Source organism: Tiliqua scincoides, chromosome 1 (genome assembly GCF_035046505.1).
Source record: "Tiliqua scincoides isolate rTilSci1 chromosome 1, rTilSci1.hap2, whole genome shotgun sequence".
In the NCBI taxonomy this organism is placed as follows: Eukaryota; Metazoa; Chordata; class Lepidosauria; order Squamata; family Scincidae; genus Tiliqua; species Tiliqua scincoides.
The window spans coordinates 123,847,553-124,135,910 of NC_089821.1; the positions used below are offsets into that span (position 1 = coordinate 123,847,553).

Below are 288,358 nucleotides of genomic sequence, written 5' to 3' on the forward strand. Positions count from 1 at the left end.
CAGTCTCCCTGCTGGTCCAAGTTTACCAGGTGAGCAGCAGCAGGTCTCTTCCTTTAGTGTGTGGTGCCATTTTGGTGTGAGGGTGGGACATCTCTCAAACAAAATGGCACAATGTACTAAAGGAGGATGTGTGGCACTGCCACTTCTACTTAAACCATTGGTTGGTGAACCTACCAGCAGCAAGGCCCAGCAGAGAAGTTTACTGGACTGTGCTGGATGACAGCAGCAGCAGACATCTTTCCCTGCTTCAAGATCTGGCTAGAGCAGGCCCTCAGACAGTGTTCAACTTGGCCAGCCCAGCCCATCCCAATCCTGGCTCTGACCACAATGGAAAGAACATTTTCTCCAGTCACCACCTCTCTAATTTGTGCCAGTGAGGGAGGGCCTCAGATGCAAAATGAAAACTTTGGGTTGTCTCATGTGGAAGCAAATGACTCTTACAAATAACTAGGCCCCAAGCCATTTAGCTGCCCGAGTATGTGTTATCAAGATTTAGTTCTCATATTTGTTGGATCCACATCCTGGTAAACAAAGGTTTGTTTTAACTGGGCAAACAGGCACTTTTTCAAGCAGTGCCCCTCTTTTATTTTGCAGGACAAAAACGGCCCCTATTCACCCCAGCAGAGTATCTTTCCTGGTAGCTGTTTGTTGGTGTTTAGTCTGCATCTTTTTTTTTTTTTTCCTTTTTAAATTGCAAGCCCTTTGGGAACAGGGAGTCATTTCTTTATGTTTAGCTATGCAAACCACTTTGCACACTTATTTTTTTTTTAAATGAAAAGCAATATATAAATATTCTTAATCAAATTATTATTATGAGTTGCTCTGTAGTGTGCCAAGTTCTGAGGATCTGGCATTTTTCATCCCCAAGTCATTCCATTCACAAGAACAGGGAGAGATTCAGCTGAAACAGCCTCAGCCAGGCCAGAAAGGATGATGTGCCGAGAAATACTGTGCAAGGGGCATTGCTGCAAGGAAGCAACATAAGCAGTTCAGAGCCAATTACCTCTGCCAAGTTGGATGAAATTGAGTGACTAGTGGACAAAAAAATGCTTGTGGGCAATGGAAGCAAACCAAAAACATCTGGGGAAAGAGAACTTCATAAGCACGGCCTATAAATTTGAGGATTCTGGATAGCCTAAAACAATAGTTTAAAATTTGTCAAAGTAACTAAGCAATACACACACACACACACACACACACAGAATAAATGGATGTAAATGCATACACAGATGCAAACAACAGATCTGCAAGACTGATTGTAACTCTCTCAGTGCCACTGACCCGAGACACATCCCCAGTCCAACCAACTCCCTGCTCCATGAAAAGGTTTCCTGCCCAATGTTCTAGAACAGGGGTGCCCAAACCCCAGCCCAGGGGCCACTTGTGGCCCTTGGGGGCTCCCAATTAGGCCTGCGGGGTGCCTCCAGTCTCCAATGAGCCTCAGGCCCTCCAGAGACTTGCTGGAGCCGGTGCTGGCCCAACGCAACTGCTCTCAGTGTGAGGACGACTGTTCGTCCTCTCACCTGAGCTGTGGGATGAGGGCTCCCTCCACTGTTTCATGAAACTGCTGTTTCATGTCTGTGATGCAGCAGCAGCAGCAGCAGCAAAGGAAAGGATCTCCTTGCTTTGTGCAAGGTCTTTTATAGGCCTTGTGCTGCTGCAAGACCTTCATTCATTCATATAAGTTCCATCTCTAATAAATTCATTTATGTACATTTATTCAAATTTTAAATGTAAATTAGTTCTTTTATCCCCCCGGCCCCCGACACAGTGTCAGAGAGATGATGAGGCCCTCCTGCCAAAATGTTTGGACACTCCTGTTCTAGAACACACAGAACTTTCAGGTCCACTCAGAATACAACTGGCACTGACGATGCCTAGACACAACTCAGTCCTGCCAGTTGCATACACACTGGTGGGGTGGGACAAACTAAAGGTACATCAGGAGGGGAGGTGTGAGGAGAAAATGAACCCCCCACTTAGAATACTTTTTTACACACACAAAAACAAACAAACAAACAAAACAACAGCCCGTGTGGATGACTTCTGATCTTGGAACCCAATCAGGAGAAAAAATGCCTTCTGGGATAAAAAGTATGGGTTGGGAGAGGCTTCAATTCCCTCATCTACCCTTAGACTGGTCTTACCTCACTGCTTTAAAGAAATTTGGTGACAGAGCCATTTCTGCTCATGACTCTGCAATGACCACATACAGTTTGTCCCTCAGAAATTACAGCCCATTCCTACCTTAGATGCCTGGGGGCACAATCCTAACTCACTTTCCAGCACTGACATAAGGGCAATGCAGCTCTGAGGTAAGGGAGTACATGTTCCAGCCGCTCTGGAGGCGTTTAAGGGAAAGGTTCTTTCCCAGGTTCTTTATGGCTCTCCTGTCTGGTATAAGGCTATTAACCAACCATTAGAACGCATTCAAGCCTCCTTTCTGCGGAAGATTTTGGGTTTACCCAGGTGCGTTCCCTACTCAGTTCTGTGTCTCGAGGTGGGGTTAATTCGGCTAAAGACGACTGCTTGGCTAAGATTACTGAAATTTTGGTTTAGGATTTTATTTAACCCTACCTCCTCTGGTCTAATGCACCAATTATTGTCGGATTCAGTCCTGCCATTAGAGATCACTGATCTTCTAACTAAACTCAATTCAATAGGGCTGGACACTGCAGAGCTAGGCATGATTGGTTGTGATGCTGCTTACAGAATCACCAAAGAAAGAATGCTGGATATTGAACAACAAGAACTGTTTAGTGCCGAGAGAACCACATGCTCTCCACTCTATCTCCATGTTCCAATCAGTTTTGGGAAACCGGCCTCCTTCTTTTATCACCTGGAGTGTCCACAGGCTCGGAGAGCATTCACACTTGCAAGATGTAATGCTCTTCCATCAGCCGTGTTATCGGGCAGGTTCAGTGGTATTCCCTACTCGGAGAGGAAATGCAAGTGTGGTAGGGATTGTATTGAGACCATAACACATACCCTTTTCTACTGTCCACTTCATGACATTTCACGCAAGAAATATCTAGGCCCTTTGCTAACTAGGATGCAGGGCTGGGAGGACTCAATCATGCTACAGTCTCTCCTTTCCACACCTGACTCTGAGACCCTTGATAGGGTTGCTTCCTTTTTATCTGGGGTAATTGCCAGGCAGAGCTCTGAACTGAACTGAACATTCCCTTACTTTGAGGAGGGCTTCACGAGTGCCCCCCGACTGTTGGATGCAGTACACGCACCACTGGCACAGCTATGCCAGTGCTGGAAAGTTGGCTAGGATTTGGGCCTGGGTTGACAAGCTGAAGAAATCCCCTTTATAACTCCCTTCATTTAGGACTTCATTTAGGAAGCAGTCCTAAACACAGAGATCAACTCGTGTAGAGACAAGGTGAGAAACATGTACAGCAGTGATTTTCAACCTTTTTCATCTCATGACATATTTAAAAGATGCTAAAATTGTCAAGGCACCCTATCAGTTTTTTGACAATTGACAAGGCACACCACACTGCTGGTGAGGGGCTCAAATCTCCCAGTGGCCCTACTAGTAAATGGCCCTTCCCCAAATTCCTATGACACACCTACAGACCATTTGCAGCACACCAATGTGCCATGGCACAGTGGTTGACAATAGCTGATGTACAGCAATGTGTGCAAAGAATGCAGGATTTATATTGTTTCTACATCAACTGTCCAGCTTATAAACACAGGGGGTTTTCAAAATTACTTACAATACAAATACAAATGGCAAAATAAACATTTGCGCCATACATACCTGAGGAGGCAGACATGCACCTTCTCTTCAGAGTTCACATACTGAATGCAGAAGGGAACTCCTTCACTAAAACTACTAAGCATGTTTATCTGAACACCTGAACAGAGCCCTGCACATACAGCTGTATGTAAGAAGAATGTTATTCATACCATCAGGAATCCAGAGTGTTTCATCCTCTAACCTTTATGCATTCAGCCTCCACACAATCAGAATGTCTGAACATAGGCATTTCCATACAAAACAATATCACAGATAAAGTGGGCTGCAATGGCTCGCATGTGCAGGGCTTTGAGGGAGGAACTGATTGGCCAATCAGCTTGATTTTTAAAGTTCTGTGATGCACTGTAAAAAAAATGCACCGCTCTTTATTGCATTAGGGTTTTGTTCAGTTCTTCATCCCAGAGCATGAGAGTTAAAGAAGAGGAAAAGATATTCCAAGCCTGTTATATAAAATGTTTGCAGTTCAATGAGGGTTGGATCCCTAAGAGCCACCATAATTACCCCTTCTATGCCTCTCTCTTATGTTCACATGAACACATCATAGGCTTTTAGGCATGCCTCAGGCGACAGGAACCTGAACTTGTCCACTCTTGCTAGAGGAGTCTCATGCTAAATGAGAACAAGTCCCAGTTAAATTAGACCTAGTTCAGTTCGCATTGAAAACAGGAGTGAAGGACAGCTAATTCACTACCACTAGCTCCAAAGTGGAGGCACCATGGCTAGAAGTGATGGTGGTAGGAGAGCAGAAGCTGATGACTAGGCACTGACCCTTCAAGGCCAAGCTCCAGAACTGATATTGTATATACAAACAGTCCCTGACTTACAGATGCCCAAGTTGTGGATGGCTGCATTGATGCTTTTGCACAGGTGCAGTACATCCTTTTCTCTGCTTCTGCACAGGTGCAAGAGTGCTGGGCTAGCAACAGCTGGCTGTCTGACCTACATTGGTTCCAAGTTATGTATGGATCTCTGGACTCTAACCTCTCCATAAATAGGGGAATTACAGCTCAATCCTGTGCTGCACTAAGTGTCTCAAAAGTGCTGAAAGGCACTTCCCCACCAGTGGGAGAGACCCAGTTCTAGAAAAGGGAGCAGAGCCAGTTGGCGCTGGCCAGAAGGACACCCAGGAGGACTGCTGGAGAGTGAGTATCTCTGCCACTTGGCAGGGGGACTTTTCAGGGCTGGATGGAGGGAGGGAGGGAGGAAGGACCAATGGATGGATCAGGCTTGGGAAGGTGTCGGGATGGCAGCAGAGGCTGCAGTCGAATCCTATCCTCCCTCTGAAGCCACTGAGCTTGACATGGGTTTTCTTGGTTCTGTGCCAGCTCAAGCGCTGGTGCAGATCCAAGTAGATCCATTGAGGCCAGCCGCACTCAACACAGGGTAAGGGAAACGATGTTCCCTTATCCCGAGGAGACCTTTGACAGCTTCCCTGGCCCCACAGGATACAGTGGTGGCCATTCCAGCATTGCTGTACTGCTGAGTGCTGGGGAAGCTTTGGATTGGGCTGCTAGAGTATTCAAACCAAACCTGCTCAAAAAACCTAAACTTGCTGCTAAACTTCAAGAAGCCCAATATCAGGAAACATGGCCAAAATATAATAAAATATAACAAAGTTGAACATAGTTGTGGTTTGTTTGTGCCTTAGCTCTCCTTTACAATAGAGGCATTGGTTCCCCACTTCACAAGAAAGTCGGAAGAAAACAAAATTAGTATTTAATGATGCCACAATAATTCCCATTATTAAAAAAAGCACTAGAGGCACATTGCATTGTTAAAGTATCTGCTAATTGTCCATAATTCAAAACTCCCACAGAATAGATTGGATCATATTTTTAAAGTTATAAACTTGAATATTATCTATTCTTAAGGCTCTTATCCAATATTTTTATGCTGTTTAAATAATATTATTTTAGAGGATTTATCCCAAAGACCACTACAAATGCAAGTTGCCGAATCTTCCTTTCCAACTCTTACAATGCAATCCTATGCTTGTCTACTCAGATGTAAGTCAGTATTTAATAGGGCTCACTCCCAGGAAAGTGTATATAGGATTTCAGCTTCTGTCACTGACTTTCAAACCTAATTCTTTCCTAATTCTTATTAGAATTAGGAAACTGTACAATAATGCTTATTAGAGGTAGGCCACTGATACCATACACATCCCTTTCAAGTACTTAAAATGTCTGGCTATGTTTAAAACAGCATTAAGGAATTAGAATAACTTTTACATAGAGATTTTTTTTAAAGCTTTCTAGGTAAAAACTTGTGATTCCAGCTGTATTTCTGTAATGACATGAAATGTGAAATGCTTAGAAAAAAGAAATGCTTACCCCTGGGGGCTGGGGATAAGAATAGGCCCCCGGTTTGGCTGTACTTGTCGTAAGAGGCGACTAAACAGCCACCGGGTAGATGGGACTCATCAGCCTGGGAAGGCAGCTCATCTGAGAGAAGGAAAACTCTGATCCCAAACCTCCACTGCCTTGTGGCTACATCCAGTTATGGAAAAGGCTTCAGGAGTCAACCTCGAGGCAAAATCCGGAGCCGGAGTCCCTGAAGCAGTTCATGGCTGAACACAGTCACGTTCTGGCAACTCCTGCAACGCCAATGGAACCAACCGTATTGGCCTCTGCCTTTCCATTGGACCATTTCAGTGATGTGGAGAGGGGGGATTTGCTGCCTGGGTAACAGCCTATCCTCCGTACCTACTTTACCCAGGCTTCGCGCACTGGAGAGGACACTCTGTTCCAGAACCACCATTCAGAGCATGACACCATAGTCTTCCAAGACTGAAGGATGCCAACAACCTAGAAAAAAGAAGATGAGTGAGGCTAATATGGAACAGTAGCAACTACGACAGGGCCTACTGTAGTTCTGCAAGGATAAAGGCTGAGCTGACCGAACATGGACGAGAAGCTAAACCATTGTCAATTCAAATGCCATTTTTATGACTGAGGCAGTTTTCTGGAAATAAATGTAAGAAATCTCTCTGAGTTAAACCATCACACTTTATTACTTGAAAGCATTGATAAAGTAAGTCATATTTCATGTTTCCTCTGGAATGGCCACAAATTTAACACAGTTTCTTAATGGCTTAGCAAATACATAATTCTCACGTCGTATGCTTGTCCAAATGTAGAAGCTTCTTTGCTAAGCCATTATTCGAAGCATTAAACTTATTTCCGGGCAGAGCAGGGGAACAAAACAGCCCTCTCCCTCAGAAAGTGCTTCATGTTCCTGGGTGACAATAGTCCTTACAACAAATGGAGACTCATAAACATTTGTATAGATAGATATAGATAGTGTATATATACTAGGAAGTGTATTTTAACTCAAGGCAGTCCCTCTGTAAATCTCATAAGAACCAGAAACATGGGTGCTCCAGGAGAACAAGTGTAGTCCAAATGGACCTCTTATTCACACCCAATTCGCCCAGTTATACCCAAACCACATCTACAAAAAAAGCAGGCAACAGCCATCAAGATGAGGTTTAATGCCTTGAGATCAATCACAACAACAGATGGGACAGAAATTATAATAAATACATAAAGAGCCCAATACTGAGCTCTTCAGTGCTGGCGATATGAGTGAACTGCCGGTGCTGGGTGTTGTAATTGTGCCCGAAAGCTCCATGTAGGGATCGCTGCCACCGACCCTGCGCTGGTCGGTGCTGAGTCATCACTGAATGGAAGCCACCCAGAGCAAGGGAAGAGCTCTGGGCAGCAGTAAGGCTTGTTAGAGCGAAGGGAAGGTGTTCAGGGGCAGGAGGAGGGTGGGGCAGGGGGAGGAACTGGGACAGGAGGGTAGTGGGACCAGTGGAGCCCTGCTCTGCCAGAGCTTGTGATCTGTGTCATGCTCCGTGTCAGACTCTGGACATGGAGCTCCTTCAGTCCAAACAGGTCTCCAGTTTGGACATGGAACTCCAAAACAGCCAGCACAGACTGGAGGAGACTCATTGCAGGGCCTGTACTCTTATCTGGGGGAAGGGGGTGAATGTACCCTTCCCCCAAGGAGACTCTGGTAGGTGCTATGGCACCTGTAGGAAGCAGCGGTAGCCATTTCGGCATTGCTGCTGCTCTGGGTGCTGGGGAGCTTAGGACTGGGCTGTAAATGTCATAGGCAGCAAAATCTGAGACCACCATTAAAATCAGCAAATTTCAATAATTTGGTTTCTCTTCGCAGTCTTTATAGGGGTGCCATTTAGATATTCTTCCACAGACTCCAAAGTTTTGGGTCATCTTTGCCAAAACCTATCAATTTCAAGACTCCACTGAAATAAAGCTGAGATGTTCTATCTAGTAGCTGGCCCACTGTACAATTAGACAACAGTGTGCTGCAGACAGACATATAAGTGCTGCAGGAAAGTGTTTTGAGAACAAATACTGCCTCTTATTCAATTTAATTGGTGCGCTCTTTTGGAGTCCCTCGGTTCTGGGATTTTGTGTGCACTCTTTTAAACTTCTCTTAAGAATGTGCAGCAATGATAGAAAGCATTCATTATGTCAAACAATCATGTAGAAAGTGTTGCTCTCCTCCTCCCCCTTCTCCCAGCACATGAAACAGATGTTCTATAGAGGCAGTTTTACATTTCTGTTTGTGGGCGCTGCCTCCGTGTGGCAAGCTGCTCATGCATAGTGCACTGCTTGTCACACAGCAATAAAATGTGCATTATTGTGGGTCTAGAATAGATCCATTTACAGGAAATTGGGTTAGCCCAGCTTATGATCCAGCAAGCCAAACACAGCCCACCAGTTACGTTACATAGTCTATGAGGGGCTCAATAAATCCCCGGGTTTCTGTTGCCTACCTGGAAGTACACAATAGGAAGGGGCTTGGAGAACCTAGCAGGCGCAATTCATGGGTCGGGAGCGGCATTCTACGCAAGGGGTAACAACTCATGCAGGCATGCAACAAACACTGAAAGTAGCTTTGGGTGTTTCCTTTTTTGCACCCAACTGATTTTCTTGAAATACTGTTTGTGACACAGAACAATCCTATGCATGTCTACTCAGAAGTAAGTACCATTCAATGGGGCTTACTCCCAGGAAAATGTGTGTAGGACTGTAGCTTTAATTGTGAGTAGACTTGACAGTCATGTTGTGGTACCCTTTTAAAGATGCGTTTATGAGGAAGGAGGAAATGACTTTGGAATCAGTAAAATCTACTCAAATTAACACTGGATGCTTTACAGGATATGGTCAGTGGAACTTGGTTGCAAAAGTTGGTTCAATGTTCACTTGAAAATACAGAATATTAAAAGTCCACTGGAATGGTTTCTTGGTTAATTAAATGTTTAACTGCTCACAATTGAGTAGGGCAAGAAAAGGGACATCAAGCATTATTTGTCTTCAGAGTAGACATATTGTAGCAATGTAGGCTTTTCAACAAGCCAAGCTAATTAAAGGTCTCCTTCTTCCTCCTCTGCCTGCTGAGAACATTTTCTGTATAGCTAAGCAAAATATTGAGTACCCTAAATTGCTATTGTTTACCTCTCCCACCCCCAGAAAGCCATAAACATATTTAAAATTAAAGCCATTCATGAAATAAGTTCACAGTGATGGGATTTTGAATTGAGTCAAAATTCAGAAGCAAAATGAACACAACACAGATGATTGATACTGAAAAACAATAACAAATTATAAGATTAAAGGAGGAATATTGCGGGCTAAGAGGATGGGGGAGTTAATAAAGACTGATACACAGCAGTGTCAGGCTATGCACCAAGACTTGATAATGAACCATTTCATGAGAATGCTGGCTGGTCAAAGCCAAAATCAAATTGTCCTATGCAAGATATTCCTATGCATATCTACTCCTCAAACACCACATGAGTCACCACTACCACCACCTATGCTTGTCTACTACTAAGATATTCCTATGCATGTCTACTCAGAAGAGTTCAACTGGGTTTATTCCCAGGTAAGTATGCTTAGTACTGCAGTCTGACAGTGCAATCCTAACTTGTGTTTGAACAGGCAGGCCAGGAGGCAGGCCAAACTTGTACCCAGTGCACGTTTGGAGCCGGTTGAAGCTCAGCCCAAGGCAAGGGGGAAAAATTCCCCTTACCCCAGGGAGAGTGGCAGTGGCCCCAATGGGTCTACTTGGATCTGCGTCACCTGAAGAGGTGGCGCAGATCCAAGCAGAATGGAGAGGCCTGGAGCTGCTCCGCAACATCCAGGAATGTGGCTAGGATCCTGCATAACTGCCAGTTCCTGGCCCTGCCTCCTGCTCCCTGCTCACGGGCTCACCTGCTGCTCACCCTCCCCTGCCCTGAAACACCTTCTCACTGCCCTCCCCATGCCCCCCCCAACCCCATGTCCTACCACGTTGGCGCTGAGGCTGGATGTGGCCTCCACAGGCCAGTGTGGGTCCCTGCGCCAGCCCATGTGACTTGCACAGAGGCGCTAACACACTTTACGGCATATTTGCAACCCTCCTGAACTGGTGCCGGCCCAGGGCGCAGTTAGGATTGCACCCTGAGTCTCTAAAAGAATGCAGCAGATTTGGAGTGACAGAAAAAGCCTAGGAGGGTTGAATTTAGAAGAAAATAATCACTTCCTGAGCTGACTGCACAATTTAAACCAATTAGTCAAGGATCATTTATCCAAGGCAGAGGTGGGCTAGGGTCACACACTGAAAACACACAGGCCTTCCGTTACCTCAGGGAGCTACCACCAGTTTTCTTTAAACAGCAAACCAGCAAATTATCTGCATGGCATCACAATTAGACTGGGTTCTTCTTTAAAAGTCATTTTGCAAATGAAGAATAAATGGTGTCTATTCCAGCAATTGTTTCTTCCTCTTTGGTGATTCTTTTGTCTGGGTCCTTTGGGCCTTCTTAATTTTGATACATACCACACTTGCATACAGAAGGTTTTATGGACTAAAGCCCTCGCTTCCTCTGATTCTAGAAAGGATATCTTCCATTAATGGAGGAGCCAAATCTCTTAACTATTTCCTTCTATTTACATCCTGCCTTATCTGCGCCTCCAAAGAGCTGATCTGGAAACACCAATCAGAGCTTCCATTTCAAGCTTTGGTAGGAGGTAGGTCAAAGATATGTCACAGGGGTTGGGAGAAGACTCTCAGCAAAATTTAAAACTTCACTCTTGGGTATAGTCATGAGATAGGGCCCAATCCTATCCAACTTTCCAGGGAATAAACATTCCCTTACCTTGAGGAGGCCTTTACCTCAGACTGCAGCCCACATGCCACTGGTACAGCTGCATCAGTGCTGGAAACTTGGATAGGATTGGGTTCATAGTCATCTAACCATGATTCAACTGGAAAAGCATTGTATTTTAAGAGAAATTGTTGCAGTAGCTGTTTTTCCATTACATGGTGACTATAGCAGTCAGAGCCTTTGAGAAGAATTTTATCAGGGGGTACAAAGTTTCTTTAGGGCCCCTTCCCAAAGGGTAAACAAGGTGGGAGGGCAGCAACGGGGGACGACGACAACAACAACACGGAATAAATATAGATAAATTAATAGATAAATTAATAAATAAAAGAGGATACGGAAGTACATTTGATTTGAACATATTTGTTTATGCTATAATGCAGATGAGAAAGAATTAACAATTCAGATAAGGAGAAATAATTCACATTGTTTCTCATCATCATGGTGTTCATTTCAGTGGAGGGCTCCCCCTCCGCATATATCTCCTTTTAGTTAAATGGGAAGTGCACAGGGAGTGCAGGGAAGGTCTGGGAGGCAAGTTGGCTGTGCTGAGCTCTCAGGAAACTGTAAGACTCAGGGCCCCCTCCTCTGGCTCCAGGGCCCCCTTTTGGATCCAGGGTCTGGGTACAAATTACCCCCTTTGCCCTCCTCTCCTAGACCCGGATAGCAGTGTTACCAACACAGACCAATCACCTTTTTCTGTTCACCATCAAGGGACTGCGCCTTTGGTGTGCACTCCTAGCATAAAGATCAATTTAACACTGCACAGAAGCCAGTAAGTGGACCAGAAGTACTGGTGATCCCAAGGAATGATCACAAGTGGCTAGCACAAAAGTTGGATTGGCGGGGTGCAAGTGTAGATAATTGGCCCCTGTCTGACCTCCCTAAATGGCATCCCAACCCCTCTTCCATGTTACAACCATGATACTTTAGAAATGCACCATTCTACATTTTAATTGTTGCTTAAGAACTACTGACCTGCACTTAGTGGTTTAAGGTATAAATAGGCTATGAATTTTATTTTAATGGGCAGAATTCATGAAAACAATGAAGTTCAAGAGGGGAGCCTCAAGGTTGAAAAGCTATCAACATGTTACTACACTGCATATGAAGGAGTAAAATGCTAGCAATATGGTCCAACTAAGTCCTTAACTAACACAGTCCATCTGTCATTATCCTTTCCAAAGAACAGGAATGCAGTAATAGCTCTTTTTAGGAGGTGCCTATTCTTCTTTCAGAGCCAATGCTCAATCCATCTTCACTTCCTATTCATGTCGAGGAAGTTATGAGAAATGACTCTCTTCACAGATCAGCACGTATCACTGTCATTTCCTTATTACAACCGCTCTGGCAACAGCTTCACTTATCTGAGTTATGGGAGTAACCTGTAATCTTTAACTACTCCACTGGGTAAATTCAAGATTCTAACCATAAGCCCTGTCCTGGTTAGATTCTTAACATTAGTGGAAGGTATTTGTTCCAATGTGCATGAAACACAATGCAGTTTATACTGTCTCTTGTTTCTTCTTTAAAAACACATGCATTTTTAACAGGGCTGTTTAATGTGATGTAGTCATGGGGTTCCAATGAATGTAGGGTCTGAAATTCAGTACCCTGAGAAAATCCATCTTAAGGCATCACACTATTGCATCACCATCTTAGAACTGAGCACAGGGCTATGGAAATGGCTCAGCAAGATGATTCCCATTTTGGAACAGGAAAAGATTAGATAATGGAGGCAAGCATTGGTAAATATCCAGGACAGGCATGCAGTCAGCAACATGTTTTAAGGAGAGACTATCCCACCACAAAGTTTAATAAGTGAATGTGAAATACCTGTACAACCAAAAATGTAAACACTGAAACGCTCTTCAAAAGTAAAAGCATCCAAGGAGGCCCCGCATGTGTGGGGACACAGGTATGCAATAGCTAGACACGTACCCTGCACCCACTACTTGGCAGTGGTGCAATGGTAAATTTTGAAGTACAGGAGTTTGTCATCAACACCAACAATAGTCACATTCCGAAAGCCACACCCAACTATATTGTATAGCATACAACAGTGTTATTCAAACTGCGTCGCGGCTCTTTAGGGAAGCACCTGGAACTCAAAAGGGAGGCGTGGGATGTCCTCTTGCAGCAATACAGTCACACCCCCTAGGCAGAATACGAGCCCATCTTCTGCCCGTCCTCTGCGCTTTTTTTTAAAGCAGAAGAAACAGGAGTTGCTCAGCTGCGAGAGTGGCTGCTGCTGCCCCACCCTCTTCTGAGCATGCTCAGCTTGCAGTCCTTAACCCTCGCTGATCCTTGTCTGGTTGGTTCCTAGTTCCCAGCTTGGGATCACTTCTCATCAAAGTGAAATCTCACTTTTCAACCCCCTCCTTCTTCTACTCCCCCCTTTCGATCTCCAAACCTTCCCGCTTTCCTCCCTCTCCCCCAAGTAAAACGCTTCCTATTTTACCAGTAATCAGGACTCTTTGCTTCCATGCAGTTGGCAAAGGGGGAGGGGAAAGACAAGCACACACTTTACTTGGCCAGGAGCAGAAAAAGGGTACTGTTTTTAAAGTGATTTATTAATCTTCTTGTTTGACTGAAGAGGAAAGGCTGTATTTTTAAAGTGATGAAACTTGCTATTTGAAGGGAATACTTAGCAGCCATTGATGAAGTGATTGCCAGCCCAATCCTACCCACACTTTCCTGGGAGTAAGCCTCATTGACTCTAATGGGACTTACTTCTGAGTAGACATGCATAGGCTTGAGCTGCGCATCTCCTAGTATAGGAGACAAATCAGCTTCCTAACCAAACCCTTATCAGCTCTGATATATTTTCATGGTCTATTTTTGTTTTCCCCACCGGCTGCTGGAAAAATGTAATTTCATTAAATTAATAAAGGGTTCAATCCTATCCAAGGAGAATGGTAGAAATGACTAGTTGGATTGGGGTCCACAGGGGTGTGTGTGTGTGTAATGTTGGTCAGACTGGTTGTTCACAAAGTTCATTTGACAAAACAATTCTATTGGTATGCTTACAAAGTTTAAAAAAATGAGTCCTCCTGGATCAGACAAAATCTACCTACTCCAGCATCCTGTCTCCAACAGTGATCAGCAGCTGATCATTTATAAAGCATGTGTATTGCTGTGTATTAATAATATATTTTAAGATCTGCATTTAATTAATGATATGATTAATATAATTAATATTAATATAGTTAATATATATTTAATATTATAATAAATATAATATTATATTTAATATAGTTAATATTTCTGGCCACTTCCTGTTTAATGATGTCACTTCCAGCCCTTAGGAACATGATGGGGAGTCATGGCCAACAGCCATGGGGGTCAAGGGAGCCACTGGCCAGAAAAGTTTGCGTACCACTGGCATAAACATACAGCCCAATCCTAAACTGCCCTGGAGTAGGCATGCCAGTGGGCCTGCCCCGCATCCAAGGCAAGGTTGGGGCTGAAAGCAGCTCAGCTTGGGGCAAGGGGAATTGCTTCCCCTTACCCCGGGTAACATCGCAGCGGCACCAATGGATCTACTTGGATCTGCGTCACCTAAAGTGGTGGTGTAGATCCAAGCAGCCCAGGAATAAGATCTGGCATAAGTGCCTCCCTCCCGCTCTCCCCACCCATGCCTCCCTCCTGCCTTCGCCATGCCCCCCAGACCCCTGCACTGGTTGAGCTCAGCCAGCGCAGGCTTACGTGTTGCCCCAGCAGATCAGGGTCTGCGTCAGCCTCCCTCGTCTTATGTCGGTGCAAAATGCTTTATGGCACTTTCCAACTGTCTTTGGCCAGCACAGGGGACTTGCATTGGCCCAGGGCACTGATGGGATTGCCCCATAGCGTTATATCAAATATAAACTACATTACAGTGTTTTCATCCGTTGTCATTTATTCCTAGTTCAAAACTTATTATACTTCTTTGAAGACTTAGCTCATTTCATCTCTCTCTCAGAGTGGGTTGCAACAACCTAAAACAAAATGAATAAACACGGAATTTAAAAAAAATACCCCAGATAAATATAAAAGACATATTAGAGTACTAGCCTCTGGATGTTTTATGCAGTGGCATGGAGCATGCAAGCAGTTCCAGAGAATCCACTCAACACCAGTTAAAATATCCAATATCACTCGTCAATCAAAAGCCAGTCCGCTAGTCATGAGAACCTAACCATGAGCAAGAATACAAATAATTACAAAGAGCTTGGTGAATATATCTACTGCAAAAGAAGCGGGTTTTCATGCTAATTTCAATGCATGGGGTTAGCTTTCTTGTTTACTAGCCAGTGCTGGCCTTAGGAGCTGTGGAGCCCAACGTCAAACATTTTTATGGTCCCCACCCCTCTGCCCCATGCTCAACAGGGATGACAGCAGGCAGTGAGGCACACAGCAGTGGCATCACAGTCAACTGCTTTGGGGGGGGCACAGTGCAGGGCCTCTCCATGCGCTCAGTTTGGCAAAATTGGTCAAACTGCCCTAAGGCCAGCCCTGTTACTAGCACAATACTTTAAATATGCTAAATCTGTCTACTGATCTGATCACTTTATCGCTGATGACAATGCAGTGGCATCACAAGAGTTTGTGTCACCCAGTGCAGGAGGCCAGCATGTCTCCACTATGATGGACCTCCTCCCATGCAGTGGGTGGGGCAACGCCCCAGGTAGTGGGCATGGTGATGTACCATTGCCCCACCCCGCTGGGTTTTTTTGGGCTATAACTTTTGATAGAATAGGGATATTTCAACAGTTTCTCTCATTGCATTCTGCCTGAAAAATACCAAGATTTAAAAATTTTTGGCAAGTAGTGGTGTCACCCCCCCATGCGTATCATCCAGTGTGGCTTACACCCCGCTAGTGACAGTAGTGCACTGCAATAGTGGTACATTTTTGACTATAAATGGGTGTGCAAAACTGCCATGGTATAATTATATAACTGCCTAATGAAAGTGCTGGTTTGTTCCCTGCCCAGAAAACCACCAGGCATTTCAACCATGCCAAAGACAAGCAAGGAAGGAACCGCCATGAAGACCATGATGAAAAAAAGAGCTAACGCTCAAAGCAGCCGTTTCCTTCCTGCCACAGATGGATGTCTTAAGGACACTGATACCTGGTCTGGGCTGGAATCTGGCACCTCTAAAAATGAACCAAGATCATGTTCCAGCAACATTAAAGCATGAGTGAGATTAGTTAAATTGTGATGTGAGAGAAGTGTAGAGGCCACACAAGCCTTCACAGAAGATCCACAACTTGTAAAAGATAACAGGATATTTATTCAATGCTTAGAGGTTGTTTTTTTTAAAGGCATCTGCCTACTCAGAAATTTCTAGGTTGAAAAGAGCAATTGCTGAAGATGTTTTTGTCAGACAGAGCATTCTTGCTGACATCTCATTTCCTTTCTCTTCTTTAGCAGGGAAGGTATAATCAGCATTTACTACTAACCCTTCCTTCCTGTGGCAACAGATGGAAGTAACAAAACAGCACAAATAAAGGGGTTATTAACATTGATGGCAAGCCTTCCAATACTCTGGTCATTAACTGAGTGCTGCAAGCTGGAAGTTATTAGAACCGCTCAGGGCACCCACTATTAAAACAGCAAAAAATAAAGTAAGACTGGGGGAGTGGGGAACGATATATGCCAGACAGTATCACTGATGCAGAATAAGGCATAAAATGTCTGAAAATGTAATAATAATAATAAAATTAGCATTGCTGGAACAAATAACATCAGGCTGACATTTGCATCCTTTTGATGGTTAAAGCCATCATTTATCCTTATTTGGGGCTCTGCTGCAAAAGTAATGAGTCTCTGTGCCATGATGGGTAATAATTACACTAACTCTTTGCCTTTGGACAAGGTAAAAAAAAGCCTTCTTTAAGACACAAATGAAGAAGAATGTGTTTGTCTTTGTCACGTCAGTCCACCTCGTAAAACACCAATGTGATGGTCCCATTGCCTGACCAGAAGAATGCAGTGAGCAGCCCATACTAATTGGACTCCAAGAGGGAGGCTCCCTGACCATGCAGAATAGGGTGCTGGTATTACAGAGGAACTCCTCTGGGGGCAATTTAACCAACAGTGGCAATTACTCTGCCACATTCAGGTGTGTGAAATCCTCTTATAATTAAGTTTTAAAGCTATAAACGTGTGTACTTTTTTTAAAAAAAACTTCCACTTGATTAATGAGATTTAGGTTTATCTTGTCTATTAATTGAGGGTAAAGAGCTGTTATAAAGCAGTCAAATAGGAATGGCTGTCGAAGAATTATTACTAAAGAATTGCTGTTGAAGTAAAGTTAATTAATCGCAGACCAGGAGGAAAGAAAAAAACCCAGTAACTAAAACGAAATGCATTTTCTTTAGGGAGATATTAAATCCGACATCACTTATATTCTTTAACGAAAAGGTGAAAGAGAACAGCACAACCCTTTCTTCGAAGTGTATGCTTAGTCCACTGCACATCAGGGGTTGGACAATTCCTTTCATGAGAACCGATTGGGCAGCCCGTTGGTCAAGGCACCCAATTAACCTCAGCCATAGCAGACTGAATGCTAGCTGGCACTCCTTTCTCACTGAATTATTAACATTTTCAAGAGGCTGGCTTTAGCTGATAGAGGGGCACAGAGGGAATGGATTAAAGCCTAATGCCAGAGCTCAATACAGCTTAATCCCACTGATTTCCAGCACTTGAACAATGTGCTGAATTGTGGCCTAAAGATGTGATCAGATGCCCACTGATGGCCTATTTCATTTCAGTGGGAGCAAAAGGTGCTGAAGGTACTTGTCTGGTAGCGCAACCGTATGCATGTTTTCCCATAAGTAAGTACCACTGTGTTCAGTAGGGTTTATTTTCAGGTATGGGTGCTCAGGATTGCCACCTGGAACACTTTCACTGAAACTAGCATGTTCAGGGCAGCACAAATACACAAGTTTCTTTATTTCAAGCTTAAAAAAAACTTAGGGCACAATTCTAACCCCTTATGTCAGTGCTTTCCAGCACTGACATAAGGGCAATGCAGCTCTGAGGTAAGGGAACAAACATTCCCTTACTTTGAGGAGGCCTCCATGAGTGACACCCAACTGCAGGATGCAGCACATGTCCCATTGGAACTGCTATGCCAGTGCTGGAAAGCACTGACATAAGGGGTTAGGATAGAGCCCTTACTCACAGTCCAAGACAACACAGTGTGTTGTGACAGCTTAATGACAAACAGCCCAATCCTAACCACCTTTCCAACACCAATGCAACCACAATGCAGCCCCAAGGTAAGGGAATCAACATTTCCTTACCTTGAGGAGGCCTCTGTGACTGCCCCCACCACTACAGAATGCAGTGTGCACCCCACTGGGATGGCTGCATCAGCACTGGAAAGCTGGTTAGAATTGAGCTGAAACAAATTTGGCATAAGCATTTGTGGGCTGTTAAGTGCACAAAGTGCTCTCCTGAGTAGGTAAGTTACCTTCAGAGATGAAACAGAAAGAAATGTGCATTTTTTTTTTGTCAACAAAGTGAGACCAAAGATCAAGCAATGAAAGACCATTATATGTCTAACATAATTCCATGCAGAGCACAAATTAATTTACGCCACAATAAACGTAAGAGTTTTTAAGGCCCCCCAGACACTTCATTATTTTTACTGCAACTAACTAACGTGGCTATCCCTTTGGCAATGTTCTTCAACCTTGGGATCAGGACCCCACTGGGTTGCAAAGTCTCAGTTGTGAGGTCACAGCCATGGAATTCCCAATGAACTTATGGGAAAAAAGGTTGAAGACCACTGGACTAGAGCACCACCAGAAAAAAGAGGAGGAATCTAGTATACCCCCTTCAAGTACTAGGAGATTGTGTCCCAATCATGCTCAGCTTCTTAGCAATTGTGCTAAAATAGTTTGAGGCATCATGGTAACTTTTTTCTGCTCTCTCTAACAAGAATATTTGGCTACAGTGGACAGTGCTGGGACGGCATATTGGGGCAGGGGGTGGGCAGATAGGGTCCTGGGAGGGGGGTGGGACTCAATGGTGAGTCTCCAGTCTCATTCTTCATTTATTGAAGTCATGGGATGAAAAAGGTTGAAGACCACTGCCCTATGAATTTGTCGTAATCAACAGTGTCTTACATTTGCTTGAGGTCATGTGGTGTCTTTTTTTGAATCAGCAAGCAGATAGTAAGTTAAAGGATAACCAATGAGATTGGAACAGACAGAATCTGGAAAGCCTCGTTCTGCAACTAGTAAATTACTCCACAGCGATTGCACAGATTTACTTAATTTTGTTTTGTTTTTTTCTGGTGACAGCCGTACAGGGTTGCAGGCCATGGATATTTCCTGGGTTTTTAAGTTCAAGGGAGGTGTTCGAGCTCTGATTACAGGAAATCTTAACTAGACAAGAAGCATTCTTGCAATTTTTTAAAAAAAAATCATCTCTCATATTCCAAGTTTTAATTTCTGGAAAACACAAATTAACATTTTGCTCAACTTCCTTTCCTGGCAATGTCTTGCAACCCAGTGCTAAATATTTACAGTACTATATAGGACAGCCAATGTGGTGTCATGGATAAGTACTGGATTGCTTTCAAATCCCTGTTCAGTCATGAGGCTCATAGTCATGAGGCTCGAATCACTGTGTGATGGCCAAAACAACTCCCTAACCTCCCTAACTTGGCCGAATCAACTCCCTAACCTACCACACAGGGAGTTGATGATAAAACCCTCCTGTGTTTCTTGGAGACTGGTGGGATTCATATGTCAATGCATTTTCATAGATAAGCAGAGCAGAGCAATCCTGTCAATACTTACTCTTTAAGGGCCCAATCCTATCCAATTTTCCAGGGTCAGTGCAGTGGTGTCAGTGGGATGTGAGCTGCATCCTTTGGTGGGAAGGCAGTCACAGAGGCTTCCTCAAGGTAAGGCAAGGTTTGTTCCCTTACCTCTGGGCTGCATTGCAGCTGCACCAGTGCTGGAAAGCTGGATAGGACTGAGTCCTGAGTTTCTTCTCCATTCTTGAATGAGAACAAGACTTTCCATAGACATCACGTGCTGGAGAGGTAACCGTCTTTCTCTGTATAATGCTGTGAGAGGCAGCAGACAGATGTCAACAGATTGGAAGAGATTCAAAGACTTACAACAAAATTGATTAATGCGCTGGAGGGAAATGATATATGAGGGGAGATTAAAAGACCTCAGGACAAACAATTTTGGCAGCTAATAGCTCAGGAAAAGGTGGTTGGAGATGTTTAAAAATGGAGGTGCAGCCATTTTATCAATTAAATACCAATTTTGTGACACTATCTATATACTTATTCCAGACAAGATAGTAGGTTAGTGGACCCTTTGACTTGGGACTAGGTATATGTCCTATTCTGGATGGCGCTACATTCCTCCTGAATGACCAGGTTGGCAGTGCTCCTTGACTGCTTTTCAAGGCTCTGGTGGTGACAGTGTTGAGGAACACTTTTTTTTAAAAAAAACCAACTTTGGCTGGTACACCTGCTGCATCTCCATCCCAAAGAAATCACAGACCTTGCCACCGTCATCCACACGCCATTTATTTCCAGGCTCGGCTACTGTAACAAGCTATACATATGGCTGCTCTTGAAAAGCACTCAGAAACTTTAAACTGTGCCAGGTTATTGCACGGCAGTAGTCACTTAGAGAATGTTACTCTGTTTGCACTGGTTGCCTGTTTGTTTCCCAATTCCAGATGCCACTTAATGTTCTTACTTTTAAAGATTGAAACAGCCTGGGACTAAGGAACTTATAGGGCAGCCTCTTCCTGTATGTTCTACTTCTGTGCTCTGTCCAGTATTGGAGGCTCTGCTCAAGGTGCCTCTGTTGAAAAAGATGCAGTGGCAGGCTACCAGAACCAGGGCATCTTTATCAGGAGTGACAACATTGCAAAATACTCTTCTTTAGATGAATCTGCCTAGCTCCTGTTTTGTACTCTTTCATATGTCAGACCAATGGCTAGTTTAAATGCTTTTGGCCTAGTCTGAACAAGGCAATCTTAGTTTTTTGTTTTTTTTAATTTTAGAACTGATGATTTGTGTGTGTTTTTTTGGTCCTGTTACTTTGCTTTTGGGATTGCTTTGTCCTGCTATTGTTAACAATAGCAGTGTCTCATGCAGGGTGTCAGAGCTACCCAGATGTCAGCTACTATGTTGGGCCACGGGTACATGGACAAGGGATTTGGTGAAGAACTGGGCAGAAGAGAGAACATGTAGCCTGACAGTTGTGCTGCCACCAAATATTTTCAGGTTCAGAGTTGAAGGATCTGGAGCCTGGCATGCAGCCATCGCGTCAGAATGGTTGCGCAGGGACACTTGCTCAATGCTGTTGTCTAGGCATGCTGCAAGAACATGCTCTGTGGCCTCCAGGAGTGCATTGCATAGTTTATAAAGTATTAGGACATGGCCAGCCATCTCCTGATGGATGCCTGCAAGAGCTCAAATAGCTTATATTGGTTGTCAGTCCTTATATAGTTTCCATTGTTGGTATGAGCCACACCATGGCAGTCTCAGCCTCAGCTGTCACAGAGGCTAGAGAAGGAGACCTGAACAGCCATCATGTTCCTTAGCCAGGACTACTTGACTGGGGTGGGAGAACTCTGCTTGGATGAGGGGTTGCCCTATAACTGCCAGTGCTGCAGCATATGGTTGTCTCACTCACCACTGGATGGATGCCATGCTACCCTCTCCCTAGAGCTGGGCTCCACTGATTCCTCTGTGTGGTTCTGTCTCTGCACACATGGAAGACTGCACACTGAGGAGGGGGCCCTTGAACTGTTGCAAGAGTTGGCTGCACCCCTTCCTTTTTTGCGTGCAAGTATCTCTCCACACTTTGGACTCCACATGTGCCGCAGGCATGATGCAACTGTGTGTGTCTGTGTCAATTTATCTTTTCGCCAAAGACTTAATTCTCAGTATGCAAGTACTATACTATGGCTAGTTCAAAACAAATGCAGCCAGACTGCTATAGGAGGCATTGGGTTGCTATTAACTGCATCCATTAAATACAAGGGACAGCTTCTGTGGCAACAACATAAGAGGTCAACCCACTTAAATCGTAAAGAAACAAAATTTAATCTGAGCTGAAGTAGCAAGCCAGGTTTTCAGAATATTACATAGCAAATATGCAGGAAGTTCAAGGAGACTTAATATTTTTGTTCCCCTTGGAAATCTGACTGAAAATTCACTGCTTGGAAATGTAAGAAAGAAGATAAGAATAATTTGGCATTTCAGTTCTCTTTATGATTTTTTTTTTTTTTTTGCTTTAATAAATTGGGATGTTTTAGGAAATGCTGACTCCAGACGTTTTTGGCTCTCTCAACAGTACTTTAATAAAGTCTGGGAAATAAGCTTCACAGGGAAACCTCGGGTGTTCAATTAGTTTAAAATGTTGTAGGGTAGAGAAACGAAGATAATGAAATTATAAGGATAATGGTGGCTTAATGTTTTGTGGCTCACATGAGATTTATGTGCTCCAATATAACCTCAAGCTACACATATGGCATAATAATAAAAAAAATAGAATAGATTGCTGGCTGGAGAAATAAGGGAAGTGGGGCTCTGAATGCACAAAAGTCTTAGCCAGGCTTTTGGTGAATGGAATCGAGCTGCTAAGAAAGCCGGCTTCTTTACACACACTGTATCATTATCCCTCTATTTGGTCCTCCTCACACATGAATAATGTTCACTTAATGACATCCAAATGGAACAAGACATTGCGCAAGACCCACTTCTCCCCTCCCTCCCATGTAAATTAGGCTCAGAGGGAATACCACCACAAACCACATGTGTGGGGAGAAAAAGAAATAATTCTGTGAAAATATATCTGGCCCCCTCCCAAATGTTCATTAAGCAACAAGAGGAGGTTAGATTTCACAGTGAAAAGTGTGTGTGTGTGTGTGTGTGTGTGTGTGTGTGTGTGTGTGTGTGTGTGAGAGAGAGAGAGAGAGAGAGAGAGAGAGAGAGACGGGGTTTTAGAATAGAGATGGACATTGGCTAATCCCAGTATCACATAAAACATGCATGCCTTAGACCAGGGGTGTCCAAAGTTTTTGGCAGGAGGACCACATTGTCTCTCTGACATTGTGTCAGGGGCCAGGGAAAAAAATTAATTTATGTTTAAAATGTGAATAAATTTACATAAATGAATATATTAAAGATGAACTTATATGAATGAATGAAGGTCTTGCAATAGCTCGAGGCCTATAAAAGGCCTTGCACAAAGCAAGGCTGGCCTTTCCTTTGCTGCCGCTAACGCATCACAGATGTGAAACAGCAAGCAGTGGAGGGAGCCCTCATCCCACAGCTCACGTGAGAGGTCAAACAGTCGCCGTCACGCTGAGAGCAGCTGTGTTGGGCCAGTGCGGGCTCCAACAAATCTCTGGAGGGCCAGAGGCTCATTGGAGACTGGGAGCTCCCTGAGGGCCGCATTGAGAGGCCTCAAGGGCTGCATGTGGCCCCAGGGCCGGGGTTTGGGCACCCCCGCCTTAGACCAGCAATTTTCAGCCTTTTTCACCTCAAGGCACACTATTAAGGCACTCACATTGCCAATGCACACCATCCTTGATAGAGGGCTCACATCCCCCAATGACCCTACTAAGAAATGACCCTTACCCAAATCCCAAGGAAAACCTGTGGGCAGGAGGTCTGGTCTAGAGGGTAGAGCCTCCGTCTGCCTGAAGATAACATCCACAAAGTCGCCAGTTCGAGGCCACCGGCACCGTGCGACCTTGGAGCAGCTGACAAGCTGAAGCCGAGCAATTCCATCTGCTCTGAGCGTGGGAGGATGGAAGCCAGAATGTGAAGCCAGATCGGAATGAAACACCTTGAATGTAGTCGTTCTTGAAAGAAAGAACCTTCTTTGAAATTGTAAAAATCCCTATTTAATAGGGATTTAATAAAGCCTGCCTATGTAAACCGCCTTGAATAAAGACCAAGAAAGACGGTATATAAATACCTGTTGTTATTATTATTATTATTATTTGCAGCATCAGTGGTTGAAAATGGCTGCCAAAGCGCCCAATCTTGAACCCTATCAACACCGGCACTGAACTCCAGCGCCAGCACTGGGTGTTGCATACACTCCGTAAGGGACGTCTACAGCACCCCGGAAGGAGGGGCTGCTGGTGCAAAGCAGCAGGCGCTGACTTGAGAAGCCCTATGGCGAGTTGCTTTGGGGGACAAAAGTCCCCTTCCCCTGAGGAGACCTCCAGCAGCCTTGGCAGTGCCACTGGGTGTAAAGGTAGCCATTTTGGCACTGCTGCACCCGGTGGAGCCACCTGCTTCAGGACTGGGCTATTAGACCTCAATACATATGCTTACCTGGGAGTAAGTCCCATCAAATTCAGTGGGGGTTACTTCTGAATAGTAAGTATAGGATTGCTTTGTAAGACATAATGGACGATTAGGCAGCTTTTTCAGTCAAGTAGCCAACATGGATTTTTCTTCTTCTGTGGGTGAAATTCATAGTTCTGCATGTTCTGCCTTGAGAAAAAGACTTCTCTTTGGTGAGCTGCCAAGTACTTGTGGCGATGCTTCTGTATGTTGCCTTGGGAAGACTGGAAACTAAATAAATGTGGTGGGAACAGCATGAAATATTTATTTTATGTTTTATGTTTCCAAGGAGGAGAAAAAGAAAAAGTCATAAGAGTGCCTGTGCCTGAAAATTGAGAAGCTGCAACATATTTACCAGAGATAGAGGAAAGTGACTGGAGAGTAGATACAAGTGTAACGAACAGGCAATCTTCTCTAACTGTGGCAGGGATCCAAAGAGATGCGCAGAGCCTTCTATGATCACAAGCCGGCTGTTCAGCCCTTGCCTTCCTATGCAAACCTGCTCCTGAAAGGAGGTGGGGTCTACAAAGTGCAAAGGCTGGAAAAGGAAGAGATGTTTGGCACAGCCCCTTACATCCATGGGGCTCCTGAGACCCAAAGCCAGGGTTTCTCAACCCTTTTTTTCCTCATGGCCCCATCTGGAGCTTCAGTGACATCTGTAGCCACTCCACAGTTGGAAAAAGTACTTTATCATCTGCGCGGTTTGTTATTTGAATACACGTTTTGCTGACTTAAAAGTTAGACCTCTTTCTGGGCATATTAACCCCTGCTAATTGGGTAAGAGGCACTTTTTCAAGTGGGTGCTCCTTTTTTTTTTTAGCAGGGGGAGAGTAACTGGCCCACCTCACCCCAGCACTGTCTGTTCTAGTGGCTGTCTGCTGGTATTCATTTGCATCTTTTTAGATTGTGAGCCCTTTTGGGACAGGGAGCCATTTAGTTATTTGATTTTTCTCTGTAAACCGCTTTGTAAACTTTTAGTTGAAAAGCGGTATATAAATAAATAAATAATAATAATAATAATAATAATAATAATAATAATAATAATAATAATAATAATAATAATAATAATAATAATAATAATTTGGGGTGCTGATTCCAAAAATGGCATCCTATCATGTCAAGTTTTGGAGAGACAGCATAGCCTCATTAGTGAATGGTTCAAGCAGCTTCCTAGTGAGGAAGCCTACACCAGGGCTTCCTCGGGAGGAAGCTGCTTACACCATTCATTAATACTATGCTGTATCTCTGTAACTAGACATGATAGGGCAAAATGGATGCCGTTTCTGGAATCAGCACCCCAAATTAATATAAAACCACCATCAATTTCGAAAAAGATGTTTTTCTGACCCTCAATTTTGCAGGCTTGTGTAATCAGTCCTTTATTCTAACAAATAAAATTCTTAAAGACGTAGAACGTAAAATATATAAGAGCAGCATGAAGACTGCTAACAAGTATTCTTATACTTGGCATTTTATTCAGTGTGATCCTTGTGACAAACTCATTATAGGCCTTGTCTGTACCATCTCAATGGGGGGGGGGGAATTGGCAAACACTCCCTGAGTTTTTTAAAGCAATACCCTCTGTTGCTAGCACACCTGCCCCTGTGTGAGTGTGAGAGAGAGAGAGCTCCACCTTGCTGCTGCAGGTGTTCTGGCTACAGAGATTTTCAGCCCCCCTTCCCCTCTACAGCCTCTTTGCTGGCTCAGGGGCTCCAGGAGTGCTCCTTTGCAAGGGAAACCTCTTCCAGGGCTCCAGGGCTATTTCCCTGCCTGGGCGAGGCAGAGCCTTTCTGCAGTGTTTTGGGCTGCCTGGAAATGGAGCAAGACACAAGTACAGGGCAAAGGAGGCAAAGGTGTGTGTGACTTTCAGTTCCCCCACCCTATTCGAGTTGAGACAAATCCGTAGATAGAAAATCCATGAATAAATAGGCTGCACCTGTATAAGCAATTAAAAATGCCTTGGAGTGGGTGCAGGAGGGGGGAGGGAAGGAACACATGGATATGTTCAAATGCAATCTGATGTGGTGGGCTCCAAGCATCACAAAGTCGTCTACTAAACATCAACTTTGGTGAGAGCTGTAAAGACCGAGAAGCCAGAATTACTGCTCCAGGCTTCTTTAAAAAGCAGAAATTCCTTCTATACAACCACTGCCTTCTCACTCATTTATATATTGGTTCAAAATTATATATGCTGTGTCAGCTAAAATAGATGGAGGACTGGGCTGACATAAATCATATGAGAGATCAAGAACAAGCCGGGTTTAGAAGAGAGAAGAGTACAGATGAGCCAATGCTTCATTTAATATCAAGTGATGCAAGAGGCCCTAAGAGACATCTTTCGTTAACCTCATCTATGCTATTAACCTGATGAGCTGTGATTTATTGCGTCTTATATATAAGCTCTTCTTAACATTAACAGGCATCTGTCAATGTAAGTGTTCCAGAATTTAAGTTGCATCGACAGATGCCTGTTAATGTTAAGAAGAACTTATATATGAGTACTGACCTAAGGGTGCAAATGAGGGGATGGATCATTGGAAGGATTCCAAATACCCAGGCTATTCATTAGATCTATTTTTAAATTCATGTTAATAATGTGGCTGCTGAGATGCTGGGTGTTGCTCCTCCACCCCTTCAACCTCTTCCCAGGGCGGGGGGGGGGGGGGTCTTCGTTGTATGAACTGATATAAGACATGCCTTGAATTTTCTATGGTTGAGGGACCACACTATTGGCAAGAACATGCTTCTAGGGAGGGTTTACTGTATCAGAAATAAGTACAAGAGTCCAGAATAACAAAAGCAGTCCATTTCTTGATCCCCAATCTTCACCGACCCCCCCCCCCCGAGGTTGCATGTCTTGCACCTCTTGAGGATCTCGGTTGAAGCAGAGCCTCTGAGCTGCCTGGAAGAAGGGCCCAGCAGGGAACCTCTGCTAGCTAACCAATTGAGGGAGGGGCCTGGTTTGGAGAGGTGTGTTGGGAAGGTCTGCCAGAGCAGCCTGCAATGACTTATCCTATGTCCTATTCTCTAAGGCTAGGACCCTCATCCTATCCTCTGAGCATGCTCCCTGTACCTTCTTGTGTTCCCCTCTGACCTCTCTCTCCTGCCCTACCCTCCAGTTGCTTGTCTCCTTTCCTGTTCTGACATGGTCTGTCTCCTTCCCTTGTGACCCTTGCTTCTCTAGTTCTATAGTCTCCCTCTCTGTCTGGTTGCCTCACTTCCTCTTCCCTTGTCCTCTTCTTCATCCAGGCCAAGCCTTCCTTCTTATCCTGGCCTTGTACCTTGGCTCCAGCCCATTCCTCACCTTTCCTCCTCCTTCATGCCACTTCCATGCCTCATTTTCTTTTGCTCTCTTTCCCTTCCAGACTATTTGTTCATGCTTCCATTTTCTCTTTCCTCCCCACTGTTACCCTTCTTGTATCTGGGTTCTTTTGCCTCAGCTGGCCCCACCATTCCACTCCATTGGCCAGGGCAGCCCCCTTTAGCTCCATGACATCGGGTGATTACATCATCACTAGCTGTGCTGGAGCCAAGCAGATGGCCAAGGAGACAACAGCCCTGCATGAGCCATCTGGCTTTGCAGGTTGGGGCCGGGCTTCACACTAGGCTTATCAAACTTCCCAGCTTCCACGTTGGATTTTCAAGCTACTAATACTAGCATTTGCTGATGACATGGTATTAATTTCACATTCTCAAACAGGGCTTCAACATTTACTAAAAGCTTATAGATCCTTTACTCAAAAGGAATGTTTGCAAGTGAATTATTTCAAACAGGGCAGGCCAATGCATGAGTCATGGGGGGTAGAGACTTGTGACTTGACTCAAGTCAAGCCGCACTGGACTTGCACATCCCTGGAACACAGGATATAAGTTCTATTGATATAGCTCCATCCATAACTCCTGGCACTACCCTCAGATACCTGCGCTGGACAGTTCAGAGCTGAAGTAGGTCCCAAGAGTGTAGAATTAGATGCAGCTCTGCAGCAATAAACGAATAGTCGAAGCTGTATCATATGGATGAAAACCATCCTATGAAGTGCCTCCAACAGCAAGAAAGAAACTTACAGCACAATCCTACACTTGTCTACTCAGAAGTTCCATTGTGGACAACGCCAGAAACCAGGAACCTGCCAACATTACCAGGAAAGAGCGTATAGGATAGCAGCCTTCATAGGTAGGAGTCATGGGCTTTGTTAGTGGAGAAATATCTTGCAGAAATATAATCTGGTTCAACCTAAGTTAAGCACTACAGTAAAATCAGAAGCCCTCACTTTAATAAATAAACTAAGATTTTAACAATCAAAGGAATGTGGCATTGGTCCAATGTTCAGTATTCTCATGCTGTTATCAGCATGTTAAAGGGAAGCATGGATATGAAAGTTATTTATATAATCTCACATTTGCCAGGTTGCAAATGACATGTACTGCTTTGCATTTTCAAACAATGTTACCATAATTTTTGGAAGGATACTAAATGAAAGTTTCTTATATGTATATGTAGTTCTCAGGAGGTAAGTTACCACATGTATACATTTATAAAATATAAAACTATACACAAGTTACTGTACAGGCATCTCTCATTTTACATGAAGGTTACGTTTTTGAAAAGCAGTGCATATTTCAAACATGCATTCATTAAAAATATTTTTTAACCCAGTTTAACTGCGTTTGACCATGTCTTTCCAAAAACTTGTGAGCATAAATTAGGTTTTGGTATTAACTAAATGAATGTGGTCTTCCAAAAACATCTAAATAAAACATGTGTAAAACAAGAATAATTTTGAGAGGGGATTTATTATTTAATATAGAAAACATCATTGAAGCTACCAGAAAAAAAATCTGAAACCAAAGAAAAAGAGTTGCTTTATACAAAATAGCTCAGCCACAATTATATTTAGACACATGACATTTCAATGGTGAGTCTCCTGTGAATGAACTCACCCACATTTCTGACATACGTACAGACTTTTCTCAGGACTTGACAAAGGGGCAACTTGTTTTTCTAATGAAAGAAGAAGTCAGATTTGCATAGCACTGATTGGCCACCACTTATGTCAGTGTTCTTCAACCTGTGGGTCATGACCTCAAAGGAGTTGTGAAGCCTCATTCGGAGGGTCATGGCAAGCTTTCCAAACCAGCCCAAAGAGAGGGTTTGGATCCAATCCAATAATGGTACTTCCTAACAAAACAGAATTCTTGATAAAATCCTGCACCGCCTCTTCTTGCTGCCTTGCCTGCAGCCCCTAAGGTCAGCCCTACTTGGGCTACCACCTCACAGGGTTGTTGTGAAGATGCAAGAGGTAGGGGAAAATAGGACAGGTGGTGACAGGGGCAGATTGGGTCCTGAGAAGGTGGTGGGTTTGGCAGTGGTTCCCCAGTTTATTTATTTATTTTGACTGTGGTGCAAAAAAGATTGAAGACCACCAACTTATGTGGAACATAAAGCAACTTCCCTCTTCTGAGAACAGGGCTGCCCCTTGCATCGTTCACAGTCTCAGAGCAAATTTTAATGTGTAAAACAAAACGGGAACAACTGCTTTGAAAGGCAGCACCACACTAACTTCTGATGACTATATCCAGGCACCTAACAAAAACAACCACAACCCCCACCAAAACAAAAGACTAAAGCACAGGGGAAGCGGCAACAATCAACATTTCATCCTGAGCCAGGGCTGTGTGTTTGTGCAGGTGTGAGTGTCGGAAGAAGCAGCAAACCATTCTGCACCTGTTCTATGTGTGATACTTCTGTATCCATCCCAAGTTAGTATTTCAAGATTTCTAATCAAAAGTGTTAGAAAATCCAAACTACAGTGCTCGATCTTGCCAGATTATTGAACAATTATTTCATATGGCACCTGATTCTGACCGTGTTCTGCAAGCACTAAAGTAATACCAACAATTACAGTCGTAAGTCATTAATAATAATGGGTGAATAGTTCATTTTTGCTCCTGCCAGGAATAACTTATGAGAGGGGAAACCTCAGTTTAAATAAATATCTTGAGCTTTAAGAATGACTCCCGTTCTCCTGAGTGGGCAAAATGTTTTGCCCAATTAACTTTTCATGTGATATTTTTCTTCTTCTAGCCCTGGAGCCCATTGAAAAGAAACCCCAAAGCCTGGCAAGGGATTAACCAAACATTTTCAAGTTGCAGACATAAAAAGAAGGGGTCGAATCATATTTCACGGACCTGAAATTTTGCTGCTCAGGGGAAATGGGCTTCAGTCAAACTCGCAGAGTACTCACATTACTAAATCAGCCCCAAACTGACCCAGTAGAGAACTCTTAGGACTCAGTCCTATCCAACCTTCCAGCACTGAGGCAGCCATGCCAATGGGGTGTGTGCTGCATCTTGCAGTGGGGCAACAGTCACAGAAGCCTCCTCTAGGTAAGGGAACACTTGTGTTTCTCTTCCTCAGGGCTGCATTGCAGCTCCATCAGTGCTGGAAAGTTGGATAGGATTGGGCCTTTAGTTAGCTCGTGAGACATGAAAGCAGTTCCTTGCTTGATAAGTACTGGGAAAACATGAAGCAACTAAGAGCAGATGGTTGGCAACCTTCAGTCTCAAAAGACTATGGTAAAAGCCTACAGCACCTGGTATTCCCAGGCGGTCTCCCATCCAAGTACTAACCAGGCCTGACCCTGCTTAGCTTCCAAGATCAGACAAGATCGGGCATGGAAAGACTATGGTATAAGCCTCACACCTGATTGTACATAATGCTCATATACACTCCCCATGACTACAAAGTTGTCCTGTGTTTGTTGGGGGGAAAGAGATTTAAGTTAGCTGGAAAAAAAGAACACAGGGAACCTCAGGGCTAAGTCAACACTACGTAAGGAGAGCAAAAGTCAGCTACTTTACTAAAGTCCTATCCAACTTCCCAGCAGTAACGCAGCCACAATGCAGCTCCAAGGTAAGGGAACAAACGTTCCCTCTGTGACTGCCCCTCACTGCAGGATGCAGTGCACACCCTATTTGTATGGTTGTCCTGGGGCTGGAGAATTGGATAGGATTGGGCCCCAACAAAGCTAGGAAGTGGAATAAAAATGTGCAAAGAAATGAATAAAAAGGCACTCCTCTGTTTTATTAAAATGGTTATGTTAGCCATAAAGGCTTAGTTCTTGCTGTGTTTGTAAGTGATGTAATTGAATAATTTGTTGTTTGTGCATTGAAGACTGCAATGTAATGATATCAAGTCTGACATTGAAGCTTAAGAGCTCACACCTGTGAATAACACCACAAACCACCACATTTTGCATTATAACTCAACAGATTTTCAAAACAGTGACACCATTTTCAAACACCTCTAGTTATCAGCAATGGGGGGGGGATCTGTTCATCCAAGTAAAGAAAAGTTCTAGCAGCAGCAGCAGCAGGCTGAAAGGTAAACCCACAACACCACAAGCCACACAAACACAGAACGACAACGTGAAAGAGGCAATTTGAAGTTGCGAGACCCATAAGTTTGGCAGGCTCTCTTGCGGCTTCAGGAGGCAGCAGCATCTGGTTGCACAGCAGGCTAATGATAGAACCTGTTCGGAGGAATTAGTTGAAGCTTTCTCCCCCACCCACCCCCTCCCCACTTTTACAAAAGTAAAAATGGCAAAATTTAGTCTTTAATGGGATCATCCTGTTCTTTCCTCACATTGTCAACTTCACTTAATTTCCTATGTGCCATTAACATGTCTAATGCGTATGTCAGGCACCAGGCCCGCTAATAGTCAGGCAAGCAGAATGCTGTACGACGGTAGCAATGTGCTAAAACAATTGAGCAAGCAAGTACTAAAAGTTTGTTGCTCTGGCCATATGGCTCAGTGTTTAATTTCCCATCATGGAAGAACGTGGCTGTCATGGGGGTGGGGAGAATATGATGAATAAATTTACTTGGGGAAACGTACTATAATGAAGAATGGCTTTCTGGAGAAGCACAAATGGAGGAATGTAGACTGAAAAGGGAAGCATATGGGAAGCATTAAGATATAAATAAGAGTAGCAGGGCAGTGCGCTTTTGAGAATGAAAGACGTATACAGGGAAACAAGGTGATCCCCCTTTCTGGTCCAGCTATGCATGAAGCAGTTAGTCAGTGCATGCTGTTGTGTTGAGTTACGAAAATGAGGAATGACTTTCGCTGCGGGTAACAGGAAGAAAGTTGACAGACGGTTATAGAGTAGCTGGCACTCTGAACACCTGTTGACCGAATGGAAAAAGGTGTCCTGGTGCGCAGATGGGCCTGTCTTACTGTAGGCCAGATAAGCTACTGAAATTCATGAATAGTGGAAAACTGGACAATCCAAATCCTATCCCTCTACTACAAAGATAGTAGTGAGGTGTACTGGTTAGCTGGCAGCTTGAATGTATTTGGTTTGTTATCTGCTCTTCACATTGATTAAGGAAGAATTGATGTTTGTTACCTAAAAAAACAGAATGGTTCAATCTGAATGCCTGCATAGATCCCAAACAGACCATCAGTGGGTCAACTGCTTGTTCTGCTAGATTCCCACTCCAAGCCTCACTTAGGGAACTTATGCCCGCTCTAAGCTAATTAGCTCCTCTTTTGTTCCCCCAACAATGGCCCCAGTTCTCTCTAGCACTGCTAGACGTCACCACCAGGGTAGCTTGCCTGCTTAAACTGCAGGGATCCAGTTCCTAAGGCAGCAGTCCTTCCCAGTATAGCAGCACACCTCAGCTCTTTGCAACCTGTTCTGTTAATCAGTCCATTAGTCACAAAGTCAGTCAGAGTATCCAGGGCAAAGTCCAAAGTCAATAAGCCAAGTCACAGCCCAAGGTCAGATTCCAAAGTCAATAAGCCCAGTCAGTCTACACTCCTTCTACAACCCACAAACCCTTCCTGCCTCAGGTGCCCCTTATATCCCTGAGGGCCCAATTGCCTTCAAGTGGCTGCAGCTGTGCAGCCCACTCTGCTGGATGCCCAGGCCTTACCCTTAAAGGGGCCACTGCTGACACCACATCTACCTCCTCGCCAGATCTTCTGCTATTCCAATACACTGCTCTAGTTATTCATTTAGAAGCATCCCATTGAATTCAACTTCTTTGCATGTTACTTACAGGTGGGACCTCAGTATTCACTGATCTGGTATCCACTGATTTGACTCACCACTGATACTGAGGTTCATCTTTAAATGCCTTGTAACAAGGAAAAAAAACACCAAAATCCAATTTCCTAACTTCGTGCTGTTATTTCGGCTCAGCCCACAGGTGTATACATTTGATCCCTGTTGCATATATGCAACATTGGGCAGAAATGGTTTAAATAATTATAATTTCATTCCATTATTCACCTCATCTAGTGGCTGAATGTTTTATAGTAGTGTTTCTCAAACTGTGGGTCGGGACCCACTAGGTGGGTTGCAAGCAAATTTCAGGTGGGTCCCCATTCGTTTCAATATTTCATTTTGAATATATAAGACTTCACGCTACCATGGTATGTGGCTGCATTTGGGGAAATGTCACAGATCTGTACGTTTAACAGACGACTATGAAGATGCTTTTAACAATGATAGCTAATGGGACTAACTCCAGGGTCAGTGTGAGTAGGATTGCAGCCCAGGATTATTAAAAATTATCCTGCTTGATGATGTCACTTCTGGTTATGACATCACTTCCAGTGGGTCCTGACAGATTCTCATTCTAAAAAGTGGGTTCTGGTGCTAAATGTGTGAGAACCACTGTTGTATAGTGTCTATACCAATGCATTTTGGGGTGACAACAGAGGAGCAAAAACCTGGAAGTGGGTCTTTAAAGTTATTTTTCTATTGATGTGGTATCCACTGATATTTTTTATGCACTGGGGCAGTGTTTCTCAAATTGTGGGTCAGGACCCACTAGGTGGGTTGCGAGCCAATTTCAGGTGGGTCCCCATTCATTTCAATAATTCATTTTCAATATATTAGACTTGATGCTACCATGGTATGTGACTGCATCTGGGGAAATGTTACAGACCTGTACTTTTAGCAAGCTACTATGTATATTCTTTTAACAATGGTAGTAACAGGACTTACTCCTGGGTAAGTGTGGGTAGGATTGCAGCCTTGGATTGCTAAAAATTGTCCTGCTTGATGATGTCATTTCTGCTCATGACATCACTTCTGGTGGGTCCTGACAGTGGGTCTTGTTCTAAAAAATGGATCCTGATGCTAAATGTGTGAGAACAACTGCTCTGGGGGTTCCAGAACAAAACCCCCATGGATAACAAGGCACGACCTGTACTTGTAATACACATCAGAACCAGGAGAGAACCCACCTGCCTTCACACGAATTCAAATTGATGGCTAGTGATGGCTGGAAGTGATGTCACCGGTGTTGGAAGTAGAGAAAGGCATGACAACACTGCAGAAACATTCTGCAACTGAAGGGGGCAACAACATAGCTGGTAAGCTAGCCAGATGGACCGTGACAGCTTCCCCTCTTACTTTTCAGTAAACTCTCTTTTCGTGTACAGATTGCTACTCTTGGGCTATCCTTCATCTTTCTTCTTTCCAGATTCCTCTGTGCAGCTAGGTAGCTAGTATGACACCTCTCTCTCTCTCTCTCTCTCTCTCTCTCTCTCTCTCACACACACACACACACACACACACACACACACACACACACACACTATGGAGCTCCTGTAAATGAAATATTTCCTTTCTTTATATCCACATGCCTTGAAGTGATCTCTTTAACAGAGGTCTCCCAACCTGCTGTGTAAACCAGCTATACTAACAATCAGCAGGTACCAGCAGGCTGCAAGTTGATGAACAAGTGGAGAGACGGTCTGAGGGCAGGGACAGGAACATGAACAAATAGCTCAGGTCAGGCTGTAAAAGAAGCAGGAAGCTAGCTAAGCGAAGAAGCAGGGAAAGGCAGATTGAGTGGCTGGCCTAAGCTCATGGGCCTCATGGGCTTGGGGACTCAGGGGCTTGGCAGATATATGGAAATAGGGAGCTGAGGCAAGAGCATTAGGCTTGGCTTCAGGAAACCAAGTTCATCATACCTCCCTCCCTTGAACTATAGTAGGTGGGCTATATAGAAGTCCCTTTCAGAGAAAAGTCCAAAGTCAAGTGGACTTAATATCTCACTGAAATGTTTCTAACAGGAAGAAGGAAATGACTGTTTCTTTCTCTGTTGGCTTTATAAATAGGAGAACGTGTGGCATATTCAGCAACTTAATTGTGTTTGTTGGGGTGTCATGAAAGCGGAGCGACAACTCCTAGACATAGACTACAAAATCCATGAAGCAGTGTAAAGCACAAACAGAAGATGTGGGTCATCATATCCTATACCACAAATGCAAGTGAGCAAGTTATAATGGAAAGCAAAAAAGGAATGTCCAGAATTTTAAATGGAAGATGGATTTTCCATGGAAACTTCTGCAGAGGAATGGGAAAACAGAACAGGAAAGGAATTCTTCCTCTGGGTTTTGCAGATGTCTATAACAGGTGAGGTAGACTTTATGGCCTTTGGCCACATCCAGCTCTAGAATTCTGTGATTTAATGACAACAGCAGCCAAAAGGCCGGACAAATGATGAGAAAAAGCAAAGTAGTCACTAAAGTGAAGTATGAGAGTGTGTGTGGGGGGGGGGGAAGAGAATAAAAGGCAAACCATATTTTGGAATTCATCAGATACAAAACCCCAGTTTAAAAAAAGTTGGTTTCTCTGCTTGGGTGTAATGAGAAAACAGTAGAGAAATGGGTGACAAAAGATATAGCTCACGTACACAGTATGTTTCGCAAAAATCAGACACACAAATTCATGTCATGCTCTATAACAGTGAGAAATAGGAACAACGAGTAAATGCACTATAAGAATTTCTTCCACTTTATTTATTTATTTCAGTGGTTCTCAAACTCACAGGGAGAACTGAGGTAAGTCTTGGCAGGGCATGGGGATGGTAACAATGCGACCAAAACAATTGAGCCACAGTTGGGGACACAGGGGCTTTTTTACTTAACTCTGTCTGTGGTGGTCTGGGGGGGGGCGTTGTGGGGAGCCTCGTGGCACACTCTGCAGGGCTCCCTGCACCTCAAAACATTGAAAAAATGCTTTGAAAAATACTGAGAAATGGCAACCCACTTCCGGGTTGCAATCACAAAACCAGAAGGGGGTTACAATCACATTTTTCAATGTTCTGAGGTATGGGGACCCCTACAGAGGCCTCCAGGGGGCTCCTCCCACCAGAAGTCACTGCAGAGAGGGGTAAGTAAAAAAGCCCTTGTGTCCCTGGCGGCAGCACGATTGTTCTGATCGTGTCATTGCCATACCCCCTCCCTGCCCCTTAAGGAGGCAGAGGCAGGGTTCCTTGGACAGGTGGACCACATCTCACCAGTTTGAGAATCCCTGATTTATTTAGCTATGTAAACTGTTTTTGTGAACTACTTTTTGTTAATAAGCAGTATATAAGTATTCTTCATGAACAGTCACAGGCTTGTTTTCCTTTTAAGGTTCCAGTTTCTCTATGTTAATTTTGGGTAAACAAGGGCAAGTAAGCCTACTCAAAAGGAAGTGCCATTATCTTCAATGGTGCTTACTCCCAGGAATGTGTGCAGAGGACTGCAGCCTGAGAGAGCCATGTGTCAGAGCCAGGCCCAGGTTAAATCAACCCAGCACCGAAGTGGAGCTCAATTTCTGCCCTTCCCACTCTGTTTTAGCTAGCTCTAGCTAGAGCAGCCACCAGACAACTCTTTTCCTTTCTTTACTGGTACTGGGGCGATGCTAGTCTGGTTTCTTTGGTCCATTCTCACTGCTCTATTTCAATACAGAAAGCAGCAGATAGAGGAGGAAGAGTTACGCAGAGGCAAATGGAGGCAGGATGAGACCACTGCAAATTTAGTCAGTGGCTGCAGGGGGCTGCCTATGCCCTTCTGGCTGCACGAAGCAGACAATTCACTTTTTCTCATGAATGGGCTGGCCCTGCTAAGAGGTCTATTTCACACATTATGTGCAGGCATGCTGCCTGGGTCTGTTCAATATAGGCTTAAACTGCCATCGAAATCTGCTTTGGCATAGAAAGGCAGGATACAGATAGATGGACACTGACTGACTGTAATATTGCAGTCACATTTATCAATGGCTCAATAGCTACTTCTCTCTTGCAATGCCTCCTTGGAAGAAGCTGATTTGTCACAGAGAAGTTGCACAAGGGGAGAGATGCTTAACCTTTCCTGCACTAGCCATTTCCCACCGGAAATTCACCCAACTGCTTTTTCTTCCCTGCCAGGTTCGATTTGCGTGTTCATGTCTCAAGTACAGAACCTGGGACAAGGGGGCAGGAGGAAACTGAAGAACAACTTTCAGGGGGAAAGCAGCTAGGAGGGGAAAGGTTAAGCACTTGCTCCCCTCCTGCAACTTCTCTACCACATACTGACACCTCCCAGGGCGCACTGCAAGAGAGAAGCAGATACCGGACTGATGCTACATGCTTCTGGGAACCATTGCCGTCAATCAGGAGAGTGTGTGTGTGTGTGGGGGGGCACATTTGAATGCTCCCCAGTTTATGGACTCATTCAATTGTTAGGAAAGGTAAAGGGGCTGAATTGCTTAAGCAATTGACGCACCCTCCCGGGGGTCTGTGGCATTAATTCTCAATTGTTTTACTTCCCTACTTGTATTGTTGAGCTGATGGAGATTAGGCAGGCACTGACATTCTAGGCATGAGAAAGAGCAGTATTGTGCAAATGGGAACACCTGCAAGAGCTTACCAATTTATTTCAGCTGTGCCTCTCCCACAGACACAGATGGACTATTCCGCCTGGGGGGTGGAGTACTCCATAGGGGAGGGCAAGAAGGGGGAGATGAATTTAAGTCAAGTGCTCCCCCACCCTCCACCATGGATTTATTTCCAATGAAATCTCCCAGAGGTGAAAGGTGAGCTCACAAACTGCTGAGTGATTTAGTGCCTTAAGCAACACAACTCATTCTGCCTGTTTCTATAACTCCTTCTAGATGACAAGCCTTGGAAAGTCATTGTTGGTCTCAGGAGCTGTTTGCTCATGTGTTTCGCCATGTGTTTCATGGGCAGCGCTGGACATATGGGAAATACAGTTGGCCGGCAGAGAGATAATAGACCTGCACATGTTATAGAGTTAGTTTTTGTCTCTCTTGGGCATAGAGATCCAATGCAGCAGCACCAATTTTCCAGCACCAATGCAGCAGCAATACAGCCCTGAAGTAAGAGAACAAATATTCTCTTACCCTGGGGAGGCCTCTGTGATTGTCCCCACCCCACTGCATGCAAGATGAAGCACATGCCCCATTGGCATGGCTGCATCAGTGAAGGAAAGTTGGACAGAACTGGGTCTTAAGTCAGGTTGTGCAAGGGACAATTAAGAATGTGTAGTCCATCCAGCTGAAAGTAGGCCAGAAATTAGCGTCTTCGGTTCAGGTCAACCAATCCTGCTTAACCTAGAGCCCAACCTTATCCTTCCACACCCCACTGATGCAACCAAGCTAAAAATGTGCATGCTGTATCCAGCCAGGGGGGTGGTATATTGAGCTGCTGGGCAGGGCTGGAACATGATCATCTCTGACACACCAGAGCACGCCTACTATAACACTGCCGTTTTCCAAGGATATAAAACTGCACCACTGTCACTACTGGACTGTGGTTGATCTGGAGCAACAGCTTTATGGAAAGCGATGCAAATGTTTTGATACATGTTAGCAATTCTCACTACACCAGAAGACTCAGGCAAAAATGTGCTCATCCTGTCTGGAGACAAGATGAAAAATGGCTTCATTCAACACCTTCCATTTGGAGGGTCTGCAAGTGGAGCTCCTAGGTGCCTTAACCAATTCGGCACAGAGCAAAGAGATGCATCAGAGCCACCACTTTCCAGTGGGCACAGAAGTGTCAGGCAGGCAATCAACATACCCCCCTGTGCCCACAGCAATAAATCTGCCCAAGAATTTGATTAAATATTTAATTAGCTTAACAGCCGAAGATGAAATATTGTGTTTAATTTTGAACTAGCACATTTATTTATTAGACTTTTTAAAATACGGAATTGGTTTTAAAAGATAATATTCCTTTAATTTTCTCATGAAAACCAGAACTTAATTAAAAAAGCTATTTTAAGATGTGGAGAAGGGTACTTAACAGAAAGGAGCCAAGAACGACGCACAGTGCAAGGCACGTGCAAGGCCAAAAGAGGTGAGAGCCGGGAGGAGTAGAGTCTCACAGAGGAGATGATGTCAGGGGAAGGCCAGGCCAGGCTAGAACTCATGAAAGAATCTGGCCACTCTGATTCTCTCTCATCAAAACCCCCAGCACAGTTTCTTTACATTCCTCAGTTGCTCTTCCATTGCAACTGGGTTGTCAAACGTCTAATCCAGCAGTTTCCAACCTTTTTCATCTCACGGCACATTGACAAGGTGCTAAAATTACCAAGGCACACCATCAGTTCTTTACAATTGACAAGGCACAGTGTGCTGCCAATAAAATACCCTCCCCCAAACTCCTGGAGCACAGCTGCGGACCATTTGTGGCACACCACTGCACTGCGGCATACTGGCTGAAAAGTGGTTGGCAACCTTCAGTCTCAAAAGACTATGGTATAAGCCTACAGCACCCGGTCTTCCCAGGCGGTCTCCCATCCAAGTACTAACCAGGCCTGACCCTGCTTAGCTTCTGAGATCAGATGAGATCAAGCATGTGTCTCTGGGCTAATTGTTGTTCAGTTCATTGTAGACAACTCCAGACAAAAAGAGAGCCAAGGCCCCAAGGTGTCAGCTGAAAAAGACAGCTGAAGAACTTTATACAAAGAGAAAATGTAAAATGACACAAGTTCCAAACGCAAGACTGTCGTGTGATACAGCAGTAAACAAATGCCCTTAACCATAGTAAAACACAAAGAATAGTAAAATCCAGACAGTCTCCCCTTTTGAGACAACTTGCTAGTGGAGCCTGCCTCTGAGAATACAGCAGAATTTATGTAAAAGATATTAATAAGGAACATTTTATTGTACAGTTTTGAAAAGTTGTCTCAGAACAAGATATTACGCAGATTCTCAAGACAATGGGTTATAATCAAAACCCAAGAAGATCCATGGGGTTGTAATGTTCACTTTGGAATGCAAAGTGACTATTAGCAACTTAACTAAAATCACACTTTGTTGTGTGTTGATGTAACTTTTCCTTATCTTCATGAAACATGTGGCTGAAAGGCAGTTTTGTGGCAGCTTCTCAGGGATCTGAAGGCCTTAGGAGTGGACCTCAACAAGTGGGAAACCCTGGCCTCTGAGCAGCCCACTTGGAGGCAGGCTGTGCAGCATGGCCTTTCCCAGTTTGAAGAGACACTTGGCCAACAGTCTGAGGCTAAGAGGCAAAGAAGGAAGGCCCATAGCCAGGGAGACAGACCAGGGACAGAGTGCACTTGCTCCCAGTGTGGAAGGGATTGTCACTCCCAAATTGGCCTTTTCAGCCACGCTATACGCTGTTCCAGAACCACCATTCAGAGTGCGATACCATAGTCTTTTGAGACTGAAGGTTGCCAACAACCATCTCATGTGAACAGAGTGAGGAGCAAAACATCTTCTGCATTGTACCTCAAGCTGGAGAACCACCATGCCTTCTTACCTGACTATAGATCCCCCCCCCACCCACTACCCCACCAAGCAGAGATCTGGGGCACAATGCTGGAGTTATGAGAGTCCCACTTGAGACAACTTCTCTTGCATCTTGAAGAAGGAAATTATTTGGTAGATGTTTTCCTAGAGACCGAGTTATACCAGAGTGCTGGTTTCAACTGTCCTGTTACTGATTAGATGCTGAGTGGTTTCCCCGAGGAAGCACATCAATGTGCAGAAGAGTGTCAGGAAATCTGATAAGCAATCTGCTAACTAAATCTTCTTCTATGTATTGGTTTCACCTTGCCTTCATTCTTCTGATGTCCAAATGCTGCTTTCATTACCTAAGCCAGTCAATGCCAAGACTTTCTCACTTTCAGATCAACTCTGAAACTCTGCCTTTATTCTCTAGGGTTATTGGTTATCCTCAGCCCCTTTGAATGGCTTTCATTCACCATCTGGGTGTATAGAAACAGTGGGCTGTTCCTCTTCCCTTTTGATGTATGTATGTAGATGAAGCAGAGATTTAAAGTGATGGCTGTGAGTTTGGAATCTGAGGGTGGGAGAGATTTTGGGTAGCCATTTCACATTAATTTAAGTGGAGTGCAGTGGGGATGTGGCATGGACACATACAGCTGGCAAGAAAAAAATGTGCTTGGATTGCTTTCAACTAGTGATGGGAATACTTTCGATTTTTAATTGGGCTTAGATAGCTGAGCTGTGTTCCTAAAATGCTTGAAAATACTTTATTAAGGGCCCAATCCTATCAAACTTTCCAAAGCAAATGCAGCTGCAGTGCAGTGCCAAGGAAAGGGAACAAACACTTCCTTACTTTGAGGAGGCCCCTGTGACTGCTTCCCCAGCATGTGCTGGATTTAACGCATGCCTATGCATCAGCCCTGGAAAGTTGGATGGGATTGGGTTCTTAAATAGCCTAATTACAAGCTCTTTTTGGAATCTGCTGTGCTTCCTATGCCATAAATAAGGCATGGCGATGTTCAAATCCTCCCCTCCTGTGAGGCCCCAATTCTTCTTCTAAGCCTTTTTGCAGGGACTGCAAAATTTTGCAAAATTCCTTTTTCCAGGGACTGCAGCTGTAACAGTAGTAGGCAGGGTCTCTCCCTCCTCCCTTTGCAAATATATACCACTGCCACAGAAGTAAACCACGAGTTACTAAGGAAGAAAGCTGGGACTACTTGTGACTGTCATAGATATTGCTGCAGACAGGTAAGAGGATGGGAGGGGAAAGGGTAAGTGACTAGTGGAGGTGGAAGGAAGTTAGGACTTCTCCCCTGGCTTGGGTTATCATCTAATCCAGAGAAGATCCAAGGGGTTGCACTGTATACAATGGTGTCACTAGGGGAGTGCGGGGGTGCGGGTCACACTGGGTGATGCGCACAGGGGGGTGACACTACTACTGGTCAAAATTTTTAAGATCTTGGTATTTTTGAATAATACTATCATGTTAGATGTCATTTGATGCATAATTTCATGCATAATGCAATGAAACAAACCGCTTTGAAATATCTCTATTCTATCCAAAGTTATAGCCAAAAAACCAGCAGGGTTTTTGTCTGCATCACTGTCTGGGGCTTTGTCCCCCCACTCCATGAGAAGAGACCCATCATGGGGGTGACAAGTTGGTCTCCTGCACCAGATGATGCAAACCCTAGCGCTGACTGTTCACCCTGGAACACAAGCTGGATTTCAAGTCAGTCATCACAGTTCATATCCTAAATCATGTCAGTGACATCACCACTCTTCTTCTTAAAGAAATGTTGGCTTAAGTTGTGCCACAAGGAAAGCAGTATTCTGACATTATGAGCAGGCAGAACCAGCCTATCATAATGATATTCTCATTCAGTTTAACATTACCTTAATCAGTACAATTTTCTTTCAAGTATTGGGAAGAAGTCATTCCCCCAGACACATTTCTCACATATTGACCTCCTGACAGAAGGAGACCGCATTTAGTAGCTTAGCAATCGTGACTTACAACTTAAATCTCTGAACATCACATCTCTCACAATTTTCACTAGAATGCATGTAGCACATCTGTGACCTTTTCCCATCACGGTTGCCCGTACAGCCTGAGAACAAAACTTTGACAGATTTCAACTCAAACCAGCCTTACAGTAAACTCTTTCAAAAGGCTAGAGTTTATTACTCCGGGGAAATTTTCTTATGAATATATTTACAAGCCATTCAGATTACATGTTTGTTTTGTAGCTCAATGTTTCTATATAGGTTGGAGAAGTAGTAGTGTTCATGTATCCCAAGGGGTGCTGCCCTGTAGATTAATGATACTTATGAGCTTAAAGGTCTGCATAGCTATTTTCTGAAGTAGAAAGGATCTTCACTGCCCCCACTCCCATTTCACCTTCAGGTATATGGATGCTATCAGCACTTGATTTCAATCTGGAGAAGTGAAGGGATTGAGTATTAACAGTATGTAGAACTGAGTGTGCGCTTTTTAGAGTGTGTGTTTGAAGCTGAGATGAAGGCGAGGGAGATTTGAAAAGATTGATTGGTTTCCAGCCAAAGGTTCAGACACTGTCTCCGGGGGGGGGGGGGGCATGTGGCTTGGCCCAGAGTAAACAGACAGAAATGTGGTTGCAGACTGTTGGGAAAAGAAACCAATGCGCTCTAGCTCCTAGAATATCAAGTGCGGAATTTGTAAATAACCAGATTCTGATTTTAGTCCCCAAAGACTTATTCTTTTCAGTCGCTCAAGCAAATTAGTCCAATGTTATATTCTAGACAGCAGACAATGTTCCAAAGCTTAAGAAGCATAAGCCAATATCTTAATGTGGTGAAAGCCATGTGACACAGTTCCTGCAAATGCTTCTTTTTCCTTTCCAAACAACCAATGCTCTTGACACCTCTCCCTTTCCAACAGCTGACCCAACACCTCCATTTCTCCTTCCTACCCACCTATTAAATGTTATTTTCCCCAATGGCCCTCACCATCAATCCCCTTGAATCTTCCTTTATCCCAGACTTCTTTAGAAAGCCTACTGTTCCTTTCCTGGATGTCCTTCAGCCAATGCAGCTGCTTCAACTGGCTGGAAGAAGGGCCACAGTTTTCCGCAACAAGTCTTCTGCCTTCTAAGCATGCATGCAATTCCATCAATGAGGTTAGGAAGTTTATTAATCTAAAATAATCTAATACAATTACAGCCCAATCCTAAAACAACTGCCATTGGTGGGATAGGAACATGCACTGTTGCAAATGTTCTGTAAGGCGCTTTGCGGCAGTGAGAAGGATTGTCACACTGGTGGAAAGGCTGGCACTAGCCTGCCACCACCAGTCAGAGGCCTGCATCCACTAGAACATGCAGGTGCTCTACTGGCTGGCAGGGGGGTGGAAGAGGTCAGAATGGAGGTAGGGGGAGTCGTTACAGAGCTGAGGGAGGGAAGATCAGGCCCAAGAGGAGGGCAGGACCTTGGCTACCTCCATATCCTATCTTCTTTCCTGGTCTTGGAAGCCCAACACAGGGCAGTTCGGATTTGCACTAGCAATACCTATGGCACGCATCTGAGTACCCCCATTGCAGCTGCTGGGGCTTTACCCCAAGGAAACCTCCAGCAGCCTCTTGTTCCCTTACCCTGAGGAGTCCTCCAGCAACCTCCAGTCCCGTGCTGAATGCACATTGCAGAGGGACTTTTGTTATAGATGGGGCTGTTAATAACTGCCAGCTCAGGAGTTCAGCAGCAGAGAGCTTGCATTGCAGAATGAAGGTCCTAGGTTTCTGTCATACCCCTGTTGGAAACCCTGAAGAGCTGCTTCCAGTCAGAGTGTATAATACTGAGTGTATACACTAAAAGAATTGACTAAGTACAAGGCAGCTTAATGCAGTCTTATGTTCTACAGATTAACCCTATGACTATTACAGCTGCGGACCAGATGCTGATTTATCCTTAATTCATTCAGCACTTACTGGGGCCTCATTCCTGCACCTGCACCAGGTAGCACCAAGGAAATTCAGTGGACCTAGTCACCATACATTTCTGGAATGTCAATGTTCTCTAAGTTGTAAAATAGCTGGTGTTTTTGAGATCCTGATGGGTTGTCGTAGATGGGTTACATTTAGCTTGGAAGATTACCTGGCCTAGAGGAAGAATAAACGAGATTATACTGCTGATTATAGATAACTTCTGCATCCTGACTGAAGATTTCTGAGGGCCCAAACCTATCCAATTTTCCAGTGTTGATGCAGCCCCAGTGCAGTCCCAAGGTATGTTCCCCTTACAGGATGAAGTGCACAGGCCATTGGCACACCTGCATCCATACTAGAAGGTTGGATAGGATTGAGCCCTAAGTCTCTAAAACATTTGCATATTCCCACAGAACAGTTACCAGTAGAAACTATAATAATAATATAATATACAGTATTTATATACCGCCTTTCTTGGTCTTTATTCAAGACTTTATTCAAGGCGGTTTACACAGGCAGGCTTATTAAATCCACGCAGGGATTTTTACAAATTGAAAGAAGGTTCTCTCTTTCAAGAACCACCACATTCAAGATGTTACACTCCGATCTGGTTTAACATTCTGGCCTCCATCCTCCCACGCTCCGAGCAGATGGAACAGCTCAGCTGCAGCTTGCCAGCTGCTTCAAGGTCGCACGGTGCCGGTGGCCTCGAACTGGCGACCTTGTGGATGTTAATCTTCAGGCAAATGGAGGCTCTACCCTCTAGACCAGACCTCCTGCCCATCATTATCATTATTCCTGCCCATCACTATCATTATTCCGTAAGATTTTATAGAAACATCTCTCTCGTTCAATATACACACATACTACATTATTTTTCTTATGATATACTAAAACTGATAATCTCAAGCATCTAAGTAATTGGCATGTTACAGAGAGGGAATGGAGACCAAGCAGTACAGAAGGATATAATTCAAGACTAGACTTGCATTTGGAGACAGTTCGTTTATGTAGCTCAGTGCAGGAGAATATGAGCCAATGTGGGATCTCTAACCTTGGGAGAAATAATAACCCTCAAGAACACAGGAATGTAACCCTACTGCTCCACACAGTCCTGGGAAACATTAATATAAGACGTATCAAATATAAGTCACAGGAAATTATTATAGCAGTGGTTAAGTACGCGGGAAGCCACTTCTCAAGGAACATATGCTGTTCTGGTCGCTTCACAGAAAAGATACTATGAAAATGTAGAAAACTACCAGGGGCAGCAAAAATGACTCAGACATACAGCAATCTCACTGATTTCAAAGAAAAGGTTCAGGTCAATGACATCAGCATTCTTCAAACATGCAGTTCTTATTTAAAAAAATAGGTAGACGTACTTATCCCTTATGCAGCACAATCCTATGCACTCTTACTCAGAAGTAAGTCCCAGTGATTTCAGTGGGACTTATCCCTTAGTAAGTGTGCATAGGGTTGTAGTCTAAGGGGAAAAAAGGAGAAATAAGATGCTGTAAATCAAAATGATTGTGGGATTGTCTGTGTGTATTGGAAAAGGAAAATACAGAGACCTAAAGAGGATTTTAACAGAATTAAATCAGCAGAAACAGCAAAAGGAACAGATGAAACACAAAACTTGTAATAAAAAGGTGTTAAGTCTGAAGATGAAATTTTTCGAAGCAAGGGGGGAAACTGAAATGTGTGATATAATATCATCTTGAGCACTTCCATTCAAATGTGAGCAAAATTTTTAAAAAGCTTATCAGTCTCTGTGTTTTGTTTCTAGGGGGCAGAGGAGAGGAAACAAGAGTGTTATATCAGAGAAAATATTTCACACAACTATGAACACATCAGCTCGTGACCTTGCGAGACAACATATACTGGGCAAAGGTTCTTGGTTTTTTTTTTGTTTTTTTTCCTGTGGAACAAAGCAGTGGTGTTGCTTGACAGCAGCCTGGGTTAATCAATGCAGACAGAGGCAAAGCCAGCAGTTGACATCATCAGCAGCTGGGGGCCCAAGGCTCTCAGAAAGGCCCACTGCAAATCCCTGACAACCATCGTTGAGCCCAAAGCCTTCATGCAATGGTGGAAGAGTGACTCTCTCTGCCAAGGGAGTCACTCCGTCATCTTTATTTTACTATGTAAACTTCAGGGATGGGAACTCGAGCCAGGTGATTGAGTCTGAGACGTGAAAATCAGTGTTTTTAGCTGACTCATGTACACTTGAGTCATGTGCGTGGAAAACTTGGCAAAACACTCAAGTCAATGGCACTCAGTTACCAAGCATGCAGGCTTGAGTCTGTGCTTCAGTATGCTTGCTTAATGTTTCTGAAGCATGAAAAATCACATGGGGCCATAATTCAGACTGGGTGAGCAGCAGGGAAATTCCAGCCAGGAGGCAGGGAAGGGTTAACATTTTCCTTTTGCACTGAAGATCATTGGATGGAGGATGGGAGGTTTAATTTGTTTCTCTGGGTGAGGGAGGGTAGAAGGAGGAGCCCAAAGGGGTTCTTGCCTTAGGATTGGCTGGAGAATGAGGGAGGGGGAGAAAGGGGTTAGAGAAGCCAGGGGAGGCGGTTCATAACAATCACGCTTTCCAATCACATGGCTGCTGTGCACGTCATTGTTATTTGGAGGGAGGAAGCCACATTGAATGACCTGCAGTAGTGGGAGTACAGCTTCTTCTGAGTATAGCTGCAAAGGATTGGGTCGTCCTGGTAAACCTCACAGCTTCTGCATGTGACCCTCCTCGCTCTTGCCACTTCTGTCCTTGGTTCCATGCAGTCTGTCCCACCCCCTTCTGCCTTATTTACAGGTGGGCAGGAACATCAGGGGAGTGTTCAAAGAGAATTCCAAAACACACACACACACACACACACACACACACACACACACACACACACCCAGCAAAAGTTCTGGGGTTTTTTTTCTGACACATTTATCAAAAAGACTTGTGAGTCGAATCTTTTTGAGTCATGAAAATGCTCCAGGCAACTTGGAAAGTTCCCCCATTAGAACTAGTTTTCAAGTTAAGTCGCAGGGGTAGAAACTCGTGACTTGACTTGAGTCAAGCTGCACTGAATTTGCCCATCCCTGGTAAACTGCTTTGTGATCTACTCTAGTCTAATAGCAGTATATTAGTATTCTTAATAATGATAATTTCCTCTTCTCTGCCATCCCCTCCAGAAAACCTAGGGTCCCATGGAGGTCAGATCTCCAATAACTCCCTGAGAACAACTCCCAGATGACCATGGACAGAGTTGTGCTCAGGTGAAGCTGTGTGTCTTCTATGATTCTGAGGAAGCATTTCGTGCAGAATTTTGAAAACTGAGACTCTAAAGAAAACAAAAAGAGCATATTTATAACCCTTTCCATTGTACAGTTAGGGTTTCTGGTGCTCATTCTAATCTGAGAGGTATGACTCAGGAGGATTCCTGTTTGCCTGTGGGCAAGTCTTTAGTGATCTGCATATGCCTTGTCCTTTTCAGAAGTCAAGAAGGACTAGAATACATTCTTTTCAAAAATGCAGAAAGTAGCTATTCATTGGCCACAATTTTTTTGCAGTGTTTGCTCAGCAATAGTGTTGAAGAAAACTGTGTAAAAGGGTTGTTCCCTCAGGATGTAATGACTGATAATCCAAATGATCTGATTTATTTTGAGCTGAGTGTTCATAATTTACCAGGTTATGCATTTAAAGACCATTTGATGCTCAGATCCACAAAGCAGAAAAGGAGTTTCCTTGCTAATTCAAGTACAAACATAGGAACATTATATATCTGAGAATGTGCAATGAGGATGGGTATCTCGCTGCTAGGGACTATTTGGACTCTATCATGTAGGACCTCCATGTTTTGAAAGCGTGAATGGTTCTCTACATGTTTATCCACCTAGAAAGGATAGTTTGATCCCATTCGTTCATCTAAGGTTGGTTCACATTATGATAAAGACATATTTATTTTTAATTATATGGGAGGGCTAAGGCAAAAGAAAGGACTCCATTTTGCACAAAAGTTTATTAGAATCACATGAGCCCCACTACTTGTCTTGGCAAGGTTTGGAGGACTATTGCAAAAAGACTGCAAAACCATTGTGATCCCTTATCTGCTATCATCCCTATCCCCTGCATACAGGAAATGTATGTGATATTGGTGAACAATCTGATTGGTTCCCATGTGGGATGAGATATTTATGTTCAGAACATAACCCCTGATTCACTAGATTGGTGGTTCAGTTAATCATTTTGGGGTCAAAGAACCCTTTGAGAACCTGAAGCAAGTTAGGGACTACCTCCTCTCCACAGAAAAAATGCACACAAGCATACTACATAATTTTTTTTTCACCCAGGACTCAGAGCTCTGAAGGCCATCTATGAACCCCTTAGGACTGTGGTTAAGAACGCCTCAACTGGAATAACTTGAGGAGGAACAGAACAGCAGCAAATAAAGAAAAAGCAGCAAATAACTATGGGGAAAGCTAGGAATAAGGACTTTTTCCAGGGGAATATCACCACCCCTGACCAAAATCACTACTTTTAAACTGAAAAGAGAGTGTTCAATTGAGCCCTACTCTTAGGGCTGACTTATCAGGGAAAGCTTTAAGCAAAGAATTTGATTCCTGCCACTTACTTTAAAGGACCAGCTGGGCAACAAATGTGTTTTTCTGTATAAGCCTTCAACACCCACAAAAAGGGCTGAAACATGGAATAGGAGAGAATAATCAATCCCTGGGATTATGCACCACATTGACAGACAGGGGCCAGCGGATAAAGACTGCTTGAGGGATGTAAGAAACAGAGACGAGAGAACAGCTAGCAGAGTGGTAGCTCCAGTGCAAACAGAAAAGCTAATTTTTTGTGCCTCTGAAGAGAGTCTCTGTGCGAAGTAACCTTTCAAAACCAAGAGCATCATTTGCAGAAGCATCTTTCAAGAGCCATGGAGATACATGGTATTTGGTGCAGGTATTGTGAGAGTTCAGCAGCCCAAATCTTGAAAGCGGGACCCATTAACGTCAATGGGCCTTGCACTCTAGGGAGGAAGCTGAGAATAAGGTTCTCAGAACAGCAAGGTTCAGAATGGTGTGAGAACCTGACAAGGGAAAGAAGGCAAGAACATGCTCTCTGAAGGCAGTTTCTGAGTTTACTATAATCAACGCGGAAACTTTTGAACTCAACTTATTGCTCTCCCAGGGCTTGTGTTCCTTGACACTCTCCAATATACTCTGTGTTTCTTCATACTCTAATAATGTAAGTATGAAGTCCCTTGTTCATTGTGAGGGCCGATTTCATGATGACATGATAGAAGGTGGTGGAGGAACTGAGATCCCAGAGTCCTTATTTACATCACACTGGATAAAGAGCCCCAGGAGGGCCATCTCAGAAGCTCAGCCAGTGACACTGAAACAGGCACAGCCTACTTGCAGCAGGAGGTGTTGAGCTGTTTGGACGAGGTTCATTTTTTATGTAGATTTCTAAAATTATCATCACTCAAGGAAGGAAAACAACCAAGAAATTGCTCGGAGGCAAACATATTTGAGTTTAAAACAACATGCATTTAAAATATGAACTGCCATCTTCATGGATTAATCAATTCAAATGGATTTTTGTTCCTCCTGCCCCCCCTGCACTCCCCCCCCCCAATTCCATGCAGCTGTCTCTCGCTAGGCAAAGTAACATGTTCTATTTCAAGGCTGTTAATGCCAGAGCAGCTGCAGCGCTATCTGGGATTCTTTTTAAAAGATAAAATTAAAGGCAGAGACAAAAACAAATTTCTTAACAGCTCCACCGGCTGATAGCGTTATAACAGAAATAGGCTAGACAGCGCATCATGTAGCTGAGAAGCCCTCAATGTAACTAACAGATGCTGCAATGCTCGCCTGAAGCACCTTCCCTTAATATCCAATATTCAGGAATTCAGTTTCACTACATACAGATGCTTAAGATGCACTGGCTTTCTCTTTTCACTTGCCAAGCTGGATAAAATGGACCGCCCAGCAGCATGGCCACTGTAATCAAAATCAGAGATCTCTGCAATCATGGACTGCCCAGCCACAAACAAAACGGTGTCCAACATGTGCTTCCGATGCAGTCTTGAGAAGAACTGCAAATATTTCCTGTTTTTGTTAGCTTTTGCTTACAGTCCAAAAAGGTATCAAAACAGTAATCAAAAGTCTGATGACAAACATAACATAAGAACAGCCCCACTGGATCAGGCCATAGGCCCATCTAGTCCAGCTTCCTGTATCTCACAGCGGCCCACCAAATGCCCCAGGGAGCACACCAGATAACAAGAGACCTCATCCTGGTGCCCTCCCTTGCATCTGGCATTCTGACATAACCCATTTCTAAAATCAGGAGGTTGCACATACACATCATGGCTTGTACCCCATAATGGATTTTCCCACCAGAAACTTGTCCAATCCCCTTTTAAAGGCATCCAGGCCAGATGTCGTCACCACATCCTGTGGCAAGGAGTTCCACAGACTGACCACACACTGAGTAAAGAAATATTTTCTTTTGTCTGTTCTAACTCTCCCAATTTTAGTGGATGTCCCCTGGTTCTGGTGTTATGTGAGAGTGTAAAGAGCATCTCCCTATCCACTCTGTCCATTCCCTGCATAATTTTGTATGTCTCAATCATGTCCCCCCTCAGGCGTCTCTTTTCTAGGCTGAAGAGGCCCAAACGCCATAGCCTTTCCTCATAAGGAAGGTGCCCCAGCCCAGTAATCATCTTAGTCGCTCTCTTTTGCACCTTTTCCATTTCCACTATGTCTTTTTTGAGATGCGGCAACCAGAACTGGACGCAATACTCCAGGTGTGGCCTTACCATCGATTTGTACAACGGCAGTATAATATTAGCCGTTTTGTTCTCAATACCTTTTCTAATGATCCCAAGCATAGAATTGGCCTTCTTTACTGCCGCCGCACATTGGGTCGACACTTTCATTGACCTGTCCACCACCACCTCAAGATCTCTCTCCTGATCTGTCACAGACAGCTCAGAACCCATCAGCCTATATGTGAAGTTTTGATTTTTTGCCCCAATGTGCATGACTTTACACTTACTGACATTGAAGTGCATCTGCCATTTTGCTGCCCATTCTGCCAATCTGGAGAGATCCTTCTGGAGCTCCTCACAATCACTTCTGGTCTTCACCACTCGAAAAAAGTTTGGTGTCATCTGCAAACTTAGCCACCTCACTGCTCACCCCGTCTCCAGGTCATTTATGAAGCAGCAGTCCCAGGACAGATCCTTGTGGCACACCACTTTTCACCTCTCTCCATTGTGAGAATTGCCCATTGACACCCACTCTCTGTTTCCTGGTCTTCAACCAGTTCTCAATCCATGAGAGGACCTGCCCTCTAATTCCAAAGAAAATATACAAAGGACAGGACAGGACAAAGGAAATATACCTGGACAAAAAAAATTAAACCCGTGGCTAAATGCATCAAAAAATATTCACGCTTGTGCTGATCGCCTTGATTGTACTTCTAAAAACTGAGTTAAAAGTACAGCAAGGACCAAAGCTCAAAACAGACAGCACAACACAGTATTACTCAGTATGGCAGAAATGCCCATACACCCTGATGTGTGCCTCAGATGTTTGATTTACTGTACAGATACACCAGATAGCAGCAGTTTGCTAATCTATGCAAAATTATGCCTTCTACTTATTGCACTAAGAACGGAACCCAAGGACCTTTACCCCTTCATCTACCTAAGCTGAGGGGCAGCTGACTCATAAATTGTATGAGGCTATCATTGTCTTCTTAGATTTTTCAAAAACTGGGAGAGGGTGGGAGAGGGGAAAACCAGTGAGCCACTCCTCTGCTAATGGCCTAAGACCTTCATTATAGCTGGAGGGCTCCTCTGGTCTTTAATTTCTCATTGCCTGCATTAATATCAAATAGCCTTTGGCTTCCTCAAGTAGATTACTATTTCTGTCAAAACTGTCCCACGGAATAGAGAAAATGGATAAATAATGAACATTTATTCCAAGTCGGTGCATTGTAATTAACGCCTTGAAAAACCTCCACACAAGTGGAGTGACTTCTCACCTTCTCCTTACACTGCCAACCAAGCCCTCTGCTTTCTTTCTCTCTCCCCCCCCCCTCACTGCTGTCAAGAGAGATGTAGGGAAAGTCTTTGTGTGCAATTGCTGGTGCTTGTTTGATAGCTTCTCCCAAATCTGGACACTTTTGCTCTTATGAAAGCCCCAAGGTAAGTCAGTGAACACCAGAACTCGTGAATCTCCTTGCTAAATTAGGACTTCATACATCTAGTCCAGCATTTTCCCCTTAGCATATGATTAGGTCTGTGCTGAATATTCTCTACTTTCGACTTTTGGGTTGAAACTAGTGATTTTGCTGGGGTGAATATTTTTTCTTGCAAAATACCTAAATTGTGCAGATGCTCACCTCGATTAGCCTTGCCAAAATTGTTCAGTGGAAGAGCTCTGCATGCACAACATTGCACAGTAAATGTTGTAAAACTCCAGTTCTATGCAATTTGTTTTAACGTATACCTAGAATATATATTTTGTTAATTCGCTCAATGGAGATTCTCCTGAGTGGAGGATTTACTCAAATCAGTGGGATCATGCAGCATATCAACATATATGCACGCTATACAAATTTCCATATGTTCTTCTGTCAAGATGAATCCTCTTTAATGGAGCAAAAACATAGTGGGTGAAATGGAAACTTAACATTTATTCTGTCAAGCAACACGAAAAGTGACACTTATGGTTAAAAAAAACGCTTAGGAAGCAACCTAACAAAATGTGGTAAATGAAGGCTTAAAAAAAATAAAGAAATAGGAGAATGGACCTTAGTACAAAAAACTTCTTTGCTAAGGACAGGTTCAATCTCTGGCACCTGTGTAGAATAACCCTGTGGTGAAAGCAGTGCTGTCATCCAGTCTCCCAAACGTATGAGGAAGGACTAAGCAAGTAGAGCATCTGCTTTGTACGCAGAAGGATGCAGGTTCAATCATTGGCATCTACAGTTTGGATTGAGAAAGACGTCCTTCTGAAACCCTGGAGAGCCACTTCCAGTCTGTGTTGACAACACTGAGCTAGATGAACCAATGGCCTGAATCAGCATAAGGTAACTTACTAGCTTCCTAGGATATAATGCTATCAGGTTTGACAGCGCGATGTGTCACTGATGGCAAGTAAGTGCAATCGACATAAGTAAATGAATGAAGAAATTGCTAGAATGGGGAGACTTCCAGCAGTGTCAAAAAATGTCCATAGACAGATCTACTTGGACCTGTGCCAGCAAAATTGTTGGCACAGGTCTACATGGATCCATGGCATGGGATCAGGTCCAGGAAGGGGGTTGGGATTCGACGGCTGCCACTGCCACCAAACCTGCCCCTCCCAGACCCAATCTTCCCAGTCACTGCTCCTATCACTTTCCCATTCTGCCCACCCCCACCCTGTCCTGCCTCTTTTTCTGGCCTACCTTCTTTGGCGGGCCTACAATGACCTATGGGTGTGCAAACACAGAAATACAATTCACGTGCCGTGTTTATTCCTTAATGACTTGCACATGCGAATGAGTCATCATGCATGAAACAATACAGGTAGAACTTTCATATCCCCTTGAACACATGCTTTCCATGGGAGTCAATTCACACATTTAGATCATCTCAGGATGAACAATCGCACAAGGAGTTTTTTCTGGCATTTGTTCTAATATCCAGTGCAGGCAACATTCACTCTGCAACTGACAGCAGCAGGAGTGAATGCTAGAATCCCCCAAAGCAGACATTTCTGACCTGGTTCAGTCATGAACAAGAAGGAACATAGACCGATCTACTTGGACATCTTCAGACAGATGACGCTTCAGACAGATTAGGTAACAAAAAAACCAGCCAATCTAGACAATACACATATTGTGTGATTGAGTTTTGTGTGTAGATTTTTTAAATGCTTATAGCAGCTACATTGGGCTCTGAGTTGGATCAGGACTGTAGTAGGAGCTGAAGGAGCTTTAATGCTTTGTACCAGTCACAGTCCTTGCTCGGAAAAGGCCCCTCCCTCCCAGTGGTTAGTGTTTGTCCCAGGAAGGAAGTTCCCATTTGAAGGTTCCTCTCTTTAGTCTCACTATGGACTAGGGCCCTGTACATCTCCTTTTTGTATATTAACACGTGGGCTCAAATCAGATATCTCTTTCTAATGTTTCCTTCAGTTCCAGTTCATAAGAAGTAAATCTGAGTACCGAGTACTCTCTATCCAGAGTGGACAGAGAGACGCTCTTTTCCCTCTCACATAACACCAGAACCAGGGGACATTCACGAAAGTTGAGTATTGGGAGAATTAGGACAGACAGAAGAAAATATTTCTTTACCCAGCATGTAATTAGTTTGTGGAACTCTTCGCTACAGGAAGTAGTGATGGCATCTTGCCTGGATGCCTTTAAGAGGGGATTGGACAAATTTCTGGAGGAAAAGCTCATTATGGGTTACAAGTCATAGTAGGTATGTGCAAGCTCTTGGTTTTAGAGGCAGGCTGCCTCTGATTGCCAGATGCAGGGGAGGGCACCGGGACGCAGGTTGTGTCTGTTGTTTTCTGTGCTCCCTGGGGCATTTGGTGGGCCACTGAGAGATACAGGAAGCTGGACTAGATGGGCCTTTGGCCTGAGTCAGCAGGGCTCTTCTTATGTTCTTATGAGTACATCTGAGAAAACCCAGTGGTTTTTCTGTCTCTCTGCTACAAAACTTTTGCTCACACAGTTCTCATCAGACTCAGGAGTGACCTCCTTTTATTTCAAATAAAATCAAAAACTTTTTCAAGATGGTCAAGAGGAAAGGTCAATCTCTGCGTATCCTACCATACACACAATATATTGAATCTTATGATTTCTAAAAATATGATACAATAGAAAATAACCAGTAGTTAGCAGTGGTACTGCAGACTGGTGGCTCATTCAAATGGATGCATTTAAATAGTAGCAGGTCACTACAGAAACCACTGTGCAGACAGATGGCATGAGTTTGCAGGAGCTTTGTGAAGGTGCCCTATGCATAAACTCTGGTGCAGAATTATTAAGTCATGGATGGATGTTTATATTGTGCTCCCACAGATGCGCACAGCCACACGTAATTTCCATTGATTTCAAGTATTGTCTTAGAGCTAATTGATCTGTGCTTTGTGCTTGCACACAATAAGTGGCAGAATCTGGCCCTGAGCCAAGTGTGAGGATATCTGAAAGGCAACAAAACAACTGCACAAACAAAAGGGCCCAACCCAATCCAGCAGCAACTTGGATAGCACATTATCATGTAAATGTTCACAATGGGCCTCATCAAAGCATGGTGGGTAAAACAGCTGTGATCTGAAGCTCATCTCTTGATTCAGTCATTAAACAATCTGAAAGTCCAGGCTCACAAGACTATTGATGGAAAGACTGGGTGGGGCAGGAAGAGCCAAGAGGACGCCAAACTGAGATTTAACAACAAGGGATACTCAGAAGATAATCAAGTGGGAAAGTGTGTCCTTGGCTCTGCTGCCACCCCTGGATCAGGTAAGCCAGTAAGAGAGGCAGCAGGGGGTGTGGAAGGGCGTAATGGGGGCAGGAAGGGGCAAAACTGAGCAGGGAGGGAGCATAATGGCGAGGGGTAGAACTGGTAGTGATGGCGCATGATGGATCCTATCCCCTCTGGCAGCAGCCTCCTTGCCCCTTTCTCTCCTTGGACTTGCGCTGGAGAAATTGGGGTGGGGGGACAGGACTGAACTGTTCGTGGAACACACCGTGTGATTTTACTGTTCTGGATTTAAACACATTATTGTGGTTCAGTTTTAGCATCTTCTTCTTCTTAAGAAAATCAGAGAAAGGAAAATTCTGTTCCTTCCCTTCTACAATGGTGACTGCCAGACACACCATAACTAACACCTGTAGACTTGGGCATTCCTTTTCCCTCCTTAATCACACACCAGGCAGCGTAAGGATGCATGGATAATTGTTCTTGCTGTTTGTGAAAGCCCAAGAGGCCTGTAGAGAGTCTTTATTGTCTCATTTATTGACTCTATATTGTATCACTATAGACTCCTGACTGAACAACTCTTGACAGTTCATATACGTCTGTTATATCCACCTGCTCCTTTTAGTCATGCACTGGTACTTTGCTTTCTCTGTTCTGCCAACACTGTACTTGTCCTGTATGTATTTTGGAAAAAAACACTCCCTCTTACTGCCCAATCCTATCCCGCACCACTGGCAACGATGTAGCTGAGCTGATGAAGTGTGCATGGCATCCGATTGCCAAGGGGTGGGGATCAGAAGTCCTGCCAGTTACTTACCACTGCACAGGCCTCCTGGTAGCCTATGGGACTCCTTGAACCCATGCCGGCTATATAGCTGGCATAAGTCCAAGGAGAGATAGGGGGGCAGGGCAGGCCAATATATGGGGGATAGTAACTGGGGTACACATTTGCCACCTGAATCATCCTTCTCTTGCATGCTCCTTACCCCATCCTCCTCCCTCCCCACCTCAGAAGTCTCTGAACATTCTCCTCCCTCTCCCCACCAACTTACTGGGGCATGTGGTGTCTCCCAGAGCCACTGCTATTCATGCCATGCTTCTCACTCTTGGCAGCAGCAGCCCAGTAGTATGTGGCAGTAGCTGTTTTTTGCACCACTGTAAAGGAACTTGTGTGTTGCAAGACCACAACAGGATTGTGGCCGTAGTGTTTTGACAGGCAAAGGGATCCTCATGAGGGATGCAATGAATATTCAATTATTGCAGACATTGCCACTGATTTTGGCTGGTTCCCCTCTCCCTGAAGACCCCCTCCCGGCTACATGCAATTCAGGGCCCCCTGACCTCAGAAGCAAGTTTTATAGAATTAAAGGCTGCTGTGAGGAAGAGGGGGTGGGGAATTCTGCTTCAACTTCCCCAGGGAAACAGAAACCTTCCCCCTAGGTTCTGAGAATCCTACCCAGTTACTTTATGAGGATTCACTTTCTTTTGTCCCACTTGGCAGAGAATAGTGGTGAGCAACAGCTGTGCAAGCCAGTGCACTGTGCAAGCCAGTGCATTGTGGTGGCTCCTCTTGCTTCACTTGATCCAACTTCTCTTCCACCATGGCAGAAGGTGGGTGAGCTAGTGAAGAGGCAGCAACCCCTTCATACCCTCTTATGCTCTGCCAAGGAAGAAAAGAGTAAGCAAGCAAGTGTGCAGCAAGGCTCACTCATTCACTGTCCCCTCCCAAGGTCAATGGGAAGAGTGAACATGTTAATCTTTCTCTTTCTCCCCACTGCCACTGCTCCCTCATTCAGTGCCTTCCGCTACAGCACGGAGGGTAGTAAAAGGGCAGTGCTTCAGTTCACTTGTTCCCCTGCTTCCTGTAGGTCAGCGATTTTCAGCCAGTGCGCTGTGAATGGTCTGCAGGTGTGTTGTGGAAGTTTGGGGAAGGTCATTTATTAGTAGGGTCAGTGAGGGACGTCAGCCTCCCACTGGCAGCATGGTGTGCCTTGTCAATTGTCCAAAAACTGATGGCGTGCACTGAGAGTGTTAGCACCTCATCAGTGTGCTGTGCAATGAAAAAGGTGGAAAATCACTGCTGAAGGTACACAAATTCCACAAAGTACTGACAATACAAAACTCAGGATCTGCAACCTGCTGTAGTCCATAAGATGCAATCACAAAGTCAATGAGCTTATTCATACACATGGACTTGTTGGCATATATTTCACAGATGTTTGGGATTCAGAGCTATTCTAAATGCATGCAGAACAGGCAAACAAGGGGCCACCTTAAATTTTAAACCACGTTCAATAACACTGAGTTCAAAAAGATACGCTGATGTGGAATTATCATTCGGTGCTCTTACTAAAATGTGGCCTTCTTCTGAGCTCACATGCTGTTTAAGAAACACTCCAGTGACGACTCTGTAATTCTTGGCTTTTGATGAGAAGCTGCCGAGCATCGATGACCCATGTTTACAAGGAGGAAGCAATTGGTTCCAGACGTCACACCTTTATTCCCAAGTGGCCTAGGGCTTAACCAATGAGGAGATGAACCTGGTCTGAACTGGCAGTGCAAGAAAGTGCCTTAAATCAAAACAGACATTCTCTATGCAGAACTGAATATATCTCCCCACCAGCAGCACTCCTGCATTCACACCCATGGTTTTTGCTTACCTGTGCTTATAAAGCAAACCACACCACAAGTGAGGGATGCAGAGAACACTGAGTAAGGGAAAGGCAGCTATTTCTAGTAAGGGGCAATCGTGCTAATGAGTGTCATAAGGGGCAAAGGGATCATCCTCAGGTGAACCACTATCTCTCAGCCTAACCCCATGCAAACTCATGTCAGTCAAACCATGTGGCTATAAAAGCAAACAAACCAAAACACACAAAGAGTCACCAGAAACAGTCACTGGAATGAACAGGGACAACTGCTCTCGCTGTTAAATACAAGATGAAGGTGTCCTTTGCCCAGTTAGCATGGCTTCTAGTCATCTGAACTGACTCCTGGGCTTGTAAGAAAGTTGTTTTAAAACAGTCAGGGCAAATTAAAACTTAGGAAATAAGTTTTTTTTAAGGAAATAAATAGATTTCAATGTTGATCAATGTTCCATTATTGTCAAATACGTGTAAATTCAGGAGAATGCAAGGGAAAGTGACTAATGCTTGGTACAACAGCTACCTACTCTATCCAATAGTGTCAGGTTATTGCCGTGAGTCCAATGATAATAGTGGCCTGCCTCACAATCCTTCTTGCAAGGATTCATCACATTATACATTTGAAGAGTTTGGAGAAATTGAGAAAGGTGCTGCATAAAATGCAGATACTACTATTCTGATTTCTTCCCCCTCCTTTCCTTCCAGCAATCGTTTTTATTAATCCCATCTCTCTCCTCCAGATGTCAGCACAAGACTGCCAAACCTCTCTCCTCCCTCCTTCCCCCAACCCTAAACGTCCATTCATAAAGCAGAGCCTGATTTGTGGGGCCTCCCCTCCTCCGCACAATTGTGCCGAAGAGCAGTCACATCTTTGCTTGTCTCTCCTCTAGATTTGTTTTCCTAATTTCTTCTTACTTGAAGGTTTACCAAGTGCTTTATTGCCAGACTGCGCCCTCCTTGCCGTCTCTTTTTTTTGTTCCTGGAGACAATCTTTGTCTCTGGTCCCAGCTGCCACTGCTGATTTTTCATTATCGTTTAATTTAAAACTGGGATTGGAATGGAAATGTCTTTTCGCCATTTGGGGGTTGTGAGGCCTGTGGTTTTATTGCCAGAGTCACAAATGTTAGTTACTACTGTTTTTCCAGCATATAAGTGATAGGGGGCTATGGCAGGAACCTACTAAAGAGAGGAATCCTAAAGGGACAGTGGACAGGACAGGGTTGGGGCAGATGCCCACATCAGATGACAAGGGCTAGAATGTATTCACAGCTCGCTCTCTCCCCCTGCAACTATATGGTCTGTAAGGCATTATGGCAAACACATTGCTGCCATTGAAAACAAGTCTCACACCTGACTCTTTTCTCTCCCACAGTATCAAGTGATAAGCTCTGCTTCATTGACTACTTTTTGTGGGCATGCAGAAGTGTGTAGCACAGTGGTTCTTACACATTTAGCAGCGGGACCCACTTTTTAAAATAAGAATGTCAGGACCCACCAGAAGTGATGTCATGACCGGAAGTGACACCAAGCAGAAAAACGTTTAGCTATCCCAGGCTGCAATCCTACCCACACTTACCCAGGAGTAAGCCCCATTGGCTATCATTGTTAAAACAATATACATAGTAGCTTGTTAAAAGTACAGGTCTGTAACATTTCCCCAAATGCAGTCACATACCAGTCTAATTTATTAAAAATAAAATATTGAAATGAATGGGGACCCACCTGAAATTGGCTCACAACCTACCTAGCAGGTCCTGACTCACATTTTGAGAAACACTGGTGTAGTACAATGATGTCAACATGTGGGGGGGGGAGGGGGGATGTAGCTTAGTGGTTGTCTCCAGATTCCACCCCAGCATCTCCAGAGAGTGGTAAAAAAAACCCTGAAACCCTGGAGAGCAGCTTCCAGTCTGGGTAGATGCTACCAAGACAGATGGAGCAATGGACTAGTTCAGTAGAAAACAGCTTCTTGTGTTCCAAGAATTCACACACTTGGGATTTCTAAAGGTAACCAGGGAGAGAGATTCAAGATAAGGGTGTTTCTTTTTAAAGCAAATTCTTCATCTGCTGTAACATCTAGCTCTGTCCAGAACGAGATGAACGAATGTGTGGAGATCATTAGTCAAAAAGCTGGAAACGTCTCTCCAGCCCTACTGCTTCTTGCTTTTCACTGGGGTGGCCGACCCATAGGCAAAATGATGTGGGTTGTATCAACGGTAGTTTGCGCAGGGACAAGAGGGTGGTGGATTTGGGGCACTCTTCACCCTGAGTCTTCTACTGCCATCACCTGCCTCCTACCACACTGACAGAAGTCACAAAGATGCAAGCCACACTGATCTACTTTCCACCTGCTGAAAGCCAGAGGAAGGTGGATCATCCACTTTCTTAGGACACTCCTTGCACGGTTTCTTCAAATGCAGACATGTGAAATTTCTGGTTTTATCTACAAGGATTGCTTGAACAAAGGAGCTCCTTCTCTTGCACAGTCCCTTTAAATAAAACCGGAAGCCACACCCTTCCACGTCTGAAGGCACCACACAAGGAGCATTGTAAGGGGCTTTTTAAAAATATATATATAGTGCAGAGGTTGTGACAGCAGACCTGAAGTGGCATTGGTGGTTCAGTGGTTCTAGGTCATACTGCCCCTGCTTTCCATGGAAAACTGCATTTTAAATTCTAGCAGTTCAATTTTGTTCCAGAGTGCAAACAGAACTTGGATTGAACCTAGCACTTCCAAGTAGCACATAACTAATAACTATAAAATATTTCTTTATCCCAGCATGTGATTAATCTGTGGAAATCCTTGCCACAGGATGTGATGATGGTGTCTAGCCTAGATGCCTTTAAAAGGAGATTGGACAGATTTCTGGAAAAGAAGTCCATCACAGGTTACAAGGCATGATGGGTATGGGCAATCTCCTGGTTTTAGAAGTAGGCTATCTCAGAATGCCAGGGGAATGGGAGTAGCACCAGAATGCAGGTATCTTGTTGTTTTCTGTGCTTCCTGAGGCATCTGGTGGGTCTCTGTGAGGTACAGGAAGCTGGACTAGATGGGCCTTTGGCCTGATCCAGCAGGGCTCTTCTTATATTAACTATTAGGTTGCTGAACGTAATGTTGTGGTCACAACTTTGTTCTCTTTTCTGAGCCGACCACAGCCAGTGTAAGGAAGATTCTAAGAGCCCACCACATGTGCTTTATAGAGCCCTCATAACTCTCTCCCTAAGATGCTAACATAGACAAGCGGTGCTCATTGCTTGCTTGGTAAGCCTTTGAATTTTCCTTTAAGTTTGTTTTTTTTCTCTCATCAGCCCGGCTATGCTGAAATGATCACAGGGTGCAGGAGGAGGAAACAGCAGAACTATCTCCAAGTTTAAAATTAAATTAGGCTAAGAGAAATTCTGCATCCCCAGGGGACAGACGGATGGATAGAGGAGGGGAAACGTTGGGCAGTTGCATTCTGCAATTTAAATATTTAGCAGCAGCATAGGCTGCTACTGTCTGCAGCTAGGCAGATCATACAAGGAAGTCCTAATCTCCTATCTGTCACACTCAAAACAATTATTGTCTCCCCTCCCAGCAAGAGCCTTATCTTTTCCGGGCAACACCGTTTTGGTTGTCAAACAAAATTCTCCGCTATCTGTACGGATCATGCTGACTCTTCACACTTCTTACATTTCACCCTTCTCTTCTTCTCTACCCCTCCCCCTGCCAAAGCTAGCCTTGGGCTGCTCCAGATCTTGAGTTTGTGCCTGGAACTGATACAGTGACTCACAGCCAGCTCTGGGGAAAGGCAGAGGGAGAGAGAGATTGAGTGCCTGCCTGTGTTTGCTTAGAGGACAACAGATTTTTCCCGCCTCTCTCAAGCATCTTCTTCAGCTGCATCTCTCAATGTGAAATATGTTTTTTGTTACTTTCATGCAAGCTCTCACTTCAATCAGATCATGTGGCTGTAAAAGCAGATTTGGCCACTAACTCCACTGTGTCAAGATCAAACAAAAGGCTGTACCATTTTCTTTTGAAGTGCTGAAAAAATGACTTTATGCCCATTGGGTTATACAGGCTGTGATTTGAGAATCACAGAGGTGGAAAAAGAGACCAGAGGTCATCTAGTCCAATTCCTGCCTATAGGCAGAACAATCCTTGCACGCCATCCCTCCAAGGTTTTCCTTTTGGCCATAATACACAACAATGGTCATGTAAATATATTTGGTGCTGGCCTTAGTTATCTAGTGCAGCTAGCTTGGAAGACAGATGTATAAATCTCATGTTTTACATTAAAAAGTGCCAACCCAAAATGAGAACCAATTTAAACTGCTTCCTAGAAGATATGCTGAACTTTTAAAGATAATATGTAGGATAATAGTTCAGCTTTCAGAATCTTTGGTTCCTAGAACCCTGAACCTTGTGACCTAAACTTGACCAGGAAGGAATCATATCCAAACTCACCAAAATGTTTTGCTAAAGCAAACTCAAGAGAACATGAAGACCGAATGGTAGTCGACCTGTTTCTCATTTTGGTTGGTTCACAGCAGATATTTATGTGGTGACAGCATTCGAACTCGTCAGTGTTTTGTTTTGATTTGCATTGCAGAGAGAGAGAGAGAGATCTTTGTTGACATGCTTGGGTTTTGAAAACCACAGTATATGAAGTACAGCTTCGACACACAACTGTGATTTTCTTTTCTTTTTTTCCCTTTTGGATGTTAAATCATGTGGAACACTCAGATTCTTTGGCAGGAAACCAAAGCTGCCCTGCTCTCCTCCTGTTCAGAACTGCAGAACAGCAAGCCATTAGGGAAAGGTCTCACACACAGAGAGGCGAAGGAACACTGAAAACTCAGCTGATTGGACACAGATTGGGACTGACCGCGTCTACCAAGAAGAGGCACTGAACATGAACACACACACACACAGAATCATCATGATGTGACATAAAATTGTAGAGAAAAACAAAAGGTTTCAGGATTATTATCTCATACAGGGAAAAAAGCGGTGGCTCGGGCCTGTTCTACTCCTGATAGACCTTTTGTTCTCTGGGCATATTCACACTGTAACTTTATACTAGGTTCACTGTTATGACTTCCCTGCCCCCAAAGAATCTTGAGAAGCACAGTTTCATGAGGAGCTGAGAAATCTTTGCTATAGATCTCTCCTCCTCTCTCCCCTCCAAGAACGGTTTTCTGGAGGGCAGTGTATAATTGAGTCAGTTTAAAATGTGGTGTGGAAATGCCTCTTGTAGAGGTCTTCTTTAAACATGCAAAGAGATCACAAACAACCTGGGAGCAGAGAATTAATGCTGGTAACCAGGTAATTCGGGACCCTGACCCTGACCTTTCCCTCCCTGAGTGGCTCTGATAGTGCCACCAGTACTGAGGGGTCAGCCCACGCAGATGGGTCCTCTGATGGGTCCGGGCCCTCAGCCAGTGTCCAACTTAGTCAACTCCTGACATCACCCCTACTGATAGCCATGTTACCTTCCAAGAACTCGAAGTAGTGTGTGACTTCCCTGACAGTATCAGTTTAATAAGTACTGAGGTTGCTGAGAGTGTGCATTAAATTCATATAGCCATGCAGTCAATCTATTGACAACCTATGTTACTCACACAACACTAGCTCTATTCAGGCACTCCATTTCTAGGGTTACTGAAGGTGTATGCGCAACCTCCTGATTTTGTATGCGCAACCTCCTGATTTGTATGCGCAACCTCCTGATTTTGTATGCGCAACCTCCTGATTTTAGAAATGGGTTAAGTCAGAATGCCAGATGTAGGGGAGGGCACCAGGATGAGGTCTCTTGTTATCTGGTGTGCTCCCTGGGGCATTTGGTGGGCCGCTGTGAGATACAGGAAGCTGGACTAGATGGGCCTATGGCCTGATCCAGTGGGGCTGTTCTTATGTATGGACTGGAGACAGTAAGATCTGCCTATCATTGGCATGAACTGACCAGAATGTTGGAACAGTGTCCGTGTGAGTACAGCAGCATGTGCTGAGAGTTGGGATGGGAACCTTGGAAAGGCTGGATTCCTGATTATATGACTAGAACCTTCAACACGGACAGCTGAATGGATGGGGGGAGGCATGCATTCAGGTGTTCCAATGAATGCACCAGGAAGCAGGAAGATTACTGCTTCCTCATCTATACTTGTTTAAATATTGACAGATACTGAATGCCTGAACAGGGCAGTCTTGTCTTAACTTGGAATCATTTATCACTTCTTAGCTAGTATGTACCATACAAATCGAAAAATAAGCCCAAGGTTTTCACAAGAGCTACTAATCCTATAGGACTGCTTGATATCAAGTTGCTAATTTCTTCTTTGAAAGTGAATACAAAACCCCAAGGTAAATCTGGGAAAATGCCTACTAATGAAAGTTTAATCTATATAATATGTTAGAGAATTTTGCCTTTTTAGGTATGCTATCACCCAGAATCCCATTTTTAAGAGCTATGTTTATTCCTTCATGTTCCCAAAGTGCAAAAGACATTTTAACTGTTACAAAAACATACAATATATGCTATTGCCATCTTAACACAGCTGGCCCAGTCCAATAAGAACAGAAGGACTACAGGGTAACAGCGAAAATCCTTGAAGGGGGACCGCAATCTTCCCTCCAACGCTCTCCAGGCTGAACAGTCTAAAGCGGTGTGTGTGTGTGTGTGTGTGTGTGTGTGTGTGTGTGTGTGTGAGTGAGAGAGAGAGAGAGAGAGAGAGAGAGAGACCTATTTTCACAACTGCAGCCTTTTCCCCTCATTCCATACAAGTGAGCAGAAGTAAAGTTCCTTCCTTCTGGAACAAGGAGAAGAGCCAGTAGTTGGGAAAACCCTTGGGGGTAAAACTCACAAGAGGCCACATTCAACAAGATGTAGGGGACAGGGAGGCACATTAATTGATCCCAAAAGCAAAACAGCTTGAGCTGGCCCTGTATATTAACATACACCCACATAGAGGGCTTTTGTGGTCTTTGCTCACCACATCCTGAAATCCAACTATCTGAGTATATTATGGCAATACAACACTTTGTTCCTGCCAGAGCAAGCAATGTAATCTGGGCCAATGAACACAAGGTGGGGTGACCAGAGTTGGTTTGTTTCTGCAATGGGATTCATCCAAGGACAAACACAACCATGTTGTAACTATACAATAAGTTGCAAATTATCCTGCTCATGTAACGTATAATAGTGATGTGAAAATGCTAACACTGGGTGAGATTTACCATTGCATATCTGAGAACAGGGCAGTATCTTGAAAGTATGGCAAATTACAGATGGTCCTCTGTTACTGCCTTCTATCATTGACCAATCCTCCTATGGCATTTCTTAAGGACTATCAACCAATTAAAGACTCTTGAATTGGTCAATGACCTGTTTTGTAACAAAGTAATCAATTAACTTCAGTCGATTAGTCACCTGTCTTTTAATCAGTTACATTCATCCCACCCAAATCCTGATAATAGCCTGTTTCAGCTATTGCAGGAAGTGGCTGATAATTTATAATTCAGTGCTCAAACTTGTTAGAAATAATGTTTCATTTCTGACAATTTCCTACTGCAATAATCCATCAGAAACAAAAATCAACAAATTAAAATTGTCCCACAATTAAAGCTTTCTGAACAGTCTGATAACTAACATGCTACTAAGTTCTATAGAGCCCACAGGAAAGGTTAAGTCAAAACTTGTAACTAACGTAAATCCTGTTGTGTTCTCTAGGCTATACAACATTAGCTGGATGAAAGCCTCAAGAGAGGATCCCACTGATTAATTCTTTAAGTTCTGTGTCACAGATGGCATCCAAATAAGCATTAGGGAAAAATCTAGTGTCGAGAAGCTTCCCTTCACTGACCTCTCCTCCACAACCAAGAGAAAACATGGTGTGCGGTCTGGAGTGAGATGCAGCCAGAAACTGCCGTTGGTGAATGCTCACAGCAAACAGAGATTTGTTTCTTACTAGACTTTTTATCCCTGAGAAATTAGAATTAGTATTTGCTCAGACATCATCCCCAACCCTCCCCCCCCCCCCAGTTAGTCTTTCAGCCCTGCAAACATAAAGTACATATTGGCCCAGATTACAAACAGAAATGAAATTCTTGGCCACATTAACTTATGGAATTTCCATCCCCTTCCCCCCACCCCACGCTCCTAAAAAGAAAAAAAATACCTATTCACTTCAAATGCCTTCCACATGTTCAGCCTTTGTCTATGCCTAGGAAAGAGCAATTGATTGTTATAACAAGGATGTTGTAAGGGGAATTGAACTTCATTCTCTGCAGATGAGCTGGGGAAGTTGGCACAAGTGTTGGCAGCACTGTAGATCCCCCACCCTTTCTAGTGAATGTTACTACTGCTAAACATTTCCTCCCTCCAATGTTTCTGAAGTGTGTTATACAAGCTTCCACTCCCTTCCGGCAATAAAGGGACTAGATGTGCTCAGAATCCGGGCATGCCCACCCTTGACACACACTCTGTCTGCCAGCAAAGCTAACCTTTGGAAGGAGCAATGTCTTGGGGCAGAGCACACGTTTTGTGAACAGATGATCCCAGGTTCAGTCTCTTGAATATTTGTTGTTATGATCTAGTCAAGAGGGCTGGGAATGACTTCTGCCTGAGGCTCACACTTGACAGTACCAGGGTTCAGTTATCCTTCCCCTGGAGGCATCTAAAGCAGCCTAGGATAGGAATTAGATACAGCTGAGAGGGATAAGGGTGCATAACAAAAGGCTGCTTAACCCTTTCCCAGCCAGCTCCAGCTAAAAATATATCTCACCAAGCTGTTTTCACTCACGGGAAAGAGAGCAATACAGGGTCATGCCACTCCTGTATATCTTCCCCTATGGGGTCCATAGTAGTTTTGGGGACCGTGCTTTAGATTGGAAAAACAGCATGGGGAAAGGGTTAACCTCCCCCCACTCAACCCAGCAGCATGGCTCCAACATGATTCCCTCCACTAGCTGCTTTGCACTTTGAAAAAAGATCACACAAGATTCACACCCTCAGCCTTTGGAGAGCTCCTGCCTATCAGATACTGGGCTGGATGACATGCAGTACAAGGAAGTTCTTTTGTCTCATACACACCACTTTCCTATAAAGGGGTAAGTGGCTGCAGGAGAAAAAGTGAAATTAGCAAAAACCAGAAAAAACAGACCTTAGAAAAATAAACTGCTTGGTGTATTTTGCTTTACATCTCTCAGAACGAAGGAAACAGATCAAAAATTACAGGAAAGCAATGAAGGCAGGTGGGTGGCTGGGTGGGTGAAGCTGTCAGATCCTGAAGGTCTTTTCCTTATAAACACCCAGGGCTATTTTTAGTTTTCTAATGTAGAAAGTCAGTGAGATGAAGAATGAAGTGATCCGTTTCCAGCTGAAAAACCAGTTGAATCTTCATTAATAATTCCTTATAGGAGTCTGTGTGTGCCTTTATCTGACAGCCTGACAAGCCATACTAAACAACAGCCACTGCAAAAATTGAAAGATATAATCTTGGCATTGGGCCTCATGGAGGTTCCATTGTCATGTTACATTACGGATAGGAAGAAACCCCCTCTTAACAGATAGAGGCCTTGACACAGAGTTATTCTATCTGGACGGAGTAAATCCAAGAGTGACATTACAGTTTTAGTTGACAGGAGGGGTTTCTTGTTGACATGGTGCTTTGGATACTCCTGTTTCCATTAATGTCACACACACACACACACACACACAGAGAGAGAGAGAGAGAGAGAGAGAGAGAGAGAGAGAGAGAGAGAGAGCGCCAAAGACTTCCCTTATCTTTCCTTGAACATTAAAAAGGAACTCCCAATCAGTGTCAAAAACAACAGGCATTCGAAATAGCTAATGTCTATGAGGCTGCACTACCAAGGTAGGCAACTGGAGCAGAAACAGCTGTTTCATTTCCTTCTTCCAAACTTCCCTGTTAAGCCTGATGTTTCTCTGCACCTTAGAATATTTTCAGACAGGTTTTGTGCAGCTGACATAAAAACACCCAAGACGATCTGAACTTCTATGCAATACAGAATGTGGTCTTCCACATCTGTTTACACCCAACTTCTGACCTTGTTACAGCATTAGATTTATGTGGATGGATCCAGATTTGTTCCCTAGACTGCTCAGGAGAGTTACTTTGTTCAGATAGCCAGTGCAGCATGATGGCAAAAGTGCTGAACTGCAAATCAGTATTTCCTTGGTCTGAATCTTACTTCTGTCATAAACTTCCTAAGTGATCTTAGGCAAGGCAGTACCTTTCAGTCTCAGCTACAACATAGGGATAATAATATTTAGGCTTCAGCCATATACATATTTACCAAAAGTAAGTCTCATTGAACCCAACAGGACTTACTTTTGAGTAGACATGCCTAGAATTATGCTGTTACAAGGCTGTTGTAAGGAAAACATCAAGGTAGCATATGGGAAGCACTTTGCACATTCAAAAGCACTACACAAATGCTAACTATCACCACCACCACCAATATTTATATACCACTTTTCAACAAAAAAAGTTCACAAAGCAGTTTACAGACAAAATCAAATGGCTCCTTATCCCCAAAGGCCTCACAGTCTATTATTTATATTATTCCTGGTTTATCATAATACCAAAAAAAAAAAAATTGTTCCATTTCCTGAAGTTAGCATACTTAGGGCCCAATCCTATCCAAATTTCCAGCACAGGTGCACCTGTGCCCCAACTCTGTGACTGCCTGCCCACCACAGGATGAAGCGTACGCCCCATTGGCACAGTTGCATCGGTACTGGAAAATGGGATAGGATTGGGTCCTTAGAGCGCAATCCTAACCTGCACTGGAACAGGTTAGGTGCAGGCTTGAGATCACCTTGGGGTAAGGGGATATTTCTCCCCTTACTCCGTGTCAACTCCCAGCCTGCAGATTTGAGTCCTGCTGATGCAAATCTGAGCAGCCCATGTAAGGCTGCTCAGGCCAGATGGGACTTAGGATGTGGCCTGCACCACCACAGTTGATCCTGCCCCACTCCTGGACCTGACCTACCTTCCATTCTGCCCTCCCCCACCCAAAAATGCCCCTCCCGGAACACCCTCCCACCACCATTCCTACCCCCTGCACTGCCCAGCGCCTCACTCACCTGTGCTGGACTCTGTAGGGCTCTGGGCCAGAGCCGGTAGGCCGGCGTATGTCATTGTGTCAGCATGGCCGGCTCAAGAGTTGACGCAAACGTGCCTTATGGCACATTTGTAATACTCTTGAGATGGTGCAGGAGGCCTGCGCCAGGTCAACAGTTTGGATAGTTTGGAATGGGCTGATAATTGACACTGTAAAATGCTAAAAAGCAGTGTTTCTCAGCCAATGGTACTTAAGGTGATACTCACAGGATCCCATGAAAAAGCCCTCCCGTCCACCCTGAGCCTCTTATTGATATTTGGATTGGGTTGCAACTGGCCTCCCCAACCAGAAGTAATGGTGTCATCTCCAATAGTGTCATTTCCAGTAATACTTTGAACAGGTGGCCCATGTGAGGTGGTATAATGGAGGACAAATGTTGACAAACACTGCTATAAAGTGGACATCTCTAGTTCAAATTTCAACCTAGCCATGCAGTCAGTGGGTCGCCTTAGTCAAAGCTAGGCTACTCTCTCAGTCTCAGATCCTCATCAGCAATATGTAGACAACAGTGGTGGTCTACTTGGTGGTAAGAATGACTGGGCTGAGGTATGAGATAACATAATGACTATGGTAACGTATGTGAAATACATAGTATGTTTTAATAATATATGTATTTTCACATATGTGAAATATATAAGTATATACAGCATAAATTGTTTATTACATTTTTAATACAGAAGCTATGATCTTTAGTCAAACAAGACACTCCACCTTCAGCACTGGAATATATATTACTACAATCTTCCTTCCATATGCAGATGATCTGGTTTCTGAAATTTGTCAATAAAAAATCTGCAAAAGCAGATTCTCAGGACAAATAGTAATTCTCCCCCCTCCCCATGCTATTATCCCCATTTTACAGATTGGCAAATTGCACAGTTCCCTATCAGTGCACAGGCACTCAGCTTACAGCACAATCCTATCTTACACTGGAACAGGCAGGCCAAGAGGCCTGTGCTGTATGCAGCACAAGACAGGGGCCCACAGTGGCTCAGTGGGAGGTGAGGGGGAACTCTTCCCTTACCCCCAGGTATGCCACTGCAGCTCCAATGGGTCTCCTCAGACTTGCACCACCTCTGGAAGTGGCATAAATCAGAGAAGAGTGGAGCCACTTACAGCCACTCCATGCTGATCAGGAATGGGAAACAGGATCTGACATATCTGGCAGGTCCCAGCCCCGCCTCTGGGACTGCCCCCCTCCCCCCGTCCTGGAACATCCTCCCTCCTCCCCGCCAACCACAAAGCCTTACATTGGCCGAGCTCGGCTGACACAAGGCTCCCTGTCACAGTTGGTAAGAAGGCTGGATTTAGCCTCCACGGGCCAGCACGCGTCACTGAGCCGGCCCAGCAGACTCTAGAGAAGGTGCAAACATGCTTTGCGGCATGTTTGTGACCCTCCTGGGTCAACGAAAGGGACTTGCGCCGGCCCAAGGGCGACCTAGGATTGCGCACTTAGTAGTCAACTGAGACTTCTCAAGCTGATTCACAAAGTTAATCTTGGTTAATACTATCTACTCTGACAAGCAGTGGCTTCCTAGGATCTCAGACAAAGCTTGGGGGGGGGGAGGGAAGATTTTGTGTTAACTGGAGATATTAGGAGTTGAAAATGGATCCTTTTATGTGCAAATCATGTGCTCCTCACTGAGCTATGGTCCCCTAACCCAAAATGACACCTTCATGTGATTTATATGTTGATATAAACACACCAATGCAAGTTACTTTACAAAACGAATATCCACAGAGTAGATACAGTCCCATTTTGTAGACATGACAAAATAAGGGAAATGATATATAATGCTGAATTTGACCCACTTTCAAAATGGTGCACGTATCCTCTGCAGTAAGTGAATGGCTATGTTTCTTCCTGATCTTATCAGTATTTCCTAAGCCATGTCTGTCATGAGTGGTTTTGTTAATAACCCTCTTGTGATCTCAGAGCAAAGGTTGCCTGGCAGCTTTCTCCTCTTCCTGCTGCCTGTCAGGATAGGAAATCACAACTTTCAGGAGAGTATGACACAGAGGGAACTGGATAGCACACAAGGGGTCAAGGGTAAGAATGCATCAACTGAGAATATGCAGACTTAGCAGCAGCTGCTGCTTAAACAGGAAAGGCAGGCCTCGTGTCTGGCTTCCCTTGTTTACTATCTTTGGATAGCGGCACTGGGTTACACATCCGAGCACTACACCAAACCAAAATAATTGCTGGTAGACAGGACCTCTATAGTTTGGGTTTGTGGAAAAGCCAACAAAATGGCTCAGATGGTGGGAATCATTCAGTGCCCTGTCTTAGATTTCAAGGGACTAAAATGGCTTACTTTATTCTTTTGGACACCTGGGTATCCCTAATAGAGATTTGCTCAGATTTCTGTGATAAGGTCCCAGGAAAGCACATCACAAGGTATTTGGAGTCCAAAGGAAAGATGTCTTCACAATGAAAATATAATCCAGCCATGTGTTTTGGATTTGCAGTTTAGGAATCATGTTGTGACACCAGTCCTCCCAAATTAAGGAAACAAATCAGAATTCCCTTACCTAGACATGGGGATGGGCCCGTATCCGAGCGCACTCGGGATACTCCTCGGTGGGAGGGGGGTCGGGGGCTTCTTGTAGTGGGGGATTCGATTATTAGAAACATAGAGAGGGGGGTTTGCGACGGATGTGAGGACCGCATGGTGACTTGCCTGCCTGGTGCGAAGGTTGCGGACATCACTTCTCGTCTAGACAGGCTAGTAGACAGTGCTGGGGGAGAGGTAGCGGCTGTGGTGCATGTCGGCACCAACGACGTGGGCAAGTGTAGCTGGGAGGTCCTGGAGGCCAAATTTAGGCTTTTAGGCAGGAAGCTGAAAGCCAGGACCTCAAAGGTAGCGTTCTCTGAAGTGCTACCTGTTCCACGCGCAGGGCCAGCTAGGCAGGCGGAGATCAGGGGTCTCAATGCGTGGATGAGACGGTGGTGTAGGGAGGAGGGGTTTAGATTCGTTAGGCACTGGGGAACGTTTTAGGACAAGCGGGGCCTGTACAAGAGGGACGGGCTCCATTTGAACCAGAATGGAACCAGACTGCTGGCGCATAACATTAAAAAGGTGGCAGAGCAGCTTTTAAACTGATCCCTGGGGGAAGGCCGACAGGAGCCGAGGGGCATCCGGTTCGGGACTCCTCATCCCTATGGGATGAGGATGGGGAGGTTAGAGAACATCAAGACAAAGGCAGGGTAGGAGAAGAAATTGGGAAAGGTAGGGTGATGGGATGTGATAAACGGTTTGGCACAATGAGAGGATGCGGGGACAAAGGAGCGAATAAGCAGCCCATCCTGGGGCATTCCGTGTATAAATGCTTTTATGCGAATGCCCGAAGTCTACGAGCAAAGGTGGGAGAACTGGAATGTCTGGTGACAAGGGAAAATATTGACATAGTGGGCATAACGGAAACCTGGTGGAATGCGGAGAATCAGTGGGATACCGCAATCCCGGGCTATAAACTCTACAGGAGGGACAGGCAGGGGCGTGTTGGAGGTGGGGTGGCCCTTTATGTTAAGGAAGGGATAGAATCCAGCAAAGTAGAGATTGAAGGTGGGTCCGACTCCACCGTAGAATCTCTGTGGGTTAAATTACCAGGCTTGTGCAGCGATGTAATACTGGGGGTGTGCTATCGTCCTCCAGACCAGAAATCTGATGGGGACCTTGAAATGAGGAAACAGATCAGGGAGGTGACAAGGAAGGACAGGGTTGTAATCATGGGGGACTTCAATTATCCTCATATTGACTGGGTCAATTTGTGTTCTGGTCACGATAAGGAAACCGGATTTCTTGACGTGCTAAATGACTGTGGCTTAGATCAGCTAGTCAAGGAGCCCACCAGAGGACAGGTGACTCTGGATTTAATTTTGTGCGGTACGCAGGACCTGGTTAGAGATGTAAACGTTACTGAGCCATTGGGGAACAGTGATCATGCTGCGATCCGTTTTGACGTGCACGTTGGGGGAAGAATACCAGGCAAATCTCTAACAAAAACCCTTGACTTCCGACGGGCGGACTTCCCTCAAATGAGGAGGCTGGTTAGAAGGAGGTTGAAAGGGAGGGTAAAAAGAGTCCAGTCTCTCCAGAGTGCATGGAGGCTGCTTAAAACAACAGTAATAGAGGCCCAGCAGAGGTGTATACCGCAAAGAAAGAAGGGTTCCACTAAATCCAGGAGAGTGCCCGCATGGCTAACCAGCCAAGTTAGAGAGGCTGTGAAGGGCAAGGAAGCTTCCTTCCGTAAATGGAAGTCTTGCCCTAATGAAGAGAATAAAAAGGAACATAAACTGTGGCAAAAGAAATGTAAGAAGGTGATAGGGGAGGCCAAGCGAGACTATGAGGAACGCATGGCCAGCAACATTAAGGGGAATAATAAAAGCTTCTTCAAATATGTTAGAAGCAGGAAACCCGCCAGAGAAGCGGTTGGCCCTCTGGATGGTGAGGGAGGGAAAGGGGAGATAAAAGGAGACTTAGAGATGGCAGAGAAATTAAACGAGTTCTTTGCATCTGTCTTCACGGCAGAAGACCTTGGGCAGATACCGCTGCCCGAACGGCCCCTCCTAACCGAGGAGTTAAGTCAGATAGAGGTTAAAAGAGAAGATGTTTCAGACCTCATTGATAAATTAAAGATCAATAAGTCACCGGGCCCTGATGGCATACACCCAAGGGTTATTAAGGAATTGAAGAATGAAGTTGCAGATCTCTTGACTAAGGTATGCAACTTGTCCCTCAAAACAGCCACAGTACCAGAAGATTGGAGGATAGCAAATGTCACGCCTATTTTTAAAAAGGGAAAGAGGGGGGACCCGGGAAACTATAGGCCGGTCAGCCTAACATCCATACCGGGTAAGATGGTGGAATGCCTCATCAAAGATAGGATCTCAAAACACATAGATGAACAGGCCTTGCTGAGGGAGAGTCAGCATGGCTTCTGTAAGGGTAAGTCTTGCCTCACGAACCTTATAGAATTCTTTGAAAAGGTCAACAGGCATGTGGATGCGGGAGAACCCGTGGACATTATATATCTGGACTTTCAGAAGGCATTTGACACGGTCCCTCACCAAAGGCTACTGAAAAAACTCCACAGTCAGGGAATTAGAGGACAGGTCCTCTCGTGGATTGAGAACTGGTTGGAGGCCAGGAAGCAGAGAGTGGGTGTCAATGGGCAATTTTCACAATGGAGAGAGGTGAAAAGCGGTGTGCCCCAAGGATCTGTCCTGGGACCGGTGCTTTTCAACCTCTTCATAAATGACCTGGAGACAGGGTTGAGCAGTGAAGTGGCTAAGTTTGCAGACGACACCAAACTTTTCCGAGTGGTAAAGACCAGAAGTGATTGTGAGGAGCTCCAGAAGGATCTCTCCAGACTGGCAGAATGGGCAGCAAAATGGCAGATGCGCTTCAATGTCAGTAAGTGTAAAGTCATGCACATTGGGGCAAAAAATCAAAACTTTAGATATAGGCTGATGGGTTCTGAGCTGTCTGTGACAGATCAGGAGAGAGATCTTGGGGTGGTGGTGGACAGGTCGATGAAAGTGTCGACCCAATGTGCAGCGGCAGTGAAGAAGGCCAATTCTATGCTTGGGATCATTAGGAAGGGTATTGAGAACAAAACGGCTAATATTATAATGCCGTTGTACAAATCGATGGTAAGGCCACACCTGGAGTATTGTGTCCAGTTCTGGTCGCCGCATCTCAAAAAAGACATAGTGGAAATGGAAAAGGTGCAAAAGAGAGCGACTAAGCTGATTACGGGGCTGGGGCACCTTCCTTATGAGGAAAGGCTACGGCGTTTGGGCCTCTTCAGCCTAGAAAAGAGACGCTTGAGGGGGGACATGATTGAGACATACAAAATTATGCAGGGGATGGACAGAGTGGATAGGGAGATGCTCTTTACACTCTCACATAATACCAGAACCAGGGGACATCCACTAAAATTGAGTGTTGGGCGGGTTAGGACAGACAAAAGAAAATATTTCTTTACTCAGCGCGTGGTCAGTCTGTGGAACTCCTTGCCACAGGATGTGGTGCTGGCGTCTAGCCTAGACGCCTTTAAAAGGGGATTGGACGAGTTTCTGGAGGAAAAATCCATTATGGGGTACAAGCGATGATGTGTATGCGCAACCTCCTGATTTTAGGAATGGGTTAAGTCAGAATGCCAGATGTAGGGGAGAGCACCAGGACGAGGTCTCTTGTTATCTGGTGTGCTCCCTGGGGCATTTGGTGGGCCGCTGTGAGATACAGGAAGCTGGACTAGATGGGCCTATGGCCTGATCCAGTGGGGCTGTTCTTATGTTCTTATGTTCTTAGACATCTCCACAGATCATTTATTTCAGAAATATTTACCTCCTAACACAGCAGAGGTAAAACAGAACCTCTACATTAAAAAAAATTCCAACTTTACATAGCCTTAAACCAAAATCACATTAGATAATACCGAACAACTATAAGAACAAAAAAAGTATCAGAGACCATATAAGCTGACATAGCAACATGGGCCTACTACTCCATACAGATCAGAGAATTTAGGGGAAAAAGTCACTGCAGGGGTTTCCCTTCTCATTTCAGGGCTACAATTATTGAAGAGGCTGCTGCAATTAAGTCGCACGAGGCTGCTGAACAGAAAATGTCCTAAATCCCATGTGGAGATATATATAGTGGAAGAGCAATATAAAGACTAGAGCTTAAATATAAAACCAACTAATATGTAAAATATGAAGGTCTATTGCATCATTGCCCTCAGAGCAACATACAGGTCCAGCCTTTTTATACATGGATTTGACTCAACACGAATGGCCCCTGCAAATGAGAAGGAATGTACTGATCCCTGGAGAAGGGGAAAAATGCATCCCTTTAAAATCAGTTTAAAAAACTGAACAGTCCTTTAACAATAGCCTCCTTAATGAGAGAGAGAGAGAGAGAGAGAGAAGCTGGCTGACAATCCATCAATCCTTCTCTCTCCAGCGGACCCCTCCCTTCCCCCTGAGCACGTGAAAGAAAGGTGTTCATTTTGCATTGGTGAAGGGAAGGGCTGAATGAAGCGCCTTTGTAAGCACTTGGAGGAGGACTGATTGATGGATCGTCTTTTTAATGACTCTTATCTTACATCACAAAGGTCAGCAAGGCTGTTTTTAAAATCACTGGAGCAAAGAAACTGTTTTTTAAATTGATTTGCTATAGTGTGTTTTTTGCCATCCACATGAATGCTTGGAACGGAACCCACGCGAATAATTAGTCTTAACCTGTACTGCTTTTCTGGTACTTTGAATTATAATTCTCCAAACTTCTGCAATCAAATTGTATAGTGCAGGGATAGGAAAGGCGACACCACAAAACAGTCTTTGCTGAAAGGGAATGTTCTCACAGAGAAACTCACTGTGCTGTTTTTTCTCCGCAGAGGTGCTTCTGTCACGGCTATGAAAAATTATCAATATCAGAATAAACTGTTAGGGCCTTATGCCACCAGAACAAGTGTTCCAGAACACTCGTTCTGGTGGCATAAGGCCAAAGTCATAAGGGCCTTTACAGCTGTTGCAAAATGCAACACTCCATAAGTGGTGAGCAGCCAAAGGATGCCCACTGGCGCCAGTAATTCAGCACAGGGGGTGGGAGGAGGTGGGGATGGAGATGAGGCGAGGAGGAGGGCAGATCAAGGCCAGGAAGAAGGTGATATTGGTGGTAGTGGAACCACCAATACACAGTGGCTTCACTAGGGTTTGCATCACCTGGTGCAAGATGCCAGCGCGTCACCCCCCATGCAGTGGGCGGGGCAACACCCCAGGTGGTAGGTGTGGTGATGTCCCATCACTCCGCCACCACTGGTTTTTTGGCTGTAACTTTTGGTAGAACAAAGATAGAACAAATTCTGGAAGAAATTACACATTGATTGATATATAACATGATGGTATTATTCTTCCAAATTATGATTTTAGTTATTTTGGTCACTAGTGATGTTACCCCCCCTCCCCAAAGGTGTCAACTTACTAACCTTATCGCAGCAGTTCTCAAACTATTAGCACTGGGACCCACTTTTTAGAATGACAATCTGTCCAAGACCCACCAGAAGTGATGTTACGTTGGAATTGACATCATCAGGCAAATTAAAATAAATAAGTATAAATAATTAAAATAAAACAAATAATTAAATAAGCAGAAGCCAGCCCTGGTCCACCAAGTGAATTTCCCCTGTAGCCTGCCTGCAATAACACCCCCCTCCAAAACCAATAAGGTTTTCAGCCCTACCCAGTGCCCAGTTCAATTTAAGAACTTCTATCTAATCCAGATCACTGTCAGGATCCACCTGGCTTTGCAAGTCTCAAAAAGGTTCACCTTATCAGCTGAAGCCTGTTTTGAACATTTTTAGCTCCAGATGCATAGGATCAGGACCATTCTGGTAGCCTTGCATTCTCCTTCACCTGATCTTCCACACCAGCCAAGGCACATTTGCTTACTCACGAGTAAACATGACCATGAGGCTTAGTTTCGCTTTCCATAGTGCTCAATACATTCACCTGCCTGGAGGGAGGGACTTCCTTCTCAGGTGTTTTTGGGGGGCTGCATTCATTGGATCAGGACCATTCTGGTGTCATTGGATTCCTCTCATCCTGCCCTTTCCGAAGGACTAAGGCAAGGTCACCTACTCACGAGTAAACACGCAATACAGCTCAGTTTCAATTTCCATAGGGCTCCATGCATTTTTTGTTCTCCAGTTTTTTGGCCATAACTTTTGATAGAAAGGAGATATTTCACTCTGGTTTTTTGCATTGCATACCACTCAAAATTCCACATCCAGCGGAATATAATATGATGGGGTCACTCCTTTCCACTGCGATTTTAGTGTGTCACCCCCCAGTGCGTGTCACCCTGTGCGGCCCGCACCCCCTGCACCCCCCTAGTGACACCACTGCCAAAACACTATCTCCCTTCCCAGCCTCAATCACCTGACCCAGGTCTGTGCAGACTGACTTCCCCTATAGAATACTGTTGGAGTTGCATAAGACTGGGTTGCCCTCCATGAATTACACTGGCTATTCAAGGCAATGAGCACAGGGTTTGGCAGAAAACACTCAAACAATCACAAGAAAAGATTATTACAGCAGAAGTCTTTGCAACTCAACAGTTGATGTATCTCTCTCCCACATTTGTGCATAAAAATAAATGTGAAATCACATAGTGCTATAGTCTATCAAATGAAATATACTGATCAGAGATATAGGAATATTGTCTCAAACTATTTCCTGAATATAATTAGAGGTGTTTGAAAATGGTGTTATTTACCTTACTCAGAAGCTAGCCCATTGTGTTCAGTAAAACTTAGGCTGTAATCCTATCTTACTCACCAGAAACAAACACCTCTAATACATTTAAATATCTGAAGGCAAGTATTTGATGGGGAAAAGATACTTAATTTTTCTAATACAGAAAATACTAATACAGTCAATTCTTGCTATCCGCTGGGTTTAAGAACATAAGAACAGCCCCACTGGATCAGGCCATAAGTCCATCTAGTCCAGCTTCCTGTATCTCACAGCGGCCCACCAAATGCCCCAGGGAGCACACCAGATAAGAAGAGACCTGCATCCTGGTGCTCTCCCTTGCACTGGCATTCTGACATAGCCCATTTCTAAAATCAGGAGGTTGCACATACACATCATGGCTTGTAACCCATAATGGATTTTTCCTCCAGAAACTTGTCCAATATCCTTTTAAAGGCATCCAGGCCAGATACCGTCACCACAGCCTGCGGGAAGGAGTTCCACATACCGACCACACGCTGAGTAAAGAAATATTTTCTTTTGTCTGTCCTAACCCTCCCAACACTCAATTTTAGTGGATGTCCCCTGGTTCTGGTATTATGTGAGAGTGTAAAGAGCATCTTTCTATCCACTTTATCCTTCCCATGCATAATTTTGTACAGGGTGACCCCAAAAAAACAGAACCCATAAAAATATTTATTAAATCCTACAAAGGTCCAGTAAATTTCAAGACACTTTTCCTTGGTTGACCAAGACATATTGGGGAAGATTATTGTTCCAATATTTCATGCACAAAGTCGACTTGTATACCCTGAAAGAAAAAAGAAGAAAAATTAAAATTAACAGTTTTATTCAAAGATTTGTGGGTTCTGTTTTTTTTGGGTCACCCTGTATGTCTCAATCATGTCCCCCCTCAGGCGTCTCTTTTCTAGGCTGAAGAGGCCCAAACGCCATAGCCTTTCCTCATAAGGAAGGTGCCCCAGCTCAGTAATCATCTTAGTCGCTTTCTTTTGCACCTTTTCCATTTCCACTATGTCCTTTTTGAGATGTGGCGACCAGAACTGGACACAATACTCCAGGTGTGGCCTTACCATCGATTTGTACAACGGCATTATAATATTAGCTGTTTTATTCTCAATACCTTTTCTAATGATCCCAAGCATAGAATTGGCCTTCTTTACTGCTGCCACACATTGGGTCAACACTTTCATTGACCTGTCCACCACCAACCCAAGATCTCTCTCCTGATCTGTCACAGACAGCTCAAAACCCATACAGATTCATTGTTGTTGGCATCCTTCAGACTCGGAAGCCTATGGTGTCATGCTCTGAATGGTGGTTCTGGAACAGAGTGTCCTCTCCAGTGCGTGAAGCCTGGGTAAAGTAGGTATGGAGGATAGGCTGTTACCCAGGCAGCAAATCCCCCCTCTCCACGTCGCTGAAATGGTCCAATGGAAAGGCAGAGGCCAATACGGTTGGTTCCAGCGGCGTCGCAGGAGTTGCCAGAACGTAACTGTGTTCAGCCATGAACTGCCTCAGGGACTCCGGCTCCGGATTTTGCCTTGAGGTTGACTCCTGAAGCCTTTTCCATAACTGGATGTAGCCACAAGGCAGTGGAGGTTTGGGATCAGAGTTTTCCTTCTCTCAGATGAGCTGCCTTCCCAGGCTGACGAGTCCCACCTACCTGGTGGCTGTTTAGTCGCTTCTTACGACAAGTACAGCCAAACTGAGGGCCTATTCTTATCCCCAGCCCCCAGTGGGTTAATTCATTAATCCTAAATACCGGGTAAATTTTAGGTAAATGAATCCTAAATTCATTAATCCTAAATACCTGGTATTTACCTGGTATTAATCCCAGATTCATTAATCCTATGAGATCAATAGGGTTCGGGAGAGAATCAAATTTGCCAGCCCAGGAAATGATCAGAATATGTATAGTACCTTCAAAATGACCAGCGATATCTCCAAAATGATGGCCCCAAGCCCCAGGATATGATCAGAATACCATCAAAATGGCCACCACTGATAGCTTCAGCATGGCCATGGATGCCATGGATAGCTGAGAAGAGGCAGCAAGTGGGGCATGATAAATCACACTCTTGTTCCTGTAGATAAGCAAATCCATGGGAATGGAGTGTGCGGATACCAAAGATTGACTGTATTTTTGTCTCCCGCACATTTGCTCAATCTATTTAGCCACTATACCAAAAGAAATATTGCAGAACCACATGTAACACAGCAGAAGAACTGGTGGAGGCAATGGGGACACAGTAAGGGTTGGGAAGGTGGCATGCAGCAACAAACTCCCTTCCTAACAGGCATAATAAATGAATGGAAGACATGACACAGCCACCTAATTTCTTTAGGACTGAGCCCAAATTCACTGATGAAAGTTTGCAGGACGCAAGGTTGACACCCCCATTTTGTTGATGCTTTGGGAGGGCATTACATTCTTTGGCCTATTGTGCCTTCCTTCCCTTCTGATCAACCCTTACTTGATTTCTCCTGTGGTTGTTTGCAGTCACTTTGATTACACACATTTTGCTGCTCTGGAAAAGTCACCCAGTTGCCTAAGCAACAGGGACACTCCTTCCAGTACTGCACTTTGCAAGAGGTGTTCGGTTGCCTAGACAACTGGGCAACTTTTCTTGTCAACAAACTGGCCTTGATCCTGGTGCCTGCAAGCTGTCACAGTAGACATGAACTTTGCAGTGAACTGGATTGGGGGGATTTTGCACCCCATAATCTTATATAATCTTAAACTGTGCAACTGGTTGGTTTTTGCTTCTTAAATTTATCCAGGGTGATACTTTGGCTCAGACCTAGTCTTTTTTTCCCCAGTAGGATAATAGAAGGTTTGGGAACAATTTGGATCAGGCAAGCAGCATGGGGAAAAAGGGTTAAATCTCCTCTGCTGTTGTGTCAATCACATCTCTTGGATGCTTTTAAATTAAATTTAAAGCATCAAGAGACCCAGAAACAGGTTATCTATGTTTGTGTTTGCATCCTACTACCCAGACTTTTATGCTCACAACCTAGAATATTATAGGACTGCAGTATTATCTAACTGATGCAAATATTGAGCATCTGGGTGACAAATAATTGTTAACAGCTCTACAAAATATAGTCTATTTGGCTTTCTAGAAAAAGGAGCTTATCAGAGTATGAAAACTGGAATACGCTGGTCACATCAGAAAGTATACCAATAAGGGAAGGGAAACGCCTGAGCACGGAAAGCCTTGAGGAAAGGAAATCAATTCCTCAGTGTCATATGTTTCTTTAATGTACAGTAAGTCAAATCTGACATAGGCTCCACTTTCACAATTAAAATCTTGTAAAGAGAACACATTCTAGCTGAACCAGGCTTTGGTGAGATGAGCGGAAATTAGGATCCAGAAAAAGGCCCCTGGGAGACACCCGCTTGCCAAAAACTTCCCTTTAAGGGCATTAAGAATGGTGTCATTTTTATTTTTCCCCCTCTCTTAATTGTTTCCTATTTGTTTTAAAGACAAGACAGAGAGAAGTTCTCAGTTACACAGCAAGGGGCCTCTCACAGGCATTTTCCCCTCTTTGACCCTACATCTGTAGTCTGAAACAGCACTATGGAAAAAAAAAGTTGACCACTTCATCTGCTGTTTGTGGGAAGGAGGCCTACATCACATAGAAAGCGGGATGTACAGCAGAGCAGCAAAAGCTGCACCAATGAATTACATTGTTAAATAAGAAAGCTGAGCCACTTTGTTAAATAAGAAATAATTCTTTCGCCTGCAAGGTGTGACAAACTAGCTCTCATGCAATCTGCACTGCACTGCCCAGTGCAAGAAAAAGACAAGCTCAACTTATCTCTGGATGTTTCCTGTTTCTTGTCCATAGACCTAGTACCATTCAAGCCCCTGAGGAGATCTTACAGACCCAACCATTCATGCTGTAAATCTGAAAGTTTCCCAGGGCTTTCACATGGCCTCTTTCATCCTGAGGCTTTCTGTGCTTGGTTGGCAACCTTCAGTCTCGAAAGACTATGGTATAAGCCTACAGCACCCGGTATTCCCAGGCGGTCTCCCATCCAAGTACTAACCGGGCCTGACCCTACTTAGCTTCCAAGATCAGACGAGATCGGGCATGTGCAGGGTAACAGTTGCTGCTTTCTTCTTAAGGAAGCAGCACATAATAAAAGCCTTCTGAGCCAAGTGGTAAGTCTGGATTGTTTGCTCAATAACAGATCCACTGGCAAGGCAGTTCACTAGCAGCAGGTTGAAGCTCTCCACATCAGCAGCAGATCTGTGGGCAATAAGGTTCCTCATACTAGACAATGGAATATAGGACGGAAGTTAGTGCCTCTTTAAGAAGCCAACAACTTTGCTGTCTTTAAACCCAAATGGAGCCCTAAATAAGGACTACTTGGAATGAGTTGCATACTCCACAGCTATTCCCAGAATTTTTTCCTCAGGAAAAAAATATTCTGGAATAAAAAGCTCCAAAATGCTAGTCACATAGGCAAATAGCTATTGTGCAATCTATGACAAATATGAATATTGCAGCAATACCTTGCACTTCTGTCTGGCTAAGGACCAGAGCATAGATGAAAGTAAAAAATGGATAAATGTCAAAGCACAGCCTTCCTTAGCTTGCAAATTTATTTTGGCTGGAAAGAAAACTATATAACACATGCAAATGAATGCAAAACCTAAACGAACAGAAATAAAAGAAAAACATAAGAACGTCAGTGAACTTCGTGGAAGATTGGATGAAATCAGATGAAAGAGGAAATTCGAAATGTGGTTATAATTGAAAACGGCTGAAAGAGCACAGCGGCAAAAGTCAAGTGGATGAAAGTCAAGGTATTGCTGTACTTGAAACAGTGATAGCATCAGTTGGAAAATGCTGACCAACAATTAAATGAATGAGGATAAAGAAAAGGCCCAGCCCTAGTCAGGACCCTTCCTCCCCCAACCACAATTTCAAAACAGATTGCAAACTCCAGTCATGGAAATGAGGAGTGATTTTTCAAACAAGCACAATATTTGGTTGGGAAAATCTTTTCATGCTGCAAATTCAGACCAACACTGAATGCAATGAAAGAAAAGTCAACTATTTTCACAATAGTGTATGATTCAAAGACAAAACAGTCCAGGGACGGAATGAAATCCCAGGCAGCAACATTGTTCCCACTGAAGTTAATTATCAAGCTCCCCTTGGCTGCATGCAGGTGCTGGAGAAGGGTACGTAAAAGGGTAATACTTTTGTTAACTCCTCATTTATTTAACACTCACAGTGCTGCTGCTTCATATTCAGGAGATTAAAGACACCTAAAGTAAATCCTTCAATGTTTTTGCCTTAAAAATTGCAGGCTTTTTCCTCAGACAGAAAGGAGCCTGCACCAAGCAGTTATCCACACTTCTACACAGCTGAATGGAAGAAAAGGGCACGTTGGGATGGGCATGGGTTAAATATGTAGCACAACAGCCTGTGCAAATTTGTGTTTGTGAAAGATGCACGGCAGATGCAAGACCAATATTGTATTTTTACAGGTGTAGCCATAAATGAGCCATGTCAGGGTCAGCCAGGCTGGGCACTGGCTGAGGGTCCAGGGTCACCCAAGGGTCCATGAGCTAACCTTTTCCAGCCCTGACAGCCAGGCAAGTGAGCAACCGACAGCAGTGCTGCTTTCTAACACCCCCCCCCCAATCCACAACTGGGTTTCCTCAAAGGCCCTGTGATGACATCATTCCAGAGGCAAGGTGTGGAGGTTGATGGTGCCACTATTGCCCAGGGAATAGCATTCAGAGACTGCTTCCTTCTCCCACTCTGACCCAGGAGGAGGTTGGGTAAGGAACATGGACTGATCTCTCTCAGCTCCCCTCTAGCACCCCAGAGGCCCTGAAGGAAAGATATAGAAGGTTTTCTCAAACTTTGGCTTTATAAAAGATGCCTTGATGCCTTTATTCTGGGGATGGACAAGTAGAGTACAAATTCTGTTAATGGACAAACAAGTTAATTAAACAACCAAGCAACCAACCTAGGCTGTACTCAGACACACTTCCTAGGGAGTAAGCCCCACTGAACACAGTGGGATTCGCTTGCTAGTTCAACATTCACAGGACTGCATCATAAATGTGACTCTTTCAAACTATGAGCTTTCCATCCACTGCTGTCACACATATATTGCTCCTGCTGATTTTCATAAGCAGCAAACACAAGAGCGTGGTTCTTCCCAGCAGCAAGGTATCTTTTCACTGCATGGGGAAGTGGCACATCATACTACTGACGACACAACCAGAGAGTGGTCAGGCAGCATTAGTGTAGCACCAGAGGGATCATTTTTTAAAACTAATCTTCCACTTTAACCAATACCAAAGTTTCTGTTCTTTCTACCTGTGTGACGGAAAATGTTCAGGCATGACACACTGAGAACCCTGGTGTTGAAGAGGCAGAGATATTTTCTAGACTTTTCCCTCTCATGCCTTGCAGACATGTGTCACTAACACTGCCCAAACATGCCCAATGTCTACCACTTACCCAAGTCTCTGAATCTGTTGCTACTTTGCTCTACACTACTGGACCGATAGGTACAAATAAGATATTACTCTGGCCAATAGCCAAGGGTCAAATGACATGTTACTACGTATATACAGCTGCATGTAAATTTTCACCAACTTTATTTTTTTTCTGCAAGAACAGCCCACAAAGACATACAAAATTATGTGAGGGATGGACAGAGTGGATAGAGAGATGCTCTTTACACTCTCACATAACACCAGAACCAGGGGACATCCACTCAAATTGAGTGTTGGGAGAGTTAGAACAGACAAAAGAAAATATTTCTTTACTCAGCGTGTGGTTGGTCTGTGGAACTCCTTGCCACAGGATGTGGTGATGGCGTCTGGCCTGGATGCCTTTAAAAGGGGATTGGACAAGTTTCTGGAGGAAAAATCCAGTACGGGTTACAAACCATGATGTGTATGTGCAACCTCCTGATTTTAGAAATGGGCTATGTCAGAATGCCAGATGCAAGGGAGGGCACCAGGATGAGGTCTCTTGTTATCTGGTGTGCTCCCTGGGGCATTTGGTGGGCCGCTGTGAGATACAGGAAACTGGACAAGATGGGCCTATGGCCTGATCCAGTGGGGCTGTTCTTATGCTATGTTCACAAGAGGCTGGAATCAGGAGCAGAATACTGAAAAGGAATAAGGGGGAAGGAGAGACTGCTTAACCCTTCTCCTTGAGCCATTGTTTCCACCAAAAGCAGCCTCCAAGCTGCTTTACTCTGGCAGGGTAAAGATTCAAGTCCCTCTTAACTTTTCCCCTTTAGGGAGGAAAATACCCTCTCCCCCTCCCTCTGTATTTAGAGCAGAAGGAAATAAGGCAAAAAGTGACATTTGACCGCTGGTAAAATGTTTAGCCCTAAATCTACATACATCTTTTTGAGTTATATCATTTATTTGCAAGACAGAATTAGAGCTTTAGCAGCACAAAACCGACAGCAACAGCCGTGCAACCATTATTGCTGAGGCAGAATGGTACATTTCCTGAGAAGCATTTTTGGTTATTGTTCTCTGTTTTGTAGGATGCCATTTAACAGGCAACACCCCATACAACCATCCTTTCCTATAGTGGAAAGATGCCTGAGCCCTGGTGCACATTGCCCATGACCTTCTTATGTATGCAAATACCATTGTTCCCGAATGGGCGCAGTATTCGTGGGATGGCGGAGAGGCAAACCACAGACAGGAGAATTCAGAGGGCTTCGGAAAAAGCTTTTACTACGTTTTGCAAAACGAGTCCACCACACAGGCATGATGGACAAAGAATGGGCTACAATGATACAGTTTTTATAGGGTTTTCTGAATAGAGGATGGGCACAAAAGAACACAAAGAAAGAGAGGTAAACATCCTTGGAAAATTACCAAGTAATCGGGCAGAGAGCAAGATCAGCATTCTTATCAGCTTGGAACGCTCTGTTAGGAAGCACGGTACAATGTTTACATGACAGGGTGTCTACATACAAGATATCCATTATGGAGGGTTGGGTAATCAATTACACCCCCCTTATCCTAACTATCCTGCCTCACACCCTTTTGTTCCTTACCACCTGTCCTTCCTTGGAGGCCCATAGTTTGCGTATTTGGCTTATCTGGGGTGGCCAGATCTTTCTGAGGAGGATGGTAGGTGCTGAGTAGCAGCATTCCTGAGCAGAGGACAGAGAAGGGCCTAAACAAGAGAAGCCTGATCTTTGAAGCCAGGAATTGTGGGTATCTTGGTATTGTGAGCTGGGCATTTTTGGGGATAGTTCTCCCCCCTGATGGGCCCCAAGGAGGCCAGAAAGAGGGTAGGATTTCAGCAGTTTCTGTGAGCAGCTTGTGTGGACACCCTGGAGAGTGACTCCATGTTTGGGCACTCAGGAGAGTGACCATTTGCTAGTTAAACCCTCTTAGTATTTAAGGATATTGAAAAGTTGCTTACATGTAAGCAGAATGTTTGGAGATAAATGTGTAACTTAGGGTGTTTACTTTTAATGTACCAATGGGTAACTTGGGTGTGAATGGAGGGAATTCTCTTAATCAGCTAGGATACAGGTAAACACGGCTAGCAGTGTCAGTTAAAATGCAGATTAACTCTTTGGTGCCAGAGGATGTCTAGCAACTTTAAGTGAGGTTTACCCAAGTTAATGCAAAATACAGGTATAATCCAATGTTTTGGTACAAAATACAGAGTTTACTGAAATTGCATTCAGGAAAGCAAACACAAACTGAAGATACAATGGAAAATAAAAGAATGAATAAAAATACTGCAATAAAACAACTGCAATAAAACAACAATTTCTTCATCCAAAGAAATCATACATGCCAATAACCGCTTATTATTCATCTGCGGTGAGTCCCCTCAGCAGGTCCAACTCCAACATATCCTTCAGTATCAGGCGAGCAAAGTTTTCTTCATCTTCCAGCAGCTGTCTTCCAGGCGATGTTGTGTATAGTCAGGACTTGAGAAGCTTGTACCTCCCGTGTTGAATCTCCATCTGTCCATCTGGGGCGTGTGGCGAGGGACCAGTGTATCTTCAACCTTGCCGTGTCTTCCTTCAGTGGGCGTACACAGGTTGAGGAAAAGAGGTCTAGTCTCCTTCACAGCCAAGTTGCCTCCACTATTTGTTTCAGTTCAGAGAAGCACAGGCAGGAACCGTCTTCAGGTCTGAACCAGCATTTGGTTGGAAGTTAGGTCCATATAGCACAGAACTTGCGTGGCTTGCTAGAGGGCTTGTCCAGTGGATGCGTTGGTTGGAGTTAGCCATACTGACCCTGTCTTGGAGGTCACCGCAGGTGATAATGCTGAGGCATTCATGATTTCTGAGTATAAAGTAAAAAAACATAACAAAGCAAAACACATACTCATGGAGTCAGTGTGGTAAATAGTGAAAGATCTAGTTAATTCTTCCCCTCCTTGGGTCTAGGTCACCCAGTGTATAATGCTAAAAACATTTCATGATGTCTGAAGGTTAAACAAGAGTACACATATATAGAATAGTTTATACTAAAGAAACAAATACTTCTAACGCTTTACATTATCTTCATGCAAATCATTTTCTTCTTGAGCGGTGCATCTCAGGATACATCTTTGGTGCATTGGAACATATTTGAGACAGATCTGTAGGGTTTGTACTTATACACATATAAAGGCAATTTAACTTGGGGGTTTGTGTAATTAGATTTTAGAATTTCTTATCACCTAATTTATGCTGCAGTGCCAAATTAGCATTGAGGAGCCAATTGGAAATTATTATTATTTATTTATTGGACTTGATGAAAATCAGGAGGGCTGCTCAACGTCCTGATTCTCACACTGTCCATCCGTTAAAAGTGTCTGTGCTTCCTAACAGAAAAGTGTCTGTGCTTCCTAACAGAGCCGTGCTTCCTAACAGAGCGTTCCAAACTGATAAGAATGCTGATCTTGCTCTCTGCCCGATTACTTGGTAATTTTCCAAGGATGTTTACCCCTCTTTCTTTGTGTTCTTTTGTGCCCCTCCTCTATTCAGAAAACCCTATAAAAACTGTATCATTGTAGCCCATTCTTTGTCCATCATGCCAGTGTGGTGGACCCGTTTTGCAAAACATAGTAAAAGCTTTTTCTGAAGCCCTCTGAATTCTCCTGTTTGTGGTTTGCCTCTCCACCATCCAATGAATACTGCGCCCATTCGGGAACACCATCCTAGACATTTAGGGATGATAACATTGTTTTTGGCTCTTTACCAAGGTGGTAAATGACATGTGCAGACCACAATGCAAACGAAAACAGAAAGTGCCATGATTTCAAATAGGTTTTCCCTCCCCCCCCTACACAGTTGCATGTGGGTGTAGGTGCACATCACTTGACAGTTTCTGTGGTATCCTCATCAACAAGAATGGAACAGTCATTTGTCAGTTCCTTGGCCTTATGAAAAACAAGGGTGTAAGGCAGAAAGGGGGCCATTCTGTCAGTGTGTTTTCCCAGTCCACATGAGCTGTCAAAACAGCTCCGAGGAAGGCAGCCAGCAAGTGCACAGATCAAATGAGATCAACCCAGCACGGTCCACAGTGGTTTCAGCAGAAACCTCCACTAAGGCTCTCTCCATATTGCTCAAGCACGCTGGGAGCCTTCTCCGCTTGAGCAGTTTAAGATGCATGCTGTGCTGCTGTGCAGATGGAATGTAAATATGCCATTTAAATTCCCAAACAGGATAATGAAAACTGATAAACATATTACTGCATTTGTGGTGGCCCCTATATTGACTAAATAAAAAAAACAAAACCCAAAACACATTTCCAGGCTAATAGGACTAAATGAATCTCTTCAAAAGCATTGATACATATTGGCCTGGAAGAATGGCATTATTTTCGCATTTAGTAACATGAGAGGGGCATTTTGCACTGCCATTAGAATTCATTGAGTTTTATTATTACTGCTATTTCTTCTTGTTTCAGCTTTTGCTGAATTTAACCATTACCTGACTATTAAAGCTGGTGTAGCACACAGGCTAAGGTCACTGGTTCCAAGCTCACCACAGGACCAAACTACAGGTGACGACAGAAATCTGTGACTGCCATTACATCTCCAGTGAACACATGAGAAAGAAGCAGTATTGTGCCCACTAAACATGCCACCCTCATCCATGTGCGTGCTATTATTGTAAAAGGGTGCAATAGGCCTGTGTACATGTGTCAGAACAGCATATGAGATGGGAAACTGTCTCAGGTTTCCTGATCACAGAGAGACCTTATACGAGCATCAGGCTCCAGAAAGGAAAATAGAACATGCAGGTGCTGGAAGGTCATAGCTATTGGGCAAGACCATGCTCAAGCACGCTCTCATCCAGACATGAAACATGGAGATGGGATATTTTGCATCTGATCAGAGTATTGGTGCTGGAGTTGTTCACTGTTTTCCCTTTCACACTTTATCACTCAACCCCACCCCATACAGCTGCTATTCCCACCAGGAAAACGTCGTCGTCCCCGTTGCATTTAAGTGGAAGATGCTGACAAATCCCATCATGAAGCTCTTGCATTGTGTGCAGAATTCCTATTGGATTCTAATGGAACTTTCTTCCACACCCAGCATGTTGAGCGTTGGGATACAAGTTAAGACTCACTAAGACAATGCTAAAGATTACCTGAAATCTAACCAATTCCAAAATCTCAGGTTAGGCCACATTTCCTTTTTTCATTATTGACATTTCACCCATTTAAAGAAGGATTATCATTCTCTCTCAGAAACTTAAAAGCACCCAAGTTATACCACCGCCTAGTATTTTATTCAGCGCATCATTATTTCCAATGTTTCACTATCTCTAGCCAATCTTGTTTCTTGATATACAAATGCAGTTGTCCCATGATGCTGTAGTTGCTAAAAAGACTCTAGGAAACCACTTTTCAAGGACTGTAGAGCTTTTACCCACAGTCAACTGAAAAATGGCTTCTCATGCATTTTTAAAATGTCTTACATTTTAATCTCACTCTTCCTCCAAGGACCTTAGGCAGCAGATATAATTTTCTCCTTTCCTTTTTATTCCTGACAACAAGCCCATGAGGTAGATCATGCTAATGATGACTAACCAGTGAATTTCTTGGCCATGGGGATTAGACCCTAACAGCCCAATCCTATTAGACTGCCCCACCGGTGGAATGAGCATTCTGTTAGCACTGACAGTCTTACAGCAGTCATATAAATCACTCTGGTGGGAAGGTTAGCACAGGTCAGAGTAGGCCACATTGCAGAGGCTTACCCTCAAGTAAAGGAATGAATGTTCCCTTACTCAGAGAGGACAGCTGCAATTGCCCTCTCCACAGGATGCACTGGTAGGATTTTGGTATCAGTGGAGGATAGAGAATAGGATTGGGCTGAAAATCCCCCTGCTCCTAGTCCACTTCTATCTTCTACATCAGGCTGTCTATCTGAGCAAGTTAGTTAATTCCTAACTCATTAAAGATCAGTTGCTTTCAATATCACCCAATTCAGTCCAGAAGAGTGATTTTGTAATGTGTACCAGTATTTTGGTTTATTCATGTAAGCAGCCCAAGCCTAACAAATGGGGCAGATATCACGCAGGTAGACCTCAATTTTTGGATTCATGAGTCGCAAATTCCAGTTTCTCTGTTTGAGTGTCACAGGCTATCAGCTTTGGATGACTCTGTCACCCAGCAAGGAATGAATTAGTTCAGGTTTAAGATGAAAGAGTATTCACCACTGAAGAAATAGATAGTAACTTATCTTAGATTAAGCTTTCATACTCATCTTAATTTAAAATCATTTTTCTAAAACCTTCATTTAATTATAAATTACAGCAGAGTAATTTTATATTCTCAGTAATTAGTATTTTAAGGTCATAAGCTGATTGGGAAGAAAAGCTGATTGGGGGAAAAATGAAATATGAATATACATTATATCTCTCTGCATTAGACAATGTTTTCACTACTGTGAACTGTTTGTGAGCTTTGAAAATGGAAAGAGAACTCAAATCTTAGATTTCGGCTCTGCTGTACCTTCTTTGGTATCCAGGGAGTGTTTGTTTGGTGCCCAGGTTTCAAGCATTTTTGAAAATGGAAATATATATATTTGCTTTGAAAATAGGAGAGAACAGTTTTCAGTGCACTCATCTAACCCCAGTGTGTGTCCCTTCAGGAACCAAACAAGCAAACCAATCATTAGGCAAATAACTAGGGGCAGTATATGTCAGGGAGCAAGGGGTAGCAAGCTACCTCAGAAGGCTTGCCAGAGAAAATATCCTGTAGACTTGCCGATAGTAATCTTTCTGATAAGGACACAGAGGTAGCTGCGGCACTTAACTACACCTGAACAATTTGGGACAGGTTAATGTGATGGGAGACTGTTAAATTATATGCTTAAAATTAAAAGAGCAATTTTCATCTTCCTTCTTGCACTGATTCTCCTAGTGCTGTATTTCTCGGCACTTTGCATGGCACTTCCAGCACTCTCCTTCTGGCATGCCCTGATTTTCCTTACATGAAGATCATGTCTCAACAGGTGGGGCTGAACTTGAGAGTCTGTCCAGACGTACAACTCGGTGATGACCCTTTCTAAGAGGGGGAGCAGGGAGGGTGCGTGTGTGTGTGTGTAGCAGGAGACATGGCCAAAGGGTCCTCAAATCCAGCTGGCAGACTCTGCATTTTTTACTCAATTACAGGCTCTTTGGAGAAAGTTTGCCATGAGAACAATGTCTTTTTATATCCCCAAGGTCAACAGCTCTTTTCTGTGGAATGAAGAAAATGTGTTCCATATATATATATTTTTAATAAGAGTAAATGATAAAGGGACGAGTTTTCATACAATGAATATCAGCATGGCTTTGAAGATATAATTTCAGAGAACAAGTAATTTTAGAGCTTCTGACAGGCTGGTCAGGAGAAAGAAGGGCAGATAGAAGGTGACGAACAGTATAGGAGCTAGATGAATATCCAGCTGTTTCAACAACGCTTATAAAATGAATAGGGCAAAAAAACCCATCTGTTACTCATAAGGGATAATTCAGCATGAACATAACTTCTTTTTAAAACTGTAGACAAAAACTTGAGGACACACATTAGACTGGCAAATAGAACTGTAAACAATTCCAAGCAATATCGAGCCACTAAGGCTATTCGATCTGTGCGTCCCGCCTTCCTAGGGAGGCATGGCTAGCCAATAGGGGCATCATGAGGCATCTGGAGGGAGAGGTGGCTGCAGCGATTCTGCAGAGCTTTGCTCTGCTCAGCTGCACCTGCTGACTTGCTGCTTTTCTTCAGCTGTGAAAGAGGTGGGTGGGGCAGCGTGAGGCTGGGAGGGCGTGTGAAACGTGGTGAGGGGAGGTGGAAGAGAAGGCTGGCTGGGCATCGGCAGAGGTGCCGCATCTCATCATGGAGCTCTCTCCATGTGCAACCTCGCCCCAGGGACTACATTTCCCAGTGTGCCCCTCACCCTGGGCATCCTGGGATTGGTCAAGGCTGGAGGAGAGGAGAAGAGTGCGGAGGTGCTGCATCTCATCAGCACAGGGTGCGCTCCTGACAGGCTTCAAGCTAGGAGGGAAGAGTAAGCTCAGCGAAGGAGGGAGCCAGCCTGCTCTTAGTGGGGGGTGTCCAAATGCCCCAGCCTGCATTCCTCCATCTTGCCTGGGGGGAATGGGGGCGGCATTTCCATGTTGTGTATGTGTGTGAGCAGCCCTCATCTACTTTGGGGTGAGTTGTAATCTTGCTCTGTGTGGCTGCAATCCTTTCAACACTTTCCTGGGAGTAAGCCCCATTGACTCAAATGGGAGTTACTTCTGCATAGACCTACATAGGCTTGGGGTCTGTGTCAGCTTAACCCAGGATCCTCACCTTTCTCTTTTTCCTCCCCCTTCAAAAAAGAAAAAAAGGCCACTCTTGATGACTTTCTCTCCAAAAATTGATTAAAAATAAAAATCCCCATTCCTTTTTAGCCATTCCCCATTTTCTTCCTCCCTCCTTTTTTTTTGCGGGGGGGGGGGGGTACTTTGTTGGCTGCCATTGTAAGACAAAAGGCACAATCCTAGCTAGGTCTACTCAAAAGTAAGTCCTATTGTGTTCAATGGGACTTACTCCCAGGAAAGTGAGGTTAGGATTCGCAGCCAAAGAGTCTCTAGGTCTCAGTTTGCATCAGTTTGCAATTAGCAGATACACACAAAACAAAGTCTTCCCCTCCCCCAGCAAATTCATCACTTCCCCCCTCCCTTTCCCAAACCCTCCAGGTGTGCTGCTAACAAACTCAGGGCACAATTCTAACCAGGTCTACTCAGAAGTAAGTCCTATTTTGTTCAATGGGGCTTACTCTCAGGTAAGTGTGGTTAGGATTGCAGCCTCAGAGTGCTGGCAGCTGTTTTTTTGTTTCTAGTGTATAATTATAACACCTTCATCCCCATTTTGGGGGTAACTGAGGTGAGGTGTTGTAATGGGGAGCCATGGCCAATGGCAACAAGGATCAGCGGAGGCACGAGCCAGAAAAGTTCGAGAACCACTTCACTAAGGGGATACAACATCAAACAGTTCTTGTTTGGAGCTTTTCAGATACCAGCTTGTCCTCAAGCAGTTAATGCTCAAGAGGAAAAAATGAGCTCACACCCATCACCACTCCCTGGTAACTCCTTGCCAGGTTTGAATGCCAACAGCAGTCCTGCAACACTTGTCCTGACCACTATATGCTACTTCGAATAACATCCTGTTGTGTTGATCCCCAGGAGCAGATTGCTGACCAAGGTCACAAGCTTCAGGACCACCTGGAGAAGATAATGTTCTGCTAATACCTTGTAGCAGGATCCACTATTGCTGACCAGGTTGACCCTGTGCTTATACAACTTGTTCTGCAAACACGTGATGGGCCAGATGCCATCTCTTGTCCACACAGCCATCCTCCAATAGGCCTGCCTATCTTCACGTCTCTACTAAAGTACTAAAACACAGTTGGTATTGTGGTTAGCGAAAATTTAGTCACCCTTCTATGCCCAACATGGAGATGCTCTTCATCAGAAGCAATAGTAAGAGGATTCAAAGCAACTTAATGGTCAGAAGTCAGAGATGAACACTTTTCTTGGTTGCCACAAATGTGTCCTAGAGGAGCCAAAGTGGGAAAAGAAGACTGAGAAACAGAAAATGGAGGAGGATAAAGGTTGTACAAAAGCTCCAAGGCAAAGTATTGAGTACACCAGGGTTGTCAAGCATAAGGCCTGCAGGCCAGATGCAGCCCCTGGAAGCAATTTATCTGGCCCCTGTTGTAACTGAGCTCTCCCAGCATGATAATGGGGCTCTCTCATATCTTAAAATTATGAACAAGATTTGCACATTTTCTCTTTCGTTATTTGCAGCTAATGAGTTTCTACAAGAGAACAAAGCACTTATTTCTTCCCTCATCTGCTTAATGATGTAACTTCTGGCCCTCAGCAAGCACCATGAATGTTAACTTTGGCCCACTAAATGAAAGGAGTTTGATACCCCTGTAACAGTAACTTGTTTATTCCTTTAATGCGGTAAGGATTGTTTTATTACAATCATAAGAAGTGTTTTGTGCTTTTCTTACAAAAAATTTCAGTGTCAATTATTGTATAAACATGTGCATTATTACATTATACTAAACTGTCTTGCATATCTGTCATTGATGCACCCCTCCCACCCTGTTAACAGATGGGCAGGGACAGCAGGGGAGTGAGTAAAGAGAACTCTGATACACATACAGCCCGATAGAAACCCTGTTTTTCCCAGAGTTGGTTTTTTAAAGGGGGGAGGGCGAGTCAAGTCCATTAGAGTCACTAAAGGGTGACTTGGAGACTCGGAAAGTGCCCGTTTTTCAAGTTGAGTCTCAGGGGGTGGTGACTCGGTGACTCAACTCAAGTCAATCCACGCTGGATTTTCCCATCCCTGGCAAATATAAGGAGAAAAATGTTAGAAGGTCTTTTTCAAGTTATCATTAATTATAAATAATTTTTTTTTCTAGCTGTCCTTTATTAAAAATCTGGTAGGTGGGTCCCAATAAAGTGCTGTTTAAAAAAGTGGATCCCAGTGCTTTAAAAGTTTGGGAACCATTGCTTTAGAAGATGTCATGGAAAATGGTTGAAAATCTGGAGCCTTTGATATCAAGTTTTCTTTCCCAAAGCCTGCTATGCAACAGCTCATTCTTATGAGAAAACAAACCTCAAAATTATTCAGAGGGATTGTGTGTTCCATTATCAGAAGATGGGAGGGGGAGGCATGTGAGCCACTGAGGCTTAAATGGGCTTGCCCCAAATCCCTGCATTCAAATCTATCAGGCTTCAGAGAATTTAAACTGTGAATGCAAATGTTTGGAACTTCATGCATTATGTACTCCAAAGCAGACTCTTCTGCACAGGCTATCCAAGGACACAGAGAAGCCTTCATCTCCCTTCTGTGCCTTGCTTCCCTCAGCACATAAACCAAGCCTTATATTCCTGCAGCGCACACTCAGCCAATATGCCTCGAGGCCAAGTTTACACATTTGACAAACTTGAAGCCCCTTAAATATTTTCACTTCTCTTAAGAGCCCCATGGAGGGTCTTTTTTTGCATCGTGATTTTATTAAACCAGCTGAACAGCCGCCTTCAACCTAATAAAAAAAAAATCCCCTGGCGCGCTGCATCACCACAGGTCATGTCGGCTTGCAAAGGACACCATCCACACAAAGTTAGTGCGGCTTTCTGTTCAAGCTGTCGGACAGACTTGCAAAATTATGACACAGAACCAAACAGCGCTCGGGAGAGTTAGTTGGCTAGCACTGCAGCCTTGGAGTTTCTCTCAGCACAGCCAACATACATTCTGGGTAAAATCAGCAGGAGGTTCTTGGCACAGACTTTCCTCAACTGCTGCTCTGTATGAAACGTACAGCAACACTGAAACTTGCCCTTGCCTTGCATCAAATGGATTTAACTGGTCAGGTAGGTCCAGTGCCAGACTGCAAATTTAGTTGGGCTATAAAATAACATGGCTACTTTGCAGACTGCTATATATAGCACCTTTTGAAGTATACTCAGTTACAAAAGTATACGGTTTAGGGGTGGTGCAGGGGGACTTTTGTAAGCTTTAAAAAAAGCCCTGAACTATGTTCTCAGTATGCTGGGAAGGTAATGTGGGAGCAGTGAGTCATTTCTTTTTTTTTTTTAAAAGGAGTGTCAAGGCTCAGGCCTGCTGCCTGCAAAATTACCCAACCATCCACTCTGCTCTTGATTTCTCAGTACGAACAAAGAGACTGGAATTGGTGGTGAAGGAAAAGGCACACAGCATATGTTTAGGGCTGTGGTTTTTCATCGAGAAAATCACGTGATTTCATTTTTGTTTCCTTCAAGAGGCAAGGCCAAAACGGGAGCAAACTAAACATGGTTAAAGGAGGTGAAGTCAGGTTTCAAGAACAACTAGCAATATATATATTTTTCTCTTTGTACTACTCTGACAGTACAACCCTATGCAGTTCTACTAGGGCCAACTGCAACTGTTCAGCTGCCGGAGGCACCTTGATAATGACAATCGGCTCTGCTGGTGCCGACCCAGTCCCCCCCCCCCACCTTGCATCCTGTACCTGTCTCCTTCCTTTATGTGGGCTCCTGAATCAAAGCAGAAATGCTTCATATTTCCTATGTTGATTAATGAGCCCACATCAAGAAAGGAGTTAGGTAAGCAGGACTGCTGAATTCCAATAATTGGAATGCAATGATCTGGCCCTCTTCTCCTTCTTCTGCTCATAGCGTGGAAGAGGAAGGATCAAGGTAAGGGAGCTAGATTGCTGCATTCCAAGGACTGGAACACAGCAATCTCACTCCTTTTTCCGCACAGACTCTTTAAATGAAGCAGGAAATGAAGAGTACGCTGGGACAGATTCCAGCACTCCTTGCATTAACTTTCTGTACCACTGCTCTAGATGCATAAGGTTTACAATGCTGTTCCTAAGTGCATGTCAGCATAGAAAGGGGAGCATGGCTGCCACTGTGACAACCACATGCATAGCTGCCCCCCCCAACACTACCAAGAACACAACCATTGATAAAGAATGGCGGCATCTTCCCACCTGCAGACAGCTCCATCTCCTGCTTCTTTGCCTTTTCTTGTCAATAAGATGGGTTAACACTGTACTGTTGGGAGAGGGATTTCTTTTATAGCCTGTGGACAGCTTGAGGGGTTGAAGGGGTGGCTTTATCTCAGCCCTATATAACATTTAAGAAACACTACATTAACTGCAGAGCACAATATTGTAAATGCAGCATATGCCTATTATGCAAAATGTAAATATTTTATGCCTTAAAAGTACAGCCCTTTCCTGAAATGTCACCTCACCAAACCTGCTGGATTGTCATGGAATCCTCTTGGCAAGGATTTGCGTGTGTGTGTGTGTGTGTGTGTGTGTGTGTGTGTGTGTGTTAATGGCAAAGCCCCCCCCCCTTAAGATTGCTATTTATATCCCACGCTGTGTTAAAAATAAATGTGACTGTTGTGTTGTCTGCTTCTGCATAACTGAACTGACAAGCCTTCCAGTTAGCGGTGAACGTATAATCACATTTTGCAAATTTGTTTTCAGCACTAATGGCTCCTTAAACATTTCTAAATGATCTAAATGAGAGTATTTGGGCTAACTGGCTGCCTTGTAATACTACTTGTTCTTAATACTTCATGTTCTCAATGATACCTTCGGTACTAGGGCACCACTGTAATTATGACCTATATAAGACTATCCAAAAAAGGAAATTCATGCAGGTTAAAGCAGCATTGAAAAACCATCAAGTTTACATTGGCTTGCCTGGTTATGCCACAGGACACAATTACTGTGTTAATTGATAGCCACAGATGTGGGCAGTGACAAAGACTTGACTGGAGGTTGGGTGAAAGACAAGCTGACATCATTACTGTAAACTACTGAAGACACAGGCAGAGCCTCCCATGGGGAGGAACAAATCTCAGGTCTTGCCAACACGAAACATTCCATCCTGTAGGGGACATATATTTGACTTGCATATCCATCTGAAATAGCTCAAAAGGTGCCAGACCAAACCTCAGACACAACGGTTTGCTCCAAGAATAAAGAAATAACTTGGTGAAACATGAGGGACAATTACTGTGAAATCAAACTTAATAGAGCACAAATCACTTAATCCAGAAGAAATAAAACTTTGATTAGGGTGAACTTGCACATGTATACACATATGTTCAGGCGCAAGAACACACAGGCATACCAACAGCAGCTTCCCAGATTACAAAGTGAGTTTTTCACTCCTGCTGTTGTTCATCACTGGGGGGGGGGGGGGGGAGAAGAGGCAGGACTGGGAATCTGTTTTTTTACCAGGATTCTACTCAAATGGCAAAGAGAAAGGACAAAGAGAGACAAACTAAATAAAAGGGCTATCCTAGTTTTACTGCACTTAGGAATGAACCTTTGATGCGAAAGGCGAACACTGAAGAAAGGCTCCCAGCACAGAGTCCTCTACCAAGAGGTTTGGGAAACAAACTAAGGACACAATCCTAACCAACTTTCCAGCACTGGCATAGCTGTGCCAGTGGGGCATGTGCTGCCTCCTGCAGTTGGGGGCAGTCACAGAGGCCTCCTCAAGTTAAGGCAGGGGTGCTCAAACTTTCAACTTTAGGGATGCTGGACCTTTAACAAGTGTATAGAAGAGAGAATTTCAGCATCCCACAGATGACAAGCTGCACCTGCTGAAATTCTCTCTTCTATACACTTGTTAAAGGTCCAGCATCCCTAAAGTTGAAAGTTTGAGCACCCCTGAGTTAAGGCAATGTTTGTTCTCTTATCTTGGAATTGCATTGCCCTTATGTCAGTGCTGGAAAGTTGGTTAGGATTGGGGCCTAAAGGGGTAAACAGGGAGAAGGTGTGGTCCCGAAGTGGAGCTGTTGCCTTGCCTGATAAAGCTCAGCAGGATCAGCATGGGTTTTGGATGGATGACTGGAAGCTACTGGCTAGAGATGAAGAAATGTGGAGCAGTGTACTGTGGAGGGGTCAGCTGGCAAGAAATGGATAACCTCTTGAGAACCAGCCTGAGGTATGTTTTGCAGTTGCCTGTGGAAGCTTGGAAAATGCAAAAGCTGTGCAGCCAGGATGACAACTGAACCATAAAAGGAAACCATGAAGGGAGAAATGGAGGGCTTTAAGAGTTTCTCTCAAAGAATAACACTTGTAAAAAACCCATTTTGAAAGAAAATGATCAGCCTGCCTACGCAACCCACCTTGAGTCTATGAGAAAGGCAGTATATAAATACTGTAATAAGTAAGTTTTAGGAGACCATGGAGAAACAGATAATCTTGTTTTTGAGGTTCTGGGTTTTTGAAAGCAGCAGGCCTTCTTCTAGGTCTGCAGACTTGCACAGACATCACAGATAACTAAGCAAACCACGTTTGAGGCCCTCTTCATACAATACATTTTACTGTGTGTACCAAGAACATGTGAAGTACTGACTACTAAAAAAAAATGTAAGTGTGACTGCAGCGAACACATACATCAGACAGATTCCTAGTCAGGGACTCAGGATTGTTTGACTCTGTGGCAGACCTAAGTGTGAAAGAGCCAAGCAGCGGCATTCGCAAAGCTAATCTGAGTTTACTCAGGTGCAATATATTGCTTTAAAAAAAAGCGCGTATTGCTTTGCCTGAGACATACATCTCATGGTGTCCCAAATTATATGAAAAAGCACAAGATCTCCCAGGAAGCTACTCTGTGACAACAGGACCTTCTCACATTCTGTATGTAAATAAGATTTTTAATTTTTCACCAAGTCCTTCTGTCCACCTTCAGTGTACATTATTTGTCTCTTTAAAAAGACATACTATCCTATTAAGAAAGTGAGACGGCTATTCACAAACATAGGACTGCAGAATGGAAAAATCTGCTTGGCTATACCTATGTACAGCCATTTCACAGCAAGCCAAACAAAAACAAACAAATCTTGCTTCAGGCTACAAATTCGGAACACTGCTTTCCTATGTGCCCTAAAGCCTATAATGGGTCCCAACTGTACAGCTTCAATCACTTTCAGGAGGTCTTTCCTGTCAAAGCAGGGTAATAGAATCCAGTCCAGGCAGTGCTGAGTTGAGACTATGCTAGACACAGCTATTAAAGTGACGGCCTTTCCAGAGGATTGTATTACTCATGGAATGTGCAGGTATTTCAAAGGGGCTTGCACAGGAGACTTTCCCAGTGGACCATACTCAGTGTGGGTTGTGCATTATTCTGCAGTACAAATTAAACAAAGGCATTTTTAGCCGCAGAGAAACATTGTTCTTTGGATGGTGTTACATTGTCAACATTTTGTTTCTGTTTAATTTAAGACTTGCAGGAGACACACATTTGAACAGGACTGCTAGGTGTTGAGAGTCTGCCTGGAGAGCGAAGGGCCAGACCAGTACCGCAAGAGGCCACAGGTCCCTAGGCCAGGAAAGCCACATTTTTATTTCAGATTTGAACCATGCAGTAACACCACCACCCCAGAGATATTTGGAATTTTATGCTCCAGACTTGAATGGAGCCTGTTTACAGATTAAACATTAATGTAGTTTTCACATCTCCAAGATGCAGACAAAGCTTTCCAGTTCTGAACCCTTCTGGAAGAGCAGGTTTAATGGTTTATGACCCTAGCCACTTCCCTGGACTCCTGAGTTTGGGAAAGACAACTTCTATAAAACAAAGGAAAGGTTTCAATTGCATAGATGCACCTTTGGCTAAAATGCTGCGTCTCCACATATCACTGTTCTCCTCATGTGCACATGTTACTTGAGTTTTTAAAACCATGGCCAGTAACAATGGCTAGTTCCACTACCTATGATTTACAGTTTCAAACAGAAGCAAGAAACAGATGTTCAAATATATAGGCCTTATTTGTCAAAAGTATACGGTCATGGTTGACTTTAAACAATGATTTAGCTCCTCATTTCTTTTTCATCCCTCACCCTCGTTATCCAACCAGAGAAGGCATTTTGAGACACCAGAAACGTCACACAGATGTCCTTGCCTCAACTGTGGAAGCCACCAAATTTATGGTTCAAGTGTCAGGCTCTGGACACAATCCTATCTAGGTTGCCAATGCTGATGTAGCCATGCTAAGGGGACATGCACTGCATCCTGCAATGGGGGGGGGGGCCTGAATTTGTTGCTGGAAAGTTGGATAGGACTGAACCCACAGACAGGAAGCCCTGAAGCAAAAGCTAATCTGATTGGCCCCACAATGTGTGAAGGGTCTACATTTTCACAAAGGTAGGAAAACTTTTGCCCAGCTCAGCCTGTGATGCTAACCTGCAATCTGGAACAAGCAGTGCTCCCTTTAGTGTATGTCTTTCTATTATTTTATATAATAGAACCACAGACTGGGTAAACAATGCTATAAAAGATAGCCTTTTCCTTTTGTCTCCTCCATTTGTGTCCTCAGTCGATACTGAAGCCAATTGCCAAAGTCACAAGTCCCACTTCTTTTATGACTGCAGCTTTAGCATACATCATGGAGCCTCTTACAACATTACCAGCAGCAGCTCTCTGTAACCCCTAATGGTGCTGTTCAATAAAAGGCCTGTAATTACCATAGCAACTGCAGCATGCAGTGTAGAAGGCAAATCTGCAAAACAAGACTTTGTTTTTTAAAAAAGCACCATATATTAATATGATGATCTTTTTAGTATTTGTAAAAGAAATATTTCTAGGAAACAGCAATCTTTTGTTTAGATTTCAAGCTCACTAACATTAGCTTTTCTTACAGGAACCTTCTCTCCAGCCTCCCATTTTCTCATTCAGCTTCCATATTTTATTCAAGTGCAAATTTTTGCAAAGAATGCTATTTGGACTAGCAGGTACCATGAGAGCATGCAGAGTGCTTTCTGGGAAGCCATCACCAGATGGTTTATATCCATCTTTTCTTTGTTTTTAATAGGTTTATGCTGAAGACTTGCAGACTGGAGATAGTCTAGAACAGGGGTCGGCAACCTTAAAAACCCAAAGAGCCATTTGGACCCGTTTTCCGGAGGAAACAGAACCTCAGGAGCCACAAAACCCTTTTGACATCTAAAATGAAGATAACACTGCATATATTACCTTTATGCTCTTATAGGTCCCATTTTTATAATGTAGCCCCCTCTTGTAGCTTTTAGTTAGTTTTGTCATACATTCATGTCCTGTGTTTTCAGACACCTGGTCCTCTATGGTGTTTTGCCTGATTCCAAGGCCATTCTCTGCCTGGAGAATTATGCCCACTTTAAGCAAATTAGCTCCCCTTCTCTCCCCCAACAAATGACCCTGGTTCTGCCCTGCACTCCTGCTGGAACCCACCTCCAGGGCAGCTCGCCTGTTCAACCTGCAGAGGTCCTCTCTCCTGCCAGCAGCCTCCTACCACTACAGCAGCCCCTTGGTCCTCAGCAGGTCTTGGACACAGCAGCCACACACCAAACTCCAGTGACTCCACTGCTGACACCACATCTACCTCCTCACCAGATCTTCCAGGCTTCCAATACATATGTCGGTTATGACATCTGCTTATCTCACATGGATACTAAAGAACTCCCCACACCTTCCAGAGGGACCCTGCTGGAAGGAAAAAAGGACACAGACTCCAGAGGTGGGGAAGAGAAGAAGGGGGGGCAGCCACAGACCAGCTTCTGCCCTGCCTGCCTGCCCTCCCTCACTCAGGCTGCAACCTTCTCCACACTATCCTGGGAGTAAGCCCCATTGACTGCAATGGGACTTCTGAGCAGACAAGTTGGTTGGAGCTCTCAGGTTGCAGTCCTCTCCACACTTTCCTGGGAGGAAGCCTCACTGACTACTTGTGAGTAGACCTGTGTAGGAGGGGGCTGAGGCTGCAGCCCTCCACACCTTCCTGGGAGGAAGCCTCACTGACTACAGCGGGGCTTACTTGTGAGTAGACCTGCACAGGAGGAGGCTGAGGCTACAGCCTTCCTGGGAGTAGCCCAGGGACTACATCGGGGCTTACTCTTGAACAGACCTGTGCAGGCTCCCACTCACCCGTCCTTGCGCTTGGTCTTGAGCGGGCTCCAAGGTTGCCATCCCAGGCACCCTTTCCTGGGAGTAAGCTTCATCTGCTGTAATGGGGCTTACTACTGAGTAGACACATATGATGTCTCCTCTGCTGTGGAGGAAAAGCCTCTCCTTGCACTGAGTGGGGACCTGCTCAGGGAAAGGCAGGCTGCAAGGGCTTGCAATGGCTGAGAAGGAGGGCAGCTCAGGATTGGCTGGTGGTCAGCCAGTGAAGGGCCCTGAGCCATTCCAACAGAAAAAGCCAGGAGCCTGCTGGATGCTGATTGGCTGAGCCTGCTGGAGAGTTGGGGAAGGGAAAAACAGGGAGCTTAAGCCTGCAGAGCAGGCAAAATTGAAAAGGGAAACCAATGCAGGGCAGGTGGGGATGAAGGGAGAGGAGGGCAGTGAGCTCAGGGGGCGGAGGGAAGCAGCCTGCACTCCCAACACAGGTGCCTCCTGTTAACCCCTTTGCCACTTTCACTGGGAGGAGCCGCAGCAGACAGCTGAAAGAGCCACATGCGGCTCTAGAGCCGCAGGTTGCCGACCCCTGGTCTAGAAAAACAAATATTGGTTTTCCATCGGGTCCACGTCACCATAGCATCTCGAACACTCATCCGCTTCGCTGGGGAAATATTCTTTACAGTTCTTTGTTGAGGTAATCAAGCAAGTAACTTATGAAGATGGACTTTCCATGGATGTAATTGGCTATGGCTAATCATATGTGCAGATGTAAATTGCATATCAAAACATTTGGTTGGAAAAAGGCTAAATAAAGTAAGGCCATGCAACTCTTTTTTGCATATTTGCCAAGTCCAAAGTCAGAAGCATGCGATGTATCTTTAGGATTTGCCTGCTCACCTTACAGCAAGTGTTGGGTATTAGGTCCAGAACCCTGGAACAGCATGAGTGTGTAGCGTATGGATCACACCCAGTTAGTTGTGCCAGAGTTTTCATTTTGGTCTGGTCTAGAGGGTTGAGCCTCCATTTGCCTGAAGATAACATCCAAAGGTCACCAGTTCGCGCCCACCGGCACCATGCGACCTTGAAGCAGCTGACAAGCTGAGTGGAGCTATTCCATCTGCTCTGAGCGTGGGAGGATGGAGGCCAGAATGTGCGACCAGATCAAGAAAGAAACATCTGAATGTTGTGGTTTCTTGAAAGATAGAACATTCTTTCAAAGTATAAAAATCCCTACGGGGATTTAAATTGCCTACCTATGTAAACCGCCTTGAATAAAGTCTAAGGAGAAATCTGAGGACCAAGAAAGGCAGTATAGAAATACCTGTATTATTATTTATTATTATTTGCCACTTGCCTTGTAACATCCTTGCCATCCTTTGTTGCTATTGTACCTCCCCCCCCCCCCTTATTTTTTCCCTTTTGTGACTTGATTGATGCCTTGTTTTTATTGCTTGGATTCTTCAAACCATTGTTCTTATTTTTTTTATCCTTTTAATAAACTTGTTCAACTTTTAGAGTTTGCCTGCCTGATCTTTGTTAACTCAGGAGAGAGTGGGTTGCCACATCTACTAGACTGCTCACGTTCTTCAGAAACACAGACCTGCCAGGAACCCCAGCACTCTGAATACAAAGCTCCTTACACCAATCACACTCATACATATAGCCAAGAACAACCTTTCCGACTGCATAAGAGAGTGAGGGAAGGAAGACAGCTCCCTCGGGAGCAGGCAAATACAGCAAAAGACACAAGCCCCATAGGGCAAGGGTTTAAGTCCCCATAGACTACCTCTGGAATAAACTGGAACAGAGCCACTCAACAAGAAGGAATGCCAGTAGTTCACTACAAAGAGTCCCCGGCAAAACAGATTCAAGTGCAATTGGGAGGGGGAATTCTGTAACCCAGTGGTTCTCACACATTTAGCACTGGGACCCACTTTTTAGAATGAGAATCTGTTAGGACCCACTGGAAGTAACATCACCAAGCAGGAAAATTTTTAATAATCCTAGGCTGCAATCCTAGGAGTAAGTCCCATTTACTCTCGTAGTCAAGAGAACATACATAGTAGCTAGTTAAACGTACAGATCTATAATATTTCCCCAAATGCAGTCACAGTTTGAGAAACACTGCTGTAACCAAAGTTAAACCCATCTTGCACGGAACACCCATGGCAGGGCAAAAGAAGAGGAGCTGGCAAGTCCCAAACCTGCACTGCCTGAGCAACACTGTAGCTAGCCACTCAGCCAGATTTCCTGTTAGAAGAGTCTTGGTAGAACCACAAATAGGTACACCTGCGTGACTGTAGCATGTGAGAACCAGAGTGAGAACCATATTTGTCTTGCTTGCTACACTGGATACTTTTTGCATCAGCAAACTCATCTAGCAACACACGCACTCCACGTTCCTTTGCATCAGTGCCTGTACATACTACTGGTAAACCTGCCAGCACAGCTGTACCATCCTGTCTTCCTCAGACAGAGTACCTTTTATGCCAGTTCCAAGAAGAGAATTGTTATCAAAGACCTCTTCCTATACATGTTGTGGAGACAGCAGGCTGTTTGTGCAAAGCACTCCATTTGAGTGCAAATTGCCCCTTCTCCATAATTTCCATCCCCAAAGTTCACCTTATTGTGCTCAAAGTGTGTACAATATGAGGCCAGAGAGGTATGTGAGGCCCATGGCACACATGTTGTCATCAGAATTTCCCTGGTAGGGTTCAAGTACTGGGGTTGGTTGGCTATGAAGTTAAGTCTGTATCCTATAGTCTGTCACAGCAAAGTGGGAGCAAAGGAGGTTTATGGTGTTTTATTTGTTCTCTGTTGTTTTCTGTGGCTTCATTTAGATTTATACTGCCTCTAAACTTAAGGTAAGTCAAGGCCATTGTTGGGACATGGCAATGGTCTAGGACAGGGGTGCCCAAACCCCGGCCCTGGGGCCACATGTGGCCCTTGAGACCTCTCAATGTGGCCGTCAGGGAGCCCCCAATGAGCCTCTGGCCCTCTGGAGATTTGTTGGAGCCCGAACTGGCCTGACGCAACTGCTCTCAGTGTGAGGGCGACTGTTGGACCTCTCGCGTGAGCTTTGGGATGAGGGCTCCCTCCACTGCTTGCTGTTTCACGTCTGTGATATAGCAGTGGCAGTGAAGTGCAAGGCCTTTTATAGGACTTGAGCTATTGTAAGACCTTCATTCATTCATATAAGTTCTTCTTTAATATATTCATTACATAATAAACTTATGTAAATTTATTCAAATTTAAACTGTAAATTAATTCTTTTTTTCCCCGGCCCTCAACACAGTGTCAGAGAGATGATGTGACTCTCCTGCCAAAAACTTTGGACACCCCTGGTCTAGGACTTATTGGATATGATGTACATTTGTTCCTCACCACAACATGCCTTCTTCCTCCCCCCTCCCCCATTTTTGGTCTTCACACTGATTAAACTACACCAATGGTAGAGTTACAAAAGTAATTTTGCTCCAGCATAACTCTGGAGATAAACCAATGCAAGTCACAAACACAAAATTCTATGATGATGCCTTTTAAGTATATGCTGATAAAAAGACTGATGTTTTTTAAGTATAGGATTGTGCCCTTATTAATAATAGAAAAATCGTTCGCATGTTTACTCTGGAGTCCTTCTATATCCAGTTGAGCTTACTCCTAAGTAACCTAAGAATATAGAATTGAAAACCAAATTACTTTCAACAGTGAACTTATTCAAATGTTTTCACATGTGGACATACCACATGCTTTGGTGGGACTGTCTTTGCATGATGACATTTTTTCACTTGGCTTAAGGGGCCATAATATATACTACATACAGACAAGTTTGACACCTAGTCTACACTCAACACAAATGTACAGTACAAATAGCCAATCGGAGGTCCCTAATGAATATACCTATACCTGTATTTGTGAATATGTGTTCGACATATTGACATTGAACATTTTTTATATACACTTAAAGCTGTGGTTCCAAACTGGTGGGTCACAACCCACCAGGGGAACTGGAAAAGCGCCGTTCCCCATTTAAGGGGAATGGCCCAGAGATAGGCAGCAATAGGATCACAAGGACTGTACTACTGCTGGGTCAGGAGAGTTTTTTCCCCTTTTTGCAACATTTTGAAGCCTCCAGGAGGGCTGCAGAGCAGGTTGTAGGCTTCCCAGACCCTCTGGAGAGCCAGAGCAATCCCCAGGTAAATTTTAAAAATCCCTCCCTGTCTGGCAGCAGTGCAACTGTAGCATTGCTGCCCTTCCCCCAAGCAAAGACTTACAGGGTTTCCAAAGTCTGACTATGTGAGTCTGACTATGACTTTGGGAACCACTAACTTAAAGCATTGGGAAAAAATGTGAAATGGCCTAGAGCATCTCTCACTTAGCAATTTTTACAACTCCTGAAACGAGAAGATACAAGAGTGTGCTCCAAATTCCATACCAAGGTAACCCAAGAGTTCTTAGATAGGTCTGGGAATGGGGAACAAGCAACTTGACAAAAGCTTCAGCCCTGCCAATGGAAGTCCTGCTCATACTTGGGATGTCATCAGGTACTGGGCTATTTCTGGAGATATATCTCCAGTCATAGGGACTAAAAAAGATAAGTGATTTCAAAAATAATAAGATCTATAGGTTTTGCACTAGCATCTTTCTGCTAGTGGAATAAATTCTGTTTGATTAAAGGGGAGGAGCAATTTTCTATCTCTCCTTTCTTCTGCAGCCCCCCCCCCCAAAATGCTGAGAAGTATTGGGAGACCCAAAGAGCATCTTTGGGGAGGGGCATTGTAGCGGTAAGTTGGGGATCAGAAAAAATTGCTACCCCCTGGCTGCATGCAAACAGAATTTCTTTCACAAATGGAAAAATTACTGGGATACAACTCCACATTAGTTTGCAAGTTAGGCTTCTGCAGTGTTTATGTTGAGCAGTTAGCACTTTGATGGACTCTCAATGTTATGAAAACTCAATCAAACGGGGGGGAGGGGATCTTGTGCAATACACAGAAAACTTGCTCTTATATAGCTCAGCATCTTCTCATATAAGTACAATATGGCCAACATCTGCACTTTTACTTCATGTTGCATTAACTTGCACGAGCTTGTTATTTACTTCCAATCATTAAAGAACAACGTGGCTCAGGAAGAATTCTGCAGCCCAGAAGTCACCACACCCTTTCTTAAAACATGGAGCTCAGAAACAAAAACTGGTGCACTTCCCGGTTTTTAATGAACCACTTGATGCTTGAAGACGCTGAAGTCATGGCTCTCAGCATTTTTAGAAATAGGAGTGGTTACCAGTTGTTATTTTATCCCTGCCTGAAGACAGCTCTCAGGATGTGAAAAAGCATGACTTAATACTTTAACTAGTCATTCCTCGCAATAAAGTAGGGCAGACATCAAAGCTGACATTTTTGTCTTACTAATACCGTAAAAGCAGACGAGCTCTACCAATCTGAACTGTACTTCTAAGAAGCATGTCGGGGAGGGGGGGAATGAGTTGTTTTCCAATGAACCACATCTAATCTGGCCTTTAAACACTGAAAATATCTCAAACGGAGGAAATATGATCTATATTATTGTATTCCCCCATCTGAAAAACAATGTCAAACCTTTCCAGTTTTACTCCTTCCGATTCATTCTCCCCAAGCAAATTTCTTGCTCTATCGCATGCTCCACGGCTCATAGTTTTTCCTCCCTTTTTCCAGCTGGATCTAACCACTAGATAGCGCCTGTTGCACAGTGATAAAGCTCTCTGCGTTTCCAGTTTGCATGAAAACACTGTGCTGAGAAGTAGGGAATTAAGTGATACCAGGAATTATTATACACCCTTCACCAACAGTTGCTGGTTCAATAAAAGGTATTGCCTTATCTACTTTATGTCTCTCATTCATTTGTTTGCAATTTAGCGCTTTCAGCGTAACAGAAGCACAATGTACAGCTTGGCTACCAGGGTGATTTACAACCGCTGAAGTTAAAAGATTATTTTCTTCTCCCCTCTTCTCTTTTCATGCTGACATAAGCAGATAAGAACATGCATCTCATAATGCAACATCATTTTCAGCAAATCAATACAAACTAAAATGCTGAGCACTTGGGCTACAACTACCATGACAACCAGAAAAGGGGCAGGAAGATCCTGGACTTGGAAGGTTTGTTTGGTGCCCACTGCTTTTTCTGCCACTGCACCTGTGCACAGTAAAGCAACAGAGAGGCCTCTATTAGCTGCTTATTTGTACCATATGCTAGGCAACTGGGAATTTCCCCCATGCTTATGTTGTGTGGTTTGGCATCCTTCCCCACTGGAGGGACAGCTGCAAACTGACCGCAGTGCCTGGTAATTGCCTGTAATACGTGAAGGCTTGTGGCATGTTATGGTTCATCACCTGAAGCCACAGGTTGTTCACCGTGTTTGGGATACAACATGAACTATCCTCCATTCCAATTCTGCTCCACCCCACCCCCTTTATTTGGATTTATATTCTGCCTTTCTCCCCAAAGGGCACCCAAGGGGGCTTATAAAAAACATTAAGAATGCATGTACAGACTATAAAACACATTAAAAATACAAAATATACAGTATATAAAATACATATATCAGGGTCTGACCATTTGGAGATGGTTCAAGAGGAAACATCTCTGAGGCGTCAAATTCAGGTTCCTGGAGATCCTTCACCTCTTGGTCTATTCTCACTGTCAGGATTGTGCCAGTCAGCAGCTGATGCTGTTACAAAAGCTCTGACCAGCTCCACCCTAGCCCTGACTGCCACTCAAGATCAGGGCCACGACACAGAGAGCCTAATTTTCTTGGCTTCTGGAAGGACCAGAGGCCAGGCAACAGAGGACTGGTAGCTCTCAATCTAAGACACACACATGACCCACAGCCCAATCCTACATGACGCCCCATGCAGTGAGGCAGCAACATGGTATCCACTACATCCTGTAGGGGAGTTTTGGCCTATGGAGGCCGCCTCAGGGGAAAAGAACATTTGTTCCCTTTCCCTGGGGTAAGCCCCTGCTGCCCCCATGGGTGAACTTGGACATCAATATCAATGGCGCAATTCCACATGGACCCGTGAAGGCATATCAGGTCGAGGAAGGGGGTTAGGATTCAGTGGGCACTATTGCCACTGAACGTGCTCCTTTCCCAGGACCAAGTGTGTTATGCTGCTAAAATGTATGTTCCAGCAGTGTAATGGGAGAATAGGATTGGGCCACCAGTGCCTTACACTGTCTCATGCTCCCACTCCAGTGTTGTACAACAGTAAATGTTGTGGTTATTATTACATTCCACACACAAGTCTAAAGAGTACTGATACTTAGGTAGCTGGGCATTCTAGTCTTCCGAAGACTCTGTGCCTGTCTGCTCTCAAAGAAAGAAATCTCTCCTGAATTGAGACCTGGTTGAAGACCAGGAAGCAGAGAGTGGGTGTCAATGGGCAATTTTCACAATGGAGAGAGGTGAAAAGTGGTGTGCCCCAAGGATCTGTCCTGGGACCAGTGCTCTTCAACCTCTTCATAAATGACCTGGAGACAGAGGTGAGCAGTAAGGTGGCTAAGTTTGCAGATGACACCAAACTTTTCCAAGTGGTGAAGACCAGAAGTGAGTGGAGGAGCTCCAGAAGGATCTCTCCAGACTGGCAGAATGGGCAGCAAAATGGCAGATGCGCTTCAATGTCAGTAAGTGTAAAGTCATGCACATTGGGGCAAAAAATCAAAACTTCACATATAGGCTGATGGGTTCTGAGCTGTCTGTGACAGATCAGGAGAGAGATCATGGGGTGATGGTGGACACATCGATGAAAGTGTCGACCCAATGTGCGGCGGCAATGAAGAAGGCCAATTCTATGCTTGGGATCATTAGAAAAGGTATTGAGAACAAAACAGCTAATATTATAATGCCATTGTACAAATTGATGGTAAGGCTACACCTAGAGTATTGTGTCCAGTTCTGGTCGCCACATCTCAAAAAGGACATAGTGGAAAGGAAAGGTGCAAAAGAGAGCGACTGAGATGATTACTGGGCTGGGACACCTTCCTTATGAGGAAAGGCTACGGCGTTTGGGCCTTTTCAGTCTAGAAATGAGACGCCTGAGGGGGGACATGATTGAGACACACAAAATTATGCATGGGAAGGATAAAGTGGATAGAGAGATGCTCTTTACACTCTCACATAACGCCAGAACCAGGGGACATCCACTAAAATTGATGTTGCTCTACGCGCTCCACGTGGGGCTGCCCCTGAAGATGGTCCGGAAGCTACAGCTAGTGCAGAATGCGGTGGCTCGTGTAGTTGCTGGGGTTCGGCGGTTTGACTCTGTCACGCCACTACTCCGGCAGCTGCACTGGCTGCCCATTCGCTTCTGGGCTGAATTCAACGTGCTGGTTATGACCTTTAAAACCCTAAACGGCTCGGGACCAGCGTATTTGAGAGACTGCCTTCTTCTGTATAATCCGGTCCGTTCTCTGAGGTCATCAGCAGGGGCCCTGTTGGTTGTGCCGTCATTGAGAGTGGTGAAGGGAATGGCGGCCAGAAACAGGGCCTTTTCGGTGATGGCAACTACACTATGGAATTCCCTCCCCTTTGAATTGAGAGCAGCTTCCTCATTATTAGCGTTCTGGCAGGGCCTGAAGCCTTTTTTTTCCAGGAAAGCCTTCGAGGCACCATAAGGGCTATTTTTATAAAGTTGTCATTTACTGCATGCTATGTATTTTATTTTGTTTTAATTGTTTTTAACTGTTTTGTATTTTTAATGTTTATCTGTTGTTTTGAATTTTTAACCTGATTTTTAGCTGCCTTGGGTGCCCTTCGGGGAGAAAGGTGGAATATAAATAAATAAATAAATAAATAAATAAATAAATAAATAAATAAATAAATAAATAAATAAAATTGAGTGTTGGCAGGGTTAGGATAGACAAAAGAAAATATTTCTTTACTCAGCATGTGGTCGGTCTGTGGAACTCCTTCCAACAGGATGTGATGATGGCATCTGGCCTGGATGCCTTTAAAAGGGGATTGGATAAGTTTCTGGAGGAAAAATCCATTATGGGGTACAACCCATGATGTGCATGTGCAACCTCCTGATTTTAGAAATGGGCTATGTCAGAATGCCAATGCAAGGGAGGGCACCAGGATGAGGTCTCTTGTTATCTGGTGTACTCCCTGGGGCATTTGGTGGGCCGCTGTGAGATACAGGAAGCTGAACTAGAGGGGCCTATGGCCTGATCCAGTGGGGCTGTTCTTATGTTCTTAAAGGTGAACCTGCTTCAATTCAAAACATTCATTCATGGCATTTGGTTCACTACTAGCTTAGGAATCAGGCAGTTCGGAATCTAAGTCTGTACCTAGCTTGGGTTTTTAGGACCAAATTGTCCCTGCCAATGCATGTCATTAGTTTAGTCTTTGACCCTCTCCCTTTTATTTCCTTTAAACATCTGGCAAGAACTGCGCAGTCCTGCTTTTCTTGGTTTTGTTTCTTTCATGAAAAAGCTGAATTTGTGTGATTCAAGGGAAAAGAAAAACAGCAAGTGCATGGCAAGGATTGACGTTGCACCTGCTCCCTTTGTCTTTATAAATATAGCATTACGAAGATGATGAGCAGTGGTACTGAATTTTTACAACTTGCACAAAGCAAGTTCTTCTAATCAAGACAAGAATTTCTGAAAGCCACAAACCTCTCCCATTGAGCAAGGGGTGAGATGGGGATAACAAGAATGATAAGTGAACCCAGGAACCTATTTCCACTTGAGAGCTCAGCTCCAGAGACAACACACTAGAATATTAACAACATGCATTTCCTGGGAAAATTCTGCTCTGCTTATGTTGTTCTTCAGCATGGCCACAAATGTTCCTACCCTGGGTGTACAGACTTCTCAGCCCTTCTTTTCCATGCATGACCAAAAAAAAAATAAAAAAAAAAATCACACAGCAGATGCTATGTTTAGCAGACGCAGATCTGAGTAGCCCTACAGGTGTGACTCGGGCTCGATATGGTTGGCAACCTTCAGTCTCGAAAGACTATGGTATAAGCCTGCAGTACCTGGTATTCCCAGGCGGTCTCCCATTCAAGTGCTAACCAGGCCTGACCCTGCTTAGCTTCCGAGATCATGGTATAAGCCTACAGCACCCGGTATTCCCAGGCGGTCTCGGGCTCCCCTTACCCCAAAGTGACCTCCAGCCTGCATCTAACCTGTACTGGATACAGCACAGGTCACTGTAGCATTCCTGTTAAGGTTAAGATTGAGCTGTTAGTTGTCTTGCCAAATTCCTGCTATAAACTTGGCCCAGCAAACCTATGACCACTCTAAGGATAATTAGTTCCCCCAGCTTAACCACAGCCAGCTCTAACAAACACTACCACTGTACCCCAGCACCAGTAAAAAAGGTAGCTTGCCTGTGAGTCTGCAGGATCTCTCTTTCAAGTTCCTGAGGCAGCAGCCCTTCCATAGTAGCACCCTCTCAACTCTTCAGAACCTAGCAATTTCAGTCCAGGCAATCAGTTCATTAATCAGTTAGTTAATCCACAAGTCAGTCCTCCACTTCTTCATGCGTCCACCAGTCCGTTGGTCAGGTTGAAAGTTAATCAGTCCAAAAGTCCAGTAAGTCAATAGCTGCTCCATTGGTTTGCTAGAAGAGTCATGGGTCAGTTCGTGAGATAACAGCCAGCAAGTCAGTTAGCTGGAGAGTCAGTTTGATAACCAGAGCAGTGAGTCAATCCATAAATTAACAAGCCAGTAGGTCAGTTAGACAAATGTCAGTCCATTTAGCCAGAAAGACTCCTCTCTCTCTCCAACTACAACTCACAAACTCTTCCTGCCTCAGGTGCTGCAAAAATCCCTGAAGACCTTGTTGCCTCTAGTGGTTACAGCTGTGCAGCACACCCTCTGCTGAAAGCCCAGGCCTTAACCCTGTGTTCTCCAGATTCACCAGAGCAAAGGGCCACTGTTGACACCACATCCTATCTCCTCGCAATATCTTCCACAATTCCAATACATTCGTAATATCACCCAATTTCACAATTACCTGGTTTAAAAGATGAATTTAAAGGACTAGATTGTAATCTGAACGAAAGGTGAACTCCCATGTTCCAGTAACTGAATTATAAGAAAAACAGGAGGCCAGAAAACCATGAATTCCATCCATGTGTCTGCCCAATTTAGCATCACCATGGTCTGTGTCACTTCAAAAAAGCAAAAGAGGAAGAGATCCCTGTAACAATCTTGTAATTTGAGCACTTCCTGTTCTTCTTGACTGACTTAGGGCACAATCCTTGACTTGGGCTGCCGCAAGTTCCTTGTGCTGGGCCAGGAGGATCGCAAAGATGCCATAAGGCACATTTGCGCCTCCTCGGGAGGAAGCCGGGCTGGCGCTCCAAGAAGCGATGGCCTGTGGAGGCTGACAGAAGCCTCCACGCTGGCTTCCTCCAAGTGCCTTGCGATGGCATGGCTGCGCCAACAAAAGGCTCTGAGGTAGGTGGGGGGGCAGGGAGTTTTGCCAGTTATGCTGGATCCCAACCTGCGTTCCTGGGGAAAAACAGAGCGGCTCCAAGCCACTTCAGTCTCCTAGGACTTGTGCCACCTCAAGAGATGGTGCAAGTCCGAGGAGACCCACAGGGGCCAGTGGTCCTTACCCAGATGTAAGGGGAAATGCTTCCCCTTGCCTCTGACCGAGACGCTTATGGCCCCTATCCTTCACTGGATACAGGTCAAGCCTCTTGACTTGCCTGTTCCAGCGTAGGATAGGACTGCACCCTTGCTTGTGTGGAGCTGCTGTACCCATGACAGGAGCAGACAAGAGGGAGGCCTTTATTTCTTCCCACCCTGCCCCCTCTCTCTTCCTCTTCCCTCCTTACATATGGTACATTGCTAACTATTACTTCCTGTCACACTTGTTTTCTATGTGAATCTGGTATCTTTCCATTTTGATCTGGAGCATTCCTTCATAAGAGCATTTGCCCACAACCTAAAGTGGTGCAGTCCAGACACAGGTTTGCCACCTCAGGGAGGGCCTCATCATTCAAGCTACAAAAATAAAAACAATCTAATTCCATAAGTACAAAAACAAGAAAATACAGACCATGGCTCAACTCTTTTGCAATGCAGTGAAAGCCACAACGCTTTTAAATGGACCTATGTACAGCTGTCTCTTATTATTTTATTCAGTTAAGCAACAATGAAAAAATGTGCACATGGCCAAATGTCCATATTTAAAAACCTGCAGTTTCTTTCTAACAAATGGTTTAAGTTCCTTCAAGTTACGTGCATGTATTTGGAGAAGTTATTCAATACACTCTTTTTTCCATTTCTTATCCCTGTCGAGGGCACTTGGATTCAGCATGGGAGTGTTCACAATCAAAAACTTTAATATGTAAAAATCCCAAAGTTTGGCCACATTATGACATTCCTGAGCAAACAGAGAACCAACCTAAAACAAAGGCTGTGATGAATAGTGTCTTGTTACACTTCACTGGGATGCAGGAAAGGCTCTGCTCTGTGGTTGCATCCAGATTATAGAATTCCCTTCTTGTGGGCTCACTTTGCCCCCACTCTGATGTCCTTCCTCCACTGGTCAAAACTTCTCCTATTTCCTACTGCCACTCCTACTCCTACTTCCACTTATAGACTATGTGGAGATGTTCTAATTGTGGTGCTTCTGCGATCAAGACCATCAGACAGAAAAGCATGGTTCTCATAAGCTGTGAATGATTTTTTAGCTGCTCCGACAGCCACATTCTGTCATCCCCCCCGGTTATACAGTACAGTCGGACCCCAATATCTACAGGGGTTCTGTTCCGGAAGCTCCACAGATAGTGGAATCCACAGATACCAGAGTCCAAGTTTAAATGCCTTCAAAAATAAAAAAAGTGCAAAACATAAGAACATAAGAACATAAGAACAGCCCCACTGGATCAGGCCATAGGCCCATCTAGTCCAGCTTCCTGTACCTCACAGCGGCCCACCAAATGCCCCAGGGAGCACACCAGATAACAAGAGACCTCATCCTGGTGCCCTCCCTTGCATCTGGCATTCTGACATAACCCATTTCTAAAATCAGGAGGTTGCGCATACACATCATGGCTTGTACCCCATAATGGATTTTTCCTCCAGAAACTTATCCAATCCCCTTTTAAAGGCGTCTAGGGTAGACGCCAGCACCACATCCTGTGGCAAGGAGTTTCACAGACCGACCACATGCTGAGTAAAGAAATATTTTCTTTTGTCTGTCCTAACCCGCCCAACACTCAATTTGAGTGGATGTCCCCTGGTTCTGGTATTATGTGAGAGTGTAAAGAGCATCTCCCTATCCACTCTGTCCATCCCCTGCATAATTTTGTATGTCTCAATCATGTCCCCCCTCAGGCGTCTCTTTTCTAGGCTGAAGAGGCCCAAACGCCATAGCCTTTCCTCATAAGGAAGGTGCCCCAGCCCCGTAATCATCTTAGTCGCTCTCTTTTGCACCTTTTCCATTTCCACTATGTCTTTTTTGAGATGCGGCGACCAGAACTGGACACAATACTCCAGGTGTGGCCTTACCATAGATTTGTACAACGGCATTATAATACTAGCCATTTTGTTCTCAATACCCTTCCTAATGATCCCAAGCATAGAACTGGCCTTCTTCACTGCCGCCGCACATTGGGTCGACACTTTCATCGACCTGTCCACCACCACCCCAAGAGCTCTCTCCTGATCTGTCACAGACAACTCAGAACCCATCAGCCTATAGCTAAAGTTTTGATTTTTTGCCCCAATGTGCATGACTTTACACTTACTGACTTTGAAGCGCATCTGCCATTTTGCTGCCCCTTCTGCCAGTCTGGAGAGATCCTTCTGGAGCTCCTCACAATCACTTCTGGTCTTCACCACTCGGAAAAGTTTGGTGTCGTCTGCAAACTTAGCCACTTCACTGCTCAACCCTGTCTCCAGGTCATTTATGAAGAGGTTGAAAAGCACCGGTCCCAGGACAGATCCTTGGGGCGCACCGCTTCTCACCTCTCTCCATTGTGAAAATTGCCCATTGACACCCACTCTCTGCTTCCTGGCCTCCAACCAGTTCTCAATCCACGAGAGGACCTGTCCTCTAATTCCCTGACTGTGGAGTTTTTTCAGTAGTCCTCCTACTGCAGCAAGACCAAACAGCACCATTTCCAAGCCCAAGTAGCTTTTTTTTTTTAGCCCTGAAAGACCCACTTCCAGTTCACACAAAGCTCATCAAGCTTGGAAATGGTATGGTTTAGTTGTGAAGCAACAGAAGACCCAATTTTTGGACTTTTCTGTTCTTAACAGCATGTAGGACCCTGGTATCCACTGGCTGTGAGTACTAGGTTTTCCTGGAAGAAGCACTCATGCACAGTATAGGAACTTCTATCCTCCTCTCTCTAATTACCTTTAAACTAAATTCCCATGACAAGTGTTTTCAGGACATCCTGATTCTCTTCTGGGAGCCAAATCCCAGGGCATCATGCATCATTTGCTAATCTCCACAACACATTCCCTGTCTACTTTCATGTCTCTATCCTTCCCCCCCACCCCCAGTTACAGATAAAATAAATTTCAATTCCTTTCATATGCCTAGAAGCTTGCTTGGTCAATATAGAAGCTTGCTTTGTCAATTTCAACACACTGTCTTCCTTTCTGATTTTTCAGCAGCACAGCAGTTTGACATCTACTTCCCCTTTGCTTAACCTTGACACCCTCCACTTTATCTAAAAAAAGACAAACCCACCAGTGGGTTGTGTCCCAATTTTTGGTGGGTCGTGGTTCCCTGCAACCAGAAAGCTGCAAAGTAAAATGGTGTGTGACCTGGAAATCACTTACAGCTCATGCCAACACATGATCTGTTTCATTGGCCGTGTCACACTGCTTACTGGTCCAAAAATTGGGTCACAACCCACTGTTTGAAAACTATGGCACAATGCAGCCAGTGAAGCAGGTCGCGTGCTGGTGGAACCTGGAAGCGATTTCTGGGTTGTGTGCCATTTTACTGCACAGCTTCCTGGGCTCTGCATGCTCCAGATCCACAGTGGACAATGCAGTGGGTTGCCAAGTGTTGTCAGTGTATTCTTCTTGTGGGCAGTGACAGAAGTGAAGTCACAGCTTTAAAAGGCCATAGTATACACTTTCTTATAACCAACAGGGCAAAGTCATGAAGACGGCAAGGCTGCTCCTAATTCTAATTCTCTCATGCCATAAAAGCAGCTTCAGGCACCTTAACAACACAGGAAGAAAAGCACAAGCAACCTTCCTTAAGGTGCATCAGATGCGATCCTGAAAAAAAAGAACTTGCAGGGTTTCAGTGCAGAAACTGCTTCCAAAACTGGGACTTGCACAGTTAAACTCGGTCTTTTCCTTACACTGTGCCAGGAATGTGGAATGCATCACACTTGCTCTTCTGCTCCTTGGTTGCTTGTTTTGGTTTGCTCTCAAAGGGGCACGTGAAGAGGATTGGTGTTCTTGAGAACAGTCCATGTTACCATTCTCCTTGCTTGCCTAGCATGATGTTGCCAGATAAATAGTTTACATTAATCATGCATGTGCTTTGCCCTCCAAATTCTCTCTCTCTCTCTCCCCCTCTCTCCACAAGACAATTTCAGCTAAGTCTGGAGTAACTCTGCACAGTGAGAGTAACTGCACTTATGTCATTACCACAGACAAAATGTTGGCTCGGTAACTTTTAGAAAATGAAAATTGCTTTCAGCTATGACGACTATTCATACTCACATGTGCACACAGGAGGAGGAGGAGGAGGTAACAAAAGAATGGCTAAAAGAACTGCCGAAATGGCCAAGGAATGGAAATAGATGAAAGCTTTTGCAAAGGCCTCAAATTAGATTAAAACGATGACAAATGGAGGTGCAGCTCTGGGTCATGCCCCTTTTAATAACAGGATCCAAGAGCTCTCCAACATTTGGTTTCTGTCAGGAACGTGGGATCCTTCTGGTCTCTTGTGACTGAGGTTTTTCATCATGCTTTGCTGAAAGGATAAAGGAGAGAAACTAAACAGGATAATTCCCACATTCTGCCGGGTGACTCATTTCCCTTATGCTTTTCAAAAGCTGCCTTAACAGGCCAAGGGGAGCCATGCTGACAAAGCAGAGGAAGTGCACTTTTTGGGGGGAGGGTAGAGTTTCACAGGGTGCCTGGTTCAAACATGCGTTGTCACTTCAGAGAACACCTGCAGCCCAGTTCAGGAACTGTCTGGCAAACACAGCCTGCCGGTTCAGCTGGTCCTTCTGCAGCACACAGAAGGTTGGTTTGCTTGAAGGACTTTGCACCATCCATCCGGCTAGCCGGACAAAGCCTTTGACTGCCGTCCAAACCAATACACTTCTGTCTCTTTGATAATGTGGAAGGAGGTGCTGACTGAATTAATGAAGCTGCTCAATGCAGAACTGGTCTTATATGGTAAAGAGCCTGTCATGATCGCAGGGAGGAAAGAAACAGAATAATGCTGATGGAACAAAATGTAGCGATGCTGTCGAGGGAGGTGGTAGCTGCAGCATTAACACAAGCCAAGTAGCAGCCAACATATCATCACTGCTGGCTTGGATTGGGGGGGGGGGAGGCAAGGCCCTTGTAAAGATCTGGAGCACAAGGACACACTCTGTGGTAGCACTAAGAATAAAACATCCGAGGGGACTCCTCTTGTCACCTGGAAATGTCGAAAACATTGCGCCTGACTGTCCTGCATTATCTAACATATTCCAGCTTTTATATTCTTGTGTTGTGGTCCTCTGTTAATATTGATAGATGCAGATCAAAAACGTGCCCTGTGATGTATGAGAAGAGTACCAAGTGTGACTTATGTGTGGGTACACCAGTTTCCTGCCTTCAGTCATATCATCTCGGGATGTGATCTTGTCCAATCACATAACTACAGTGGGATTTGTTAGAAAAGAGCAGGCTTTTCAAAGGAAAAGCCAGGGACTGTGGGAATCGGTGCTGGTGATCCATTGTACTGAACCCTTCATTGGATAATGTGTCACAAGCAGAGACCCCTTTTTCAAAAACAGTAAACATGCTTTACTGGACTACCAGATGAAGCCTGAATGTCAGGCAGCACTTTCAGGTGTGGTGGTAGAAGAATGCAGTACAACTGCCGCCCCAAAGCCCAAGTTCCTGCAGGATGATGCTCCACCTGTCTGTCAGCCCAATCCTATCCAGGATTGGGCCAGCACGTGTAGGGGTTTACCACAGTGGAACAGAGTTCTACTGTCATAAAATGGCTTTCTGTGGCTTATACAGTGCACTGCTGCGGCCATTTGTATATGCTGCTGCAAGTGGCAGTGGTACAGGAGGCCGGCTGCCAGACTAGCACAGGTAGGTGCAACATCAGCAAGGGTGGAACAGGGCAGGGAGGGGGAGGAGCAAGGCTTGTCTTCAGCAGGGTGGAAGGCAGGGAGGGGGGCAGATCAGGAGCAGTATCAGTGGTACACACCAGTATACTAACCCCATCTGTCTCCCTTACCACCATCATTACACGCCTCTGACTTCCGTAATTCTGAAGTGCAGTTTCATGGCAGCAGTGGAGGCTTTCCCTGGGGTACGTGAAGAGACCTTTCCAACTGCCCCCCTCCAGATGCAGGGGGCATTCTGTTGGTATGGCTGCAAAGGCAGGGAGGATTTCAGTAGGACTGGGTTGTGTGCCATGCACCACTTCTTCTCCCCAACCAAGCTCAACCTTGCCTCATGGCTGCACTGGCCCTGAGTTTGGGACAGTTGCAGGCTGTATCCAGAGTATGCAGAGGCTATAGTAACTCAAAAGATACTTGCCTAATCCCTCTTGGAAAATTACTTCTTGCTATCAGTTAGTTAGCTTTCCAACAGTTAATAAGCTGGGTGAGGAGGATTGTAATATGCTATAAGCGCTCTCTCTCTCTCATAGCAAGCTTCCTTAAAAATCAAAAGTGCTTGCGTATATTTTCCAAACAGAAACTGCGTTCTTCCTGGACCTGAATTAAGCATTTTTTTTCCAAAAGGGTAGGTGGGATAACATGAGGCCTTGCCATACTCTGAAGGACTCCATTAAAGGTGTTTACTACACAAGTCATCAATGGCTGGGACTGGGTGCTATGTGGGAAACAGGGGGCCTTCAACTCTGAGCTGCTCTTATAACACTAATACAGGGGTACATGGAAATTGGCAGAAGAGAACTGGTTGGGTAAGAAAGGATGCTTAACCCTTCTTCTACAGAATTATTTTCCATTCCATCCCTACCCTGGTTAATTTAATCAAGTTTTTCCATATGAAACTCTGAAACCAGTACAGTATAAGTCTGACTAGGTGCAAAATGGCCACAGGAGGGCTCTTGAAGGAGAGAAAAGGTGGGCACAGGAGAAGTTAAGCATTCCTGCCCACAAAAGCCCTCTACAGACATTCTATGCATGGATAATGAAGACATGGCTGGTGGGGAGCAAAAACATGCCAGCAAGTCCCACCCCAACACTTTATTTATATTTATGCCCCACCCTCTCATACATTCATGATTCTCCATAGTTACAATGTTGAAAAAGGGGGAAGTGGCTTACTATCTTTGTCACCCTGGCCAAGGGTTGCACTCATGGGAAGAAAGTCTTTCCACATTCAGCGATCTGGTTGTTGTTGCAGACAAATGCTGAACATGTGGGAGGGCAGGATTCGGGGATTGCACTGGGGAGGGGGGGAGGGCTTTATGCCTCCCCCTGACCATACATTCATTAGCCATACATATGTCATCTGTGCAAGACATGATTCTTCCCTGGAAGTGTATCTCCATCCCATGTTTGTTAAGATCATGCATGTAGCTCTGTTCTAAATTGAACTGGCACATTCTAGGACAGTGATTTTCAACCTTTTTCATCTTGTGGCTCACTGACAAGGGACTAAAATGGTCAAGGCACACCACCAGGGTTTTGACAATTGGCAAGGCACACCATGCTGCCAGTGGAGGCTCACAACTCCCATTGGCCCTATTAATAAATGACCTTCCCCCAAATTCCTGTGGCACACCTGTAGACCTCTCACGGCACATCAGTGTGCCACTGCACAGTGATTGAAAATGGTTATTTTAGGAGGATTTCCTGCTACAGGTAGGTGGTTGGACTAGATGATTCTTCATGTCCCTTTCAACTCTATGTCTCTATGATTCTATGATTTAACAGCAATGGAAAAAGGAGTCTCATTCTGCCTTCCACTCAAAACAACACGAAGAAAATTAATTTTAAGGACCATTTGTGCTCTTAAACCTGCACCTCCTTAGGCAGGACCACTTTTCATTTGGAAAACCAGACTGAAAAGAAAAAAAAAATACACTGCACACAAAGTTTGCTGAAGCCTCATTTCTTTGACCTGCCCATTGATCACCTGAGCTCTTATGTTTGTTTCTGGTGAGTAAGATGGCTTACAGCCCAAGTTTCTGAACGCAATGGGCTTGCTTCTGAGTAATATGAATAACACCATTTTCAAACACCTCTAGTTACAGCCAAGAATCAGGGTACTTGAAAAAGTTCGGGTGTTCAAATTGTTTTTCTTTGTTCTTCCTTGATCTAGAAGACTTTCAAGTGATTCTTTGAATGAAAAGCTAAATGAAAAAATGTGGGTTTGGTGACAGTGAGCAATGCTAATCCGCTTCTGTTCATGCATTATGATATCAACAGCAGCTGTCACACTGACACAGATTAGGGGGCAAGGGATGCTGCTCAATTGAATTTGACTCCATTTCTAGGGGAGAACTACATGCATCTCCCAACAGGGGGTTCCCAGGACACAGATTAGGGAATGCGTTTATAAAAATAAAAAATAAAAACCAGCATACTGCACGGAATTTGCGTTTATCAAAATCAGTAACAGTAAACAAGTTTGCTTTTTAAGAACCTATTTTTTATTTATTGTAATAGACTACTACTACTACCACCACGGTCACCACCTCTCCAGTCTATATTCAGATTATCAGTGCAGGCAACAGACTGCTGGAGGCCTGGGTCAAAGCCTTCCACTGGGCCTTCCAAGCTTACCAACAGTGGCAAGCAGCCACTCCTCCTCCCCACCAGCCCCCACCAGCCCCCACAAGTCCCTGTTGTGATAAACTTCTGGGAGATTCTCCCATTTGTAGATAGGGTGCTAGGCACAGTGATAGCACAAGCAACTCAGCTGACTGGCACCCTCATTGACAACAACTCAGAGGACTCATTACTAGACTCATCGCTAGACCAGAGGACTGATGGGCAGAGGCCCTTGGCTGGTGCCTGACCTATTATGCCACACCTGTACATGGATGACAAACAGTAGAGTTTTCCAGACAACTTCACGTACTATGAAGCTCAGAGACAGAATTAGTAATGCAGGCGGAAACCGTTACCAAATGCCTCATTAAACAGAGGGAAACTTGTCAGGCAAGGATTCGCTTTTCATTTCTGATGCCCTGATGAGTTGGGAGTCAGTCCAAAGAAGACAAAACGCAGAAGTGATATGGGTTAATTAATTTGATCGTCACAGCAGGAAGCCCAGATGATACATTTTGCATCTGCTGAAAGGGAGGCACAGCATTCGCAAGGGGTTCAGGTTGCAATAATCAAGTCTGCTCATGATGAATACGTGCCTCGGCTCCATCAGCGAGTGGACAACACCTTACCCTGCAACAGTATCCAAGTGAAATAGCTACCAAAATGTACTTTTGGGGACAAGGATCAAGTGCAATTCTGACATTCCTTCCAGTCTACACATGCTGGCATCAAACTGTTTCCCAATGAACTGGAAAGCTTTACTTTGGAAAGCACTTGCAAATGGTTGGCAACCTTCAGTCTCGAAAGACTATGGTATAAGCCTACAGCACCTGGTATTCCCAGGTGGTCTCCCATCCAAGTACTAACCAGGCCTGACCCTGCTTAGCTTCCGAGATCAGACGAGATCGGGCATGTGGAAGGTAACAGTTGCTGTCACTCTGCTCCACTTGACAAGTAGCTGTCCTGCTCCGAAGGAGGCAAAGTTCAAGAGCACCCCAAAATCATTCTTGCCAGAAAGGGCTGCAGACTGAATACCAAAAGGTACCCACCCCAACATCGAAAGCAGAAAAAGAAGGGCAACACTATTTAGAAGAACCATGTGGAAGAACCTCTGGTTTTTAGATAAAGTGGATTAGAAAATCCTGTGTTGTCAAAGGAAAAGTGTTCTGGGGAAAATGGAGTCTACTGAAAAGAGAAGCGCATTCCTCTAATGCCTTAGTAAATGATCAGGCTGGATTCAAATGTGCTAGGAATCTTTCCGCAGTTAATGCCTATTTCTAAATTTCCGTTACTAATAGAAAACCTAGTTACATTTTATGCCTACATAGAGCCTTAACTGCAATGGGCCTTTCACTGTGCAACTGGTGCTCTCTCAGTTTCCTCTTTTTAAAGCTATTTTATTAGAACTGGCTGCTTTCTTATGTATTGTGTAAACATAAACTGCACTATACGATGTGAATAAGGGAATGGTCTGTATGGTAAGGCCTCTAATCATGCCACGTCCTTTGGCACTGTTTCGTTACAGTGCACGTCATCCTGGGCAATAAACTACTACAAGCCAAATAAGAACCATGCATTTTGGGGTCAAGCAATGCCGGTTTGCTATATTATCATTAGTGTTCCCTACAACACAGCTTCAGGTAGCACTCAGCCTTCCAGAAACAGATCCCCCATGTAACTATTCTTTTGCATCTTTTTAAATTGTGAGCCCTTTTGGGGCAGGGAGCCATTCATTATTTGATTTTGCTCTGTAAACCGCTTTGTGAACTTTTTGGTTGAAAAGCGGTATATAAATACTGTTGTTGTTGTTGTTGTTTCCTACAGCACGGCTTCAGGTAGCACTCAGCCTTCCAGGAACAGATCCCCCATGTAACTAGACGTATTACTGAACAGTTATTGTAATATACCACCATAGGCACTGTGCCAGTCATGATACACATGTACATGTCTTCTGCACCTACATCTCCGTGATTCAGCTCTGTGCACACAGAAGATTTCTACATCATGCTGGGTGCACATTATCCTTCTCTAGATGCCTGAGGATATTTGTCCTCAAAACGGCTATTTTCTTTTGATTAAAAGAAAACAAAAAGCCCTTAGATAAGAGGTCATTAAAAGAAATGGGCCTTGGGCATAAAAAGAAGCAATAGGCATTCTGCAAATATTGCTCCTATGTTCTGTGCAGAACAGGGTCTCTTGCCTGGCTGACTCTGGTGCTTTGTGCACTCAGAAAGCACAAGATGTAGAGCAACAACCCAGAATCACAGCACGAGTCTGTCATCCCAGTTCAGAAGCTAGGAGACATCTCCCAACTGCAGCGATAGGAAGAGAAGACAAGTGAGCCCATGCTGGGCTGTAATGTACTCTCACTAAGTTGCACAACAGGAACCAAGAGAGCAACTTATCTCCTTTTGCTAGAGTACAGAGAGCAAGCCAAGATTTTTAAGTCACATCAAATCATTTGACATCCTTGCATTTGACAGAAGTTATTCATAGAATCTGAATATTTAATTCAAGCCCTGGAGACAATTTTTTTATTAACATGCTTTTTGAGATGGCTAGTGCAAAAGAAAAAAAATCCTAACCTTTTATAGGTCATTACTTTTTTTTTTGTTTTTTGCTAGCCATTGTCCCCTGAGGTCCTAATCAATTACCACCCCATTTGTTGTATTCAATAAGAAGCCTGTGCCCAATTAATTCAAAGATGCATTAAACTGAAAGGCTTTAAGATTGAGATGAACGCATCTTCCTTTCTGTCATGTCTTATGGCTCATGAATTAAATTTAAAGAAATGTTAAAGGAATTGTCAATAGCACACTGCAGAAAGGTCAAAATGGGTTGGCTTTAATAAATGGGATTTTTGTGTGTGTGTTATTTCTCTATTATATTAGAATGCATTTTCCTCTATTGTCTTTTGCAAGTGGATGAGAACCATTTCCACTCATTAGCATGTCTGTAGCGCTGTCATAATTGAAACCTTTGCTGCACTGCTCAAGATTTCATACCTTCTTAGCCAACATTGTAGAATTTGATTTTTTTTTTCCTGCATCCCTCAGCTTGTGATTATAATTAAACAGTCTTTGCTTTTGATGTTGCGTCAGAGAGGTGAACTGTGTAGTGGTTAACTGGCTCATTAGAATGATTTGAGTCGACGCAGCCAAGATTTCTAATTCAGCAATAAATTCCTTTCCAGAACTGAGATTTCAGCCAGCTGGCTTGCAACATGTACAGAAGAATCTAGTCCCATGATCCAACACAAAGGCTCACATGTCCATTGGTTTCAATGGGCTTTGGCACACCTAACTCCGGGTTGGACTAAAGCCTCTTCTCTACAAGTTAACTTTCCCAAACTGCCTATTATGCTAAATACTTCTTGTTCTACTTTCAATCAGCGAAATGCCTGTACCTATATTTAATTCTACATATGGCAGATCCCACCCCAAAAGCTCAGAAAGCTCAGCATGTTTATTACACAGTCACCAATTACACTGACTGATTACCATCTTGCTACCTTTAAATTCAATCTTTTTACAGGTAATCAACAGTCAGTCTGAATTCAAAGGATTTCACTATTTCTAGAGTGCATCTAGACGGTACTGAACATGTCTCCAGAGGAAGATGATCAACCCATTTTTGCCTGGCCCACAGGGGTACATATTTGGTCCCTTTTGCATATATACAGTTGGGCAGAAATGGCTTAAAATTGTACTCCTTTGGGATCTTTGCTTGCTGCTAAGTAAGCTCAAGAAAGAGTTCCCAGTTGATCTTAAAAGACATGATGGAACACAGAGGAAGAAACATCGAACTCTGGCCATTTAGGGCATTGTTTGTGATCATCAGTACATTGAACTGAGCCCAGAAGGCAACAAGGAATCATGTCATTGCTTAAAATAGCTTCATGTCTTTTCCCAAAATACTGCCATGGTGGTTTGTAGTCAGAATTATTCCAGTCCTTTCTGGAGAAGCAAATCGAGACCTATCATCCTGCAGGGGAGGATGTCTGCAGCTGCAAGTCATGTTAGATGGCAATATGCCCAGTGCAGCAGGGATACTCTAATTTGAATATTTGAATCTAGGCAGAGCTGGCCTAAGACCTCCTGACACCTAAGGTGGCATGCCAAATGCTGCCCACTTACGCAATGGTATGCCAGCCCCTGCTCTTCCCACTAGCCCAGTACTCTCCTCTCTTCCACATTTCTTCCTCTTTTCTGTCTCATACTTCTTTTTCGATCCAGGGAATGGAATGATCCTCCATATTGCCTGAGAGCAAAACCATTAACAACATTATCCATACACCAAGAGTTCAAACTGGAACTGCTGTTTCCTATGGGGCTGCACAAGCCCAAGCCTGAACATCTTTTGAAAGTAGAGTTAAGAGCTTTCTGTGGGGCAAGCACTTGAGGACCAAGGTTAAGTAATGTAAGTATGAGGAGTGTGCGGGTATCAACATTTCTATTTTGTTTGTGTGGTATCAAGCCTGTGATTTTCAAATATGAAATTGCTCTTGTGGTCAATTTGCTCAACAAAATGCAAGGACAACTGTGACAAAAGGAATGGCTCACAATTAAACACTTTCCAGGGGTTCCCAGTTTATTTTCTAAAAGGGCTCTTATGCCTTTAACAGATGAATGCAAAGTAAAACTCTTGTCAGACGAAACTTTTTCCCATTGCTGCATTACCATGCCAGGAGATGTTTCACCTGCTCAACTTCTGCATGTTGCACAGCTATAAAAGAGGTCAACAAACCTATCCCTTCAGGTTGCAGCACAAGGAGGAAACCAGGTGCATAATTCACGCTGCCAGCTCCGTGGCTTCTTCTGCCTGCTACTACTGCTCTCACACATGGTTTGCACATCTGGAAGCAGTACTCAGCAGCCCAGTATTTAGCACACAGATCAAATGCTCCATTTGCTGGTCCTTACTGTACATTGCAGTGAGGGTCACACCCCAGTAATTGCAAGGCTTTGCTGCATGTACACATCTAGGGCTACATCTAAGAACCCGCCTGTAACTCTGGAATTACACCAGGTAACAGTCTTGTTTTCTTTGGCAGAAGTAAGAAATACGCAAGAACTTTACTGAGCAGAACATATGATGTACCATTCCCTAGAAGAACAACATACGTTCAGGGAAACCAGAGTCACCTGGTGAAAAGGGCCGGAAAAACCACAACGCGGCTTATTTCCACTCAAAGATGGGATGTACGCTTTCTGCATGAATTGTCAGCACCTGGAGAGAGAGCACTGCTTCACGCTTGGAAGCTCTTATATTCAAATTTGCTTATCAATGTAATAAAAGGAAGCATATTCACTGCCTTGATGACTGGGAAATGTTTTACTGGAAACAAATAAAACCAGGCAATCACGGCGTAAAATGGCCTCATACAATTTCATTCTCCAGTATTGCACATTTGTATTTTTATGGCATGAGTACAATTAGACAGTTATTTTTGCTTCAAGAGGCACCAGACTGGGGGGGGGGAACAGAGCAAGGACATGGAGTAGAGTACACATAGTCGACAGGTGGGAAAAACGACTGTTCAGTATTAGCTGTCATTTAAAACTACAATGAAATATAAAGAGAGATGGCTCGTTTGGTGAAAGGCAGTAACATCAGGGATATTCATCTACATATTGGTCAACTGAATACTAACAGGAGGGCTTGTTTAGGGCACAAGTCTTCAGCCCTGCTAACCCTGGGCCCACCTTTTGCTCCAGCCTATATGGAATCTATTTCTTCCATCTACCTTCAAGTCTCCCCCCCCCCCACACACCTTTTTGCCCACTCCATGCTCTTACTTTCTGGTTTCCTCTCCTCTTTGTCCTTTTTTTTTAAGAAACCCTTGTAAAGTCAAGAATACTAGGACAGTGTGACTGCTCTAATTTCAAGCCACCTTTGAAGGACTCCCTTCTAGTGTGGCACATCACCCAGCAGACAATCCAGCTGAAGGTCTGGAGCCACCAAATGGGAAGAGCTTTTTTTCTGAACATTGATATCCAGCAGAAAATAACATGGACACAACTTATTGCACACACCACCACTTCAAGTTCTCTCTCTCTCTCTCTCTCTCTCACACACACACACACACACACACACACACACACACACACACACACACACACACACTCCGTTCTCCTTTCACAGCTGCCTTCTGTGATACTACTCAATTTGGCATTGTTGACATCACTGGAGTGAAACAAATGCTACTGACTGGGTGACTAGATTGCAAAGGCAGGCAGGCAGGTTTCCGCACCTTGAAAACTGTGCAGGAGATGGAATTTCACCAGCTGCAACTTGTCTTGTAGGAAGTGAGAAAAGTTGTGCTATCTGCTAAAATTCCCTTTTCTATGCAGCAATAAAAGAGATAAGATTCCTGATCTCCACTATATCTGTTCACCCTTGATAAGCTCTGTTGATCAGGCACATGGCCCACAAGTACCGTCCATACACAATGGCAGATTTTATTCCAAATATAATTCCCTACTAAATTGCTCTACTGGTTATACAAACAGCATCCACCCCTTAACCCAGCAATTTTCAACCTTTCCCTTCTCATGGCATACTGACAAGGCACTAAAATTTTCAGGACACACCATCAGTTTTTTTGACACAAGGCACTTTGCACTGCCAGTGGGGGGGAGGAGCTTACTTCCCCCAATGGTCCTACTAATTAATGACCTAATGGTCCTACAAATAAATAACTTAAATCACCGGGACATGTGCTGCATCCTGCAGTTGGGTGGCACTCACGGAGGCCTCCTCAAAGTAAGGGAATGTTTGTTCCCTTCCCTCAGAGCTACATTGCCCTTATGTCAGTGCTGGATAGCACTGACATAAGGGGTTAGGATTGCACCCATAGATGAACAAGTCTTGCTGAGGGAGAATCAGCATGGCTTCTGTAAGGTTAAGTCTTGCCTCATGAACCTTTTAGAATTCTTTGAAAAGATGAACAGGCATATGGATGCAGATATTATACGTATATCTGAACTTTCGGAAAGTGTTTGACACAGTCCCTCATCAAAGGCTGCTTAGGAAACTCCACAGTCAGGGAATTAGAGGGCAGGTCCTCTCATGGATTAGGAACTAGCTGAGGACCAGGAAAGAGAGTGGGTGTCAATGGGTAATTTTCAAAATGGAGAGAGGTGAAAATTGGAGTGCCCCAAGGATCTGTCCTGGGAGTGGTACTTTTCAACCTGTTCATAAATGACCTGGAGACAGGGCTAAGTTGCGAGGTGGCCATGTTTTCAGATGACGCCAAACTTTTCCAAGTGCTAAAGACCAAAAGAGTTTGTGAAGAGCTCCAGAAGGATCTATCCAGACTGGCACAATGGGCGGCAAAATGGCAGATGCATTTCAATGTCAGTAAGTGTAAAGTCATGCACATTGGGGCAAAGAATCAAAACTTTACATATAAGCTAATGGGTTCTGAGCTGTCTGTGACAGATCAGGAAGAGATCTTGGGGTAGTGGTGGACAGCTCCATGAAAATGTTGACCCAATGTGCAGTGGCAGTGAAGAAGGCTAATTCCATGCTTGGGATCATTACAAAAGATATTGAGAACAAAACAGCTATTATTATAATGCCGTTGTACAAATCGATGGTAAGACCACACCTGGAGTACTGTGTTCAGTTCTGCTCACTACATCTCAGTTCTGGTCACCACATCTCACCACATCTCCACATAGTGGAAATGGAAAAGGTGCAAAGGAGAGGGACTAAGATGATTATCGGGTTGGGGCACTTTCCTTATGAGGAAAGGTTACGGCGTTTGGGCCTCTTCAGCCTAGAAAAGAGGCGCCTGAGGGGGGGACATATTGAGACATACAAAATCATGCAGGGGATGGACAGAGTGGATAGAGAGACACTCTTTTCCCTCTCACATAACACCAGAACCAGGGAACATCCATGAAAGCTGAGTGTTGGGAGAGTTAGGACAGACAGAAGAAAATATTTCTTTGCCCAGCATGTAATTAGTCTGTGGAACCCTTTGCCATAGGATATAGTGATGGCATCATGCCTGGATGCCTTTAAGAGGGGACTGGACAAATTTCTGGAGGAAAAGTTCATTACGAGTTACAAATCATAGTAGGTATGTGCAAGCTCTTGGTTTTAGAGGCAGGCTGCCTCTGAGTGCCAGATGCAGGGGAGGGCACCAGGATGTAGATTGTGTCTGTTGTTTTCTGTGCTCCCTGGGGCATTTGGTGGGCCACTGTGAGATACAGGAAGCTGGACTAGATGGGCCCTTGGCCTGATCCAGCGGGAATTCTCTTATGTTCTTATGGCTATCCTTCAAACTCTCACAGCACAACTTTGGACCATTCACAGCACTCCAATGTGCCATGACACACTGGTTGAAAATCACTGCTTTAACCTCTTGCATGCATTGTGTGTGTGTGTGTGTGTGTGTGTGTGTGTGTGTGTGTGTGTGCGTGCCACATAGATCCTGGTACAAAGTTTGGAGTCCTGAGAATATAAACATGGATTAAAATATTCAGTACCAGGTTTATAGTCCTCATATGTAAGAGCCCAGGGCATCGACTGATGGCACATGATGGAGCAACCTTGCTCTGAAGCTAAGTAGACCTGGACTTGAGCTATGCCTGGATGGGAAACCAACTGGTGCATTGTTCTGAGCTTGCTGGAGGAAAAGTGATATACAAATGTAATAAATAAATATTTGTAGTTATGCAGATTATATTTGAAAATAGGCAGCACCTGCAAGAGTTCTAATTTTCAAGGAGAGTAACATTATATAGGCCAAGATAGGACACCACTGCTTCCTAGTAGTCTTCCATCACAGTGTGCTCAACAAGATTGCTTTCAACATAATCCCCACACACACCCCTAATTACCTTTTCCTTACACTAGTTTCATAATTCTGTCAGTCTATCCTGGGCAGCAAAAAACTTAGGCCATAGTGTGCTGCTCACCCACTCATGCCTCTACCAGTGCAACCCCTCACTCACTGTCAATTTATGCAGCAACCAGGACATCCCAAAGATGGGGTTGACACAACAAAGGTGAGGTTTCTCTGCTTCATGGCTTCCTATTGCTCACACAAAGCCAGCCATCATTCTACCCTATTTCTCACCTCTTACCACTCTTAATTATCATCCCATGGTATAAGTACCATTCTTTACTATCCATCACCCATGGTATATGTACCATTCTTCATTATCATCCCATTCCTTATACAAGTGCAACAATCCAAAATTCATCATAAACGCCAGAACTGGGTACAGTATGAAGAACAATTGTATGGTTTTGTAAACATTATTATACAATTGCATAACAATTTTGGAACTTGTTTGATTTTTTTTCAAGCTAGATGCAAATTTCCTGGGCCTGGTTCTAAACTGCTAAAAGAATATTCTGAAGTTGAAGGTGGTTGAGTTGCATTTTTCTGACAAGGGATCAGGGAAAGTGTTAAACAAGCTGCACTGAATATGAAGCACATTTAGAGTCTTTATCCCTTCACACTTCTTGAGGATTAGAGCCCAAATCTGCTTCATTCGGAATCCTGTCCTTGGTTGTATTCTGAAGTCAACTTTGCCTCAGTCTGGTTTGAAACACTAGATTTGATATCACACCCCAGGATTTATTTGCACGAAGAAATAAATCTAGATTTATTTATTTTTATTCCTAAAGCCATCTGTATGCAAAAATCACTCCTTCCCCCCCCCCACCCCGTCATCACATGAAATGGCTGGAAGACTGTGGAAATGTGGATTCAATCAGCAACTCCTGGCTATTTTCTTTCTGCTTCAGTTATGAAAGGAGATGAGGTGTTTAAATTACTAGATTTCACATGTGGAACAAATAAGTCTGAAGGAAATAGCATCCGACTCCATCCAAGTTTGAATTACAAATTATTCCAGGACCTACTAGAGAAAAGAATGAGAGAAGGAAACATGATTTCAGAGAATTTCTCTGACAAACAGCCCAGCCTTTCAATCTGGTTTCTAGTCACTTTGCAGGCCCAATTTCTTCCTTATGTTGCATTAGTCAAGCAATGCAAAAGCTTAAGGGCTCAAGCTGATACCACACTTGACGACTACTTCTATGACGTGCTGATGTATTTATCTGGCAATAACACATGTTGATGTCAGTTTGGGGGGGGGGGAGGAACAAGCTGACAAATGAACTGTTTCCCTCAAAGGCTATCCCCATTAATACGTGCCCTGTAGATAAGATTCACCTAAGAGCCCCTCTGAGACACCTGGAAGTACAGGTAGGTATTACTGACCCAATGTCTAATGAAGTCAAACTCATTCACATCTCCCTCTTTCCAATCCTTCTTGCTGTTTCTTCTTCTGCCAAGCCAGTCCATCTCACACACCCTGAAATCAATACCATTTAACATAACACGTGTTTGTATCAAAGCAAAAGGCAGGAACGCTCTGGCTATTTGTAGCTACAGCAGCAGGGCAAAGGGCCACTTGCCAAAGGAGCTGCTTTCTTGCTTTCTTTCCCTTGAAAACCTGACAGATTAGAGAAAAGGAGTCCACTTGGAGGTTATCTTTCCTCTGGCATCAGGATAGCAAAAGATAATTTTCCCCTCTAGCGCAATGCAGCTTCCATGTCAATAGGTGCCAAAAGCATTCTGCAGAGAAGAGAAAAGCAGCAGCCAAGCTACAGTATCATTTTTTCCCTTACTAATTGACCTTGTCAAGATAATTATTGCAGATTGTGAAACGCTGGCAGGACGGACAGAAAATTCAACGGTTCAGCTTGTCATGCGCTTTAAAACAGGTTTACTGCATTAAGGGAAAAGCACTCTCAGATTGCTTCTGAAGACAAAATGCAGTCAGTTGAATTGGATCCATTTTAACAGTACAGTAAAGTAACATGTTGTCTGCATCCATTTCGTATGACATCGGCATCATGGCTCATGGTGTGTCCCTTCAAACCAATATCATCTTGAGCAGGGGTGTCCAAACTTTTTGGCAGGAGGGCCACACCATCTCTCTGACACTGTGTCAGGGGACAGGGGAAAAAATTATTTACATTTAAAATTTGAATAAATTTATATAAATGAATGTATTAGAGATGGGACTTATATAAATGAATGATGGTCTCACTATAGCTCAAGGCCTATAAAACGCCTTGCACAAAGCAAAGTCGGCCTTTCCTTCACTGCCGCAGCTGCTTCACAGGTGTGAAACAGCAAGCAGTGGAGGAAGCCCCTAGACAGCAGCTCATGCAAAATGTCGAACAGTTGCCTTCACGCTGAGTTGCGTGAAGTTGCGTTGGTCCAGTGAGGACTCCAAAAAGTCTCCAGAGGGCCAGAGGCTTACAGGAAACTGGGGGCACTCTGCAGGCCAGATTGGGGGTCACCAAGGGCTGCAAATGGCCCCCAAGTCAGGGTTTGGGCACCCCTGGTCTTGAGCGCATAGGTTTTCAAAGACCTGCAAGATCTGTTTGACCGGAGGTGGTAGCAAGATACCACTGCTCCTAATACATGTTCTGCCATCTTAGATCTTCATGAGCATCCTGTTCCATGTGCCTTTCATCCAGGAGGCAAGAACAAGCTCTGCAAGAATCAGAATTTTCTCAGTGACTGTCCATAGACTGTGAAATTGTCCCCCCTGTGCACATCAGACTGTGACTTTGCTGGCATCCGGGGGGGGGGGGATCTTAGAATACCCACTATTTCAGGAGGGTTTGGGATAATTGTCACACAGTCCTTTCATACACCTGGGAGTAAACACTACTGATGATAATGTGGCTTACTTCAAAGTAGGCATGCATAGGATTGGGCCTTATATCACCAAATAGTGTCACCATGGGTTACTTTTAATCTGTTTTAGTTTTCTGTTTTCTTTGGTGACTTTAAATGATGCTGTTGGCCACCTTGAGGGCTGGGGAGGCAGGGGAGCAATACTTTAAAACAGAACCAGGAGAAAAAAGTGGAAACATGACAGGGAGTGCTGCCTTCATCAAATCACTTTAAACTCTCTGAAAGATTTTTCTACACTCTCAGTAAATAAACCAACAATTTTTTTTAAGTTCTTCACAAAATTACATAGGTATTTGGGAAAAGTGGAGATTTCTTATGGCTACTTTCATCATAAGAATCTTCCATTACACTAGTGCAACCCCATTTCACATAGCAGCAACAGCTGTGGACCTATTAGCCAAGGGAAGTGCAATATTCTTCTGCTAGGAAGATGCAACACACAGAGAGTGAGAGAGAAAGAGAATTTGTTTAATGGATTTTCATTGCATTCGTTCACACTTATCTTAGTTAAAACAATCCTCAAAAGGGGGAATCAGTTTCATTAGCCCCAGGGTGCAGATGTTGACATTGATGGGCAATGGTGTGCATCATGCCACTAACAGGACAATCCTACAAATGTTCATTCAAAAGTAAGGCCCACTATGTTCAGTGGGAAATACAGCCCAGTTCTATCCCTGTCATGCTATAGCATGCAGCCACAACAAGGGAGCATGCCCTGCAGGCTGTGGGGGGGGGGGGCAACCAGAAGGCCAACGAGAGATAAGTAAAAAACTTTTTAACTTAGGCCTTGGTAGGTCTTCTGGCTGACTATAGGTCTCCTTGGACCCATGCCAGCTATGTAGCTGTCATATGTCCAAAGAGAGGAAGGGGGGGAGCAGGCTGGAAAATGGGGGATAGGATCTAGCTTGTGCTTTTGCCACAGCAACTGTTACCCTGCACATGCCTGATCTTGTCTGATCTTGGAAGCTAAGCAGGGTCAGGCCTGGTTAGTACTTGGATGGGAGACTGCCTGGGAATACCGGGTGCTGTAGGCTTATACCATAGTCTTTCGAGACTGAAGGTTGCCAACCACTGAGATCCATCCCCTCTAGCCCACCCCCTGCCCTCCCCACCCTGAACCATGTCCTCCCTGCCCACATCGCACCCCGTCTGCTGCCTTACCTGGCAGCAGCCGGTTCCATTTGACAGCAGCTCTGGAACACCTGATGCCAATGTGCCTTTCACACCACTATAGATGGATTTACAGCAGCAGATCATGATATGGTAAATGGGGGATAGGATTGGGCCTTAGCAAGTTTCTAAGGACTTCCTCCCTTGGACGCGATGTTACATCAGCTTCCAACAGTGGATCTACCTTAAAGAAAGATGCCCTGATCCCACATAACAATTGAATACCAACAAGGCATGCAATTGTACTATACAAGACCTAAAACACCTGAGAGAACCCCTAATCTATTTTCTTGTTTACTCCAATGAAGTCAAACTGATAGTCCCAAAATTTGCATGAATTACTGGGCAAACTATTCACAGCATCCTACATTGATCAGTTTGTCTTCCTTTCTGGCTCAGGCAGTGCCCTAAAAAAAGTTCTCTCAAGGGACACCTTGCCAGAACATCACCGCAGGGCGTGCAGCACTAGCCTCTTGCAAATTCAAGCCATTAACATGACAGCACATCTGATCTCAACAGAGCAGAACTGCTGTCATCTCTTGCTCTCTTCTTCCCACCTGGGAGCAGCTGCTTTTCAATGGCAGCAGCCAATGCCTGTTGTACTGGGACTCAAAGGCTTAGCAGTCCGTGCTTCTCGCCATGGTTGCAGAAATCTAAGTGCTGGGACGAAAATAGAACACAGAGATAAATTGTGTAGGCTCGGCCAAATGGCACACGCCTTTAATTCTGGATATGAGCGCCTGAAAGTTGTGGATGTAATTCTCTTAAAGTGGAAACAGAACTGATGTCAATCAGCATCAGAGATAATGTGAGTTCAACGCAAACCCCTCTCCCCCAGCAAATGAAACTCCAGGTTTAGGGAGGTTCTGCAAGGGACCTCCAATGGAACACATGTCCTCATGTTTTGGAAAGACATCTGCATACTGGCCACTTCCACCTTCCACAGTGCATGGGAGCAAGGTAATGAACTGCTGACAATTTCAGCCTCACCACTGCCATTATAGTTATTGGTTGTGAAGCACTTACATTTGCTGCCAGCTGCTCCCCACTGCTTCGTGGCAAGCTCCCTGCCAGTAGGCACTGCAAAGAAGCTCCTGGTGAGCAGTGTCATTAAGTACAACTCCTCCCCCCCTCCGTGAACAGAACTAGAGAGGTGGTGAGAGGGATTCAGGACCAGACTCTGATATAAAGGACTGTATTTCATTGAATTGCAGTAAACCCCATGCTTGTGCAAGAATCTCCCATCTGGACCCATCTCTCCCCCTCCCCCACAAACACCTCCCCCCCCCCCCACTCACACAGACACACACAGTGATGCCCCATAGCCCAGTAGCAAATGAGGGACATAGAGAAACCTAGTGGCTATGGCCACAGAACTTGCCAGTGGTTCCTCAGGTAAGCACAGTTCTGGGCTTAGCTTTCCCCTTTCTCAACACCTACCTGGGCAGGGACTGTCTTTGCATATGAAACCGGGATTAGGGTGCATATACATGTGCTGACTGAGTTTGCTGCAGTGTGCTGAAGCTCCCCCATTTGCCATTGCTAAGGTCATATTTAAGCAGTTACCTGCTCCAGGACTAGGAGCTGAGTGTGTTCGATATTTGTACCCATCTCGAAAGGTACATGGCTTTACTTGAGAAATGGAGTCTTTAAAAAAATCCGTAATCCTGGAAGCAGCCCTGAGATAGAGCCGTAAAAGATTTAGTGGACCTGGTGGCCCAAGATATACACAGAGCAGTAAAATATTACACCTCCTCTAGGACTCAGCATAATCAAAGGGCAGGAAAGAAATAAACCCTTGACAAGAAGCGGAATATGAAAGTCAAATGGCTTTGCAATAAAGTGCCCCTACTGCACAGTTTTTAGCTACGTTCCTCCCTTGTACCCCATTTGAATATTTGCTGCTACTCGGCTTGCAAGAGTTCCCCACAGTGTCAACTGGGTTGTTCTGCCGCACAGTTGACATTTTAATGGTGCGTAACATTCTCATGCCTGAGATCAAGTTCCTTCAAAATGAACTTCAGTCTGCCCTTGGAATGGGAGTTCTCCTGTGTAAGAAAGTGCAATTACAAGTTTATGGTTCTCTGAAAATTACTGCATGATGGTCACCGCAGGAATTAGGTGACCAACGGTGACCAAGCAGCAGCATGGACTGCCAAATTCAGAAAGCTATTAAAATATAGAAGCACCACTTAACACGGAGAGAAAATCCTTCTCCTCTGCTGTGCTTCCCAGCAATCCTTAAATACCCACTCTGCATTTAAAGCAAAATTCTTTAAGGATCTTCCCTTATCCATTTTGTGAAGGCTCCAAATGAAGACCGGGGGGCAGATGTGCCCAGAGACCCGATTCAGTGAGAAGTGCAGATGTTGAAATGCGAAAGAGAGCACTTCATATTTGAGAGTACTCATTGTATAGTCAAGAAGGAATCTATGCAGCAGTCAGCGACTCAGGGATGTTCATGCTGCTGCATAAATGTAGCCAAATACTTGGTGATCATTATCTACAGATCCTCAGACTGAAATCGGACTTGTGGCAGCCTTTTTTACTAGAAAACTAAGTATTGTCCAGGCTCAAGGACCCAGAAGGACTTTGAATACCGAAGCGGGATTTGTTCAAGGTACTTTTAGTGTCAACATTTCTTTGCCACTTGCCAGCTCAGCTTCATTGGCAGTTGTTGGTGACAGGTTGCACAAAACCATTGACTGAAAAATACACAATACATGCTTTAGAACTGTTCTCATGAACCTACCAGTTCTAGTAGGCAGCTCTATTATAAATCTTCTATGTTTCCTTCTGCGTCTCCCCTTCCTCCCCCCCCCCATATTTTTGCATTTTTGGACAGAGTTAACTCCCCAAAAGCTTCTAATCTATACCATTCAACAGCCCTTGCAAGCTGGCTTGGTCTTTTGTCTATGTGAAACTTTATTACTGAAAAGCAAGAGACACATGTGTTTGTGTATTTGGCTCTTCTTCCCATCTGAGAGATGGCTAGCCCCCTGCTGAGATTGGGGTCTGCTTTGCAATTGGATAGCAAACTACTATCTATTTGGTCTAAGCAGGATGGGACAGAGCGACCAGATAGTTTCCACTCCACAGGTAAACATATGATCATTACAGGCAATTTATACATTCCCAAACCACAGGAATGGGGGAAGAACATTCTCTATCAGTCCCCAGAATGACCCATTTGATGGGAGCTCAGAAAGGAGCACCTACTTGCTCAGTCATGAGTGCGGATTCTTTCATAAGAACATAAGAACAGCCCCACTGGATCAGGCCATAGGCCCATCTAGTCCAGCTTCCTGTATATCACAGCGGCCCACCAAACGCCCCAGGGAGCACACCAGATAACAAGAGACTTGCATCCTGGTGCCCTCCCTTGCATCTGGCATTCTGACATAGCCCATTTCTATAATCAGGAGGTTGTACATGCACATCATGGCTTGTAACCCGTAATGGATTTTTCCTCCAGAAACTTGTCCAATCCCCTTTTAAAGGCATCCAGGCCAGATGCCATCACCACATACTGTGGCAAGGAGTTCCACAGACCAACCACACGCTGAGTAAAGAAATAATTTCTTTTGTCTGTTCTAACTCTCCCAACACTCAATTTTAGCAGATGTCTCCTGGTTCTGGTGTTATGTGAGAGTGTAAAGAGCATCTCTTTATCCACTCTGTCCATCCCCTGCATAATTTTGTATGTCTCAATCATGTCCCTCTGGAGGCACCTCTTTTCTAGGCTGAAGAGACCCAAACGCCGTAGCCTTTCCTCATAAGGAAGGTGCCCCAGCCCCGTAATCATCTTAGTCGCTCTCTTTTGCACCTTTTCCATTTCCACTATGTCTTTTTTGAGCTGTGGTGACTAGGACACAATACTCCAGGTGTGGCCTTACCATAGATTTGTACAACGGCAATATAATATTAGCCATTTTGTTCTCAATACCTTTTCTAATGATCCCAAGCATAGAATTGGCCTTCTTTACTGCCACTGCACATTGGGTCGACACTTTCATCAACGTGTCCACCCCCCCAATATCTCTCTTCTGATCTGTCACAGACAGCTCAGAACCCATCAGCCTATATGTGAAGTTTTAATTTTTTGCCCCAATGTGCATGACTTTACACTTACTGACATTGAAGCGCATCTGCCATTTTGCTGCCCATTCTGCCAGTCTGGAGAGATCCTTCTGGAGCTCCTCACAATCACTTCTGGTCTTCGCCACTCGGAAGAGTTTGGTGTCATCTGCAAACTTAGCCACCTCACTGCTCACCCCTGTCTCCAGGTCATTTATGAAGAGGTTGAAAAGCACCCGTCCCAGGACAGATCCTTGGCACACCCCGCTTTTCACCTCTCTCCATTGTGAAAATTGCCCATTGACTCCTACTCTCTGTTTCCTGTTCTTCAACCAGTTCTCAATTCATGAGAGGACCTGTCCTCTAATTCCCTGACTGTGGAGTTTTTTCAGTAGCCTTTGGTGAGAGACCGTGTCGAACGCCTTCTGAAAGTCCAGATATATAATGTCTACAGGTTCTCCCGCATCCACATGCCTGTTGACCTTTTCAAAGAATTCTATAAGGTTTGTGAGACAAGACTTACCCTTACAGAAGCCATGCTGATTCTCCCTCAGCAAGGCCTGTTCGTCTATGTGTTTTGAGATCCTATCTTTAATGAGGCATTCCACCATCTTACCCGGTATGGATGTTAGGCTGAACGGCCTATAGTTTCCCGGGTCCCCCCTCTTTCCCTTTTTAAAGATAGGCCTGACATTTGCTATCCTCCAATCTTCTGGCACCGTGGCCGTTTTGAGGGACAAGTTGCATATCTTAGTCAAGAGATCAGCAACTTCATTTTTCAATTCCTTAATAACTCTTGAATGGATGCCATCAGGGCCCGGTGACTTATTGATCTTTAATTTATCAATGTATCAATTTCCCCAATGTAAATTTTATCAATTTTATCAATTTCCCCAATGTCAGAGAGTTAAGCTAGAGGCCACCTAGCTAGGATTGTAATCAGATTTCATATTTTGCTCCTTTGTCCTCCACCATCACCCTGAAAATGTCTCCAGCTTAAGGCACTGATTCAAGTGCCATCCACTGGGCATTAAGAGTTATTGCATCCTTTTGTTGAAAACCTTCCTTTATGCTTTTCCAGCCAAACAGGTATTCTCCTTCAGCCTGCTTGCAGTTTTACATTAGAAACGTTGTTACGTGAAAATCTCCTTTTCCCTTCCAAGTTGTGATTTTGTATGTATTATGGACTAAAACTCATGCAGGTCAAACCTCAGAATGCAGGACGCCCTTCCCCCCAGTACACTTTTCCAAGGCCCTGGTAAAAGTCACAAGTTTAGCAAAGCTCACAGTGATTACATCCCCTCCTCCAGTCAAGGAATGTCTCCTGATTCAATCACTGTTATGCAAAACAAGCATGCACCTCCGGAGGAAGAAGTCTATTGTTGTAGCTTTATCACTCTTAAACTCCTTATGCAAACTGCCTCCCTCCCCCAGTCATGGCTGATACCCAGTCTTCATGTTCTTGCATGCTCCACGTGTCCTACTGTGTGTAATGAGCATGCGCGTCTAGGACAGCTCTAGGTCACATCCGGGTAATTCACATCCAGCTTCCAGGTCAGCCAAGCCCCTTTTAAGAGAGAACTCCGCCACATGGCTCTCTCTCTGGCTGCCCCCTGCAAGGCAAAAGGTCCTCCACGGGACTCTCCCCTTCCCTACTGCTCCCCAGGACAGGTAATTATCCTGCGTTTCTGAAATTCCTTCCCTTCTTCCCCATCTATTCCTCCCTTCTTCCCCATCTTTAGTTAGCAAACTGGGTTTAGCAGATTAAGGGACCCCTAAAATCCTTCCGTACAACCTATCCATTTCTGATTCCTTCTCGGATGCACCAAATACATAGCACATGCAACCACCATAAAAGCTAGGTACATTTTTCAAGTACTAGAACCAAGAAATGTATTATGTTTACCTATGTGTTTTGTAATAAAAATATAATCTTTAATTGAAAGTTATCTTTCTCCCAGTCTCCTCTTTAAGCTATACAAGGGAATTTCTCTGCATTACTCTGTTTTGTTATCCAGCCTGCGATCCTAAAAGTTTCCAAAAGGCTAATATACTAATTCCCCTAAACAAAACAGCCCTTTTTGGTAACAACGTGTATCAGTTTTATACCACTTTAACTCTCATGACCTTGGAAACTAGAGCATGACAAGGGTTCTGAGACTTTTCTGAGAGAGCTCTACAACCCATCCTGCAGTGCAGCTGTGTTCAGTTATTGAAAGCTAAAGATGGAGGCTGTTCCCTGCCCTTTTCGGGCCACTACATTTCTATTGGCCAGTTCATCTTGCATGGCTCTTTTCTACATCTTGAAGAGTTTCAAATAGTGTGCATTTGCTAATAGAATCAAACATCTTTGCACTCATAAAAATATGGAGTCAGACAACTATCTGCAGAATATGCACAGGAAACATGTAAAGACCATTTTATTATACTTCAGAGAAGGTGAAATAATACACCAGCAAGGACTGGCAAGAGGGATGTCCCCCATTAGGACTCCTGATTTATCTTTCCAATCTTGAAAGCTGTTTTGTCATGACTGAGCAGGCACGTTCATCTGCAGTCAGGAGTGGGAAGTAGTTTTCTTTCCCTCCTGGAAAGCATCCAGCCTCCTCATCTCAAATAAAAGGGCAATCCAGCAGTACAGATGAGACTTGGAAACATGCCACATTCCACTACAGCATCAGTTTAATTTATCGGCAACAGCAAAGAGGATCGAAACTGAGGCCTAGACACAACCAAACACCTACCCCAAATGGTTAATTTTTTTTCCTGCCAAAGCATGCACCCTCTATGGTACACCTAGGATGCCCCTGGCAAGCCTGATCAGACTGAACACGTACAAGCTTCTCACAAGTCAATTCAGAAGAGGAAGCAAGACTCAAGAAGCTTTGGCACAGAAACCATTCACCTTGAACAGAGGATTCTGCCATTCTGCAATGGGCACAGTGTTTCATAGGGATGAAGATACCTCCTGCAAATTTTCATCTGTCTTGTAGAAACTTTTGACTTTCCTGGAAAATTTTCATATAGTTCTCCTTGAATTTGGAATTCCTGGAATTTCCTTCAAATTGTTCATTGTTCAAACGTTTAGACATAGTTAAACGATGCTAACTGATGGCTCCCAGTGATTAGTGGTCACAAATTAATAATAATAATAAAAATAATAAAACTTTATTTTTATCCCGCCCTTCTCCCAAAAAGGGACCCAAATTATTGGAACATCTACCACTTTGGTTAAGGGTTGAAACCAGTGTCCTGATTGTATGCATACAGACTTGTGTATGTGAATGGCAAAAGGGAAACAACTTGGCAGAGTCGAAGGATAACCACAAAATTACAGAAACAAGTCCAAACTTTAATTTGCCCATGGTTAAAAAAAAAAACAAGCTTGGGGAGTTTGAATGGTCACACACTGATTTTCAGGGAAATGCTTCTTTGAAGACAACAGTGTGCGTACAAGCCGAGCATGCCTGCCTCCACATGCAAAGCTTCCATATTTGGGAAACAGCCATCAAAAATGCACCACAAGTCACCAAGTCAGTTCTCTACCTAGTACCATAAAAGGATGCCCTGTGAAACTCTAGACCTCTCAGCACAGCGGGGAACTGTGAACCAGTAGGATTTCCAAAAGTCAGGAACTTAATGCCCTCAGTATGGATGAGGGAGGGTAAGGATAGCGAGAATGAGGACCTATATGGTGAATGAATTAGCAGTAGGAGAAAGTGTGGAACATGCAGTAATATCTCCTATAATACTCCTTTTCTATTATTCTTCCTTCATGATTGCACTTTTTGTCCCAAGTGTAATTTCTACTATATTATAGAAAAAAAAGTTTAAATCCATAAAACGTTTTAAACATTTAGTGCAAGAAAAGAACTGCTGTCTGCTGTCTGGCTAACGCTGCACCAATGTGAGTGGTGTATTCTGGCTAGCATGGGGCCAATTGCTTGCAACCAGGAAATACTAGCAAGGCAGATGCTTCCTCAACATGAAACAGGCTCATCTTTCTGGGAGGAGCTCCTCTCCTCTTTTCCACCACTGCCATGAAAGAGGAACAACTGTGGTGGTCAGTTATATAACAGGCTCCGTCCTAATGCATCACTGAGTCCAGTACTGTGAGTACAACTGCATTAGAACCAACTGATAATTGCTTCCCATTCACACAGTACTCTGTTTTTCAGGAAGGTTATTACTCTATTTGCCTCTCTTCCCAGCATCACAAATGTAATGGAAAATCCAGTAAGTGTGCATAGCAATAGCACCACTAGAGTCCTGGCTGGTGTGGTCAACAGAGCACTGCTGAAAGTGGGGTAGGCCTCCTTGCCTTCCTGCCCTGCTGCTTGAAGCTCTGTGTGTGACCAGAAGCTCCAGTGACGGTCTGCAATTTGGAAATATTTGTTCCTAAAGAAAACATTAATGTCACGTGCTGCTCACACTGGCACTCTTTCTTGAAGAGGTAAACAGAAAAAATAATGTCAAAATGGTTTGTGTGGGCCCTGGACCCTGTTTTGGTTCTCCAACTAATTTTACTCATGTGTGTTTCTCTGACACATTGACGCAAGGCTGCAGAATAGCCTTTGAAAATTTTCCCTTTGACATGGTGTCCTGGGTAATTTCAGAGAAAACCCTGCACATTCAGAACATGCAACAAATCCTTCTGTTTACTCTGAGATCTCAGGCAATGGCATAATTATGAGTAATAGCTGCACAGTGAAAGGGCAGGCCGATTATTATCCACATAAATATCAGCACAGGAAGGTTAAACAACATCACAGCCATTGTATTTTGTAAGCCATTCAAAAAAAAAAATAGTCATCACAAAAAAAGTGGGGTTTTATACTTCGGCATCCCTGTTGCTTTCCCTAACATTATACTATGAAAAGGTGCTTAATTGGAAGCACAAACAAAAGCAAACTTTTTATTCTTCATTCTGTTCCCTTCCTTTTTTATTCCCCCTTCCCACTGCTTCCCATTGTAGGAAGAGATACAAATATGTCAAGTTCTTATTTCTCAAGGGCCACTTTAGTTTTTCCAAAAGGGAACAATCCTTCAGAAGGCACAAATAAATCTCCCCAGGAATTTGCACATTCCATGTAGAATTTAGCTCATTAAACTAGTCCCTATAACAAAACCTCCGAGATGGCTCTGTGTGTACACCAAACATTTATATCTGTTTTTTTTGTAATTTAATGTTTATGGTTTCCCCTCAAAGAATACTGGGAAATGGAATCTGCGGAGGATGCTGAGAATTTCCTGTCAGAAATGTCTATCTGCTCCTGACACAATTATCTGGATTCTCTGGAGCAGGGGTGTCCAAACATTTTGGCAGAAGGGCCACATCATCTCTCTGACACTGTGTTGGGGGCCAGGAAAAAAAGGAATTAATTTACATTTGAAATTTGAATAAATTTACATAAATGAATATACTAGAGATGGAACTTATATGAATGAATGAAGGTCTTGCAGTAGCTCAAGGCTTATAAAAGGCCTTGCACAAAGCAAGGCCAGCCTTTCCTTCGCTGCCACTGCTGCATCACAGACGTGAAACAGCAAGTAGTGGAGGGAGCCCTCGTCCCACAGCTCAGGTGAAAGGTGAACAGTCGTCCTCACACTGAGAGCAGTTGCATCAGACCAGCACGGGCTCCAGCACATCTCCGGAGGGCCAGAGGCTCATTGGAGACCAGGGGCTTCCCGCGGGCTGGAATGGGAGCCCCCGAGGGCCGCAAGTGGCCCCCGGGCCGGGGTTTGGGCACCCCTGCTCTGGAGGAAAGAAACAAGTATCTAGCTTGGGTCTGCAGTGCAGATACTTTCAACAAGTTTTAGCAACCATTATGCTCCACTGTGCTTTTCAAGCCAATCCTCAAGGTCCTAACCCCTCCAAAGAGTCTTCACTATCCAAGGGAAACGAACACAGCCCTTTAGGTTTCCATAGTTTGGAGATGTTCCCTGACTTGCCAGCTGTGCTATATGTCCTATACATACCTATATATATAGGTGACAGCTGTAGTGAGGCCTACATTTTAGTAACTTTGATTTGCACACCAACCATACTTTCTCCTGGAGGAAATAATACAGTTTTCTGTCATCCATAGTAATCTCACTGACAACAATGAGCTCCATCCTACAGCTATGGAACATTCTCCTAAGGGAGACATATCTGCCACCACATTCCAAAGGTGTAACTATGTTACAGAAAAACTAAACAGGAGCTGTTCCTCCTGCATTTCTTTTGGCCCAGATGAACAGAAGAACAGAAGAGCCCTGCTGGATCAGGTCAATATAGTCCAGCTTCCTGTATCTCACAGTGGCCCACCAGAAGCCTCAAGGAACATGTAAGACAACAAGATACATGTATCCTTGTGCCACTTGCCCTTGGCATTCTGAGGTAGCCTTCTTCTAAAATCACAAGGGGGGGGGGGTGCACAAAAGCATGCACTAACAATATGTATCTTATAAAGTGTAGCACACCTCATTAAGTGGGCCCTTGTCCACAAAAGCTTATCTGCTCCTCTAAGGGCGTAATCCTAACCCCTTATGTCAGTGCTTTCCAGCACTGACATAAGGGCAATGCAGCTCTGAGGTAAGGGAACAAACATTCCTTTACTTTGAGGAGGCCTCTGTGAGTGACACCCAACTGCAGGATGCAGCACATGTCCCGTTGGCACCGCTATGCCAGTGCTGGAAAGCACTGACATAAGGGGTTAGGATTGCGCCCTAAGATGCTGCAAGACTCCTTTATATATAGCACCATCACTCTACAACTTCAGCATATCAATTTAACCTTCAGAAAGTATTCTGTTGCCATTATTTCCAAAAACATTTTGAAAAGTTCTGTAATGTTCTTGTAAAAAAAATTATGTTTAAAAACTTCTATTAAAGCTATAATTCAAATGTCAACAATATCGACAGAGCAGGTAAATTAGACAAGTCTATATTAGAACATCAAAAATGACAGCCTTACTTATAATCCAAATACATACTCCAATACATAATCCAAATACATGTATTTGGATTATAAGTATGGGAATGTTTTGGCTTCGCTCGTGCTGCTTTATTGGAATTTTGTTCATGTATGTATTTGTTTTTCTATTTTATGTTTATTATAGGTAAATAAATAAATAAATAAATGACAAAAAAAATGACGGCCTTAAATGTGGTACAAAAAGAAGTTCGTTACACACAAAAAATTAATAAATGGTTTCCTTTAACCCTCTGAAGGTGACCAGAGCTATGCTCCAGTTGCCTTCAGAAGCTGATCTGAGGGCTGGGGCTGTGCTCCAGTCACTTCTGGAGGCTTCAGGTTAAGCCATATCTGGCTCATTGTGGGTTGGGGGACCCATGTTGAGCCAAATCCATGGACTGAAAATTCATGGATAAGAAGGCTCAACCTGTATACATTTAATAATATACATTATTCATTTGATAATGTTAAAATATTCACCCTGTAGAGAGTTTTCACCATTTGGTTCATTTTTTTTATTTTAATATTTGAAGGCACACAATTCCTGTTCAGAATGATTTTATATTTATATCAGTTATTTGTTTTTCAAAGGGCAAAGTTTGATTTTTGAATCAAACCTCAAAGTTTGATTTTTGAATCAAACTTGGACCTCAACAAGTGGGAAACCCTGGCCTCTGAGCGGCCCGCTTGGAGGCAGGCTGTGCAGCATGGCCTTTCCCAGTTTGAAGAGACACTTTGCCAACAGTCTGAGGCTAAGAGGCAAAGAAGGAAGGCCCATAGCCAGGGAGACAGACCAGGGACAGACTGCACTTGCTCCCGGTGTGGAAGGGATTGTCACTCCCGGATTGGCCTTTTCAGCCACACTAGACGCTGTGCCAGAACTACCTTTCAGAGCGCGATACCATAGTCTTTCGAGACTGAAGGTTGCCAATATATATATATATATATATATATCTCAATTATGACTATTGAAGGGTAATGTAGTGGGGCTGAAAAGGACTGTACATCCATCCCATATATCTTTAACAAGTTTCTATTATGAAAACTCGAGTAGCCCAAAAGAAAAGGAATTAAACCAAAGGGGAGAAAGGATAGGTAGAAAAAGTACAAGCAGACTGAATGAAAATGCCTGAACCGATGACACAGACCAGAGCTTGGTCAAATGGGTACAGTAAACAGTAAAGCCAGCAGATGGAGCTGGGATGTTGCTCAGAAAGAAGCCCACAGGACCCCCCCCCCCCCAATGTTACAGTTAAGCCTGGGAAAGTTAGCAGGTGAGTTTGGACTAGAATGAGCAGACAAAGCAAAATAAATTTTTGCTTATTCCACTGCTATAACTAGCTTCATAATATAACATTTTATAACGTTTTATGAAAGATAAATCATCTCTTTTGTTTTATCATGAAACTCTTAACAGTTGCATTTGTGGTTTTTATTATCTTTTGCTGCTTTTGTAAGTACATTTTAGGGGCAAGGGTAGAAAAGCAAACTAGAATTTGAAAAACAGATATAAGAACTATACAGTCTCTCTCACCTTGGGTTTCTAATGAGACCCAAGAGAAACTCTGAAAGCATGTCTCCAGCTGGATGTAGCATTTTACTTGCCCAGCATTTGCTAAATTATTAAATACATTTTTAAAAAGCATTATTTATTAAATTAATTATTCATGGCCAAGAACTGGCTGCAGAAAGGTGCAAACACTCAAGCACGTGTATGGTCATGCGCGTGTGTGGTCATACGTGCACAATGAGCAATCACAAAGGAACCAACACATTACAGTCACCTTCATACAAAACAGATTCAGGATACTTGAATATATTGAATGGACTCCTTCAATCAGCCAGCAGATCTGACAAGCCTTCAATAACGACGGAAGAACCTTGCTGACTCTGTGTCTGTATGTGTGTGTTCATTCTTCCTTTCTGTGTCATTATTTCTCATATTTCGTAAATAACAGAACATTTTTACTATCTGTTCCTTTTTATTTTGTATTTTTGAAAAAAAAAATTAATGAAAATACTTTTTTAAAAATGTTCCCTAGCACTTTTGGAATGGGCAGTGGACCTAAGAATGGGTGACACCCTACAAAAGACCAGAAACCTGAAATACTAAAACACAGCCTGTATCAAAGGAGAGGGAAAGGAGACGATAAATTTAACTCCTACCATTTTGTAATATTTTATTGATGGTTTGTTACTTTGTTTTAAATTGTAAACTGCTGTAAAGCTTTTGGATGAACAGCAGACTATAAGCAAAAATATTTAGTCATCCTACATTTTATAAACACTATACTTGCGCAAATACAGCTACATGTTCTTCCCCCCCAAAAAAACACAGACAGAAGAATGCTTTACGTAGTGCCCAATTCTGCCCACTGTTCCATTTACTCCATTTATGCCCCAGAACAAGCCTGAAATGGGAGAATGGGGCTACTGTTCTCTCAGTTCTTATATGTCTCTCATGCTGTGATTTTTGTACTTAACGAGATGGCATATGATTTTTGGATTTAAGGTAGTTTTGACTATATGCAATTTTGGCTTTAAGTGCCAACCTCATGATGTAACTCTTGCATAAGATATGGGCCAACTGTAGTTGAAAACCAAATTAAATAATTCTGCACAGTTTACAAAGTGATAGGTTATACATGGTGGAAAATTTATCTTGTCCTGGCCCAAATGCACAGTCCAATCACCGTACTCCTTGCAAAAACAAAGGCCACACAGCAGGCAGCCTTTTAATTTCTCAAGGTGTCCCACTGATGCTCTGCTCCAAGTGCACAGAAATAATGGGTTAATATGCTGTAGATCAGGGATGTCCAAAGTTTTTGGCAGGAGGGCCACATCATCTCTCTGGACACTGTGTCGGGGGCTGGAGGAAAAAAGAATTAATTTACATCTAAAATTTGAATAAATTTACATAAATGAATTTATTAGAGATGGAACTTATATGAATGAATGAAGGTCTTGCAATAGCTCAAGGCCTATTAAAGGCCTTGCACAAAGCAAGGCTGGCCTTTCCTTTGCCGCTGCTACTGCATCACAGATGTGAAACACCAAGCAGTGGAGGAAGCTCTCATCCCACAGCTCATGTGAGAGGTCAAAACAGTCGCCCTTACACTGAAAGCAGTTGCGTCGGGCCAGTGTGGGCTCCAGCAAGTCTCCAGAGGGCCAGAGGCTCATTGGAGACTGGGGGCTCCCTGGGGGTTGCATTGAGAGGCCTTGAGGGCTGCATGGGGCCCCAGGGTCGGGGTTTAGGCACCCCTGCTGTAGATGAACAACTACCTCTTGCAAAACACATGCAAAGTATTGGCATAAAAGTCCTAATGTCAGAGCAAGATAGATTCTCTAGCACTTAATAAAAATGATTTTGTGTTTAGTAGCCACAAATTAAAACTGAAGGAGGCTGCTGTGGGACATTGGCTACCCTGGGGAGACTCAGTCAGGGGACAGCCTCCTTCAGTCACTGGCCAGAGGGCATCTCTGGGCAGTTCCTCCCCACCTCCACCTCCACCTCCCCTTTGACCACAGGTTGACTCTGGACTAAGAAATTTCACTCTTCTCCCCACCTCCTGCCTGCCTGCCTGGGGTCCCCCAGGTGATAACAAGCTGCTTGGCAGAGGGCAAAATAGATTGAGAAGAGCTCTCACTCTCTCCTGACATTTCACCTCTGACCTCCAAGTGGAAAGTCACAGCTGGACAAAGTCACAACTTCCACGTTGATCAGCCTCTAACCTCTCAGCCACATGCTCTCCCACTTCCTTCAACTTAACAGACTAGGCACCATAGGCTCAACACATTTGAGCAGATTAAGCACTGTGCCCTCTGGCTGCTGCAGCAACTTCCAGACTTGGACTATTCTATGCCTTTCCCCTTCCAACAGCCCTTAAGTACACACACGCTCCACAGCCTCTCATTGGTTTCTGCCTTCCTTCCTCTAAGCACTTCCTGGCAGCCTTTGCACACATGGAGACACAGGAGATAGCCACCCCCAAAGACTGCAACCAGATATTGTTAAGTAACTTGCATGATGGGGGCGGGGGGAATTTGCTAACCACAGAAAAGTGAAGCCATGGATGTCAGATCAGCAGATAAGGGGGCACCCCTGTACTTAGAGTTTATGAATACTGCTATAACATAGTAAGGGGTCCTCATTCAAACAAACACACAAACAAACAAAAACAATCCCTGTTAGTGTATAAGATGTGTTAACAATGAATGGGGAAAAGCAGTAAATGAAATGTTCAGATATTGTGCGATCAAGACTAAAATTATAACCCAAAGAAGAACGTGTCAGTGCTTAGTCTTCAGAGGGTAGGAATTCAATTTACTCACTTTGGGCTGTTTCAACCTAGCATGTAGTTCAGAAATCTTCAAAAACTCAGCAAGTAAGCCGGAGGAAATGGACAAATGCAGAAACATGCCATGGCCATTTTGAGGGATCATCTCCTGGGCAAGGGGAATACAACCCTGCTAATGCTTCTAGACCTCTTGGTGGCTTTTAGTACCATCAACCAAGGTATCCTTCTTGATAGGCTTTCCAGGTTGGAAATGGGGGGCGCACTTTGATTCAGTGTCTGGAGGGCAACTCCTGAAGTTGGTGCATGGGGGGGGGAGGGAAGGAATGCTACTGTTTGGCCCTGTGGAGATATCATTCATTTCAATAAGGCTTACAGGTGAACTTCCCAGTGGGTTTTTGCCCGTGGGCCAGTGCACGCGCTCTCTCTCTCTCTCTCTCTCTCTCTCTCTCTCTCTCATTTTGCTATCCTTAGGACACCCCAACTATCTTTAAGGACACCTTCACTATCCTTAAGGCACCCCATGTTTCACCCAACTTCTGCCTCAGCTTGCTTCATGCTCATGCAAAAACAGAGTACTTTCACCACCACTCTAACTGAAATGGCAAATCAACTGTAAACAGCAGAGACAGCCCAAATCACAAATCAAGTATAGTGGGAGATGGTCAGCATAATGGACATGTTGCTCATAGGGCAGAGGAAGAATTGTGTGGGGCTGGGTGGAACATATTTCCTTTTTACAAATATCCCAGCACTTCCCCTTTGTGCAGCTATCTGTTACTTCTTGGAATCTTTTTCTGTACATTTGTTCATATGGTTTAACTTTAGACAATTGCTGTAAAGTTTTTATGCCTTAACTTTATCGTACACCACCTTGAGGGTCTATCTTTGGATAGAATAGCAAAGATCCTGTGTATCCTAAAAATAAGTAGTCTAGACCTTTGTCCTCACAAAATAGCCACCAGGGGTGGAAGATGCTGGAAAACTAGCTCTGTGCATTGCAGTGGCATTGCTAGGGGGTGTGGGCTGCACCGGGTGACGCGCCAGGGGGGTGACGCGCCCTGGGGGATGACGCACTAAAATCGTGGCATTATGAGCTATCCCATCATGCCATACAACATTGAATGCGGAATTCCCAGCGGAATGCAATGCAAAAGACGAAATTGAAATACCTCTTTTCTTTCAAAAGTTATGGCCAAAAAACCTGAAAGAAAAAATGAATGAATCCCTATGGAAAGTGAATGTGAACCATATCGCATGTTTACTCGTGAGTAGTCGTACTTGCCATAGTCTGTTGGAAAGGGCAGGCTGAGAGGAATCCAACGACACCAGAATGGTCCTGATTCAATGAATGCAGCCCCCAAAAACATCCAAGAAGGAGGTCCCTCCCTCCCAGCTGTGAGTCTATTGAGCCCTATGGAAAGGAAAGCAGCCTCATGAGTAGGCAGATGTACCTTGGCTGGTGGTCAGGCCAGGCAAAGGGGAATGTGAGGACACCAGAATCTTTTACTTAGCAAGCAAGTTCAGCCTTACACAAGTGAGTGGGGAGAGATCCCAAAAATCAAAAAGCAAAAAAAAAAAATATTCTTCCAAGTTATCTGGGCTTTTTAGTACACAGTCTTCTGGGTTCTTAGTACATGGTCCCTGGGTTTCTTAGTGCATGGTCCCTGGGCCCATAACCTGTTGGAGGAAATTAAAAATAGTTTCCTCTTTGGGGGGGGAAGCAGAGTAGCTTAAGCAGTGGACCCCCCACTTCCCAAGGGAACCTTCCTCACCCAGCTGACTGCTATTCAATGAAAAAGACAAAGAGGCAATGGCTTGTTAAAGTTGCAAAAGAGAAGTTATTTACTTACAGTTCCATTGAGTGTATATTTACAGCATCTGATTAGCATAAGAGGTTCAGTTAACACTTAGAGATAGCAAGGCCCTAGAGCTGCCTCGCCCTGCATGCCTTGTGCTCAAGATGGCCTGGGCATCAGAGCCCTGGCGTGCACCATCTTAACAGGTCAGTGGTCAGAGGACAAGAGGAAGTGCTCAGAGGAGAAGGGAAGAAGGATAAAGGGTTAGAGCCACACCCCACAAGGATCACAGAGAGAACAGGTAGAAAGGTCAGAGTCACTGGGCCATAGCTTGACCCCTTCTGGACAGCATCCTGCCCCCTCTGGACAGCAGACGGAGTTGCATCAACTCCAACATGTGTGACTCTACAAGTTTTCAAAACCACTAAAATCAGAATTTGGAGGAATAATACCATCATGTTATATATCAATCAATGCGTAATTTCATGCAGAATGCAATGAAACAAACCACATTGAAATATCTGTGTTCTAACAAAAGGTACAGCCAAAAAACCAGTGGGGCGGGGCGATGGTACATCACCACACCCACCACCTGGGGCATTGCCCCGTCCACTGCATGGGGTGATGCGTAGGCCTCCTGCACTGGGTGACGCGAATCCTAGTGATACCACTGGTGCATTGTGTGTTGTATGTGCTCTATATAACAAACCATTTGTCAGCCAGCCTTAACACAGCCTGGAAACCAGCATCAGCCACACTGTTTGCCACCATCCATGGAAGCCCACCAGTATCTTTCCACATATATACATTACATTGGCATCCTTCAGTCTTGGAAGACTATGGTACTGCGCTCTGAAAAGTGGTTCTGGAACAGAGTGTCCTCTCCAGAGTGCGAAGCCTGGGTAAAGTAGATATGGAGGATAGACTGTTACCCATGCAGCAAATCCTCCCTCTCCACGTTGCTGAAATGGTCCAATGGAAAGGCAGAAGCCAATACAGTTGGTTCCAGCAGCATCGCAGGAGTTGCTGGAACGTGACTATGTTCAGCCATGAACTGCCTCAGGGACTCCGGCTCCGGATTTTTCCTCGAGGTTGACTCCTGAAGCCTTTTCCATAACTGGATGTAGCCACAAGTCAGTGGAGGTTTGGGATCAGAGTTTTCCTTCCATCAGATGAGCTGCCTTTCCAGGCTAACAAGTCCCATCTACCGGTGGTACAGCAGCTGCCACAAAGAGGCAGATTAAGTGACCATTGAATGGCAGCTGTATTGTGAGAACACAACCTGCAAATTTAATGATCTAAGAAAGTACCACTCCAAACCTGAATTTGTCACACTTTACTAAGGTGTATGTACATAAGTGCAACCATAACCAATGTAATAATACATTTTTATGCAGGGCTCTTATCAGCACAAGCATTTATGGCCAACTCCACATTCAATGAGACAAACCCAGTTCATGGTCAACAGCCAGTGAATTGCTACTTGCCTAAACTCTTGAAGGGGTTCCTTCTGATATCACTTTAGCAGCATGAGAACAGTGGCACTGTATGCCTCTACCTCACCAGTGAAACTGGTAACCATCTTCTTATACTGGGGAAATATGTGTCAGGCTTGTGATAACGTACAGGCTGTTATATCTTCCACCGTGTTTCAGAGTGGTTTAAGGGAAACATCATATAGTATTTTGACAACTGATTGCACACCATCAGTTTTTGACAACTGACAAAGCACATCACACTGCCTGCATGGGGCTCATATCCCCCAACGGCCCTGCTAACAAATGACCCTCCCCCAAACTTTTGTGGGACATCAGTATGCCGTGGTACACTGGTTGAAAATTGCTGTTCTAGAAAAAATCCCAGGGGAGTCCTTTTGTGGCAAAGACCTTGACTTTCCTCCCTCCAGGTATCAAGTCTCGCAAGAATCTGATGAAGTTTCCCAGCACAGTTCTGGCAGACTGAGAAAGGAGGATTTCTCATTTTCTTAAGAAGGGTGTCAGGGGTCCCAGTGCATAGATTCTGCTACCACATCCTGCCTGTGGACTCACACCCCAACCAGGAGAGGCAGCAGAGCAAATGGGAGCTACCTCAGCCAATCAACAGTATGCACATAATAATTAAGACAGCCATATGAATAAAAGAAATAGTTGGGAAGTAACTTTTCCTAAACTGGTTTATCTAGTTGCTATCCACTACTATGGCTATCTCCCCATTTAATCTCTATTTTGTCCAGATGTGGACCGAAATTATACTTCTACACAGGATCAGTTTTAACAGGGTTTTGCATGAGAACAGCTACCCTGAATGGATAATGCATATAAAGTTTGCATTTTGTATAATTCTCACTGCCAAAACTATAAGAAGACTTTTTAACCAGGTGTGAAGAATATTTGCTAAATGTTTGCATTCGCCTCAAGCTTGAGAAAAATCTTCTTCCACTTGCCAGCTCAGAGTTTAGTTTTCAACCTTCTTCCGCTATTAAAAATGAATCTTGATTCCAAAACAAAAAGAAACCTGACCCTGAAAAGCTCTAATTTGGAGATATCAAAGCAGGCAGTTTTTGTCAACATGGCTCATTTGCAATGTCATTCAATATGGTGGAAGCCGCTTGACAAAAGCTCATTAATGCAACAGCCTGTTTCATAATAAGCCCCAACCCTTTTAAATATACAAATAAATCCAAGCTGGAGAAGAAAATGGAATATTCTTCAATTTTATGGCAAATGGGGTTTAATGGACAATAAGTGGCAAGATTTTTAAAGGGGGAAAAAATCTGGATCTGTTGATCAATATTTAATCAAGAGCTCTTTATTTTTTCATAAGGAAGACGTTTTTCTAAAAGCCTGATTTAAAATCAGCCACAAGGTAATTCCAAAGGGTTAGTGCCATATATAACAAAAAACGAGATACACAACAGCTAAAGTACCCTTTTCTGACACCAACAAAATGTAAATTAACAGCAAAAGCACACAAAGGGCCACGGTAAAAGATCAAAGAGAATGAAGGGCGGGGGGGGAGTCAGATTGGCTAACTATAGTGAAGCATTACCATATGACATAAAGAAATATAACACATGTTAAGATAATTTCCTCTGATCTAGTAAGACAGCATATCCTATAATTAAACAAAGGTTTACTTTGCAAACACACACTCAAAAAGCAAAGCTATCTTTGGATTTAAAAGCTCACTCCTTTCTTCACCATCTCTGCCAGGTTTCAGATAGCCCAAAGGGGCTCTTTTCCCCATCCGGCATAACTCAGCCATAGAATCACAACAGTAATTTCTGTGTTTTTGTCCTGCCAACGTAAGTGTTTATTGCTTCCTAGTTCCCATTAAGAATTTAGGCAAAATAAATCTAATAAACCACTCTAACTTTAGTTAGGGCGCTTTTGCAGAATTATAGGTACTGTCATAACCCGGAACAATTATCCATCAAGCCATAAAAAGTTCAATCATTTAGAATTCTGCAATGCCATCAATTCTAACTTAACAAACAAGGCTTCTGGCTATAAATTGGCCTGGTGGAAAGCTTGTGGTTGTGCCAACATTTAGGCATAGAAGTATGTCCAAAAATGTCCTTGGACTCAAATATTCTGGGCTTCGGAAAGTTCCTTGCAATGAAGCTTGTGCACTTACTTCCTGCTGCTTCTTTGACCATTTTCAAATGTTTGTCGCAATAGGGATCTCATGAGGGAGAGATTTCCATCAAAGAAATGGTGGCAGAGTGAGTGAAGTATAGATAACCTTCCCCCAGTGGTGTCGCTAGGGGGGTGCAGGCTGCACTGGGTGACGCACCGGGGGGATGACGCGCCCTGGGGGGGGTGACACGCTAAAGTCGTGGCTTGAGGGGCTACCCCATCATGCCATACACCGTTGGGTGCGGAATTCCCAGCATAGTGCAATGCAAAAAACAGAATTGAAATGGCTCCTTTCCTTCAAACGTTATGGCCAAAAAACCGGAAAGAAAAAATGAATTGATCCCTATGGAATGCGTAATTTCATGCAGAACGCAATGAAACAAACCACATTGACATATCTGTGTTCTAACAAAAGATACAGCCAAAAAACCAATGGGGGTGGGGCAATGGTACATCACTACGCCCACCACCTGGGGCGTTGCCCTGCCCACTGCATGGGGTGACGCTCAGGCCTCCCACACCGGGTGACGCAAATCCTAGTGACGCCACTCCCCTCCCCCACTTGCTACTTTTGTCCTGCAGCTCCCTTCACATTTTTCACTGTGACACAAGAAACATGAATCCACAACCCCAGGTGAAGTGAAAGTGCTGGAAAGAGGGGGCTGAGGAGGAAAAGTGGTTGGTGCAGGAAAGAGATAAGTCTGCACGCACACACAAACTTTCTCTTCCTGACTTCTCCACTGCTTCACAACTGTTTGGCAAAGGTTCAGTTTCCTAGCCAAATTCCAGCCTAAGTAAGGTAGCAAGAGACAGAGAAAATAAGTAAGGGCACAATCCTAACCCCTTATGGCAGCGCTGACATAAGGGCAATGCAGCTCCAAGGTAAGGAAACAAACATTCCCTTACTTTGAGGAGGCTTCTGTGAGTGAAACCCAAATGCAGGATGCAGCACATGTCCCATTGGCACCGCTATGCCAGTGCTGGAAAGCACTGACATAAGGGGTTAGGATTGCGCCCTAAGAGACAGAAAAAATACAGGCAAAGCCAATTAAAGTTGTAAATATGGTGGAAGTGTTTTGGATACACATTTACTGCCCTGGAAATACCTAGAATGCAGCAAACATGTGCTTTTCAAAGCTCTCCAACCACACAGTGTTACATCTGGCTTCACACATAGTAATTCAGGACAGATCAAGGGAACAAGTGGAAGTGACCCCACACACACACACACACACCCACCTCAAAAGAAACAGCAGAAGGGACACAAAGGAGGATTACAAACAGGTATGATGAATTTTGTTTTAAGTTTTTAATACTATATTCAGTATCTATTGAAGTCAGGACAAGCCACAGGCACATCTTTCACAGCTATTCAAAAGACAGGATGGCAATCCAGACTGCAACCTTATTCTCCAATAGTCACCAGCCTCTTAGCCCCTGGGAGGTTAAAGTGATGGTCCCCTTTCCTCACCACATATCTTTACATGCAGTGAACAACACCCACCAACCCTTCTGTATAACATCAAAGAAATGTGAGGCTGAGGCTAGGGGGCTGCCAGAGACTATCAAGAGTATCATCTGACAGAGAAAAGTGTATAGTCCAATTTTTGGAGATGAGTAGGTCCAGCCAGCCAGCCAGAAGAATGAATTGACAAATGGTTTGTACCAGTGGTTCCCAAACTGGTGTGTCATGACCCACCAGACAGGGAAGCACTCTGCTCTAGCCCCTTAAGAGGCAGGGGATGGCAGCAATGCAATCCCCAGGACTGTGCTGCTGCCAGGCCTGATCGGGGGGGGGGGGGGGGTTACTTACATTTTGCAGTGCTTGCCTCTAGGAGGTGTGGGGAGCTCTGCCGAGCCCTCCGTAAGGCTCCCCAAGTCCCTGTAAGTGCAAAAAATGCTATTGGAAACCACTCGCGTTGCTGCCGCTCCCCTCCGCCCCTGCAAAGTGGAGGACTTTGGGAACCACTGGTTTATACTGTCTGCCTTTGGTCTTATACTAGATAAGACCAGTCACACCTTTCTGGCTGCCACAGATAACTGGGATAACTTCAGAATGGACATTCTGAAGTTCTAACATTAGATTCTAACATTAGAATCACCTAGATAGTGTCAAAATGGCAAAGGATAGGTGAGAACGGACTGTGGATGGCGTGAGGTAAATCACACTCTGCATTCCTGTAGATAAGCGAATCCACTGAAACAGAGTGCATGGATACCAAGAATTGATTGTACTGTTTGTTATTCATCTCAACGGCCCCATTTAGGTTAAACATAGTGAATCTCTGATTTTTCCAAATTCTTTATTAGCTTATGTTGGAAGTGTACATGTTAACAGAAGCAAAAAAAGAATTAATAAATCAATGAATAGCAAAAAAAGGAGGACACATCTACTGCCTTATCTAGCTATTGAGATAATATTGCAAATATATTTAGACATTTGTAGCTGTTTTAGCAACACTTAGGTCAATTGGATGAATTTCTCTGATGTAGCAAAACAAAGAACGTGAGAACTGCTGGGTCAGAACAGTGTCCTGGTCTGTGCCAGACCAATGTCCATGCTGAATGTTCAGCATTCAGTTTCCAAAAGAGCTCAGACAGAATTCACAAGCAAGGCATGAAAGTGATGGTCATCTTGTGTTGTTTGTCCCAACACTGGTACAGAGTTATACTGTCTTAGTACACGGAGGTTACATTAGGCCTATATGTCTAAGGGTGTAGTCCTAACCAATTTTCCAGCACTGACATAGCTGTGCCAATGTGGCGTGTACTGCATCCTGCAGTGGGGAGGCAGTCAAGGGGGCCTTCTCAAGATAAGGTCATGCTTGTTACCTTACCTTGGGGGCTGCATTGCAGTTCAGTGCTGGAAAGTTGGTTAGGACTGCACCCTAAAAGAATATAAGAACTAGACTAAAGCCTTGAAGACAGACCTCAGCAAGGAGTCTGGATCTGTCACAAGAAGGGGAGGATCAAAAGGGGGCAGAGGAGATGAGGTAGTCTAAAACAGGCTACTGTTCCAGGTATGTATTCAGTGGCCTAATAAACATTTCCCAGGAACAAACTACATGGTGATAGGAGGAACTGGAAAAGCGAACACAGAAAGAAGCACTCCTCTAGGGAACACCAAAAGAACACTGGAACACAACACAGAAGCCATTTTTAGAGACTGTAAAGTTTCATAGCATTAAAGAAAGTTTTGTGTCCCACATTTCAGTCCTCAATGGAACCTGCTTACAGTGTTTGCAGCAGCAAATGTTACAGGTCAAGAACTTGTGACCTTCTGACTTGGAAGCAACACTGCCAGCCAACTGAGCATCCCGCCTCCCCAACACATACATATAGATAGTAGGATTTTTATCTTTCTAACATTCAAACAAGGACAGTAATAGATTTCACAATATTCCATTTAGCATCCCTGCTTAGGATTCCGTCATCCCAGTATGTCTGGCAGACATTTCGGGAAGATGTGTGGATCCCTTTTATCCTCCCATGAATGACTGAAAGGAAATGTGGAAATGGAAATGCACCAAAAATAAAAACCCATCATGTTCGGTCATGAGCATGCTGTTATTGTGGCCATGCCGGCTGATGCAATAATCAAAAACAGAAACAGCCAGGACTGGCTGCTTCTCATGGTAACCTCTTCCATGTGTGTCCTCCTCCATCTAGAGTCAAAACTAAAAGACTTTCTCCTCACAAAGGAGTCTCTTTGAAGTCCTTAAGTGATATTTAACCTCTTTTCTTGTTGTAAAGCAACCAGTAAAACAAGACACCCACTACTCCCTCCCAAATCTCAAGGACTTTGAAGAGGAAACTTTAAGAAGCAGAAATAGCAGCAGTAGCAACCTTTACTTGCTCAGAATGCTTCAGGATTGCCCTGCCCATAAAGAGGGAAGAAAGCAAGCAACCGGGGACTCTTTGAAGTTAGAAACCAAAAAAGCGCTTCAGGAGGAGTTTTATCTCTTTAACATTCAAACAAGGGGAGGAATAAAACGCCACCGTCTGAGCGAGTGCGCTATCTGATTATCAGCAGGTCTTTGAGATAGAATTTGAATATTTCTGCTGTTAATTTGGGGAGGCAAGGACGTGTGAGAAGAGAAAGCTATTTGGAATATATTATTTGAAACACAGAGAAGAGACTGAAAGATGTGCAGACTTTCTGAGCCCAAATTAGAACTTCCTACCGGAACAATCCTACTTCTTCTCTAAACTTTTTGGGCCCCTTGCATACCTTATAGCAAGTACGGGTATAAATTAAAACTTTGGCATATACCTCCTTCTACCCAGAAATGTATGCATGGCATACACAGTGAACAAAGCTGTATGGCCACCTAATATGCTAACACATGTAAAAACAAACTCACATGTAACATGCTAATACATGTAATAACACAATGTACACCCTGTTCTACTGCAACACATGAAGCAGACCTAAAAGAAAACATGATCACCACCAACTTTAAAGAATTTGCATAAACAGTCACTTAGGGTGGCAATATTTTTATAAGGGTATTAGTGAAGTAAACAGAAGGCATCTATCTCCGGACTAGATCAGACGGAAAGCTCTTCAATCTCACCAGACTGAGAGCAAAGTCCATAGTCCAGCTGAAATGCCTGTGTGACTTCCTCTTTGCCGATGATGCAGCTGTCAGCGCCCACTCGGCCAAAGATCTCCAGCAGCTCATGAATCATTTTAGCAAGGCCTGCCAAGACTTTGGACTGACAATCACTCTGAAGAAAACAGGTCATGGGTCAGGATGTGGATTCACCTCCCTGCATTACAATCTCTGCGCATGAACTGGAGGTTGTCCATGACTTTGTGTACCTTGGCTCAATGATCTCCTACACTCTTTCTCTCGATACCAAGCTAAACAAACGCATCGGCAAAACAGCTACCATGTTTTCCAGACTCACAAAGAGGATGGTCCAAAAAGAAGCTGACGGAACATACCAAGATCCAGGTCTACAGAGCTTGCGTCTTGAGTACTCTTCTGTACTGCAGCGAGTCATGGACTCTTCGCACACAACAGGAGAGGAAGCTGAATGCTTTCCACATGCGCTGCCTCCAACGCATCCTCAGTATCACCTGGCAGGACAAAGTTCCAAACATAGTCCTGGAACAAGCTGAAATCCCTCGCATGTATACACTGCTGAAACAGAGATGCCCGCTTTGGCTTGGTCATGTCATGAGAACGGGTGATGGTCGGATCCCAAAGGATCTCCCCTATGGAGAACTAGTGCAGGGAAAGCGCCCTACAGGTAGACCACAGCTGCATTACAAGGATATCTGCAAGAGTGATCTGAAGGCCTTAGGAATGCACCTCAACAGATGGGAAACCTTGGCTTTTGAGCATCCCGCTTGGAGGCAGGCTGTGCAGCATGGCCTCTCCTAGTTTGAAGAGACACTTGGCAAACAGACCAAGGCAAAGAAGGAAGGCCCATAGCCAGGGAGACAGACCAGGGACAGACTACACTTGCTCCCAGTGTGGAAGGGACTGTCACTCCCGAATCGGCCTTTTCAGCCATACTAGACGCTGTTCCAGAACCACCATTCAGAGCGCGATACCATAGTCTTCCGAGACTGAAGGTTGACAACAACAGATAGTGAAGTAATGCCCAATCCATAAGTGGCAACCTTGTATTAAATGAAACATTGCAAGAGATTCTGAGCAGACAAGAAACAAGCTATATGTTTGCCCAAAAGCTATAGATTCTAAACTAAATCATGGATAGTGGCTTGACAAGTCAGATTACAGGCTCATGAGATTTTGAGTTAAACTGCACATAGCCTCACAGAAGTCTGCCAGCCACAAAAAACTTGATGACATTACCAAAAATGCTGGGTTCCACTCCTTAGACTGTGGGTGGGAACATCATAGGTTCCACAAAGATGAGTTCAATGTGATATTTCAAAACCTTGCAAACTCACCAACTGAAGTTGATCTAATAAAAGAAATCTCTCTATATTTTTGATTGGCATTGTTTAAAAAAATGAAGGGAGCTCATTGGAGACATTTATTACAATATGCTCTCTGTGTCGTATTGATTATGTAATTTTTGAAGATTATATTTTGGAGTGGGATTTTCAGTCAGTTCTGTTTCAAATTTCTGCTGCTCTCAAATAGTATATGGTGTAATAAAATTGTGCTTCATATCCCTGCTTGCCACAGAAAATGTGCATAATATACCTGCTTGCCACAGAAAATTAGAAGAATCGAGTTTTAAAAAGATGGTACACACCATTATTTTGAGAGAGAATTTTTTAAAAAATCAACAATTAATAGTTTCACCCTTAAATGTGACCAAGCAAATGAGACTGGAGATCAGGGCTTAGGAGAGGGGGATAAAGGGGGTAATTTGTACCCAGGCCCAGGGTCATAAAGGGGACCCAAGAGCCAAAGGAGGGGGGCCAGAAATTTCCTGGGATCCTCCATTTTTCTATCTACTCAAATTTGTTGTCCGCACAGGAAGCGGGGGACACTTACCTCTCACCGCTCCCAGGGCAAAGGTCCATGATTCTGTCCCCAGCACAATGCCACCCCTCCTACTTAGCGTCATAGAGCTTGCATGACTCCAGGATTGACTGGGGAAGCATACTGAGGCTTTCCCACGGTCTTAAACAGAACTTCTGGAAAACTGGAAGTACTGTTTCCAATTGCGTTGGGAGCCTCAGAATGCTTCCCACATAGTCCTGGAGTCGTGCGAGGCTCAGCGCCCAGGGCATTTGCCCTATTTGCTCCACCCCAGGTCCGCTGCTGACTACCACAAGCATGCAGCCGTAGCTACTGGCAAGCCATATATGCTAGGATGAGGAATGCAAACATGACACTCCTAAACCCAGTGTCAAATCTGGAAGGAAACTGGATTGCTACAGTAGCTCTTTTTGTGAATCTGCTTACCATGAAGGAGTGTATGGGAGCTCAGGGACCCAGATGTGGAGCTACAGCTGCTGCAGAAGCAAGTTTTGGAACATACAGGACACTTTTCATTCTAATGTGAGCCTAAATATGAAGATGCTAATTTTCTGCATGATTTTCTATATTTAAAAGATTTTAGAGAGACTTAGGAGTGTGTTTGGTGTTCCATATCTAGCTGCCAATGATTTCCACATGGGTAGGTACACCTGGGTTCCAAAAACTTTTCCAGCTGTTTCCACCTTCCCCCCATCTTGTTTCACCTCTCCCTGCCTTCTGCTCACCCGTCACCACCCTCCCCTGCTCTGTTACACCCCTCCCCCTTTGCAAAGGGGCCCCAAAAAAACTTTGTACCCCCTGATAAAATCCCTCTCAGAGGCCCTGCTGGAGAGTCACCACCCAGACATAGATACTTGCATGGATTATCACATCATGTGGCCTTTTGACCACTATCATCAATGGAATACATACAACTATCAAACTGAATGCTCTACCTATTCAGTTTGATGACTATAAAACTGAATGGGTATACTTAATCATATGGTAGCATTAAGTCACTCATGAGGCCATCACTGGCCAATATTTACAGAATAAATGCAAACAGATTTTCAAATCACATGTGTTCAAGAATACTGTGTATCTTAATTATGGAATTCAGTTAGAAACTATTAAACTTTAATAAATTATATATTATTCATAAAGGACTGCAAATGAAGATCATGGGTTGCATCCTAACTTTTCACGCTGTCATGCTCTATAGCCACAAGTGTTATGCTTATGGAAGGATGCATTGTGTGAATGCAGCTCTCCTTTCATGGCTGAGAGGATTCCCCACCACAGAGCACCATGATGTGAAAAGTTAGGCTGCAGCCCCAAGTATACAAAGTTTATGCACCCCACCAATATTACCATTCACAGAGCGCTATTAACTTGTAAGACATTGCCAACTTTTAATGTTTTTGTAGCCACAACCATACAAAGCAGGCCACTCTTACTCCCATTTCAAAATATGGCACTAATGTTGAGGGCCAGGGACTAATCCACGATCACTTAATGGAACTGCTGGATCATACTATACGAGAGATCGATAAATTATTTTTCTGCTCACTCTCATGCTATTACCTTTACAGTGTATCGTATCTTCCATTTTATATGAATTGCAACAGCTCTAGTGTTTTTAACGGCCTATACTCTCATCAACTTATGAAAGATTTACAGCACTCCTAAACAGAAGTCATCAATTTCAATTCCCAGCAAATCAATGAGGAAGTAAGAAAGAAAAAAACACTGCCCAATCTATTGAGCTGGTTTATGCAACCAATTTGCACAAGTTAAGTTTTATTTCTTGAAGAAAGAAAAAAAATCCACTGATGTATAGATCTAGAACTAGTAAAAGATGCCAGATAAAATGCCTTACTGATTAAAACACGTTTATTTATTATCTCCAGTTTCTGTGCAATCCCCCTTACACAACAGTCACTGTCAAAGGCAGCTTGTCTCGTCTAGTTTTCCACACTTCACTACACAGGGAATTTTTTTTTGCCAGAAGGCACTTACCTAGTACAAACAGTACTAGGTGCACACCGTAAGAGTTAATTTGTGTGCGATTATTTTTCCAATGATCAGCTTCTTCACCGACTTCATTCTGCATCAATTGCGTACACATCTTCTTGTGCCTGGTGGCCTTCCCCTGAGCAACCTGCCAGCTGGCTTAAGGCCAACACATAGGCATTCCCTCTTTCAAGCAAGAGGCATCCCCTCTTCCTCTCCAGGAGCAGGGAAAGCTGATTAGACTTCTCTAGGCTGAGTCCAAAACTCTCTACCAGACCGTACTAGACTTGTGAAAACCTCTGAGGACTGAGAAGGGTAACTACAGATGCATGAGATAATAATGAGAGGGACTGGTTGCAAAGCAGAATCAAAGGCAACCTTAGTATCCCAAGCCTGGGGGCTGGGGATAAGAATAGGCCCTCAGTTTGGCTGTACTTGTCATAAGAGGCGACTAAACAGCCACCGGGTAGATGGGACTCATCAGCCTGGGAAGGCAGCTCATCTGAGAGAAGGAAAACTCTGATCCCAAACCTCCACTGCCTTGTGGCTACATCCAGTTATGGAAAAGGCTTCAGGAGTCAACCTCAAGGCAAAATCCAGAGCCGGAGTCCCTGAGGCAGTTCATGGCTGAACACAGTCACGTTCTGGCAAATCCTGCGACACCACTGGAACCAACCGTATTAGCCTCTGCCTTTCCATTGGACCATTCCAGCGACGTGGAGAGGGGGGATTTGCTGCATGGGTAACAGCCTATCCTCCATACCTTCTTTACCCAGGCTTCATGCACTGGAGAAGACACTCTGTTCCAGAACCACCATTCAGAGCTTGACACCATAGTCTTCCAAGACTGAAGGATGCCAACAATAGATGGACAACAAGGTTCTAAAACAACCTCATTATTGCTCATTCCATGGCTGTAGCCTGGGGCATGAGAAACACTCTACATTTGGTGGTGATCCATGGGAGAACCTTTTAGACCTTTAGTTTCAGCAAGACGCTCTACAACTAACCACCGTGAAAGTTCTTATTCAGTCTGCATAATGCAGACCATGCCTCACTATGTGCCAGGTGGAGGTACTGGGCAATGCTATTCTAACCAACGGGTCACTTCTTCAAATCAATCTATGTGGTTTGAACCAGTGGTTCGATGGTGGTCAAAATGCCTTAAGAATGGTGTCCTGGCAATTTCTTCCTCTGTGCCTGCAATATCATACTGGGCAATACCAATTTAGGCTATCTTATTCCAACATATCTGTACAATTAGACCATCTCCAGTAGCAGCTGTTCCCAGTGAACGTGTGTGCTGTCCTTGGATGCACTAGTATGAGGTTCTTCTGACTTTTTTTTTTTAATTGAAATATTTACACTTCTCATTTTAGCCCCAAGAGGCCTTCAAAAAGGATTACAAAAAAATATAAATTATAAACACAACAAGCAATTTAAAATTCAAGTTAAAACAACTCAGTACAGTGGGCCCTCAGTATCTGCAGAATCCACTCCAACACCACCCACATATATGTAAATCTACAGATAATTAAATCCATGAGAGAGCCTGGTGCTGCAATAACTTACCAGGCAAGCACATATGGCCCTCTGGAGATTGTGTGCCACCTCCCAGCTTCCTCAAAATACCTCAGGTTGCAATCAGAAGTCACTGGCATTAACTGAAAGCTACTTCTGGTTGCGTTTGGAGGCCTTTGGAGGCAAAGGGAAGCTGCACCTCAGAACATCTCCAGACTGACTAGAAGTCGCTGGCACAAAAAGGAAGCCACTTCCAGTCATGTCCGGGTCATCCTCCAAGGCCCTCCAGCCATGGGTTCAACATCCACAGATGCAGAGCCCCAAAAAAGGAGACCCTGCTGTAAAAACTAACAATCAAATGGGGGAGGGGGCAGAACAATAGAACAAAAATTAATGCTCAGCCAAACTAACAACTCTTCCTCAAGCAATAAAACACCCACAATGTTGAGGCCAAATGTGCCTTTCTAGATTGAAAATTCCACAAGAGGTGCCATGGCAAAAAAGGCCCTGTCACACACACACACACACACACACACCCCACTGAGCTTCTGACAGCAGGGGAACATGGAACAGAACCTCAGATGTTGAACAGAGATGCTGAATATAACTTTGCTGACAACATTAGAGCAACCGACAGTGGCAAAATCTCATTGACATGGAGGTTGTTTGCACCTATTCTAAATATCAATCAGAATGGGCTAAATGCAAATGGCACAGCCAGTCTTAAAACAAGGTGAAGATGCAAGAAGAGGTTCCTACCTTAGCAGAAGACAATCTAGGTATCAATCACTCTTAGCAGCTTTGATTCCTGCCGTGTGACATCCACTGTGCTTTCAAGTCCCATATAATCTGTGGGCTCCACAGCCTGTAAAATATTAATCAAAAAGAAAAACTGCAACCATTACCATCAAGACAAAAATTCCACTTTTATGGATGCCTGCGATTCATCATCTAAGGACTTTACTATAGTCATTATCAGATCTAAAGTGTACATACAATTTAGTTATATGGGAAAAAAGTTTTTAGTACCATTGAAAAGAACTTTGCAATGGAATTGATGCACATGCGAAAGGAGGAAGTACATGGAGCGGACGTACAATAAGATATCAGGCCTTGGGATCCATGGAAATATTATGTGGCCATTTAAGGCTACCCATTTAGAATTGGAGATAAACCCATTTATTTCTCAGTACTTAAGTTTTGTGCACTTTTGATATTATAAAAAAATTCCTTTTAGATACATGAATACATGTAAGATACATTCTTTAATTCTCCACTTTGATCTTGCCCTTGAATTGGTCTCGCCTCAGAGGAAGAGCACCATCCTGATCAAATGGGCTTTTTGAAGTAGCTAAATCATAGCTGCGCCACAGCTGCTAATCGTTCTAAGCAACTGGGCTTCTTATGGTGGTGTCTCTAGAGATGGAGTTACAAAGGTGACCTGCAAAAGGACATGGCACTGGTGAAAAATGTTCTTGCCCTTTTCTGCATCTTTATGATGTATATTAAAAGCCTGAAAAATGCTCCTGCCCTTTCCTGCATCTTTATGATATATTAAAGGAGGTTTGGAAGTTGTTCATTTTGTTGGCTTAAAAAATGGGGAGGAAGAAAATTCTGAGGTTATCAGAAATCAGAACCATCGTCTTGTATGTTATAGACAGAAAACCAACTTGGAAGACCACCTGACAGATTCTGCAAGAATTGCAGTGTGAGAATGAAACCTATTTTTGGTTCAGCAACATGAGCTAGATCACTGTCAAATGCTTTCGAAAAGAAATGAGTGCTTTTGCGTATGGATGCAGGGCCCAGCCCTCACTGTAGTGATAGCAGGAACCAAAATATTTCACGAATTGTCCTATGAAGGGAAGCAAATGAAGGAGCAACAAGAAAGAAAGAAACAACCTAGAGCAGTCGTTTTTTTAGATCAGCACATAAAGCACAGGATTAAGCAGAGTTTATTTGTTGCACATTTGAGCTTCCTGTATGCATCAATTATAAGTTTTGCAGAAACAACAACAAATACATTCACCACTGGAACACCACAATCCCAGTCATCCTGCCTCTGAAATTAGCAGATAGAGCCGAGGCTGGTTCCAGTCTCCAGGGAGCCTTTGGCAGGGAGATCTCCAGTGTGCCTCTCCCAGTATAATTGGTTGATGTAAATACATTTCATTCTCAGCAGGCCAGATGCAGCAGTGTTCAGTTTGGCGGCTGCCATGTTCTTTCCCTACAATGTTCCAGGGATCACCACAATACTACATTGCACACTCTAGAGACACACACACACACAAACTCAAACAGATAAAGAGAAAAAATGGAGAGAAACTCACCCAGTTAGCAGTTCCAGGGCATGTGGGAACAATGCTCCCCAACCAAGGTACTACATGTTCAGCAGCTGCGCAAGGCTGCCTTCTGCTAATACCATCCCTGGTCAGGGCTTCTGTTTCACAAGTCATAGTTCTCAGACAGAATGATTCAACATTTCTCTCTTTAGAAATTAATCCTGACTAAGCACAACTGGCAACAGAAATACATTCCTCTATCACTTGGATTTTTAGATTCCTAAAATCTAGGGGCAGGATGGAGTGCTGAGGGCAGGGGGATGAGACAGGAATCATTGCCCAACATACACCACAGAAACAGATTTATAGCATCCCCAGATCAATTTATTTTAAGGTGTTCATCAGTTCTCAGGGACTGGGCTTTAATCTTTAGGAAAGTGTTTAAAATAGTTGTCAAGCGTGATATACAAGAAAGGCTCGTAAAGTTGATTTGTTTTATTAAAGGGTCTCTTTGCCTCATCTTTTATTAAAGGTGTCTGACTGTGCCTGACCTTGAAAACCTTTGATTACTGGAGAAGTTCTGAAGTAGTGTTGATGGTACAGAAGAAGCGTTTAAGCCATCAGGAAGAGAGAAAAAATAGTGCCTGTCATGTCTGCCTGCTCATCTCAACACACTCAACGCCAGTGACTTGAGCTGGGTCTGCACATGCAACACAATGGTGGTGCAGGGTCCCAAGGCGGTAGAACAAATCAAAATATCATTTAGGTGCTGGGATCCCAGCTTGAAATGCTTTCCTACACAGGAAACACCACAACCACCTTGCAAATAGAATAGCTAGGATGAGGCTGGATTAGAACTTTTTCCCCTGGTGTGCTAATTTCTGCTTGCAGCGAATTGTTTACAGAGTGCGCCATTCCAAACCGGTGCGCTTCACCCAAAATATGGAGACCAATAGTCCATTCTGCCACCTCCGGGGTCCACCACCTCATTTCAGTCTTTCCAGGTGTGCTAAAATTTCATATCTGTGTGAGAATAAAGAGACGCTGTATGATTTAAACTCTTTTGCATTTCCCTATACAAACATATAGGAATTGCATATATTGCTCAGTTAACTACAGTGCTGACTTGGACAAGACGGTAGTTCCTACTGTGGACAGCAGGACTCACTGGCCATGCTAAGGACTGCTGCAAAACTGTCCTCCTAATTAACAGCTGTTGCCGAACTTACAGCAATATTGATCACCCCTGAATACCAGCTTCTTGTAAATAGGATGTCTTAACCTAGAAACAATAAAAGTAGAGAAGAAAATAAAATAACCTAGAAATAGGCTTAGTTTTAATCTTATAGTTTCTATCATCTGCTACACCAGGGGTGCTCACACGTTTTTGGCTCGAGAGCTACTTTGAAACCCAGCAAGGCCCAGAGATCTACCAGAATTTTTTTACAATGTTCACGCCATCATAACATATAACATTTATGTGTACATTATAATGTATGTTGGTGTACCTTGCATAACAGCATGAGCCAATATTGCACAACACAACATAATTAACTATAAACATTTTTTGTAATTACTTGAGTTTACTTTGATGACTTGCACTGAAGTGAATCAGCCAAGGATGCATAGTCCGGACAATAGCTACTGACAGCCAGCCTCAAGCACACTTCCAAATGTTCATCAGACGTGGTGGTACTTGGACTTAATGATCTTCCTGTAGGAAAAGGCTGACTCACATAAATAAGTGGAGCCCTTCCTGCCTCAGGTGCTCTTATATCCCTGAGGGCCCTATTGCCTTCAAGTGGCTGCAGCTGTGCAGCACACTCTGCTGGATGCCCAGGCCTTACCCTTAAAGGGGCCACTGCTGACACCACATCTACCTCCTCACCAGATCTTCCTCGATTCCAATACAAGTGGGGGGGGGGAGCAGATCTCTATACAGACCAGTGCAAAAACAGGGGAAAGGTGTGGGGGAGGGAAGATCTCTATATAGACATCACAGCAAGACCAGTGCAAAACCCCTTGCACACAGAACCAAAAGATGGAAGTTGGGGGGGGGGGGCAGATCTCCATACATACCTGTGCAAAAACAGGGGAAAGGTAAGTCAGCCCCAGTAGAGTCAACGGGGCTCACTCCCAGGGATGCGTGGACGGGAGAGAAGCCTGCCAGCGGCTCCTCTCCAGGTCTACTCATGAGTCAGCCCCAGTAGAGTCAACAGGGCTCACTCCCAGGGATGCATGGACAGGAACTCACTCCCAGGGATGCATCACTCCCAGGGCGGGGCTCACTCCCAGGGATGCATGGACGAGAGAGAAGCCTGCGATCGACTCATTTTGCCTGGCGATCCACCGGCAGCTCGGGATCGACGTATTGAGCACCCCTGTGCTACACTCTTTCTGAATCTTTAACATGTATTGCTGATGAATTTTCAGAACATATCTTTATAAGCATGAGAATCAGAAATAGATGTTTAGGATTCTCAACACCATGTAAAAACTGATTCTCCCTATAAACCTTTTTAATATTTACTTTTTAATTTTGGCATATTATCCAGGGTTTGTTTGGGTCACTGGATCAGTCTGTTTTGTTTTTTATTTTAAATACTTTACACTGCTCAGAGCTTTAAGAAAAATCATAATTTTTATATAAATGAAACCAACTGTTGAGTAGGATGATTCCATGAGTGGAGAAATAAGAGAATGACACCAAGGCTAGACATGGTTAGACATGGTTTGCAGACATTGGGCTGCAAATCTTTCTCTTCTTCTTCAAGAAGAGATGGCACCAACGTATTTGGAAGCGTACTTTGGAGCCACAACTCAAGACCTCCAACATATTCCCCAGCAAAAATATAAAGAAAAGTGACATTTCTGACCATTCCAACCATTCATTTCAGAAAGAAATGAACCAATACCCTCTTTTTGTGGTCTTCTATAGGCCCAGCATATGGAACAAGCCCATGACATTTAGGTCATCTTGAAAGTGTAAAGATTTAAAAAAAAAAAAAAAGTCTTTTTCTTCCTTCCAACTGCTTAGCTGTGTACACTTTTTTCTGCTATAAAGCCCTTGCCCCAAGTTTTTTATATATGGTTATCTCCCATCAAAAAGGGGGCACTCTGATGCACCCCAAACAAAACACACCCACACAAAAACAAGAGAAGAAAGGCTGTAAACAAAAGAAGAGAATCTTCTGTCTAGGCTATACTGTATAGCCCCAAATCTAAAAAGACACAGGCAGTAAGATACAGTTTTGCAACCTGTGCAGGCCATTCTCAGGATGGATGTTCATCTGATGCATTTCTCTTTCTTTTCTTCTCTGCTACCCAAGGATTTCTGCACTGGATTGATTTCACCTTACAGTGATGAATTAGAGGCCTCTTCTGTCCGTTATCATGGTGAAATTTCATTCTGGCTCAGTTGTCAGAAATATACTAAGGCAGCAATCTTGAGCAGGGAGAAAAAACCTTATGAAGAGATCCATATTTCTACACCGATGCCTCCAGAATTCCGAGAAGCTAAAGTCACTAGCTGAGCTGTGTCTACCTACAACTGACATCTCTGCGCAGCAGTGCCGATTCCTACTGGTCTTTCCTTTTCCACTACAGCAGTGGTTCTCACACATTTAGCACCGAGACCCACTTTTCAGAATAAGAATCTGTCAGGGCTCACCGGAAGTGATGTCATGACCGGAACTGACATCATCAAGCAGGAACATTTTTAACAATCCTCGGCTGCAATCCTACCCACACTTACCCAGGAGTAAGTCCCATTTACTATCACTGTTAAAAGAAAATACATAGTAGCTTGTTCAAAGTACAAGTCTGTAACATTTTCCCAAATGCAGTCACATCCCATGGTAGCTTCAAGTCTAATTATCAAAAATAAAATATTGAAATGAATGGGGACCCACCTGAAATTGGCTCACAACCCACCTAGTGGGTCCTGACCCACAGTTTGACCCATAACAGCTGACAAAAGGCATGCAAGTGAAAGGACTGGAAAGCAAGAGTATTACACACAATGTTTAAATGTAGGTGTTACAGTGACTGGTGTTTAGTGCCAGGTGGATACTGGTTGTGCTTTAGGCCTTGTGACATCAACCATAAGAACAATTCTAAAGAGTGCCAAGAAGATTAAAAACCTCTGCCAAGCTGCCCCTGCACTGAGAGCAACAAAGTGGACACAAAGTCAAGGAGCAATTTGTTGGAGAAGATGGTCTGACTATTAAGCATACGGGTGGAAGATCAGAAACAACACCATATGCATATACAACAGTTCCTCACTATGGAAAAGGCAATGAACATCTACAACCACCTCCAATAACAAGGCATAGCAGCAGAAACATTAGGAGCTGATCATGGTTGGTTTGACAGGTTCAAACATCACAGCAAACTGCACAGCATAGAAGTGAGGCAGCAAGTGCTGAACACCAAGCAGAGCATGAATTTCCTGAAATGCTCAAGGCAGTCATCAAGGACAGTAACTATCCACCCCAGTTTGGCTTCAGTGTGATGAACCCAGCCTTTATTGGAGGTGTCTGCCATTGCGCACTTTCATTTACCAAGAATATAAGCATGCACTAGGGCAGTGGTTCACCTTATGGTTTTCTGATAGGGCCAGCACGCAACCTAACTCAATGGCCATGTTCCTTGTGGCTTTAGATTCTGGAGCATGACCTGGAGGTCACAAGGCATTCTCGACCATGATGCAATCGCTGTAGCTGATGAAGTGGCAGAAAAAGGTTGAGAACTGCTGTGTTAGGGTTTAAAGTCTCCAAGGACTGCTTTACACTCTTGCTGGTCAGTAATGCTTTGGGAGATTTTAAGCTGAAATCCATACTCATCTACTGATGAAAATGTATTCTAAGGAGCACCTGCCCATCATCTGGAAGTAAAACAAAAAAGCCTGAATGACAAGAGACATCTTCCAGCAATGGTTCATCTCCAGTTTCTGTTCAGCAGTGCAGCATTATTTTGAGGAAAATGACTTGGAGCCCAGAATGGTGTTGGTGCAAAACAATGTCCCTGGCCACCCTGAGAATTTGGACAGCCTACAATCTTTACTTCCTGTAGAAGTTCCTTCCACCAAACATGTTTTCACTAATTCAACCAATGGATCAGAATGTCAAGCTCTATTACCTGTGATACACCTTTAAGGATCTGATCAAGGAGACAGACAGAAGTCAACCAGGGATTGGTGGAAGCCTGACATTATGAAGGGCATCAGAAACAGCATTGTAGCCTGGGAGAAAGTTACACCAACTGCATGAACAGTAGCTGGAAGAAACTATGTCCAGAGGCATGTCACAACATGTCACAAAGGGGATTTGAAGAGAACAAAGTTGCCATTGCCATTGTCAAATTTGCCAACTGAGTAGGAATAAACGAAGTTGACAATGACAGTGCACAGGAGCTGCTCCAGTTGCACCAGACAAGTCCTGTCAATGAAGAAGAGCTGGAACAGCAGTGCTTCTGAAAATGAGGATGACTCCACAGATGACGACGTAACATGATAAATACCTCACCACAAGAGTTTTGACAGAGAGCATAAACAAATCACCAAATCACCAAATCTGCCCTTGATGCCTTGTTCAAGAAGCACGATGTGCCACAACCTGGCCCATCTTCTCACCAGTGACTCCAATCTTCTGTTTCAAAGCTGTCATGTTCAACATGTTTGGGGTTGTGCTGTGTACTGGTGAGTAAACTATGGGCATAATCCTAACCATGTCTACTCGGAAGTAAGTCCTATTTTGTTCAATGGGGCTTACTCTCAGGACAGTATGGTTAGGATAGTAGCCTAAGTTATTGTATTTACTTTTTCCTTTCATTGTTATTCAATAGTGAACATAAAATGCATCAATCAAATCATGTTTATTATCTCCACTCTTGTTTAAACAACCAAATTAATACCTAATATGTTTGTCAAAAGTAATGTTATGATGTTGGAGAAGCATCTTCATTGGGATTATGCTATAATGACCCACACAGACACTTTCCAAGAATGAATCCCTGGCATTAAATGGGTTTAGCAATATGTGTGTACTTCTGATTATTTTGTGTACCTTCAAAATGGCTTCCACACATTGTAAAGAATAGTTCTCATATTTAGGACTAGACCTAGAAGTGTCTTGAAGGGCACTGAGAGTTGGAATTCATTATCAGCTGCTAACCTTTGAAGAAAAAGTTGGCCCCAAGTGGTTTTCCTGTACCGAAGCCTATGCTAGAAATGTATCATTGTTCCTCTCTAACACAATGTCCATACCCTTCTCCCCATTACTCCACTGTTAGACTTTGTCTGAAATCCTCCAATTGAGACAAATCATAGAGGTTCTCCACCCTGTTTATCTTGCTCCTTAGACTGGAGATAAACCATTGCTAAAGGCATTGGAAGTGGCAGAATAGAAGCACCATTACCTGTCTGTGCACACATCTTTTGTCCTACTGTTAGAGTACTGTTTGTCCTACTCTAGTCAAGCAGAATTTTTAGGTAATTTCGAGGCACAACAAAACCCTTTAAAACCTTGTGAAGAGAGACAGTGAGAGACAGTGAGATGGCTGCATATATACCAAGGGCACAGATGCCTTTCTCCTATGCTAACTTCAACTCTTTATACCAAGGGCACAGATGCCTTTCTCCTATGCTAACTTCAACTCTTTCTTAACCTCAATCTGTCTTCCCAGATGTAAACCCATTACATCTCGACTCGGGAGATACAGTGAACAACTGAGGAGTTCTTTAGCATCCTTTTAAATATTTGAAAATTGTCAACATGCCCCATCACCACCACCACCCCATGCCCTAGCTTCTTGCTTCCAGACTAAAGACATCTTATTTATACATGTGGAAACAGTTCCATCAAGTCTGGAAATAAACTTCAGTTTTTTTAATATCATTTTTAGCACTTGCTGCAGCCTGTATACATTACTACTGAATTTTCAAAACATGTCTTCACATCCACGAGAACTCCAAAACAACTCTTGCAAATAAAGCTCAATGGCATTAAATTCCAACTTTCATATACTTGTTGAAAAGCAGTACAGGTGTGTACTGTTGTTACACTTAACGTTAAGTACACTTAACGACAGGGATACGTTCTCCGATACCCGTTGTTATGCGATTGGGTCATCAAGTGAACATTCAGTCCAATCTAGCACTCCCTAGACAATCTAGACACTCCCTGCCAGACAGTTGCTGGCTGCACAGGCTGCTGGAGATAGATTGCCTCTGCTCTGCATTAAAAACCTCTTTGTTGTGTGAACAGACACTCCACTGCAGGCTATGGGAGAAGAGATTGCCTCGTTAAGAGCATCTTTATGGTGCTTTGATCACTGTCATATATGCAATCCGTTGTTAAGCAAACATTTGTTAAGTGGTGCATGCTTGTATATAAGTATTTTTAAAAGCATTTTATGCCTGTCCAAACCACTGTCCATGGTGCTGCTCTTAGAGGGCAGCCCCATGAGTTCTGTTGCGACCAACAACCCAGCCAAGTACAGCGCGCACAGTTACAAGATGCTGGGTGCCACCTTGCCACCAACGTATAGCCCTTTATACCTAACACTAAACAGGAAACACAACAGCTCTGGTTCCACCTACCCAGCCTCTTTCTCCTGTTGTCTTTGCCGTCACTTGAACCAGAGCCCATGTCAACATGTGAGGGTGAAGGGTGGGTGAAGATAAGGGAGGGAATAGATGGGGGAATCCCAACAAAAGTTTGTCTGAATCTTGGCCCCACATTGGGGCCAAGCCTGACAGTCAGTCATGTCATATCTAGAGGTGTTTCAAGGATCACAAAATTGGCTAATAATTGTTAAACTTCCATCCGTTTCATATAGTCCTTTCATGATCATGCTCAGAAGCACCTCACAAATCCATTTGAGAATTTTTGGCTTGTGCAGAAGTCTTTTTCCAAGTGCCCCTTCCTCACCATTCCTGGCTCTCCTGCCTCACAGTAATTTTGCTGCTATTTACATAACATTATTTTCAACATTTAGAACAGTTTCCCTGTAACTTAAGATACCTCAGAATTGAGAGGTAGAGCAGCAGCCACCCAAACAAACAGATTCTGAGAGCACTGCCCGATTGCTTCCCTACCGAGTGCTCACCTGTAACCCAGAGCCACCCCACCTCCCCTGAATTCATCCACGCCTTTGAGAGAGCAAAATGCCTGACCCATGAAGGACTTAATCCAAGAGGACCTCCAAGAGCATTGCTGACAGAGAGGAAATCGCTTTCTGTTTGTATGTTTCTGCACCAACCTGTGAAGTGTCACAAGAACAATAATAAGCCTGAAAAAAGAGCCACTTAATTGAATTCTATTGCAATCTACATGTTTTATTTACAATTTTTCATCATCTTTCTTTAAAAGAGAGAGAAGGAAAGAAAGAAAAAAATCTGCATTAAGCTATTGCCTGGAGTGGAAGAGCTCACCTCAAGTGAGAAGCAAAGGCAGCAAGTCGCACAGTGCCAGAATACCACACTGATCTAAGATTCATGGAATGGATTATACATATTGCATTGGCTTAAAAATGAAACCTGGTGAAGTATTACAGTAATTTAAAAATATAAGTGGGTTTGTACAGGGAGGAGATTTAAAATTTAAACCTGTTTAAATATTGAAGTGATCTAAAGGGGGGGGGGGGAATTCTGAAAAATGGAATTCAATAGCAAAATCTCTGTTTGAGGCAAACAGTTCCTCAAAAACCAATCTGGCTAGAAGAACAAACCATAAAGGAAGGTATTTGCTGTTTAATAGCATGATGGAAAACATATAAAGAAATAGTGGTCAGCAGGATGAGTCAAGGCCCCAAGGGAAAACATGTTGTGAGATATGATTCCCAAAGAACTCTGGAATGCTTCCCCTTTGTGAAACTCTAATCCAGACAGTGCAGTGCAGCTCTGATAGTTGCATTATTGCAGTGACAGTATTTTATAAAGGAATTGCAATGTTACTTTCAAGCAAACATATACGATTATGAGCACAATTCTAACCCCTTATATCAGTGCTTTCCAGCATTGGCATAGCGGTGCCAATGGGACGTGTGCTGCATCCTGCAGTTGGGTGTCACTCACGGAGGCCTCCTCAAGGTAAGGGAATGTTTGTTCCCTTACCTCAGAGTTGCACCACTCTTATGTCAGTGCTGGAAAGCACTGACATAAGGGGTTAGGATTGCGCCCTATATCAAACATATTTGTAAGGCCCACTATGGATAGAAGAGTTGCCAAATTTTCAACAGGCCCCAGTAGTTGTGTATCTATCAAAGGCACAACAGTGTGCAATTGCACAAGAGCCCCATCCCCAACCCCAATGAATTCCCCTTGTAGTTGCTGGTCTGACCCCCTGCCCATCACGCATGTTGACGAACAAGCCATACAAGCACAAGGCCTCTACTTGCAATTGCGAAAACCTGATGCAACCATAGTTCTTGACCGTGCCTACCAGCCCGACCCATGTACACATATACACATGCAAGGAACACACATGTGAGGAAGAAAGGGAGCAGGCCTGGCAGCACAGAGAGGTGCAAAGAAACCACAAAGGTAAAGTGGGGGGGGGGGGCAAAAGCTTATGAAATGTAGTAGGCTACAGAGCCCAAATGAATACAAGATAAGAACAGTGAGCAATTCACAACAGCAGTAATCAGTGAGAAAACTATCATTCCTAGTATGCTATGCTAATATAACACCTATTGTGTGAAAGAACTCAGGGTCTTGATTAAGCCCAAACTGAACAGAATCATTTTCTGATAAGCTCAGGTTCAGCAAATGCACGTTGGAGCTTGCCTGATGTTGCACAGAAGTACATACCTATTACTGAGTCCTTGCTTCTTTGAAATAAATCAGGGTGAGCTTTATTTATTTTTAGACCAGCTCAGCAGTATGCTTGATGCACTTGGAAAAAGAACATGTAATAAACCAGCAGTTAGTCTGTTCAACCCATCTGGTTATTAGTATTATAGTAAGTAATTATAATTATATAATTATATTAATAACAGGTGGTTATTATTTCAACCACCTGGCTGAAATAATACAAGTCAGCGATGATTTGGCAAATGGATAGGTAGAAACATAGATATGGTATTTAAGAAAGAAAGAAAGAAAGAAAGAAAGAAAGAAAGAAAGAAAGAAAGAAAGAAAGAAAGAAAGAAAGAAAGAAAGAAAGAAAGAAAGAAAGAAAGAAAGAAAGAAAGAAAGAATGATAGCTGATTAAGGGGACAGATAGAAAGTGGAGGGCATTATACAAAGAAATATGGGATAATACAAACAGAGCCCCTAATCCAGTTGACTGTAAATCCTTTTCCTTAATTGGTTTAGAAGCTGAGGGTTGTAATGTGAGACGGGAGGGCTCTCAGCTGCTTTTCTTCTTTGCTGCCTGCCTGGAATCACATTAAGTGGGAAACAATGGCAGAACTGACAGCTCCCTGTCTGTAGGGGCACTTAGAGTTAATCTGCAATTGAGACTAATACAATTATGTGGGATTATAGGATTGCCAGCAGATATACAGATTAAGGAAATTCCCAAAGAGGGGCCGTAGTGGGTTGTTTGTTTCATAGAAGAAAGTACTTGCAAGGTTCCCACCTATGCTATTGCTTCTTGAGATGCATGCAGGAAATACGGCAAATGCAGTGTAAGAGCTTGAAAACTGCCACTGGTTACTTCTCTGAATATGGTTGTCACTTTCATGGTTTACAAAGGTGACATGGCAGCTGGGAACCAAAGAGGTTTTCACAAATGGGATTGGGATATTTGGAAAGACCTGGATCAAGCCAGCCTGGTTTATCGAAGGAGGATTTTCCAGAAGGGATGCATAATTTCTTGACTGAAAGAAACAACTGCTAAAGTATGGCTGGATGATTCCAGATTCTATACTATCACTTAAAAGGCAAGCCCATGTCTACAACAGTATACTACTTCAGGTGCTGGTTGGCAAACCATAGGATTCCTCCATACAAAATATTGCCTCCATGTGAAAAATTAGCAGGCCAGGAAAAATGGTTCTAGACTAGATGTCATTCCGATACACTAGTTTTCCCATGTACAGGTTGAGTTTCATTATTCGCGAGGTTTCCATTCCAAGAACTCACGTGGATGGCAAAAAACGCACTATAGCAAATCAATTTTAAAAACAAAGTTTCTTTGCTCTGGTGATTTAAAAACAGCCTTGATGACCTTTGTAATACACACAGTCAATCAGTTTCTCTCCAGAGGCTTAGGCTTCACTAGGAGGCAGCAATCCTTCTCTTCACCAGGAGCCCCAGCAAGGCGGAAAGAATGGTTGCCATTTAGCCTTCAGTGAAGCCTGCAGAGAGAATGATTAATGGATTGTCAGCCAGCTGCCCTCACTGGTATTATTAAAGGACTGTTTTCCTTTAATTTAAAGGGCCTTTCTCATCAGCTTTGAGATAGAAAAATCTGTGGATACTTAGGTTATACCTGTAATCACTTGTATGATTGTCTCTCTGCAACAGTGAAAAGCAGTTTTTTAAACTGTGATTTTAAAGGGGTGCATTTTTCCCCTTCTCCAGGGATCAGCATATTCCTTCTCATTTGCAGGAGCCATTCGTGTTGAGTCAAATCCTTGTATATAAAATCCGTGTATAACAAGGCTGGACCTGTACTGGGAATGTAGACGCGAATGAAATCATAAATTCAATCATAAATGTTTTGAGTGTAAGCCCCTTCCACACCCACCCACTCAAGCACAGGCCTATCCTGACAGACTTTTGAATCTTGTCGCTTCAAGGACTGAAGATGTTTAACAACTTAAGCAAAGCAGGATTTCTGCAAAGCTAAGGAGTAGCCCCATTTTTACACTGCATGCAATATTGCTTCATATTTCTTTTTTTTAAATTTGGCACAGAGTTTGGGAAATGCTATTTTTCAAAGCCATATAGAAAACTTTAAGAGTAAATAGTAATAGAAAAAAACACTCTGTAGAGGAATTGTGTTGGCGGGGTGCCGTGTGCATGCCGGGAGTTCTATTGGGAACACCTCTATTTACTGTTGGTCACCTTCCCCACAGAAGAAGTCCACAAACTGTTTCTTATATGTAAATAAAAAAAAGAAAATGATTGGCCATGATATGAGGCCATGATATTTTGTGATATAAGTCCACAAGTTCTGGCAGGTGGTCAGAGGCATCATGTCCTGCTTCCAACCTAGCCACACCCTATCAAAGCAGTGGAGTGTGTCCAAGGATCATTTTTGCTGTGATGGGAATTCTCTAATCTGACATGCTCCCAGTTTCAGGCAAGCAAGACAGTTTGGCAGCAAAAGCCACGGCTGAGGGAACTGACTTGGTTTACATGCCTGGATCTCGCAGTCCTTCACTGGTCACAAACACCCTCTTTTCTCACAACATTTAGTGGAAGGGTTCTTCTTATCGGAGGGCTCACAAAAACCTGAAGCTGGCTTCAAAACTGGGTTCTTCAAAAGAAGAAGGAATTTGCTTTTGTTCCTGCCTCCACAACTGCTCATGTCTGATGAGTGGCTAGAACCATTTTACATCTCCCTCTGAAAAGGGTCTTGCCTTACCAAGGCCATTTGGAGGCACTGGGGGGCGGGGAGAGAATACTTTTGCCTCTTTCAAAATGCCAACAGCCACTTAAAAGGAGGTGATCTGCAGTGCATCGCACAATACAAACCCTTCCCCCTCTCTCATCCCAATAATTTGCTGAAAAGAGAAAAGGCTTTGACATTTACAGCAGCAAGTGGGGGTTTCCCCCATGGGAGTATGCTTTTCGTAGAAAACCTCAGGCATACATCCCAGAATGGCCCCTTTCATAGAGAGAGGGGAAAAAGGCCTCACCCAGAAAATCTGGTAGCCTAAACATAAAGAGCAGTTGATTTCACAGGAAAAGAAAATATCATTTTAGACAATACACATGGGCATTTTGGAGCGATTGATGAACGTAGTTACAAGAAGAACAGGGCCATCTGGAATCATTATCCACCTAAGCAACAGGTTGCTAATGCCACACATCCCTCTAAAGAAGGAAAGTGAATGCCCTGGCATGCCCAATTAGCATGCCACATTATTAGAAGTTGTAACCTCTTTCAGAGCATGCAAAGCACATTTGTCTTTTAATATTGCAGATAGCTAAAGCACTTAGGTCTATCGACATACATTATCTAACTTACTGTTTAAGTATGATTAATAGTGGCCTGTCAGGAAAAAAAAGAATTTCTTTTGGGTTTGCTGCAGATATTTTTATGCCAAGGACAAAAATAAAACAAACACACTAGTACCAAAAACATTAAAATGCTGAAATGAGAATGAAGACTTTATCCAAAAAACTAAGTAAGGATGCCAAATTCATATGTTTCAGTTTGAATCTTAAGCAGACGAGCAGCTTCACAACCAAGCAAGATAACTACTACATTGCTATTACTTACAGATAGGCTATATGGACATATTTTAATTCAAGCAGCAATGAATAAGGGTAGAATCAAGGAAAGGAGGGAAGCAGTAAAAGAAATGGTTTAACTAGCCTTGTTTGAGTGGAATGTTCAGAACATGTTCAATGCTTAACCAGCAATTGACATTTGGACAACAAAATTCTATTATTCATCTGTGTTTGCATCTAGCTAATAGTGACAAGTTTTTAAAGCTAAACTTAGACACTTTTCACAATTTAAGCTAGACTTGTATGCACTCTCTCTCCTACTTCCATAAATTCAAGCTGAATGTGTGCGTAAATACTACCTGAAAGCTTGCTTAAGTTCCTGTGTCTTTTTTGTGTCCCCCAAAAGGCCATGGTAAGCTGGGATCATTTTCAGAGGGAGATGAAGCCAGCCAGTGCTGAGCTAGCGCGGGGGGTCACCCAGCCTCTGCAGCTCGGTGGTATCATGGACTGCCGAGCCATGACATGGTAAGTGGGGGTGGGGATGGGGGCAGGGAGGAAGTGTTCCGGGGTGGGGGGAGGCCAGTGGGGGGTGGAGAGAGGATGGGGGGAGGCGTGAAATGGGGAGGAAGGCGGGCTGGAGGTGTGCTGGGGGAGAGAGGGAGGTGGGTCTGCAGAGCACTGCTCCGTGGGATCCAAGGCACTCGTGGAGGGCTCGGCACCCTACACAAGTGCCTCTACCATTGTAGGGCTGCTTACTTTACCTGGGAGAAGCGGAGAAAAGTCCCCTTCTCCCGAGGTGCCTCCCGCGGTAGCCTGAGGTGCACAGGATCTGGCGGCAGCTGTTTTTTGCTGCCACTGAACCTGGGCACCCCGGGCAGCTCAGGATTGGGCTGCCCGCCACCTACACTTTTTGAACATATGCAGGGCTTAACCCTACAAGCCCAGAGAAAGCAGGAACCCTGGATGATGATGGGGAGTTGTGCACACATGAGATCAATGCAAACATTCAGCTGAACACATGGGGATAGGGGCTGGGACAATGAGCACTATCTCACTCTTTTATGTATTTATTTATTTAAGGGCAGTGGTTCTCAAACAGTATGCAGTGGTACCCTCAAAGGAGTGCCGTGGGATGTTCCTGGTCGCCTCTTCTTCCTGGCTCTTCTAGGTGCCACCATCTTAGAATTCATGACATCTTGCAAGGTCTGCACAAGAACTGTGCAAGATCCAAGATGGTGGCATGCAGGAGAGCCGAGAGGAAGAGTCCACCACAAAAGGGCACTGTGACCACAGTAGGTCTGAGGACTGCTGAGTGAGCTGTACGAAAAGAGCTTTGTGCATTCGAATTCCTGGCCTTCAAATACTCAGCATGTGGCAACACAGGCCTATCTAAATATGCTACAGCAGTATTTCTCAAACCGTGGGTCAGGACCCACTAAGTGGGTCGCAAGCCAATTTCAGGTGGGTCCCCATTCATTTCAATATTTTATTTTTAATATATTAGACTTGATGCTACCATGGGATGTGACTGCATTTGGGGAAATGTTACAGATCTGTTCTTCGAACAAGCTACTATGTATACTCTTTTAACAATGATAGTCAATGGGACTTACTCCTGGGTAAGTGTGGGTAGGATTGCAGCCTAGGATTGTTAAAATGTTCCTGCTTGATGATGTAGCTTCCAGTCATGACATCACTTCTGGTGAGTCCTGAGAGATTCTCATTCTAAAAAGTGGGTCCCATTGTTAAATGTGTGAGAACCACTGAGCTACAGACAATGTCCAAAAATTGAAGCACATATTATTGCCAGTCATTAATAAAAGTTTGGTTTCATAAATAAACTGATACATGACAGGTTTTTGTCCCGAATTTGTGCTGAAGTGATATACCTGAGTGAAATAGCCAAAGGCAAGGACCATGGATGTTTCGGAGAGAAGATGTGACAGTTGTAGGAAAAGCACATCATCCAAATTAATCCACAGATACTGAATTTCTGCATCTGTAATAGAACTATAGTTTGGAGACAGATACCACAGTTTAAGAAAGGGACTTGATAATACTGTCCCTCCCCATAATAAAGGCATACTTTTCCCCTATTCTGATATTATCTTAATTCAAGCTGCTTCTTCATGTTTTTGAGATGGGACATGTTGGCGTGGGAAAACTTCCATTTACCCTCTCATGAAGGGAGATGAGGTCATGTAGAACAATTGTAATTATAACAGTGACAAGCACCTATTGGCTAGCACCCAGTGACATCATTTGGCAAGTTAAGGGTGTTTGGCAAGTTAAGAAACATCTTTCTCCTAGGAACAAAGATTGGCTGGCAAACACCACACCCTACAGTGGCAGGTCTTGCTACCTACACATTTGGAATGGCACATTTTTGCTTCTCCTGCTAATTCTCCTATATAGAATTTTAAGGATAAGACTGGGGGTTAAGGATTCCAATTCAGTGAAGAGTACTGGGCAGTCCAGTTGACATTAAAAAATATCACATCCAGGTGATACAATAACATTTATATTACAAAAAACATAAACTAACATAGCTGCCAGCTAGGTTAGCTAAGACATCAGAGCTGTGCCATTTATGTAATTCAAGCAACCCAATCTTCTAACTGCTGAGGTTAATTGAGCTTGCATAAACAGAGCATTCTGAATTGCAACCTAGAGGCATAATACTCAGACCTGAAGCTGTATCACTGAAGTCAGGAATGATGCTCAGGGAAACTTTGCCTTTCTTTTAAGGACCAATTACCCATAGCCCAGCAGTAAGAGCTGGTTACCATACAGTAGTGGTGAAGCGACTGAGCTCCACATCAGGATTTCCACATCAGAACTTCATGCCAGGTCTTCAAAATTGGCCTCTGCCATGATTCTCAGTGGCCTTAAGCAAGTCACACCCTTTTAGCCTCAGCTTCCCAACTGCATTGAGAATAATAATACTCACCATTTCAGAACTGCCACTGAAAACAGTGGCTGAGTTGGTGGCCCTCTGCTGCAGCCAGCAACATGCAGGATTGAGGGTAAGGTGGCACAGGGGGCAGACAGTGGGGAGGGACAGGGCAGGGAGGGGGAGGAATAGGGGAATGTCTAGGCAGGGAGAGGGTTGGATACTGGCCACAGGTACGTACTTGCAGTAATACTAGCCCATCCCTTCTCCCATTTCCTCTCCCTTACTCTCCTCAAGCCCTTACCAGCATAAATCCGAGGAGGCCCATTGGGGTGCCAGAACAAACATTCCCTTACCTCGAGGAAACCTCTGCAACTGCGCTCCCAGTAGGATGTAGTGTGCGCTCCACTGGCACCGCTGTATCAGTGGGGGATGTTTTAGTCAGGATTGGGCTGCTAGAGCACAATCCTATGCATGTCTATTCTGAAGTAAGACCCACTGCATTCAGTGGAGCTTACTCCCAGGATAGTGTGTACAGGATTGTAGCCTCTGCCAAGGAGATCAGAGAATGCCTCCCGGAGTACAAACTGCTACCAGCTCATTCTGCTCTTCTTGAGGCCATGTCTCTAAGCAACTATCCCTTCAGCTGAGCAAAAGGGAGGGGATGAAACCCACAAGAGGAGAGATTACAATGTTTCATTCACACCAGTGGAAGAAAGGCTTGAAGGATTATCTGCAATGACAATCTGAGTGCTAGTGATAGCAATTCCTGTTGCTGCGCACTGTGGGCCCTGCAGCTTTCCTCAAATGCAGCATCCAGCCCCCTGCCGGCGCCAGCAGCGGCCGATGTTCAGAACAATGCTGCCTCTGAGCATGGCAGCTCCACACAGTCATAATGACAAAGAGTCTGTCACTGGCAATTAGTCATTATGGCTGCATGGACTCACTCTGCTCCAAGACAGCACAGGCCCGCAGTGGAAGGCTTGGAAGAGTCATTGCTATTGTGCCCTGCTTCTGGACTTCCCAAAAGCATCTGGTTGGTCACCATGGTAAACCCCATGGTGACTTGGGGTCACATGGTAAACAGAGACTTCATCTGATCCAGCAGGGTTATTCTTATTTTCACCCCCTGGTACAGCCAGCAATAGCAGCCCAAATCCATTCTATACAGCTCTTAAAGAAACAGGAGAATGTGGTCAATTTAGCTTTATAATAAGACAGTAAGATCAAACATGGAGCCTGCACTGCCAAGTTCTGCAAACAGCACATGGGAGCCTTTCCTTCCTTCCCAAAGCTATTGACAACAGCTTTTTTCATTCGCCCAGTTTCAATGCTGCAACTGGCAATTGGTGACAGATGTACTGTTTTCTCCTGCTGCTTCCGCACTGAGGCTGAGTAATCTTATTTTCAGTAACTGAATCTTGTATGGCAGGCTCGGAGGACCTGTTTATACACCACTCTACTGTGTTCTATGCTCCATCCTGATGTACGCCAGCCAGAAGGCAATTCAAATACATGGAGCTGGCATCTTTTTCTCCTGATACAGGCATTAGGAGAAATCCAGGAAATACACTTTTCTTCTAATGGAGATGCAGCATTAGGGAACTTGCTCCTCTATTACTGGGAAATATAGATTTTTTGGGGGTGGGGGAATATAGATTTTTATTTTAAAAGTTTCATACTACAATTTATTCTATTTTTACTATTTATTTATTCTATTTTTACAATGTTACTCTATTACTGGGGGCTGCCAGAACAACAGTGGCAGCCACAATCCAGATATATTCAAAAGAAAGAAGGGAAATGCATTAGCCTTTGAGGAGTTAATTCCATGCTCCTCTCCAAGTCCTCCTCCTTCCATTGTGTGGCAAAGCTTATAGATCTTCTTCAATTAGGGCTTAATTAGAAGGCCCCTTAGCAGGACTTAATTTATTCCTAGAAGCATGAATCCAATCAGGTAACTTTACAAGACTCTCCTAATCAGATAGAGGAGGGGAAAAAAATGCAAGAGCTGGTGAAAAATTAGAGATGTAGATTAACTATAGGTCAGCTGCAAGGCATGCTCTCCACCTCCTTGTGAATTAATCCAGAGGCAACAGGTCTAGTTGCTGTAATGGTTTAGTACTTCTTCTCCAAACTCTTCTGAAACAGCTGAGATACTGTCTCTCATGAGGTGAGCGAGAAGGGTGTGTGGCAGGGACCTGTAGCTGCATTAAGGGCTCTCATATGCCTGAACTGCTTGGCCTAAAACCACTCTGATAGTCCACTGTTATTATGTTTAAGGCAAACAAGACTAGTGCTGCCTGACACAGAGGTGCTGACCTGTATGTGGTGCTGGGTGCCTGCCAGGAGAACATGATGCAGAGCAGCCTCATGTTGCCTTTGATCAGGGTGATAGCAAGGGAGCATCAAACCCCACAGTGCTTTGGGTAAACGGTCAACACCCATTGTGAACTTCGGTTCACTGAAACATTTCCCCCTCCTCCACTCTCTTCAATAACTTGCAAGAAGCCTTTCGAAAATTCTATGAGAAAGAGGACTATGGTGGATCCTCCTGTTTCGATCTACAACCATGTCATTCTGGGAGCTTCCTGGTCCTGAGGCAAGAAGGACCATGCGAGGTCACAAAAGATGCATTTTAGATAGTGGGCGCTATCTTTAGAGCCTTATGCTAATTGGCTCTCCTTAGCAATTGAGAAGTCTGCAGGGGCACTCTTACTGGAGCGCAGCACAACAGAAGACAACCATCTCTATTGGGGATGGCAGAGAGGAAGCCCAACAAGGGACAGCACAGAACATAAAGGTGGTGCGAGATGAGCTCATCACACAATAGACTCCATGTTGGTCTATGGCAAAAATCTCTATAGAAGGTCTGGTCGCAGACCCCCAGCGTGCATACACCATTTCCTTCCAATATTTCAGAGTTATCCACTGGTGGTAGGGAGTGGATCATGCATCCCCATGCCCTTCAACAATCCAAAAATTGCTGTGCCCACCTGCACCCAGAACAGGTATTAGGGACCGATCAGCCCTCCAGCTTTCTTTCTTCTCTCTGTCTTCTTCCCCGTGAACACAATGACAGCTCAGTCCTCACCAAGTTAACCGTCGCCAGAGAAGCAGTCTCAGCTCCTTACACAAAATCTTTGCTTCACAAAAACTTTGCTTCCCTCTACAAAATCGGCTGCAGCTCCTGTTTAGCCCCTGCTTTTATTGAACCTCTTTTCTGCCTGCACATCCCCTTGGAACTGGGAGATCACGACAACCTAGCTAATTAGCTCCACGACTCCTGTATCGCACAGAAACTTCAATTCAGCAGATACGGATAAACCATCTTACCCATTTGCACTTCTGACCATTGGCCTCAGTACAAATGGTCTTTCCTGTCTTGTGTGTAGTCAAATTGATAACAATCAACTGATGACACACCTAGTGTTCCTATCCCCTCCACCTTTGTTTGGTGCAATTGTTATGTGTTTGTGAGTTTATGACTCTTTTTCAACCTTTCCACTAAGAATAGGGAGATGGGGGATGTCCAAAGATTATCACCAGGTCTCCTTTTCAGCCGGATCCCTTTAACCCCACCTGTAGGTACTTGCAGTCTAAACACAGTCTTCTTATACTCTAAAATGCCACTTTTTCAAGGCTAAGGGGAAGGACACATTCTCTTCTAAGAAGTGCTTTGCAAGCAGCTATGGTGCCAATTAAGAGGAACTGAATGCGGGGGGGAAGAGAGTCGGGGTCCCCTGCTGAAACCCACAGAAGGGCCCGCTCTTTACTTGTAGCCACTGTTCCAGCTAAAGAGCCCTAAAGCCTAAGCAATGGTCTTGTGACACAGTTGGAACACACTGTTTTTTCTAGTTTATTTCCTCAACCTTCCCCAGCTCTCTAACCCGCCCTCACCTTCCCCCCCCCATGCCAGTATTGTACAAGCCCATTTTCCTATTCCCTGGCCCCTTTGGATAATTTCCCTAAAATGCTAACATCTCCCCATTCACATTCTAGTCCCCCTCCCCTTTCCATCCCTATCCCCTCCATTATGTGTATTTACATGTCTCCTTTCCTGGATTTCCCTTTTTCTTGTACTGCCTAGCAACCTAGGGCTTAGCTGTATGTGTGTGTGTGTGTATGTTTGTTCTACACTGCACACTTTTTGAATTCCCCTTCCCTTTTTATTGTACATTGTATTGTGTTACACATTTGTGAACCACATTTGCGTCTCTCATTCCTATTCAATGCCAATCCACTGAGGTGTGTCATGAGCCAGTGTGCTTAAATCCCTGCTCATGAGTTCCAAGTCTCTGTGTACAAGAGTCACATATCTGACAGCATGCACAGTAACATGAGCTACAGCCACTTCTCACTTCTCCTAGACAAAATGGGATCATATCATCATTTAGAACTGGGCTAAAAGGCACCTTTTAAGCGGTGCTTCTTTTCTGTTTTAAGCAGGGTGAGAGCACTTGTTCCTATTCATCCCAACAAACTGCCTTTTCCTGATGCTGTCTGTTTGCCAGTCTCCTTTGTGTATTTTTCTCAGGCTGTGAGTATCTTCTGGGACAAGGAATCATCTTCTAATTCCTTTTGCTACATAGAGAATGCTTTTTTTTAAAGTGGCATATAAATATTCTAACTAATGTTTCCTTGGCAACAGATGGGCTTGCAGACACAGAAATGACCATCAGTAATGCTTATTGGGATATATGCAGAATAGGGAACTCTGAAGCTTTCTTTTCCCTTGTGTGTCAAGCTGCACCTAACAGAATTCCCTATTCTACACAACAGGGACAGGAGCTGTACCCATCTTTGCATGCATGCACCTTTGATACTAACAGCAGAGCTGGGTCAGATTAGACCATCTAACTTCACTAATTTCTCTCCCTGGTTAAGATTGCCATTATTTCTATTGTAGTTGCAATACACAGAACTCTGTCCCTTGTCAGATTTTCCCTTCCCTTTTCATCACACACAAAAAAAACTCTGCTAGACCTGCCAAAGATCAGTCTAAATCCAACCTTCTGTTTCCACTCCAGCAGCTGCCAATGAGATGCCCCGGAAACTCACAGACAGAATAAGGAGGTAGGAACCCTCCCTTGTTTTTTTGTCACAAGCACCTGGTACATGACAGTACGTGGCCACTAAACACAGAGATTCTATTGTTAGCTAATAACCATGCTAAAGTTTTCCTATTCAATTGATAGTCGGCAACATCACTGGAGAGAACAAGTCTGGTTGTGGAATGCACCCAGACACCAGATTTTATGTAAAGAGATAAAGTAGACTTTTCATCCTTCTCTTTTATTGATTTGACAACTGAAGAGCAAATATTGGCAAGATCATGATTCCTGTATATACTGAGACAGTACAAGACGCATAAAGAAACAGAAATTGAGGGATTTAAACGTGAGTTAGAGAGAGCTCTTCTACAAAAGTGTTAAAAGAACAGAAACCTGCCCTCCTTTGCGTCTGATCACCTAGTTCATATCCTGATGTATAATTATGGTAAGAGCCCAGTCCTATTCATGTTTACCCACACATAAGTTCCACTGTCTTCCAGAAGATTCATTTGGCATTAAAGCAGTTTGCATGTTTGGATTTGCTCATTACTTTTGTGCTGATGGCCTAGGGATAATGCAACCAGACAAGGTAACAACTGCTGCAAAATACAAGACCGATCATAAGCATGCTGGGGAACCTGAGGCAAAACCCTGCACTGAGCCCCTCACGGTGTCCACACTTGCTTCTGATGGCAAACTGGGCGGCACCACCACCAGAACCAAGGGTTCTGGGGTAGGCCCAGCCACATGACGCTGCTCGACCATGATCACAAGCCAAGCAACGCCACAAAACAAATACAAAATATAAGTTATCATTCAATAAGGCCAACAGCCAAATCCTATGGTCCCTGACCATGGTGGAATGTGCACTGCATCAGCTGCAACTGCTTTACAGCCGTCATAGGCACTCACTTCCAGGCAGACAGGTTGGAGTGACTTCCTGGGGATTGGCAGACAGCTGAAGATCCATTGCATAGCGTAGGTGGGGGGGTAGGACAGAATAGGAGAAGGGTGGGCAGAGGAGGGCAGTGATGGGGCAGAAAAGGAGGTCTTATTGGGACCAGGAAGGAAACAGGTTCAGTGGCAGTGGTGCCTGCCAAAACCTAACCCCCTCCCTGGGCCTGATCCACTTGCATGGATCAACGCAAACTTGCATTCCTGGAGACGCATCAAGCTGGGTCATGTCTAAGTCGACCCACAGCAGCTGCTGGAGCTTACCCAAGGGAACAAATATTCCCTTACCTCAAGGAGATATCAACATGCTGAATCTCTCCCAAGGAATACAGCAGTAGCCATGTTTGCGCCGTTGTATCACTGCACGGGGAGTTTGTCAGAATTGGGCTGCCCGAAAACATATTAGTTAGGATCTCTGGTTCAAAAAAAAAAAGTTCAATGAATAATTTTAGATGTCATTTTTATAACTCTTCTGTGTAATCTGTAGCTGGCCTGCATTTCATTTCAATCAAACTGTTATCAAATGATGCTATCTCAGCATTGCACTTCAGTTTTTAAGCAAGTCACATATACCAATATAAAGCTCTAAACAAGATGCAGCCTGATCTTATGCATGTTTTATTTAGAAGTTTCATCAGTGGGTCTCACCCTGAAATAAGTGTGCATGGGGCTGTAGCCTTAAGCAGTTCCAGATGACCTCATCCCTACATTATCATGTCCCTGCTACATCCCTATGTAATTATGGCATATCAATAATTAGGGTTACTCCACAATTATGGAAATTTTTTTAACATACATAAAAGCCCAAATGAGTATCTAAGCTCAAAAGCTTTCCAAGATCCATTACACCTCTGAACTGCTAAGAGGATTGTAGGCCTCAATTACAATTTCTGATACTTACCAAATTAACAGCAGCTCCTCACTGTTAAGGCAAGAAAACATCTTCAAGAGAACAAAATGAATCTGCCCTATCTTTCTATGCAAAGAGTCCTGCTTGTTCAAATTTTAGTAATGCCCTACCAAAAAATGTCACTTATTCCAAGTCCTTAGGTATTGACTGTAATAAGGCTCTGTATAGATACCAAGTAGGGTGCAATCTATTTAGGATGTAAAATTCTTGTGTAAGCATACTAGGACTCAAACACATTCCTCTTTGTAGTGTGGATTCTACACAGCTTACAAATATGTTTTCTTGCTACACTTATGAAAAGATGAACTACAACATTAGTTAAAGTTAATGTTTAAAGTTAATTTTTTAAAAAGATGTTTCAGAAAACCTATAGGGAGGGTAATCAGTTTCTTCTACATTGCTTCTACATTGCTACATACTGTATACCCCACAGAGCTACAGCTAACTCTCGTGGCCACTTGCCACAAAATACAAGACAACATTTAGTGGTTCTGTTGCTTTTTAAATAATAATAAACATTTGCCTATGGCATCAATAATGACTTTGATGTGTTTTGTACCTAAATGTTCAAGTAAGCTGAGATCCTATATGCATATTTTGAAATCTAGGCTTATTTTGAAATTACTTCCAGCATGCTCAGAACAGTTACAGGTAGCTTCGAGTGTGTTGCCCTTTTTTGTTGGTGTTTTTTGCTTTTTTTAAAAAGCAAAGGAGGCTGGCGGCTAAGAAGCCGGCAGCATCTTTCACTTAAAAAAAAAAGGCAAAAAAAAGCGGATGACACACTCAGAGCTGTGAGCAACCACTCTGAGCATACCATGGGGCAGTGGATGGAGGCACAGCGACACCCCGCATTCCACCCAAGGGGTATCTGACCCCCCTCAGATATACCAGTAGATACAACGGCCTGAGACATCAGTTCCTAAACTCCTCAAGAGTTTGAGAACCAGGGTAAATTGCTGTGGGGGAGGGGCAAAGGCAGCAACATGATCCCTAGGATCGCACTGCCACCGGGGCTGATTGGGTGGTTTTCACTTTGTAGCGCAGCCTCCAGAGGGAGTGCAGGGAGCCCCACGGAGCCTTCCGCAGGGCTCCCCAAGCTTTTGTAAGTGAAAAAAGCAATTGGAAACCAGTTCTGGTTTCGCAATTGAAAACCAGAAATAGTTTCCACTCGCTTTTTTCCCCACTTACTGAAGCTTGGGAGCCCTGTGGAGGGCACTCCAAAAAGTAAGTTAAAACCCCTCTGATTAGTTCTGGCAGCAGTGTGATCCTGGCGATTGCGTCGCTCCCTTCTACCTTCTTCCGCCCCTTAAGGAGCAAGAGGCAGCATGCACAGGCAGGGGTGTATCCCACTGTGCACAACCCCAAAGTAGAAACCGCACAGGTCCATCAGAACAATGTGTCATGAGCGTTTGTTGATTGTCTGAGAACCTGTTTGGCAGTAAATACAAATGCTACCCCTTTTCTTCAGGTCTCTGAAGAAAACTTGATTCAATTCCCTATTCTTCCTCTAAGTTGCTTGAGGAAATGAAGTATAAATAGCTAAGGTGCACACAGTGGTGGCAAAACCATTAGTAGTCCCAGAGACTCAGCAATATTGTCATAGGCTCACTCCAAACAGTGCTCTTTCTCCGGAAGAAAAGTACTAGCAGAGAAAGTTACTGCTCAAGGAAGTGTTGAGTCAAGGAAAAGCCAATGACTTGTTGGTTTTTTTTGACAATATGCTGCTGTCCGACTTTCACACACACACAAAATTTCAGTTTCTTTGCAGTTCTATCTTCATTGGTAAACTTATCTTCAGCGGTAAACTTATCGCTACAATGGGGGCACCTGCCTCAGAGAACCAGTGGGTGGGAGAAAATGCTCGTCACTTCCCACACCTCCCAGTTCTTCTGTAACCTCTCCCAGTTACTCAGAAGGAATTGTCTCTTTCCTAGTCAGCCTCTGAGACCCGAAGAAGCCTGGCTGCTGCAAAACTCTGAGAAGGACAGCATTTGCAGAGAAGAATCAACAGGCAGGGGGGTGGCTGCTGAAACCTCATCTTGTTCACCACTCCTCCCCCCCCCCCACGACCCTCCTTGACCAGTTAATAGCAATGTTGAGGTGGAATGACATTTGTAGGGCAGAATGAGGGGCAGGAAAGGGTTAAGAACACACATTTAACAGCTCCTAATTCTCCCAGCCTTAAGGAAGACATGTGTTCCAGAAACGTGGAAACAATCATTGTTGTCTCACTACTGTAATGTCCTCCACATGGGGCTACCCTTGAAAATGGTTGCAGTTAGCAACCAGAGCTTGGCATGCTGAATCAGCTATGCTGTTTCTCCGATGGCTACATTGGCTGCCCATTCCTTTCCAAGCCCAATTCAAGGTGTTGGTAATGACCTTTAAAGCCCTATATGGAATAGGACTGGGATACCTCAAGGACTGCCTTCCCCCATCTCATCCTGCACATCTCCTGCAATTATCAGAGAGGGCCTGTTCATCTGTTCATCTGTGGCCAAGGGAATGATGGCAAGGTGCAGGGTCTTCTCAGTTATGGCACCACACCTATGGAATCAACTACTACAAGACCCAAGAGTGGTTCTTTCAAGGATGGTTGCACCCAAGAATGGTTGGTGGGCCACTGTGAGATACAGGAAGCTGGACAAGATGGGCCTATGGTTTGATCCAACGGGGCTGTTCTTATGTTCTCTCCTTGTATGATTTCCAGAGGGATTTGAAGACCCATCAGTTCCACTTGGTCTTTGAGGAGGGAGGTATTTCCTAGTGATTCCTTCCTAATTTCTGTCGCTTTTTTTGTTTTTACAACTATGCCATATTTTTATCTGCTGTGGAATTGTTGTCATTTTCTTAGGGCACAATCCTAACCCCTTATGTCAGTGCTTTCCAGCACTGGCATAGCAGTGCGAAAGGGACATGTGCTGCATCCTGCAGTTGGCCTCCTCAAAGTAAGGGAATGTTTGTTCCCTTACCTCAGAGCTGCATTGCCCTTATGTCAGTGCTGGAAAGTACTGACATAAGGGGTTAGGATTGCGCCCTTAATTGTTTTAATGTTTTTATTTTTTGTATTTTTTATTCTCTGTTGTAAATCGCTTTGAATATTAGAGATAGTAGTACAGTTGGTCTTCCTTAACTGTGGGTTTGGGACCTGCAGATTTTACTCAATGTGGGTCCTGACCCACATCAGAAAGGCCTCGCTGTACCTCCTGGAAGCTACCCCACGCACAGCTTCCGCAGGCCCCAGAACACCTCCCAGACCTGACCAGAAGGCACTTCTAGTTGCATCTGGGAGGTCCTCACAGATACCGGTTCAACTGTTTATTTATTTATAATAATAATAATAATAATAATAATAATAATAATAATAATACAGGTATTTATATACCTCCTTTCTTGGTCTTTATTCAAGACTTTATTCAAGGCGGTTTACATAGGAGGCTTATTTAAATCCCCATAGGGATTTTTACAATTGAAAGAAGGTTCTTTCTTTCAAGAACCACTACATTCAGGTGTTTCATTCCGATCTGGCTTCACATTCTGGCCTCCATCCCCCCACGCTCAGAGCAGATGGAATAGCTCGGCTTCAGCTTGTCAGCTGCTTCAAGGTCGCACGGTGCTGGTGGCCTCGAACTGGCGACCTGTAGATGTTATCTTAAGGCAAATGGAGGCTCTACCCTCTAGACCAGACCTCCTGCCTTTTTATTTAAAAGATTTATAAGAACCATGTAATGAGAGTGATGAGTTATAAGGTGACTTACCCATCCCCCCACTTTTTGTGTGGTCAGGGTAGAAGAGAGTTGATTTGATCAGAGTGAAAGACAGATAAGACAAGCTAGAACAGCAAAGCTGGGGGGGGCAAGCCAAGGGTCAAAGTAGGAATGCCTCTAGGTTTGATGCAGCCTATTATTGACGATTTCTCTGCTATCTTCCTCCAGTAAATGCTCAAACCTGTACATTTGTCCGTAAAGCAGATATTACCAGGACACCGTTGGTCTACAGTGATCTCTCCTCCCAAGAAACCCAGAACCTAGGTAGCCTTCTCACCATTCAGGGAAGTGTAACAATATGCCATTCCCCTCCCTCCCTTTTAACAGCAAGAAACTAGGAAAGTCAAAGACTGCTTCCTTGTTCCAACTTTAGATTAGGCACAGCATAGATAAACAGCACAGGTAAACATCACTGTCCTTACAGGAGTAAAATCAGTCCTTAAGGCTGAGGTCTGCACCCCACCGAAGTAAATGGCAGAACGTCCCTTGACTTAAATGGAGGTAGATTGCACCCTAAATGTTCAATCATAAGAATGGGAGAATATGCTGGGAAATGAACCTAGATCTCTTGTGTTCCAGCTCAATGCCTTAAAGCAGGAGAAAGAGATGAGGCAAGCAAATGCTTCACTTGCAACAATTTAGAGGGCAGTTACAGACAAGGCCCGATAGTGGGGGAATGAGTAATGCAGATGCACTACTGCAGTGCTGACAGGGTGATGACAAAGGCCTTACAGCAATGGAACCGCCAATCTTATTTAATAAACTTGCCAGCACCAAGCCACTCACCTTCCTCTCCCAACAGTCCCCATCCTGTTCTCCTATCACTTGGGGATCAAAGGGGACCCTGTTAGAGGTGAGCTGTATCGATACCAATTAATAATTTAACTACAGGCTTCTTGCAATGCTGCTTCATTTTATCATTGCAGTGGTTGAAAGCTATCCAGATAGCAGCATTTCCAAAAAGGTGAGGGAAAAAAAGCTCGTATCAAATTGCTGTCTCTGTTGATGGGCACAGTGTAATGCTAATTTGTTGGGGCTATTCTCTGCCTATGTAAAAGTGAGAGACAGTGCAGTACAATGGCTAGAGAGCATAAAGTTTAAATGTGAGGAAACCAGGCTCCTGTCTCTGCTGGGCTATAATCCTCAGTGGGTGGCCTTGGACAAGTCACTATCACTAAGATTACCAACTTACCAGAAAAGTGCCTCTCTTATTTACTGAAACCCCTGGGGGCTGGGGGATAAGAATAGGCCCTCAGTTTGGCTGTACTTGTCGTAAGAGGCGACTAAACAGCCACCGGGTAGATGGGACTCGTCAGCCTGGGAAGGCAGCTCATCTGAGAGAAGGAAAACTCTGATCCCAAACCTCCACTGCCTTGTGGCTACATCCAGTTATGGAAAAGGCTTCAGGAGTCAACCTCGAGGCAAAATCCGGAGCCGGAGTCCCTGAGGCAGTTCATGGCTGAACACAGTCACGTTCTGGCAACTTCTGCGACGCCGCTGGAACCAACCATACTGGCTTCTGCCTTTCCATTGGACCATTTCAGCAACATGGAGAGGGGGGATTTGCTGCATGGGTAACAGCCTATCCTCCATACCTACTTTACCCAGGCTTCGCGCACTGGAGAGGACACTCTGTTCCAGAACCACCATTCAGAGCGTGATACCATAGTCTTCTGAGACTGAAGGATGCCAACAACTATTTACTGAAAATATTGTGCCTTCAATAGCATCTCACTTTGCAGAAATCAGCAAGTTAACATTTTTCACAACATACACAGCAAGCTGCTTTTAAAGGTATAGCTGTAATTATGGCATTCCTACCTATCCCTCAACATAACCTACCTCACAGGGTTGCTGTGAGACTTTTTAATGGGAGCAACCTACAACACTCAGGCTGCCATCTTTTGAACTTGCTTGCCTTCATTGAAAGGGTCCATTAAGAACAATAGCCCCTAGCCAGTCCACCTACTAGAACTGACACAAGTCAGCCAATTTGACAACCAAACCTACTTGGCCAGGTCGGAGGGATGCCCAGGTGGTTGTAAACCATCCAATTGCATCAGCCTATGATGTCATTCAATGTAGGTTATTTAAAATCAAGCCCAAGGATGTTCACATGTTCTTTTCTGACTCTCAGAGTGGATTGGTGCATGGCCAGACTGGAGATCAGAAAGGAACAACTGTGTCCTAGGAAATGGAAAGCCAAGGCCCTGAGTAAATACAGCAAGGGATCAGTGAGCTGAAACAGATTAAGGACTTACTTTGCTTTTACGTTTGCTATAATCACCTGCTGGGCACTTTTCACCTGCTGGGCTTTTAAGTTTGTTGTAATCACACCTGGGTACTTTGAACACCCAAACCATTTTTTCCAAGCCTGCTTATTCTACTCTTTCCTTCTTTATGTTATCCAACACACACACATTTTTTGTGCTTTCATAACCTTTTTTATGTTTTAACTTATCACTTGCCTGCTTTCATTTGAACTCAGACAGAGCCTTGTCCCAGTTCTGCTTGGTAGCCAACCTTCCCTCTGCTTGGCTTTGTCCTCATGGTGGCAGCAGTGTCTACTGATTCTGACCCACACATGGAGTAAATAAGGAAAAGGAGGTACTCTCTAGGGCTTGTCTCCATCACTGTACACAGCAAGGAACCAAAAACAAAGGAACAAGCTGCTGTATACTCCATAGAGCCCAACCCCAAATTTAACTCTTTAAACTACTCCTCATGTTCCTGTAATGGAACCATCCCTGAATGCCAGGAAGATGCCACCACACCCCTTCACCGCCATGGGACAGTCCTTTTCAGCACTCACAGTGTTTAAGGGAACCTAGGGCAACTGCAGGTGGTGACTTCCTTGGTTAAATGTTCCTCCATACAAAAAAAGATTCCTTCACACAGAAAACTAATTTGTTCCAGGAATGGGCTCTATCCCCCCCCCTGCCCCCGACCCCTAATGTGCTAATTTTCTATGTGGAGAGTGTTTCCTTTTTGGTATGGAGACACACTGCATCATCTGAGTGCCACACCTATAGTCTGAAATGATAGACCCAGAACTAGGAACTCTTCCCCTCTTTCTTCAGAGAAAGTGACTGAGCCTACAATCCTACACACTTTCCTGGGAGTAGACCCATTGAACACAATGGAACTTACTTCTAAGTAGACCTGTACAAATTGAGCTGTGAGAGGCAGACACCAAAACAAGTATGAGACATCTATATATTGGAAAGAGATGCGGAAAGAGGAAATACAGTAAGTCTTTATGGAAAATCCGTTAGAAGAGGCTTGAGTTCTCTTTTCTTTAAATCAGGGGTCTTCAAACCCCGGCCCGGGGGCCAGATGCACTCCGCGGCGAGCCTCTATCTGGCCCGCGGTTAGCCTCTTGTCCCCTGAAAGCCCCTGGCCCACTTTGCCAAACATGACTGGAACTATGCTCTGGCTGCATCTGGAGGGTGTTCTAAGGACCAGAGAGGTTGAATGAATGAGCCCATTCATTTATTCACTCATCTAAGTTCCATCTCTAATTTATTTATACGAGGGTCGCCCAGAAAGTAATGCACCACATTTTTTTTCTCAGCCTACAGTAATGGTATGAATGCGAAACTTTAGATATACATTATCTGAATTTTCAGGAGTGCGCACACAAATTTTTGGTTTCTTCAGACAAATAGCGTAGCTGCAGCAGTGTTTCGAAATGGCGTCTGTAAGTGATGTACGTTACAAGCAGCGTGTCGTCATTGAATTTCTCACTGCGGAGAAAGAAACTGTTGGGAACATTCACAAACGTTTGTGTACAGTTTATGGAGAATCTGCAGTCGACAGAAGTACGGTTAGTCGCTGGGCACAGAGGGTGAGGCCATTAGAAGGCGGTTCGGCAGAGCTCCAAGATTTGCAGCGTTCGGGGAGGCCATCCACGGCTGTTACACCTGACAAGACACAGCTTGCTGATGTGCTCATTTGCGAGGACCGACGCATGACGACTAGGCAGTTGGCGCTGAAACTGTCAATCAGCAAAGGAAGTGTGGATGCAATCATCCGTGCTCTTGATTACTCAAAAGTGTGTGCACGATGGGTTCTGCGCTGTCTTACGGTGGACCACAAATCTCTCAGAAAAAACATTTCTTCTGAGTTGCTGAAACATTTTGAAGATGAGGGGGAAGCGTTCTTGTCCAGGATTGTGACAGGTGATGAAACCTGGGTTCACCATTTTGAGCCCGAAACAAAACGTCAGTCGATGGAATAGCATCATCCTCAATCTCCACAGAAGAAAAAATTCAAAGCAACCGCTTCCGTCGGTAAGGTCATGATCACTGTGTTTTGGGACTGTGAGGGCGTCATACTCATTGATGTGATGCCAAGAGGCAGCACCATTAATTCTGAAGCTTATGTGAAGACATTAAACAAACTCAAGAAGCGCTTCCAGCGACTTCAGCGCCATAACAACCCAGGTGAATGTTTGATTCAACATGATAATGCTCGGCCTCACACAAGTTTGAGGACTTTGGAACACATCACTAAACAGGGTTGGACTGTGTTACCCCATCCACCCTACAGCCCTGACCTAGCTCCCTCAGACTTCCACTTGTTTGGGCCATTAAAGGATGCCATTCGCGGAAGACATTTTGAGGATGACGAAGAGGTGATTCGCACAGTGCAGAAATGGCTTCGTGACCAGAACAAGGAGTGGTACCGACAGGGCATACATGCCCTTGTGTCTCGCTGGAGGAAGGCCATAGAACTGGACGGAGATTACGTGGAAAAATAGGGAGTGTAGAAGAAACATCATTCTTTCTTGTGTGTAAGTTTTATTGTGTTCAATAAATAATTGTTGAAGAAAAAAAATGTGGTGCATTACTTTCTGGGCGACCCTCGTATAAATTTTAATTTAAATATTTTTTTCAGCCCTCAAAACCATGCCAGACATTTGGCCCTCTGGCCAAAAAGTTTGGAGACCCCTGCTTTAAATCATCAAGTAATCCCAGGCCCGACTAGACTTCATTCCAGCAGTTTCCAAACTTACCCTGGTCATGGCACCCTTCTCTAACAGCGGCCTCTTCTTCCTGGCTCAATTGAGCGCCATAATTGTGGATCGGACAAGATCCAAGTTGACAGTGCCCAGGAAAGTTGAGAAGAAAAGGCTGCTGAGGACATCCCAAGGTGCTGCTGTGAGTTTGCCACAGTGCCCTCAGGTGCTGCTGAGCACAGTTTGGGAACCACTGCTCTATCCTATGACTCAGAAACTAAGCCTCAGGAGATCTGGCAATCCTAGATGAACTCCAGAGAATAAGATTGCTCTTGATCAACAGGACAGTCAGAGAATATATCCAAATTGTCCTGTTTTATGTCTCCCTTTCTTAGGATTATGATATGCTGTTGACAAAACGAGCAGATCCAATCAGTACTTCCCAGACCGTGATTCTTACAGAAGAATAAGCTCCTCTGAGCTCTGCAGAGCCTTGCTTCCAGGAGAAGGTAGGCTGCAGCCAGCTTCAAAAAGAAACTTGAGCAAATTTGTAAATCTTCAGCTGAAGTCACGGGTCATAAGATATACCAGGTAAGAAGACATTTGGCTGGATTTTGCTCTCAGAGTTTAAGGACAGAAGGTGTGGGAACTTTTTAAAGACTGGTCTAAATCACATGGGTCGAACCACAAAAAAAGGAAAAAGAACCCCTTGATCACCTAAACTTCTACATATATTAAACATTTCCTTTGATCTCTAAATCTCCTGTTTCCAATCTGACATATTAAAAATGCCAAGCCCGCACCCTCTCCTCTAATGATAAATGTGCGCTAGTCTTTCTGAAAGCTTAAAGAGCTCTCCCTTCAGGCCACAGCATTTGATAAAGAAATGAATCTTTGCGATTAATAATTCCCTGGGCTGAGTTTTTGTTTAATAACTGTTCTGTCAGTGATAGATCTGGAAGGCGAGGAGGGTGTGTTTATATGCAAGCGTGCATAGAGCAGGAAGATGAGGGGGGAGACGAATGAGGGACAAGGAGTAATTTGATTGTGGCTGGAAGATTTGGCAGGCAAGCATTACAAAGCAGCTCTTTAGCAATGGCTGGGGAAAAAAAAGTCTCCGAGCATGACAAATCGTCTCCTTCACTGCTTCTCCCCCTCCTTTTCCTACAAATGCGCTATCTGATTAGGCGCCAGCGAGCCAATCAGAGTGTATGATTGGGGAAATATTTCCTTCTTGACATTCAAGAGAACAATTCCTTAGCAGGGGAAAATTACATTAAAAAAAATAAATGGAAAAGCATCAATCAACTAGGAAAATATATTCCGTTTTTCTGCTCTCTGGAGGGAGTGCAATTTTAAAAAAACTTAAAGAAGACTAAGGGGCCCATTTTGATCTTAATTTGTTTTTACTATATTACTTAAAAGGTAGCTCTGTAATGTTTGTGTGAGCTCTAACCTTGCCTCTCTCTAAATGGACTGTACATTTATTAAACGAAAGCTCTAAATATTTAACATCTCAGTGAGATTCGTGGGATATCCACATAGGTAAACAGGACTAGGTAAACAGCAAACAGCAGGTAAACAGCAAAGTCCAACAGACTGCCAGGAGATGTGCTAACGACTACTGGCTCCAGCTCTGTTCCGAGATACAGATAGCAGCTGACACGGGCAACATCAAGGGGATGTATGATGGTATCAAGCAGGCCCTAGGTCCAACACAGAAGAAAATTGCCCCTCTGAAGTCTGCCACAGGCAAGGTCATCCAGGATCGGGCGCAGCAGATGGAACGCTGGGTGCAGCACTACTCTGAGCTATATTCCAGAGAAAATGTAGTCACCGAAGAAGCACTGAACAACATTGAGTGCCTGCCTGTGCTGGAAGAGCTTGACAGTGAACCAACCCTAGAAGAACTTCACGTGGCCCTGGACTCCCTTGCCTTTGGCAAGGCACCTGGAAAAGACAGCATCCCTGCTGAAGTCCTAAAATGCTGCAAAGAGATCATCGTCACTGAGCTGCATGAAATCCTCTGTCTCTGCTGGAGAGAAGGTGGAGTACCTCAAGACATGAGGGATGCAAACATCATCACGCTGTACAAGAACAAAGGTGACAGGGGTGACTGCAACAACTACCGCGGCATCTCTCTCCTTAGCGTTGTAGGAAAGCTGTTTGCCCGAGTTGTACTAAAGAGGCTCCAGGTACTTGCAGAGAGCGTCTATCCAGAATCGCAGTGTGGATTCCGAGCCAACAGGTCCACCACTGATATGGTATTCTCCCTTAGACAACTGCAGGAGAAATGCAGGGAACAACGACAGCCACTCTTTATAGCCTTCATAGATCTCACAAAGGCTTTCGACCTGGTCAGCAGAGACGGCCTCTTCAAGATTCTCCCCAAGATTGGATGTCCACCCAGGCTCCTCAGCATCATCAGATCTTTCCACAAGGACATGAAGGGCACTGTTGTCTTCGATGGCTCCACATCAGACCCTTTTGACATCCGAAGCGGAGTGAAGCAGGGCTGTGTTCTTGCACCAACCTTGTTTGGGATTTTCTTCGCTGTCCTGCTGAAGCAGGCCTTTGGAACTGCAACAGAAGGCATCTATCTCCGGACCAGATCAGACGGAAAGCTCTTCAACCTCTCCAGACTGAGAGCAAAATCCAAAGTCCAGCTGAAATGTCTGCGTGACTTCCTCTTTGCCGACGATGCAGCTGTCACTACCCGCTCTGCCAAAGATCTCCAGCAGCTCATGGATCGTTTTAGCAAGGCCTGCCAAGATTTTGGACTGACAATCAGCCTGAAGAAAACACAGGTCATGGTTCAGGATGTGGACTCACCTCCCTGCATTACAATCTCTGAGCATGAACTGGAGGTTGTCCATGACTTTGTGTACCTTGGCTCAACGATCTCCGACACTCATTCTCTCGATACCGAGCTAAACAAGCGCATCGGTAAAGCAGCTACCACGTTTTCCAGACTCACAAAGAGAGTCTGGTCCAACAAGAAGCTGACGGAACATACCAAGATCCAGGTCTACAGAGCTTGCATCCTGAGTACACTTCTGTACTGCAGCGAGTCATGGACTCTTCGCTCACAACAGGAGAGGAAACTGAGCGCTTTCCACATGCGCTGCCTCCAACGCATCCTCGGCATCACCTGGCAGGACAAAGTTCCAAACAACACAGTCCTGGAACGTGCTGGAATCCCTAGCATGTATTCACTGCTGAAACAGAGACGCCTGCGTTGGCTTGGTCATGTCGTGAGAATGGATGATGGCCGGATCCCAAAGGATCTCCTCTATGGAGAACTCGTGCAAGGAAAGCGCCCTACAGGTAGACCACAGCTGCGATACAAGGACATCTGCAAGAGGGATCTGAAGGCCTTAGGGATGGACCTCAACAAGTGGGAAACCCTGGCCTCTGAGCGGCCCGCTTGGAGGCAGGCTGTGCAGCATGGCCTTTCCCAGTTTGAAGAGACACTTTGCCAACAGTCTGAGGCTAAGAGGCAAAGAAGGAAGGCCTATAGCCAGGGAGACAGACCAGGGACAGACTGCACTTGCTCCCAGTGTGGAAGGGATTGTCACTCCCGGATTGGCCTTTTCAGCCACACTAGACGCTGTGCCAGAACCACCTTTCAGAGCGCGATACCATAGTCTTTCGAGACTGAAGGTTGCCAATACAAACAGGACTAAGCGTGAAAATTTACAAAGCCCTTTGTCAAGGAATCCAAGTTTTAAATAAAATAAATTCTGACTTGCGTATGCAAAGCATATATGTCAAACTACAGAGACTGTTGTTGGGAACAAATCAAAATATTCTTTGACATTCTTTTGGAGTTTTAACAGGCAGCGGAAGCACAACTGCGTTTCTGTCTTGTTGGAAATTTCCGCTTTCCAATGTGACACTTCACAAAGTGAAGTCAATCCAGCAAAACTGACCTGGAAGCTGGCCATATGGAAATACAACACTTCAAAGACAACAGTTAAAATATTCTAGACTTCACGCATCTCAAGATTCCCACTCAACCAAGATCAGTGTCCTCACTTGTGTACCGGGGTGGTGGTGGTGGTGGTAAGCAAGGACAAGTTACCTCTGGCCTATGGGGGTGCCACCACCATCCAGTTCCCCTATCAGCACTTGGTGTCCACAGCCACTCAGAGAGTAAAACTAATTGCGGAGACATCATCACATCACTGCAATTCCTTCCAGGTCAGGAGGCAGCATCTCAAGGGATGGCCCTAGAGTGGCACAAGCCACAGGACCAGCCCTGAGGGTCCCACTGCGTTATTATTTCTAAAATGTATAACACATCAATCTGAATTTTTAAAAAAGTACTAAGGATGGTTCATAAGAACATAAGAACAGCCCCACTGGATCAGGCCATAGGCCCATCTAGTCCAGCTTCCTGTATCTCACAGCGGCCCAACAAATGCCCCAGGGAGCACACCAGACAACAAGAGACCTGCATCCTGGTGCCCTCCCTTACATCTGACATAGCCCATTTCTAAAATCAGGAGGTTGCGCATACACATCATGGCTTGTAACCCATAATGGATTTTTCCTCCAGAAACAAACACCCAAAAGCATTCATACGTTAACACATTAAGGCTCGAATCCTAACCAACTTTCCACCACTGACTTAGCTATGCCAATGGGGCATGCGTTACATCCTGCAATCATGGAGGTTTCCTCAAGGTAAGGCAATGTTTGTTCCTTTACCTGAAAGCTGCATTGCCCTTACCTCAGTGCTGGAAACTTGTTTAGGATTGTGCCCTAAAACAGCAACACAAGCAATATACTAGAATTAAGAAAGGTCACATTAAGTCCTAGCAGCAAAAATCTCCAACAGCCACAATAAATATGTTAGTCTCTGACAGAGCAATCCTAACCTAGAGTTGAGCCAGTGCATCTACTGCATTGGCTCGGCAGCACTACATTCAATTCCTGTGCCAGCTGGCACAGGTAAGGTTGTGCTGGATGGCACTGGGCAGGGAGAGGGTGGCAGGGGGGCGTGTTGGAAATGGAGAGGGGGTGGGGTGGATTAAGTGGAGCAAGCCTCCACTGTATCCTAACCCCCCTCCCGGCCAGCCTGGCATTACACCAGGCTTCCCAGATTAGTGCCAGCTGTATATACCCATCTGCTGGGTAGATGGGACTCATTAGCCTGGGAAGGCAGCTCATCTGAGAGAAGGAAAACTCTGATCCCAAACCTCCACTGCCTTGTGACTACATCCAGTTACGGAAAAGGCTTCAGGAGTCAACCTCGAGGCAAAATCCAGAGCCGGAGTCCCTGAGGCAGTTCATGGCTGAACACAGTCACGTTCTGGCAACTCCTGCGACGCCGCTGGAACCAACCGTATTGGCTTCTGCCTTTCCATTGGACCATTTCAGTGACGTGGAGAGGGGGGATTTGCTGCATGGGTAATAGTCTATCCTCCATATCTACCTTACCCAGGCTTCGCGCACTGGAGAGGATACTGTTCTGGAACCACTATTCAGAGCACGGTACCATACCACAATACCTTCTGAGACTGAAGGATGCCAACTGTCATAGCTGGCATGTATCCAAGAAGCCCCTTGGGATGGTTGGGACTTTACATGGGTTTAGGGGAAATATATCCCCTTACCCCAAGGAGACCTCCAGCCTGCTCCTAGGCTACAGTGGATGCAGCACAGGCCATGCTGCCTGGCTGTGCCAGCACATTTTTAGATTAGACTGTACGTTGCCAAAGGACTCTGTTGATGTTTTTGCCACAAGCAGACTAAATGGTTAGCCCTCCAGAAGATGACAACTGGCACGCATTACAAAAATAATGGCTCAAAGTTGAGGAGCAAGGCAGACAAATAAAACAGAAAACGTAGTTTAAAAACAACAACTACAACAGGAAGTGGAGGAGGGTAGAATCAGGGTGCAATAAGAGCTGAATTAGAAAGAATGAGAGAGTTTGGCCCCATTTTTTCATTTTTTTTTCTGGGAACAGTGGGTTAAAAATGAATCATTTTACCACGTAGGTGAAGACAAAACATTAATCATGTTTCATTCTCTGGGTCTACTGGAAGTAAGGAAATCAGATCCATTATTGTTGTATGCATGCTGGATTGAGTTTATGTGGTTTATAATAACCAGAGTCTCCTGAATGGAGTGACTTGCTGATGACAGGGATGCCAGGGGGAGGGATGAGGGAGAAGCGTGAACAGACCTTATCCCATACTGCTGCGGTTTTCAAACTCTCCGGGAGTTTGAAACCCACAGTAAGTCTTTGCGGGGGTGGGGGGGAGGCAGCAGGGGGAAGGGGCAGGGGTGTGATCGCCCCACTCTCCCTGACCTGGGGAGCCCTGCAGGCGCTCATGCAGGGCTCCCCGCACACAGGGACGGCTGCTGCAGGGACTGGAGAGTGCACCCCAGTCCCTACAGACCCGTCAGGAGGAAAAGCGGAGCGATCGTGCTCCGCTTCTGGTTTTGCGGAGCAGGGCGCAATTGCTCCGCTTTCACTTTCCCTAACCCGGGGAGCCCTGCCGAAGGTTGCGCAGGGCTCCCCGCACCCCCGGGAGGCTGCAGGAGGCTTGGGCAAGTGCACCCAAGCCCTTGTAGCCCCCCTGCGGATCGCGCCGCTGCCTTCCCCCTGTCTCCTGCTGCCCCCGCCCCTTAAGGGGGCAGTGGCCAGGACCCACAAGCTCGGGCGTTGCAACGCCCCAGTTTGAATACCACTGCCATACTGTGATGTAGAGAGACCTAAGTGCTAGTATTTCACAAGCAGACAGGACTGGAAAAATAGCACCCGAGTATTTGAACCACAGGTCAGGTCTTGAGAAATTCAAAGAAACAAAAACGGCATGGCAATCCCAGGAGTAGCGAGTCTATTTCATAAATACTTTTGAAACAACCTTTTTTTTAAAAAAAAAAAATTTAGAACTCGGCACCAGGAGATTACTACATAGACCTTACCTAAGGATATAATAATAAGATTGGTGTGAATATGAATCCTTGGAATGAGAGGAAGTGTTTGATTTGATCCATCCAAATCACTAACGGTCCACAACACAGCCGTAGAGCAACACAGTGTCACCGTGGAACCCTCAAGTTCAGTGACCCCGGCAGCCTGTCTTTTGAGATCAGAAGCACTGATCTGGCCTCTGAAATGAAATATGTAAACGAGACTGAAGAAACTAATTTTTTTTCTTATTCTTCCAAAGCATCCTCACGCGTTATTCAGAACCTCATCACTTTAATCCAGAGAGTAAATAACCTGCTGAATGAAATGTGCTATTTCAGGGCTATAAAAAAGGGAATTCATTATATCACCTTTTCCTAATGGGACATCATAAGCCATAGTGTGCGATTTCTGCACAAGACAGCTGCAGCCCTAGTAGCTCTGCTCTGTCCCATAATTCATAGTAAATTGTAGGAATTCAGACTTCGCCTGCGTCATTACGGGAAGATGAAGTGCCAGTGCTGCTCTGAATTACATTTCTATTCATTTTGCAGGTTTAAAAAAAATATATATATTTGCTTCCCATACAGGAATAGTTGGTATTGTATAAAGACTCACCAGGTTACATAGCTGACAATTTTACTCTTTTTATACATTATACTCTGAATTAATAACAAGATGCAAATCAGCTGCAGCGTTTTTACTACCCTCAACTTAATGTGATTGTTGAATAGCTGAACATTTTAAAGATATGCAGTACATATTAATGGGAACTTTTGAGCTACTGCTTTTGGTTTCCTACATTCACACCCAATAAGCCCAGAGGTGCCTCCCCCCCCCCTTTGCTTTGTCTCAATTCATCACCCAGACTCTGCTTCTGATCCGGTCATTTAGTCTGCCCTCCCCCCTGCTTCCTTCCCTCCCTCCCATTGTGTTTGGTGGGTGATAAAAACTGTCCCACTAAATCAAGAAGAACAATACTCCCTCATCCCATCTATATATTAAGAATCCACAGCACAGCATGTCTGGTCATCTAGATAAATCCCCAAGTTATTGTCAAGGCTGCACGTTGAATTACGGTCACAAATGCTATTGCTCTATTAAACTTTGCCGCCTCCTCTCCCCTACACACACTTAGCAGCCCACACTGTCATTCAAGGCAAATAAATTACAAAGGGTGGATTTTCAAAAGGCTGCCCGTTTCATTTTATAGTTTGCCTATCACCTATAACTGATCTGTATCCCACCACCCAGCTAGGCCTAGTGGTACTGTATTGAGTGGTATTAAAGTTTTGTACTGTTTGAATGCTGATCTTACACAGGACTTTCTGTAAGACCTCTCAGTATTTTGTAAAGTATCCCTCTCAAACTGCAGCTGAGGGGTTGCTTTGTCAAGAACATGGGGTGGTGGGAAAGGGTTCCACTCAGTACTGGATGCCCTGTACTGCCATTTTTGAAAGAGATACAGAAAAACAATACATTTAGCGTTATATATAGTTAGGCTCCCAAGATATTTTTTAACAATCCTGGAAGGTTCTTTAGCTTCTTGTAGGGTTGCCAAGTTTTTAACCAAACCTTGCTCCTCTCCTTCAACAGCCACCTGACGTACACACCTTAGTGATTGGTAATATTTATCTGTCAGGGCCCAACACTGTGAGAAGCAACCCACTTAGGAAAACAAGCTAGTATTCAGGTTCTAAAGCAGACAGATGGTGTTCTGAGGTCCCAGAGAAGGATGGCAGACTGGTAGTCAGGTTCCAGCATGGGCAAGTGGAGATCCAAGGTCAGATGGTATGATCCAGAGCAGAGTGAGGATCAGGTTCTAGAGCACTGAGGGTGGGGTGGGGCAGGTGCTCAATGGTATCAGATGAGAAGGTCAGCCCGGGGAGTCAAGCCCAGAGGAGCTTTATACAGTTTGGCACAGTGTAAAAGTCACAGGTCAACTGTTGCTCTCCATTCCAGTTCCTGACTAATTGATTTCTGTGGAAATGCACACGCCAATTTGAATATCATTAGGCTTTGGTTGCATACCAAGGGCAGCCCAATCCTATGCTGCCCAGAGTGCTGGGCTGCCGCAGTGCTGAAAGTGGCTCCGTGGCATCTTGAGCACTAACCAGGCAGCACCTGTGGCACCTTTCTTCCCTTCCCCCGGGTAAGGTGAGTAGCCCTGCAGTGGGGTTACTCGATTCTATGGCAACCCTTGGGTCACCGTAGAATCAAGAGCCTCCGTGGTGGGCAGTGGATCCAACACAGAGGCTTAGGATCCGGTGCAGCAGAGCTCCATCGGTCCTGCCTCCCTCCCGCCCTGCCCCTTCCCCCAGTATGCCTCCTCCCTGCCCTCTCCCCACTCCAGAACACCTCCTCCCCACCTCCATCTCCTCCGCCTGGTGGTCTGCATGACCGCCAAGTGGTGGAGCACCAGTGATCCACCTGCACTAGTCCAGCACCAGCCGGTGCTAAGCTAGCACCAGCACTCCACTGGCACTAGGGCCTTGCAAAAATGTGCTTTACGGCATGTTTGTGACACTGTGCGCAGGTGGTAAGCTGGCGGGCACTGTTCAGGATTGGACCCATATCCTTTTATCAGTTAATTTTGGCTAGAAGAACACACTCACTTTTGTACTGCCTCATGGATTTTGTTGCTTTAAGGCTGTGTCAAAACTGAACTGTTTTGATAGTGCACTGCACCAAGAGTTACAGCATCACATGAAGATGGTTTGGCCCACACATATACACAGGCTTCCCTTTTCCCCCCACTTCATCTGAAATGAGTCACTAAACTCATGTCAGTATGTGCCACTTTTCAACTAACTGCCAAACGATTTCTGTCTGCAGGGATCCCTCTAACAGCATTTTTGAGAGGTGGCAGGTATTGACTGGTCTCATTTTAAACTCAGGAGCAAAGTAAACAACCCCAAAAAGCCCTTAAGTGATGCAGTCAAAGGATTATATCTAACCACTGCTTCTGCAAAGGCAACAAAAGAGGCTGTCACACATACACCACATACTGCAAAGTGAGCCTTGTGGCAACAGCACCAAATGTCTGCATTTTTACAGCATTCCCTTTTGCAATGAATACAGCTGGGCTTTATGACGGAAATGTGATCAAATCCTGCTCTAACTTCAGATTTCTCAAAGCGTGGCTGCAGCACTTTGAATAATACCAAGTAGAGAAGCCATATGAATGGGACAACCAGACAGAGTATGTGGTGCAACAAAGTGTAACTTCTCCACTCTCCCACAGGCCCTGTTAAGTGTGGCTGAAAGTACATGAGGGCATATTTGCACTACAAATTCATACTATTTTTAATGTCATGATGGCCTGCCCTCTCAAGAATTTAGGGAATTGTAGTGTCAGCTTTTTGGCATCCCAGGCTTGAGATTGTTATTAGCCAGGATGTGGCAGGAGGTCCTGATATCTGGGCCTGGTGTGAAGCAACCAGCAAGGCAGCACAGCTGATGCAATCAACTGGGCCTGCGGCAGGTGGGAGTCATGTGACTTGGGGAGAGATGAGTACTGAGTCACGTAGGCCACGTGGGGATGACACTGTAACTTCTATATTAAGAGATCCCTAGTTCACTTTGCAGAAATATAGTTCCCACAATTCCCTGAAAAATGGGCCAGTTCAGATGACAGTGTCAGAAGCAGCCCCCTCATGCATTATGAAGAATGGGCAAAAGCATATAATAATAAGAAGAATCTATATGCAGGTTGAGCCTCATTATTCGCGTGGGTTCCATTCCCAGAACTCAAGTGGATGGAAAAAAACGCACTAAAGCAAATCCGTTTTAAAAACAAAGTTCCCTTGCTCTGATGATTTAAAAACAGCCTTGCTGACTTTTGTGATGTAAGATAAGAGCAATTAAAAAGACAATCCATCAATCAGTCGTCCTCCAAGCACTTAGAAAGGCTCTTCACTCTGCCCCTCCCTTCACCAATGCAAAGTGATCACCTTTCTTTCACGTGCTCAGGGGGAAGGGAGAGAGAAGGATTGATGGATAGTCAGCCCGATGCTGCCGCCCCCCCTCTCTCATTAAGGAGACTGTTGTTAAAGGACTGTTCAGTTTTTTAAACTGATTTTAAAGGGATGCATTTTTCCCCTTCTCCAGGGATCAGCACATTCCTTCTCATTTGCCAGGGCCATTCGTGTTGAGTTAAATACTTATTAAAAAATCAGCATATAACACGGCTCAACCTGTACCACCTTTTACTCCTTTGACTTCAATACAAGATGGTTCACATAGGCAGGCTCTCTCTAAACTCACCAAGTGGGTTTTTACAACAACAAAGAGTTATAATCTTTCAATAATAACAACATTCCAGATGAATCTTTCAAAGTCTTGTATCACTGCTGGCTGTAGTTGCCTCCCAGGCTGACTAACAGCTCCTTCTTCTCTCACTGAAGGAGCAGGCCAGATGGCTTCTTTGCTCTCACCAAATAGCAGGTGGAATAGTACAGTTCAGTTTGTCAGTCGCTTCTCGAGGTCTTGCTACTCATGGAAGCTTCTGGTGAACTCCAACTTGTGCCCTTTGGATGTAACTTTGGGCTTAACAGCGGTTCTACCCTCTAAACCAGTGGTTCTCCAACTGGTAGGTCATGACCAACCAATTAGTGTAATGCTTCCTCCATCCCTTTATGGAAACGGGGGAAGAGGGAGGCAGCAACGCAATCCCCAAGACCATGCTAAGGGGGGCAAGGGGGTGCTTTTATTTACTGTGTATTGGGGCAAGTAGCAGGAGGTGCTTGGAGCCCCACACAGCCCTCCACAGGGCTCCCCGAGGCTTGGAATCTTCAGAAATAGCAATAGTATTATAATGCTAAGCCAGTCCTCTAAGAAGCTGCCCTCTGAATGCTGCCTCTGATGTTTACACATCTTCATAGCAATCCTGCCCTTCTACGGAGCCGGCTGACTACAATGGCACAATTTCATCATCTCCTTCCCTTCAAGGCCCCCCAGCTGGCCAGCCCATCTTTCTCACATGCACACAGCCTTCCAGAGACCATTACAGTGCCAGGGTCTGTTTGAACGCTTGAAATATCCTAATCTCATTAGATTTCTCATTTTCTATATAATGCTGTCACAGTGCTATGCACCACTGCCACAGATTAGCGACTTTGCCGGAACGCTGCTCCACTAATGAGTTAATCCAAATGCCCCAAATCCCAAATCAGATTGGAAAGCCACACAGGCAGAAGATGGGTGGAGTTGTGAGGGGGGGGAAGGGAAATGGTGTGTTTGTGGCCAGTATTGTTTTGTCTCAGTGGTTAATTCTTCAGGGAGGAAGAATACTAGGAAAACTCTTTTGTTTGGATGAGCTCTGTCAGACTCCTGGGTCACGCATGGCTGTTTCCTCTCCTGTCACATTGTTTTGACAGGGTCCCCCACCCTTTTTCCAGAGCTGATAATTTCCTAATCCTCAGAACAACCTTGTGGGGTGGATCACTACTGCTTGACAACTGCAGGGGATTGCTTGATTGCACAAGAAACACATAGTTGTTACAAATACAAATGTCTTGTGTTCAGCCTGCACAGCTGTTGCAGGGAGTCTTGCAGCATACAACACAAAGTTTTGCTGCTGGGAAAATACCATTTTTTACCTCTTAGTGAGAGCTTGGATTCCTGTGTGTCAATAGCATGAAGTGGCTGTCATGGATACCTACACAATCACTGGTAGCACCTTCCACCCACCCATTTTGAGATGTGTTTTATTTTTCACATAGTTATTTGTTTTATTTTTCTGAGATTTTTGTCAAGTGGCATATATTCCCTGTCTCACTCCAGTGAAGGTGTTCGTACAGTTGATCAAATTGATTGAAGACAAAAGTATTGATGAACACCAGCAAGTCCACCTTTCATCCCTTGCAGTGCTTATCTAGCAATTTGTGACCCACCCATCCTATAAACTTTGTAAATCAAGAAATAGGATACTTTTGCCTAATTATACGCAGAGAAGGGAAAGAAACATAGCCAACTTTCATGGGTTAGCGTATTAGCAATAAGGAAAAGATAGGTGTTTTATGACCCAGAAATTCCCATTTCACAGATATAATGAATTCATTATTGCTGATCTTCCAAAGTTTACATATAACATAGCTCTACCCTGTGTTCATTCCACAAGGCAGGACTATTTCAAGATTATCAGGCATCACTCTTGATCAACTCAGTGATTTGGGCTGCAATCCTGGGAGTAAGCGCCATTGTATACAACAGGATTCTGAATAAACAGGCCTACATTTTTATCTGTGCTTGGATGATCTTTTGGGCACAGAAACAGAAAGAACAATTGAGGAGTAGCTACTTAGAAAGACTTGTTGAGTCTGGTTTAATGAAGAAGACAGCATAATATGCTAAATGGAACAGGGACAGGGGGGCGGAGAAGGAGGAAGAGATTGCACCTTCCCAGTCACTGGAATTACACTTCCAGCCACTAGAAGAGATTGCAGTTTTCCACAAAATATCCATGGGTGAGCATAATACTTGATATAATCCACAACAGCACAATCAAGATATTCCATGTACAAGAGCAAGCTATGCAATTCAGATATATCCACATTGAATGTCATGCACATGAGCACTATGCAAATATTATACCTGCACATGGACATCTGATAGGCCCAGAGGCAAGAAACCTCCACTCAGTGGGGAGAGAAAGTGTGCAATCTCCCTCAGGCAGCCTGTGTATACAAAGTAGACCCTTAGTTCGGACCTGTGAACCTGAGTCACTGGGAGTGGCTCTAGTGAAGCCCACATGTCTATAGTCATGGTCTGAAGCCCTTGCTGGAGAAAGAAAATACAGCCACTGACTAAACAGGCTTGTTTATTTCTTAGGCTGAGTATTAAGATCAATTCCTATCTGCCTACAAGCTGACATCTGCTTGCAAAGTGTTTATTATCAGTACTTGGGACCCAGCATAGCAGAAGAGTGATCTGTATTTTATTCTACCTCATGAGTTGTCAACAAATTTGACAGTCAGCTAAGTTTTAATTCCCAAATCTTTCATTCTGCCTGTTGGTGGATGGAGCAGAAAGCACAGAGTGTTGATTTCGGAGAGTAGATTTCCACTAAGCAGTGCTTCTGTGAACGTCTAATTCTGACTTGTATTCTCTGAGCTAATTTGATATGGAAATCGTCAATAGAGATCTAAGATGGATGATGGAACAATAAATAATGCAGGGGTTGAGTCCTTCCAGACTAGACAAGGCACACATGTTTCATATCACTTTTTGGCCTTTTGTCGATCATCTGCTTGGCGACTGTGTCTTCTTCATCCCGAAGCCTTCAGGTTATGTGCTTGAAATGAACTAAATAGAACTGACACTCTGTTAAATAAACCTTAACTGAGGCTTTTTTTTTTTTTGTTGTTGTTGTCAGTTAAGATAGGAATTAACTATGTATATAGGAAAATGCAATCGTGTTGTTTTTTTTTTATTTAAAAAAGCATAACTGTTTTCAGATAGTACATGACTGCATTGCAAGAGACACCCCCCTTCCTCTCAAACAAAAGCCTCTTTCAAAGTGGCCTTTACCATCTGCAGCTTTTACCATCTGCAGTTGTAAAAGCTCATCTTAAAAAAAAAAAAGTTTTAAAAAAACTGCTGCCCCATCAATTGAGGACACTTTTTAAGTGGATCAAATTTAGAAGTCAATCAATCAACTGCACTCTGCATCCCTAATGCCAGCATGACAGAGGAACATGTTCTTATTTCTTTATAGGTTCTTATTAAGAATCAACTTTGATCAGTCTACATGTTTTATCTTGCACACATTCATTCAAGTTTTGCAGAATACAAATACCTACAGCAGCACTGAGGACCAGACAATAGACATGGAAAAGTGAAAGCAAGGGATACTAGGGGGAAAATAGGAGAATGGTGCAACAGGAAGCTGTGATGAGGGACAATGTTATGCACAGCCTGGATAACTAACTTTACTTCATACCCCATTGCTATAGGTGTGTTTTTTAGGTGATATTTTTTTCCAAAAATTCTTGATTAAGATAACAAATTGTGGTGTTAAGTGTTTTTATTCCAAGAACACATTTTAATAAATTATAATCACTTTTAAATTGTACTCGGTGGGTTATACAGTGTCAGCAGATGCAGCCACAGAATTATTTTTAACTGGAAAAGTAATCTATTTTAATTTCTGGAAAATACCTTAGACACCAAAATGCGGTGTTCTGTGTTTTAATACCAAGAAGGTATTGTTTAGTGTTTTTATGCGTTTGTTTTTTTTTAAAGAACATCCCTATCCATTGCCCACAATCCTTACTGTCAAACATATTTCTAAGATCTTGATGCCTAGAAACTTAGGAAAGAAAAAAGAAAGCAAAGATGGTCAAAAATTTCAATTCTACAACTCATTGTACACTGGCAGAAGATGAAGCAGCTGAAGACTCTGTTGTGAATGGCACATCCCTCATCCTGTACGAATATGCTTCGAGACAGACTATGAATTGATACAAAAGGTAACTCAACAACCAAGGCAATTGTTTCCAGGGACTTTTGAATTCAGCCCTAAATCTTGAACAAGATATAATGGTGGAATAAATCCTCTTCTAACTACTAAGGCATCTTCTAAACCAACATAATAAGCAATAAGCAGAGTGTCAAAACCAAAGCACTCTGCATTTGTTTACCGAATATTAGGCTCCGCTAAAACAAACTGCGGCAATTTTTCTTTAAGGGAAACTAATAAGCTGTCGTTTTTTACATACTGGATAATCCTTCTAGTACATTCGCTTGGCTCTCAAAGTAATAAATGGATCCCTACCTAGGGAGCATGTAATGCTTTAAGTTTCTTTCATTAATAAACTTCTTCCATCCAAATTTCTGGCATGCAGGCTGCTCCTATAGAAGCCCCACCCTCTCCCCAAGCCAACCGCTTCAAGCAAGCTCGCTCTTCTTTGCTAACAAGGGCCTAATAACCATAGTAATCAGAGTCAGCCTTCTCAGCTCACCCCAGGAGCATCGCGGCAAATTGATGATCATCTCTCATTGTGAATGATGACACAGGCACATCACCTCACCCCCGGAATACAGCAGCACCTGCCAATCCCGTTAAAACAACAAGGAGAAAAATGAAAGCCCTGCCTTAGCCAATCCGATTCCCCGCTGACTCTAATTATCCAGACGGGAATTTCACAATTGCTTCCCCCCACCAACTCCCATCTCAAAACTGCTCTGCCTTTAGACTTTGGCTGGCTTTTCCTTTGTGTACATATATACCTACTGCTGCTGCTGAGTGGATAGGGTTCCTAATGAGTCCTGACACTAATGGCTGTGCGAGACAGTGTAATTATGAATCCCCTCCTGCCCAGAACAAACCTGGCAGGAAATGACCCGAGACCTCACACCCTTCCACTCCAAAGAACCCAGTTATAACGCTTCACCAGCAGGACCAGCTGGCCTCCTTCTCTCTTCCTCCCCCTTCTGCTTCCCCATTTCTCTCAGTACCATGGTGCAGGCAGTGAAGAATAACATTTTATGGCCTATGCCAGGACTACTTTGCTAGAGAATGTTAGGAAACTCATCTTTAAGTACCTGTCAGGGCAATAAAACTGTAGCATGCACTACATTAACTATCAAGGTCCAGGTTTGTGGTTTTTCTCCCTGACCCACCCCCCAAAAAGGAAACAAAAAGAGAAGTGTTATAATAGGCACTGTTACTTTCCAACAGAGCTTTACCAGGACGCACAAGTGGAGCTGGTTTCCTTGTGAGCAGGGGGAGGGAGCCACCACAGATGCTTCTCAAATTTCTGTGTTGATTGTAAGTACAGGTGTAAGAAACTGAAGCTACCTACTGAACTGTAAGCTAATTATAGTAAGAAGCAGGTGTTGTCTGCTAATGAGGAGGCAGCATCCACGAGCAACATCTTAGGAAGAAATTTGTCAGTCCTTGGTCTCTTGAAATAGGTGACTTACAGATGAAACAATCCCTTCCAACTTCCACAAATTCTGCTGCTCTTCAGAACATTGCTAACCTTCCTGTGAACGAGGAAACCATAACAACAGGAAGCAGTATAGCCAGAGTGTTGGGGAGTGGGTTGCCCTGATGTCAACAGAACCCCACAGCTCGCTACAGTTGATGCGGCTTTCCCTGTAACAATGGCATGGCTGCAAGCCGCCTGCTCATTGTCCTAAGGGAGAGACATGGGTGGTTTTTCAGGGGATACATCTGAAGTCTCAATTGCCACAGTGACAGGGATACCACAACAAGTCCACAGAGAGTAGGGCAGGTGAGGCTGTAGGAAGGGGAGGCACAGGCCTGGCAACAGGACATCAAAGCTTCACTGCTTGCCAAGGATGAGCCCTGGAGGTCTGGGATGGGGACAGACGGTGAGCAGCGAGACCCCATTAAGCAGCTGAGGAGAACCCAGGAGCTGAGGCAAACCCAGGTTGGAAGGGCCTAGGAGCTCCATGACAGTGGCTTGACTGACAACCCTACAGAAGAAGGCCCTAACACCTAATCCCTTCCCCACAGACCTTCTGAGGCCTCTTCGCAGACTTTCTATCCCTCTTTCATTGTGGTGGCTAGCTAACAAGAGCGAACAGGCAGGCCACATTCCCAGTTCCCTCTCCGTTGTCCCCTTGGCAATTCTTCCATGGGAGGAAAAGCTAAAAATGGAATCGGAAATCCTGTGCTCAGCACAGGTTTCTGTGCAAATAACCTCTGCCTCCATGCTATCCTCAGAACCTACCCATTGATTTGAAAACAACATATACTGTAAGTCCCCAACTTACACCTGGTCCTGTTCTGGAGGTTTGTCCAGAAGCTGGAACAGTACTATTGCACCTGCATGGACATACAAGACCAGATGGACTGTGCCTGTGCAAAAGCGGCCATCCAGTCAGCTCTCATCAACTCAGCGCTATTGTACCTGCACCTGTGTGAGGGAAGCCAGTGTATAATTTGTTCTGCCAAATCCCAATCCACTGGGCCTTGTGCCCGCTTAAGGCTGATTAGTTTCCCTTGTGAAACTCACCAGTGCAGCAAGCAAAAGTCAGAGTCCAGTTCCAGCCCACAGATTTCAAGTAAACCAGTCCAATCAATGTGAGTTGCCAAATCAGAGTCCAGAAACAACAGAGTTACAGTCCGAGGTCAGATTCCAAAGTCAATAAACCCAGTCAGTCTCCTCTCCAACCTGCACTCCTTCTACAACCCACCCCCACTAGTTCCTCCAGGTGCTGTTTATATGCTCCCAGGTTCACTTTAGCCTCTAGTGGCTGCAGCTGTGCAGCACACCTCCAGCTACCACCTGGGCTTTAACCCTGCATTTACTTAGAGCAAGGGGCACTGTGGACACCACACTCTACCTCCTCGCCAGATCTTCTGCTATTCCACTACATCTGTTCTTAGCCAGCTAGGATAAGTTTCCTGTTTTATTGTTCTAACTGGGATGTTTATGGCTGATTTGACATGATGACATTCTGAACTGGGAATTTTCTAACTCACATTCTTAACTGCTACTGCATACCAGATCTCTGTTGGAATGTCATGATTTAGTAGCTCAAAGACAAGGAACCACAAATGGCAGCCTAAAAACATGATAGTCATTCACAAAAATGTTGGGCTACAATTTACATTCTTAAATCAGAACGTGTACTTTCTGGAGGAGGCAAGGTTGCACGTGGCACAGTGCTTTCAGTTCCTGATCCTTTTCCACAATTTAGCATCACTTGTGCTTTATGCAGATTTTACTGCCATGCATTTTTAAGCCACAATAAAAGTAAAAGGTGTTCCTATTTCATGTTTCACATCATAGAAACATACAATTCCCACAAAAATAGCAAGAGCAAAATACACAATAGGCAATTTGAAGTGGCTCTGGGCTATTTTAAATGGGTGTTCCTGCTCTTTTGTTTTTTTCTCCAGCTCATCAAGTATTATTTACTGAGCTATTCACTTTAGAACAAGAACTTGCTAATAGTAACCATGGCTGCAAGAACCCTGTTCATAGGCTGTTCAGGATACACAGAACAGAGCAGTTTTAAGCACTTTCTTCAGTAACACTTGTTGGCGAAATTGGAGCAAGCCTGTTAGTATTGTGCACAGGTTCAAAAAAAACCACATAATAAACAAATCCCACCAAGACAGCATTCCATCAGATCTCTCCCACCTTCCAGGAACACTGTCAATTGATTAAATACATCTTGCTCAATGGATTGTATGGTTCTTAATCAATTAAATCTGTACATGTAAACAATAGTTCCAAAATAGACAAAAGCTATTTTAAATACGTTAACTGAGACACTTTAAAATCAACTAATATCTTTTTATTATCTATTACCTATAATTATAATATCTAATCCATTAATTGGCTCAACATTATAGTCCTGCTTTTTAGGCTCTAAAGTTAGCACATGCTTGTTTTTGCTATTCTCCATCTTTGCCTAAGACTATTACTTCTCTGATTAAGGAAGAGACAGTATGGCATCAGGAAAGAGAAAACTTGTAAATTCACCTTTCTGCCACCCTGTGGCAGCAAAAGGTAGTTACTTTTATACTGTGTCATCTAATATACTGTATATCTTTCATTCCAGCTCTGGCTTTGTGATCAGCCATGGGGGGAGGGGGGGGAGTCTTTCCTTATTTCTGCATCTGCCAGCTGTCAGTGAAGACTCCAGGGAAAAAGTGGAAATATTTCTACAAAGTTAAAGTGGGCAGCAGAAGGGGGGATTAGATTTGTTATATGCTTAAAAAACAAAAAACCCCAACAGGGGGTAGGCTTGTGTGTGTCTTCAGTATTTCCCCGTTTCCCTTCATTGTATTCTTTCCCTCTTAGCTTCTGTTTTGTACCCTTTCTCTTTTGTTACTTGCTCCTCTCAGAGACACATAATTGCTATTTTTATTTATTAACACTTACTGTATGCAACAAGCAGCATTACAACTGAACAGGGCAGGAGGTCTAGAGGGTGGAGGCTCCCTTAGCCCGAAGATAACATTAGAAGGCTGCCAGTTCGAGGACACTGGCAGCTCCCTGAATGGCTGAGAATGGTGAGACCTTGAAGCAGCTGACAAGCCAAGCTGAGTAATTCCACATGTTCTTGGTGTGAGCAAGAAGTGTCTTGGCTGCCAAGTCTACTTGTTAAGCATTTATTAAGCAACTTCTTCCAACCATTAGAATCAAAATGAGAACAAGCTCAGTTCCCCAGATCAGCAATTTCCAATCTTTTTCATCTCACAGCATTCTGACAAAGTGCTAACATTGACAAGGCACATGACACTATTGGCAGAGAACTTTCATCCCCCAACAGCCTTACTAATAAATGACAGTCCCCCCAACTCCCATGGCACGCCTGTGGACCAATCCCAGCGCACCAATGAGCCACAGCACTGTGATTGAGAAAATGCCCTGGATGCTACAGCAGTCTTCCATTGTGTTTTGTTAAGAATTTGTTCATTGTTAGTGTTTGATAGGAGTGAAAAATTGCATATTTTCTACAAGGGCATATCCATACACAGGACCTGTAACAGAAAGCTACACATATCCTGAGCTGAATCCACACAGGCCTCTTTGCCTACCTAGAGAACAACAGTTCCCCAGCTCATGACCCAAGGCACCAACAAGTCTATCCCGTATCAACTATTTTCAAAGAACAGTTTCCAAAAAGTTGAGTTTGGCCCTAATGTGGTGCACCGAGAGCGGGAGAAATTCTCACACAGGCAGGCATACTCTCACATTCAACCAAAAGGGTACGGAGGAGTTCCTTTTAGAGCCAATTATCCAAGTAAGAGAGACTGCAGACCAGGCAACAGCCAAATCTATGCAGGACCAGTTTCAAGCACCTAGCATACCCACCTCTTCCAGTCTTCAGCAAGATTTTGCAGGGTAAGGGGGCTGGGCAGACCTCCACTGTGGATCATTTGTTCAATTCCTTTGTGCAACTACCTTTATTGTGGTTTCCCTTTCCAATACTCACAACAAGGCAAATACAGTACTTGCTGATTGGCTGCCATGCTGGGGCCACTCTCACACCACACTGTTTCTCTAGGTCAGGAGAAAGCAGCGGAGAAAAGACTTACTATCAAACAATTACGTTTCTTCACTGGCATGCAGGAACTTAACACTGACATTACCAAGAGGCCTTAACAGCTCCTTCCTCAGGTTCTAACCATGTGATTTAAGTCTCTTCGGTCCTCTGGGAGTTTGGCTTAAAGCAACAGCAACATCTACTACAGATACAGCTTGTACTGTAGCAAAAAGGAAGACAAAACCTCTTGCACCTGAAAAGCAGGTGTTTTAGATGACCAGCTAACACAGTTTTAAAGACAATTGCTTTTGCCTTAAGCAAGATTAATAACTGGGTCAATTAAAACCTTATAGCAGGATTATAACTATAAAACCTTATTTCTCCAGGTACTATACAGTGTCTCCAAACAATCAACAGCAGCTCTGAAGCCTAGACTTAAAGTTACATCTACGGTCACTTCTAGTTTTCCACCAGCATAAACACTTCCAAACAGTGGAAAGCATGAGAGACTGGCTTCCTAACATTAGTTTTTCCCTTGTACCTGAAGAATGCCTTTGAGAAAGTGCTCAGGAAAGCTTGCGACATCTACAGTGACACCCAACTGTCAAGCTATAGACGTCATTCCCACATCTACTATTCCTCAGTGGATAGCAGAACAGAAAGGTGATAGTCTAGGAAAGGTGCCTCCATTTCCCAGAATCAAGAATGAAAAACTGTTGATAATGGATCCATCAGATGAGAGAGAGAGATAGAGAGAGATTCAGTGGTATTAAAATATCCAAGTGCAAACCCAACTAGACAGTACCAAAGAGCCTCTGTCCAATCACTTTCTTTAGCAGTTAGCAACTCTAACTGCAAGGACATGAATATTACTTTTCACACAACCCAGCTCTAGCAAAGGGGAGGAGGCATTCCTGCTCTCACTGAGCAATGCAGAGTAATGCCTGCATCTGAGGATACCTTGTGGGTGCAATTAATACACACATGAAGAGAAAAACAAAGAGCCAAAGCAGCTCTAAACTACTGCTGCAAGTATGTTCTTTTGCCAAGCATCACATGTGTATTAATCACTGTGTATTGTAGCATGACAAGTTGCACTTATTGTGCCTGTAAATCCTAACAAATAATTCCATCTTCCCTTTCCAGAAAGCGGCAGATAATTTGGAAGAAAATGCTGCTGCTCTGGTTAATTTAATTAAAAGAACCCATTTTCTCCTTGAGCAGAGTCAAACCCCAGGTAGAAGAAATTCAGGCTTCTGGTGCTGCAAAGGAAGCCAACAGGTGGCTAGTTTGCCAATTACCTGGCTGCTGCATCTGGCTTATTCAGCAGGTTTGCAGCTGGAGTCTGTTATAGTCCAATTTATTAATGATTTGCCTAATGCAAAAGCAGCAGACTTCCCTAAGATGCTTCAAAAAAGACATTAAACAAGTCACACATTTGGCAGGGCAGTGGAAGGAGTTACAGCACAGGCATTGCCAATTACAGGGAGGTGTGTGTGGTACAGGCTCTGTGTTGGAGGCTGGGACTTCCTTCCACCTCTCTCTTACACCTCTAAAGGTCCCCTTGCCTCTCAGGCTGGCTTCCCGATCCTGCTGCATTGAAAGAAACCTCATGCTTATTATTTATAATACCTGCAGCATTTGCTCCTCCTCAAACTTTGCCTTGGTTTTACAAATTGTCCATTTACTTTTCATTTAGACAGGATATCCCCTTTTAAAAAATGGTCTTCTATCATGCAGAGCCTCTTTCATTCTGCTGCTTTACCATATAGGCATTATTTTGAACTGGCTTGTACTTTTTCCTTCTCTACAGTATATGGTTTATTCTCTATTATACCTTTATAGTTGTGTTATAGGGGAACAGCAGCAGAGGGTTGGGGACTTCAGGACTTTACTAATGGCCCAATCCTATGCACTGGTGGAACAGACGTTCTGCTGGTGTTTGCTATCACAAAAAGCACTGTAAAGTGTTTTGCAACAGCTGGCACACTAGAAAGAAAGTCAGAGCCTTCCCACTAGTGCTGATGGTTGCAGGGCTGCCTGCCACACAAGGTAACTACAACGCAGGGGCAGGGGGCAGCAGATTGAGATGAGGAGATGCCAGGATCAGTTGTGCCGGAATGCTCCATATCCTATTCCCCTTCCCAGGCCCAGTCCACCAGCACAGATCAATTCAGACTTGCACCAGTGATATGGCTGGCACAATTCCAAGTTGACACAACATGGCTGCTGGGGCTTACCCAGGGGCAAGAGGAATATGTCCCCTTAGTCTAAGGAGACCTCCAGCACCCAAAATTCCCCCTTGGGATACAGCGTAGCCAGAACTGCTGCATCACCACATGGGGATTTAGTTAGGATTGGGACATAAATCTCCAAAGAGAATAATCTCTCCTCCTCCTCTAGTTTTCTGTACCCAGAAAGGTATTTTTTAGAAGTTTGTGCAAATACCATAAAGGGTCTTAAATTCTGGGTGCTGGAATTCCGAGCAGCACTCTGCTTTTTCATCCTTACTGTCGGTGCCACAGTAGCTCCTGTACAGGGAGGTATTATGGCATCTCTCTGTCACGAGCGTGCCCAATGGTTAGGGGCAGTGGCTGTTGCTGTGTTACTTATTCCAAGATCCCAGCAGTGGCCCTTCACTGGAGCCGTGCCTGCCACCACCCCCTGCTTGGTTCATCCAGAAAGCACTTACCTGGCTGCCAGTGTTGGTGCTGGATAAGTTGCAGAGATTGGCTTCTTGAGTATCAGGCCATGCCTTGATTGGTGGGTTGTTGTGGAGTTTCCATGGATGCCAGTAGAGTTACTATGAGAACTGCACCAGTGTGGAGTTAGGAACATAAGAACACAAGAACAGCCCCACTGGATCAGGCCGTAGGCCCATCTAGTCCAGTTTCCTGTATCTCACAGTGGCCCACCAAATGCCCCAGGGAGCACACCAGATAACAAGAGACCTCATCCTGGTGCCCTCCCTTGCATCTGGCATTCTGACATAATTCTGGCATTCTGAGTTGTATGGGCTCTTGTTTTCTCCACCCCTTCTGTGCTGGTTTACAAATGTTGTGCTGATGTAGCAGGGACAGGATTGTTACAGGATTGCACCACTAGTCCTCCTTGGGTAAATAGCAGATTGAAAATTGGTGGCCTTTCAAAGTCATATAAAAACACTAGAAGTTCATCATCTTACTTAGAATGCAACAGCTTTTGATTAGACTTTAGTCTATGTAGCAATACTCATACTCGAAAGTCCTAATTTCTGCTGCTTGTGTGTTTCCCAAGGCTTACGGCTATGCCTGATACGAAAAAAGCTGAAGCTTACATTTTGGGCTGCCTTGGAAGTCTATAGGTTTTTATGAAGCAAGAAATGACATTTTAAGAAAGTAATGCTAAGTCCCTTTGGACCAGTCATCACAGATCTCTTTGATGTTGTTTGAATGCCATCAAAATATGAAGCAACTTCCCACCTGCACACTCAGACCCAAAGAATGGCTTTTAAGGCCAATGTGCTAATGCCTGAATGATGAACATCCATTGATAAATGTTATCTCAGGAGTATGACTGACAGCTGTTCGCCCTGACTCTTCACCTGCCAGCTGGAGAACAAAGCAAGTTTTCCGTCCTGTTCTGATTGGGCTAAGCCTCAGGGACACCAACTAAATCTGTCTCTTAATGGCATGAGAATAGAACTACCTGCTTTGCCTTTTTTGTCCCCAAGCCCCTGCGCAGCTTATATTTCAGAAGCCCGTAAAGAAATTTTAAGCAGTATTCTGGTACTACAATTCAATATTTCTGAAACACCAACAGAGTTCTGGAAGGTTGAATACAACAGACAATCTATTTAGCGTGCATTCAGACAGGAGTTTGTTTATACTCCCTGCTGATACTAATGTTGCTGCAAATAGCCATTTGGGGGCAAAAAGTTGCTTCAGGAGATATTTTTGACAGGAAAAAAGCACCAGGGAAAGTTTTAATCCACCCACCCTAACAAGTAACGGATCTGAACCATCAGTCTCCCTTCCTAGCAGCTGTTGGACCACTTCCTATATAACCCTAACATGTATATTGGGCCCCATTAAAAGAGGAATAAATATTCTCAGGATGGATCTGGGACAGACTTGGCCTGATCCTCCTTTCAGCCTTTGTGCAATCCCTCCTCCTTCATGATCAGACACTGTCCTTTTGGGTAAGGCAACAGGGGATGGAATGAAGTGAAAGCTCTATGACAAGAACTGGTATAGGGCACATTCATAAAAGAAAGGATCCAGGGAAACCAGTTCAGAAGAACCTGTACCCGGTTGGATTCCAACTCAGATGGAAGAGGTTCCGTTCACTCGGGGACAGGAAATGGCAGAGATGAGCAATCCAGTGCAGCTTGACTCGAGTCAAGTCATGAGTCTCTGCCCCCATTAACTTGACTGAAAACTAGTCCTAATGGGTGAACTTTCCAAGTCACCCAGAGCATTTTGGGGACTCTAAAAGACTCGAGGCCTGAGTCTTTTCAGTAAAAAGTCAACTGTGGCTCCATGGAAAAAACCGGAGGTGCTGCTGGTGTGTGTGCGTGTGTGTTGGAGTTCTCTTTAAACACTCCCCTGCTGTCCCCATCCCATCTGTAAACAAGATGGTAGGGGGTGGGACAATCCTGAGAGCAGGAAATGAAGTGGTAAGAAGGAGGAGGGTCATATGCAGCAGCTAGGAGGCCTCCCAGTATGATCCAAACCTTTGCAGCTCTACTCAGAAGCAGTCCCATAATGGCCAGTCAGCCATGAGTTTGTCTTCAATGGCTAGGAACCGCCTCCCCCCCCCCCCCAAGTTCTCCCCTCACTCATCCAGGGGGGAAAAAAGAAACCTTTGTCCAATGATCATTGGATCCTTCAGAAATGGACAAGACAGCCTGCTCCCGCCTCCCATACCCCTGCCTCCTGCTCAATGCAAAACCAAAACATTAACTCTTTCCCGGCTGGAACTTTCCTGCTGCTTGCCTGGTCTGAATGATGGCCCCACAAGATCATTCACGCCACAAAAAAAGTAAGCAAGCATACTCAGACACAGACAGACTCAAGTCTGCATGCATGAGAACTTATTTCCAAGTCAGTGGCCTCAGACTCGAGTCAGTGCCAGAGCCATTGACATGCCTGACTCGAGTGTACACGAGTCAGCAAAAAACAAGAGTCACTTGACTCAAGTCCCATCCCTGGGGAATGGACACTTTTCATCTATCTCCACTTCCCTTTGACTTCTCTGAAAATATGGGGGGACACAGTGTTCATAAGCAGACCATAAGGAACAGGCCAAGTTACTCATTTTGTGCCTCATCTTGGATGGCCCTTCAAGTTCCTTTTGAAAGCGCTCACATTTGTCCATGTAATGAGATGGGTTTGCCATCTTAATCTAGCAGCTTTGAGCTTTTTCCTTCCTGCTTTGACCTTTTCCATCCCACCTGTTTTCTCATGAACATGTCCAACCAAGCAAAGTGCAGCAGGCACAGCTTTCTTGGAGACCATTCCATTCCTCTACGGTTTTCACATTCGGCTGCAAAACAAACCTTTTCTCCGGCAGCCACAACAGAACAACAAACCCACCCCCTTAATTTGCGACATTCCCATTTTTGTCATTAGATGGGTGGGCAAACAAATGTCCAGATGAAGGAAGTCGGTGGGCGGATGCTATATCAATCACAGTTCTTGGCACAGAAACACACAGCCATGATGTTTCCGAAATGTCAGGGAACCAGTTCCAAGAGTGAATAGCACCACCAGACACCTGCTCCCAACTGTACTCAGCTTGCCTTCTGCTGCTGGAGTGCTGACACAAAGACGGCTGGGAGAAATTCCAGCCTGTGTTCACACTGGGACAGTTAGAGTGCTTTCTATGGCTCTGGTAGCTCTGCAGCGAGGGACTGCCAACTACACTTTGGAAAGCTGCCATGTGCTCAAGGAGCCAACTACACGAGCTGCTCTCCTTTTGAGTTAAGCAGAATGAAGATGGACCTTTGTGGCTCAAAGAATGAGTATATAGAGCCCAAAGAAAGGCAAAGCAAACAATAAGGGAGGTGCAGGGAAACGGAGATGTCTTACTTGAGTGCCAGAGGGCACCTGTAGAGCAGCCTCCCACACGCTGGGCTGTCATTTCAACATCCAAATTCAAAGCTCAGGAAGTACCCTCCTGGGTTGACACTCGGAAACCAATCTCACAAACTGCACAATCCCATGTTGGCTTGTGTGAATATTGAAGACTGTGCACAAAGCACTAATGGCCCAATCCTAAGCCACTTAAGCCAGCTACCACCAGCTGGACGGGAGCACTCACTGTGGCAAACATGTCACAAGGCACACTGCAGCAATGTAAAGGATCATCCTGTTGGCAGTAAGACACCAGCCTGCATCCACCAGAACAGGTAGGCACTTTGCTGGCCAGCGGGGGGGGGGGGGGAGGAGGGCGAAATGGAGGTGAAGAAAGTTGTTACAGGGTGGGGGATGGCAGGGAAAAGGTGGATCAGGCCCAGAAGGAGGTGGGAATGGTGGTCGTGTCTACAGCCGTGGCAACAAGTGCTATTATATGGCTCCACATGAACCTGGTGGGTGGTATTGAGCAGGGTATCATAGGCTTGGTGTCACTAGCATGGGCTCTGTGCTGTTCAACATCCTGGAATTGGGGGCGGGGGGTGTTGAAGGGATGCTTATTTGCAAAATACACAAAACTGATGGAAGGTAGCTAACACCCTGGAAGATCAAATCAGGATTCAAAAGGATCTTGAAAGTCTTGTTCATTGGGCCCATACCAAGAAGATAAAGTTCAAAAGAGGCAAACATAAAAGTCCTGGACACTTTGTACTTGAGGTAGAAAAAATCAGAGGCACATGTAAGGATTGGGGAGGTCTGACTTGGCAGTAGCACATGTGAAAAGCACCTGACTGTCAGTCTGCAATCCTATATCCACTTTCCTGAGAGTAAGTCACAATGAGTAGACATGCATAGGATTATGCTGTTAGTGGGCCACAAGCTAAACATGGGCCAGCAGTGCAATGCAGTGGCAGGGGGAGCTAACGCAATGCTGGGCAGCATTAACAAAGACACAGACACTTCTCTTAGATAGGGGAGTCCAACTTATTTCATAGAGCAGGTCGAATAGTATTCAAGGCACCTGCTGAGGTCCGGAAGTACACTATTAAGCAGGAAGTTATGTCATTAAGTAGAAGATGGGCAGAAATAAGCACTTCATTCTCATGTAGAAACTCATTAGCTGCAAATGACAGAAGAGAAAACGTGCAAATCTTGATCATATTTCCAAGATATGGAAGAGCCCAATTATCAAGGCCTCACTTTGTGGTGTCACTTCGCAGCTCAGCAGCTGAGAGGTGATCTGCAAAGTGATGCCTCAGCAGAAGCAGCACTCCTGAAAGGGAAGCCCAGGGGATGATTGGGCTCTCCCAGCACCTTGGCAGCCTCTCACTCCCTTTGTCTACACCTTCCCCCATTGCATTCCTTGCCTTCTGAGGCCTCCTTCCATTACTCCCTCCCAGAGCCACGGCAGAACTATTCTGCACTAGTCAGACTTCATCTGAGTCCAGTTTGGAGCACCACATTTTAGGAGGGACACGGAGGGCCCAATCCAATCGAACAAGCATTCCATTACCTTCAGGAGGACCCTGCAACCATGCCCAACACCACACAACACAGCACACACTACATCAGCAAAGCACTAGAAAGTTGGAAAGGACTGGGCCCTCATACGGGTTCAAAAAAAGGACCACAAAGATAGTGAGGAGTCTGGAAACCTATGAGGAACAGTAAAAAGAGCTTGGTATGTTTAACCTGAAGAAGAAAAAACCGAGGCTGCATCTATGCACACTTTCCGAGGAGTAAACCCAACTTAACATAATGGGGCTTACTTCTGAGTAGACAGACATCAGATTGTGCTGTAAGCTATCTTCAAGTATCCCAAGGGCTGCCTCACAGAAGAAGGGAGAACTTACATGCTGTAAGGGTAGAACTAAAGGGCAGGAACAGAACAAGTTGGTTGAAACTAGTACAAGGAAATAGCTTTAGGCTAGATGTGAGGAAGAAGTTCTTAACTGTAGGAGTTGCTCAGCCCTGGAACAGTCTGCCCTGTGCAGTTCTGGGCTCAGACCTCATCAGAGGTTTTCAAGCAGAGGCTGGATTACCACCTGTTTGGGAGGCTGAAGCAGTTGCCTGCACTGAAAAGAGAATAGATAAGTTGACCTCTAACACTCTGTGAATGTTCCACCTTATTAATATTATCTGCTCTTAGAAAACAAGCAATGTACAGCAAAGCCTATGCCTGAGCCCTTCTCCTGGACACATCCCAACCACTGTCATTTGGTCACCTGGAGTGAGAGCAGCCTACGTGATGTGCCGCAGAGTAGGGGGGCTTTTTTTCCACCCACCTATCCTGACAGCATTTCATTGGGACAAAACAAATATCAGTGAATTCACTTCTTTATATCAGATGCATGACAACCAGTTACTTCATGACCAGCTAAGGATGTAGAGCTAAGAGCACAATCCTAAATTGCGCTTAAGTCAGCGCTGGCTTCCAGGTGTCAAAAACATGCCATAAAGCACATTCACACCACTGTGTGAGTTGGGGAGGCTGGCACAAGGATGTGCACCAGCCTCCCTGCTCTGGATTCAGCCCTGGTAGAGGTAAGGTGGGCAGGGTGGGCCCGGGAGGGTGTGGGACTGGCCTCAAACACTTAGGCTGGATCCTAACACCCCTCCGGAGCAGCCCAGCCATTCACCAGGCTGTTTGGATCTGGGCCAGATCCGATTCAGCTGGCACAGATCTGAGTAGCCCCATTGGTGGCTACGGCATTATAGTTCCCTTACTCCAAGTTGCACCAGGTGCACCTCCAACCCTGCGCTGGATACAGCATTGGCCAGTCGGCCTGCCTGTTCCAGTGCAGATAGGATTGGACTGTAACTCCAAGGTAGTACACCACACTCACAGTGCAGTGGGATGGAGTGGATGCCTATGTACAGGGGCTCAGTAAACCTTCTGCTTTTGCTGCCTGTGTGGGACTGCAGATCAGAGGGAGAGGACTATCACACATCGACAGGACATAACACACAGGTGGTGGGGGATGCATTCTGCTGGATGCGACGCAAGAAAAGAAGTCATTTTCAGTTGTTCAATGCATGAATAACAAACGCAGGTGGAGAGGCAACAGCCCTATATGCGCTCGATATAATGTTTAAAAGAGAGCTCCTGCATATACATCTATACACATGGCCATTTCTCTTCAGACATGGCAGCAATGGAAGAGCCAGCAACAGCAGCAGGAGAATACAGAGAGGTTTCTGTATCCAGTTTTAATGACGCTTTGAAATGACATGAAATTAAAGAAAAACAGTCTTTTTACCCCACCGTCCTACATTTCAGCAGTTCCCAAAGTGTGCATCATGACACCTACTCTAAATAATGGTTGGAGGCACAGGGAGAGCTGCAGTGCTGGACAAGGTCCTGGACAAAAACTGCATGCTGGACAAAGTCCTCCTGCCCATCCTGACCTCCCTACCACTGTTTGATGCAGCATGCAGTGTCTCCAAACCCAGAAGTGACTGCAATGATGTTCTTGACAATAAGTTTCAGGAGCAGTGCACTGTAGATGGGGGGGGGGGGGCGTTGCAGGCCCCAGAAGATTGGGAGGCACTGCTGTATTTCAACAGGAAAAAAATACCCAGATCAAATCCGTAAGTGAAAGAAAAACACTGGGCAAAAATTGCCTCCTACACATATTGCTCTTTCTGGGACATTCTCTTAAATAACACCGTAATCGTGCTTGTACTCTCTAAACTTAGGTGGGCACGACAGCTATTTACAACCACCCCCATATGCTATCTGCTATATAACAGATGAGACAGTTTCTTAATAATCCAACTGCAGCTAGAACAAATTACATCATTGCTAGCAATCAATCAATTGAAAACATGTGTCAGGATTATTTAGGGTCTTTCAGGTAGTAACAATATAATCACAGGAATCTACAATCACTTCAGAGTTGTCAGATCACCAAGAAGCATCATCAATACACAACTAACAACGATTTGGCACCTATCGGAGGTTTTTTTTTCCCTCCCCCAATATTGTCATGCAAAGCAAAAGCCAGCATAAGGTGAAATTCTCCCTTTTTTGGCTACATTTGGTTTGAGTAAAGAATGCAGCAGCAGCAGCAGGAGGGCAGGAGTCAACTGATGAGCAGTTTCTCAGGGGTCACAATGGCTTATATCAATCCACAGTTACAAATCAGGAGCAGCTCCAGCAACCCAGAATACTTGGAGGGGTAGAAATGAAAAAGGACCTGTGGCTGTAAGGCCACACTAGACTCAAAGGGGCTAAGAAATCATCAAAATGGTTCACAGATGCAAATCTCTCTACAAAGAGTAATTACTGGTTGTGGAAGAGTTGCCACCTGCGGGCCACTGCAGCTGTGACTTTAACCACTGGCGTGGCTGGGGGAGTGTGGGCTGCACCAGGTGATGCGCCCTGGGGGGAGGATGCCCTAACTTTGCAGCTTTTGGAGCTACCTCATCGTGCCATACATTGTTGGATGTGGAATGTCCAGTGGAGTGCAATGCAAAAAAACAGAATTGAAATTACTTCTTTCGTTCAAAAGTTTTGGCCAAAAAACAGGAAAGAAAAAATGAATGAAAAAAAGAAAAAAATCCCTATGGAAAATGAAAGTGAGCCGTATTGTGCATTTACTCATGAGTAGGCAAACGTGCCATAGTCCGTCGGAAAGGGCAGGCTGAGAGGAATCCAACAACAGAATGGTCCTGATCCAATGAATGCAGCCACCAAAAACACAAAAGGGAGGAGGAGGTCCCTCCCTCCCAGCTGTATTGAGCCTTATGGAAAGTGAAGCAGCCTCATGAGCCTCAACCCTACTCATCTACTCGTGAGTAGGCAGACTGCCTTGGCTGCTGGTCAGGCCAGGCAATGAGGAATGTGAGGACACCAGAATGCTCCTGATCAGATGGAACTGAAGTTCAACATATGTTCCAGAAGGCAGTCTCTCTCCCCCACTAAAAAGAACAAAAAAAGAGGCTTGAACTGGTATCCTGATATGCTTGAAACAGAAGAACTTTAAACTGGGCACTGGGGAGGGCTGGAAAGCTCACTGATTCCTTTTGGGGGGTTGTTATTGCAGGCAGACTACAGAGTAAGCTCCATTGACCACTTTGGCACGTGGTGTCAGCAGTGGCCCCTTTAAGGGTAAGGCCTGGGCATCCAGCAGAGTGTGCTGCACAGCTGCAGCCACTTGAAGGCAATAGGGCCCTCAGGGATATAAGGGGCACCTGAGGGAGGAAAGGTTTGTGGGTAGCAGAAGGAGGAAAAGCTTATGGAAGGGGAGACTGGACTAAGGAATGGCTGGTTAATGGACTGCTGGATTGATTGGTGAATGGACTTTGGAGACTGTTAGAACAGACTGCTGGAGACACTGGAGTTTGGTGTGTGGCTGCTGTGTCCAAGACCTGCTGAGGACCAAGGGGCTGCTGTAGTGGTGGAAGGCTGCTGGCAGGAGAGAGGATCTCTGCAGGTTGAACAGGCGAGCTACCCTGGAGGTGGGGTCCAGCAGGACTACAGGGCAGAACCAGGGTCATTTGTTGGGAGAAAGAAGGGGAGCTAATTTGCTTAAAGTGGGCATAATTCTTCAGGTGGAGCTTGGTTTGGGATTTGGCAGTGTGCGTGTGCGTGTGCGTGTGCGTGTGCGTGTGCGTGTGCGTGTGCGTGTGCGTGTGCGTGTGCGTGTGCGTGTGCGTGTGCGTGTGCGTGTGCGTGTGCGAGAGACTCTACAAGTTTTCAAAATCACTAAAATCAGAGTTTGGAGGAATAACACCATCACGTTATATATCAATCAATGCATAATTTCATGCAGAATGCAATGAAACAAACCACATTGAAATATCTGTTCTAACAAAAGGTACAGCCAAAAAACCAGTGGGAGTGGGGTGATGGTACATTACCATGCCCACCACCTGAGTGTTGCCCTGCCCACTGCATGGGGTGAGGTGTAGGCCTCCTGCACCAGGTGATGCAAATCATAGTGATGCCACTGCCTTTAACCCATTTCTACCCAGCTCACGTGTGTGCGCATGTGATCCCTTCTGCCTATATGAAACATTGAGCAGAAATGGCTTAATAGCAGCTTAGTGTGCAGGAATCAGGAGAAACTTTTCAAAGCATTGAGGTAAACCCATTCATTTCAAAACCCTTTCCGTTCACCCTTCTTGCATGTAAGCTAAGCCTGTGTTTGGTCACTGCATACACAGCAGACTGCCCTCTTTGCTACCTTGAGTTCCACAGAAGAAACCAGGTCCAAATAAAATAAATTAATAAATAGCACCATTAACATAAAATATGTTTTCCAAACTGATCCACCTTTGCCAGCTGAGCAAAACTTCGCAAGAGGAACTTAAATTTCCTCTTTAGCTTTTTAATATGGCAGTATTAAGTGGCTTAATATTTTTACTTTATATTATAACCCTAGGAAGCGGATCTGAATGAATTCAAATATTAGAATATCTGACCTAGTTTTAGTCCCTTTAATTTCAGCATGGATCAAAGCTATAGTTGCCAGCTCCAGGCCCTGGTAATGTTTGAGTTGCATACTAAGCAGAATTTCATCAGGTAGGTCAATTCCATCATTCTCCAACAAGCTGGCAGAAGCAGCACCTGATGGACTTTGGCACCCCCATGCATTTCTTAAAGGAACAGAAGCCTTTCCAAGACCTTACCAATAGACCTAATCAGAGTACTGCATAAGGACAAACCTAATATTCTATAGATTTGTTTACTTCAAATGCTGGTAGGTATAAATTAAATTGTAAAGGAGCGTGTCCAGCCGGATTAAAGTTTGTCCACATCGAGAGCAGATCGTACGTGAATCACCCACACATAAGGTTGCCACATCCTTTCTTAACAGAGATTTCTGTGCCAGGGTGGTGACGAAGTCAACACAGGCACTACTTTTGCTACTGCTATGACTCCAGAATAAGAATAGCAACATATGTTGAATTTCTCACAACCCTTCCTCTCATACTCATCAATTTGCCATCAGGCACAGGGCCCAATCCTAACCAATTTTCCAGTGCTGGTGCAGTTGTGCCAGTGGGGTGTGCACTGCATCCTGTAGTGGAGGGGTAGTCACTGGGGCCCTCTCAAGATATGAGAATAGGTGTTCTCTTACCAATGGGCTGCATTGTGGCTACACCGGAGCTGGAAAGTTGGATAGGATTGGGCCCTCAGTATGCTACACAGTGTAGCTCATAGGAGCAAGAATTGGATTGACGGTTAAGCCATTTCTGCTCAATGTTGCATATATGCAACAGGGATCAAATGTGTACACCTGTGGGTTGGGCAGAAACGGGTTTAGCAAAATACCTGTACACAAAAGCTGAAAGCCTCAACCAACTTGGGATCCTTTGTGTGAACATCTGTATAGGAGATGAAGGCTAGAGGGCTGTCAGCCCTCAAAAGGAGGAAGTGTGTGATACAGAGGTATGTAAATGTGAAAAATGTGGTCAGCTGAAATTTCAACCCTCAAGGACTTCTTTCTTTCTCTGTCCCCTATCATCTTTTGTGGAGGATGATGCACATTTGCTCTCCTCTTCCTTTTGAGGGCTGCCATTAGCATCACCTAAGTGAAGTAAGCAGCAACCTTGGGCCTGCCTTGTACCCCAGCAATAGTAGCTGCTGCAGTGAGTGCTCTGCCACTTGTATAGGTGTGATTAATTTGAAGTTACAGATCAGTCACCAAGTCCCCAGGTGCTTCTGGATTAGGAGATATGCTGTTGGCTCCTTGACTGTTCTCATATCCCATTGAACTGGGTCACTCAGTTTGCCAGATGGGTGCACAGCCCTGCTAGTGCTCTACAGCAGGGGTCTCTAAACTTTTTGGCCAAAGGGCCGCATCAAATATCTGGCACAGTGTCGAGGGCTGCAAAAAAAAAAATTAAATATAAAATTCAAATAAATACATTAGAGATGAAACTTGAATGAATGAATAAATAAATGAATGGGCTCAAATGTCCAGGACTTCTCCAAGCATGAACACAGCCCAAGAAATAAAGCACACACTTAAATGAACCCCCATTCCACCACCCCACAAGCACAGCTCTGGTTGTGTTTGGTCAACTGGGCCAGAGGTTCTCAGGGGATCAGAGGCTAGCTGCGGGCTGGATAGAGGCTTGCCGCAGGCCGCATCTGGCCCCCAGGCCAGGGTTTAGAGACCCCTGCTTTACAGGGTCAAGTGAAGTTCTGAAAATGGCCAGAAGACTAAAGGAAATTGGCAAGTGGGCTGGAGGAAAGCCAGGCTAATATTGGGCAGGTAGCAGCACTGGTATAGAAAGGAGGTGAGACCACATGGCCTGAAGCTCAACAAAGCAGCTGTGGTTGGTGGAATACTTTCCTGTGTCTGACATAAGCCCAGAAGAATGGACTGGTAAAGGATGGAAAGGAGAGCTGAGCAGTGGATACCTGTTCAGGTGCCTGCCTTGAAGAAAGATGCTGACTCACTCAATGAAACTAGACCTTTATCAAATTATTCTTTCAGTTTAACAAACCTGTCTCACAGCCCAATCCTATCCACACTTTCCTGGGAGTAAGCCCCACTGACTGTAATGGGACTTACTCCTAAGTAGACATGCATAGGATTGGGCTGTTAGAGGGTTGTTATGAGGATAAATGGTAAACTGTGCAGGTGGTATATAATTTAATAATCATATTCTACCAAATGAAGTTTCCCAGCCCAGATCTTTATCTGGAAGGAGCAGCACTACTGTTCATGGTTTTCTATGCTACAGACATGATCCCCCCCCCCAATCTTTTCCTTTTCACATGAAAAGCATCAGGCACATGGATCCTGTGAAAGGGAGCATGTGGTCTAGTTTGGCAGTGCTCCTCACCAGGAGGTTCTCCTGCAGGCTATTCTAAAGCCAATTTAGCTTGGCACACATAGCCACACTTGTAGTGGAGATTCTGTGCCTCGTTATGAGAGGCAATCAAGCCACCATAGCAAATTAGCGTCAGGGTAAACATGAGGAGATGCCAGCATGTGAATAAGGGTTGAAGTGTTAAAGGTGGCATCCAAGCGCCAAAAGTGCCAAGACTAGCCAGCCTCTCTGTCCTCAGACCTCTGAAATAAGGAAACGTGCTGCACAAGAGAATGCCAGCTCAGCCTTCACAACCTCAGAATCGCTGTTGTGATCAAATGAAGGTACTTTGCTTTCTTTTTTTTCTCGATGAGAAGTGGTGGTGCCCATGGAAAGCCAATTTGGATTCAGGCTGCCAGCTGGCCAAAACCAACCTGCCTTACTCCTGTGCTTGATAACAGCAGCTTGCTTGGCAGAAATCAGTGGGAGACGCTTTTCACAGCACAGCGATAAAACATGATCACTTGCTAACTTCTGAACATCAAGTTGCTGTCAAAAGTGACACTACTGTGGTCAGTTGAAACGTTAGTATTCAGTGTCCTGTTTGCAACTTGGCTTCGGTTCTTAGACATCTTTACTTCTCAGGCAGAGCTGGGCCAAATGCTTTATTCATGGGACCTGCTGTCATCTCCAGGACCCCATTTCAGACAGTCAGGCTTACATCATAAAAATGGCATCACACCAATGTGTGGCTAAGGGGAGGCCAGGCATCCTTGGGAGGATGTCAGGGGGTGCCATTGTGTGCTAAAACTGTAAGTGTCTTTCTACGGCCTGGCAGGACCTAAGGCCTACCGAGGCTCAGGGAGCCCTCCCTCCATCTCAGACCACCTCCTGGATGTCCCCGGGGGTATTCTGGGCATCTGGCCCCAAGGGGTGTTAAAAATCTTTTTACCCCCTGGTGCCAGGTCCCTTCGCTACGCCACTGCATCAAACAGCACTAAGGGCCTCAGAGTTCAGAGCGCATGTGCTCAGAAGGTGGGAGGACAACAATTGGAAAGAAGGTTGAGGGGAACCAACTGTGGTGCCTGAGAGATGCAGGGCAGCCCTAGGACTCACTTGGTGATCTTTACTAGAACATGTGAACAAAATGTCACATCCACCTTGCTTGACATTTGGGATTGCCATAGTGGGGCCAAGTAATGCACCTTGGTGCCCAGATCTGGCCCATGGGCAATCTCTGTTTGGAAAGAGTAGGTCAGGAGGGTCATGCATAACTTTTCTCCCACAGAAAAATATGTACAAACTGCAAAGTATTTCATGTGCCTCCTCTCAAGTTATCTATTTGTATAAAGGCTTTGAGCCAAGTACTTTACAACTAGTGTCCTTTTGAATACTGATTAGAGTGAGACTATCCAAAACAATGGACTCCCACAATGTAATTTTTCCTTACATGTTTGAGAAAATAACGGAAGCACATCTTGTGCACTTCATATGAGGGGTGGCTCAAACACTCAATCACAGCACAATCCTATACATGTTTACTCAGAAGTAAGTTCCATTGTGGTCAATGCTGCTTACTCCCAGGTAAGCATGTTTTGGATTACAGCCTGAGAGTTTTATATTGAAGCTTGAACACAGAATATTATCTCTCTCTCATCACTGAAAGAAAACAAGCCAACACCTTCATGTATTTTATATGTGTGTTTAGCCAGACAAGGATAGTTCTTTTAGAGCAGTGCTACAGATCTCTCTCTAGTTGCTGCATTTTGCTTGCTGCCTGGAACACTGCATCCTAATGCATTTTGATGAGGCAGATTAGTCATTTGTCACATGTGTTGGTAACGCAAGGGAAAGTATTCATTCTAGAAATTAATCTGAGCACTCAGCCATAGGCAAATAGAGGACAGTGACCCAAACCAGAGTTGTACAAAATGTAGAGGAAAAGCCTTTTTTTTTTTTTTTTTTTTTGGTCTCTAATCCACAATTTTCTTTTAAGCAGATGGAATCAATGCTCTCTAATAAAGACTTCAGAATCAGTGGTGTTGCTAGGGGGGTGCGGGCCGCACGGGGTGATGCGCCGGGGGGGTGACGTGTCCTTGGGGGTGACATGCTAAAATCGTGGCTTTAGGAGCTACCCCATCATGCCATACACCGTTGGATGCGGAATTCCCAGCAGAGTGCAATGCAGCCCCCCCCCCATGAAAAAGGACAAAAAAAAAGAGGCTTGAACTGGTAAGGGAAAGTTTTCTATTTTGCACTTGTAAAGCCAGATGTGTCTTTATCTTGATATGCCTGAAATAGAAGAACTTTAAACTGGGCACTGGAGAGGGCTGGAAAGCTCACTGATTCCTTTGGGGGGGGGGTTATTGCAGGCAGGCTACAGAGTAGGCTCCATTGACCACTATGGGACTTACTTCTGAGTAGACATGCATAGGATTGGGCTCACAGGCTGCAATCCTACCCACACTTTCCTGAGAGTAAGCTCCATTGACCACAATAGAACTTACTTCAGAGTAGATTCACTTGGTGGAACAGGACTGGCTCCCCTTATTTAATTATTTCTTTTATTTTAATTTAATTATTTATAATTTTAATTTACTTGATGATGTCACTTCTGGCCATGACATCACTTCCAATGGGTCCTGGACAGAATGTCATTCTAAAAAGTGGGTCCCAGTGCTAAAAGTTTGAGAACTGCTGCAATAAGGTGTTAGTAAGTTGACATGGGTGTGTGTGTGACTCTACAAGTTTTCAAAATAACTAAAATCAGAATTTGGAGGAATAATACCATCATGTTATATATCAGTCAATGCGTAATTTCATGCAGAACGCAATGAAACAAACCACATTGAAATATCTGTGTTCTAACAAAAGGTACAGCCAAAAAACCAGTGGGGGCGGGGCGATGGTACATCACCATGTCTACCACCTGGGGCGTTGCCCCGCCCACTCCATGGGGTGACACACAGGCTTCCCACGCTGTGTGACATGAATCCTAGTGATGCCACTGTTCAGAATTCATTCACTCCTCCAACTCTGGCCCTGGGAAGAGAGACATATATCTATTTTCCTTTCTCTGTCTCCATATGCTTCACTCACAGCCAAATACTATCCAGCTTTCCCCTTCATGATGTAGGGGGGTCAGCGCAAGCTGTGCTGCATCCTATGGAGGAAGTTGGAACATTGGTCGGCTCCTTGAGGTAAGGGGACTCCAGTAAACCCCAGCTGCCACAATGGGGCAACGCCGACCTGCGTGGGCTAAATTGCTGGTGCAGTCCACATTGCCCCATGTCAGTGGATCAAGCCCAGGAAAGGGGATTGGATACAGCACACACCACTGCTGCCAATCCCACAACCCTCCTGGGCCTGATCCACTCACCCACACCCTGTTGCCACTCTCTCCTGCCTCTGCACCATTCAGCACCGAACATACCTTGTCTGGCACATGCTGGGTGTTCTGCTGGCGTACACAAATCAACACAGGCCTTCATAGCCACACCAGCAACATTGCACATGCTTTACAGCAGTTTTCCTATGACTAGCACCAGTGCAGTACACATTCTGCTGACATGGTGACCACCCTGGATTTGGCCATGGGTGACATAGCCATGATCCACTGCCTCAGGATAGGAGCCTCTCAAAGACTTAGAAACTGCTTACCAAAAGGCCATGAGAAGAGGAAAGCACACAGGTTTCTTCTCTGAATCTGAATTTGAGGAAATTCTTCTAAAGGAGAATTACCAGTAATTTGGGGTAATTCTTCTAAAGCGGTGTTTCTCAAACTGTGGGTCAGGACCCATTAGGTGGGTCACAAGCCAATTTCAGGTGGGTCCCCATTCATTTTACTTTATGAATGGTATTCATTTTACTTTATGAATTTTACTTTAAAATGGTGGGTCCCCATTTTAATACTTTATTTTTAATTAGACTTTATGCTACCATGGTATGTGACTGCATTTGGGGAAATGTTACAGGCCTGTACTTTTAACAAACTACTATGTATATGTTTTTAACAATGATAGTCAATGGGACTTACTCCTGGGTAAGTGTGGGTAGGATTGCAGCCTAGGATTGTTAAAATGTTCCTGCTTGATGATGTAGCTTCCAGTCATGACATCACTTCTGGTGGGTCCTGACAGATGCTCATTCTAAAAAGTGGGTCCAGGTGCTAATGTGTGAGAACCACTGTTCTAAAGAAGAAAGATGACCCATTTTACTAGTAACAAGTGTGTTCTGACCCATACAGAAAATTATACTCAGAAAAGTTGGCCAAAGACATAGGTTGAGAAACAAAGGGAGACTACCTTAGCCAAAATTGCATTCAGTGGGTCAGAAATATCACCTGCCTCAAGTACAAGAACTTAAGGGCCACATCTTTGCCGTTCCAACAGAGTTGCTAGGCATGTCGTGCAAAGTGCCAGGCTAACAGATTTCAACCAACTGTATTAATTTTAAGAGTATTCTCCAGACATGGTGACATCAAGAACAAAATCTTGATCTGAGTTTCTGAGATAGTAGAGAGTATCCCTGGCAGCACAGGTCCGTCAGCAACAACTTGCTCCAAGAGCTAAATGGAACTTCTAGATACAGACATAGTACCTCTGAATGCCAGAAGTAAGAGACAAACAGCAGGGGAAAGCCTTCACTTTCATGCCATGGTTGCAAGAGCCCCAAGGCATTTAGACTCAGAAAACTCGACTGAATAGGACTTTGGTGTGATGTAGCAGCAGCAGGGCCCTATGTATTTTCTTAGCTCTAACAGATGTAGGAGAAACTGGATGCACAGGAGGATGAGGGTGTGTAGAAAAGGGAATATCAGCAGGCACAGATTTTTTTCACCGGGGCATGACAAGTAGCACCTGCTAAATTTCCCTCTTCAGCACAACAAAGAGAGATACAGGTGCTCCATCCTCCTTAGTATCTACTAATCTGACACTCTAAATCTCAGCAGTGTTTCCAGGAGAGCTGGCTGTGATCACCCTTTTTCTCTGTGCCAAGTTTGTGCTTCAGCCTTAAATGTGAAAGAATGAAAGAACTGAAGTCCCAGAAAGGCTTTCTTGCTCATTCCTTTCAGTGGTTGCACTTTTCATGGCCATTGGCTAAAGAAATGAGCAATATCCTCATGCTACTGCCCAAAAGTCACCTTCAATAATAATTTTAAAAAAATGGTAGCTGCTAAAAGTGCTTTCTGCTGATTTTCAAAGGTTCTCTACCTTATTTCACTCAAAAAGCCTTGGGCATGCAGAACATGTGGGGAACTTTATAAATCCAAGGAGTTGCTGATTTACTTTTAAAATGATTTATTTGAGCCTTTTCTGTTTCTTCTTTTGCCAGGTAAACAAACGCACAGTCTCAATTAAACATGAAAAGATCAATTATTGTTTTCTTGGCACAGTCAAAGAGGTTCATCTGACCGTAGAGTTACCCTGTTGCGAGCCAGCGATGCTCCATTTCCCTTTACATGTTGCAACACATGACTTGTTCTCCTGCCCTTTTCCTCAGTTATTTCCTTCTCTTTTCCTTCCGTTCTATGGAAGCATCAGATTTCTGCTTGCCACAGAAGGCAAGTGAGGGAACTACAACTTTATAACTTTACAGGGTGATGAACCACCTCTAGGTCCAAACTGACAACCCTACTCGAGAGAATGTTAAATTTGGACTTGGGAGAACAGGTTCTAAATCCATGTCATGAATCAATTTGATGTTATAAGTGTCATAATAAACCAGCTAGAGCTGTGCTTCCCAAACATTTTAGCATTAGGACCCACTTTTTAAAACAATCTATCACAATCCACTAAACAAGAGAGAGAGAGACTTTATTATTAGTAATAACACAGGCCTACAAAATTGAGGGTCAGAAACATTTTTCCCAAACTTTATGGCGGTTTGATATGAATTTGGGGGTGCTGATTCAAAAAATGGCATCTGTTTTGCCCTATCACGTCTAGTTTTGGAAATATAGTATAGCCTAATTAGTGAATGGTTCAAGCAGCTTCCTCAGGTGGAAGCCATGGTGTAGGAAGGAAGCCATGGTTTAAGGAAGCAAATTGTGTGTTGGCCTGTGAAATTAATTATTCATTAATAATAATCAGGGCCCTGTGCTCCTGAGGCTGCTAGTATGTGCATGTAGACATTTGCTAAGATTCTTGCTAGAAATGGAGTTCAAGGACTGTTCCCCCAAAACTTTACAGTCATTCCAGGGTACCCAGAAGGCTGAAATGGAGAGCAAGGTGTGCAGTTAGGGACTTCAGGTTTCAACAAAAGGTTGAAACTGGACTCACACATGATCTATGGCATGCCAATTATTACTGAAAATCAGAAAGTGTGACATTTTAATGTGGGGGTATGAAGATTGCCTCATACCATAGGTTAGCATTTTAGCTAACAATTTTCTTCTGCAAGTCAGGCAAGGGCGCCAAGTTTAAATGTATCAAAAACTTTCCATAACCCACAAAAAATCAGCTTGTGACCCACTGGTGGGTCCCGACCCAGTTTGGGAAACACTGAGCTAGAGGGCTTGAGCTTTACAAAATGTACATGTCGTCAGTGGCATTGCTAGGGGGGTACAACAGGTATGGGTCACTCTGGGTGTGACACGCATGCTGGTGACAAAATGACACAATGATGTCATATCACCCCCAAACTTCCAGAATGCTGCCAAAGGTAAGTGTCACCGCTGCTGCCCCAGGTGCACTCCGAGGCAGAAATGTCTCTGCATGTGGTTACCAAAGACATTTACAGCACAGTTCTGTGTGTATCTACTCAGAAGTAAGATCCATTCCACTCAATGGAACCTACTCCCAGGTGTGAACAGGGTTGTAGCATTAGACTATGAGAAAATCATCAGCACCACTTATCCTCTGTCACAAGAAGAAAGTGGCCATGCCATCTCTCTTTCTACAACCTGCCTAGGATTCAAGGGCCTTCTCTCTCTCCCCGTCTTCTGATTGAACGCAATTTATTCCTCTTGAAAGCAGTCATGTCAGGGGTGTCATCTGAGATGTGCAGTTTGATTCAAACTCTCTCTGCCTCTGTTCTGGCAGGGAGCCAAGGAGGAGAGCCCAAGGCCTGCTGCCAGAATGTCTGGGAGGTACCTGGCTTGCACATGATGGATGTTATTGTCAGCACTCAGTTGCTCTGCATGACAGCCACGCAGGAGAGCTGGAGACTTTGCATTGAGATTCGACATTTAAAAAAGTCACGCTTCTGCCTCACAGGGCTTCCTTCTCAGCAATGACTTGAGACTTTCCAGCTGCACAGCCAAGGGGAGAGGAAGCAGGCAGGCATGCTGCTTCTAAGGACACAATCTGTTCCTGCATTGACTTGGTAGAAGATGCATACTCTGGGCTTTCAGTGGGAATGGGAAACACTTTACAGTGGGGTTTTAATAAACTAAATTTTAATCAGTGAATATTGTTACTTTTTCTCAGAAAGAGCTCAAGTACAGGAACATTTGCTGAGACCCTTGAGGTTGTCTGACCTGCAAAGGCATGCATAAAAAACAGAGCCCCTTCAATAATTAATTCCAGCCTCACTTTTGGCTTTGTGTAGCTCTGTTATTTTGTTTGATGCTCCCACGTCCCTGAGCAGTGGGAAGTTCTAGAGGCAATACTTCCCAGGTTCAGCTTCATTTGGATGAGACAGGGCTCTGGAGTCTTATGATGCTTTGTGATATTTGACATGTGATCAGCCTTTCCCACTGTAGTGTATCGAACTGTACCGGCCAAAATGTCCTCTTCTGCATAACTGTTAAAGTGGAAAGATCTCAGCTTCCTTTTGCATCTGGTCATTCAATATTGAAGACAAATCTAAAATGTAGATTTTTAATCTGATTTTAATTGGATCTGCCACTTTTGAAAAGCTGAGCACATCTAGATACACCTCTTGAGCCAGGTGGTGTGTGGAAAGTTTTACAAATGGTGTGATTTGCTGATATTAATCAATCAAGACAAACCTAATCTTCTTTAAAATGTCCTCAAAATATCATCTACTCTGAGACATTACTGCATTTATTGTAATCAGCTAATTAGGCAATTAATCAGTTAAAAACAAGATGGTTAATTGACATTAAACCCCTTTAATTGGCCTACCACAAATGCTTCTTTAATTACAGGAACTATTGCAAAAGGCATCTACACACATTCTCACATAACAGCCTCATAGACCATGGCTCAGACAACTGTGCACCACAATGGTTACAAATCATATTGCACAAAGAACTATACTGACACAGTCATGACATCATCCCAGAAAAGGATTTCAAGCAACATATAAAGGTAGTAAGATTCAAAACAAGGACAAAGACAACTGGCTAGGATGCAGGTGACTTCTCCCTTTGTCTTCAGAAAACGTTCAGCCACCTTCTCATGATGATATTCACAACTGTATTCCAACATTTAGGCTCCATTAGAACATATTCATTCTCTTTGTACAACTGTGCCAGATGGTGTAGTGGTTTGGGAGTTGGACTTAAGAACTATAAGACCCAGCAAATTAATACCAGCAAATCACACCATTTGAAAACTTTCCACACACCATCTGGATCAAGAGGTGTATCTATATGTGCTCAGCTTTTCAAAACTGGCAGCTCCCACATAGCTATGAAGCTTCCTGGATGACTTTGGGCCACTCATTATATCTCAGCCTCACCTACCTCACAGGGTTGTTGTGAGGATACTAGGAGGGAAGGAACTAGGTACACTACTCTGAGCTCCTCAGAGGAAAAGCAGTACAAAAATGTGAAATAAAGATTTATTTATCCACCTTTTAAAAATGTGGCGTATAAATGTTTTTTAAAAATAAATCCATATCAGTTTTTCGTCCTGCTACACAAGCTGCACTGCTTCATCCCCGCCTTCTTCCTGAGATGCTAGTTTTCTGTTTGCAGTGTAAATTATTTTTGCGTGTGGGAGCTTTCAGTCAGAGACACCTGAAGCAGTAGGTCTAGATACATATGGCAAATCTGATTATGATCTCCCATTATTTTTTAAGAAACAGCTGATCCACAGCACTAGGCAAGAGAGGGGGGCTTAACCCTTTCCCTTGCACTATTTTCCAAACTAAAATTGGTTGCTATTTGCCTTGTAGGATAAAAAAGGAGGGGATTTTAAAAAGGAAAATGGCACTGGAAAACAGGTTTAAAAATATCTAATCTGATTTGGGCTCTCAACAGCAGCTAATAATTGAGGGGTGGAGGCCCAGCCGGGGTGAAAAACCTTTCCTTTTTCAGTTAGCCTGCTCACCTGAGTTTTGGTTTGTATACTGGTGTTTATGCTATTTTTAGATGCTTTTATTATTTTATCACAGCTGCAGCATTTTATGCTTGTTTAGTACTTTGTATGTTTTTCTGATGGCAAGTGCTGGCTTCTGTTTTTCTTACTTTTTACAGTTTCTACTTTTTTTACCTCTGCATTTTATTGTATTTTAATGAGCACTGCAAGCTGCTCTGGACATCCTGCTCTGGGAGAGACGGGCACTATAAAACTTTTAAATAACAAAATCAGCATGGTTTCCCCATGTCACATTTAGCTGTGCCTTACACATCTCAAGTCGTCAGCCTTTGTGAATTTTACATCTGTGACCACATTCTCTCATGTTCACTATCAGCCCAATCCTAACGAGGGCTATGCTGGTGGACCACATGTTTCACCAGCGTGTGCCATTGCAAAAGCACTGTACAGCACAGGGGTGTCAAACTCATTTCATACAGTGGGCCAAATATCATTCATGATGCCTGCTGAGGGCCAGAAGTGATGATGTCATTTGGCAGGAAGTGATGTCATTAAACAGGTCAAAACCAGAAATAAGCACACTGTTCTTGTGTAGAAACTCATTAGCTGCATTTGACAGAAGAGAAAACACACAAATCTTGATCATATTTCAAGATATGGGGGAACCCAATTATCATGTGGGCCACCCTTTCAGCAGTGAGACCTCAGCATTGCTCAGCATCTGAGAGCCCAAGGGCCAGATAAAAAGCTTCTGCGGGCTGCATCCAACCCCTGGGCCTTATGTTTGACACCCCTGGTATAGCACTTTGCGACAGCACAAGACCCAGGCACACCGGCAGGAAGGAAGGGGCCTTCCTGCTGCTGCTAGCAATTGTTTGGAGGTCCACCAGAGTAGGTTAGTCCAGCACACGGACTGGGGGAGAGGATTGAACAGGGCAGAGGAGGAAGGAACAGACATGGCAGAGGTGGAAGATGGACAGATCAGGTCTGGGAGGGGCAGGATTAGTTGTGCTGGTGCATGTAATATCCAAACCCCCTTCCTGGATCCCTGCATGGATCAACACAGACTTGCACCCGCAATATTGTCCTGTTGCAGCTGCTGGGGCTTACCCCAGGGCAAGGAGATAAATGTCCCCTTACCCCAAGGAGACCTCCAGCAGCCAAAAATCAGAGATGGGCAAGTCAGGTGTGGTTTGACTCAAATCGAGTCTCCACAAGTCAACAAAAAACATTGATTTTCATGACTTGGACTCGAGTCACCTGACTCTAGTTCCAATCCCTACCCAAAATTCCCTGCAGGATACAGTGTAGCTCATGCCAGCACCACTGCATCCCCATGGGGGAATTTATGTTGGATTCAGCTGTTGGTGTGTCACGGTCACAAGCTGGGATTTGTTTCTCCCTGTGTCTGATCTAGCTCTGATTTTAACAGAAGTTGGAAGGGCCCAAATATACACAACAACACTTGCAGCGCAATCCTATTAAAAAAGCAAACCAAAAAAAACCTGCCAAAGCGGCTGTGTCCCTGGAGCATGCACTGCGGGGGGAAAGTCCTAGAGGTCTCCTCCAGGTAAGGGAACACGTAACAGGACAAGTTGAATGGGTCTGTCTGAATGGGTCTACTCAGACCTTCACCAGTGATTTAGCTGGCACATGCCTGAATGGATCAGGAAGGCAAATTGACAATGAGAAAGCCAAGAGAATATTGACAACACCGCTGCTGCTGATACAACCCTCCTCCCTGCCCTGGTCTCCTTCCCATTTCTCTCCCTCCCAGCCCCTCCCCACACACACTGACACCAGTGCCAAAGCTCCATTCAAGGCTGCTGTCATGAAGTGGCAGCCCAGCTACACTGAATGGTGTGTCACATTTTGTGACAGCCTTAAAGGATGTTGCACTGCCAGGACACTAGTTCCAGCAGCACTACAGGATAGGGCCATTAGAAGTATGCCATTGAGGCCACTTCAGATGTCTATCTAGGACTAGGTGCATGGTGGCTGGCTCCAATTACATCTTGAATTTCTCCTTAGAAGAAATTCAGAGGATGTGGTTAAAAAGGTTTCATGTAATAGTTATCAACTCACGAAAAACAGACTGCATGCAGCCCCTGTCACGCACACAATGAATTTGGCTTTCAGACAACTGTGTGAGACTCAGCATCAGCAGCTGAACTCAGCACAAGAATTAAGTATTGATACTTCACATTCTGCTATAACCCAGAGGCCATTTCACATAGCACTGTTACTCTGGCTATTTATTTCCTAGTTCAAAATCTAATATTTTTTTGTCCATGTGCATTTCCTAAAGAGTTATTTGTTCAGCAGCAAAGAAAAGTAATTAAAATATACAACGTAGCTAAAATCATATTTTCCTCTTTGGCAGTGCTATATAAAATCCACCACAAAGAACAATAAGATTACAGTTCTGGGACTGCATCCAGGATGAGTAACATTTGTTACTGTCTCCCATTCTTCTCTAATCCGTTTCAAGACGGTAGAATGATAAGCCCTATTTGCTTATTTGTCAAACTGGTGCATTTATAGAGTTGCTGAGTGCCTTTTCTGTACTGTGAATTATTTTCTGATGCAGGGAAGGTTTGTTTGCACGGAACATATTCTGTGTAATCAATTCAGCTTTTTCCATTAAATCAATAAGCAGGTAATCGTCAACATGATTCCTTTGCTCTGCTTTTAAGATAAGCTTGTCTATTTACAACTTGGTAGGCTGCATGAAGAGGAAAGGGAGTAGTTGTAACATTTTGCTAATTGTACTGGGAAAACAGAAGTGATCTTGGCGCAAATAAGAACATAAAATACCCCAATACTATTAGGCCTGCAAGGCAAATAATTAACAAAGAAACAACTGTTGAATAAGCAGACCATTAGTGCATATGCCCCAAGAAATTCCTGCAAGTCCCTGCATAAAAAGTTGATATCATCCATGTTCACTTATTGAAGCTCACCTCTAAAAGAGGACGTGCTCTGGTAGCTGCTTAATTAATGCAAACGGGGAAAAACAATGATAAAACGACCACCTGAAAAATGCTGGGGAGGTTCCAGAATTCAAGGGGAAAGTTATTTCTATCTGGTTTTACCCTGCCCAGGTTAGTACTAGGAATCTGGTTTTCTGATGCCAAGTGTTAATGGAGTAAGGGCCCAATCCTAATGGGCCACAGTGCCAACACTGAGCTCCAGTGCTGGCACTAGGTGTTGTAAATGTGCTGTAAAGCATGTTTACAGCACCCTTAGTGCCAGCACCAGGCCAGCACCAGTCAGCACTGGGCCCAGCGCTGGGAGGATGATGCTGTGTGGCTGCCTGGTGGTAAGAGGGACCACCAGGGGTGGTGTAGCCTTTTGGAGCTTGAAGTGACATTCAGGGGTGGGTGGAGGATGAGGCGGGGTAGGAATCAACCCAGGAGGGGGTGGGGCAGGGCCTGGGGCTTTGGGGGAAATCCTACAAGGAGACCTCCTGAGGCCTGCCCACACCCATGGGATATGGCGGTTACCATTTTAGCGCTGCTGTTCCTCCAGGCACCTGGAAACTTAACATTTAGTTGTCCATTACCGCGGTCGATGTAGGTTCAGGCTTTGAAGTCCTATTCAGATGCTGTGGTGAAAAACCTCAACTTTTTCCTCTAGTTTTGCACATACTTTATTTTGGACCCTTCCTGTCCCCCAGAGGCTCCTTAAAAAAGCTGCTAGGACAGCCTGCAGTAGTAGCCATTGTACGGGATGCTTTGAAATAAGCACCACTGCAGAAAGACCACATGGCAGAGCTGACAAGGCATTTTGTGGATTGCTTGTCTTCGTCATCTAGATCAGCCATTTTCAACCACTGTGCTGTGGCACACTGGTGTGCCGAGGATGGTCTGCAGGTATGCCATGCGAGTTTGGGGGAGAATCATTTGTTAGTAGGGCCGCTGGGGGATGCAGACCCCCACTGTCAGTGTGGTGTGCCTTGTCATTGACAAAAAACCGATCTGCCTTGACAAGTTTAGTTGTATATGCCGTGAGGTGAAAAAGGTTGAAAATAGCTGGTCTGGATAGTATATCATAGGAGTGCCTAAACCCTGGGCTGGGGGCCATTTGCAGCCCTCAGGGACTCCCAATCCGGTCTATGTGGAGACTCCGGTCTCTGTGCTGGACCAACACAACTGCTCTGTGAGGGTGACTGTTCGATCTCTTGTGTGAGCTGCACTCCCCTCCACTGCTTGCTCTTTCATGTCTGTGAAGCAGCTGCGAAGGAAAGACCAGCCTTGCTTCATGCAAGGCCCTTTATAGACCTTCAGCTATTGCAAGACCTTCATTCATTCATACAAGTTCCATCTCTAATACATTCATTTATGTAAATTTATTCAAATTTGAAATGTAAATTAAACCCTTTTTCCAGGCCCACAACACAGTGTGAGAGAGATTATGCGGCCCTCCTTTGAAAAAATTTGGACACCCCTGGTCTATTATATAAGGCAGTAGACTCTAGCAGTGCACCTACTGGGAATGGCATGCAACAATGGATGAAATCCAAGTCAACCTGACCAGGTTAAAAGACACATAGGGACTCCTAGGTCATAGTAAACCACCATGTTAGATGGACCGATGCCATCATCATCACTAGCGTATTTTCTAGGGAGCACACAAGAATGCACATGTGAGTTGTCCTAGTCTATGAAGGAAAATAACTGCCATTTTAATGAAAGATGCAGCCACTCACTATGAATAATCAAGAGTAGGGAAAAGTACCAGTTATTTGTGTCAGGGCTTTTCAGTTTGCCTTTCATCCTCTGTGCCCACCTTTGCCTATCATCCCTCTTTCTTTTCCTCCCTCCCAGTTGCTGTTTGAACCATGCCTTGCTTTTCCCATCCATTGCTTTGTTCATTCAATCTTTTAATAAACTCCTTTTCTTTTTTACTGATTTACCTGCCAGGTCAAAGTTCACTTGCAAAGAAGTGAGTTTCCATGCCTAACAGATGGCTACATTCTGCTACTGACTGTGTAGGATCTCTAAGGGATCCTTGAGATTTGCAGTCTCATCAGGAGAGAGGCTTTCCTAAGGCAGCCTCTTTCTGCTTGGGCTTCCTAGTGTGGTGGCAGCCAAAAGACTACCAATCTAATCCCAGTATAGGGACAGGGAACAATTTATTAATTTATTTTGCTCTGTAAACTGCTTCATGAATTTTTTTTGTTGTTGAAACACAGTATTCATCATCATCAAATATTCATCTTCATCATTATAAATCCCTGTCTCCCCAGTACAAGGTTGAATGGAGTGTGGGGTGCCACAACAACTGCTAGGTGTTGCGCTGGTTTGCCTTCTGCCCTTAATCATCACAGATACAAGAGGGAATTCTGAATAAGAATAAGAAACATTCGCTTCTGTGATTGGCCAACAGAATAAAGCCTCTCCAGACCTGTACTGAGAGGCTGGTCTTCTGCCTTTGTCTGACCAATGGAGCTGTGCCTTGTGCTTTTTGCACTTCAGGCTCCAGTTCCTCCAGCTGCCTCCAGGCTACTGACCTCAAAGATGCTGAGCTGGATAGCATATACCTTCCAGGTCTCAACTGTTAACCTGCACATGCCCGATCTCGTCTGATCTCAAAAGCTAAGCAGGGTCAGGCCTGGTTAGTACTTGGATGGGAGACCGCCTGGGAATGCTGGGTGCTGTAGGCTTATACCATAGTCTTTCGAGACTGAAGGTTGCCAACCCCCTCAACTTAAGCAAAGGTACACCCAGACTCAGTCCAGCCCTGTCACACCCAAAGATATTTCTGATATATTGAAACAGATACAGTAATTGTTGCATGTGTACCTGCTTGGGGGGGGGGGGTGCGCGTTTCTGTGCCTCACCTCCCTTTGGCCTGTATTTGTAAGTGAATGGGCTGTGGCATACATTGCAGTCAGAATGCCAAATGAATTTAATCTGATGGACCTTTGATTGATTTCCATTGTTACCACATGACCAAAAATATTGCAACATATCTGTTTTCTGCAAGAAAGCAAAGAGGTGTATATTAATTCCAGTGTGATGATTTTGTGCATAACATTAGGCCTTGTCCTGAAACTGTCTGTCACTAAAGCCTGTATAAGTGAATAAGAAAGCTGCTACTAGCAGATTCCATTCATCCTATCAGCATGATGCCCAATTACTTGGGAAAGGGTGAAAGACTATTCCCCATATCCACACATGACAGATATAACCTTTAAGTCCTAGCAAAATGCCAAGCCATAAGGGGACATAAAAATTCTGAACGTATTTGTGTTTTCTACTGTGCTGTTTCAATTCTTATGCAAATGTGTTCTTTGAAGTATTTTTAATGCCCCAATCAAATGCATGTTTGTAGGGAAGTAAGTCACTCGGAGTTCACTGGGGCTTGTTCCCAAGTAGGTACTCTTCACGACCACAATCCTAGTCATCCAGAATGCAAGCCAGGTCAGGGATGGATGGACACACATGATCCTATGTTCTGGTAAGTTCGTGGAAAAGCATCATATGGGGGGCTGCCTTCAAAAACTGGAAATTTAAACTGGTTCAGACATTTCTAGACTGTTAACTGGAACTTGCTGGTTCTCACCAGTCTTAAAATATGTTTGCTGGCCATCACTTTATTTCCATACACAGTTCAAGACCCTGGTGATGACCTGCAAAGCCTTCAACAATTTGGGATTGGGGACTGAAAGACGAGGTGGGTTATGAAACGTTCTCCTTAGACCAATGCAGGAGGCACCAACGTTAGCATCCTTAACTGCACAAGCCTGTGTGTGTTTACTCAGAAGCAAGCACCACTATATGCAATTGGTTTTACTCCCAGGTAAGTGTGCATAGGATTACAACCTTAGGACCCAATTCTATCCAACTCTCCAGCACCAGTGCAGTTGCAATGCAGCCCTCAGGTAAGGAAGTAAATGTTCCCATACCTTGAGGAGGCCTCTGTGATTGCCTCCCCAACACAGGAAATGGTGCCTATCCCATTGGCACAGCAGCACTGGCACTGGAAAACTGGATAGGATTGGGCCCTTAGATGCCAAGTTAAGGATCTTCTATATGCCGGAAATATGAGTGGTTGGCTACCAGCTACCTGCTCTTGTAATTTTGGCTTTTCTTATAGTATTGGTAGTGACTTAATTATGCATTGACTGTTGCTTTTGTTTGCCTTGTATTGATTGTTGGTCTTATTGTACTCTTCCAGGTTTTTTTTTAATTTATATTTTTAATTATTATCATGGTTTTATTTGTAGACTGCTTTGTAGACTGAAAAATGGCATACATTAATTAAAAAATTAAAAACAATAATAAATACAAATATGAAAATGGTTTTGGCACTGCCATCCATTTCCCAGGGTCTGTATAGGTACGTTGCTTCCATCATCAACATCCTTGCTTATGTGAAAGTCCTTAAGCTCTCATTTTTGTCTCCTTTTCTGTATTCTTCAAACAATCTGACCCCCCCCCCCAATCTTCTGCACTGCCCTAACATAAAAGTGCTGAAACACTACAGTAAATTATATCTTTTTTTACACACAATACTATTATAGTGCTGGGTCCCCTTGGGAAGAAAGGCAGGATATAAATCCTGAAAATATAGGAGGGCCGCATGACATCCCTAGCATGTACTATGTGGATTTGCTGCCTTCACATCTGGGTTTCCTCAGAGACAAAAGGTGCTGTCTAACTCTCCTGCTGAGATGGACACATGCCCACTAATGGGACAGCCAAGCCCACTAGGCTAGGGAAAGGGGCCAAATAACAAACCCCAGGTGACCCTCACTCCTCCAGTCAGCTGACTGTATGACATCAGCAAGGGCATGCACAGAGCTGCTCTTGTGTCATTGCCCCTAGTTTGTTGCTCATACACTGCGTTTGTGCATTAGTGAGAGGTTCATCCACATCTCACTGGAGTGCAAGAACGGGACCCCATTACCCTCTTCTGGGCAGTGCGAGTAGCTAACGATAGGAAAATATTGAGCAACTTGCAGTCAGAGATTGTATCGTCATTTCTGCTAGCTCTGCACCAACTTTGCTAAATCCTTTTTTGGAGTAGTCCTGCTTTCTTTTGACCTGTGATAGTGTTTCTGATCATTGGCATCCCCCACCCCATTTCTTTTATCCAGGCTTTTAATATTTGGCCTCTGTTCCTCAAACGGCAGATTTGCTATGCTTTCCAAGACTACTCAGCTCTTGCAGTTGTTTGTTTTTTGTTCTTTCACAAGATCCTCCAGGTTTTGGGAACCCTTGTACAGGCCAGGGAGAGAGGTTTCCAAGATGACTTCTCTCTGTCTAACTTTTCCCCATTTGGTGAAGGCAGCAGAGACGTACTAAAATTCCTCAAAACTAATGGAGAGAAACAAGAGGTGAAAGGACTGTCACTAACTGCTAGGCATTTGCAGCTGCATCTGGCCCTCTGTGCATGTCCCTCTTCCACTACACTGGCAATAAATGCTCAAATTACTAGTTGCGTGAAAGAGATGTTTTCTTAATATGTATGAAGTGTATAGTATACTATGCTATGGATGAATTATCACATCCGTTTTGAGTCAAAAACACTTTGCAACAAGGGACACAGTTAAGTGTTCTCTAACTGGTAAACTGCAATAAAACAGACTTGCTCATACCTCAAAGGTCACTCTGAAAATGACACTGCAGGCCTGTGTATTAAGTTATGCCATTGTGATCAGGCTGGCTTGCTAATTCACTGGTACAGCCCCAACTTTCTCTGGCACATGAAATACAACCAATTAACAAGACTTTTTGTCTGCACATAGTGAACATTATTAAGGTGTTGACATGAAACATAGTCTTTGTAAGCAGTTCAGATAGCCTGTGTACATCTCTTGTGCACAGCATCTGGCATCCAACTGTGGATGCCTTTCACTTCTCTGGAACAGCCAGCCTTTGTCCACTCACTTATTATAGGAGATCCATATGAGGACATCGTGTTTTCTAGGTTGTCTTCCTATGCTAAATGTTCTTGCCATAAAACACAACTGCATTAACAGTCAGGGATGGGAACTCAAGTCTGGTGAGTCTGAGTCACAAAAAATGTGTTTTTGCTGATTCATGTACACTCAAGTCACCTGCGCTGATTACTCGGGCATTGACTCGAGTCTGAGGTCACCTGACTCGGCACTGATTCCCCACACATGCACACTGGAGTCTGTCTATGTCTGGGTGTGCTTACTTACTTTTTCAGCATACGAAAGACCTTGTGGAGCCTTCATTCAGATTGGGTGAGTAGCAAGGAAGTTCCAGCCAGGACGCAGGGAACTGTCAATGTTTTGCTTTTGCATGGGGGTGAGGAAGGAGCAGACTCTTATAGGAAGCGATGATCATTGGACGAAGAATGGGCAGTCTGATATTTTCTTTGGATGAGGAAGGGCACAAGGAGGAGCCCAAGTGGGTTCTTGCCTTAGAATTGGTTGGAGAAGCCCAGGGAGGGGGAGGAGGTGGTTCATAGCAAACACACTTTGGCTCCCATGGGCTTCAATAGCATAGCTACAGGAGGTGCAAAGCACAAGTTTTGCAAGGAGCCTCATCTCTACTTGCAAGCACTACTTGTTGCATAGAGCCTCACTAAAAGTGTGCAAGTGGCCCCCTCCTCTTCAGAGCAGGGAAATGCAGTGCAGGAGCAGCAGGTGAGACAGAACTGTCCCATCATTGGCTGTGGAAGAACAACGCAGCTGCCATGCGTTCTCCATGGGCCTCAGAACAGCAGACACAACCGGAACAAGGCTCCAGTTGCATTTGGAGCTCAGTTGCGTGGAATTTGGTATCCACAAGGGATCCGGGAATGGAACCTTTGCGGACAATGAGGGTCCACCTGTACTTCTGAGTAGAGCTGCAAATGTTTTGATCAACGTGGTAAGCCTTTCAGCTTACCCTTCAGCTTTCAGCAGCATGTGACCCTCCGCCCTCTTGCCACTTCTGTCTCCGCTCTCACAGTTTGTCCCACCCTCTCCCACCTTGTTTACAGATGGGATGGGGTCATAAGGGGAGTGGTTAAAGAGAATTCACACACACACACACACACACACACACACACACACACACACACACAGAGCAGCTCAGGTTTTTTCCATGGCATGGGAATTTTAAAGGGAATGACTCGTGACTCGAGTCTTTTAAAGTTGCGAAAACACTCTGGGTAACTCAGAAAGTTTGCCTGTTAAGACTCATTTTTGAGTCGAATCTCAGGGGGGCAGAGACTCGTGTCTGTCCAAGATGGAGAGGCAAAGCAGTACTGGAACTTTAAGGGGAACTGTTCCTTTACAATGGAAGCAGGAGTTGGTATTGAGGCAAGGTCATGAAAGCCAGCCATTTATGCAAATGTTTAAAAGTTAAACATAGCAAGTGCTTATGCTATGCTCACAAACAAATTAATAGTTTAAAGCAATTAGAGCCTAATAAAGCAGCTTAATGGGAAAATGTATGCTTAAACTTAAGATCCACATTACTTCTCTGGTCTCTGTTTGGAAACCGCTGAAACTGGCAATTTAAAAGTAGCACAAGCAGGAGGACAGCTAGAATTGGCAGACTGTCAAGTAGCTCTCGGAAGCGTATCAAGGTATCAGATAACAGCTCAGAACATTAAAGGCACTGTCTTGTGATTAGGGAGGATGAGAGAGGGAAACTCCCAAGTCATCTCTGGCTCCCTGCATGTATGTCAAGCAGAAAAGAGAACACAATGTTTGCATGCTTGCCAATAATTCTTCAATACTCAATATTTTGAATAGTTTTGTCCCTAAAATATGTAACCTATTAGAGTAAAATTTGATGTTATTAGAAAGTTTAATAATAGCATAAAATACACAGAAATAAGTAAAAGCTATTTCCAGCTAAAAATCAAAAGGGTCTGACAGGGAGACAGCTCACAGACTCTGGAATATGGGAGCCTGTATCTCTGTAAGACCTTGAGGACTCGAAGTCTTGCATTGATACTTTTTGGAATGTGAACAAGGGAGTAGCATCTCAGAGGGACTTTGCAACAGCATATGGGCAAAAGCAAGAGGGAGTAGCCAGAAAGCAACCATAAACCAAGGGATGCTGCAAGTGCACTTGCAACACTAAGATGAGAGCCTTATCTGTTGGCACCAAGAAGCAGGGAAATTGAAAAGTTATAAAGCTGAAAACACACAACTTGCAACATTTTGGTGAGGGAGCCTTAGCATTACAGGAATGATAAAGGTTTTGGCAAGTTAAAATAGGATTTTCTACAAACACCTGCAGGAGACAGCTAGACAGGAACAAACATCTATGGGAAAGCCCCCTGATTAAGACAAAACATCTAGAGGAGCCTCTGTCTGAGCTAAAGCTGACAGAGAGAGCTGAGATTTGTAAATAAGAAAAGACTCCTTAAAAGAAATCCTTATTTTCAATAAGAGGTTGGTTTGTCTTGTATTAAATATATGTTTACACCACTGTACACCAAAGGTAACAGGTCACATATGGGATCACAGCATGGAATAGAAAAGGCTCAGCTTAGACCAGGGGTGCCCAAACCCCGGCCCTGGGGCCACTTGCGGCCCTCGAGGACTCCCAGTGTGGCCCTCAGGGAGACCCCAGTCTCCAGTGAGCCTCTGGCCCTCTGGAGACTTGCTGGAGCCCACGCTGGCCTGATGCTACTGCTCTCAGCATGACGGCCAACTGTTCGACCGCTCACGTGAGCTGTGGGATGAGGGCTCCTTCCACTGCTTGCTGTTTCACGTCTGTGATGCTGCAGCAGCAAAGGAAAGGCCAGTCTTGCTTTGTTCAAGGCCTTTTATAGGCCTTGAGCTATTGCAAGACCTTCATTCATTCATATAAGTTCTACTTCTAGTATATTAATTTATGTAAATTTATTCAAATTTTAAATGTAAATTAATTCTTTTTTCTCCAGCCGCCTGACACAGTGTTAGAGAGATGATGTGGCCCTCCTGCCAAATATTTTGGACACCCCTGGCTTAGACAAATGTTGGCAAAGAGCCCCACGGTGTCTGGTAGAAGGAATGTTAGAGATAAACAGGTGGCTCTTGCCAAGGTCAACCAAGTTAAGAATGCCAAAAGGTAAGTACAGGAACAAGCCAAGAAGCCAGTTCTGAGTAAAATTAAGGTTACAGTGCCATCTACTGGTTGTTGAAATCTTTAAATTGTATATGTTTAAATGTATGGAATTGCCTTATTTGAAACCTGTAACTTGAAGCCAACCAATCAAATGCTTTTGAACCTTGCAACACCTTACAACAGTATCATGTGCGGAACAGGTTACAGTTCCAGAAGATGAACCAACTGAGAACCTACCTGGCTTGACTCTTGGCACTGGTATCTGTGCTACCTGGGGACAGATAGGAGAACACCAAGGAGGGTACCAGTTTAGGGTATTGTCCCAGAGCTCCCAGCAACCTGGTTCCAACACATATTGAAACCTTCCTGTTTACAGGTTCAGTTAGTTTTATTGTTTTAGTCAATGCAACTAGGGGATTAGTGCTGATTGCCCCTTAATTGTTCTTTATTTACACATCTTTTGGCCTTGTGAGTGTGTACATGTTAAATTATTGGTTCTTTCCTTTTTGTTTGTTTCATTACAGTAAAACAGCACTATTTCTCTTCACTGAAAAGAGGACAAAATAAGTTGTGCTAATCTGAGAATAAATAGAACAGGCTGAACCTGCAAATGGAAAGCTTTCACTTAGTGTTAGAAAAGACTTTGCTGAATAAAATTTACTTGCCAACTGGCATTATAGAAGAACCTTAACCATGGTGAAGGGTATTGCTGGATAACTTAGTGCTATATTAAGTACTGTGTGGAACAACTGTTTTAATTGCACTTCCAGTGAATTGCAGAAAAGCAATGCTAAAGGCTCAAGTGTAGGAAGCAATCTACAGCTCTTCAGTAGTACTTCAAGTAAGTGCAAACAATGGAGATTGAGTAAATATAAACGTACTTTAGGGCACACAACAGAGACTTCCTCAGTCATATATTTTTTTTTAATCTGAGGGGAGAAGTGGTATGAAAAAAGGAAGCAAAGGCCATTGTCTACTGAACTTATAATGATGTCATCAATTTGAACTTACTGAAGGGGCAGAGGAAAATGAAATAGCTCACTTTTGCTAAATAACTGTGAGCTCTCTCTCTCTCTCTCTCTCTCTCTCTCTCTCTCTCTCTCTCTGTTCTATGATGAGACCAAAGAATGGTCCAGATTAAGAGTGAGTGCTGGTAAACAACATTAAACAACAATGGCAGTGGCAGGTTGGGGGGAGTCTTTGATATTGTACATCTCATTGTGACTCTCATTTCTCACTGGCTCATTGCAAGCAAAGTTCTAGCAAAATAATACTGCCCTTTTCCTAAGAGCTGCATGCTTGAATGTCGCTGACCTAAGAGGAAAACAAACAGAATAACCACCAGTGGGAAGATCAACCCACCCTCCAATGCTGTGTCTCCAGATCAACTCCTCTCTCTAAAGCACCATCCCCCCCCCCCAAAAAAAAATCTCAGCAGCATCATTCCCAGCAGAGCAGAATCTGATCACGTTTGTTCATGTGGCACATGGCTTATGCATCTTCAGTTAGTTCTGAACAAGAAAATGAGTGTTTGAAGTAAAGGAAAAGCAGTCATGGGAAGCCATGAGTTTGAGCCAAGAAATGGGCTGTTCACCCCTTTCCCTTCTAACCATTTTCTCACTCACATTCACACACAGGCAGCAACAGCAGTTACATTTTTTTTTAAAGCAGTGCATTAGTGATATAATCCAACAGTTATCTTAAATAAAAATAGTGGTAGCAACTAAAAGTAGAAGTGCACTCAGCTTGTTTTCCTAGCTGTTTCCTGCACCTCCCCCACCCCCACAATGAGAAGACTTCTTACCTTATTTCATTCTAAAATGCCTTTGGGTATTATTCATGCAGAACATATGGAGCACTATATAAATCCAAGCTGTGGCTGATTTTACTTAAAAGCCATTTTATTATTTTTCTGTTTGGCTTCTGCCTGTTTACTCTCCCCTAAAACATCTCTGGCTTTGCAGCAGATGTCACCTGCTCAGAGCAATTTTGCTTTTAGTTTATTTTGTTCTCCTTTAATCTCCTTCAGTCTCTCTCTCTCTCTCTCTCTCTCTCTCTCTCTCTCTCTCTTATTTTGCTCTGTATCAGTATCTGGGTAACAATGAACAGGATGCAAAACAACAATACATCACAGAAAACAGAGTGCTTGGAACCTATGCCTTTAAATTCAATTGAGCCGGATCCAAATGGTGGGTTGGAACCACCAGCCAGCTGAGGGAGGGACAATTTTGTAGATATGTCACCAGACTGCCAGAAGTAGGTGCCAGGGAGAAAACAACAGAGGGGGCTATGGTGGCTTTTCTTCCAGCTCAGTGGACTTGCCAAGGGCAGGGTGACCAGATACAATGGAGAACAGAGTGCCTATACTTTTAACCATTGTATAGAAGAGGGAATTTTGGCAGGTGCCAAAATTTGGCAGGCTTTTTAAACCCTTCCATGTGGACCTGCACCTGCCAAAATTTCATCTTCTCTACAATGGTTAAAGGTATAAGCACTCAGTCCTCCATTATACCTGGTCACCCTGGCCAAAGGACAAATCCTTAGTTTTAAAAAGCCAACATCCATTCAATGACCTGCTTTGTGGAATGAGACTTAGATTTGGAAACCACTGTGATTTTGCTTTTTGCCAAGATTAGTATTCAATTATTATTATTTGTTTAAGAAGGCTGAGAATTCAGGTCTGAGCAATAAACAAGAAACAAGACAGGGGACATGCGCAGTCATTCAACAGTGGCTTGGTAATTTGATATGTGGCTATGAAGAGCTACAAATATGGTCAGAGCAGCACAATTCCTCACTTTTCCCCTGCAAGCCACTTATCCAACCAAAATCGCTCTCATGCACATGCACAGCTCCTTTTCTCTCCACTGAAGAAAGGACCCAATGACCCCTGTATCTTTTCCTATGGGTGGAAAAGCAGCAGGGGTGGGCTATTTTGATCTGAAAAATGGACATGGGAAAGGAGATAAGTGCCACCCGCTTCACCACAGCGGCATTTCAAACAAACAGCACAATCCTCTGCATGTATACGCAGAAGTTAATTACACTGTGTTCAGTGGAACTTACCCCCAGGAAAGTGTGTACAAGATTGAAGTTGGGTGCATGGTCCTGTATCTCCCAAAGTTCATTTTGCCAAGTTAGCACTCAAAAGTGGTTTTGTGGGTCTCAGGGACTGCAGAGATAAAGATACTCTGAAAGCAGACTTCCAAAGCCTTACTCTGATCACTTTCATGTGAAAGGTTCAGCCCTGAGGGGATGGGTAGAGGGTCAGGTTTGAGAGAGAAAGACCAAGGATTTATTTCATTCAAATAACTACCACGTATGGTGTCATGGTACCCTATAGGCAGGGTTTAAACTGCCTCAACGTTTTTTGAACAGCCATTTTCTCACAAAGACCAGCAACTTATATTTTCTAACCCACTGAGTGATGCCATGCGCTATTGTGCTCCCATTATGCTCCTAATGAATTTATGTCAATGAGAATACTTACATTTATTGGGCTTTTGTCGCTACTGTCATTAACAAACCAGTACACTTATTACTCTGGAATACTGAGGCTGAGGTGGGAACTAGGCAGGCAAGGCTTTAAAGCCATTTGCTTCCAGCAGTACAGTATGTATATCTGTCAGTGAAAACAAATCACTGACATAAAACGAGAAAGCAGAGAGCAAATCTAGCAGGTGCTAACTATGAACAGACAGGAGGTCCTAGCAATGATTCTAGTGTAGAGATTTCATCAGAAGTTGTATTTTTCTGCCTGCCCCACAGGTGTACACATTTGGTCCCTGTTGCGTACATGCAATGTTGGACACAAATGACTTAATAGTCTACCATTACTATAATAATAGATATTCCCATACAGTTGGCCTGCATCTTATGTAAGGGTTACATTCCAGAGTCAGCACCGAAAGCAAACACCATTTATACTCAAAATTGCCTTGAACATTCCTTACATGCAGAAAATACGTATTGTCTCTTCAAAAACTTCAAGTGGCAGACAGGAACCAAGACAGGCGGAGGGAACAGCCACTTCATTCTCAGATGTCAGGCTCACGCTGGGGCCTGTATTTAGTAAGTAGAATGCAAAATTACCTGCACTATGAAATGGTTGTTGCTTTCCCCCCCCTTTATTTGCTAAGCTTGTGTAATTGAAGTAAAGTCTATTTCAGGTGCAGGCTGACTGTGGATTAATGTATTGCTAGCTATTATTTAGGGTCCCTACTTAGTTCATTGAGTGATTATACAAAAATATAAACTTACCTAGTTTTTAAAAGTCACACTTTTTATGAAGACTTACATGATGGTGCCAGTGTTTAGGTATGGGTATGGACATTTGTCCATCATAACCCAAATATCCATCAAAACGTAAAACTTTAATCTTCCACTTGGAACTTTGAAGCCAAGTTCTGCCTTTCAAGTTAGTTTCAGCTCCATTCCAGTGCCTGTTAGGAAGAGATATTTCCACACCATGAAATGAGTCCCAGATTGAAATAAAATGAGTCCCAGATTGGCTCAACCAAGAGTTCCAAGGACCAAATTCATGAAGTGTAAACAAAGGCTGAGATGACAAGTGGCTTGTGATGTTTCCAGGGCAAGCAACCAATCACCCACTGTCCAATTGGAATTTTGTCCCTTGTTTTGTGCTGATACACATCACAAAAATCAGCCACTGAAAGCCCCTGTGTTAGGCCACTTGAAGGCCAACTTCATTATGTTATGGGAAGGTGCTGTAAAACCTTGGGATTGAGTCAGTATTTCTCAAGGAGCAGCTCTAGGCTTGTAGCAGAACAAGCTGGCCATTGTGTTATTTCATTTTCAATAATGAAAATGTAGTGTCATGTGGCTTTATGGCCAGGAACCATAGTGGACTTGACAGGGTCCTTTATCAATATATTATTATGTTCAGTGTTACTAGGTACTGCCGATGATGTATGGTTCCTTCCATATCCCCATTTCAAGCTCTGCAGTGCACACATATTGCTGTTAGAGCACTCTTGGGAACACCATTTGGGAAAGAAATTGTTTGGGAGCCTACATGCCAAAGTAGTTAAAACCAATGAATTGCACTAAGGGACAGTTTAAAAAAAGAGGAAGGAAAGAAAGAAAAAGAAAGGAAAGAAGACGGTCCGTTGGTTTAAAATGATACCCCCCAACCTTTTGCCATGACAACAGGAGTTCACTTGGTGTCTGTAGACCAGAGATTAATGACAGATTTGCTTTCAGACAATAGGGGAAAGGCATTGATTTCACTAAATGTAACTCAATATCTGTCTCTTTCCAGCAGTGACAAATTGTGAGCATGAATCAGCCTTTTTTCCAGGCCATGTCAGCGTTTACTAGTGCTTAGCTCTGAAATTCCTCGCCTCCATCACCACTTCTGCAGTAGAGTGTTCTACTCAACAGCGCTGAGAGGCTAGACATTACCCACACTGAACATCCTTGTGATGACATCACCAAAGGTTCTGGAAGGTAGAGTAAATGCAGGCGTAGTGCTCAAGTTATGTTTTGGAAACTAGTCCTTGCATCCTTTGTTGAGCTCAGAACTAAGCTACTCCACACTTACAAGCATTAGATGCACAGATCAGATGAAGCTGCTTTAGACAGAGCCAGACCACAGATTCATCTAATTCAGTATTGTTGACACTGACTGGCAGCAGCTCTCCATGATTTCAAATAAGAACTGTGCTCTGCCCTATTGTTATCTCCACTGCCTCCTCCCACAAGAGGAGCTCCACCTCCAAGATGATTGCTATCCCAAAGGAAGTACCAGTTGGCACCCCAGACATGCCTTTAGAACTTACTCTTTTATTACATCGATTAGGTTGTCAACAAAATAACAAAGGGTCACCTCTTCTTTCTCTCTTGGTTTATCTCCACCCCTCTGCATAGCTGGATGCCTTGGTCTAGGACCACTCACATGAAAGCCTCTCTTACTATAGTGCAGCTGCAGATAGGGGTCTATGGGGGAACCTTATGTCCCAAGATACCTTGTACTTCACCAGGGTGTCCCAGTCTTGAGGATCAGGACTGGTTCCCTGATGCTTTATCCCTTGGCTTTCCCTTGGAGGTACAGTGGTTGGGCCCAACTGCCCTTCCTTAGGCTGCTGCACCCATGTAACTGCCTTGGACCATCTTCCACCAACCACAAAACAACTCTCCCCTCTTCCTTTCCTCCATCCCTTAGCTTTGTCTGTGGCTCCTTTTCCTTCTCCTCTCTCTACCACCTCTTGTCCCATCCTTTCTTCCGGCCTCTACCTTCTGCCTTCCTCTCTTCATCCTTCCTCTTCTGCCTATCTCCCTGGGTCTGAGGACCCTCTTGTGGGCCGAGTCCTGTCCCACCCCCACTCAGAAACATGTTGTTGATTTGCACTCCACCTGTTCAACCACAGGTAAAGACTTGTGCTACTGCTAAAAACCTCCCTCCTGCTTCTTCCTTGTGCAGAACTGGTCACTCCAACACCCTGTCACCCTTACAGGTATTTATATACTGCCTTTCTTGGTCATCAGATTTCTCCTCAGATTTTAATTCAAGGCGGTTTACATAGGCAGGCTATACTAAATCCCTATAGGGATTTTTACAATTGAAGAAGGTTCTGTCTTTCAAGAACCACAACATTTCAGATGGATCTTTAATGATCTGGTATCACATTCTGGCCTCCATTTTCCTCCCACACAGGCTGACAGCGGCCAAAGAGCAGGTGGAATAACTCAGCATAACTCGGCTAGGCTTGTCAGCTGCTTCAAGGTCTCACCGTTCACTGTGCCAGTGGCCTCGAACTGGCGACCTTCGAATGTTATCTTCAGGCAAACAGAGGCTCTACCCTCTAGATCAGACCTCCTGCCCTGGGCAGATCCCCAGAGCTGCCTCCTAGCTGGGGCTGCATGGGCTACCACTCAGCTGATTGGTAGTACCATGTGGGCCCCCACCCAGCTGATCATTGGAGTTGCATTAGATTTTGTCCCACTGACAGGTGAAGCCCTGCCTCCTCTTCCTTGCCTCACTGGAGGCTCTCACCTACTGAGAGATGACAGGGATTGAACAATGGACCTTCTGTATGCAAAGCAGGTGTTCTTCTACTGAGCTATGGTCCCAGGGCCAGACTATCATTAGTAGGCATTAGTGGGCAGGCTGCCTCAGGAGATCTTGGGCCAGCCCTGAATGGTCCCATCCCAAGATGGAGAGAGAGAAATGTTTAGCCACCAAACCAAGCTTTCTCTTTCCTTCATTGACAGAAGTCTTCTGCCTGAGAAAGAGTACTTCAAAACCAGGAAAGAATCTGGACAGCAGGAAATCAAAGCTGTTGTCTCCTAGAGAATTGACCCCAAGCACTCCTTATAACATAACCATAACTTTTGAAAATCTGATTTCCCATTCTTTCCATCAGTGAGAGGCATTTCCTTTGTCTCAATCTACTTCACAGCAGGGGATCCAAGCTGATGAAGTATCATCAAATTGTCAGCTCCCACTGTGCAAAAAAAAAAAAAAAAAAAAAAAAGGAAAGAAAGAAAGAAAGAAAAGAAAAAATCCCAAATCCTTGCTTGCTGGTTAGTCACAAGGATACAAGTGAGTGGTTGTCAAATCTGTTCTTTCTTGGTCTGCTCAAAAGATGTGGTAGAAATTGAGTAAAGGTCTCACACAAAAAGGTAAAATATTATGGAAGTTTTACTTGGGAGGGAGGATTTTTTTTTAAAAATGGCAATGCAAGCCTACAAGCCTATGCATATCTACTCAAAAGCAAGCCTAGCTGAATTTAAGGGGCCTTACTCTCATGAAGGTCTTATAGCACTACAGACTTTTTTGTTCAAGGGGAGGAATTTTTCACACAAACACACACCCCATTCCTCTTTGCCTATGCTTCTCTTATATTTTGTATCAGTCCTCAGGTGGGCGACTACTGAAGCAAACCTAGAGATTTTAGCAGGGTCTGCCTGCTTGAATGCCGTTACATCATGTTGGCAACAATACATCATATTAGGGGAAAAATATTCAGGACAAGCTTCTGTCAGAGTTAGCTACCCTAGTCCCCAAGCACAGAATAGTTTAACTGTTGTAACTTATTGGTATAATAGTTTATAACTTATAATAGTTTATAGTTATGACTTATAAGTTTATAACATATAGTAGTTTAACTGTATAACTTACAACTTCTCTTAACATAGGTATGCACAAGCATTTGAGTTACACAGAGTCATTCATCAGGTATGATGTAAAGGTAGCTAGCTATATTGCAAATTATATATACTGTACAGAAAGGTGCTAGCGGTAAAACACACACACCCCATAGCTGCCTTCTGTGAGTCCCACACAATGATATATTATCTCAACTTGTACTACCTATGTTCATTGCAAGGTATGTACAAAGAACCATATGCCTCAAAATTGGGGGGAGGGAAGATTGTGCATATCCACTCTATATACGTGGAGTGAACTGGAGCAAACTGCTCAAGCTGTTGTACTAATATGGACTTTACAAAGTTTATGTAATGTATCAGTAAATAAAATGAAGGCCATGTGAGCCTAGAGGTGGGCTAGCTGGTAAAATCCTGCTGCTCCGCTGCAAGTTTACCCACATGATTAAACATGTGGTTGAGAGATGCCTTCAGCCTTCAATGAAACTCTCTACTACAACTGAGCATAGTAAAAAAAAAAAAAAAAAGCACACTTTGAGCCTGTCTTGAAATAGTGAATCCAGCTTGATAGCAGAACAATAAAAGGAGGCACTTGGCATTTGTTATGATGACGTAAATGCATATCAGAGATCAAAACTTATTGAAGACAAAAAACATCTGCCCAAAGGCCTGTAGAAAAGTGGTCTTTACCCATTCATTGTTGGCACGTTTAGCAAAGTAGCCTCATAAAAAGAAGAGGTTTCTGGCCTCCTTTGAAGTACCAAGTGCTGACTCGTGCTAGAAGAAAACTCCATAAGGCAGTGTCCATGTTTCAGGCATCAGGCCAATAAATATTTGTTGAGCCAAGCTTGTCTACTTTTAAACCTGAAGCCCTGTATGAATTGATCACAAAATCAATCAACTAATCCCCTTCACCAGTGGTTCTCAACGTTGCTTTACTCCCTCAGTAAATCTTTGTGGGGAAGAGGCAAGGGCAGGGAAGCGATCCCTAGGATTGTTTTACTAGGGGGCGAAGGGGGGTTGCTTTCACTTACTATAACATTGGTAGGGCTGCTGAAGGCTGCAGGAGCTGTGGGGAGCCCTCCGCAGGGCTCCCTGAAGCTTGGAATCTTGAAACGGAGTGATTGCAATGCACCTCCTACAAACAGGAAGCACTTTGCAATAGCTCCGTTTCAAGATTCCAGGCCTTGGGGAGGCCTGCGGAAGTGGGCTCCCCACACCTCCTGCAGCCTCCAGCAGCCCTCACTGTGCCAGGTAAGTGAAAGCATCCCCCCTTCTCCCCCCTTAGGGACACAATCCTGGGGATCGCTTCCCCGCCTTTCCCCCTGCCCCCTAAAGGGATGGGTGCATGCAGTCGCTGGGGTAACTGCAACTATTTTCTGTGAACTACAGTAGGGCAAATCTGCTTCACCTGCCATTCCCACACTGCACATTCCTGGTAGGAAGGAATCCTTGGAAGGGAGTTGCTCCTCAAACCTGGTTGCTCTGGTTGTGTCAATCTGTCATGATGGAATTATACTTTAGAGTGGAAAATGTTTATAGAATAGGAAATACCACTGTTCTGTTTGGTTCCCAAAGAAGGAACAGCAGTTCACTTGGTAGAAAAAATTGGTCCCCACTGGGAAAGGTTCTAAACGCTTGATGGGATCAGGGAGTGAGCTGTGCCCTACTGTAGCAGGGTGAGGGTAGGTTGTGGAGGCAAACATGCTATTTTAGGACAAGGACAGTGCAGGACTTGGATCCACACACAAGAGACAAAGCCAGAGAAAGAAACCACAGACTAAGGTGACTTTTCAGGCCATGTTTTGAAGCAAAACAGAAAAATGCAACTAAACAGGACATTCAATCCAAATATTTGCATCCAACATGTGAACTGCCTTAGAAATCTCTCTCCAAGGAACCCACAGACCTTTATTTATCCAACAGATTACTTTGCTAAGCATATCTGCAGAAGGCCTTATGCACCAATCCACTCTCTTACTTCCTAAAAAATGGTTGCAGGCCAGGCTAGCATGGAAACATCTTATCCAAAAGAAAGCACCTATACTTTTTAAACTGTGAGCCAAAGAAAAAAGCAATGAATGGGTTGTAATTGAATATATATTCTTCTTAAGCACCTAGTGTGTCTTGACACTTTCATAAATTGTTACCTTTTAATGCTCTGGAGGAGTATTTAACAATTAGAGATGCTGTCCTGTTCCTTCTCCAGTTCTGCTGCCTGTCCTCTCCTCCCATCTGTGTGGCAAAAGAGATGGGAGGTACTAAAGATACGTTCCCACCTACTGCCTTGGAGCATTCAAGGGTATATAGACAGCAGACAGATGAGCAAATCCCAATCCAGGTAAGCACAAAGGCCTCCAGCAGCAGTTAACATATACTGTAATGAAGTGGTCAGTTAGGCCATGAATCATCATGGGAGCAGAAAAACTGGACAGGAGATAATCCGGTCATGGCTAAATAATGGCTAAACTAAAGCTGGAGGAGGAAAGATTCAGACAGTGCTGGAATAGGCAGTGTACATTTTAGGGATAGTTATCATTTTATGGGGAGTAGAGGCGTCCCTGGAATGGATGCCACCCAAAGTGGCACTTACCTGCAGAAGGCCAGTGTTCTGGAAATTCAGGAGTGATGTAATAATGTAATATACCACCCCTGCCTTCTAGGCCAGTGGTCCTCAAACTGGTGGGCTGCTACCCACCAGCCGGAGAGGGGCAGGGGGAAAGCAGCAACAAGATCCCCAGGATTGCACCACTGAAGGTAAAAGGGGGGGGGGTTATTTAAACCTAACCTACCTGCTGCCAGGGTCCAGGGAGCCCCTCTGCAGGGAGTACCTCTGCAGGGCTCCCTGCAGCTTGTAGAAAGTGAAGAAAGTGATCGCGACCTACTTCCGGGTTGCGATTGCAAAAATCAGAAGTGGCTTTCAGTCACCTTCACTTTCTACAAGTCACAGGAGGCCCTGCAGAGACCCCACCCTGACCCCAGCAGTAGGTGGCTTAAGTTTAAAGAAAGTCCCCCTTCGCCGCAGCAGTGCAATCCTGGGGATTGCATCGCCGCCCATTTCCCTGCCCCTGCAAAAACGTATCTCAGGAGTTTTACTCCCAAGAAGTTTGAGTACCCGCTCAAAGCCCACTTCGGGACTGCCTCCATTCAGTGATCTTCAGCCTGCTCCACCCCCAGTCACTTTGTGCTTTTGCCAGTAAGCAGAAGTGGGCCGAAAATTGCTGAATGGAGGCTCAGGCAATGGGTCACCTTCCTGATCCCCTTGCAGTGATGCCACTGGGAAGGGGGATGGCCAGAGCATGTGGTAAAAGAGCTGCTGGAGTTTTGGGATTAAAAATGTTCTCACCATATTGGCACTTTTAAAGAATTAGGCACGGCTTCAGAATCAAACTCTAGCCATCCTAGTTGCTGGCGTGAATAATTTTAGTACATTTACAATTAAGCCTCACTGAGTTTAAAGAAATATACTCCTTGGTAAATGCATACAGGATTGCAGCCTTAGATGCTCATGCTTTTCTTGATGTTTTAACTGCTATTGTTTTGCTTTATTGGGCAGGAGGTCTGATCCAGAGGGTAGAGCCTCCGTTAGCCTGAAGATGACATCAAAATGTCGCCAGTTCGAGGACACCGGCAGCTCCCTGAACGGCTGAGAATGGCGAGACCTTGAAGCAGCTGACAAGCCGAGCTGAGTGATTCCACCTGCTCTTGTGAGGAGCTCCAGAAGGATCTCTCCAGACTGGCAGAATGGGCAGCAAAATGGCAGATGTGCTTCAATGTCAGTAAGTGTAAAGTCATGCACATTGGGGCAAAAAATCAAAACTTCACATATAGGCTGATGGATTCTGAGCTGTCTGTGACAGATCAGGAGAGAGATCTTGGGGTGGTGGTGGACAGGTCGATGAAAGTGTCAACCCAATGTGCGGCAACAGTGAAGAAGGCCAATTCTATGCTTGGGATCATTAGAAAAGGTATTGAAAACAAAATGGCTAATATTATAATGCTGTTATACAAATCGATGGTAAGGCCACACCTGGAGTATTGTGTCCAGTTCTGGTCACCACAGCTCAAAAAAGACATAGTGGAAATGGAAAAGGTGCAAAATAGAGCAACTAAGATGATTATTGGGCTGGGGCACCCTCCTTATGAGGAAAGGAGCAGGAGGTCTGGTCTAGAGGGTAGAGCCTCCGTCTGCCTGAAGATAACATCCACAAGGTCGCCAGTTCGAGGCCACCGGCACCGTGCGACCTTGAAGCAGCTGACAAGCTGAAGCCAAGCTATTCCATCTGCTCTGAGCGTGGGAGGATGGAGGCCAGAATGTGAAGCCAGATCGGAATGAAACACCTGAATGTAGTGGTTCTTGAAAGAAAGAACCTTATTTCAAATTGTAAAAATCCCTATTTAATAAGGGATTTAAATAAAGCCTGCCTATGTAAACCGCCTTGAATAAAGTCTTGAATAAAGACCAAGAAAGGCGGTATATAAATACCTGTTAAAAAAAAAAAAAAAAAAAAGAAAGGCTACGGCGTTCGGGCCTCTTCAGCCTAGAAAAGAGACGCCTTAGGGGGGACATGATTGAGACATACAAAATTATGCAGGGGATGGACAGAGTGGATAGGGAGATGCTCTTTACACTCTCACATAATACCAGAACCAGGGGACATCCACTAAAATTGAGTATTGGGAGGGTTAGGACAAAAGAAAATATTTCTTTACTCAGCGCGTGGTCGGTCTGTGGAACTCCTTGCCACAGGATGTGGTGATGGTGCCTGGCCTGGACGCCTTTAAAAGGGGATTGGACAAGTTTCTGGAGGAAAAATCCATTATGGGGTACAAGCCATGATGTGCATGTACAACCTCCTGATTTTAGAAATGGGCTATGTATCAGAATGCCAGATGCAAGGGAGGGCACCAGGATGAGATCTCTTGTTATCTGGTGTGCTCCCTGGGGCATTTGGTGGGCTGCTGTGAGATACAGAAAGCTGGACTAGATGGGCCTATGGCCTGATCCAGTGGGGCTGTTCTTATGTTCTCTTGGTGTGAGCAAGAAGCGTCTTGGCTGCCCTCCATGTGGGAGATGGAGCTGCTGTCAGCCTGCATAGGAGAACTGGAGGCCAGAAGTGAGACCAAACCAGGAAGATCCATTCTGAAATGCTGTTGGTTCTTGAAAGAGAGAACCTCTATGTTTGTAAAAATTCCCTTGAGGGATTTAGAAATGCCTGCCTATGTAAACCGCCTTGAATAAAGTCAGAGGAGTAATCCGATGACCAGAAAGGCAGTATATAAATACCTAGTTATTATTATTATTATTATTATTATTATTATTATTATTATTGGTGGATGTTTCCATGCTGTATACCAGTAGAATATGTTTAAATACAACAACGTTCCAAAGAGTTTTAAACAAATGAAATATCTGGGTCAGAAGGAACTGAAGATAAAGCTGCCTTGATTCTTATCAAAACAGAAAGGCAGGATATACAGGGTGAACCAAAAGTAGGTGGACAGTAAATGATAACATTTATTTTGAGATTACATATACAGTTATATTTTGAGATTACATATACAGTTATATTTACTAATACAATTAAATATAATTTAATATAATATAACACAAACGCCATCGTTATAATGAACACCATCGTTATAGTATAACCCTAACACAAACCTTATTCCACCTACTGTCCACCAACTTTTGGTTCACCCTGTATATCAAGACTGCAATCCTATACACACTTACCTGGGAGTAGTCCAATTGAACACAATGGGACTTCTGAGTAGACATACATAGCCTTGTGCTGCAAAATACTGCCACCCCCATTCACAGCCTGCCTTCCAGAATGTATGTAAGGATCTCATGACTTGAGCCTGTAGCATGCAGGTGTAAAGCAGAGTGGGAGAAGTTTTTATCTGAATGCATAAAAGATGATTATCCATTCTCAGAGAGGTAAATTAAATGTTGTATTATAAAGACCAGGATCTAACTTTGAGGAGGGCCCAGTACCTTTAAGTGCTGTTCAGACAGAAAAAAAGTTTCATCATATTCCCATTACAGTGTTGCAAAGATGGCAGGATCTGGCAAAGTTTTCCCTCCCACACAATTCTGAAAGATGCAAGCATCTTTTAAGAGCCCAAGTGACATCCCTCACTGCAATTCATGAATCAGTTATTAAGCAATGGAGTTGGAATTTGAAACAACCCTCTTGTCCTAATGAGCTAATTCTAAAATCTGCATCAGTAAATGTGCATTTAACATAAGCTGGCCAGTACAATGAGACACTGAAAGGATGTCAGTGTAGGTTTAAGCCATTTATGCTCAACGTTGCATATATGCAACAGGAATAAAATGTGTACACCTTTGGACTGGGTAGAAATGGGTTACGGGCAAGGGACTGAAATTCAGTGGTAGAACACATGCTTGGCATGCAGATGGGCCCAGATTCTATCCTCACCATCTCCATGTAGGGCTGAAAATAAATGGCTGTTGTCAAGTCAGTGCATACAAAATTAAGCAAGGTGGAAGGTGGACCAATGTTCTATCCTGGCTCAGGATAAGGCAGCTTTGTACACCCATCACTGCAGGTAGGTCTGTTGGGTCACATATGAGGAACATAAGAACAGTCCCGCTGGATCAGGCCAAGAGCCCATCTAGTCCAGCTTCCTGTATCTCACAGTGGCCCACCAAATGCCCCAGGGAGCACACAAGGCAACAAATACAACCTGCGTCCCGGTGCTCTCCCCTGCATCTGGCAATCAGAGGCAGCCTGCCTCTAAAACCAAGAGCTTACACATACCTACTATGACTTGTAAGCCGTAATCAACTTTTCCTCCAGAAATTTGTCCAATCCCCTCTTAAAGGCATCCAGGCAAGATGCCATCACTACATTCTGTGGCAAGGAGTTCCACAGACTAATTACATGCTGGGTAAAGAAATATTTTCTTCTGTCTGTCCTAACTCTCCCAACACTCAACTTTAGTGGATGTCCCCTGGTTCTGGTGTTATGTGAGAGTGTAAAGAGCATCTCCCTATCCACTCTGTCCATCCCCCCTACATAATTTTGTATGTCTCAATCATGTCTACCCTGCGCATGCCTGATCTTGGAAGCTAAGCAGTGTCAGGCCTGGTCTGGTCCGGAGGTCTGGTCTAGAGGGTAGAGCCTCCATTTGCCTGAAGATTAACATCCACAAGGTCGCCAGTTCGAGGCCACCCACACCATGCGACCTTGAAGCAGTTGGCAAGCTGCAGCTGAGCTGTTCCATCTGCTCGGAGCGTGGGAGGATGGAGGCCAGAATGTTAAACCAGATCGGAGTGTAACACCTTGAATGTAGTGGTTCGTGAAAGAGAGAACCTTCTTTCAATTTGTAAAAATCCCTGCGTGGATTTAATAAGCCTGCCTATGTAAACTGCCTTGAATAAAGTCTTGAATAAAGACCAAGAAAGGCGGTATATAAATACTGTATATTATTATTATATTATATTAGTACTTGGATGGGAGACCACCTAGGAATACCAGGTGCTGTAGGCTTATACCATAGTCTTTCAAGACTGAAGGTTGCCAACCAATCATGTCCCCCCTCAGGCACCTCTTTTCTAGACTGAAGAGGCCGAAACACTGTAGCCTTTCCTCATAAGGAAGGTGCCCCAGCCCAGTAATCATTTTGGTTGCTCTCTTTTGCACCTTCTCCATCGCCTTTTTGAGAAGAACATGCTGCTGGATCAGGCCAAAGACCCATCTTGTCCAGCTTCCTGTATCTCATCATGGCCCACCAGACACCTCGGAGCACACAACAAGATACCTGCATCCCTTGTCACTCCCTTGCATCTGCCATTCAGGGAAAGCCTACTGCTTAAAACTAAGGTGCTTCATCTTTAATATTTTGTGGCTTAAAATGGAAGGCATGCAGAAGTGAAAAGAGTTGGCTGTGCCATCATTGCATATTCTAAACACCGGACCATGAAAATTGCTTCTAAATAACAGAGCATTGTTCATACATCATCTATAATCCCTCTTTTTTATTTTTTGCATGGTTCTCAGATTGCTGGCATCCATCACATTTAAAATGCTTCAGATACTATTGCTAAAAATACCCAGGCAGAGCCTATGCAGAGGCCACCTTTGAGAGAATGCATTAGGGATAGCAAGCAATCATCACACCCTTCATAATTACATTTTTGCCCTTTTCCCAGCAGGTTTCACCTGTAGCTTGTCATCAGCACATTTTAGCTTTGAATGCAGATCAACTTTTGTCTTGTTCCCCTTATGTAAGCTGTTTTACATTTTTGGCCCACTCTGTATGGCTGTTAGAATAATTAGTTGCTAAAGTAAGTGCTTAATATAAATGCCAGGAACATAACCACAAAAACTCCACCCAATGATATAAAAACAAGCTGTATGGGGCTGCCATTTGGGACACATTTAGACTCGGATGGGAGCAGAACGCTCACTTTATAGAAGGGTAAGCCATAAGCCACCCACCCCCATACAACCAGTCTGGATGTCTTACTTTACGAAGGACACAACAATGGCAGTTGTGCAACTGGCAAGGTCTGTATCCCCCTCAACAGTTTATGCTTCAAATACCTGTGTTGTCTCTTGAATCTCGACTACTGAATCAGACTCCACTTAGGTGTTGGTGAAGTAACAGTTCCATTAAGAAGACAACTTAGAGCTCCCTGGCAGGGTTCCCAATCACAGGTCTGCAGCAGTTTCTCTTAGACCTCAGGTGGGCAAACTTTCAACTTCATGGATCCTGGTCCTTTAACAATGATGTAGGAGGGAGAATTTCAGCAGGTGCAGCTTGTCATCTTGCAGATGACAAGCTGCACCTGCTGAAATTGCCTCTTTACTATTGTAAAAGGTCCAGGAGCCCTAAAGTTTAGACTAAGAAAAATAGGAAAGTGACTTCAGCTATCCAAAAGTCTCCAACTCCATGAAAGGATTCCCCTAATTGCTCCTCTGCCTGGTATTTCCATCCATCACTGCCTTCCTCTCTTCAGTTATTGAGGAAATTCAATTATGAAGTCTCTTGTTTAGCCCCTTGAGAGCCCAATCCTATCCAATTTTCCAGCACTGGTGCAGCTGCAATGCAGCCCCACACTTTCCCATACCTTAAGGAGGCCTCTGTGAATGCCTCCCCTCCCCATCACAGGCTGCAGTGCATGCCCCATTGGCACAGCTGCACCGACGCTGGAAAACTGGATAGGATTGGGCCCTAAATCTTCACCCCAACTGAAACAAAGTCAAAGTATTTGTCTGCGTGTCTCTTATTGACAATCCCCTCCTTACAAGGGAACCCAACGTGGCCTACAAAATTTATAAAATAGCAATAAAAACCAATACAAAAATATTGTTAAAGCTGGGAATAAAAACCTCCAATAATAGCAATAAAAACAATTAACACCCTCACAACAGCCAGAAACAGAACAGCCAGCAAAACAAACCAGCACCCAGTTAAGCAGGAAAGGTTAAATGAAAGAGGAACCTTTTCAGCCCCTGAAAGAAGGCTGGCAGGGAGGTCATAGTTCTTAACACACCTGAGAGGGTATTGTATTGGCAACCTTCAGTCTCGAAAGACTATGGTATCGCGCTCTGAAAGGTGGTTCTGGCACAGCGTCTAGTGTGGCTGAAAAGGCCAATCCGGGAGTGACAATCCCTTCCACACCGGGAGCAAGTGCAGTCTGTCCCTGGTCTGTCTCCCTGGCTATGGGCCTTAACACCTTACTGGCTGGGGACTGCCCAGCTTAAGGCAGGCGGTAGCTGCCCAATGAGATGCAATGATCTCTCCCACCGTCGGAAGCAGCCCCTGGCGTCATGCTCTAAGCCAATCGAGCAAAGACTTATAACCGGTAAACTGCTGCTTCCCGTGTTGTGCCGACGCCGTATGGCGAAGTTGGAGTGTCCTCTCCAGTGCGCGAAGCCTGGGTAAAGAAGGTATGGAGGATAGGCTGTTACCCATGCAGCAAATCCCCCCTCTCCACGTCGCTGGAATGGTCCAATGGAAAGGCAGAAGCCAATACGGTTGGTTCCAGCGGCGTCGCAGGAGTTGCCAGAACGTGACTGTGTTCAGCCATGAACTGCCTAAGGGACTCTGGCTCCTGATTTTGCCTCGAGGTTGACTCCTGAAGCCTTTTCCAGAACTGGATGTAGCCACAAGGCAGTGGAAGTTTGAGGTCAGAGTTTCCTTCTCTTAGATGAGCTGCCTTCCTAGGCTGACGAGTCCCATCTACCCGGTGGCTGTTTAGTCGCCTCTTACGACAAGTACAGCCAAACTAAGGGCCTATTCTTAGCCCCCAGCCCCCAGGGTATTCCAAAATAATGGCACTGCCATGGAGAAGAAGGCCTCACTCCTTGTTGCCACCAAACTTCAGCCTAAGGTAGCCTTCACAGCAGAGCCCCCTCAGATAACTTCAGGGGACAAGCTGTTTCCTATGAAAGCGTTTCCTCAGTTATCCCAGCCATAAAGGCATTTAAAGATCAAAACCAGCACTTTGAATTGTGCCCAGAAACAAAGTGGGAGGCAGTGCAGCCACAGATGTGCGAGTCTGAAAGAGTCCGATGGCTGAGCTCCCAAGACCACACAAGCCACCATATTACAGTCCAGTCCTATGCATGACTGCTCAGAAGTCTCATTGAGTTCCATGGGACTTACTCCCAGGGAGGTGTATATAGGACTGCAGCCTTATTCGCCAACTACAGTTTGCAGGCAGTTTTTAAGAGCAGTTCCACATACAGTGTATTGCAATATTACATCATCATGTCACGTGTCATTTCTGGGTTGCTCAGCTTTCACTGCCAGAGGAAGAACAAGCTGGCCATGGCACTTCGGGTGCACATCAGCGCCAGCCACGGTAAGCTCTGCCAGCTCTCCTGCACACTGTTACAGGCTATGGCCTGTCTGAGGCTGGACAACCCTGGCACCCCTGAACACCTTCTTATGGCTGGTATTCAAGGCAGACCACACACCCTGCCCCTGCCGCTATGCTACAGCTGCTGTAACTCCCACATCATCATCATCTCTTCCTCTCCAGTCTCTACTGTGATCTTTATGCTGCTGGCTTCCATTTCAAGCATCCTGAAAAGAACAGAAAAAAATAACTCCTCCCACTCTCTGCCAGTCCTGGTTTGAACCAGGAACCATTGGCACCCAGATTGCAGCAAGGTGACACCTATGGAGGAGGTGGGAGAGCGGTTATGCTCATAAGGAAAGCAGCAGAGTACCGGGTGTGTACTGACTCTTCCTCAGCAGTGCTTGTTTTCTGTATGTTTAATAGTTCTAGCTTTAATAATACTTTCCATCTATTTATCTGGAACAGATGTTAAGCTAACTGGCTTGTAACTTCTTGGATCCCCTCTGGATCCATTTTAAAAATTATTGTTAGGATTGGCTCTTTCCCAGTCTTCCAGGATGGAGGCTGATTTTAACAAGTTGCATATTTTTCTTAGAGTGTTTCATATGAGTTCTTAAAGAATGCTCAGTGTAATAGTCACATCTACCCGACATACAAATCAGGACAGAGGAAAATCTGCCCAGGGCCATGTCTTCTAGGGAGTACTCCTGGGTTCCACAACTGCTCACTTTAAAACAGGGCTCTCCAAACCTCAGCCTGCAGGTTGGATCCAGGGTTTGGCAAAAGCCCTCCCTACCACTAGCGGCGATAACCGTTCTGCATCCCTATGCCCAGATCCGCTTGCAAGAAACACAGCACCGTGGCAGAACTGTAAGTGCTGCTCAGGACAGAGAGGGCTTTTTTGGGACACAGCCGTTTCTAGTTTGGAGACCTCTGCTTTAAAAACATAAAAACCATATCCTCTCCAGGACCTATAGGGTTGTGCTGACAGGGTAATAGAGCTAAAGCTATTAGAAACAGAAGAGGCCAAAGAGTTGAGGGGGGTCTGCGTCCTGCATTCATTCAAATGCTAACATACAATGAGCAAGACCAATTTCATTCTGTTCAATATCCACCCAAGCCAAACCAGACTCAAGGGAGCAGTGATTCATTTCAGCATTTGGGTCTGTTACGTTCCCTTGGCTTCAGTTTTGATGCCCACTGGCACCATACCCATGTCAGTGGGTGAATGTGGAGCATAGAGAGAGGGAGAAAGAGAGAGGGCATGTGAAGAGAGAAAATTGACAGTGTCAAGTCTCCAGTCTTGATCCTGGATGGAAAGAATGTTGGGTGGGGGGCTTGTTTATAGCAGTGGTGATTCACTTTATCTGAAGCAGTTCAACCATCTGATTTCCATGGACCCACTACACATTTTTTCCATCTTTCCCAGCATATTGAGGGCTGTTTTACTGTACTCTACTTTAAAGGACTCTGTAATTCTGTTTTCCAAATGTAAAACTGCCATCAGCTGGAATGTCCCCGCATTAAAAAATGTTCCTATTCCATGATACCAACATTCACACACCTGTACGCAATAGATCTTTGTAATATGCTTTAAGTGGGGCTACCCTAGAAGGTCTAGAAATTGTTGCTGTTCAAAATGCAGTAATTTGGCTGCTGGCAGGCACAGGACACTCAGATATAGCTGGCCCATCCTTGAATGTGAATGAAGAAATTTGCATCAGGTAACCAACTGGAGAGGGAGCAGCAAACAGAGGCCTGCCCCTTCTCTCTAGTGTGCCCTCAACAAAGCCAACCTCCTTACTTGCCCCTTCCTCAGCATGGGCTATTTAAATCAAAGCAGAAAATGCACAGTGCATGAGGAGCAATCCCAACATTTTGTCCATTCCCTACTGGGCTTAAACAGCCCCTGCAAAGGAGGGATAACTGTGTTCCAGTTCTTGGAGAGTGGTGATCTAGTCCCTTGCCTTCTCACTACTGCTCAACAGCCTCCCAGAAAATCTGTACACCTGATCCCATGGGGAAGGAGGCCTGCCCCTTCCTCCATGTGGATTCTTTCATCAAAGCAGTCAATGTGAAGTAAGCCGAGACTGCCCACAGTGCTCTGCATTTGTTTAAGGAACAAAACCAGGAGGCCAGATCAGTGGCGTCACTAGGAGGGTGCAGGGGGTGCAGTCCACACCGGGTGACGTGCACAGGGGTGGTGACGCGCACTGGGGGGGTGACATGCTAAAATTGAGGTGCTTAGGAGTAACCCCATCACATTATATACTGTTGGATGTGGAATTTCGAGCAGAATGTAATGCAATAAACCAGAGTGAAATATCTCCTTTCTATCAAAAGTTATGGTAAAAAAACTGGAGAACAAAAAATGCATGGATCCCTATGGAAAGTGAAAATGAGCTGTATCACGCGCTTACTCGTGAGTAGGTGGACTTGCCTTAGTTCAGCGTAAAGGGCAGGCTGAGAGGAATCCAATGACACCAGAATGGTCCTGATCCAATGAATGCAGCCCCCCAAAAACACCTGAGAAGGAAGTCCCTCCCTCCAAGCAGATGAATGTATTGAGCACTATGGAAAGCGAAACTAAGCCTCACGGTTGAATTTACTCATGAGCAAGCAAACGTGCCTTGGCTGGTGTGGAAGATCAGGTGAAGGAGAGTACAAGACTACCAGAATGGTCCTGATCCTATGCACCTGGAGCTAAACAAGTGCTCCAGAAGGCAGCATCCCCCCTAAAAAGGATCAAAACAAAGGCTTCAGCTGATAAGGTGAACTTTTTTGAGACTTACAAAGCCAGGTGGATCCTGACAGTGATCTGGTTTAAACAGAAGTTCTTAAATTGAACTGGGCACTGGGTGGGGCTGAAAACCTTACTGGTTTTGCAGGGGGGGGTGTTACTACAGGCAGGCTACAGAGGAAATTCACTTGGTGGAACAGGACTGGCTTCTGCTTATTTAATTATTTGTTTTACTTTAATTATTTATACTTATTTATTTTAATTTGCCTGATGATGTCACTTCCACCATGACATCACTTCTGGTGGGTCTTGCACAGATTGTCATTCTGAAAAGTGGGTCCCAGTGCTAAAAGTTTGAGAACTGCTGTGATAAGGTGTTAGTAAGTTGACACCTTTGGGGTGTGTGTGACATCACTAGTGACCAAAATAACTAAAATCATAATTTGGAAGAATAATACCATCATGTTATAGATCAATCAATGCGTAATTTTATGAAGAATGTGTTCTCTCTTTGTTCTACCAAAAGTTACAGCCAAAAAACCAGTGGAGGCGGAGTGATGGTACATCACCACGCCCACCACCTGGGGTGTTGCCCCACCCACTGCAGGGGGGGACGCGCTGGCATCCCGCACCAGGTGACGCAAACCCTAGTGACGCCACTGGGCCAGATGCACCAATGATTGGTACTCAGCAACCTCACACTCCCTGCATGTGAGCTCTCTAACCAGAGCAAGCAATGCAAAGCATGCTGCGAGTGATCTAAACATGTTCCACATGGCTTTCTTTAAAGAGCCCATGTGGAGGGAGGGGCAGGTAAGCAGTGTGCAGAGGGTGGCACTATTGGGTTACTTCAACTGGCCTGGCACTCAGCACATACTATGCCTACTCTATAGTAAACTGCACTAGGTGCGAGTTTGCATCCAATCCAACTTCAGGTGCTGGTAATTAGCTGTGTGATGGGGCCATGAAACCTGAAGGACCTCATTTGCCCAAATGAGCCTATTTGGTGATTTTTTTTTTCAGGTACTGTTCCCCAGCCCACCATTAATGTTTTAGTGTCACCTATCAGATACCTTGGCCAAGGAAGTTCTCCAGGCCCCCATACTGGCTGTCTAAGTATTTCCTAAAAATACAGTTTCACCTGCCTTCCAATTGATTTTAGCCCAGTGATATGGCTGGGATGATATGTTATATGATATGTAAACATATCATTATTCTGATATGTTTTAGCTGCTGATGTGTTTATTTTAGTTGACCTGGATTTTATACTGCTGGTTTAGGGGCTCTTTGTTTATTTTATATCATGTATAGGTTCTTATGTGAAGTGCTTTGATCAGATTTTGTTCTGAAAAAGTGCTTTACAAATGTATTAAACAAGGAAACAAACAGTATGGAGCAGCTCAGAGGTGCTTTCTTTTGATCTGCATGTAAAAAAAAAAATCATGCCCTTAGAAACAAGGTAGCTAAAGAAAGGATGCAATCCAAATGATAACCAGACCAATCTGTTCTTCTCAGTTACTTATGATGAGTAAAATGCAGCCTTTAGCCATTAGACATTACAAAAGCCGACAAAAACAGCCACACTTGACAAGCAGAACAGGCATTCTATTAGATGCTAACGTGAAAAAATGAAATGGCTGGAATACATCAGTCTCTGAAGCAGAGAAAACAAGGCTTCTGCTAGGGATTCATATATAATGCCACTCCTGGAGTACCAGAGGCATGTGCCTTCACAGTGGCTGCATTACAGACACAAAGGGTGCTCCTGATCTATCTTCCTCATACATTTTATTCACAATCCTCCAAAGTTGCAGACACCTGCAAACTAGCTCAAGTTGCAAGAACACAGGTTTCTTTTCTCCCTGCTGGTCTTACAGTGATTGCAATTAAGAAGAACTAAAGGAAAAGCTCATTTTTGTTAATATTTCCTAATACCCAATGAGCGCCTGCTATGTGGGGGTGGGGTGGGGTGTGTGTGTGTGAGAGAGAGAGAAAGATTTTCTTCCCCCTCCTCAGAAGCATGCATTGTATAACTTTGCATGATGATGTGATCACTTTGTATATGATAACACTGTCACATTTCACTGAGCATCCTGGCTTTTAATTTTAACTTAATAACGGACTAGTAGCAGCACAGAGAGTTTTATGGCCAGCATTTTAAATACCATGGCATGTTGATAGAAAGAAGTTACATTGATGAAACACTTAGGCAGTGATTAATCTCATCCATAACGCAGGGTGATGTAACAGCTTTAGCATTCTCTTCTACGGAAAGTGATGTCCAATTACTTCCTATTGATCAGCGATTGCATTGTGCCAAATGGAATGCCAGTCTCAATTCACTTCGTACAATTGAATTTCAGCCAATATCAATTGATACTTGGCACTTTCCCCCCTTGGAACATTTGTCTGTCATCAGGGAGCTGATTAACAGGCTGGCAGGATTTTGCTGTTGTTGTTTGTGAAAGAAAAATGGGGGGAAAATCCAAGAAAAGTGTAGATTTTTTTCCCCTGAGTTTGTTTTCCTACCCAGTGCCGAGAGAACAGGAATGCAGTTCTCACAATCTGAATGTATTTTTTGCCAGTGGTAGTGTGCCCCCTTCAGCTCTGTTAACATTCTATGCTACTCTCTGCTTATTTTTTATTGATAATCAAGTGAATAATTAAAGTCCAACAGCTACATGAAAATCACATAAATCATCTTCTGTATGCAAGTAACACTGCTGTGCTCAGTCATAATTCACGTAACAGATTAAGCTCAAACGCATTTATATTTCAAACTGGTGTGAATCCATTCTGTCTGCAAAACCCATCGCTGCCCTTGTGTGTCACTCTGAGCACACAGAGACAAACAACATTTCCGAGAAGGAGCCCAGGTTGCCTTAGGACGCCTGTTTGTACTCCCAGCTACCCAAAATGGTAGCTTTGTTTCACAGTTGCAACAACGATCTCTGCAGGTGAAATAGATTTGGGAAGAATGGGACCAGAACTACAGTTTAGTGGAAGCTGTTCTACCTATGTGGTTGAATGGACTAAATCACATCAAATTGCAAAGGGGGGGAATATGCTGGGGGAATTTTTACATAGAGAAACAACCCGTTTCTCTATGTAAAAATTCCCCCAGCATATAAACAACTGACACAACAGAGAAATAGCTGGATGAGAATCTCTCTCCCTGATGTCCAATTTTAATTTGCAGTGAGTTTTTTTTTTTACATGGAGGCAGCATTCGAAAGCATGTCGTTTGAAAGGGTACAGCCATTCAGTCACCTCAGGATCCTTATAACATCATTCTGAGTCGGACATAGAACAAGCCAGTCTTCAGTATGTGAGGGGGGTGATGAGAACATTTTCAAAGTCTTATATATGCTTCGTCATCCAGGTGCTGCCCCATTCTCCTCCACAGAGCTAACCTTACTATTTGACAACATAGTGAGCTGCCTCAGGCAGCATATTTGAAAGAGTAACAGTTTTTGAGGTGTCCTACTCCCCGCTTTCTTGCTTGCTTATCCCCGCCACTTCTGCCAGTAGTGCCACAAAGGACAAGTAATTAGCTTTAGGCTAGAGTGACTACCTCTCTCCACATCCACTTTCTTCTCCCTCCTCCACCTCTTCACAAAAATAAGACCACGGGACCTTTTGCTTGCCTGCTAGGAACAACACACCTACCCATCACCGCTGCTGCCTGCCCCAGCAAAGCAGCAATACCAAGGGCAAGGCCCAATGGGGAATGACCATGACAGGCAGCATCAGGTGCTTATTTCAGGCACACAAATGTCTCATGCCACTATAGTTCCTCCAGGAGTCGGAAATGTATCATATATGAAATAGCGATTCCCCAATGCATGTTGGCTCATGCCCAAAACAGATGCCAGAAATGGGAAACCTGCTGCACAGTCCCACCTCTGTGACCCATTGCAGGACTGCAAAGTTTAGCACAATGAATCACAATATTTTGAAAGTTAACACGGAGTTGTGGATAATGCCAGAAACAGTCTCTTTGAAACTGGATGTACCCATAGCAGGGAAAAGGGCTGGACAAAAAGGGCAAAGGAGGACATCACATATCTATATATCTATTCAGTGGTTCCCAAACATTTTAGCACTGGGACCCACTTTTTAAAATGACACTCTATCAGGACCTACCTGGCTTTATGAGCCTACAAAAAGTGTTTAGCAGTTGCTCAAGCCTCTGTTTTTATTCTTTTTACTAGTGTGGGACTACCTTCTGGAATGTTTGTTCTGGTCCACACTCAGTAGACTGGGACCATTCTGATAGCCTGGCATTCCCCCTCACTGTCCTTTGATAAGAGCCTAGGCATGTTTGTGTGTGGCTTATTTTTACTTTCCATAGGTCTCAGTATGTTTTCCTTGCCAGTTTGGAAGGGGAAACTTCCTCCTTGAGAGTTTGTTGGGGCCTGCATTCATCAGATCCTAAAGGTTGTTGTCTGGCTTATGAATGCCAAGGAATGTGATTGGGCAGCAGGCTCTCCCCCCCTCCCAAGTAGCAGCTCATTTAACCCTTGATGCACATTACCTAATCTTCCATTCCACAACCCACCAAAAATTGGGTCACAACCCACTGCTGGGCTCAATCCAGTCTGTGAACCACTAAGCAATCTCTCTGCCTCTCTCCTTCTCTCTCCCCCCTCCCCAGAAAGTTAATTGTTAGCAAACATGTTTTGAAACCTTGCTGATACTGATCTATGTGAGACATTTGTTTGACACCCATTCTGAATTTTTTCATTAAAAAAAATTATAACTCCTGATATATATGCCCATTAGCCTGTCTTGTGGATGTCATCCATCATGAACCTGACACATGGGGTTTTGTCAGAAAAATGTAACATCTGCCACACATTCTACAACTTCCTTTTGATTCTTCACACTTTATTCGCACTTTTGTCTCTGAAAGGGAATGAGATTTGTTCTGCTGTCTCTCACAGCCCTTGGTAAAATGCCATCCTTCCACAGACAACACAAAAGATTAAAAAGATTCTGCCTGGGCAAAACTGAGGTTTAAAATGGGAACCAACCAACAGAGGCTGTCTGCAATATTATGCTGCTGATCCTTCCAGGTCTTGTGCATGCAGCCAAAGAGCTTACTCACTCTCTGCCAGCTCTTTTATTAAGCATACATTTTACATATTAACACATATATTTCATATTTTTTAAACAAGTGAGGAAGCAGACTGAAGGCAAAAGTCTGTAAAAGAGGGATTGCAGGATATTAGGGGCATAGGGATCCCTAAGTTGAAAAAAAACAGTTTCTGTCTACTTTCATATATTGAGATTACATGTTTTTTTTTCCCCCATCATATGTTGATGTGCTCCTCAACCTATGAAGCTGCATTTTATAGATTCAAATGTCTGGTTTACCAAGCTCAATATGGTCTGTCTTGACTGCTAGCAGCTCTCCACAGTTTGAGGAGCAGGTAGTCTTTTCCAGCCTTGTAACTACCTGGGATACTTTCAACCAGACATGCCAGGCACTGAACCTGAAACACATGCATATGTTCTACAGCTGAGCTATACTCCTTCCCAGAGCTTTTTTTCTAATGGAACGCGGGGGGGGGGGGGAGTTCTGGCACCTTTTTGCAGGGGCCCCTCCCCTTCTGAGGCATTCCAGGAGGGGGGAGCAAAACAGAGCCATTCGCTGGGTGGATGCTGGGGGGTGCAGGGTGGGCAGGCGCCTGGCCCCTGCCTGACCGCACAACAACCCCCTCCTGCCCCCATCTCCAAGCTCTCGCCTGAGCCCAGCCCTCCTCCCCTCCCCCCGCGCACACACGCCAACACCAAGGAGGAGTACAGCCAGCCAGGGAGACGGGCTGCAGCACCCACGGAACGCCCAGGTACTGGCTTGGCGGAGGAGGAGGGGAAGGAAGCTGGCTGGTGCAGCCCCCATGCCTAGGTGTGTCTACTCAGAAGTAAGTCTCAGTGGGGCTTACTCCCAGGAAAGTGTCATAGCCTTGCAGCCTGAGTAGACAGGCAGAGGAAGGGCTCTGAGGCTGCAGTCTTCTCCACATTTTCCTGGGAGGAAGTCCCATTGACTCTAATGGGACTGACTTCTGAGTAGACAGGCACAGGATTGGGCCCTGAGGCTGCCATCCTATCCACAGTAAGCCCCATTCACTAAAGTGGACTTCTGAGTAGACATGCATAGGATTGGGCTCTTAGGCTGCAATCCTAGGCACTTTCCTGGGAGTAAGCTCCATTGACTAGAATGAGACTTACTTCAGAGTAGACATACCTAGGATTGGGCTCTTAATCCTGGCAGAGATATATATCTGCACCGTTTTCACATGCTAAGGACAGGTGAAAAGGGGTTCTACATGTGTACAACATGTTGTCCAGCCTTGCCAGAGATCCTCCTCATCCTTCCCCCACAAGCATGCCCTCCGCCAGCCAGCGTTTGCAACTCCTCTCCAGCAATGCACAGCAGCTGCTCAGGGCAGCAGAGAACATACAATTGCATGTCAAGCGGCTTCCCAAAGACACAGAGTATCCTGATACCTGAATTAAACCATATTTAATCGCTTGTTTGCAGACGTAGCTGTTTCTATGTGCACCTAAGGACCCCTCTCATGTAAGAATTCCTTTTTCCCCCACATTGGGCCTCGTTATAATGTGTCATGTGGTGCATGAGTTATATAATATTTTATCTGTTTTATGTGTACTCCTTTTTATTTTCAGATATGTTCAGAGATTCTGGTTCTCTTTTTACTTTGACAAACAATGTTCGTACAAAGAAACTGAGGAAAGACTAGACAGGCATTGCTGAGAAACCTTTAGCATGGAGGAGACAGAAAATTGGATTAGATTACGTTTAATTTTTTCCCCCATCTCAGTGTTTCCCAAACTTTTTTTACTGGCAGCTCCCTTGACCTACTGGGTCATTGGCTGCGGCTTCCCATAAAGGCTACAATCCTATACGTTTTATAGGGCGGCGGGAACCACTGCCTTAGCTTTCTATACATCACACCATTTCAACAACACAAGCATGTCCACCATTTCCCACTGCTGAGAAGCTGCCAGCAAACAGGAATATTTAAAACAAACTATTTTGGATGAAATCACTTCCTTACACTATAACAGCATCTGGGAAGAGGAAGGGACATCTGACAGGACTAATGGCCACAACTTAGGAAGCTGGGTGTCAGTAATGTCCTATATCACCATCACCATAAAGCACACTTGGGCCTTCTTTCCTTTTAATGGTAAACAATCCTGTTGGGTGACCTCTGTGTCTCCCTACTGGAAGGCAAAAATGAGAGCCTGCAAATGGGCTCATAAAGAGAGACTGTTTTTCCTGGCTAAGAGGAGGCGTCAAGTGACATATCCAGTCATCATCTTTCCTGTTCCAAGGCATCTGTACCAGAAAACAGCCAAACCTGCCTACAGCTTTTGCTCAGTTCAGAAAACTGCAATTTCCACAACTCAAACCATGAAAACAGGTGAGGGGGTGTAATACTACATCCCTTCAAAGCCTGATGGACATTTGGGTCAGAGGA

General features: G+C 44.3%; 1 long non-coding RNA gene and 2 pseudogenes across 1 annotated transcript; all 3 read right to left on the reverse strand.

The window, feature by feature from the left end:
* Positions 1–80,033: 80,033 nt before the first annotated feature.
* On the reverse strand, positions 80,034–223,087 carry LOC136648328 (uncharacterized). Its single transcript, XR_010794332.1, has 3 exons — positions 222,810–223,087; positions 168,667–168,772; positions 80,034–80,133 (listed from the first exon to the last, which is right to left on the reverse strand). It is a non-coding gene; the product is annotated as an uncharacterized lncRNA (long non-coding RNA).
* LOC136637257 (5S ribosomal RNA) lies at positions 83,349–83,468 on the reverse strand (annotated as a pseudogene).
* LOC136638186 (5S ribosomal RNA) lies at positions 125,063–125,179 on the reverse strand (annotated as a pseudogene).
* Positions 223,088–288,358: the final 65,271 nt, after the last annotated feature.